This window comes from Heteronotia binoei, chromosome 12 (assembly GCF_032191835.1).
Source record: "Heteronotia binoei isolate CCM8104 ecotype False Entrance Well chromosome 12, APGP_CSIRO_Hbin_v1, whole genome shotgun sequence".
In the NCBI taxonomy this organism is placed as follows: Eukaryota; Metazoa; Chordata; class Lepidosauria; order Squamata; family Gekkonidae; genus Heteronotia; species Heteronotia binoei.
The window spans coordinates 30,589,651-30,878,008 of record NC_083234.1 but is presented as its reverse complement, the minus strand read 5'-3'; the positions used below and the strand labels follow the sequence as shown (position 1 = coordinate 30,878,008).

Sequence of the window (288,358 nt, the reverse complement as noted above, 5' to 3'; positions counted from 1 at the left end):
AAAACCGGGTTTGATTCCCCACTCCTCCACTTGCACCTGCTGAGATGGCCTTGGGTCAGCCATAGCTTTGGCAGAGGTTGTCCTTGAAAGGGCAGCTGCTGTAAGAGCCCTCTCCAGCCCCACCCACCTCACAGGGTGTCTGTTGTGGGGGAGGAAGGTAAAGGAGATTGTGAGCCGCTCTGAGACTCTTCGGAGTGGAGGGCGGGATATAAATCCAATATCTTCATCTTCTTCTTCTTCTACATTCTTAATCAAACTTGCTCAATTGTGATCTTTTTGGAAAGTCCAAGAGCAGTAGCACACTTTCAGTCTGGGAAAGTTGTTTGAAGGTCTTGCCCATCACATTGGGCTAACCTGCTTCACAGGGTGGTTGTTATAATATAGATGGCAATATTGTAAGCTGCTTTGGCTCACCACTGGGAAGAAAGGTAGGATATGTAACAACATCAGCTAATGCCTCTGAATACTAAGGGATTGGTTGGGTGGTTAAAATCCACACAGCCACTCCACAACCACTTTACACAGATGGCTGAGAACACAGAATGATGCCATAAATCCTGAACCAACCTGAGGAATATAATAAAGGAGCCTCCAGAGTAGATACCCAAGTTAAAAAAAAAAACTTTGAATGCTTCTATCCTTTCATTTTCATGTTTCAGTCTATAGAAAACAAAATTGTGGCAATATATTCTGGAACAAAAATTGTGCTCTTGGAGTCCTCTGGTCTGTGATGGGTTGTGAGGGTATCGGCCTGTCTGGGAAGGCTATAGTAAGGGCAGCAATAGAATAAAGAATGCTGAGGGGGGAAAGGTCCTCTGTCAAGACTTTCTCCCTGACAAAGGCACTTCCGGTGATAAAGCTGGCCCTTTTGTGACAAGGAGCTCCACTCCCATGGCAGTTAAATATCTCCCAAGGTTCTAAGAGACTCAGCCTTGGCAGAGAGAGCAAATGGTGTCACTTCAGCATTTCACATTAGAGTGCCGTTACCGGAGGGCCTGGGCCTCTTTGTCAAGTACAAGGCGAATGTTTAGACACTCCAGTCTTAAAATATCAAGAAGGGCTGGGAAAGAGTTGTCATCTGCTGATTCTTCTTTGTAAAGGCTTCTGTCATGCTTGTGTGTTTTGTTTTGGGGTTACCCTAAGTACAACTAAAAGTACAATAATACTTTAGAATAATTTAGGATATTGTGGAGGGAGGGGTAGAAGTTGTGCTTCTTCATCCTTACTTAGAATGTCCAACACAATTCCTATGCAAATTGAGTCCCAGTGAGAAAGGCGGACTGTAAATAACTTAAATAAATACATTTTCCACAGACCTGTTTCATCTGCATTGGCAGAGGCATGAACATATACAAGCTTGCTTCAAAATGACTGACGTGGAAAATGTTGTTCGTCTCTGAGGTGCTACTGGACTTGAATTTTGTCCTCTGCTGCTGCAGACTAATTTGGCTACCACACAGTATGAAACTATTTACATGCGTGTGTCTGTCAGTGCTGAGACATCTGACTTGTCAGAGGAAACTCATAGTGTTGGTTTAAAAAAAACCCCACCTAATTCTGAAAGCAGCATTAAATGCTGCAGTGCTAGGGAGCCGCAATTGCTGTTTCTACTAGTATATTTTAATTAATTAAAATGTTTGGGGTTTTAAAAATGTGCATGGTTACTTTTGTCCAAGGAAAGGGAAATAAGTGAGACAAGAATTGTGGGGGGAAAAGTCCCCTCTCAAAAGAGGCCATGTTAGGGACCTAGTTTACCCTTACTCATGGGAATCCCCATACTTGGGGATTCCCAGAGGCACTGCTGTTTCCCCCACCCACCATCTTCCCTCCCTGGGAATGACCCTTGCCATTTGTTCTATAGGGGTAGTATGCTGTGGGGAACTTTCAAACCTTCCAACTGTGGGTTTATATGTGAGATCACTTCATCCTGATTGGCTGCCTCCAAAAATAACTTTTCCTCATGGCCATCCATCGACTTCGTTAAATGCTTCTGTGATTGAGTGCCTTTTCTATGGACTTACCTTGCTTTTGACTATCCCATTAGAATGGTGGAAACTTGGTTCAGGGGTGGCTTTATCTCTTTCTCCTTAGTTTCAGATCTGAAGGTTAATTCCCCGGAGAAACTGGGGGGCTAATTTGAACTTGATTCATATTGTAATAGCGGGAAAGCGCTGTTCTCTCTTAGACGTGGGGTTTTTCCTCTCTAAGGTTGCCAGTTCCTTCTTGGGAACCTTCTGGAGATTTGTGGGTATATCTTGGGGAGGGTGGGGTTTGTAAAGGGAGAACATAAGAGAAGCCATGTTAGATCAGGCCAATGGCCCATCCAGTCCAACACTCTGTGTCACACAGAGGCAAAAAAAAAAAATTATGTATTTATTTATTTATTTGTTCTATATATATACACACACACACACACACACACTTTGGCTAATAGCCACTGATGGACCTCTGCTCCATATTTTTATCTAACCCCCTCTTGGCTATGCTTGTGGCCACCACCACCTCTTGTGGCAGTGAATTCCACATGTTAATCACCCTTTGGGTGAAGAAGTACTTCCTTTAAACCGTTTTAACCTGTCTGCTCAGCAATTTCATCGAATGCCCATGAGTTCTTGTATTGTAAGAAAAGGAGAAAAGTACTTCTTTCTCTACTTTCTCCATCCCATGCATTATCTTGTAAACCTCTATCATGTCACCCCGCAGTCGACGTTTCTCCAAGCTAAAGAGCCGCAAGCGTTTAAACCTTTCTTCATAGGGAAAGTGCTCCAGCCCTTTAATCATTCTAGTTGTCCTTTTCTGGACTTTCTCCAATGCTATAATATCCTTTTTGAGGTGCGGCGACCAGAACTGCACACAGTATTCCAAATGAGACCGCACCATCGATTTATACAGGGGCATTATGATACTGGCTGATTTGTTTTCAATTCCCTTCCTAATAATTCCCAGCATGGCATTGGCCTTTTTTATTGCAAACGCACACTGGCCTCAGCAGGTCTAATGCCATAGAGTCCACTCTCTAAAGCTGGCGCTTTTTCCAGAGGAACTGATTTTTGTAGTTTGCAGATCAGCTGTAATTCTGGGAGATCACCAGGCCTCACCTGGAGGTTGGGAACCCTACCTCTCACTCTTACCTTTGTGTGAGGATAGAACTGGACTTTGGAGGGAGAGCGGATTGAATGCTTCCTGATGAGTGCTGCTTCTGCTCCTTTCAGCTCATTGGCTCAGATGTTAAAATAACACAATACAATCACTTAGGGCAGGGGTGTGAGGGCCGTATCTGACATAAATGAGACCTTGCTGGGCCATATTGGGCCAGGCCATGTGTGTACCTATTTAAGATTAGGTAGCAGAGATGTTAACTTTATAAAGGACACAAACGCAAAGATTTTTTTCAAATCTTAAAACATGCTTAAAACATTAGCACTCATTGGTCTTAAAGGTGCTTTCTTTGTATTTCTCCCATATGACCCAGGGAACTGGGCAAAGGAAGCTCTGGCTCTTTCCCCAGGGGACCAGGAGGGGGAGCCAATAGAAGGAAGAGAAGCTTGGCTTAGTAGCTCTGCTGTGAGATTGAGAGAGCCTGGCAAAGCAAGCTCTGCCTCCCCACCCCTTCCTCCACAAGAGAGGAGCCTTGGCCAATGGAGAAAACAGAGGTTTTGCTCGGTAGCTTCTATGCGATGGAGAGAGCCTGGCAAAGCAAGCTGTTATCCGGAAAGAACCAAGAGAGAGGGAGCAGATGACAGCCAGTTACTCGGGGGCCTGATAGGAGGCCTCTAGGGGCTGTGTGTTTGACACCCCTGGTTTAGGGAATGATAAACAGATGTGTAAAGCTGGGCAGGATGGGGGGACAGAATGGGGAGAGTGAGAGGACAGCATAAAAGTTGCAGAGAAAGAGGCTTTCCACCACCTCTGAGGGAAGAAAGGGTCTGTGTCTGCACATGAGCCAAGGTACAGGCGCTCAGCAGAGACGGGGAGGTGATCATGGAGTATCATTATCTAATCAGCTGTGGCCTGGGAGGCTTTTGGAAATCTGGGTCAGAGCAGCTCTGGATTCCTTCTGCTGGGGGATGGGATGCTCAGAGGCTGAACCACCTCTCTTCCAGCTGAACAATTTGGGCTCTGTACCAAGGTGGTTGGTGTGCAATCCAATTGTGTTCCAAATGCATGCTTAGAAGGCCCCACCCCTTTCTGATCAACAGCTCCGTTTCTGGTTTCACTTCCCTAGAACAATTGGTTTTTAATCTCCCTGGTTGTGTGGCAAAGGAGTATTTGGAGGTTAGCTGTCGCAAGGGATCCTTTCTGTCTTTCGGGGTTCTGAAGGGGATTATGGAAAAGGAACTGGTTTGTCTAGTGGAGAAGGAAGATGCCAGCCAAAAAGGAGCACTCTGCATTCCTTGTGTAGTTGAGTTCTTGCAGTATCAATGGAAGGGTTTTTCCAGTTTCTCCTTGCTGCTCCCCAGCATCTGATGCTCAGCTTGGATGAACTGTGCACATTGCCTGGCAGGAGAAGGTTGGGCAAGAAACCAGAACAGAGTGCAGACTAGGACACCCTTGGTTTATGATGCCACAGCCCTTTTTTGAGATGCAAAAAGAACTGTCCAATGGTGCTACAGCCCAAGGGTTGTACCTTGACTTATGTTTTGAAGTTGCAAAATGCATTCAGTGCTGAACAAGAAATGCACAATACTTGGCTCAGGGATTGGGCACTCGCTTCATTTCTCAGGGCTACTCTGAGGTATGGTTGTGAAGATGAGCTCTGATACTATCTGAAGAAGCTTGGAAGGAACTTCCTGCTTCTTTTGTCTGACTCAAGCCACTTTGCGGTGTTCAGCAAACCATTGTTTGCCTATACATCTGGACTGGCAAAATGGTTTGTAGTTTTTTCTGCAAAACAGGATTGCAAATGATGGTTTATTCTCATTTTGCAATCCTATCCTGTAGAGCAAGTAGAAATTACTGGTTGGCAGTAATTTTGGTTTGTCAGAACCCAGGAATATCTAAACTGTGTGCTGTTTGGGAAAAGAAAGGGGGAAAGAACTAATGGAACTCAGACCAGTTCTCCTTCTGAGGTTTTTTCACCATGGCTTCCCATTCCTTCTGAATCATGCCTGAGATCAAAGAGCTTCCAATATACAGATTCTTTAAATGTTCAGTCAATGCCAGAAGGAATTCTGAATTGTTAATTACACTGTTCTGGGTGCATTGAATTCAGGGTTCTTAGAAGAGTATAACTCTGCTTAGATTTCCACTGTAAATCTTCTATAGTCTGGAGTGATGATGAATCTTGGTATTTGTCAGCTCAAACATTACAAAAATAACATCTTGGTTTGCTCTTAAATTTTAAATCTCATGTTTATTTTTAAGAATAAACGCTAACAGAGAGCTGTTGTTTTTTATTTAAAGAGAAAGAATTAACAACCCCCTAAAGTATATTTCCATTTTGTGTGACTTTTTGAGTAGCATTTTTAAAAAGAAAAATGTTTTTTCCCTTCTCCAAGAAAACTAGAAACTTAGGTAAATTAAAAAAAAAAAAAACATGTACAAGATTCTTAAAAGGGACTTGACCAAAGAAAAGTATTAATCCCAGTAAGGATTTCTGGTTTTTAATAAAGTTGCTTTATATGTTTGCTAACAAGTATTATAGTAATATTGCTTAAAAAGTATTTTCAGGAAATGATTTAGGAAAACAATTCTAATGCTTTAGTGATTTTTATCATGCTGATAAATACATCTTTGGACATTTTTTGCTGAATTTAAATAGCTGAAACAAGATGCCTCCTTCTACCATGACAAAAATATTAAGCACTTTGGGGAAAGAGGGGTGGGTAGGAGGAGAGTCCTAATTACACCATCTGGCTGTTCATGCCGTCTGAGGTTTCAAATTTCCTTAACTCCACCTGGGCCCAGTTGAGTCAATTCTGACCTAAGATCCCATTTTGATTTGAAAGCACAGCTATAGTTTAGCAGCACTCATTCTTAACAGATCAACAGTGGCTAAATAAATGGGATGTCCTTGATTCTGAGCAGAATGTACTTTAGCTCGTCTGTTCATTCCTGTAGCAGGACATAACTGATCTGTGGGAGATCTCAGGATGGAAAACCGTGCTGGATATTTTGACTGGTTAATGGATGATGTGTACTGTCCTCCATCAAAACAAATAGTCTATAAGCGTTGCATAATCTCCCAGTTTGTTCCTGGGGACCTTTTGTATTTGGTTCATTCAATACTGTTTTGGGTGATGTTTTAAAGGAGGTATTTGTTTTATGCTGAGCCTTAAGAGAAAAGGCTTTATACAATATGTGTATGAGCTTTCAGAGACAATTGTTTGCAAAGTAGACCCATGTGGTACTTTCATTCCCAATGGTGTAAACGTATTTGTATGGTCATTTTCTCCTGTGTCTGCAAAGGAAAATCATTTTGTATGATTTCTGGAGGGTTTCTCTGCAATGGATTATGATCTCTTTCTTACAGCAGTGTGATTTTTGATTCTATAACAAAAAAAATGGCCTTTGTATTGAGGAAGACAGATTAATATCTTCCCTTTGTGACAACCTCTGTGTGGTGTTACAGAATGTGAAGTTTTATTTATTTATTTATTTCAATTTATATCCTGCCCTCCCCACCAAAGTTCCCTTATACTGGATCCAATTATTAATCTTCTTAGTTTTGTATTCTTTGCTGAAGCTGGTGGTGGCTCTCTGGGATCTCGGGAGCATAAGACTTCCCTGCACTGCTGCTGGGTTAGACAAGTAGTCCATCTAGTCCATATATTGGTCTATGATGGTAATAAAAAGTTCATACATTCATTCATCTAGTCCAGCATCCTGTTTTTCACAGGGGTTACCCAGAAAGCCCATAGAGGACATAGCCTCTTTCTCAGCAGCAGACATTCAGGAGTATCTTCTCCAGAAGTCTCAGTTAGCCATCATGGCTAATTGTCCATGACTGGACCTTGTTATCCAATCAAGGTCTTTCCCAGCTCTTGCTGCTTCAGATCCTGGTGATGTTGCTGGGGCAGGGGGGTTGACTAAAGACTTTCTGCATGCAAAGTGCTTTGCTACTGAGCCACAACTTCTCTCCTGGGCAATTCCCTTTCTCCACTTGTAAAATGTAAGCAACCACAATTTGGATTAAGTGTCAGTCATGACTGAACCAATCATTGGAGAGCCAGTGTGGTGCAGTGGTTGGAGTGTTGGACTAAATTGGTCCAGTCTTCCATGGGAGTGCTTTACTATTGAACCACAACTTCTCCCTTGGGCAACTCCCTTGGTCTCCATTTCTCCCCTTGTAAAATGGAAGCAACCACACTTGGCAGAAGAGTCTATCGTGATTGGCCCAATCATTGGAGAGCCAGCGTGGTTTAGTGGTTAGAGTGCCAGACTAAGTTGGCCTGGCTTTGAATCTCCAGTATCCCATGTGAGTTTGCTGAGCTGGTGATTGAGCCAATCACACACACACACACACACACACACACACTATCAGCTTAACCTACCTCACAGCATACTAATTAGGACAATAAAATAAATAAGGAGAGAATGGCCTTGTAAGCTGCTTTGGATCCCTGTGGAGGAGAAAAAGCAGGGTATAAATACATTTTGAAAACAACACAAATACAAGAGATTGCTGGGTAAATTAACAGTGCTATATGGATAATAGTAGTCATATACATCTATGTTTCACCCCAAATACCCTGTGGATTCTGTTCTTCCCTTCTTAAGATGTCTGTACCTTTTTTCTTCCATCTGGCCTTATCTCTTTCTTACCTGTGCCCTTCTCAAAGCAGTGACTCTTCTGGCCTTGCCAATTTTTTTGGCAAGTTTTGTTTGTTCCAGGCCCTTCTCCTCACACACCAGGGTGAATCATGTGTAGAGGAACAAACCAAAGTGCTCCCCACCCCCCAATGTTAATTCTAGAGGGAGTGAGCTGAAAGGAACTGTTGGAGGCATGTGATTGACAGGGAAATGCTCCCTTTTGAAAGATGATGCTGAACCGGGCAAATTTCCCTTTGCCAGATGGGCCACTTTTCCCTCATTTTGTCTAAGCCTTATCTTTTGAGGTATCTGGCCTATTCTTAGGTTTTCTTTTCCAGGCAGACCATCATAAGATGCATATTGTTACAAGTTATATTCACCGACTGTCCCCCGTTTTCCCTTGTACTGCACCCCCTGTATCTGCTTTATTCCTTGTTTTGCTTCTTGGGAGATGCTTTAAGCAAATTTGATTTTTGTGAAGTTGATGGGGTTGCCTGTGGCCTCTAGCAGCTGACCAGTGAGGTAGATGCTTCTATCTAATACATTTGTTTCCTGCTTGCCAATATGTTTTTGATCTTCTCTCCTTCTCTGAGCAGCTTGGAAGAACATACATTTCCCCAGTGGCCACAGAGAGGCCATGGTTCATTGGTAGAACTTCTGCTAGGCTTGCATAAAGTCCCAGGATCAATCCCTGGCACCCACAGTTAAGAGGAACAAGTAGCGGGTGATGTGAAAGACCCCAGATCCTGGAGAGCAACTGCCAGTCTGAGTAGACAGTACTGACTTTGATGGACCAGTGGTCATATTCAGCTTAAGGCAGCTTCCTGTGTTCAGATATGGTTTTTGTCTCCATGCCATTTTATCCTCTTTACAAACCTGTGAGGTATATAGATATTTATACCCCACTTTCTCTTCAATGGGGACCCAAAGCAGACTACATCATTCTCCCATCCTCTACTTTAGCCTTTCAACAACAACACTGTGAGGTAGGTTAGTCTGAGAGAGAGTGACTGGCTCAGGGTCATCCAGTGAGCTCCCATGGCACTGTGGAGAGTCAGACCTTGTTCTCCAAGACAGGGCCGGCCCTAGACTAACTCTAGCAAGGCTAATTTCTGGTGCCCCCTGCTGCACTGATAACGTCACTGAGTCACATGGGAGGTGCCCAGTTTGGCACCCCCAGAAGGTCGGTGCCCTAGTCAGTCACCTAGTTTGCCTAGTGGCAAGGCTGGCCCTACTTCCAGATCCTAGTCTGCTGCTCCAACCAGTACACCACACTGTAGCTAAGAAACTGCAACTGGTTCAAGGTTGCCCTGCAAGCTGAACGGCAGTGTGGGCTTTTAGATCAAGCGATTACAAGGGAAGGGTATGTATTCTAGTCTAACATCCCCTCCTAGTCTAACAAACTACAATATCCCGGATATTTTATCATGTAAATTCATCCCATCTAGTCCACTGCCAGCAGTGCCAGACACCGCAGCTGCTGAGAAGCATGTTTTGAGCTAATGGCGACATGTTGTGGGCTGAATATGTGTTGAAAGACGCACCAGGAAAACAAGTCATGATTTTTGCATCCCCCAAAGACAGGTTATCATTAAGGGCCTTCAGGGCATGGCAGTGTGAATCCCTGTTTTCATTAGTGAAACAGTAGAGGATATGTTAGATGTTCTTGGCCAGACTTGGAGGTGTGCTGACTCAATGCCAGAAAGTTAAAACATATATACATTGGGGGGAAAGTTTGGCAAAATTTGACTCCTGCAGTTTAAGAATGCCTGTTGGAAAAAGTGCCATGACACGGAGGGAGGGGGGCATTGCTTCAAGTCTAAGGGTGCATTCAAACTACACTAGCTAATGCTTTTTATATCTGGATTTTTACTGTGTAAGAATAGGAAAAATCCGGATGTAGAACGCATTAGTTAGTGTAGCGTGAATGCACCCTAAGAGCCCCAGTCCATTTAGATTTGGATTCCAAGCCATCAAGGATGCAAATAAGAGAACGTATTAGTGCCCATCTCTCTTAGGCCTTGAGAGCTTTGCACTTTTCCTGCTGACCTTGCTGTGGCTCTGTGCAAGTCCCTGTGCCCCCCCCTTTGTTTTTGCAAATATTGTTCAAAAGAGGGTGTCCAGATTTCTGAAGCAGTTAAAAAGAAGCATATACATGTGATATTTTTATTTTAAACTCTCACAGTGAAAGGGAAAATTCAGAATCACCGAATCTCAAAATCTGTTCTAATCTAAACCAATTCACATTTTAACTACCATGGGGGACCCTGAACTGGGTGGAAAGGTGGCACAAAAATGTTGTGAATAAATAAAAATAAAATTAGTACTTGCCGATCGATAAGATGGTGGATCTGCTCTCGGTCCATGCTTATTAATGTGAGGTGGGGAGATTCTTACCTGTGTCAGTGTGTGTGAGGTCTGGCTCTTGACGCTTTGGGGCAGTCAGGGGTGGGGAAAGGAGTCTTTTAGCTATTCAAAGATGAACAGGTTTATTGTGGCATGAGCGATTGTGGTCTCTAATCCACAAAAGCTTATGCCACAATGAATCAACGTGTCTTTAAATTGCCACAAGAGTCCTTTTGGGGTTGGTTTGCTTTTTAAAATTCCTTTCACAGCAGCTGTGCCCCTGCAAGAATTTATGCTTCATGGCTGATATGAAACCTATGAGTAATAATTGTGCCGTATTAATGGAGTTCTCATTGTCTTCAACTGCAAAGAAACCTGAGCCAATGCAAAAAAAAAGGATATGTGTGTGTGAGAGAGAAGGAGAGAATACACACCCTTCCCTTGTAATCAGTTTGCAACCTGCAGTTTACAGCCACATCTATCCCTTGGGAAAACTCTCTTCCCTTGCAACTAGTTCTCCCTCATCTTGCAAAACGTGCTTCTTGTCTGACAGCCTTGTGCTTTGGGGAGGTAATATTTAACCCTTCAGGCAGAGTCGCTGCCTAAGGTGTTAAACTGAGAGTTCATGTTGCAAAGGGCAAGAAGGATTTTGCTATTTTTGGAATAGCAAAGGATGAGAAGAAGAAAGGGTTTTTATATTCCACTTTTCACAACCTTAAAGAGTCTTAAAGCCTCTCCCCACAATGGGCATTTAGGGAGGGAGGTATGACTGAGACTGAGAGAGCTTTGACTGGCCCAAGTTAATGCAGAAGGCTTCATGTGGAGGAGTGGGGAATTGAACCTGGTTCTCCAGAATTGAGCCCACCACTCTTGACCACTACACCATGCTGGATGTATTTGGGAGCCTGCATACAGGAGTGGAATAATGTTGTAAGTGGAACTTCAGCCTAGTTCTAATGTAGGTGGTGAGAAACTCGCATCTGGGTCAGAGGTGGCCAAACTGTGACTTGGGAGCCACATGTGGCCCTTTTACACATATTGTGTGGCTCTCAAAGCCCCCACTGCCCTATCAGCTGGTTTGGAGAAGGCATTTCTCTTTAAATCAGTTCTCTAAGGCTTGGGAAATGCATTTAAATATGCTTTCTTTCCACCTTTCCTCTCATCTATTTCCTTCCTTCCTTCCAGAACCACCAAGGATGTCCTGGGTGACTTTGGGCCAGTCTCAGCCTAAACTACCTCACAGGGTGGATGGGGGAGTAAAACAGAATAAATCCTATATTTGCTACTCTGACCTCCAGAAAGAAAAAAGTGAGGTGTAGTTTTACTAGAATAAATAAGCTATATAGGTCAAGGGACAGCTTATAAGTCTGTGACTTTTTAAAAAGATTTGTGGGTCAGAATTTTACATAGTTTGCAAGTTGGGCACAGTGTCCAGCAAAGAGATGCTGGTCTTGTTGCTTGCTTGCTGGAGCCTCGTGTCTTTGATGTGCCCTTCCTAAATGCTGATCCCCTCTTGCCTTCAGAGGGTGGGAGATTCTCAAAGCCTACTGCCAATGTGCTTTCCCCAGCTGAGAGTTGAAATGCGTACATAATACATAATCTGAAATATGCAAGTCACTGTTGGCTGTACGCTGCTGCTGCTGCTGCTAGCAAAAGAGGAAAGTCCTTTTTCTCAGAGGCCCTTCCCTCTGAGGTGAAGTGGGGATACCATGCTGGGGTGGGGGCAGAAAAGGTGGCTATGCTCATGCTTGACATTCTTAGTGCTGATTAGCATTAGCCCACTGATCTGTGTCATCCTCCCCCACTGCGAGGGCACTGCTGCTCCCTCTGTGACAACTCACAGTGTTAACTGTGACTGGGCTGAAGGAGGTAATAAGCTTCTCCCCTTCCTTTGTGACGAGTTGCTTAGTTGTGTTATTGAAAAGGTAGGTGGTGGGAGTCATGCCAGGCAGAGAAAAAGGAATGCCAACTGTTGGGCTTTGGCATGGTGGTGGAGAAGTGTGTGCATTCACATTTCTGTGTTAAAATGGAAAAACCAATATTTCTTATCTTAAAATGAGCCAAGTTAGGCACTATCCTGAGTTAGTTGGATCTTGGAAGCTAAGGAGGGTCAGCCCTGGTTAGTATTTGAATGGGAGACCACCAGGGAGATCCAGAGTCGCTATGCAGAGGAAGGCAATGGCAAACCACCACTGTTTGTCTCTTGCCTTCAAAACTCCATAAGGGGGAAACCATAAGTCAGTTGCTACTTGATGGCAAACAACAACAGAAGCACCAAGAGCAGCAACAACAGCAACCTCACCTCCTCCTCCCTTCCAACTTTATGTTGTTATCTTCCCAAAACTTGTTGCTGTTAAACTTCTTGATGGAGGAAAGGCTCTTAGCACATGCTCAGAGGTGCTAGGTGAATACAGTTAACTGTGTACCAGATGGTTAATTGCCATTGCGTGTATATAGTCTCATTATAAGATATGACAGACTGTATTGTCCTGTCAAGCAATGAGAAGAACTCTACCATTTACATGGATTTCTGATCAGGTTCAGTGCTGTAGGGCAGGATCTAGGGATGCCAGCCTCCAGGTGGGTCCTGGAGAGCTCCTGCTTTGACAACTGATCTCCAGGTGGCAGAGAGCTGCTCCCCTGGAGAAACTGGCTGCTTTGAAGGGTAGACTCTATGGCCTTGTACCATGCTGAGGTCCATTCCTGCCCCAAACCCCATCCTCTCCTGGATCCACCCCCAAAGTCTCTAGCTATTTTCCAACCCAGACCTGGCAACCCTCTGTGCCTCTGTGGTAAAATTAATGTTTTGCTTAAGGGAACAATTTTATGCTTCCTGGTAAGAGAGAGAGCCACAAGGTCTCAGACAAAGATTCCACTACCACCACCTTTCACTTTATCCACGTATTGGCACATGAACATATGAAGCTGCCTTATACTGAATCAGACCTTTGGTCTATCAAAGTAAGTATTGTCTTCTCAGACTGGCAGCGGCTCTCCAGGGTCTCAAGCTGAGGTTTTTCACACCTATTTGCCTGGACCCTTTTTTGGAGGTGCCGGGGATTGAACCTGGGACCTTCTGCTTCCCAAGCAGATGCTCTACCACTGAGCCACCACACTGTATGAAAAGAAATTGCATGATCTTATTTGTGGTCTCTGTGCTTCACACCTTAGGGATTATGGTGCCTGCGCTGATGCCAGTGATATTCAAGCTCCAAAATGAGGATTTTTGAGTCCTCATTCTGAGCATGCTTGAGGACTCCATTGTGCATGACCAGAGGAGGGCACCTGGATCCCGCCAGTTCTCTTCTGCCCACATGCGCAACAAGTCATTTTCTCCTGAGGCTGCAGTCAGTGATCTTTTCTTTTTCTCTTTAGCTCCCCTCCCCCCAAAAAACCAGGTTATTTCACTGGTTCATTCTGCTTAGTTAGTTAGTATAGTTAGAATTAGCCTCAAAAGTAGAAGACCCCACCCCCGTTTTTTTTCTAGACAGGCCCTCGACTTATGTGGGGCTGTTTTAAACGGTGTTTCTGCTGTGGGAGCAAACTTACCCCCTCGAATGGACACTCTCGGTGTCTCCTTTGCCTGGGGGAAGCTCACAGGACTGACACCTGCCCTCATTGTCTAAAATTTGGCAAGCAAACTCAAAAGAACATGGCAGCGAGACTCATATGACTCTACTGGCCTCTGTGTTAAAGCTTTAACCCACGGCGAGCTCGGCAGTTGGTACTGGAGACTCCATGGCATCGGTGGTAGTCACTTCCCACCACACCGCGCCATCGAAACTGATCCCATTGGCATTCACTTTGACAGTCATCAAAATTGCTTCTTCCACATCAAAAAAGTCAATGTCGACCTTTCAGTCCTCCTCAGCTTCCCCTGAAGAAAAGGAAGAAGGAGAAACAGTGTGAAAAGAGCAGCGGTGCATTCTCTCACACAAAGAGGAAATGACCCAAAAGACCCTCACATGGTTCAGTCGTACTTACCACTTCATATTCCACCTCTCTATCAGACCGATCTTTTCAGCATTGATACTATCAAAAATTCTACAGTCACCTATACATTGGGTGGACCCACCAATTGGAGAGCATCCCGCAGACATGAATGTTGATACAGACACATCAACCTTATCCAGTATACTCCTGACAACTCGGATTCGGCATGCCAAAGGGCAATATGCCAGTCATCTGGTCCCTCCATGCCTGCGACAGCCACCTTTGACTCTGACACTGGATCTGCATCAACCACAGAATCCAGAAGCTTCTGCCCCAGATTACCGGTACCAATGGCCATCTCCTCTCAGACCTCCTTCGTGGGATCAGAGACAATGGCAAAACATGTTTGAATCCTACCCACCTCACTTCCATTGCCTCCCTCCAAGACCTGATTGGGACCAATGTTCTACTCTTCCCTCCCACCACCCTTTGGACCCTCCCACAAAATCCAGGACAAAACATCAGTTCTGGCTCCAAAATTACCACCTCCATGGCCCTCCACATCCATCTCGGATCACTCTGAGCGGGAAAATGATCCTAGCTCCTCTGACTCCAAATCGGGCTCAGAACCGTCTGCACCAAATGATCCATCACCTCCCACTCTGACAGGTGAGGATCTCCTTATCGCCTCTTCTGAGGACCTTAAGTCCTATGGGGATCTCATAGAATGCATGGCAGCAACCTTGGGCTTGTCTATTATCCAGCCTAGTTCAGAAGTGTCTGATCTGGTCTTTGATATCGTCCAGAAGGACACCCCTATAGCCATAGCTCTTCCCCTTATTACTGTACTGCTACAGGCAGCAAAGGCACTGTGGGATGAACCAGCATCAACTGCAGTCTCTTCAAGATGTCTTGACCATATGAATAAAATACAGGAACAGGGGACAGAATCCCCCCCCCCGCATTTCAAGCCCAATTCTCTTGTGGTGATGTCATCATCTAAGGGGAAGCATACCTCTTCCAACATCGAAGGGAAAGGGAACATAGGAAGGGAAAAAACTCAATGCCTTTGGCAGAAAAATATACTCCAATGCCACCTTGATTTTTTTCACATCCTGATAGCAAACAATTTCTCAAAGGACTTCTCCACCACTTTCTACTTTCTAAAGGACCATCCCCAGTTTGGGATCTTTTCTTAGTCCCCAGTATGCTCACACGGAAGTCCTTAGAGCCATTAGCCAAAACAGACTTATGGCTTGTGTCTTGAAAGATAGCTTTCCTCATAGCCATTACCTTGGCACAGAGAGCCAGTGAACTATTGGCAGCATGTTGTGATCTGCCATATCTTAAGTTCCATTCTGAAGGAGTGATACTGATGCCAGACATAAACTTCCTACTGAAAATAGTCTCTGAATTTCACCCAATCAGAGCTCGCCCTCCTAACCCCTCCACTGATGAGGAACACTGGTTGCATTCCCTGGATGTATGATGGGCACTTTTATTCTACCTGGACAGAACACGTCCTTATTAGAAAACTCCTTACCTGTTTATTGCTTACGCAGATCATAATCAGGGCAACAAGCTGTCAGCTCATAGACTCTCCAAGTGGCTTGTAGAAACTGTCAAACTATGTTACCTACAAGCCAAACACCCTCTTCTAGGATCTGTGAAAGCCCACTCCACACATGCTATGGCCATCTCTGCAGCCTTCCTAAAAGGAGTCTCTCTACATGAAATTTGCCAGGTGGCTACTTGGGCTACACCAAACACATTTATGGGACACTACATGCTTGATGTCCAGATGCAACACAGAGTGATCGTTGGCAATTCCGTTCTACAATCTCTCTGCAACTGATGTGGACAGCACCCTTCTCCAGGTCCTGCTTGCTACTCTCCCTAAGGTGTGACACACAGAGACCACAAAGAAGATAAATAGGTTACTTACCTGTAACTGATGATCTTCGAGTGGTCATCTGTCCATTCACACTACTCGCCCATCCTTCCCCTCTGTTGTCAGCCTAGTTGCCTATCTTCTGGGTTGCTTGGTAAGAAGGAACTGGCGGGATCCAGGTGCCCTCCTCTGGACGTGCGCCGTGGAGTCCTCAAGCATGCCTAGAGTGAGGACCCCAAAATCCTCACTTTGGAGCTTGAATATCACTGTTGCAGTTACCACAGGCGCCATAATCCCTACGGTGTGAATGCACAGATGACCATTCGACGATAATCAGTTACAGGTAAGCAACCTGTTTATTTTCCAAGCACCATGTTCCTCTGGGGTGATAGTGCAATTAGAGTTTTGTCTCTTTGGCCCCCAAGGTATCCCTAACTCCACCCCTGGCCCTGCTTCCTGGCATCTCCAGTTGTGGATGTTGGGGGGAGGGAGTGCTTTCAGTGCTTGAAACTCTGGGGAGTCTGCTCTTCAATAACAGGCTAGGTGGACCGGCAATCTGATTTGGTATAAGGCAGCTTCATAAGCAGTAAGATTCTGTTTGCTGCTTCACCAAAAAAAAAGATTCTGTTGACTGGCTCATGAGTACACACCTTGGTGAGTTACCACTTGATAAACAGCTTTGCATGTTCAACCGCTGCCTCTTTTTTCTCTATTCCATCTTCACAATGTGATGGTTAGAGTGTCAGACTGGGTTTTGGGAGACCCACACTTGAATACCCACTCTGACATGAAAGCTCAGTCACTTCCTCTTGGCATAACCTGCCTCACAGGTTTGTTGTGAGGATAAACATGGTGGAAGGAAAGACGATACTGTAAGCTGCCTTGGTCTCCCTTTGAGGGGAAAAGCAGGGTATTAATATCTAAATAAATAACAAATTAATGCCATCTGTGTCCCATTACACATGATATACAACGACTGATGACAACTGCAGGTTTGTACCTCACCCCTTCGCTCTGAATCAGAGACTCAGAGTGGTTTACACTCTCCTGTATCTTCTGCCCTCACAACAGACACCCTGTGAGGTGGGTGGGGCTGGGGCTGAGAGGGTTCTCACAGCAGCTGCCCTTTCAAGGACAACTCCCACAAGAGGCTATGGCTAGCCCAAGGCCATTCCAGCAGCTGTAAGTGGAGGAGTGGGGAATCAAACCCGGTTCTCCCAGGTAAGAGTCCATGCGCTTAACCACTACACCAAACTGGGTCCTAGTTTGTTATGGTATCAGAAAGACTGATTTCTTAATAAACAAATAAATGAAAACCAGGTGGTTGGCACCAAGGCTACATAAAATGAGGTGAGGGAATTGGGGAAGGAATTAGATTATATGCTGATGTATGTTCACTGGCACTTTTGTACTGTTTTGACTTCTTTTTTTGCTAGAGCCATACATGATATTTTCCCGGCCTTACTTACACATGGCACTTACTTGGTAAGTTTTGCTGTGGGATTTTGTGCAGGAAATGTTCCTAATTGTTGGGGTTTTGCAATCACTGGCTGGAGTGTTTTTAAAGCAGAGTGGGACGTTTCTGCGCACTGCCTTGGGAGTATTTTTCATTAAAGAGAGAATGTGTGAAACAGACCCTCAGTCTTACTATTACAAAGCCTAGCAGTGCTTTGGAAACATCCCTTAGAGACTGGTGTTAAAGAAAGGGTCAGAGAGTTCTGGAATTAGGAACAGTTGGGGAGATCAGAGCAGATGGGGGACAACTGACACGGGGAGTAATTAAAACATAAAAGCAAAATCGGGAAGTAGTTTTGATAAAACTATTATGGGAGTACTATAAAACTATTATGGGGGGATAGTTAGATGCATTATTGAGACAATTTGCGCCCACATTGAATGGGGAGAGTTTTGCTAGAGTGCATCATAATGCCAAAACATTAAGCAAGTGTGACATATGTACAAAAAATACATCTCAGCACGTGACACAAATGTGCTCGTGGTTTTATTTCTAGGAAGCAAGCAAGGCTAATTTATGACAAGGTTGAGGAATGGCTTTCTTTCCCCTTTCCCCAAGAAAGAAAAAGAACATTCCCCCTCCCGCTTTCCATTCTTTATAATATTTATGCATTGAGTGGAGAAAGCAGAGAGGAGGACTCTCCCATGATGCTAGAACTGAGGGTCACTCAATGAAATCGATGGGCAGCTGATTCAAGACAGACAAAAAGGAAGTTGAAAGAAGAGGAGCTGGCTTTATACCCCATTCCTCACTATCCAAAGGAGTCCTGGAGTGGCTTATAATCACCTTCCTGTCCTCTCCTCAAAACAGATACCCTGTGAGGTAGGTGGGGCGGAGACAGTTCTGAAAGAACTATGACTGACCCAAGGTCACCCAGCCGACTTCATGTGGAATAGTCAGGAATCAAACCTGGTTCTACAGATTAGAGTACTTCTCTTGACACCATGTGTAATTAGCCTATGGAAATCGCTGCTACAGGATACCATGGTGGCCACAAGAAGTCGTGGAGGATGCAGGTCTATAAATGGCTATTAGCCATGGTAGCTAAAGGGAATCTCCCAGTTCGGAGGCAATACACCTCTGAATACCAGGTATTGGAGCGAGAGCGGGGAAGGAATGGGAAGGCCCTTCATGTGGGTCTCCCAGTAGTATCCAGCTGGCCACTGCAGACAAGGAGTTGCTAAGCTAGATAGACCAGCGGTCTGTTCCTGTGTTGCTTCATTTGGGGAGCCCTGTGGATACTGAGTTAGGCAAGAACTAGCCCTTCCCCATGATGTGTATTCCACCTTGCATCAGTGCATCTCTATAGAGTGACAATTCAAAAAGTGGGGGTGTGCCCTCTGAATACTCCCCTCCATTCCCCATCCTTCCTCTTGCTGTCCCAACCCCACCCAGAATCCACAGCAGCATCCGTTCCTTCCCTTCTTATTCCCCACCCACAGCATGACACACTGCATGCTCAGTGGGGCTTCCCTGTTGGACATGAGCAACTTTTGGTGCTGTTTTGAAAAATGCCTGAGGAAGGAGAAGGGAAGGAAGATTCGCTGCACCAGATCCTGGAATGGGGGCAGCACGTCATGGCATGGTGAAGTAGCAAGGCAGCATCTCTTCCAGCTGCTAAAATCTGTCGTCTGAGAACAGTGCCTCGCTTGGCCATGCCTTCATGTTGAATAGTATACACAGCATCACAGTTTAGTCTTATTAGCACAGAAACGTTCATCTCACACCCAGCCATTCTTTGGCAACTCATACCAGTCCTCCTTTTGCCCTGGCAGCTTTAATAGGCCTCCCTCAAGAACTTCCTGTCTCCATTAGCCAGCTAATTCCTGTTGGGACAGGTTGAGGCTTGCTTTGGAAAGGAGGGGGGAGGACGAGGCAGTGTTGGGATAGCTTGCCTGGGTGCATTTGGACATTCTGCCAAGGACTGTCACCTGACTTATTTTTAAAAACAGACTTGACTGGGTTGGGTTTGTCTCTCTCTTCCCCTCCCTCACCTCCTGAGTGTTTGTTTAATTTGGTTCTTTAAAAAGCTCCTATGCAATTAGCAATTTATATTATTGCAAAATTAAAATCATTAGCATTAACTACCGTAGTGCTTAAAGGGGGGGGGATGTGTATTGCAGTTTTTAAAAATGTCTATATCAGACATCTTCTCCAAAGCAAGCTCCATGCACAGTTCACTAGTGGCTGTTAGTTTAAGGGTTCTTTTGAAGGAAAATGACAAGTCTAGGATGAAGAAGAAAATAAGATTAGATTAGATTTATACCACACCCTTTACTACCTGAAGGAGTCTCAGAGCAGTTTACAATCTCCTTTCCCTTCTCCCCACAAGAGACACCCTGTGAGGTAGGTGGAGCTGAGAGAGCTCTGACAGAAACTGCTCTTGAGAGGAACAGCTCTCCGAGAATTTGTGACTGACTCAAGGTCACATCAGCAGGTGCAAGTGGAGGAGTGGGGAATCAAACGTGGTTCTCCCAGACAAGAGTCCACACACTTAACCACTACACCTAACTGCAATGTAGTAAGGTGCAAGACTTTTTTTGAGCAGAAACACACAGGAATGCAGTTCTGGCTGGCTTGGCATCAGGTGTGTGGCCTAATATGCAAATGAGTTCCTGCTGAGCTTTTTCTCAAAAAAAAAGTCCTGGTAATGTGTGAGGGAGACTGCAACCAAGAAATCAGAAGGAGACTGAGACTGGGAAGAGCAGTCATGAAGGAGCTGGAAATGATTCTTAAGCATAGGGAGGTGTCTATGGTGGCCAAGATGAAATTAATTCATGCCACAGTATTCCTCATTACTTTGTATGAGTGTGAAAGTTGGACAATGAAGAAAAGCTGACAGGAAGAAAATGGATTCATTTGAAATATGGTGTTAAGAGGAGAGTTTTGTGGATACTGTGGGCTGACAAAAAAGACAAGTGGGTTCTAGAGACAGTCAAGCCTGATCTCTCCCTAGAAGCAAAAATGGCTAAACTTTGGCCTCATTATGAGAAGACAAGAGTCACTGGGAAAGACAATAAGGTTGAAAAAGCTGAAGGCAGCAGGAAAAGAGGAAGGCCCAACATGAAATGGATCGACTCCATCAAGGAAGCCTCGGCCCTCAGTTTGCAAGGCTGTTAATGATAAGACATATTGGAGGACATTAATTCACAGGGTTGCCATGAGTTGGAAGTGACTTGGTGGCACTTAACATACACAAACAAAGGTATCAGTGTTACTGGAGAGTGCATGTCATTTCCTCCTCCCCCTTTCCCAGCCCAAACTGATACCAGCATTTGGAAAAATGAGCTTATACCAGACATATGCCCCATTTTTGCTCAATTCAGTTTGGGTTTGCTTTAGGAAAAAAAAAGGCAGCCTTTGTTTGAGACCTTCTATGCATACTCACATGGTTACTTTTTTTGAGTTCTTTTCTATTGTTGTGTTTGTAGACCTGCCTGTAGAACCAGCTGCTCCCTGGCAGAATGAAGTGGTTTCCAGTCTGACTCATGCTTAATGTGGAGAATTGCAAAAGAAGCAAGTCATGTCTAGATTCAAATTTTAATTTATTGTTAAGACTTAATTGTCATAACAAATAAAAGATATACAAAAGTTCGCAATAGCAGCACTACACAGGACCAGAATAATGTGTTGTAATGTCAATCAACTATATTATCAGGAAATCTTTGGCGTTGTCTAGTTTTTTTTCCCGCCTTGGCAGATGACAGTTGTTAATTCCTGTTGCCACCAACTAACAAGTACATAGTTTCCCGTTGGGCTGGCCAAAATCAGATCCAGTATGAAGACTGGATTAGGTATTCCTGAGTTATTAATCAATGTAAAGGTAGGTGCCAGAAACTGAGCCCACCATTCAGGTATTTGCCTTTATAAAAGAGGCAGGGATAGTCAAACAAACAGAATGAAATTTCACACTGCTTTAGAAGAAGAAGAATTGCAGATTTATATCCCGCCCTTCTCCCTGAATCAGAGATTCAGAGCGGCTTACAATCTCCTGTCTTCTCCCCTCACAACAGACACCCTGTGAGGTGGGTGGGGCTGGAGAGGGCTCTCACAGCAGCTGCCCTTTCAAGGACAACCTCTGCCAGAGCTATGGCTGACCCAAGGCCATTCCAGCAGGTGCAAGTGGAGGAGTGGGGAATCAAACCGGTTCTCCCAGATAAGAGTCCGCACACTTAACCACTACACCAAACTGGCTCTCTTCTCAGATATGGTGCCTTTACTCATAAGGAGCCTTTCTGGAATGACCATACAGGAGCGTTGAGGGAAATCTGAGCTAAAGTACATGTTTTTTAAAGTTGAGTATAGTTCAGATGGTTTTCAGAGCTAAAATATTGATGATAGTACTCAGAATTTATGTAGTGTTTCAGTGTTCAAAGCGCTTCTCACATGTTAACAGTTCTGTAAGGTAGGTCAGTATTCTCACATATTGTGGATCAGAAACTGATGCTGGAAGGACAAAACGGCTCCCCCTTTAAGACCCAAAAGTCCTTCCCCTTGCTTTTTCCAATCTCAAAAAGAGCAGTTTCTTTTTGGGGGGGGTTGGTGGTGGTTTGGGTTATCAAAAAACAGATTGTATTTTGTTTTTATTTATTTCCTTCATTTATTCTTTTTTCTCTCCAAAGGGGATCCAAAGCAGCTTACACTGTTCTCTCTTCCCTTCTATTTTATCCTCACAACAACCTTGTGAGGTAGGTTAGCCTGAGTGTGTGCATGTGGCCCAGGGTCTCTCAACAAGTTTTTGTGGCAGAGCAGAGACTGGAATCTGGACCTCCCACACCAAACTGGCTCTCTTTTCTTGGGAGAGTGATCTCATTCTGCTCTGCACACCCCTGCAGCACTTAAGGCTTTGAGAAAAGTCAGAGGCAGCGGTAGGGGTTTGGAGGCAGGCAGCTCAGCAGCATAAGAGGAACTGGGCTACTGGCAGGAAAATGCAGCAGGATGTGAACCTTCTCACCAGCTCAAGGAGAGGTCTCCCTGCCAGCTGTGGCACCCTGGGGAAAGGGGACCAAACGCAGGTGGAGAGGATCCAGGTAGTTATGGGAATATTTGTGTGTCTTGTTTTCTCTGGGGGCATGCGTGTGTTTGTGTGCACGTGCTTGAAGCTGTTTCCTGCTTGCGTACGCATATACTGTGAGTGTACCGGTGCACTCAGGGTGGCAAGGAAGAGATCTTAGCTCTTTTCCTTCTGGGTTAAGCAAACGTGTGCGAGTATATGATGTTTGACAGCAGGTTCCACCCTGACCTACATACACTTACGGGAAGGTGTGCATAGAGCCATTGGGTATGTTCAGTCTCGTTCCATAAACCTGCAATGCTGGCTTTTGTTTTCAGGATTGTTGATTGAACAGAGAGCTGTATATGTCTAGGCTCTGAGAGTGGGGCTGAGCTTGCCACAGTGATCCTCCACACCATTCACATTCGTTCTGCCCACAGTGTCTTCTGGAAAGAGTTTTCATCTCCTTTCATCTAGGCTACATAGAAGTGGCACAACTGTCTCTCCTTAAAAGTCCTGCAGAGAGACCTCTTCTGCTCGGTCCTGGAACCGGGATAGGGAAGGTGAGACTGGTTACAGGTACACCACAGAGAATCTCGTCCTTCCCTTCAATGCATGCCTGAAGAACTAGGAGGAGAGATATTTGTGCCAGAAAGGGGCCCCTGATGATGTGGACTTCTGAAAAAGGTTATTCCCTCTCCTTGTTTGTTGGTTTTGACCAGGGCTTTTTTTTTTTTTTTTGTAGCAAGAACTCCTTTGCATATTAGGCCATACGCCCCTGATGTAGCCAATCCTCCAAGAGCTTACAGTAGGCCCTATAAGAAGAGCTCTGTAAGCTCTTGGAGGATTGACTACATCGGGGTTGGGTGTAGCCTAATATGCAAAGGAGTTCCTGCTACAAAAAAAGCCGTGGTTATGACCATCTACACACAGGTTTTCCTGTGCTGAAGCAGCCCACAGATTGTTAAGAGTATAAACTTGTAGACAGTTGCCCTTTGGTAACTGAGGCCTGAGCAAACAGAGTTTAAAATGTCCCAAGCAATATTGCATTTGTAAGGATTCCCTCTTCCATTATGACCTCCCCCATTATAAGAATGGAAGGGATGTGTTTTTAATCCCAATTTATACTGAGAGGCAAAACTGAACCCAAATGTCACAGGCAAAAAGGTTCTTTTTATTTTTGGAGTTACTAAAAAAAAAAGTGGGGGAGGTGTCAGATCTCAGAACAGGGAAATAGTTTTCCCACTGCTTAGTAATTTATTTTCTTGCACTTTCTTAAGGTAATTCATCCTATTGTCTTTCAAATGCAGAGGAAGTTGTGGGGGTAGGTGGCAGAAAGGGGAGAAAGGCAGGGTAATGTTGAACAATCCAAGTGTGGCCAATGGTAACTCTCCAGATGTTTTTTGCCTACAACTCCCATCAGCCCCAGCCATTGGCCATTATTAGACCATCAGAAGCCATGGTCTCTTCTCCCATCACTCAAGGCATGTTCCTCTGTGCCTAAAAGACTTTATGTGAATAATTACACAAGAAAGTGTGGGCACCATTTGTCTGCTAATTCCATTATTCATCATATCTGCCACTCTCCGCGTGGAAAGTGCTTTAACAGTCTTCTACATGATGTACACTCTCCACAGACCCATTAAAACAGGCTGCTGTTATTCCCTTGTCATAGGCTAAGGAAGTGATCCAAACTCACCCAGCAAGCCAACCAAGAAAATCATTAAGGTTGGTTATCTAACCAGTCTCACAGGAGGAACAAACTGCTGTAAGGACCAAGGAACGTAGAATAATGATTCTGGTTGCTCAACCAAACCTGCTGCATGTGTGAAGAGGCTATGTTGGTCTTTAGGGCACATGGTATAAAATAGTACCGTGCTTGGCATTCTTTTATGATGCTCCATTTGTTGGAGGGAGGCTGGCCATCACTGTCTGAAGGGAATGTTTCTTTTTGTGTGTGGGTGTGGGTGTATATATATCAGTGGTAGCCTAACTTGCTTAACGTAAGAGCCACATAGAATAAACATCAGATATCTGAGAGCCACAAGACATGAACGTCAGATGTAGGTAGGAAGGAAGGAAGATGGGGAAGGGAGAGGTGGAAAGAAAGCAACTTTACATGAATTCTCCAAGCCAGCTGACGGGGGAGGGGGCTTCGAGAGCCACACAATATGTATGAAAGAGCCACATGTGGCTCCAGAGCTGCAGTTTGGCCACCCCTGGTATATATTAAGTGCCATTGAGTCCCTTCCAACCTATGGCCCATCTGTGAATTAATGTCCTATTGTTGACATTCTTGCAAACTGAGGGCCATGGCTTCCTTTATAGAGTCCATCCATCTCATGTTGGGTCTTCCTCTTTTCCTGTTGCCTTCAGCTTTTCCTACCATTATTGTCTTTTCCAGTGTCTCTGATGAATGTTGGGGCAGCTGCAACAGGTCACAGCGAGGCCTGCTGAATTTACAGGGTTGCCTTGCAGAACTGACACTACTTTAAAAATTAGCCAGTCCCTACAAACTGCGATTATGACTGCATTTCTCCTCCGGTTTTATTTAGCATGGAGTTCATTTATTCATTGCTGCCGTTTGCTTGCTCTTCTTGTTGCCCATGGTTCTCCCCTTTCTAACCTTTGAACGGAATTCTGGGAAAACATTAGGCGGTCAATGGCAGCCTTATGCATTTCCCTCCGACTGGCCCACCCAGGCTTCTTCACATTAGCAGAAAGCATTGCATGTTGGGACTCGTAGTTGCCAGGGCTGGCGCTTCCATGTTAAGCACAAGGAGAGCTGCCATCCGCTCTTCACGCAGGAGAGCCGCAACACAGGCCTCGCAGGCTCCTGGCAGACTTCCAGGCAAGCTCTCAGCTGGGATTGCGCTTGGGTGCCTCTGTGCCAAGGCTAGGATGTCTCGCTGTTCCTGGGATCAGGTGACCTGCGGCTGCCTGCTGCACACTGAGGCGCCACTACTGCGTTCAGGATGAGAATCTCTGGCTGACAGCCGCTCGGGGCCAGTCTGTGCCTGGGAAGATCAGCCTTGAGGCTCAGAGACTTGGTTGGAGATGAGAATAGCCTTCTCCGCCTCATCCCCCTGCTGGGAACAAACCAAGCTGCCCTTCCCTACATATTCTTGACCTCAGAATAAGGTTGCCAGGTCCAACTCAGGAAATATATGGAGACTTTAGGGATGGATCCAGGAGCAAGAGTCTAGCAAGCAGGCTGAACTCCAAAGGGAGTCCTGGCTGTCATATTTTAAGGGACCATGTGCCTTTTATATACCTTCCCTTCATTGGAAATACTGGAGGATGGGGGCACCTTCTTATGGGGCTCGTAGAATTGGACCTCCTGGTCCATCTTTTTGGAACTTGGGGGCATTCTTTGAGGAGAGGCACCAGATGCTATGCTGAAAATTTGGTGCCTCTGTCTCAAAAAACAGCCCTCCAGAGCCCCAGGTACCCATGGGTTGATTCTTCATTATATTCAATGGAGACTAGTCTTTAGAGGATATAATGGAGTGCCCAGCAGACATTCACCCCCCCCCCCTTCTGGCTTTCTGATAACTCTGAAGTGGGGGGAGGACCTCCAAGCTAGGGGATCCCCTGCCCCCAACTGGGGATTGGCAACCCTACCTCAGAAGCAGTACACATCACATACAGTTGCCACTCTCCAGGTGGTGGCTGGAGATTTCTTGGGATTACTATTGATCATCAGAGGACAGAGATAATTTCCCCTGAAGAAAATGACTGTCTCGGAAGGTGGACTCTATGGCATTATACTCTGTTGAAGTTCCTCCTGTCCCCAAGCCCTGCCTTCCTTAGACTTCACCCCCAGAATCTCCAGGTATTTCCCAACCTGGAGCTGGCAATCCTGTGCATTGGAACAATGTGGAGTTGGCAGTTAAAACTGCATGACTTGCATAGTCTCTTTCCATGGTTCCAGGAAATGTGCAAAGGGAGAAGGAACTAGTGCATCCACTCCGTGAGAAGATGTGCACCCTTGAGTGGCAGGGTCTGTTTGTGCATCTCTTCATCGTCATGTGTTAAAAAGAGAATGCTTTCAAGTGGGGCTTTTTTTTTTAAAGCCCAACAGGAACTCATTTTCATACAAAGCTACACCCCTGACATCACCATTGTTTTGCACAGGGCTTTTTTGTAGAAAAAGCCCAGCAGGAATTAATTTGTGTATTAAGCCACACACCCTGATTTCAAGCCAGCCAGAACTCCGTTCCTGTGCGTTCCTGCTAAAAAAGAAAAGGCCCTGCTTTAAGGAATGCTCTGGAGTGTTGAAAGAAAATTCCCCAGTTGCCTGCATCATCTTTGCATCCATTTCTTATAGTATGTGAAGCAGATCCCAGCTTGGACACTGAAGCCACTCAATTGGCTACATTTGGCTTTCTTGGCCCCTACCTCAAAGCCTGAGAGAGCCTCTCTTTTCTTGATTTGGTCCCTCTCTTTCTTTCGAACAGAGATCCACATTTTGCTAGGACATCATAAACCAAGGATTATCTCTTCCACTCTTTGCCTTTCTCTCCCAGGCCTTACCAATGCTGAACCCTCTTACGACAGCCAGCCTGTGCAAAGTACAATAAACAAAACCAACACTGGGAAAATCCTCCCTTTTTGTGATAAGGTAACTGAGTCTTAATGACAGCAGGTTCCTTTATATTTTGTTTGTGCGTGTATTGATCCATAGTCTAGCAAATGGACTGGATTTGGCTCCATCGGGGTCTATGTGATAGAGTACTCTGTGGCTATCCAGATTTCTTGTCCCTTCAGCTTTTTCTGGTTGTGAAATGGAGATGGCACAGCTCCAAACAGAGAGGTGGTGGTCCCCGAATTCCGCCCCCCCCCCGATTGCAGCCCCCCCCAGCTTCCATTGCTCTTCCTTCCCTCCCTCCCTCCCTCCCTCCCTCCCAGGGGTTTTCATAAACCACCCTCCCACACATACAGCCTTGGCTTGCAAGGGGGGGGGACCACCATAGCCAGCAACAGGAAGTGAAGTCTCTCAGGCACTTCCTGGCCTTTTACCCCTTTCTGCTCCCTTTTCCTCCAGGGGCCCAGCAGGTAGTAAATGAAATTTCATGCTCTGTCTTTCTGTGTAGGGTTCCTGGACTCCCAGCACTCAAATTTCGTAAATGAGATTCAAACATGCCGGAAATGTAATGCCTCCTGGCTTGGAATGCTGGCTGTATTAGAGGATGGTTATGGTTACTTTTGTGACAAGCAACTAATTGTTCTTTTGCATTATTAGCTGCCATATTCCGGGGTCAGGTTCTAGGCAGCAAGGACTAAGTTTCCCTGTTTTCTTTATTTTAAAAAGGCACGTATTGTCTTGGTGCTAAACAGTAGCCAAGGTGGTTTACGGATACGAGGTGAGCGCTTTAAAACAAAAACAAAAACAAAATCTTTTTTCAGTATTGTAAAGACTAATGCAGTTTGCTGTAGTATAAATGTTTGTGGATTGGAGCACATGTCCTTTGCTGGCATATGTATAAATAAAATTGTATGTATACGTACACAGGCGTACATATGGATATTGGGAGAGGTGTTTGTAAACAGGCTAAGAAGCCAAGAGGTAGAAGATATACAGCTAGATAAATTCTTTCGAAATGTCAAATGTTTTGGACATTATCATAGAAACCATTGGCAGAACAAACTTCCTAGCTTTTTGGTATAAATTTAACACCTGTAATAGGAGGGAAATCCCTGGTCTGAAATAAGCTCTAATCAAACTTGCTAATAAATTCTAGTTTAGCAATTTCATGCCAGAGTCTCCTTTTGAAGAGCGGTAGCTCTTGAGGCAGCAGCAAGGCATCCTGGGAGATTGAAAGGTGGTCTGTTTGATTTCTGAATGTTTCCCATTTTTTGTATCCTTTTGTATAAAGGTTGACCTATTTGTCAGTTGATAGTATCTGACATGGGGAATGAATGAGAGTACGCTCTGCGTATGAAGTGTGATACAGAAAAGATCTTTAAAACATATGATAAAATCCTCTCATGGGTATGTTAGTATGCCTAACACTTCTAAGCTGAAGTTATGTGGTGGAGAATTGGCTGATGAATTTCACAGCAAACCATTCTTAGACCCTGCTGCAGCCTGACCCAGGGTACCTTGGATTACCCCTCTGTACTGGACTGATAAACCTCATCCCTTGTCGTTCTTGGTTTTGGCTCTCAACAAGGTGCCAGTTTATCACACTGCTGGATCGTCCACTTTCATATCTCTCCTTCCCTTTCCGGTCTCACCAGATACAACATGCCTTGAAAAGTGAAGCAGCCTCCTTGGAGAACCCATCAGGAAATGTATTCTGTGGCTGCCTCCCAGACAAGTTTCTAAATGAGTTAGAAAGGGAGGATTTTTCTTTGATGACCTGATTTTATTCTCCACTGTGTTGGAGAAGGGCTTTCAAATGCTCATGCACTGTATCCTACAGGACTGACCTTGTGTCACTGACATTTGCTGTGACATTATGCAAGCAGAACCTTGTAACAAGGACTTGCTTTGTGAAACCAGGTTAACCAAAGCTACATCCTTGCCCCAGCTGGCTTAGTATATAGCTAGTATCACAGTGACATGAGAAGCTGGCAGTGCCACTGGAGCTAAATGGAAGGGGAGGGATGCTGAGGTTATGTTCCTGGAGGCAAGATTCCTCTTTGTTCCATCTACAGCATGTTGTTTTGGGACTATTTATTTGGAGACAGCAAAACCCACCTTCCAGTAGAGGTAATGACAGTGTATTTAGCAGTTCTGGAAATGGGCTAGCATTGGAAATCACCCCAACTTTGAAAGCCAAAGAGGGCAAGATTAGGTAGAAAGGAGGACTAAATACCAATGGTTGCTGGTGGCCAGCAGCAGTGTATGTTTGTTTAGATATGATTGACTTTTCAGGAATATCCATCCCTGCGGAATATCTCAGCTCTGTGAAATGACAAGTATTGCTTTATTTTTAACTAAGCGAGGGAGAGAGAAAGAGAAAAAGGCTCTCCTCCTCTGCCTTCTGTACTGGAATCTTTTAATATAGTTCCACTCCTACTCTGCAAGTCTCAATAAAAGACAAGCAAGTGGTTTACTTGGCCTTGGTTGGATCCGGCCTGGAAAGGGGTGGTGGGCAGCGTGGATTAAAGCGAGAGGGCTCTTCTGTGCCCTCCCCTGGTGCAAGTGTTCTGCTTGACTAACTGGTCACCTCCTGCAGTCCTGTAGTTCCAGGGCTGGAACAGTTTGTTTTCCTTGTTCTCGGAACATGTTCTGCACAGAGGCACTTGGCGTTCGGAGAGAAAGTGTGTGTGCGCTTGCTGTGTCACATGCAGTGGGTTGGCGTCAGGCAGGCAGGGGAGATGCAGCTGGACCCTCTGGACTCAGCTCTGCTACTGGGGATGTTTGCTGCTCAAGTAAGGGTTGCTTGACTACTCCAGCAGGCTCCGTTCCCACCAGCACGGATATAAAACCAAATGTTAGAGGAGTTGGTGCTCAGACCTTCGTTTGGGGCTCTGTGATGGTGAGTGATGAGCATGTATAAATTGGCTGTGCCTATTTAAATGCCAGGGCCATATTGCCTGAAATAACTGCAGACTTCATCTAATAGAGGTAGTTCAATTGTCCCATCATGCTTCTGTCTAGGAATCAAACCTAAGTAAGTAAGTGTGGCTTCCCCCACCTTTCCTCCTCCGAAACTGGCCAAATACTGTTTCTGCTGCCAGCACTTCTCCTCTCCACTACAGATGGAAAGTCCCACTACAGTGCTTAGTTTATTTTATTATATGTTTATCATGTGCTTCTTCCAAGGAGCTCAGAGTTGTGTACAGGGTTCTAGTGTCCACCTAATTTAATCCCCACAAGACCCCTCAGAGAGAGGGGTGGGGGACATCCTAGAAGACTCATGGCTGATGAGAGATTTGAACTCAAATCTCCCAGTCCAACATGCAAACAGCTACACCCCAATTCATAGTGGCGGCTAGAAAAGAGAACAAGTAAGGGCAAAATTGGGAGAACCTGAAGAACCATTGTCTTGGGCTTACACAGATGGGAGAAATCCCATTCTGCCCAGTGGTAGAGAAAGGCCCCAACCCCAGGTGGAGAGGCCCACTAAATTGATAGGAGCTAGTTTTGCTGGCAGAGAGTCCTTGAAGGTTAGCACTTTGACTAACAGCGTTTACAGCTGCACAGGTTGCATCTTCCTCAGATCTGGCTACATTCACTCAAACAAAGATCTAATATTGAAGGCAAACTTTAATATTCTGGCTTCTGTACTGTTGACACTGAGAGAGAAATTAAACTGACAAAAGACCAGCGGTACAGACTGCCCCCTGTTAAAAGATTAAAGCTGGTGGGGGGGTTTTTGTGTGTGTGAACGCTGTGGAAGAATGCCTCGCTGTTCCCCACTCTCAGGTGCCTGCGTCTGTTACCAAGAGGATGGTTACTTGTGCCATAGGAAACAGAGCCAAGAACAATTTGGGAATAGCCTTCATGGAACATGATCCTCCAGGACAAAAAAGAAACCCTGTCATGTACTCTGCTATTTAAGACATGCATGATCAGTATAGGCATCACCTCCTTTATAAAAACAACCCTATAGAACTCTTACTTTAATATGTTTTAATATCTTACTTTAATATGTAATATAGAACTCCTTTAAGAAGCTCAGGGTGTCATGCATGGTCCTCCCTCCATTTTATCTTCAAATCAACCATATGAGATAGGCCAGGAATATTTTATTCATTTATACCTCATCTTTCTCCTCAGTGAGGACCCAAAGCTGCTTACTTCATTCTCCTCTCCTCCATTTTATCCTCACAACGACCCTGTGAGGTAGGTTAGGCTGAGTGTGACCGGCCCAAGATCACCCACTGAGGTTCCATGGCAGAGTGAGGATTCAAACTGGGGTCTTCTGTATACTAGTCTGACACTCCTAACCACTACACTACACTACACTGGCTCTCTAGACTGAGAAACAGTGACTGGCCTTAAGGCATCCTTGGTGCTTCATGGAGAGCAGGGAATGGATCCAGGGTCGCTTCACAGCCCCAGTCCAGTACTCTTAACCTCCACACCACATTGGCTGTCATACATTCCTGTAAATGCAGCCCTTGATAACTGGGGACTCCAGGATGAGGGCATCACAATCCAAATCCTAGAGTGGACCTGCGGTTCTGTTCTTAACGTTTCTGTAAATTCTTCAGCAGGTCCTGGCTAGCGAGGGTAAGTTAGGTTCAGTTGCCTTTGTGGTTGCCTCAGTTTATTCGGGATGCTGTTACCCTTTGTAGTAGCTTTCTGGTTGTGTGAAAGATGCCATTGGAAAGATAATAGTGATTTTATAACCTGTCTGTCTTTTGCATAATGCTAGAACTCAAGGGGACCCAGTGAATTAGATGGGTAATAGATTCGAGCCAGCCAGCCCCTGCACGCACACACAAAAAGACTACATTTTTATGCAGTGCCTCAAGATGACCTTGGATAATTTAAAAGACCATTATAAAAAACAACAGTGGATGGGTCCATTCAGTGGCTGTTCACCATGACTAAGTGCTGCTTCCAGAGACACCCAGCCTCTGATTGTGAGAGGGAGGGTGCTTGTAGGGGATCTCTGACTCCTCTGTGGGACTGGTTGAACTATCTTGTCTGATCCAGTACTATTGTTCTTGTGGTGTTCATGACTTAAGGCCAATGTGGCTTGCTATACGTTCACTGAGGAAATAAAGGAAGAGGCAGACTGCTTGCCAGTCTAGATCCCTCTCATATGCTGTGCTCTGCTCCAGATGATACAAGCCATGTTGCGGGAACAAAATGTGGAATGTGATATTATGCTGAAGCCCCGGAATTGGAGAAGGCCAGAGGATCTGCTTGTGTCTTGCAGCACAAGGACAACTTATGGCTTCTTCTCCATTATAGGTGGAATTGAGCCTCATTCTCTCCACATCTGCCCATCCCTTGCAGAACACAGATGGGTATAACTCCATGAGGTGTGTGGCTCCATTTCAAAGGGATGAGCTTCCCCTCCGTGCTGGATTTTAGCACTTTGGTGCAGTCATGGAGATGCTAGGAAGTGGCACTGGCGTGACATGTAAACTGGAAAGGAGGGGGTGGTTGGAGGTGCCAAGAGGTATCCAGGTGCTCTCTGAGCTCCATTGTTTGTCATCTTGCAGTAGCTAAAAACACTGCATGATACTTTTTCTTTGGTCTCCCTAGAATTGGACACAGCTGGGTTTTCTGTCTCTCTCATGTTGAATCACGTACTCCACAACAATATTGTAGGCAAATGCAGAGGATGCAGTCGGGGGCTCTCACCTGCATCACACGTTTTCTTTGCCACTGTACCTTCCATTAAGCGGTAGACAAAAAGTCAGGGGGTCAGTGGGTTGCAGTGGTTAGAGTGTCTGACCAGGACAGGCGGAAGATCTGGGTTCAGCTCCCAACTTGGCCTGGATGATCATGAGCTAGTTCTTTGCCTATTTGACAGGTTCTTGAGAAGATAAAAACATGCATGCTGCTGTGAGCTCCTTGGTGGGACAGGAATTTGTCTAAGCCAGCCTACATGCAAATCAGTTCTGGGGTTACTGTGGTCTGCTCTAGTGCAATGTGGGGAGAAACAGATGGCAGCTACCCTCATTCAAATGTTTTAGAAATTGAAAGAGTGCATAACTGTTACGGGTTAGAATGCAAAAGAGTGGGGGGTGGAGGTGCAGTCTGCCCCCCCCCCCCTTTGAAGGTCTCAGTTTAGGCAAAGCATGTAGTGTTTTGCCCATTGTCTTTGGGAAGGGGTTGGTGTGTTCCCTAATTCCTTCCTAAGGACCATTGTGAATAAAACTTTGTTGGTCTTAAAGGTACTACTGGACTCCAGCTTTGTTCCTATGGATCAGTTTGCTGGAAATTGGTCTTATCCTCATTGGAGCCTTGCAGCCTGATCCTGTGTGTGTTTGCTCACAAGCAAGTCCTACTGATTCCTATGGAATTTACAGTGCAGTAATGCAAGAGTTGCATCCCTTCAAAACCTATTCGATAGAAGGCTGTAAACTGCTCAGGATTGTTTTATTAATCTCAAGTAACTCTATGTAGGATTGTAGCCTTGAGTGAACAATCCCAAGTGTTCATATCAAGGGATGGGGGCCATACAGTCCTTTCTGTCTCATGAACTGTCAGGGCTGGATTAACAGTTAGGCCAACTAGGCACTGGCCTATGGGCCCCCGCACCTTTAGGGGCCCTGGGCTGGCTTTCTCCCCCAGTTTTCCCCCTGCTTGCAGCCCTCTAGTCTGCATGCACAGCCAGCAACTGAGCTGCTCTTTGCCCGACTTGCCTGGTGTGGCTGCTGTTGGCGTCGTTGCCAAGTTTGCCTCTTTCTGCTTCTCCACAGTTTTGTCAAAGGGGCTTTTGAGAAGGTGCAGTGGGGGCCGTGGGTGGCGGGTTGGGCACTCTGACAGAGATAATTTGCAAGGCCCCCCCCCCCGAGATTTTGACTGCCTAGGGGCCTCCATAGGGTTTAATCGGGCACTGTGAACTGTCCTAGCTTTAACTTCACTACACTGAATATCCTGGATCTGTGGTGCAAGGCCTTCTTCGTGTCTCTTCACCCCTGCAGAGATTGCTGAGGTTTGATGGCACCAGAATGATTTTTCTCTGTTCTAATCATCTCTGGGATACTCCCTTGCAAAGGATGGGCTTGCTCGTCTCCAGGCTTCCTTCGCCTATCCTGCCACAACCGCCCCCCTTCCCCCTCTCTCTGCTTCCCTAGAAGACTCTGCATACCATGTCCAACTCTGTTCCAAACTCCCAGCCTCCCACACCCAGCCTTGCCAGTTGGAACAGATTCGATTAACTCCTGCAGCGCCAGAGCTACCTCGCCTGGCTCTGCGGAGAGGCGGCTGGAAGCACTCAAAGGACCTCCGCTGGGCCCCCTTTGTTCAGATGGGAGCCATTCCATCCCAACAAGTGGTCTTCCAAAGACGCACGGGAGAAAAAGTCACAAACGAAGGGCACTGCAGACTTTCCTGTGCTTCTGTGGATTAGTGGCCGCACCTTATCCTTCAGCTTTTAAGCATATGTGCAAAAACTACCATGCTTACAACATTTGGGTAGCATGTCGTCTAAATTTAGAGGTATTCTTTTTTGTTGTTTGTTTAGGGTGAACTCTTAATTCACATCTCCCTGAGGCTGGCCTGTCGGGTCCTATATCTTCTCTGCAATGATATTTTTCTGAGCTGGTTTAGATGGCTTCTTTTTTCTGTCAAGGCTCCTGTGTCTGAAATGGTTGTCTGACAAGTGGAAATTCAAGTGAACACTTGAAGCTGCCTTTTAGTGAGTTAGACTGGTGTCAAGGTTTACCACTATGACTGGCAGGGTCTCAGGCAGAGATCTTTCACACCACCCAGGTTTGAACCTGGGACCTCCTGCATGCAAAGCAGATGCTCTACCTCTGAGCCATGGCCCCCTCCCTAAGTTGAACAAATGCAGCTTTTCCTGGCAGAGAAGTGCAGTGATGGGGAAAACTTTACCTATGGAATTTCTGCCTGCTCCACATTTAAAGTATTTGATTTAATACATGGCTATCTTGCCTTTCCTTCATAGGATTCAGTGAGGCATACATTCTTCTTGCCTCCTCCATTTCACTCCCACAACGAATAGTACAGGTGTGTTCTGGATGGGGCAGAGGGGAAAGGTGGTGACTGTAAAATAGTCCTTGAAAGAGGGATGTTTGCATGGGGAATAGTGCTGTTCCAGAACCACTGGCACTCAGCTGGGATTGGATACCAGCACTTAGGATGAGATATTTCTGCTTTAAGCAGTGCAGTAAAAGCACTCCAAGGAACATCTTAAGAAGCAGGTGTGTACAGCTGATGCCTTGCTCCCCATTCCTGGCGCTTGGGACTCCCTGCAGTTTCCAACTGCTCTCTTGAGGCAGACCCCCATAGAGAACATAGCAGTAATCCAATCCAAAAATTGCTGTCATGTGTATTCAAGGTGCCAAAGTCTTAGCAAGAAGCTACAGCTGGTAAACCAATCAAAGCTGGGGTGGGGGGGGGGCGGAGTTGCCAGCTGTTGTGTTTTGGTAGGAGACAGGGACTTTGGCACCTTGAAGGCCACAGATACTATCTGGTGATCAAACTGTAGAACTCATCTAGATCCCACTAACTTTGACACTTGTCTTCCAAAGGGAATGTGATCACATTAGGAAAGCGCTCACCTACTTGGCTCAGAGGGAAAGGGCTGTGGCTCAGTGGTAAAGCAATCTGCTTCGTATGCAGAAGATCCCTGGTTCAGTCCCTGGCATTTCCAATTAAAGAGGACAAGGCAGTAGGTGATGTGAAAGTCCTCTGAGATCCTGAAGAGCTGCTGCCAGTCTGAGTAGGCAATACTGACTTTGAGGGACCAATAGTCTGATTCAGGGCTTTTTTTTTTTAGCAGGAATAAACAGGAACACAGTTCTGGCTGGCTTGGCTTTGTGAAACAATGGTGATGTCAGGGGGTGTGGCCTAATAAGCAAATGAGCTCTTTTTAAAAAACAAACAACAAAAAAGGCCCTAGTCTGATTCAATCTAAGGCAAGTTTCATGTATGTGTTATTCATCTTACCTGAATTGGATTTCATTTAACCCTCCAATCCCTCATTAACCCTAAGCATTGTTTTGAGCCATTTGATCCATTTTTGGAAGAAAGGGAGAAAAATAAGCTGGGGGGTTATCAATATTCTGAGGACAGCATAACCTCCCAGAATCCCTTCCTGGAGCTTCAAGGAAATGTAAGCCCAGGTGAAGAGATGGAACTTTCTCCCTAGGTAGTTCAGAGGGTAGCCATCTGCAGTAGAACAGCTAGATTCTAGTAGCACCTCAGAGACCAACAGTATGAACTTTTGAGAGTCAGAACTTCCTTTGCCAGATAACTTTGACTCTCAAAAGTTCAAACCTTCAAAATCTTGTTGGTTTCTGAGGTGCTACTGGATTCAAATGCTTCCCATGAAATTGTACAGAAATCTCCCAACACCATCTTTTGAAGTATGTCTGTCATAGGCAGTTTAAGCTGCCCTGGGGATGGCAAGCAGGTGGATCTAAAAAGCATGTCTACACGCACACATCTGCCTGCCATCCCTGTCCTGCACGCACCCCATCCTGTGCTGGCCAGGAGCCGCCTCAGAAAGGTATCACTGTCTGGGAAGCACCCGGGGAATGGCCGACGGGTGCACAAATGCTGTGGATGCTTGTCCATGGCACACACAGCCCGTCCCTGTTCTGGGGGCAGGCCATGTGCCATTGGGATGCTCCCCGGTGCACCTTTGCTGACTGGCTCACTTCAGGGCGGCTTGATCTTTGCCGACTGGCTCACTTTTAGGGCGGCTTGATGCTGCCCTGAGCCGGCTGTCTGTAATCAACCATACAGAAGCAGAACCAATGCAATGTGTTTCCTCATCCCAAACAAGCGATCCAGTAGGATTATTATTCGAAGCCACTGTGAGAAGTTCAAGAGAACGGACAAGCTTATATGCTGTGGCCATTTCCAGGTCAATGTCATAAGTCAGGGCAACCAAACCAGCTTCAGTCTCAAAACTCGGCCAAAAGCCAGATTTAAATGGGTCAAGATAATCCATCTCATCCAAGAGTTCCAGATTCAGGACAGAGCTTGTGTGCCTGTAATAGCCGTGTTATGTTTAGAAGGAATAATTTTCTGCAGATGGAGGTTCACACACCAAATACAGATCTGTAACGCTAGAAGGCAAAATATGTCCTTCTGTGCAGCTGCTTTTGTACGGGACCCCCTTCTGTTTAGCACGGTGACCATGTTATGGGAATTAATCTATTCTTAAGAGAGAGAGAACCTATCCTCCTTGTGTACTCACATCTCGAGTAACTTATTAATTTGACAAAGTGAATGAATGTAAGTATGTATATGTCTGTGCTGGAGAAGATCTTAAATAAGCATATTGACCTGAGCTGCAGAACTCATTGCCACAGGATTTTTGCAAGGAAAATAATAGCAATACTGGAAGACAAAGAAGATTTTAGATGTTTTTATTCAGCTTGGACATATACCGGAGAGCAGTGATTGTATCATCTGATGCCTTTCCCCAAAACAAACAAAACCTTGTCTCTGTCTCTACTTTGGAGTACATTATCCACCCTCTGTGCATACAAAGCTGCTGAGCCTGTTTGCTCAATGAGTTTCAGATGCTTAGAATCTCATACCCTTAACCCATTGGTGTCTGGCTCTTGCATCCCTATTTGTTAGGGTGTGAGATGGATCCACCCATGATAGTGATTTTTCCCTCCTCCTCTGTGCCCCCCTCCCATAGACCAGGCTGAAATACCAGCTCAATATCTGAAGGAAGTGAGCAGTGACTCATGAAAGCTCATACCCTACCACAAATGTTGTTAGCCTTTAAGGTGCTTCTGGACTCTTACTCTTTTCTGCTGCTACAGAGAGAATAACATGGCTATCCCATCTTGATCCTGCTCGGTTTTCATAACTCTTGACATGTATATCACAGAATCTCATCCTCAGTTCATCCTCTACAAAATGGAATTTCTAACTGTATGCTTTTGAAGTTTCTTCAAGGATAAGTAAAGACTGTAAGGGTCCTTATATCTTCTGTGTTCAACTTTGGCATGAGTCCTGTTTTATTCAGCTTCTGAGTATGTATGTATAGGATTGCAGCCCTTTTCAGTGATATTCTAACCGCAGAAGTTAGCATGAACATATGCAAAAGAGGGTGACTGCCCAATATCTTGCAAAAGTTGTGTTAGAAGCAGGTGGAGTCTCTGCATGACAAGTTGTACCTGTTAAAAACCACACACCTATTTAAAGGTGCAGAAGTCCTGTCCTTTATTCAGCTTCTGAGTATGTATGTATAGGATTGCAGCCTTTTTCAGTGATATTCTAACCGCAGAAGTTAGCATGAACATATGCAAAAGAGGGTGACTGCCCAATATCTTGCAAAAGTTGTGTTAGAAGCAGGTGGAGTCTCTGCATGACAAGTTGTACCTGTTAAAAACCACACACCTATTTAAAGGTACAGAAGTCCTGTCCTCTGTTGCATCTCCTTACTTGCCACTTATTTCTGGAGAGAATCTTATGCCCTTTTAATAGCTTTGTGACAGGCATAAGTTCTGCAAATGTAGCATTACACTCCCCTCTGAAATGCTGGGGTGTACAAAAGATGGAGCTGGTGAATTTCTGCCTGCTCTTAAAGCCCCCAGATGACCCACTTGGTGGAAAGAGGGAGCGACAGATCTAACAAAGTGGAATTTTACTATAGTGGTTTATATAAATTAGGGCCAGGTTGAACATGGTTGGGAATGATTTGTTCATGTGAATAAATATTGCAGATAAAACTCTTCTGGGAGAACTTCCATATCTCCTTAAAACACATTTTGCAATAAAGTTGGTTCACGCATCCATCCATGGCTGCACAAGGATGTGTTCTTGGGTATAAGTCTTTGGGGTTTCTGCTAGAATTAATGATCTGGGAGGTCAGTTCATGTTACGTTGTCCCATTCTAAGGCGGAGTTGCTATTTTGCGATGGAAACTTCCTTGGGTGACCTTTTCTTTTTAGTCTGTTTTAGCCTGTGCTCCCACTCTCCGATCTTTCTTCCCACATGTCACTACTTCTGTGGGTGGGCATTTTAAAGGGAAAAAAGCACAGATTTTGGACAGCTTAGAACTAAGCAGACAGAACATTGCTAATTGAAAGCTGTATGTTTGATTAAGAGAATCTACTGATCTGGAGTGCAAAAGCTTGCCCTGGAATTGATTTACGGTTTTTCATAGGATGGGCTTAAGGTTTACTAGAAGAAGTTCTAGTTCAACTCAGCAAAGAGTAGGGAAGAACACATCAGTTCTTAGCATCCTAAAAGTCCAAGTAGATAGCAGTTTTTGGAGGCCCTAAATGTTGTTTTTCCAAAGAACACACAGGGAGTGTTTCAATGTTTAAAGGTCCAATTTATTTTAATGCCCCAGTATAACAAAGGGAGGTAAAAATTAGAGCATTTTGCACACCAGAAAAGTCAGACTCCCCAATCCATCCAAAATACCAGCCCCAGTGAATATTTTCCTTTTCTTCTTGGATTTAAAGGTAGGGTGTTGGATGAGGCTGAAGTTGGCTGAAGCAAAACACTATCTCCAGATTCTGCAAGTGTATGAATTCAAGTGGCCTAAAGCTAATATGGGAGTACAGCAGCTTCTACTTCCTTATTCCACAGTTTTTACCAACCTTATGGGATTTCCGGGGCACTCTGCTTTTGGAACACATTGCACAAAACCCATGTTTTAAACCTGGCATTGCTCTGTGGCCTTTCATAGAATGCTGCTTCTATCCTGATTCTAGGGGTGTATGATGTACAGTGTTCCGAAGCTTATTTTGGGGGTACAGAGCTGTTTTAAATTGCTAATTGAAACCTGTATGTTTGATTAAGAGAATCTACTGATCTGGAGTGCAAAAGCTTCCCCTGGAATTGATTTAGAGTTTTTCATAGGATGGGCTTAAAGTTTACTAGAAGTTCTAGTTCAGCTCAGCAAAGAGTAGAGAACACATCAGTTCTTAGCATCCTAAAAGTCCAAGTACATGTCCGAATAGGGAACCAGGAACTGCTAGTAGGAAACTGGGCACCAGAGCCAGCCTCAGTAATGGTTAAATGCAAGTGTCTATATGAAAAAAACAACAACCCTAACATATGTATATGAGTGTTAGTTCATGTCAGCACAGGCCTTCTAATGGCTTTCTCTTTTTCATATTTTGAGACTAGCGCTTGGTAATTTGATGCTGTAATGATGGGGGGGTAAGGAGGGAAATATGGGGTTTGTCTCCTTCCCCTTTCAGAAATGAAGGATATGGGGAAAACAATCCACCGAACGTCTGCTTGGATTCAGCCCCTTCCTGTACTGGCTGAGTAAGAAACTTCTCACCCTTCGTTGGTGACTGGGATTAATTAAGCACAGACAATATTTTGCCAGCCGTTCATCCATATCACATTGCCCTGTGTACAAATCTCTTGAGTCTCAATGGTTTCCTTGTGTTTTGCAAAAAAAACAACTGGTTTACCTCTGCAAAACTTCTTTTTTAAAAGACCATTTTACTAGGCTTCAATTTTTGCTCCTGTCCTCCACCCTCCACCTTTGATGCCATCCTTCAAGGAAGTAGATTCAACATTGACTTCTGCCTTTTTCTGGTACACGGACATTGCAAGGTGTTCCTGCCAGCTCCGCAGCTTTAAAAAGGAGATATAAAATTGCTTGCTGTACAGCACAGCCTTTGGAGTTCTGGGTGTCCTTAATTAATTTAAGCAATAAAAAATAGGTGTACCAATTATTGGAGGAATTTATTGTGTAAAGATGTGGAAGACAGTGTGAAGGTTGTGGTGGTGGAGGGGCGGAAGTGGCCTGTATTGGGAGCTACTAGCTTGGGTCTCCTCAAGGATACCTTTTAGGTGTTCCAGTACCTTTGTATAGGTGTGGGTGTGATGCAGCTTTGTCATGCAGGGGGAGAAGCAGCCACACATTGAAATTCCCTCTTCTGCTCCTGTGCGAGAATCTACTCTTCTTCATCTGGTTACTTCACCATCAAGTGGAAGGATGCTTCCACACAGATTATTTGCCCCAACCCTGCTTTCTGATTGCAATAGGCTTTGGGGGAAGCATCCACACAATGTTGTCTCTCCTTTCCGTGGTTCCTCCACCTTTGCTCTGGTGTTTCCTGGACCCTGCTTTGATCTGCTGCTTCCAGAAGCATTGGGGTCAAAGTGGGTTAACCCACCTGTGGACAGGAAAGGCATGGCTTTCTAAACCTGGCCCCCTTATCTGGTGCCATTTTCCTTTCTCAGTCCTTTGCACTCACCATCAGCCAACTTTATTCCAGCTTTAAAAAAGCGGTAGCCAGTATATCATTGTAACTCTATAAGAAAATAAGAGTAGCCATGTTGGATCAGGCCAATGGCCCATCCAGTTCAAAACTCTGTGTCACATAGTATAGCCAAAAAAAACCCTGAATGCCATCAAGAGGTCCATCAGTGAGGCTAGAAGCCCTTCCACTGTGCCCCCCCCCCCGCAAGCACAAGAATACAGAGCATCACTGCCCAGTCAGAGAGTTCCAACAATAAGGAGATGATGATATTGGATTTATATCCCGCCCTCCACTCCAAAGAGTCTCAGAGTGACTCACAATCTCCTTTACCTTCCCCCCCCACAACAGACACCCTGTGAGGTGGGTGGGGCTGGAGAGGACTCTCACAGCAGCTGCCCTTTCAAGGACAACCTCTGCCAGAGCTATGGCTGACCCAAGGCCATTCCAGCAGCTGCAAGTGGAGGAGTGGGGAATCAAACCCGGTGCTCCCAGATAAGAGTCCGCACACTTCACCACTACACCAAACTGGCTCTCCAGTGGTTAAAGCTGTGGTTAATAGCCACTGATGGACCTCTGCTCCATATGCTTATCCATTCCCCTCTTGAAGCTGCCTATGCTTGTAGCCGCCACCACTTCCTGTGGCAGGGAATTCCATGTAGCCACTGTGTGACACAGAGTGTTGGAATGGATGGGCCATTGGCCTGATCCAACATGGCTTTTCTTATGTTCTTATGTTAATCATCCTTTGGATGAAGAAGTACTTCCTTTTATCTGTATTAACACGACTGCTCAGCAATTTCATTGAATGCCCACGAGTTCTTGTATTGTGAGAAAGGGAGAAAAGTACTTCTTTCTCTACTTTCTCCATCCCATGCATAATCTTGTAAACCTCTATCATGTCACCCCACAGTCGACATTTCTCCAGCTAAAGCGTCCCAAGCGTTTTAACCTTCCTTCATAGGGAAAGTGTTCCCTATAGCAGGGGTGGCCAAAAATGCTTAACATAAGAGCCACATAGAATAAATTTCAGTAGTTTGAGGGCTGCAGGGCATGAACATCAGATGTTCTTACATGTCCAGGGAAATGGTGATTGCCACTTTGGGGTCGGTCAGCCCTTTTTTTTCCAGACCACTTTGGCAAGGGATTCTGAAGGTTCTTGCCATCTTCTGGGCATGGAGCAGGGGTCACTGGGGATGTGGTTGGGAGGAAGGTATTTGTGAAGTTCCTGCACTGTGTAGGGAATTGGACTAGATGATCCCAGAGATTCTTTGATGTTGAGAGCCACGAGAGAGGGAGGGAGGAAAATAGATTGAGGGAGGGAGAAGTGGAAAGAAAGCAACTTTAAATGCATTTTCCAAGCTGGCTTGGCTTGGAGAAGTGATTTTAAGAGAGAAATGCCTTCTCCAACCCAGCAACAGGGTGGTGGGGGCTTTGAGAGTAACACAATATGTGTGAAAGAGACACATGTGGCTGCCAAGCTGCAGTTTGGCCTCCCCTGCCCTATAGCAATATACTTACTGCTGATTTGTTTAAAAGCCCTCTGGCAATGTGGGAGGTGGGGAATGACAGATACAAGGGAAAGGGGAGGGGGTGTCCAAGGATCCTCCAGCGTGGTGGCTCCTTTGGCACTCTGATTGCCTCTGCTTTCCCCAATAGGGAGTTGTCCCCACGTGGAGTAGATGAAGTATCTACCTTTAAGGACTTCCCCCTTCCCTTTTTCCCTCCACCCTGTGAAATTCCGAGTTTTTAAAATACCATTTTGTAGCCTTACCACTGATAAAGAAAATGATCGGTATGAAAGTGCCGCCAGCAGTGCATCTTTCAGCCCTTTGTTACACTGCATCTGAAGAAAGAACAAAAAATGGAGGGGGAGAGGAAACAAAAAGATGCTGCCAGGTGTGATAAAACTCTCCAATCTCTGGTGTTTGAAACCTCTTGAAATGGAATGGGGGAGACAGGCTTGAAGAGCAATCCTATGCCTGTCTACTCAGAATTATGCCTCACTGTGTTCAGAGGGTCTTGCTCCTAGGTAAGTGTGTGTGTGTGTGAGAGAGAGAGCTTTGGATGCCTAAAAAGCAGTATGCCTAGGTGGCAGGGGAGCCTCAAAGGAGGAGAGCATTTCAAATGTGAGATGCCACTACTGAAAATGCAACCTGCCTCACCTCTAATGGTGGGAGCACTGAAAACAGGATTGGGGGGGGGGGTAGATCTTACTACAGACTAACATCTATAGTTAACTAACCCATCTGGAATTATAAATACAATTGTCGTTTTACTCTAGCTTCTAGATATGATCCAGAGTCACAGATCCCTTGCAAGGCACACAACAGAGAGCCAGTTTGGTGTAGTGGTTAAGTGTGCGGACTCTTATCTGGGAGAACCGGGTTTGATTCCCCACTCCTCCACTTGTACCTGCTGGAATGGCCTTGGGTCAGCCGTAGCTCTGGCAGAAGTTGTCCTTGAAAGGGCAGCTGCTGTGAGAGCCCTCTCCAGCCCCACCCACCTCACAGGGTGTCTGTTGTGGGGGAGGAAGGTAAAGGAGATTGTGAGCCGCTCTGAGACTCTTTGGAGTGGAGGGCGGAATATAAATCCAATATCATGTGGTGTAGAAGTTAGGATCTGGGAGACACAGCTTCGGCAGGGGAGGGCGGGGTACAAATAAAATTTATTATTATTATTATATATTATTCAAATCATCTCTCTGCCATGAAGCTTTCTGGGTGATCCTGGGCCAGTTATGCTGTCTCTTTACCTTCAGATAGGGTTGCCAGTTTAGCTATTATGACCCAATGTCAACTATATTGCTGTGATGTAGGGTTGGTTGCCAGCTCCAGTTTGGGAAATACCTTGTTTGGGGGTGGACTCTGAGGACAGTGGGGGTTAGGGAGGGCAGGGACTTCAATGGGATATAATGCCATAGTCCACCTTTGGAAGTGGCCATTTTCTCCAGGTGAACTGATCAGTTATAAGCTATCAGTTATATCCTGCAGATCAGTTATAAAAGCTGGAGACCTCCAGCCCCCAATTGGAGGCTGGCAACCCTAATTTTACATAGGGAGGTTGTGTATATAAAATGAAGGAAAGGATGCCCACTTCCCTGAGCTCTTTGGAGGGATTTTAAAAATGTGTACTGACTAGATAAAAGATACCCAGTGGCCCCCTATTAACGTATTCTAAAAGGTAGATGAGCAAAATGTACATTTCACAGTGTTTTAAAAGAATGACACCACCAGGCATTTGGAGCCTGCGGAATCCTATTTCACTGCTGCTGAAGGGAGGGGGAGACACCCCACACCCAAGGTTGGCGGTGCAAAGGCCTTGCTTTCTTCTCCTTCTCCGGGGCTCTGCCTCTCGCTCTTTCTCTGGAATGTCAGGGACAGGGAGAGGCGCGCTGCTGTGTTTTCGCCCGCCCGGCCCGCTCCAACCTCGACTGCTTCCCTGGATGGGGGAGGGGAGAGGGCAGCCGGGTGCTGCTGCTGCTTCCTTGTGGTCTCGCTGGCTGGCTCCCTGCAGCTGGAGGAGGCCGAGTCGAGCGAGCAGGACGTGCTGTTCCAGAGGCTGCTGCCTGATGCGGCTGGGGCCTGGAGGGGGAGCGGACGACACTGTCATTGCCGCCCAGGAGCCAGTCCACCTTCCCAGCAGGGTGACTACAGGAGGCAAGGGGAGGGCTCCTTTTCACACGTGGGCTTCAAGGCCATTTGCTAGCTGTACCCCTGTGAGGGGGGAGGCTTGGGAGCCTCAAATCAGGGCTGTGCTGAGACCCTCAACTATGTTTAGGAGGATCCATATCACACACTCCCAATTCTTTTTACAAATTATACATTTTCAGTGTTTTTCTTTAAATTATTTAGAGGCCCTTGGTTATCTGAGGCCCTAACTTATAGTTTACCTGATTTCTGCATAAATCCAGCTCTGCCTCAGAGGACTAGGAAGCCCCCACCCCATCCACAGTTCACAAGCTAGAACAGGAAAAAAAAGTATTGAGTCTGGATATGGTTTTAGGCTATAAATCTCATGAATTCTGGTAATACTGGGGAGGGGGTGTAGAACAGCAGTACGCTTGTTAAAATTCCTTTTATTTGAAGCAGTGTTACAAAGCGGGGTGATGAGGTGATATTCTTCAATCCTGAACTTTTTCCAAGGACTTCAGGGCTTTGTATATGTTTTTGGACAGGTGTTGCCCCATTTTGTACATTACAACAATTTTGTGGGGTGAGGCTGAGAGTTACTGGCTCAAGATCTCCCAACAGCCAAGTGGGGATCTGACACTCCAGTCACCATACTGCTCACATACAGATCTGTTGCAAAAAGCTACAGAGCCTTAGAATTATTTATGCAGCAAAATGGAAGCCAGATGTTTGTCCAAGCTTAGAAGAATGGGAAAATAAACTTGATGACTATGCAGCAATGGTGAAATGAACAATGTATTTCAATTTAAAAATCAGAGGAGAGATTAAGTATATATTATGCAAATAGAAGACAAACTTAGAACCAGAAACAGTTTAAAAGTTAGAATGACAAATAATTTAAAATATTAAGCTGATTGAGAATAATTTTTGAATATAAACGTATAAAGAATCAGATTTGGTACAAAACATTTTCTACTTTCTATTGTGTGATATTTAAAGGATACCTATTAAATCCTGCTGTATTTAATGCTGAAATATCCAATACAGAATATACAGTAATGATAAAGTTACAAGATAGATCAGTAATAAAATTTGAAATTTAAAATGTCTGAAGTAGGGACCACTGTACTTTATAGGAAATGTTTTAAAATTGTGATGAGGGGGATGTTGGGGAGAAATATTTTTCAACTTCTTGTTGCATTGTGCAGAGTGTTGGACTAGATGACCCTGGAAGGTCCCTTCCAACTCTTTGATTCTATAATACACCCAGTAATGTACAACAATCTTTAATATACACAACTTGTTATATAATTCCTTCCCCCCTCTTCTGTAACCCTTCTTATTATCTTACTTTTTAAAATAAAAATATATTTAGAAAAAAAGGGGGGGGGGAGCCACAGAGCCTTGTGGTAATTTAAAGGCTAACAAAATTAGTATAGCCTAAGTCACTTTAGTGGGAACCCTTTTCATTTGAGTACCCTGTACTCTACCTCCACCCAAGCCAAATTTGCTGCTGTTTCAGTTTCAAAAAAATAGGGCGAGATAGGAAACTCCTTTCCTGTCCCTGGGTGTGGAAGGTGGGGTTTTGGGTTGTGCCTTTATACCACTGAGTGATATGGAAAACACAAGTGTCTCTTGTTCCCCCCGCCCCCGGCTTTGCAGTTTTTGCCAATATTGGCTGATTTTTGGTAAAACCCCCAGACAGGCCCTTTCGAAAGGAATAACAGTTCTATCTGAACAAGAAAGGGGAAGAAATAATAAAGCTTCTTTTAATTGAATTAAATGGAAAAAAGTGCCAGACTTGGAACTCAGAGATGGTGGGGGCGAGTCATAAACAGCTGTTATACTTTGGACTTTGGATATATTTGTCCTCGATTAACTCCTTGGCTTCAACCCCTGTCCCCTGGGAATAGGCCAGTCTCTACCGGGAAAAGAATCTTATTATCTGAGTTAACAGGAGACAGCTTCAACCATCTTCCACTAAGATTTCTGGAAGCCTGCTGGTTACACAAGAGGGGGAAAACAGTGTTAGAAGATGCAATTTAATCATGGCTCAATTTGATCCAGGATTTTGACTCTTCAGTCTGTTTTCAGTTCCAAGAAGATGCAAAGTAATAATAAATAAGAGACAGTGCCAGTGAGCATGTGCAGAACACTTTCCTCTCTTAGTTGAATGTCTTGCCTTTATGCAGCTTTGATGAACAGGGAAGGAAGGAATGGCATGACTTCCATCTCAAATATTGCCACATTCATTTTAAGGAACTGAACACTGAGCCTAGTCATGAGAGGGTTAATGTGGTCGCAGTGTAAACTAAAGGATTTGTAAGACAGGCAGTCAGCATTTAGTTTAAACCTGTATTTAAACTAAAGGGAGAAAATGTAGGGCTGCAGTGTTTACTCCAATGAATTAATTTAAAACTTAATTCGATCTCTTACCAAGATGTTATGTCATGGATATTGCCGTATGACTTTGGGCTTGTCACTGTCATCCTCATCTACCTCTCAGGGTTGTTGTTGTGAGGATAAAATGGAGAATCAGAGAAGCTTCTTTGAGTCCCCAGTGTGAAGAAAAATGAGGGAATATGTTCTGGATGAAGACATATATGTTCTGGAAGCCATAGAGTTCATTTGTACTTTACTGTTGCTAGATACAGCTTTGTTTCTACATCCCTCCCCTTTAAAGAAAGGATATTTCAAGGATATTAATCCCACAGACTAAAGAGTAGCAGTGTTTAGTGTTGGGTAAGACTTCCTGCTTGGGTTACACAGTATTTCCTTCCTGGACATGCTATACTGGATAACAGAGCTTGTGTGGATGCTCAGATCATACACATCCCTCATGAAATACTGGGTTGGATCCACTCCTTGTCAGTTGGGTCTACTGATCTTTCCCATCAAGTCTTTCTCCAACAGAGAGGAAGTCTTTTTTTCTCTTTTCTTCGTAGAAGCAGGTCTTTTTCCCTCAAAGGAAGAATAGTGAAAGGAAGTCATAGGACTGATACAGCTGATTCACTGTGATACTGTGGAATACTCCTACCATTTTCACACAAAGTGTAGACAGACTGTGCATTGCAATGCCACCTTTGGTGTATTTGTCTCCTTGGAAATGTTTATATGTCACCAAAATTCTGAATTCAGAGCACAGTTCCTATTTAAAACAAAATGAAAAACAATAAATAGCCAATCATAAAAAAGTACTAGTATTAAACGTATATCCTCCTAACTAGCCTGATCTTGATCTCAGAAGCTGGGCAGGTTAGTACTTAGAGACCACCAAAGGAAGTCTAGAGTTGCTACACAGAGACAGGCAATGGCAAACCACCTCAGAATGCCCCTTTCCTTAAAAACCCTGTGGGGTCACCATAAGTCAACTGCGACTTAACTGCCAAAAAAAAATATTAAACTTACAAGAGACTCAAACAGCACAAGAACACTTGAAACTACCTGATATTGACTTAGACCATCTGTCCATCAGGGTCAGTTTTGTGTACTCAGACTGGCTGTGGCTTTTCAGGCAGAGGTCATTCATGTCACCTTTTAATTGGAGATGTCAGAGATTGAACCCTGGGACCTTCTACTTGCCAGGAAGATTCTCTGCCACTGAACCATGGCCCTTTCCCATAAATAACCATAGAAAAGCAGAGCAAGAACATGAAGATACAAACAAAAATTACCTGTTGTTAGAAGTGTGGGGAAACAATAACTTCTTCCCTAAAAATGGATGCAGGGGAGGCCACACAAAAGAAAGCCCCACCCGTCTTGCCCCTGAAGATAGAGGCATACAGAATAAGGCCTCCAACCAAGATCTTGGGCAGGGCCATAGCCAGATTTAGCAGAACCAAGAAGGAAGTATAAAAATTAGCAAGAGGCTTTTAAATTTGTGGCAGTTCCATTTAACAAAAAGAAAGCTGCTTTCTTGGAACATGAACATTTCTGGTTTAAAAAGAAAATCCCAACAGAAGTGATGAGGAGCCCTCTAAAAAAGGTGTTTATCATCAGAAGGTAAACAGTTTTTTAAAAAGTTGCATTCTGCATATACGGTTCTGCTAAAGGTACCTAAAAACTTTAAAAAGCATGTTTAGATGTGAAAGGCTGGCAAGTGAACTGTAGGAGATTCAAAGAATCTCACAGAAAATTACTGTTCACAAATTACTGTTTTTTCTGTGAGATTCTTTGAAGCCCTTACTGAAAATACATCCCCCCTAAGTGGGGAAGGGTAGCTAGAGCAGTTGGCTAACTCGTGGGGGTGTCCTTTAAAATGCCAGAGAAAGCCTGAATACTAAGAACTGCAGTCATCATTTCCAGTGACTACTACAGGGAGTGAATCTTAAAATAATCCTGTCCTTTGGTTTCTGTTTTCTAGTTTCAGTAAGGTGTGGACAGCAAAGCTTTCCCTTTGCATTTCCTTTTCTCAGCTGTGCATTTCTTAAAATGTACGTTGTTGTTTTTCTGGTCCAGGACTGTGGTGTGTTATTGCAAAGAGTGCATCTTTAGTATGGGAAAGAAGAGAATTAGGATGTTATTTAGCTATCTTTATTGGGGGGTGGGCGGAATTTGGAAGAGGCAGAAATAATTTTATTGTCTGTAAGTTTGCACAGCTAGCTCTAGCCTGTAGATTCATCTTGAAAGTACTTGTGGGCTGCAGCTTCAGTACACTCAGTTGGCTGAAAGAATTTGCAGAAGCAATGGTTTTTATCATGATGAAAAACCTTGGAAGTGCCATTTTAAAAAACAAGAAAACAAAAACCATCCTGGTTAACTCAGCCTTCATTTAGAGAACAAAGCACAGCAAAAACGTACATTTTCCTCTACACAAATCATATTGCTTTCTTCTCTCCAGTCAAATGACTTTCTTAATAAATGAAGCAATCTTTGTATTCCACCCAGTACAAATATGTGACATTTAAGAGAGCAAGCCTAAGAAGGTCTACTCAGAACCATACTCATGTCTCCTCAGTGGGGCTTACAGTTAAGTTGGTTGCTTTCACAAGGTTTCCTGTCCCCTCCTTCAGTAGGGATCATGCATTTAGCTTTCTGAGGCATAAGGCCTTGTGTGACTTCTCTGGGGTCCCTTGTAGTATGGCTGTGGTTCAGCGGCAGAGCATGTACTTTGCAAGCAGAGGGTCATAGGTTCAATCCCTGGCAGCTCCAGTAAAAGAATCTCAGATAACAAGGTCTTCAAGAAAGACTTTTCTTGGCCTGAGATCCTAGAGAGCTGCTGTCAGTCAATCGTTTGCTGGGGGTACCAACAGGTCTGGCTTAGTATAAAGCCCCTTCATATGTTTGTGGGTGTTGGCTGGGTCCTTGATTTTGCTTTATAGGTCTGGCATCATGCAGTGGTGGCAGCTGTGTTTCAGCTGATAAAGATCCAACAGAAAGGGGAGGCAACTACCCTGCAAGCTCTGTGTGCGAGTTGCACCACCTGATATGGATTGTGCCACCCGATACAGACATAATGCTATGCTAGTGAATCAATAAATGCAAGATGGCTGTGCAATGGGAGCTGGTGTTTCTGACATACTCATTGGAAAGCTCGCTAGTTCACTTTTTGTTGCTTGGCCACTGCGAGGCTTGCCGAAGGGTAGAAGGGGGAGTCATTCTGGTGTATCGCTGAGTGGTTGGACTAGGATTTGGGAGACCTAGGTTCAGATCAGCCCCCTGCTCTGTTGTGAAACTCACTTGGGGGATACACACAGTATTAGCCTAGTCTGCTTCACAGGGTTGTTGTGATGATAAAATGAATGTTGGGAGAATAAGATATATAAATAAGTAATACTGCCAAGCCAACTGGCCAGGCTTGCCCTCTCTGTTTGCATGCAAAAATCAGTAGGTGTCATGTTTCTTAACATGGATATAAGCAGTAGCAGCTGAGAGTGTTTGTGGATTAGGCAGCTGATCAAGGCACAGAGACAATATTAAAAAGTTGGCAATTATATCAAGGGTTGGGGGCATGGCAGAGTGATTGTTGCTTGCGCAGGCAAGCGTGGGGCAGGTTTGTAGGGTTTTCGATCAGCTGAAGGCCTAGGCCTCTGCCATGTTGTTGGCCTTCCAGCGTAACTGATTGGCCACTAGGTGAGGCAGGATGCTGAACTAGACAGACTGCTGGTCTGATCCAGCGGGGTTGTTGCTAACGTTCTTATGAAACACTAACAGCACAATCCTAAACAGAGATACACCCTGCCATTGAAATCAATGGGTGTGAAACAATGTAGTTCTGATTAGGATTACACTGTGACCATTGTGTCCATCTCTCTTCCGGGGTGGGGAGAAATCTCAGTGCAGCATCTGAATGCACCACTGTGTGCTGGAAAGAAAACAGGGGGCTTCTGCTTCCTCTTTTCTGTTGAACTTCTCTCGTTCCCCACTCCTCTGTCCTTCAAGATGCCTGCCAGTCTGAGCTGTGTAGCCCTCTTGGCTTCTGTGGGGCTGCCAGGTGTCTCCTCACCACTGTGCCCCCCCACCCGTAGAGAGAGGGCTTGGGCTTCCCTCTGAACATCATCAGCCATATGCTCTCTCTCTCTCTCTCTGTGTTTGCAAGCAGTCCTGTGCCGCTTTGCAAAAGACCTGTTTGAGCATCCTTCTCGTTTAATGTACAGAAGAAAAGCCGTTAGAGGGCTTGTGGTCACCCAGCTGAGGCAGTGGCTTTGGTTGGGGGAAATGGGGTTTTGAACTGACAGTTGGGAACTGTGTCAGGTTATATATTGTTATGCTCAGACTGAGAACTCCTTTCCATGTTCTGCTTTTTTTGGTTCACAGATATATTCATTCAAGGGACTTCGGGGTGTAAAATCATGAGAGAAAGAATTTCTATATAGATGGCTTGTAAGCAATGTTCCCTCTAAGCTGCAGAGGCTTGTGAGCAAAAATTCTACTTTGTGAGCTACTGGCATTAAAGTTGTGGGCTACTGCATAAATTATTGTGCTCTGTGGCCATTTTTTCCTGAGCTGAGACAAAAATGTGTGAGCTGGAGGCTAAAAATCTGTGAGCTAGCTCACGCTAACTCCGCTTAGAGGGAACGTTGTTTGTAAGGCAGTTTTCATACTGTGGGGCTATGGTAGATTCCTGGAATAGGTGTGTGTGTGCCCCACCCAATCTGCAGCATTGATTTGACCCATCTAGGAATTTTTGGAAAAACAGGTGTTACACATTTGTGATACGGCAACTTCCATTTAATGGAGGAGAGCTGTTTTTGGGGGATGGGGATGGAGTTGGAATCTTTCTAACTGGTGCTCTCCAAATTTGACCTGTTCCTGTCTGCTCACCCAAGTTTCCCCTTGCTCAGAGCATTATTACTCTTCTCACATACAAGTCATCCTGAACAGACTTCTCCCTTCAGCTGTTTATGACTGTAAACATGACAGGTGCATTGGTAAGTGGTAACAAGGTAGTTAACTTGATTTAAGGCAAATGTATGTTAGTTGCAAGCTTTATCTTCAAATAAGAACAGTTATTGATATGATTCTGAAACTCATTCAGTGCAGCCCTGAACACAGTTATGCTTTTTTAAGTCCAGAAACTTCAGAAGAGTGTAACTGTGATTAGGACTGCACTGATGATTGCTCAAGCGCATGCACATAGGAATGGTTCGGATCTTGGAGGATCCTCAGGCTGTGACGTGCACTTAACAGCTCCTAAAGTTGCCAGCTTATAAACTAGACCTTCCAACTGTATCTTTAATATCAGTTTGATCTGCCAGCAATAATCATGCTATTTAATTTTATGTCAGGAAAACCTTCAGTGGCCCATTTGCATTCATTAATTCTCTATTAAGAGGGCAGGACATTTTCTTTCCTGGCCAGTTGGCAACTTTAGTTGCTCCTGCATGTAAAATCATATGAGAAGGAATTTATTTTTTTAGTTAGTTCGCTATGAAGGCCAGTATGGTATAGTAACTATATGTTAGACTAGATCTTGGGGCTCCAAGTTCAGATCCCCATTCTGCCATGAAAGCCATTCTCAGCCTAACCTACCTCACTGGGCTGTTGGGAGGATGAAATGTAGGAGAACTGTGTAAGCCAGTTCGGAAGAAAGGAAGAATGCATAAATAAGTAATATCTGAACTATCTCATAAGCATTTGGGCTTTGCTGATAGAATTATAGACATTAATGTTAGAAATTGCTGATTTTCCCATTCATCTGGTGAAAGATTCACCTGGAAACAGGCAGCCCCATCTCTCAAAGAAGGCTGGTGGGTGGCTCAGAAGAAGGCATGACTTTAGTTGATTACTTTATTTTTGTTTCCTGGGTAGCAGCCACTGTGTCAGTTGTCCCGTGTGCATGGATGTTCCTGCACTACCAGGCTGCTCGATTTCCTGATTCTAGCATGCTCCCACTGAGCACTAGTAACAAGAGCTTTGGTTCAAAGGGGTCTGCTACCCAACAGATGAGAAACAGAGTGCAGGAAGATAGTTGTAGGAAGCTGGTATGGTATAGTAGTGCTTAGCTGGACAGGGGAGTCCCAGCATCAAATCTCCATGCTGCTTCCTAGGTGTTTTGGGGGCAGTTTGCTCACCCTCATCTGCCTTGTTGCAAAAATAAAGCATAGTTGGGGATTATTATTATTTATCGATCGTATGGCGGGTAGTAGGGGAGAATAGGCTTGCCAACTTCCAAGTGGGGTCAGGAGATCTGCAATCACAACTGTTCTCCAGATTTAGAGTTCAGTTCCCCTGGAGAAAATGGTTGTTTTGGGGGAGGGAGTGTATATAGAGGTTGCCAGCTTCCAGGTAGGGGTTGAAGATCCCAAGAATTACAACTGTTCTCCAGACTACATGAGTTGCTTATGTATTTATTATTTATTTAAAACATGGATCCCACTTCTTCTGGAGAAAATGGCTCCTTTGGAAGGTGGACTGCATGGCATTATACCCTATCAAGGTCTCTCTCCTCCCTAAACCCTACTCTCTCAGGCACCACCCTCAAATCTCCAGCAGTGTCCAAACCTGGAGCTGGCATCCCTAACTCTAGGGCATTATATCCTGCTAAGGTGCTGCCCTCCCCAAACCCTGCCCTCCCAAGGCTCCTCTCCCAAATCTCCAGGAGTCTCCTAGCTTGGAATCGACAACTCTAGGGAAGGCTGCGCATTCCACCCTGAGCTAGTTGGAAGAAGAGCAGAATATACTGGAGAGGAGGCAGCTGAGAGGTGATATGATCACCATCTTCAAGTACTTGAAGGGCTGTCATATTGAGGATGGTGTGGGATTGTTTCCTGTGGCCCCAGAAGGTAGGACCAAAACGAGTGGGTTGAAATTAAATCAAAAGAGCTTCCGGCTTAACATCAGGAAGAACCTCCTGACAGTTAGAGCAGGTCCTCAGTGGAAGAGGCTTCCTTGGGAGGTGATGAGCTCTCCTTCCTTGGAGGTTTTAAAACAGAGGTTAGCTGACCATCTGACAGCAATGAGGATCCTGTGAATTTAGGGGGAGGTATTTATGAATTTCCTGCGTTGTGCAAGGGGTTGGACTAGATGACTCTGGAGGTCCCTTCCAACTCTATGATTCTATACTCCCCACAATAAGGATGAGTGTGTCTCATTTGACATGTCATCTTTGAAGGGGCGTGCGTATGTGTGTGACCAAGGGGGGGGGGAGAGAGGGACCTGAACAGTTTTTGAAAGAAAGGGGAAAGCCGCAGCAGAGTAAGTTGCTCATTGGGTGCCACCAAGGCAGGGTGATTAGGAGGCTAAAATGCTGGCGATCCTGGGGGTCCATGGAAATGGGAAGATCATATGATATGACCTCATATGATGCTTGAATTCAGCCTGTGAGGGAAGAACCAGAGGGGAACTTTGCCTAGGAACCCATCATGGGACTGCTCTTTCTGATGAAAATTCAGAGAATCACCACGGGGCTTTTGATGGAAATAAAATCCATGTAAAATGTCAAATCTATGTGAATTCTATACATCTACCCCTTTTCTGAAGCAGAGGACAACAGAGTTTCAGCCTGCTGCTGTTTTTCTTTTTTCACTGCTGTATAGGGCAGCTTCGCTACACAACAGTTTCTCTTCCCACCTCCTTTGTAACCCAAGACTTAGCATCTTGCCTTTCTTGTTTTACTTAGGTTTTCCTCCTGCCTTTAGATTCACAAGCTGGTTTATGTAATCTCTTCAAAACCATGAAAAACATCCCATTATTACACCAGTTTTGCCAGTGAGAGAGTGCACAGCTACCAGGTTAACAATATCGGCAACTGGCCAACCCCTTTGAAAGCATTGCGAAATAAAATTGTTTAAAAAAAAAAAACAGGAGAGAGGGAGCTTGGCAGACTGCCTTAAGTAGGCCCCCCTCCCCCTTACATTAGCAAATGAGGGGCCTGCCTGTGGGGCTGCTCCAAGGCCTTCTTCCCTTCCCCCCCTCCTTCCAATCCAGATTCCAGTGACTCCTCTTTCACCCAGCAGATGGAGGAATGGAATGTCCCCTCTGCCTTCTTGCTGGTGGAATCTTTCCTACCCTAGGAAAGGAATATACTTGGAAAGTTCTGGAACATCAGCACCAGGAGTGTTAGGATTCTGGTGCTGGGTCCATGGGAGGTGGGCATCTCTCTTTTGCTGTTGCCTTTGCCTGCTGGGGATGCCAGCCTCCAGGTGAGACCTGGGGATCCCCTGGAATCACAGCTTATCGCAAGGCTACAGAGAACAGTTCATCCAGAGAAAATGGATGCTTTGGATCGGAGGTATCAAATTCGTTTGTTATGAGAGCCAGATCTGACATAAATGAGACCTTGTTGGGCCGGGCCATGTCGGGCCAGGCCGTGTGTGTTCCTATTTAAGATTAGTTAGCAGAGATAGAAACTTTATAAAAGAATACAAACAAACACCATTAAATATTTTTTTAAAAAAAACACTTAAACTAAAACATGCTTAAAACGTTAGCACTTATTGGTCTTAAAGGTGCTTTGTATTTCTCCCATGGGATCCGGGGAACTGGGCAAAGGAAGCTCTGGCTCTTTCATTCCTTCCCCAAGGAACCAGGAGGGGGAGGAGCCTCAGCCAATAGAAGGAAGAGAGACTTGGCTCAGTAGCTCTGCTGTGTGATCGAGAGAGCTTGGCAAAGCAAGCTTTGTCTCTCCCCTCCCTCCCCAAGGGAGGAGCCTCAGCCAATGGAGAAAATAGGTTTTGCTGTGCAATTGAGCAAGCCTGGCGTTGATGCAGAAGAGAGCAAGAGACAGGGAGAAGGAAGCAGATGACAGCCAGTTGCTTGGGGGCCTGATAGGAGCCCTCTGGGGGGCCTGATTCAGCCTCTGGGCCGCATGTTCGACACCCCTACTTTGGAGGGTGAACTCTATTGCATTGTACCCCAGTGAGGTGCCTGTCCACTTAGGCTCCATCCCTAAATTTCCAGGAATTTCCCAGTATGGATCTGGCTACCCTATCCCCCATCTCCCGCCAATGGCCAGGGGAGATCTGGCAACCCTACTGCTCCCTGCACCCCAATAGCAGAGGCATCTGGGAGTTGCCTTACTCAGCGGCCATGCCTCAAACCCAGCCTAGCCAACCACTCTGGCTAGCAGTGTGTCCTTTGACTTACCCTCCCTCTTCTTCACTCCCGTGGCCTAGATGATTTGGGAGGCAGACAGAACAGCAGCAGAAAGAGATTTGTGCTTCCCTTGCTCTTAGCCCAGGGCGCTTGGCTCAGCTGGAGGCTTTTTTGAAGAACAGGATCCAAGACCTTGTCAAAGCGGTTCTAGCCAGAGTCGCTTTCCTATCTCAGAGCTGAGGCCTATGAGCAAAGGGGGGGAGGGGGAAACAGAAACAGAGGCTACCTGGGTTTTGAACTAAAGTGCAGTCCCACCACATCCTTCCCTTGTGGCCTGTCCTCAGGCATGATCCCAGGTGTCCGCTTCCCCCGACGATTTTGATACTTCTTCACAGACAAGGTAAGCACTAAAGCGCACTGAGGATTGCACTGAATACAACCGAGTTCAAGTGCCTCTCGTTAGTATTATTTCTAATAATCCTCCTGGTGTGTTCCAATCGATAGCCTGCAACTTAGAACCCATTGCTGGCAAAACTCCCCCCCCCCCCTTTGTCGCACCAACATCCCTGATTAATGTTATTTCTACCCCCTCTTTCCTACAAAAAGCTCAGAATTTTATCATCTGACTGGCCCAAGGAACCTGGAGTTTTTCAGCCTGGTTAAAACAGTAGTCAGTCCAAAACTCTGTCTAGCCGTAGTTCTGTCTGTCAGGAATCCGTGGACAGTTGAGAGTTAATCTGGTGTAACTAGGCCAGGCCCTCCAGCCTGCTCCTGCCAGGACCTTGTTTTGCCAGATCTGGGCAGTACGCCAAGTTCCTTTTGGCCGCAGTATAAAGTTGACGTAGTCAGAGCAAAAGCCTGTGCTGAACAAATGTGACCACTTCCCCTCAGGAAAACCAGGGACAAGCATGTCAGCGGGAAGGGGGCAGAGGAAGAATGCGTTCTGGCTGCCCAGAGGGGTCTGGGGTGGGGGACATGGAAATCTGAGGTGGTGACCTGCGGCAAAGGTGTGGGGAAAGGGCGTGGTGGGGAATCTGAAACAAAAGTGTGAAAAGGCAGTTATGCAGAGTAGGCCTCCCTGGGTCTGCCAGCCAGTCCTGTCCTTGACTTGGTCTTAGAGGGGAGGGTACATGAGGACAGGGAGATATAATCACCTAATCAAGGCCTAAAGACAGAGACTCTGCATTGTTTGGGCTGTTGACCGTTGTCTCAGTTTGGGGTTATTAGGGAGGGTTTGGGGGTAGGGTATTTAAAAGCATCGGACTTCAGATTTATCACTGTTGGTGCTCCTGTGAATGAAAACCAGCCCTGGTTTGATGATGATTATGCCAAAAGGGAACAGCATAGATTAAAACTGCAGCTGGAGGTGAAACCAGAACAACCCTGGATGTACTTCCATGTTGAAATGCTGAAGCCCAGTGCCAGAAAGGAGTGGGGTGACCTCGGCAGGCATAGGTACATTCACTTGAGGCAGAACAGCTTTGCCACAATATATTTTGTAATGTGTGTGTGTGTGATATGGAGAGTGATTTCAAGATGTAGCTGCAGCGCAATCCATGCAGTCTAATGAGAAATAAGATGACCTACAAAGAGCTTGCAGATGCATAAATTGATACATGCTTGTTCTTAGGTTATGCTGAGCATGTGTTCTTTGTGTGCCTGGTGCTTTCTGCCTTTTGTCACAATGGATGTATACTAGCTCCTTTCATAGTTGAACAATTTCCAGCCTCTGCTTTCACTTGGCAGACTTCATTTGGTGAGAGTCTGCCTTAGATATGCACATTCTGCAGGTGTCAGGCAGAACACATTTTGTTCACAGATCTCTGCTGGTCTTTCATTCCCCCCTCCTCTAATCCTGTGAGTTATTTGTTTGAAGTCTTCATCCTGATTCACAAGTACCTTTTGGCATTGCTTTGTATATCTCTCAGTAAAAGATAACTTAAAATGTGAGGGTGCATGAACTGAGAGCCCAGTAGAGTTGCCAAGGAAGGTGAAGAGATGGAGCCTGATGGGCAGAGATACTGGAGATTCCGGTGGGTGGCCCTAGGAAGCGTCTGTTGGGTGGAGCCTCAGGCACCAGCTGCCATTGGGTGATATTTTTAGAGAGCTTTATGTATTGTAAATGCCACTGTGTGTCTGTTTGCTGAGAGAGACCAAAGAAGGGTCCTCACCCAGTGGAGGAACTTTAACACTCAGCTAGGTCTGTGCTTGCTTAAAATGTTCAGGCAAAATTGCTTTGAGTCCCATAAAGTGAAAATTCAGCCACCTGTGCCTCAAGGCACAACACTCCATGATTCGCAGCCCTTCACCGAATATCGTCATTTTACTACGGGCCTGGGAGCAGCCAGAAATGCCGGTCTGTTTCCTTCGGAGCCTCCTGGGGTATTCGGGTGGGTGGGACTGAAGAACTCGACAACCGCCAGCGTTTGGACTGATTCCTATTGCACGCTTTCCCAGTGTATCCGCTGGTGGACAGATTTGCCTTCTCTGCGTGCAACATGGCTGCTGTCATTTGGCAGCTAACGTCTCGCGTTCTGCTTGTCTCTTTTTTCTCTAGCCCAGCTGGAGCTGACACTCGGAGGCTGCTGTTGCCGTGGTTGCCCTGGAAGATCCCGCACCCAACCCCTCCGCTTCCCTGTAGCCAATGAACTCAATGAACCCAATGAAACCATCGCTCCCACCCACCCCACATGGGTGAGTATGGCTCAGCCTGCCCCATCCCCACGCTCTGTCCATCTGCTTGCCTCCTTGTCATCCTTGAGAACGAAGTGGCTGGGCAGATACTGTGGTTCTTCTGGAGAATTTGATGTTGGGCACAGAATTCAGCAGACTGGCAGTTTTTTTGTTTTAAGGAAGCCGAGTTTTTAGCTGTTAGGGACTTCAAGCAAGCATGAAAGTGCATGTGGCTATGTCAAGCTTGCTAGCTGACCTTGGGCCAGTCGTGCACCCTTAGCCTAACCTGCCTCACAGGGTTGTTGTGAAAAAAGGAGGTGAGGAGAACGATGTTTAAGGCACTTTGGGTCACCATTGGGGAGAAAGAAAGGGTATCAATGAAGCAAATTAAATAAACAATAACTAAACAACACCTATTGCCCTGAATTCTTAAAAAGCCAGAGGGGACTTTCAGTAGTTGGGACATGGCTCCTTGCCATTCTCCTGAGATAAACAAAAATGTAATAATTATACTGGTTTGATTTTGTCTGATTTATGCAGGTCACTGAACTCAATTCTTGCAACCAGATTGTCTTGGAGCAAAAGTTTTAACAGGTGCTAAAAGCTCTCAGGATGGTCTCCTTGTATTGTGGACAGAGAGCCAGAAGCTGACCCCTGCCCACTAGTGAGACTGAAACTTCAGAGCTCAGTTCCGTCATTGTCTGGACCGGCATTGTGTAGCCATTTGACTGGGTGGTCAGAATGTGCTAACACCTGCAGTTGAAGAATCCATAGCCCAGCCCTTCACCATCTCTCTGTAGTGACCTGCAGCCAAGGATAAAGCACAGTGTACGGACAGACACGTAACACTTTAGCCCCGGTTTCTGTTTTCCGTCCCCCCTCTGGCCGCAGGTTTCTACATGTGTGTACTCCTCCATTCCTCCTTGGCTGCAGATCTTGCTTTGCAAACATAAACTTCTCCTCCCCCCACCCTTGTTACCATACTTTCCTGTCAACAGTTCTTCCTCTCTGGCCATAGATTTGATCTGCTGTTCTCTGCCAGCTGTGGTGCTTGTTTCTTACCTGTCCCCAGGTTTGTATTCTGTCAAGTCCATGAGCTCACCAGGCACTGATCTCTAAGTAATGCCTCCCAACTCAGTTTTCCATTTCCCGACCGCTGCTTCTGTCCATCCAGAGAATTTCCCATTTCCCTCCTGTTCAAGAATTCAGGACAGCGCTATGTGTTCAGAAAAGTCTCATTGCAGATTCCTTCCTGGACTTCAGAGTGCAGGTGGAAGATTACATTTTTGAATGCTCCCTCCATGTACAAATCTGTTTTCCAACAGACAACTTAGGGGAGGGACCTTGGCTTGGTGGTGGAGCAGCCCTTTTATATGCAGACAGTCCCAAGCAATGTTCCCTCTAAGCTGAGTTAGTGTGAGCTAGCTCATAGTTTTTTTAGCCTCTGGCTCACACATTTTTGTCTTAGCTCATGAAAAATGGCTCTAGAGAAAACTAATTTATTCAGTAGCTCACAACTTTAATGCCAGTAGCTCAGGAAGCAGAATTTTTGCTCACATGACTCCACAGCTTAGAGGGAATATTGGTCCAAAGTTCAATCTTTGGCATCTTCAGGTATGACGCTCTTGAGCAGCCAGTGTTAGGGAAGAACTTTACTCTTCCTGGGTCCAGGCATAACAGAGGGCAGGCCAGGGGTTTTCAACCATTTTTTAAGATGAGAAACCTCTGTAGCATGTGGTACCCTGTGAAATCTTAGTCTTAGATCTTATAATATCATTCCCCTTGCGCTTCTCTCTGGCCACTGTAAAAGCTTTCTCCCAATGCCGTACTTGCCAATGGGAACATAAGGGTTCCTTGAATAACATTGATCTTGCACACAAGATAGTGCTAACTGCAGAGGAAATGAGCACCACAGCAGAGAAAAACTTCCACCTTGCCCAAATAAACAAAAAACCTTGGGATGATGTATCAAGTTTTGCAGAAGCCTTGGCGGAATCCTTCCACATCAGTTTGCTCATGGAATTTAAGCTTAATCCTGGATGAAAAAACTCTGGCACTGAGCTAAAAAGGTAAAGGTAAAAGTAGTCCCCTGTGCAAACACCGGTCGTTTCCGACTCTGAGGTGGCGTTGCTTTTACAAAGGCCAAAAGGTCTGATTTCATGTCAGTCAGCTTTATATGTGTCTGAGCTCTTCCCTTACGACAGCCAGCAGAGTATCAGCCCCTGGCAAGGGTGGGGATAATTGCCATGATAATACCACATCATGTGGTAAGATTTTAGAGGTGGAGAACTTTCTCTTGGGATCAGCATCCCTATAGCAACCTCTCTCTATATATAAATGTATATATACACACACACATACCTCAGCAGCAACATTACCCAAGCCCTGAACATTTGAAGGGCCTCTGCTGTGTTGGTAATAGAAAGACGCTTGATCTGGTGACTTTCCAGTAGCAGGCAAAGAAATTGTTGTTTGTACAAGCTTGCTTATTTATTTATTATTTTAATTTGATTTTTGGCATTATATATCCCACCATTCTGCCTGATTGGGGACACAAAGCGGTGTTTCGCATCGTTCCTGCCTCCTCCACTTAATCCTCATGACAGCGGCCTTGTGAGGGTTGGTTAGGCTGAGAGACGGTGACAGGCCCAGGCCCAGGGTCACCTGGCAGGCTTCCCTGGTTGAGCAAGGGATTTGAACACAGCCATTCCAGGTCCTGGCCCAACACTAACCACTACACCATACCAGACTTGTTAAAGGGGTGGGGTTGGCTTGGCCACTGGGCATGATGTAGTGGTTCTGAGCAGTGGGCTATAACCTGGAGGACTAAGTTTGATTCCCCACTCCTTCTCCACTTGAAGCCCACTGGGTGACCTTGGGCCAGTCACAGTTCTCTCAGAACTCTCAGCCCCACCTTTTTCACAAGGGGCCTGTTGTGGAGAGAGGAAGGGACTGTGATTGTAAGCTGCTCTGAGACTTCTAAAGGTAGAGAAAAGTGGGGTATAAAAACCTACTCTTCCTTTCTTTCCTGTTTCTGTTATGCTGCCTGCTGATGCCCAGATTCTGGTTGATTTTATATTAATTTGGTGTGGTGTCATTTGCTTTGTTGTGCCTAGAATTGGAAGTTTAAAAAAATATATATATGGTATGTTTTATATTTTATGGTAATCTCATGTTTTTGTGATATTCCTTGGCTATTCTTAAGCTTTCCAATAAAGGAAATAAAGGTTCTGAGACTTCTGTCCATGATGTCTATTTCACGCTTACAAGTTTTGATATTGCATCCACAGAGCAACAGGACTTCCCTGTGTGAATTCTCTTATCTCCCATCATTCCTGCCATTCACCCACTCCTTCCCCCCCTGCCTCGCTAGAAATCTCTCCCCACCTTTCTTTTGCGCTGCTATCCTGTCACTTCCCCAAAGGCTCCTAATTAAATTGTGCCTGTGTTGTTGTTTTTTTCTCCCTTAGTGATGGTTCATATGCCTACGAGTCAGTACCTTGGCAACAGAATACCAATCAGCCTGCAGGATCTCTCTCAGTGGTAACCACGGTGTGGGGAGTCAGCAACACATCCCAGAGTCAGGTAGCTTGGACAGCCTTCCAAAATGGTGGGATTGGGCAAGGGTGTGTGTGTGAGAGAGGGAGAAGGTGAAAGATGGAGGTGAAGCTTGTGGCATCTGAGCTGCACATTCTTGACTACCCTGCTGAGTAGCCCAAAGCTCACAAGTCAGAGAAAACTAGTTTATCTGTGATCCAGCTTTGAAATGGGGCTGCAGTGCTTAGTCGATTTGATTTCAAATTTTCATTCTTTAATACATGAAATTGACTAACCATGGCAGCCTCAATATAATAGGGACAGCAAACTTTTTAAAGTTATTTAGGACTTTTAATGTAAACAACCATTTTGTTGGGAGGCATTCCTGTTTCTCCCTCACACAGGATGGAATGCCTGTTCAGAGCGTGCCTGCAGCAATGCATCCCGCCCCCCATTTTAGAACTATTGTTTTATTAATTCCCAAATTCATGCAGCTTCAGTGCTATCTATAATTGGTAATTAACTCTGGATCTCCTTAACTGAGTCACAGCCTTTATTTTTATCCCAGTTTTCAGACACACACTATTTCCACAAAGCAGCTTTTATACTATCTGATCTCAGAGGTACATGGCCTGGACGATTTGGTGGGGTCTTTTCTTGGGTCTGAACTGTTCTTGCAGCACTGAACTTTTTGGAAAAGGGAAAACTGTGTTTAACATCTGCCCTGGATGAGGAAGTGAAGCCTCGTCATTTCTTCCTAAGCAGTCATAGAATCACAGAGTTGGAAGGGATCTCTAGGGTCATCTAGTCCAATCCCCTGCACAATGCAGTAAATTCACAAATACCTCCCCCTAAATTCACAGGATCAGCATTGCTGTCAGATGGCCATCTAGCCTCTGTTAAAAAAAACCTCAAACCTCCAAGGAAGGAGAGCCCACCACCTCCCGAGGAAGCCTGTTCCACTGAGGAACCGCTCTAATTGTCAGAAAGTTCTTCCTAACGTTGAACCGGAAACTCTTCTTCCACATCAGCTTGCCTTTTCCCCCTCCATCTAAAGCATTCCTTGAACTGGTGTGCTGTAATGACTAACTATTCAATCCTAAACAGAATTGCACCCTTCTAAACCCACTGATTTGGTGGAAAGTGCCATCAAGTTGTAGCCAACTCATGGCGACCCTCATACGCTTTTCAAGGTAAGAGAAAAAACAAAGTTAGTTTTCCATTGCCTGCCTCTGCATAGCACTCCCATCCAGATACTAACCAGGGTGGATCCTGCTTTGACAAGGTTGGGCTATCCTGGGCCATCCAATAAGTCAGGATACTTAGATGGGTGTAACGATGCTTAAAATTGCAAATTGTAGTTTGGGAGATCCCTAGCTCAAATCTTTCCATGGCTTTTACGCACCTTCCCACATCACCTTCTCATCTGTAATATGGGTATAATAGTACTGGCCTATCTTATTCAACAAGACAGTGTACCTAATGTACTATAAACATTGAAAGTGAACTATACACGCTTCATATTTATTGTTGGTCTTCTTCTTCCTCTGCTGCTGCTTTGGTTCTTACCCTTCTCCCTGGCCACCTCCAGTCCCTATACATTTGCTACCTTTTTTGTTATTACTTTGAACTTTTTAAAAACAAAATCTTCTTTTTCTCCAGTGTGTCACTGTGGTTATTAATACTATTATAAATTATATACTGCTTTTCTTCCTCGAAAGGAACTCTGCATATATATCAGTGGCTCTCAGTGTTTTGTAGTGGGGATCTGCTACAGTAAAGGTCCAGGGGGGAGTGGGGGAAGGCTATCATGCCTACCACCCACCCTTCCATGCTGCCTGTAGCTGGGTCTGAGCCAAACTCCCATAGCTCTCAGAGGAAGGTGGTGCTCTCTCTCCAAGGGAATATGTGGGGACAAAGGCCTTGGCCCTCCTTCCTGCTTATGAGTGGAGATGAGGTTGAGGCTCCTCATTTAGCTTCAGGCTCCATGGGGACAGTGGCACAGACCACTTCTTTCCCCCTCCCCCCTTTCTCCGGCCTTGCAATGCTGATTCATTTGAGGGGAGTGAGAAACTGCTGCTATCTTCTCCTGTTCTTTAAAAGCTGGTGGGTGAGGAAGAGGGAAGAGGATTCCCCTTCTGCTGCAAAGAATGTAAAAGATAAGATAAATTCACTTCCCACCAGGACCTGCTGCTTTTCATCATCCATATGCATTAATAATGTGTTATTTGAACTAAAAGGCAGACAGCAAGAGGGGTTTTCCCATTCTTTGGAGCCCCTTCTGTTACTAAGCACATTAAAACAAATGATTGATTTACTTGCCACATACCAGAACTTTCCCTTTGGGGAAAAAGGCAGCTGATTTTTAAAATTCCTCCCCCTCTTTTTCCTTTCCCATTTTCAAGTAGATCCCCTTTTTTTGTAAGGCTGGGCCTAGTTTTCATATGCATCAGATGAAAGTGGTGGAACCTGGACTAGTAGAGTGGATTTTGCCACTTCAAACTGTAGGTGAAGGATACCGATTGCATAAACAACTGCCTGCAAGGGGGGAAACAAAGCTAGCTCTTTAGCAAAAGAGGCTGTAACGCAGCCTGCTTTGTGTTATGCTAGTTTTCTGTGTGCAGGGAGTTGTTTATATAGGGAAGCCCCCATAAATGTGAGCCACTTCCTGTTCACACCTGCAGGTTCAAGAGATGGAGTCCAGTTTACCAACTCTCACCTCTTATCACTTTATACTGTACATGCAGATTGGGTCTAAATTTCAACCCGTTGCTGTGGAAATATTTGGTCTGGAAGGCAGGGTGAAAATGCTTTGCATAAACAAATGAAGGAAGCCCAGAGCGAGAAGAAAGCAAATACATAAATAGCCCTCAGCTTAGTTTCTCTGCAAGCTCCCAGATACCTTAAATCAATAGTGCAATCCTATGAGGTGTTACTGTGGCCTGAGCCCATCGAAATAGGGCTGTGTCACTAGTCCTTTAAGCTCTATTAGCTGGCGAAGATTTAGCTGAGGGTTCCCCCCACCCCAGTTGGCTCCTTTTGCCATTAGTTAAGCAGGAGATGCCTCTGTTAATCTCTTGGTTTGTATCCTTTCCATCTTGGCCTTTGAACATTTCTGCTCTTATTTGTTCGTTGAAATGTGGAAAACGCTCAAAAACACGTACAACTTGGTCATCTGACAACCATCTGTATGAATCCAGATTTTTTTTTTAATATCAACCCTACTTTTTAAATCTTTAGCATCAGATAATAAAATGGGGGCAAGATGAATATCAACCCTACTTTTAAAATCTTTAGCATCGGATAATAAAATGGGGACAAAATGATGAGGAATAGCAATTGCAGCAGATGGAGCCTAATCTCAGGTCTCCATCATTTCCTTTGTGCCATTTATTGTTTTTTCTGCACCAATCATTTATTCATCCTTCTGACGATGCTCTTCTTCAGCTTTGCCCACACTACTGTACTTGAGTTATTCCACCTAGGGTTGCCATTTTTAACTGCACGGGAATTAGATGGATGAATCTTTTCCTGGCATGGGGAAAGCTTCAGTTGCTACATTTTTGTGTCTTGGGCTGCTGTATAAAGACTTTGAAGAAATAGTAGTTTAAAAAAAAAACAGGTATTCCTAGCTCCGCCCTCAAGTTGCTTTGTATAGAATAAGGACAATAAGAGAACATAAGAGAAGCATGTTGGATCAGGCCAATGGCCAATCCAGTCTGACACTCTGTGTCACACAGTGGCCAAAAAACCCAAGTGCCATCAGGAGGTCAACCAGTGGGGCCGGGACACTAGCCTTCCCACTGTGCCCCCCCCCAAGCACCAAGAATACAGAGCATCACTGCCCCAGACAGAGAGTTCCAACGATAAGCTATGGCTAATAACTACTGATGGACCTCTGCTCCATATTCTTATCCAATCCCCTCTTGAAGCTGTCTATGCTTGTAGCTGCCATCACCTTGTGTGGCAGTGAATTCCAGTAATACCTGTCACTCCAAATGAAGATGGGATTTGGCTTCCTATATACGATGAAAGTCTTTGTCGTGCTCTCTTGCTTCCTCACCCTGCATCTCTTGGGTTCTAACTTCTTGCAGGTCTTTGGAAACCCCATGGGCCCTGGGGGAAACACTTCTGGCAACCCCATGATGCCCAGTGTGGCCAGCAGTGGCTCTGGAATGAACTCTCCTCCGTTTATGGGACAGCAGCCTTTCCAGGAGGGCTCCACCGGCAAGGGCTACGTGCAGCCTGGCATGTATGGGCGCACCACATACCCAGGAGGGCCAGGCTTTACTACAAGGTAAGATTAGAACCATAGTCTCATTTAGTGATGATTCTGCACTGTGTCCTGGTAAGAAGTGCATTTTCTTTCCTGCACTGTTACTTGAGTATCTCAGTGCCTGCGGACTGCTAGGACTTAGTTGGGTTTAACATTCACTGTGTTCCACAGTATGAGGACATCATGACACGGCAGCTTGCTGGGTGACCTTAGCCCTGTCAGTCTCACTCAGCCAAGCCTACCTTACAGGGTGACTGTGCGGGTAAAATGGAGGAGGGGGGAACGATGAAGGTTTCTTTGGATTCCCCATGGGGAGAAAGGTAAAGGTAGCCCCCTGTGCAAGCACCGTGTCGTTACCGACCCATGGGGCGATGTCACATCATGATGTTTTCTTGGCAGGCTTTTTTACAGGGCAGTTTGCCATTGCCTTCCCCAGTCAGGAGAAAAGCAGGGTATAAATAAAGAAATACACAAATACTTTCATTTAACAATGAAGTCCTGTGCAAGGTATCCATTAAAGTCAGCGGACCTAGAAGGGAGGGGGGGTGACTCTGCTTAGGATTTTCTTGTATATTTCCAACCTGACTCTTCCCGATATAGCGAGTAAACATGGTTAAAAAAACAACTACTGTATTTTATGGGTTGCACTTCACACACATTCACACCCACAGCATTTCAAAATCCCCTGTGCCTGCTTCACCAGCCGTTAAAACTCAGTCCAAATGAGACGTCTCATCTTCTTTTGTCAAATGTGAGTGTCTGGCAGGCTCAACAACTGCAAGGCCTCCATTAAGCACATCGCTTTACGTGCTGCTGTGAGATGGACTTGGCAGGTCAGTGGCCTACAGAACAGGATCTGTCAGGCAGGTTTGGTTGGCTGTGGCGTGCTTGACTTCTAATCAGAAGTGGATAGCAGCTGCTACCAGTAGTCAACAAAGCCGTGAGAGTCCGAAACAGCTTTCTTTTCCTGCGGGAATCCCAGCGAAAGGCAAGAGACAAAACTGGTTTTGAGAGTTTCCCATTGCCTGTTTCTTCCAGTTGTTGAGATGGGACATCAAGGCCTGCTGGCTCAGAGCAAAGGTGCCTGGTTCACCTAGTGGTCAGTGAAGTGCCCTTGGGAAACTTGCAGGCAGGACAAGAAGTCCTCATCTCCCCTTATACCCCCTCCCCCAATGACTGGCATTCAGTAGCATAATCTCTCAAGACATGCCTCTGAAGCCCCCTTGGCTGCACCTTGTCTGTAGCAGCTGCTATTTCAAGGTATACTGTCTCCAAACATGAAGGTTCCATCTAGCTAATAACTGTTAGTGAGCCTATCCATGTATTTGCCTGATTCCCTGTTTAAGACTACCTAAAGGAGCAGTCATTGCCACATCATGTGGGAGCAAGGTCCACAAGTTAATAATGCACTATACGAGGCAGTGTTTTCTTGTCCCAAATACACTGCGGGTCAGTTTTGGCGGGAGCCTTTTGTTTCTTTCTTCAGGGTCTGAAAACAAGCAGAGGCTGACAGATCTGTCTGCCTCTCTCACACCATTCTTCCTCAGGGCTGCACACCTTGGCTGTTTTGGGTCCCTGTTGAGGAGAAAGGTATAAAAGAAGCAAAATGGTATAAAAGAAGCAAATAAAATCAAATAAATGGTCCTCCTGTCCTCCATTTTTATCTGTTTGAAAAAGAAAAACCACTATTCCCTCATTAAGAGGATAATATGTGAATCAGCTCTTTGTGTGAAGGAAGAACAGGACTTAAGATGAGGCACATGCATGGAAAACTAAGCCCTCAGACGAGTCTGACTAGCTGCAGAAGGCGTCATCCCCCTCATAGTGTCATTACTGATGAGTGGAGGGGGGGGAGGCCATGTATGTGAGTAAGAATGTCTGCCGGCTCATCGTCATCAGGCTTGGTTGCATAACCTCCATCCTTGTATTATCATCTTGCCCTGTCTGGGCCTCTAATTGCTGTCCAGTAGCTCTCTCCTCCCCGCTCCCTGCCCCCACAATTTCTTCCCACAGGCTAAAGAACCAATAGGAACTCTTGTATTTTTTCAGTATTCCTCAAAAGCCCAGTAGCTTCTGTGAAACTCTGGGCCTTGCAATGGCCACTTGCAGATTTGGTGACAAGTTTATCATCCTCTCTGGCTATTAACAGTCACACTGGTTCCTAATTTTAATAAAGAGTTTGTACCCTATGGCTCTTCAGATAGCCTGGTCATTAGCCATTCAGGTCTTCAAACAAACTCTGAAATGGGCCCAGAAACAAATTAGGAACAGAGAAGATAATATACACTTATTAAAACATGAGAGGAACCCTCCTGTGTCTCACACAGTGGCCAGCCAGTTGCCCTGGAGGGCCAACAAGCAGTACATAGAGGCCAAAGCCTTCTCTTGATATTGCCTTTTAGGCCACTGGTATTCACAGGTTTACTTCTTCTGGATGTGGAGGTTCTCTTTGTCCGCCATGGGTCACTGATGGACTTGGCCTCCCTGAATCTCTCTACTTTCCTTTTTAAAGCCATCTGTGCTAGTGGCCATCACTATATCACTCAGCCTGAGACTTAGGGAAAGCAGGATGTAAATATTTTATTGATAATAGCAATACATCCACTGGCAGTGAATCCCCCAACTTAATTACTCATTGAGTGAAACACTTCCTTTCGTCTGTCCTGAATCTGTTGCCCACCAGTTTTCCTGGCGGTTCTCAAACAGCAGTTCCCTGTTGGGACTCCTCCTGTCACATCCTCGTCCTCTGTTCAATTGTTGTTTCCAAATATTTTTCAGAGAGATACGGCCCTGAGTAGATCGTGTTACAGTCGGCTGATCTGGTTATGACGAGGGTGTGTGTCACTGGGGCCAAAGTATCTCAGTTAATATCCTGCGGCTTCTGCTGCACCACCACTCAGCGGCTGGTGATGGGGCTGAGTGATCTGACCTGTCTGACAGGTGTCATCAGAAGAGGAAAGGGGGAAGAGGTGGATTTGATTGCAGCAAGGGCTGTACACCTGGAACCAAGAGAGCCCAAGTTCACACGTGCCTTGGCTTTAGTTATTGTTTCATTTCTAAAATTTGTTCTGATTGTAGTCTTGGAGTTTTAAGGAAATGAGGGGTACATTGATCAGGGTCTAGGAAGGTTTCTGTTTTTGTGTTTTGCCACAACCTTTCTCAAAGAAGCCAGGGTGGGTACATACATGATCTCTCTCCCTTTTATACTTCTGACAAATCTGTGAGGTAGGTTATACAGAGAGATAATAACTGGCCGAAATGTTACTTGTGGCTGAATAGGATTTTGAACCCAGGTCTCTGCTGTCTGCACAGAACAATTACACCACATTAGCTTTTAAGTAATACAGACGATTGAGAAAAACTTGTTGAAATAGGAGCCATAAGGATGAACAGAGAAGGAGCCATAAGGATGAACAGAGAAGGCATATGCTTTCTAGGCTTGATAGTCACCCATCGAAGGCTCCTCTTTGGATTTTGAACTTTCTATACAATTTTATGACGTTTGTCAGATTGCTACAAAGGCTAGAGTCTTGCTTTTCAAAAGACTGTTAAAGCTGCACATGCGAGGATGCTGATGTCTATTTCAGATGCCAGATTCTGCCTGTCTTCTGCATACAAGGAATGGGTACATCCGTCTCTGTAACCTCCTTTTCTCTCCAGTTATACAGGAAGCCCAAATGGCCCTGGGGGAATTGGCATCCCCTCGCACACCGGGAGGCCCCCTGCAGACTTCACCCAAGCTGCGGCTGCTGCTGCCGTTGCAGCAGCAGCTGCCACAGCCACGGCCACGGCTACAGCCACAGTCGCTGCTCTGCAAGAGAAGCAGAGCCAGGAGCTGAGCCAGTATGGAGCGGTAAGATGCAGGCTGTCAGTCAGTGCATGGGGCTTCTCAGTGTTGGGGGAGGTGAAGGAAAGAGCTAACAGAATATGACTTGACCATTGAGGAACAGCATAAAGTGGAAGGAAAAAGGGTTTAATGTTATTTATAAGAGGCTCTATGTGTGTGTATGGAGATTTGTTAAAAATGCCATGATGCCTCCCCAGAGGGTATTGTGGGTTAAAGGACAAGGAGAGGCAAACAGATGCAAATATAAGCAGTTAGAGCCATAGAGTTGGAAGGGACCTCCAGGGTCAGGGTCACAATGCAGGAAATTCACAAATCCCCCCCCCCCACACACACACACACCCCAGTGATACCTGCTTCATACCCAGAAGATGACAAAAACAAAAAACCTTCATGATCCCTGGCAAAACTGGCCTGGAGACAAATTGTTGCTTGATCCCAAAATGGTAAACAGAATTTCCTTGGGTGTAAGAAATGGCCATGAGAACTAAGCACTGTTGCAGCCCTTTCTGCCAAAGTTGTAACTTTGGGCTGAAGTGGGGAGAAAGGCCTTGCTTTGAGCGGCAAACCAGCAGTACGCTTAGATGGGCAGGCAATAAGAACATTCCCCCAAATCTTCTGCCTCACAGCTCTGGAGGTTCATGCACCCTGCCCTCCTCAGCCACACAGATGCCTTTGGAGCAGGTGTAGAAGACAAAGTGTCTACTCTGTGGAGGTTCAGGTGGCAAGACATCCAGGGCTGGTCCTAAATGCACACGCCTTTTTTGTGGCCTTCCTACTTGTGGAGACAGGATTTACTGGCTTTTCAAACTACTGCCAGAGCAAATAAGCTGAAGGCACAGCTGGATAAATTCAGATTATCCATCAAGCACTAGCATTTTGGTGGCAGCAGACAAAAAAACCTGTTCCAGTGGTTAATTATATCACCTGCTATCTTAGCATGTTAAACAAAGCAGGAGTCAAGTTGTACCTTTAAGACCAACCAAGTTTTATTCAGAATGTAAGCTTTCGTTTGCTAAAAACACACTTCTTCAGATGAAGGGATCAGGTATAGTGGACTGAAATACATGTAGTTTGTTGATTAACTGCATGTATTTCAGCCCACTATACCTGATCCCCTTGTCTGAAGAAGTGTGTTTTTAGCACATGAAAGCTTACGTTCTGAATAAAACTTGGTTGGTCTTAAAGGTGAAACTTGACTCCTGCTTTGTTCAACTGCTTCAGACCAACACAGCTGTCCGCTTGGATCTATTAGCATGTTAAAGATAATCCTTTAAAAGAGATGCCCTAGCAAGATCTTAACTGTAAAAACTTGACTCCTGTGCCACTTGATAGATCTCTTGGGCTGTAAAAACTATCACTAGCTGTTAACCAGCACTGGGGAACCTAGATATATTAACTGAGAGGAAACAGTAGCATTTTAATCCAGGTCATACTATTAGAATACATGGTCATAGTGATTGGGAATAGATCAAGTTGTGCAAGAAGTCTTTTTGCCCTCACATCTACACACCCCAAAATCTTGTTGCTGGATTATTTGGCTTTTTCTTTTGTAGGCCCTCTGGAAGAGTTATTACTGAGTTTGCCCAGAGAACCAGACTCTCAAAATGAGAGTTCTGATGCCATAGTGGGGCCTAGTTACACAATACATCTTAACCCTGCTACATCCCATGTAGCGATCAGGTTCTTAGGAGTCCATACCTCCTGGACAAGTGCTGGCCCAATTTCAAATGGGACCTTGGTATGTGGGAAGGAGAGCGTTGTAATCTCTCTTGTTATTTTCCAGATCTGAAACAGCCCCAAAGGGTTCTGTTTTCCCCATTGGGGAGACCTGTGTATACCCCATCACTACACGTGGAGCTCCCAGCAGAAGAAACAGGTCCCCTGGGACTGTTTCAGTTGGAGTTCCCGCAGACCATAGTCCTGATCTGAATTGGATCCACACGAGTGGACTACCAGGACTCAGCTGCCGACCCGATCAAGGGACAGACCAGGGCTGTAGCTAGGATTGTGGGGGGTGGGGAGGTGTTAAAAATTCAGGAGGCACCTGAATTTTTTAAAAGCCTTTTTCCACCTAAAAAAATCTATGCACCCGCACACCTTCCCTTCTGGCTGGGGCCTCTGCTGTGGCTTGAGAGCCACCCCCCCGCCCAACAATTCAAAGCACACGGGAGGGCCAGCAGAAGCAGGCAGCTGGCCTCCCTGGACCATTTAAATCTTTAAATCCCTGTATCTTTAAATCACAAGGGGAGGTTGCGGCTGCTTCTGCCAGCAATCCAGTGCAATTTGAATCACTGGTGGGAGTGGCCATGGTGGAGGGCAGGCCACAGCCTTTGCTGTCCACTGCTGCTGAGGATTGAGGGCCGTCCCTGCCGGTGATCCAGATCATGCAGGAGAGGCAGCCTATAAATTGCGTGAGGAGGCAGGTGGCTGCTTCTGGCACCTCTCCCCATGGATTGCGGCGAAGGAGGAGGAGGCAGTGGGGAGTGAAGGCTGCCAGTTGGGGGCCACAAGTCAGGGCGGGGCCCCCATGGGCCCCCCGCCATGGCTACAGGCTTGGGACAGACCTTGGGATAGTATGTCATGCCATTAGGCTCATAGTGTTCAGGTGGCCCAGAAGCCTTTGTTCAGAGATGAAGAATTCCATACTATTTAAAAGCTTCTGTTGCTCACGCTTGGACATATCCCATATCATTGTAATTTGTTATTGTGTTATATTATTAGTCTGTGTTAGTCTGTATTTGTGGTTTACTTTTCATTTTATTTGCCGTTCATGTGATTGATGCATACGTGAAGTAAAAACTAGTTACCAGAATTTTAAAATGAATACATTTTCAGTCTGCATGATCTGTAAGAATGGAGGAGATGGTGCTGGTGTTTTTTATAGCTGCCGTGAGATACATAATGTAGTCGTGTAACAGAGAAGGGGCTGGCCATGCATTAATAGGTTGGAATGATGGTTTGCATGGTATTTGTTGGGGTAATGCTTTGTGTTCTTAATCCCTGACCTTATTTTATGTCCTCTTGTTTAAACTTCTTTTTCTTTTTCTTTGTGGAGATGGGGGCTGGACAGCCCTTCAACAACCAGTTCCTTCCTCACTCGGGACCCCGAGGATCAGCCGTACCCCCTGGGATGAATCCTGCCAACATGGGTGGCGTGATGGGTGCTTCTGGAATGTCTCCCATGAGCATGAATGCAGCCAGGGCTCCTGCCATAAATGCCTTGTATGGTGGACAACGGATGCCCCAGCATGGATACCCCGGCCCTCCTCAAGGCCAGCAGATCCCCCGGCAGAGCGTCAAGAGAACCTACTCCAGTGAGGTGAGAGCCAGCTGTGGGTATACATGGAGCTGGATCAGAACCTTTGTCTGTTGAGGCTAGTCTCGTCAGACTGACAGCAGCTCTCCAGGGTCTCAGCCCTGAGGTCTTTCACATCTTTTTGACTGGAGAGCCCGGAGATCGAACCCAGGACCTTCTGCATGCAAAACAGACGCTGTGCCACTGAGTTCCATCCCCTCCTTAGGTATACACAGGAATGCTGCAGGCTGAGGAGCTGTTTCTCTGGGGGAAGTGGACTCATGCACCACCCCACAGGCAAAGGTTCAAGCAGATTTTGGGAACTGAATGCTCACTGCCTGCTGCTGGGAGGTGTGGGCCACAGAACTCATGTCAACTGCAGATTCATTCACATAGATCTCCCACAGGTTCAGGAAGATCTTTGAATTCTGTATATGCATAATGGGAAGCACAGCAGTTCTGTTCTCCGTCTGTCCTGGGTTCTATGAATACGGCGCATGCTCTGACTCTTGGCAAGCGTTAGCACTCAACTTGCCAAGCCTTCTAGGATAGTACACTTAATGTATTTAAATGAGCGATACTAAAGGAAAAGAAGGTGCCACAAAGAATCCCGCACTGTCGACCTTAATTTCAACATTATTACAGCCTCTCTTATTCAAATCCAGAGTGGAAATCACTGCTTGGAAAAGACATAATGGACCCTCTGGACAACGTGCTTAGAAATTGGATCGATTGCACTTGGTGGATTTCCAAAGAATTCTCTTAGTCTTCATTAAACTTGGCATGGCAGTGCTATATAGGCAGTGTAGCTTGCCTGTGATGGCTCTTCCCTGTAAGGTGATTGTTTGTATGCGTGTGTAGGGTAAAAGTCATCTGGTAGGTGAAAGCCATTGGACGTAAACAGGGGTTGTTCCAGAATGAGCACAAATTTGGCATGTAGCTGTACTCACCTGCTTCAACCTGCTTCTCTTTGAATGCACCCTGGTGGCAACTTCCTCCAGAAGAGAGAGGTTCTAGATCGTTTTAGGAGTGGATTTCTTCCTTATACGGTCCTAGAGGAATGCCCAAGTGCCCTGCACTGCCAGATCATTCATGCTAAAAACAAGATGGGCATGTTTTATATGTTGCCTGTCACTTGGAGCAGTTTATAATCTCCTTTCCATTCATCTCCCCACAACAGACGCCCTTTGAGGTAGGTGGGGCTGAAAGAGCTCTTTTGAGAACTGCTTTTGAGAGAACAGCTTTGAGAGAACCTGTGACTGACCCAAGGTCACCTAGCAACTGCATGTGGAGGAGTAGGGAATCAAACCTGGTTCTCCCAGATTAGAATCTTATGTTCTTAACCATTATACCAAGTTGGCTTTTTTAAAAACCATAGGGTGATCCGTTTTATCATATTGTGTAACATTTCACCTTCTAAATGGCTTAAAAATAACCTTTGATTGGTATCTTGAAGTGAGACCAGTTTTATCTAGCCTAATTAGAAAGTACAATGGAGAAAAGTGAAACTGGAAATTTAATTTGATAGCAGCAGCATTCAGGGTAGCATTGCAGACATTTGTGCTCTGAATCTGTACAAGGAAAGACCCTACCTGAAGTTTATTGAAGGGTGAGAGAAAAAAAGTATTAAATATAGTTGAGAAATAATTAGAAATAGATTTGAATGAAGATAACACTAACTGTGACTTCACCTGGTTTAAAAGAGAACTTTAAAAATTATGCATCGTTAGTTCATGGCACTGCAGAAGGCAGGCACGTATATATCCTATATCCTCAGGTAAGTGGTGGAAGTTATTCTTTTAGTCATGTTCCCAAAACCTGGAATAATTGATTGGAATGAATTGAAGAAGAAGACGACTGCAGATTTATACCCCGCCCTTCTCTCTGAATCAGAGTCTCAAAGCAGCTTACAATCTCCTTTATCTTCTCCCTCCACAACAGACATCCTGTGAGGTGGGTGGGGCTGAGAGGGCTCTTAAAGCAGCTTCCCTTTCAAGGACAACTCCTACGAGAGCTATGGCTGACCCAAGGCCATTCCAGCAGCTGCAAGTGGAGGAGTGGGGAATCAAATCCCAGATAAGAGTTCGCACACTTAACCACTACACCAAACTAGCTCAAATGACACCAAACAGTTTGATTGTTAGAACTGACTGGCTATAAATTCCACTAGACTCAATGTTGCCCACTACTCTTGCTGTTTGAAAGATAACCTAACTGCTAATATATTTAGAACTACTAATCAGTTTGATTTTTGCAACTAAAATTTGTACAGCAGATGTGTAGGAAGCCTAAAGAAGCACCTGGTATATCAGATTAGTGAGCCCTTGTCTGAAAAATAATTCATTTATGAAAATTTAATTCACATAGAAATCCTAGAAATGCTCTGAAAAATTCTGTTAGGCTTATTGAGAGGTGACCTCCTTTTATCATATCTTGGAGTGTTAAAACTAAAGATGGAATGTGTTCTTAATGTCTTTTTTATATTCTGGGACTTCATATATTGTATTATTATTGTGTTTGTTGTAATATCACAAACAAACAAGCATGGCGGGCTACAGCAGAAGAAAGCACTCTGGCCATCTGTGGGTTATGATGAGTGGTCTCTTGTTCACCGCACCCAACTGGCCATTTGCTGCTGTAAGGCCAAGGCTCAAGGCTATAACTGCAAGAGGTCATTATCTGGCTCCCATCCTATTTCCTGTCTGTGATTGCCCCTGATTAGCTCTCCACTTCCTTTTCCCCCACTCATCAAAGAGGCAGTATCCTTTCCCTGGGTTATTTAGGTCCAAATGGTCTGTGATGCTTTCTATTCTGTCTTTTGTTCCTCCCCACCTACCTCCATTAGCAGAGCCTCTTTCCTTTTCAAAAGAACCAGGGGGCTGTTTTGCACATATCCAGCCATTCCCCATAAATGGCAGCACTAATTTTCTTTCAAGAGTCAGAAAAGTGGGTTGTGTCTTGACCTTGCACTACCCAGCTAATTTTACAAGCCAGTAGTGAAATCTCAGTGTTCTTCCCTTCCTGGCTCCCTCTTTTGTTTTGCGCAGATCATCACAAACTTTGGTACAGGTGCAATTGCATGCAATCTGTGTTTTGAAAAGAAGGCTGCCTGGAATCCTAAGAAAAAGCAACCATGTATAGAGAAGGCATCTGTGAAGATTAAAGTGAAATGGAAATAATATTCAGATACATACAGTGCAGCTATATTTTAATTGTGGCATTCCTTTAGTATGAGGCACATTAACAGAACCTCTGAAAATCCTCAATGGGAACTTTCCAGTCTTGTGCTTAGCAACTGTTTTAGAATCATAGAATAATGGAGTTGGAAGGGACCTTCAGGGTCATCTAGTCCAACCCCCTGCACAATGCAGGAAATTCACAAATACCTCCTCCTAAATTCACAGGATCCACATGAACTCTAATCTGGAGAACTGGGTTTGATTCCCCACTCCTGCTTATAAAAGCCAGCTGGGTGACCTTGGGCCAGTCACAGTTCTCTCAGAGCTCTATCAGCCCCACCTACCACACAGGGAGTCTGTTGTAGGGATTGTAAGCAGCTTTGAGACTACTATGGGTAGTGAAGGGTGGGGTGTAAAACCAGCTTTCTTCATTTACCCCTTTGATCACCCTGTCCAAGTTCCAGTCAATCTTTGCAAGAGGGAACCAACTTGAGTGGTAGTTACAGTAGTTCCCAGGCTTTTGCCTAGTATTTCAAAGACCTCAGGAGCTGCAGGGACAACAGGGCATGGCAGAAATATGAAGCCCATTTTTGAAGTCCAGGATAGCCTGACCTCATCAGTATTCAGAAGCATGAGACCATCAAGGAATACCAGGGATGCTACATAGAGACAGGCAGTGGCAAGCCACTTCTGGATGTATCTTGCATTGAAAACTCTATAGGATCACCAGAAGTTGGTTGCAGCTTGACAGTTTGGGGGTGGAGGATCTGAGGTAGTGAAGAAATTCTCCTTTGCCGCCACAGGTGCATCCATGTCATGCTGTCCAGGGGAGCTTTTCCAAACAGGCTTGGTCTGAATTCTAATGAGATGTCACTCTCTGTGACTTGTCTGCAAGCCAATTTGCAGATAAAATCACTTGCATCTGTGCCTAGATGCCACATCAACTGTAGGTTCTGGACAGGAGGTGTCCCAGCCTGTGAGTGTTGTGTGTTTTCCAATGAGTTTCTGTTGATGTCAAAGGAATACCTTTTAGTAACCCTGGTATGCAAGTTGTTATCATTCTGTCTTGTGTTCTTTGTCTCTTCTAGGGCTATCCAGGACAGCAGTACATACAAGGTGGCCAGTACCCCTCCCAGGCTGGACAATACGCCCCCAATGCACCTCAGCCATCAGCTCCATCCCCCTCATATCCTGGCCATAGGATGCCTATTCAGCAGGGAATGAGCCAGTATCTTTCTGCCGCTGGCACTGGCGGCCCATATTATAAGGTACTCAGTTACTTATGGTAACAGCTTCCATGATTCTTGGTGAATGTGAAGAAAAAAATGTACCTATAAAGGGAGAAAGGGACTTTCTGGTAGAAATGACAAACATAACCTAACAAGAGGAGTTCCAGTCCTGTCAGTGATAGCTCAGACTTCATCTGTCTGTGAGATGGGGGTGGGGGGGAAAGAAGGATATATATGTTCATCTCAGGGTGTAACCTGCAGCAAGGGAATTTTTTGGCCACTGCCAACTCTGCTCTATTTCCCTCTTCCATCCATTTTTGTAAAACATATTTATTTCTCAGCTCTACCTTCGATCCATATTGATCCTAAGAAATTAACATTCACCTCAGCCAACTCACAAAATGGTTGCTAATCATTATGTGAGGAGGATGGAAGGGGGGTACTCTTTCTTGTCCCCATCCTCTGTTAAATCAGTTGCAGGAGTATTAAAAAGATCCAATCCTTGATAGGAGCTTAGTCCCCAAATTGGCCTTTCTTAGATGATGAAACCACTTGCAGCGTCAACCTAATCCATTACACCTTTCTATTGAAGTCTCCAGGTTTAAAAGAGTGTGACTCTGCTGGCCAACAGAATAAAGTTAGAGTCCAGTGGCACCTTTAAGAGCAATAGTTTTATTCAAGGTATGAGCTTTCGTGTGCATGCACATTTTTTCAGATACAATGAAAGGACAAGAACTGTTCAGACTTATAGATAGGGTACAAAAGCAAGTTAGCGTATAACATGATGTAGGCATTTTGCGACAAAACAGGAACTGCAAACCAAGTGTGCAGGGTCAGCAGCTGTATGGATCCAATTAAGGGGGAACAACTTTTGAAGCAATAAATATGTAAAAAATAGGAGATAAGTGTGTAAGAGAATTTTTTCTAATTGTGGGAAGTTAACTGAGATTTCTTTATGATGCCCCAACCGTCTTCCCTCAAGCGTGAAGGTAATAAGCAGCTTTTTTCCCCTTTTAATTGGGGTGGGGTGCAGTATATTTCAAGGTTCATTGTATTACATTGCAATCACAATATGTTGTTCTGAATACTGTATCAATATGTTGTTCTTTAGAGCTGTTATGTCAGAAAAAAATCTATTCCTATATATTGCATTGCATTCCAACAGTATTCCATTACAGTATTCAAAAGAGGGGGGGAAATGCATAAATATACAGAGGATGTATAGTCCTTGGTGAGAATGAGTTTAGCATAAGTAATGAGATAAGAAGCCAATATCCCCGTTCAGTCCTCGGGGGGGGGGGGGGGGGCGGTGTTGTAATAACTTGTAATTTCCTTTTCCATTTTGCTCCTGAAGTTCCTTTGCAATAAAATAGCTACTTTGAGGTCACTCATTTAATGTTCCTGTTTTGTCTCAAAATGTCCACATCATGTTATATGCTAATTTGCTTTTCTGCCTTCTCTATAAATTGGCTGATTTTCTTCCATTTCATTGTACCTGAAGAAGTGTGCATGCACACAAAAGCTCATACTTTGAATAAAACTCTGTTGGTCTTAAAGGTATCACTGGACTTTAACTTTATTCTATTGCTTCAGACCAACACGACTACCCTCCTGGATCCGTTGGTCACTGTCAGCCAGGGACTGACCTGGAGATACAGTAAGTCATCCCACTCTAAGAAGTTGAGGAGAAAAGTAGCATGGTTAAGGCTGAGCCAGTTTCAGTCTTGAGAACAGGAGTGGTCTGCGAGGCTTTGATTACTGTGGTAACACTGGGCTTTTTTCTTTTCAGCCTACCGATCAGTTCAATGGTCAAAATGCCAATTTCAATGGAGGCAACTTCAACAGCTATGGACAGGCTGCCATGAATGGGGTGAGTCCTGTTGTGTCAGTCCAGGACTAGCGGGATGTGGTTAGACTGTAGAGCTAGGGCTCAGAAGACAGGGGGTTCAAATCCCCAGTAGACCAAGAAGCTCATTGGTTGACTTTGGGCCAGTCACTCTCTCAGCCTAACATCCCCCCCACCCTGAGTTGTTATGAGGAGAACACGGAGACAGATGGATGGGTATTCTGGGTGCTTAGCTGTGATGAATATCACAAATGAGTGCTTCCTAAAAATGGCCCTGCTGAACTGTTGTTTTTACAGATGTAGGTTACAGTCCATCATGGCATACAAATATACATGCAGCTGTCTTTGTATGATTGGTTTTGAAAATGGGATGTGAAACTATTTAAACCCATACTCGTGTTACTCAGTCCATTTCTGTTACTAATATGGTTTGAATGAATGAAGCTGCCTTATACCATTGGCCCATCAAGATTAGAACATCTACACAGACTGGGAATAGCTTTCCAGGGCCTCAGGCAGAAGTCTTTCACATCATCCACTACCTGGTCCTTTGAACCTGGGACCTTCTGTGTGCCAATCAGATGCCCTGCCACTGAGCCACAGCCCCTCCCCTATTCCTTGACTGGACAGAGAAAGCAAATAGCAAAGCTGTTCTTCATTGTGTAATCCTGAGTATGTCTCATTCGCTCTACCAGCATCGTCCTCCATTTTCCTTCTCTAATGTCCTTGAGATGGAACTCCATCTGTGCCCTCCCTCATTTTCATGAAGAACCCTTTCCCATGAAGAACCAGGTTTTCTTCCAGAGATGTGTTAGCCTAATGTTTGCTTCTCCTTTCAGCCTGGAAGATCCATGCCTGGATACCCCAGCTCCCCACTACCTGGCAACCCCACGCCTCCAATGACACCTGGAAGTAGCATCCCTCCATACATGTCACCAGGGCAAGATGTGAAGTCACCCTTCCTTCCAGACATCAAACCCAATATCAATTCCTTGCACCCCTCTCCCTCTGGTAAGTCTTAAGTCAAGGCCCCAGAATTCTGACAGGATTGCATGTGTTCACTCAAACCTGCAGACTGGGGTGGAGGAATTGGAGGGGGGGTCTTTATAGGGCCTTGAATGCACCACTGATTTATATTTATTTATTCTGCTAGAGATATTAGGCAGTATCTTATAATGGGCTTGAGGCAGTTCCTGTGAGGAGCTTTCCGCCACTTTCCTCTTCCTTTGTAGGAAGAGCCGTTTAAATTGGAAGGAGGCTCCACAGGCAGGAGGAAGTCTTCAGATTTTGCTTAGTGGAGTGGGAGAATAGTGTATTCGGCTCAGACAATCCCTGAACGTACATGTGTGTGTGCTTGCATAGACATGCGCGCACACACACACACAAGCTTTTTTTTTTTACTTCAAAGTCTGCCACTGCTGTAGCATGGTGGTCAAATGTCTTCCTGTCTTCCCTACACACCATCTCAAGAAAAACGTCTAAGTAATTTCTTTTTCCAGTAGGCTGATAGCCTGGATTGACCTTTGAAGTTACAGGTCAGTAATGCAACAAGACTTTTTATAAGTCGGCTTAGCTGTACAAAAGGAATCATTTCCTCCAAAAAGTTAACATCTTAACCTTTAAAACTGCTTCCTTCCCTGTGTGTCCTTTGGCCACCCCCCTGAACGAAACAAGGAGGCCCTTTTAATGCCACCCTTATGCCAAGTTTGAACAATAAAAACTGCTGAAAGGCATTCTGTATCTGTCACGTATGCTTATGGAATCCCCTCTGATGGGATATTCTCCCCACCCCCACCCCCAGTCCTAAACTGAGTATATTTTTACGTGATTAAAGAAGCTTTTGTTTGGTCTTTTGGTGTTGCTGGATGACGAATTGTAATATATATTTGCTTTAACGTTAACGGTAATAGACTGTTCTTATCTGCTTGGAGCCTCTGAAGCTGTAATTAAATAGCTTCACCAAGCATTTATTAAGAATAGACTGTGGGAGCTTTGCTAAAAAAAACCATACAGACACACAGACACACACACAGCTCCTGTGATAGGCAAGGGGGACATTCCATTTGGAATCCTTTTACTGGAGTACATTTGGGTCTGGTTTATGCATCCAACAAAATCAAGTGAGAAGACTCTTCATAGGGGTTGTTGCTTCAGGTTCCTGCTTAGGGGGTGGGATGCATGCCATGAACCCCCAACCCCACCCCCAGTCCTTTCTGCTTCTTGAACAAAAACTGTGCTTTGTACTTTGGTCCTCTCTTATCTGATTATTCCCACCACTCCTTCCATTGTCTTATCTCTACCTCTTGCCACTATTCTTTACTGCTAAAACTGTTCATTGAGTGGACCATGTGACACCCCTTGTGAAATCCTACCCTGGCCACTTAAGTTCATTCCCTGCTCCATTACAAGCTTCTTGCCCTTAGGCTCTTCCTCAGCCTTCTGATTCTTATTTCTCCACTCTCGTTTTGAGATATATTCCTGCCCATGACCTTGGCTCCTCAAGCATCACAATCCTCACTCAATTGTCTCTTACCCTGTCAAATGACTCCTGACTCTCTCCCCTGCTGCCCCTTATGTCTGGAATTGTCTCCTAAAACACCCGCTCGATGCCACCTCACCCACTTCCTTCATGTCTTTCCTGAAAACTCCTCAACATTTTTCAAGAAAATTCTAGGCCCAACCCCTAAGCCCTCTTCCCCTGTTGAGCCCAGGAGTGTGCAGTGGAATGAATTCATATTCTTCCCATTTAGTCCCGCCTCTTTTCATCCCTTCCAGTGTCATCTTTGTCTTAAATTTTAGATTGTAAGTTCTCTGGGGCAGAGCTGTCTTGTATTCTATAAAGTCCCAAGTATGTGGATGGCTCTAAATAAATAAGTCAATAGCCCCTTTTCATGTACAAAATAAATCTGTCAAGGATTAAGTGTTCAGCTCAGCTCTGTCTTTAACAACTTGCTTTTAAATCTGTGGAAAGTTGTTTGTTTTTAATTTGAAAATGTCACACACACACACACACACAGAGGAAAAAACCCTGCAACCCAGAAAGGAACACTCCAGGAAAAGCTGTATTGCTTCATTCTGCTAAAGGGATCCAACTAGATCTGGATTCAGCTGCAGAGGCAAGTTCAAACACCAGAGAATGTTGGTCATCTGAGGAGTGGCAGTTGGAAGAGACAGTTGGGTGAAGGGCAGAGTGCTGTGCTCTGAAGGGGGGAGAGGCAACTTGAAATCTCTTGGGTTGTATGACGTCTGGAATACAAGGAAGGCAGAATCTTTTCCCTCTGCCACAATGTCTGAGAAATTCAGTGTCCTGAAGGAAAAGAGATCCCTGGCACCGCAAGGAAGCTGTTCTTCGTATCGTCTGCTGTTTGGCCCAGACTGTTGGCCCACAGATGTCAACTATCACTTATCACATCCCTGGTTGCCAGATCACGTTGGGCCCCCTTTTGTACCTCTGCAGTGCCTCCTGCTGCCTGCACCTCTGCGCCTCCAGTCCACCTGTCCCATCACTGGTTCTTTCTCTCCCTTTGCCCCATTAGGCAACCCGTGTGATGAATTGCGGCTGACCTTCCCCGTGCGGGACGGCGTGGTTTTGGAGCCTTTTCGCCTCCAGCACAACTTGGCAGTCAGCAACCATGTCTTCCAGCTCAGGGACTCTGTTTACAAGACCCTGATGCTCAGGTGAGAGCCATGTTCTAGGGGGACAACAGTGGGAGGGTTCTGGCCCCACTGGGTTCTTGGGTTCTGGCCCCACTGGTGTACCTCCTGGTGGCATCTGGGTTTTTTGCCCACTATGTGACAGTGTTGGACTGGCTGGGCCATTGGCCTGATCCAACATGGCTTCTCTTATGTTTTTATTTCTAACTGCCTTTACCTCAACAGGAGAATTGCAGCTTCTGTCTCTCTAATCCAGAACTGGCCTTGAGACTGAACTAGGGCAGGGTTTGATGAGATACTGTGTAGCCGGAAGGGCAGAATCTGCTGGGAAATTCATTGCATCAGTACTTCAGAGTCCACACTGGAATGGCTCACAGTGCTAGTCATGAGCCTCACCTCTCTGTCCTGCTTAGGCCTACATCCTTCTTGCCTTCCTTGCTCCCTCTTCACTTTCCGACATGTACCCAAGCATACAGAGGGGCATTTTCAGAAGCTGCTCCATATTTTTTGTGAAACTCTCTTCTCCGGAAGGCTTTTCTGAAGCGCTGAGAAGGAGACATCACAAGCTTCCACTTGGCATGCTCTAAAACAAGCAGAGCAGCCTGAATAACTGAGACTAGCCTGAGCTTGTCACAGCTTGGAAGCTAAGTAGGGTTGGCCATGGTCAGCACTTGGATGGGAGACCACCAAGGAATAGCAGGGTCATTAAGCAGAGGCAGGCAGTGGTAAACTGCCTCTGCTCAGTTCTTGCCTTGAAAAGCCCATGAGGGGGTTGTCGTAAGCCAGTTGCATCCTGATGGCATGTAATCATTATTATTAAAACAGTCAGGGGGCTATTTGGATAAGCTGTTTTGGTTTGTTTTTTTAAAAAACAAGTTGTCATCTGTCTTTGTCATCCTGGATAGATATGAGTATTTCTTAGTTTGCAGAAATATCTTATATTCAGTGGAATCAGCAAAGATGCTTTCCTGGAAGCAGCTGAGATGCCCTCTCTCCTGACCTCTGTGAGGCATTGTTTAACAAATATAAAGCCTCCAGTACCATTCTGTGACTGGTTGCTTCCAGCTTGGGTGCAGCAACATGTATTCTCCTAGTATCCCTTCCTTTGGGGAGGAGAGAGGTATTGCTCAACAGTAAAGCATGTGCTTTGAATGCAGAAGGTCCCAAGTGGAATCCCTGGATCTGAAATAGCAGGTGCTGGGGAAGACTCTCTCTAAGACCACAGAGGGTCTTCACTAGTCAATAAAGAAGACTGTGAAGATGAACCAATGGGCAGCTGTAAATGCACAGGTGTAAGACAGCTGTAAATGTATCTCAATAGCCATAGCGAGTTGATAACTGTCATCACAAAGTGACAGTGACGTGAAGGTCTGAGTTTAGTGTTTGAAGGATCAGAAGCTTTCATCTGTTCCCTACCAACAAGGCCTTGGCCCCTCAACTTGACATCCATCACATGTGGGAAAAGTGGGATATTCCTGCACAAGGCGCTGTTTTCTCCACTTGGGAATTCCAAAGAGGAGCACATTTAGTGCCACTAAGCCAGCCCAGAATCCTTGTTCTTTAGTCTCCTCTCCTACATACAGGCCTCTCTATTCATTTGTCTTTCATCTTGTTGTAGGCCTGACTTGGAGCTGCAGTTTAAATGCTACCACCATGAGGACCGACAAATGAATACCAACTGGCCAGCCTCAGTCCAGGTCAGCGTGAATGCAACACCCCTGACCATTGAGCGGGGAGACAACAAGACGTCACACAAGCCCCTCTACCTAAAGCAGGTGTGCCAGCCTGGGAGAAACACCATCCAGATCACTGTCACTGCTTGCTGCTGTGTAAGTTCTTGGACTCTTGTTTTTGAGATGACTGTTCTGCAGAAAGCCTGAAGCCATACAACCACTGTGTTGATTTCTCCCCCTCTTCCCAATAATACAAAGCATCCACCAAATGCCATCTTATCCATTGCCCTACTTTAAAAGCTCCCAGTCACAGTTGTGTATGAATGCTAGACTGAGAACAACTACCCTCCAGCAAGAAATCCAAATTATTTGCTGAGTAAGTTACGCTAATTAGCTTCCAGCTGCTTATTTTGCACCACGTACTTATCTATGGTAAGAATCCTCTGTTTTCCAGCGCTCCCAAAGCAAATTAGTTGAAATTCAACATAGACATACATTATATTAGGGAAAATGTTTATGCTGCCTTCCTTTTGGCCCTGGGCAGTACATAACACTTCTGCTTCCCTATGGAGATGATTTCTGGTTGTGCTCTCATCGTTGCTACCAGTGGAGCTTCCATGCAGAGGGATTCTTCATTCTCTGTTGTATTTCCCCTTGTGCCTGCCACCTCCCCTTTGCCATAAGAGTGGTTTTGCTTGCAAAAAAAAAAGTAGTTGATATATCGCTATACTGTAATTCTGTTTGCTGCTATAATGATATATCTACTGTCAGTATGGTGTAGTAGTTAAGGGTCAGACTAGCACCTGGGAGACCTTTGGTTTGAATCCCCACTTCTTCCATGGAAGCTCCTTGGGCCAGTCACAGCCTCTCAGCCAAACCTACCTCACAGGGTTGATGTGAGGATAAAATGGAGGTGAGGAGAATGATGTAAGCTGCTTTGGGAAGAAAGGCAGGGTACACATGAATTGCATATTTTTTTTAAAAACCCCAGAAAGCCTCCCACTAATGGGGGGGGGAAGGGTGCGCAAGGGGAAAGAAAGATGGAGCCAAATGTGGGCAGGAAAGCACAGGCATCTGTGTGCTCCCATCCCTGCTCCATAAACCTACTTTGAGAATGATCTTTGGAGAGGGAACTTGAACCAAAGCAGATTTGGAGGAAACCAGTGAAGCTGGAGAACACTTGGGTGGTGGGTAAGGATGTGCCCCTCATTGGTTCTGCTTGGAGCAGGGGGCAGAGCAAAACCTTCATGTGAAGACGCTCGCAGTCTGGGTTCCAGGCTCTTTCTTCCAGAGAGCAGAAACGAGACACTGAGGATAAAGATGCCAATCAGCTACAGAAAGCATTGCTGCACAACATAATAGGGAACTGCAGTGCAGTGTGGAATAGACAGTCTGGTACTGAGTTGCAATGGGGCCTTTCCCAGTTTGCACTGCAAGCACTGCTGTAAAATATACAATAATTATCAGCAGGCCTCAGATTCAGCAGGAGCTCACAGGAGCACAGCTCCTGAACCTTTCTGAGGGTTCCCCCTCTTCCTCCCCACCTTGTCCATTGAATAGTAGGTACAGCTGCATAACAATCCCTGGATGAGCTCCACCACCTATTTTTCTACAAAGTGACCCCTGATTGTCATATAGTGCTATGCATGCATTCTCTCAGCCCTTGTTACAACAGCTGCAGTCAGTTAGGTCAGTATTATCACCCCAGTACTGCAGGTTGAGGAGCTGAGACAGCAAGAGAGTGACTTGTCAAGGGCTGCTCCGTGAGTTTGCATTTCAAAGGAGATTTGAATCAGAGGCCTCCAAGCTCATGCTCCTGGCTGCTGCAGTAGCCTAGTTCTTAACACAAATACAGGAAAGCTGATCAGGGAGGAGGCACAACTTGGTAGCAGCGCATCTGCTGGCATGCCAGGTTTAGTCCCTGACATCTTCAGCTAAAGGATGGGGTAGTAGGTGAAGTGAAAGACCTCTGCCTGAGACCCGGGAGAACTGCTGCCAGTCTGACTAGACAATACTGGCTTTGATGAATCAAGGGTCCAATTCAGTATAAGGCGGCTTCCTGTTTTGTGTGATGGTTGAAGCAGAGAAGCAGCAGCTCACCTGCATGGGATCTTCCTTGGTGGCACTGCTAACTTTCTCCTTTTCTTCTTTGTTGCAGTCTCACCTCTTTGTCCTGCAGCTGGTACACAGGCCCTCCGTGCGGTCTGTTTTGCAAGGCTTAATAAAGAAGCGTCTGCTGCCGGCCGAGCACTGTATCACCAAAAGTAAGTATGCAACTCTTTGCATCATGTATAAATTTGGACCCAGCACTCATGATTCTCCTTCTGGATTCTTCAAGGCAGTGAAGTCTCTTCTGTGCAGAGTAGGGGCTATGAGCCAATTCTTCCAGGGCCTTCATGGCATTAGAAATGTGAAGTGCATTGACAGGATAGCCTTACAGCCCTGAGTTCTTTCTGTTCCAATTTGATTTCTGCCTTATAGCACAAGGGTGGTTTTTCTTACAGTGCCCTTTGATTTCATTTACAGTTTCCTGCTGTTTAATCCAAGTTGAGGCAGCTTATGTTACAACCACAAATAAATTATAAAAACCGCAGCATTAAACATTTTAAAATGTAATATAGAGAAAACTACAATAGAAAGCTAGAAAGCAGATTGGAAATGTAGCAAGTAATCGGTGGCAAAGAATTCAGAACTCAGTTTAGCCATCCCAACCCCTTGTTCAACAGAAGATTTTGGCCAGCCTTTTAAAATCTGAACAGTGAGCTGGTCCAGCAGACTTTCCCAGCATTTCGTGCTGAATGTGCTGTCACTGAGAATGTTCTGAACCTTTCTGTCCACAAAATTACCTTTAATGGCAGTAAAACTCATTTGGGGACCTGAACAAATCAGAAGGACTTGTGACAGGAAGGAATCATAATTACACAGGCCAAGGGTCCCAGGTTCATCCTCTGTCATCACCAGCTGAAAGTATCCCTTGGGTGACATGTCTGCCCTTGTCCCATTTCAGTCTGGCTGCAGACCTGGATTTGGGACTGAGGTAGCATTTGTCGTTTGGGTAGGTTTCTGTGATTTGTGTGATACTAGTTTGGCAAGCAGTTGTTATGACATTTGGCTTATTATAAACTGCCATTTTTAAAACAATTTTCTAAAAGCCAACTTGGTTCCCTTTATGGAGATTGGGAGGAAAATACAAATACCTTCAATAAGTATGGCAGCAGATTTAGGGAATAACTTGGAACCCTGGGAAATAAAGTTATCAGGCTAGATAACTTGGTCTGACTTGGGGCAAGGAAGCCTCAGTTGTTTGTATGAAGTGTGGCACTGAAAAAAAGATGTGTTGTTTCCTTTGCCCACAGCGCAAAAAGTGGGCAAAAAGCTAGATAACTTGGTCTGACTTGGGGCAAGGAAGCCTCAGTTGTTCGTATGAAGTGTGGCACTAAAAAAAAGACGTATTGTTTCCTTTGCCCACAGCGCTTCTCTGTATCTTGGGGGACATTGCATACAGAATGAACATGCATACTCCATCCAGTCTAGTATTGTCAGCCTTAAACAGTGTATTGTTTAGGGTTTCAGGCACTGGTCTTCTCCCTTCTTGCTGTATGAGATCGTGTTGGGAGAATGGACCTGAAGCCTCCTATGTGCAGACTTCTCTCTTGGTCACTGAGCTACAGCATTTCTCATCCTTCGTCCACTTTAGAGCTAGGCAGTGATAGTGTTCTTGAAGTTGATTGATGAGGAATAAGGAAACAAAAGGACTCTGCCAGCAGAAATGCAAAGTAACACCCAGAGCATAAGAAAGCAGTGTGAGAGACCTGCGTTCCTTCCTCCAGGGGTTCTTTTGGGGCCTTTTGCAGCAGTTCTTTTGGGGGCTTCTGCAAGACATTGTGGGTCATCCTCCTTCCATGTTTTCGCTGCCTTTGCTTCCATGTCTCAAGCCTGCTTTGATAGAATCTTTCTTGACAGATCATACCCAAAGTGTATTTAGGAAAAGTGTGGACAGAAAAGTATGGATTTCTGTTACACCCCTTGTGCCCACTATTCCCCTCATCCCACTGCTGGCAAGCTTTTGCCAGCAATTTAAAAATCAGTAATAGATACATTGCTATACTGTCCTTATTTCAATATAGCTTGCTGCCATGTATTTTTTAAAGTGGACAAAAAGCACTCTGGTGGCAGGCATGAGATGGCACTGCCTGGAATAGCTCTCTGCAGAAATTCCAGTGCCACTGTGAATGCCTCTGCAGTGAGAGAAGAACGGGGTATCATCCTCACATGGGGGCAACCAACCCTGCACACTCTCTGATGATGAGACTGGGTCAAGGGAGGCTGGGCAGACTCGAAATGGGGGAGAGCTCCAAGCTGCAGCCAAAAAACGCTATTCCCAGCAGCTCTAGAAAGCTGGTCCCTGTCATCTGTGATGTGTGCTGGCTACTTGTCCATAGCATTTGCAGCTTGCAACACCATTTCTTTCTCAACACCCCAGTAAAGCGAAACTTCAGCAGTGGCACAATCCCCGGGACTCCCGGTCCAAACGGCGAAGATGGTGTGGAGCAGACAGCCATCAAGGTGTCTCTGAAGTGCCCCATCACTTTCCGGAGAATTCAGCTTCCTGCAAGGGGTCATGATTGCAGACACATACAGGTGATTCCCCAACCCCAGCCCCGCTTCCCATGTTTCCGCAGAAGCACAATCACAGTCATGCCTTTTATTAAGCCCTGCCAGCCACATTTGCATTTTAGCTATTACTTCTGTCCCAGCTGTCCTCCGATGAGCACGGAGTGGCTATGCATTTCTCAGGTGACCTTCCATCCAAGGCAGCTTATAGGTCCCAAATCTACCTAATTGCAGCAGCAGGACCTCTTCATCTGTCTTCAGATCATTCTCACTAGCTGGAAGCCTGCATTTGGGGAGCATCTTCTCCACTGATGCTCTGAGGCTAGACTCACTGGCCCCATTTCCAAATTCTCCCTTCAACTTCTGACGGCCTCTCTCCAGCTATATTGTCCCACTTTCTGTCTTTGTTCAGTGCTTCGACCTGGAGTCCTACTTGCAGCTGAACTGTGAAAGGGGGACATGGAGGTGTCCTGTTTGCAAGTGAGTATTCAGAGTTGGGCCATTGGCCTTTGCAGAAGGAGTTGTTGAACCAAACACGGTGAAACTCACTACTGCCACAGAATGGTAGTGATGGCCGCTGGCTTAGATGCCTTTGCAAACGGATTAGATGCATTTGTGGAAGAGAGGTATGTCAGTGGCTTTTTAGCTATGATGGCTAAATAAAACCTCCATGTCTAGAGGCAGTGCACCTTGGGATACTGGATGTTAACAGGCAACAACAGAGGGAATCTTTGGCCTCCGTGCCCTGCTTGTAGACCTTTCAGGGGCCTCTGGTTGGCCACTTATGTCCTTAAAACAGCAGCACAGACCAGAGGTCTAGCAGCACAAATCAGAGGTTCAGCAGTCCATTTGCCAATTGTGTAACTCTGGCAAGGTGTCTCACACTCCCTGCCCTTTGCTGTGTTTGATAAACATTGGTAACAGTGCAGTAACCTCAAGGGCTTGTGTGCAGAGAGAGGGAAGTGAAAAGAACTTGCTGAGAATCAATAGTTGTATGTAGTCAGACTCTCAAAGGGAGTCCGCAGGTTGCACATTTCCCTGTGTATTAACTGCCCCCCCCTTTGCTTTATTCTCAGTAAAACAGCCTTGTTGGAGGGACTCGAAGTGGATCAGTACATGTTGGGTATTCTGATCTATATTCAGAAGTAAGTCCTGTGGTTTATCCGTTCCTTGGTTCTTGTATTCAATACTGGCTGTGACCACGCTGTCTTATCACCAGAGGACAGACGAGGGTTGGAGTCTGTCTCCCACCCACACCCCTTCCTGTCTGGGGTTCAGACTGAGATGAAAATATTCTATTGGGAAAGAGAAGGGCAAAGCCCTCTGGAACCCAGGCAGCTGTGCAGAATTGCTTTTGGCAGTCCTGTTTGCTGTTCATCAGGATCAGAATTCTTGAATGCAGGGACTCCATTCAGACATAACGGAAAACTGTATAGTTTTGTTAAACTGTGGTTAGTGTGATTATCCAAATGCAGCCTATTCCACTAACTGGTTCACTAGCGCTTATCAAACCAAGATCTGAAGTCATGGTTCAGATGGCTTATTAACCAAGCTTGGTCTTAACCAGGGGAGGCAAAACTGCGGCTCAGGAGCTATATGTGGCTCTTTCACACATATTATGTGGCTCTTGAAGTCCTCATCACCCCATCAGCCAGCTTGGAGAAGGTGTTTCCCTTTAAATCATGTCTTCAAGCCAAGCCAAGCAGCAGCTTGGAGAATGTATTTAAAGTTGTTTTCTTTCCACCTATCCCTCACCCATCTATTTGCTTTTCTCCCCCCCTGGCTTGTGGCTCTCAGACATCTGACATTTATTCTATCTATGTGGCTCTTATATTAAGCAAATTTAGCCACCCCTGGTCTTAACTGTGGTTTCACATGAGGTACAAACACAGTACGTATTGTCCATTGCCACAATGTAGGCCAGGATACCAGCTGAGTTGCTGTGAGGAAGGCTGGGAAGGAATAAAGATGACAAAGACAATGATTGTCAAGGGAAACCAGTATTTGAACGATTGTTTGAGAGCCGAATCCTGTTTCACAATCTAGCCAAAGTTAAAACAAGCCATAGTTTCACGGTGTGTCTGAATCATGCCCATAAAGCCGCTATTGCACACCACTTTTGAAAAGTATCTGGGAAGTAGGCGATGATGACATCACCATGGGTGTGGGCCCCTGCTGCAGTTCTCTAAATTCCGATCCTGGTTTATGTTTGTTTTGTTGTTTACAAGATGTCTGATTCGGAAGGCATTTTGTATACTGAAAGATACCGCAGACATTTTGATTTCCCTGTTCTGAGTTCCTGCCACTTGCCCTTGCCAGTGAATTGTAACGGGCATCTTCATCCCATTCACTGACACACACCCTTGCCTCTCACAAATGCCACCCCATCATTTCCTTTGCCTCGCAGTGAGGTAATTTTGAGTTTTCTCTCAGCCTCCAAGATCTGGCTGGCTGATTAGCGGCCACACCAATCAGCACAGATGAGCCTTCCTGTCCTAGGCTGCGCAGCGGTTCAGCTAGCGTGCAGAGCTTCCCTTCCACCATTTGAGGGCCTCCTGCTCCAAATTTTCACTGCCTGGAAAGAAAAAAAAAAGACAGCATTGCTTGACATAAACAAGAAGGAACCAGATAAAACCTGCTGGGCACTGAGGCAGCAAAGTCCTGGCCTTGGCGAGTCATCCGCTGCAGCATCCCCTCTAGATCTAACACTACCAAGGACAAACCTTTGAGCAAAGGAGACCCAGCATCATGCAAGGGCTCAGCCAAAAGCTGGAGAAAGATAGAGATAGAGAGAGCAGTTGTTTACAGAAGGTCTTTATTTTAAGATGGACGTCCTTGGCCTCACTTCAGCCTCTGGTTTTAGACCATGAGGCCCTTTCTGAAGCCCAGAAGGCCAACTTGGAATGAATCAAAAGCTTTTGATAAGGTTTGCTGTCCATCTCAGTCTAAGGAAACTTGTAAAGGTGGGGGGAGGGGGTGATTGGTCTCTGGAATTTGCAATATCATAAAGGGAGACATTGTTCCAAGATATGACTTGGTAGTGTTAGATCTAGTCTTGTATCTTACGGGTGGCCAGAGCATACCAGGGGTTTGTGTGCTGCCCCAAGTGAGAGAGTGTGCTTGCAAAGTTGCCTGGGCAACCACAGAAGGGAGGAACGTGCCTCTCTGTTATGATCAAACAGTTTTGCCCTAAAACATGATATCACAACGGAGGAGTGTGTTCCTCTCTTCTGTGGTTGCCCATGCAACTTTGCAAGCCTGCGCTTTCACTCACTTGGGATAGGACACAACCCCTTGGTATAAGTGATCAGTGTGATCATCCAAATGTGAGCCATTCCACTTTCTGCAGTTAGTTAGGGACCATCAAACCAGGGAATACAGCCATGGCTTGAAGCTAATTAAGCCACAGGTCAGTAATCACAGAGAGTGACATGATGGTTTCATGTGACATATAAACGAGGGGCTCCTGGCTGATTCCACAGCCCCATTTCTCCAACTAAAAGCACCGAGCCAGAGCAAAGACAATGAAACTGGTTTTTGTTGAGGCCCTCCATTGTTTGAGTGATTGTCACTAAGCCAAATCCTGGTTTTGCAGACTCACCCTTGTACAGATAAACTGTGGTTTTGCATTATGTCTGAACTAAGTGCAGGGGACAGATCTCCAGCTATAGCAGGAGAGCTCCCAGCCTGGTCCCCCTTTTCCCTGTTGCAGTCTGACAGCCTGCAATGGCTACCAGGCATGCTCCTTGAAAGCACCAGATCAAGGATAACCATGGCTGGCGATCTCCTATTGGTTCCAGCAGCCTGATTCTGACCTGGATAGCCCAGGCCAGCCTCATCTTGTCAGATCTTGGAAGTTAAGCAGGGTCAGCCTAGGTTAGTATTTGGAGAGTGACCACCAAGAAACACCAGGGTTGCTACGTGGAAGTGGGCACTAGTGAACCATCTCTGTTAGTCTCTTCCTTAAAAACCCTGTGGGGTTGCCAAAAGTTGGCTGCAACTTGACAGTACTTTACACACACCCTGCCTGAGGCTTCTCCTCTGACCCGCACCTGTCTTCTCGTCTAGCTCCGATTACGAAGAGATCACAATCGACCCGACATGCAGCTGGAAGCCTGTGCCCATCAAGCCTGACATCCACATCAAGGAGGAGCAGGACGGGCCCGTGCTGAAGCGCTGCCGCACCATGAGCCCCACCCACATGGTGATGCCCAATGTCATGGAGATGATCGCTGCCCTGGGACCCGGCCCCGCACCGTTCGTACCCTTGCAGCCCCCGTCTGCTGGCAGCGGAAGCAGCGAGTACACCAGCCAAAGTGAGTCAGCCTCTGAGACGCAAAGGCTTCTGTCTGGGGCAGGAGGGAAGGCACTTTGTTTACCAAGAGTGCAACCCTTTCTTTGGAGAGAGTGTTGCCTTCCCAAGAATTTGGAATTTTTAGCTTGTGGGTCTTTTGCAGCTCTGGATATAATGCCTGTGTCCCATGGAGTTGGTCTTGCAATCACCACTGATGCAGCCAGCATTGATGTGGTTGTCGTTTACTCATCGTCAAAAATTTAATGTACCGTATGTACAGTGGATTCTTTCCAGTAGCCAATGGCAAGGTATTGGGCATAGCCCTCAAAAAGAAATGATTTCTGGCAGCTTAGTGAATACAAAAGCCCTTTTCTAGTAGCAATCTTGAGTTTCAGTTTGGAGAGCCAGTTTGCTGTAGTGGTTAAGTGTGCGGACTCTTATCTGGGAGAACCGGGTTTGATTCCCCACTCCTCCACTTGCACCTGCTGGCATGGCCTTGGGTCAGCCATAGCTCTGGCAGAGGTTGTCCTTGAAAGGGCAGCTGCTGTGAGAGCCCTCTCAGCCCCACCCACCTCACAGGGTGTCTGTTGTGGGGGAGGAAGGTAAAGGAGATTGTGAGCCGCTCTGAGACTCTTCGGAGTGGAGGGCGGGATATAAATCCAATATCTTCATCTTCATCTTCTTTCTGACTGCTAGAAATGAGAAAGAAATGCAAACAAATTTGAAGGAGATTCTCTGCTTCTCACAAGGGGTTAAAAAGTGGGGCAGCACCATAAATCAGCTTGAAAGAGTGGTTTCTTTGATGTCCATGCCCCTTTCTCATGTCCAGATACCCTTTCCATCTTCTGCCTTTGCCCCATGTGCTGGGAGGATTGCCTTTGTCGCAAGCTACACCCAGGGGTTGATTATTCTTGTTGCTCAGTTGATCTGGATTTGTTTTGCAGATTCAAGCTTTTCTGGCCCAGGAACATTCTCAGATTCATTCCCTGCCGTGAACCCCAGTACCCCAACGTTAAATGAATTCAACCAAGGACCTCCCCCCATCTCCTATCAATCAGACATTCCCAGCAGCTTGCTGACTCCTGAAAAGCCACCGGCTCCCTCTATCACTGGACAAGTGAGTCAGAAACCCCACAGAGTGGAAAAGGGGGTGGGGAGAGAAGAGCAGGCATAGGTCTAGGGCAACTGTTGTTTTCCAGGATGTCTACCCCATGTACATCCACAGCTTTCCTTGGATGTACCTCGAACAGCTTGCCAGATTTTCTTCATTCAATGAAATTGCTGAGCAGTTGGGTTAGAACAGATAAAAGGAAGTACTTCTTCTCCCAAAGGGTGGTTAATGCATGGAATTCACTGCCACATGAGTTGGTGATAGCTACAAGTATAGACAGCTTCAAGACGGGATTGAATCAACATATGGAGCAGAGGTCCATCAGTGGCTATTAGCCACACCAGATTGTTTGAACTTTGTCTGGGGCAGTGATGCTCTGTATTCTTGGTGCTTGGGGGGGCACAGTGGGAGGGCCTCTAGTGTTCTGGCTCTACTGATGGACCTCCTGATGGTACCTCGGTTTTTGGCCACTGTGTGATGGGCCATTGGCCTGATCCAACATGGCTTCTCTTATGTTCTTCCACCATGGCAGATACTGCTGGATTTGGGGGAGTTCGTAGTGGGCGAAGGTATAACTTTTACATAGCTTGAAAGGTTCCACGGGTTTTTGAAAAGGAGAACAAGTGATGTATTGGTGGCTCTCTGGATACAAAGGATTTGAGCCACTTGATCTGTTCATACAGTATGTCACAGAAGTGAGTACGCCCCCTCACATTTTGTAAATATTTAAGTATACCTTTTCATGTGAGAACACTGAAGAAATTACACTTGGCTACAATGTAAAGTAGTGAGTCTACAGCTTGTATAACAGTGTAAATGTGCTGTCCCCTGGGGAGCTACAGTTCATTGAGGGAACCATGAATGCCAACATGTACTGTGACACTGTGACATACTGAAGCAGAGCATGATCCCCTCCTTTCGGAGACTGGGCCTCAGGGCAGTATTCCAACATGATAACAACCCCAAACACACCTCCAAAACGACCACTGCCCTGCTAAAGAAGCTGAGGGTAAAGGTGATGGACTGGCCAAGCATGTCTCCAGACCTAAACCCTATTGAGCATCTGTGGGGCATCTTGAAACAGAAGGTAGAGGTGTGCAAGGTCTCTAGCATCCACCAGCTACATGACGTCGTCATGGAGGAGTGAAAGAGGACTCCAGTGGCAACCTAAGCTCTGGTGAACTCTATGTCCAAGAGGGTTAAGGCAGTGCTGGAAAATAATGGTGGCCACACAAAATATTGACACTTTGGGCCTCATTTGGACATTATCACTTAGGGATGTACTCACTTTTGTTGCCAGCAGTTTAGACATTAATGGCTGTGTGCTGTGTAATTTTGAGGGGACAGCACATTTACATTGTTATACAAGCTGTAGACTCACTACTTTACATTGTAGTCAAGTGTCATTTCTTCATTGTTGTCACATGAAAATATATACTTAAATATTTACAAAATGTGAGGGGTGTACTCACTTCTGTGACATATTATATATGCATTGACTTTGTAGTAAAGCTTACAGCTTCAGAAATAGCTTTGGATTTGGAGTTCCTCTTAGGCCTGCTTTCCAGAGGTACTGAACATACAGCCATCAATTTCCATGCATCTCATGTGACACTGACGCACTTGATTGCCGATTCTGCCCACAGTTGTGAATGAGATGGCTCCTGGATTTTTATTTTTGTAACCTGAACTAGCCACCAGGGGGCAACATAGGGCTGATGGTGCATCCTTACCCTTCTAGCCCAGGGGTTTTTCACATGGTGGAATTTCTCAGGAAGCTTATTGAGGATTTCTCAAGGGAAGATTGCAGCAACAAAGCTTCACTGCTTCAGCACGAAATTATGATTGGTCTGGAGCAGGGAGGGGCGGGGGACAAATACTGAGCATTTGCTGGTTTAGTGTCTCTCCAGCCATCCCTAAAACCATTCCTTGGCAGTCCCAGGGCACTTTTCCCCATCTTTGTCACAATCATTTGTTTTTGCCAGTAGTATAAGAAGACTGATCCACCACCATCACACTTTTTTCTCACCCTTTCTCCCAGGACCTCTGAGTGGCTGGGGCATGACTTTCCCTTAGCTGGACTGTATAAGCACTTGCTGTTGTTGGGCCGCTGTTGTGTTGTATTTCCATAAAAAGCCCGCCATAGTTAAAATGGGCAATGGAAGAGGGATGTGCAATGCCTCCCATGAAGCCTAAAACCCCTTATTGATCCCCAGTGTATCCCCAGCAGCTATCCAGTTACCCTCCAGCATACTGCTCAGACATTCCTTCAAACAGCTGCTGCAGCTGGGAGTTCAAACATGAAGAGAGGTCCATGTCATCCTACCTGCAGGATTTGTGGATATAAGTAAATGCAATTATTGATTCTCTTTTTTCATTTTAGAGACAGCCCAAACTTAGCATCTCTCTGCATAACCCCAGCTCCCTTTTGTGGCACTGCTGGTTCTCTTAACGGTTGCATGTGTCTGACAATGACACACAACCAAATGATTTCAGCAACAGACCCACTCTGATATGAAGCTGGTGCCGCGGCACAGAAATGTGGAAGGAAGAGAACATTTTCACATTTTTTGTCTCTTTCCAATAGCATTTGCAGTCGGTGTTAGCTATACGACCATCTCTATGGGATGTAGGGAAATCGTAAAGCAGAAAAACATCAAGCTTTAAAAGGCCCTGAAATATCAATAGTCCTCATTTTGCAAACTGTGCTTGTAGGCCCCCTCTTTGGGCCTTCTGTAAGAACAGGTGTTTTCCCTGTCGGCAACCAGGAGTTGGGCAACAGCTTCTCCCCAAAATTATACAAATGGTATTTGATGGCTAATTATACCAGAAAAAATTCTAGATGAGTATAATTCAGTTCTGTATGACATTGTGGCCATTTGGATGACAAAGATGCCATTCATCCCTGGAATACTCTGAATTTGCATTATGCTTTCTCTCCTTCCCGGTCTCATGCAAAGATGGGAAATGCATTTTTTTCCTTAATGCAAAAACAGAACATGCATCTTCTTGTTGTGGAGTGGATATATGCATATGTCTTTCTTGGAGCCACAACCCAGAAGCAGGGGTCTATCATTATAGTTCTTACCTCTTTTTATCATTTTGAAGAGAAGTTGAGAGTGTCTATGTTTGTTTGGAATTTAATGTGTTAAGGAGGAGTCAGGGGCCATGAAGGTATGAGAGTGGATATACTAACCAGAAATGCCCTGAAAATAGCCTGTGTCCACCGTGTTGTGCCTTATTGTTTTGTTCTTCTTTGCCATTAGATGCCTCCATCTAGCAGGATGGATCCTTCCCACAACCCTGTGCAGCAGGGGATAAACAACCCCAACCTCACCAGCCAGCCAGGGCAGCAGCTGCATCATCGGAACCCTCCCCCACCACAATCACGACAGCCCATTGGACAGTCGGGGTCAGGAGGTCAGGCACATGCAGGCGATCTCTCCTTCAATCCTGGCCCTGGGATGGTGGGACAGCCAGGGATGCCTGGAGCTACAGAAGGGTCAGAGCCTTCCCTTGATGTAAGTACCATGACTCTAACCCTCTCGTCTCTTTTTCCTAGTATATTATAAGCTTTGCAACATGCAATAAAGCCATTCTGACCAAACTGTAGGAAGTAAAAAGGCCTTGCTCTGAAGCAGCGGCCAGCAATGAAGGTCCAGCTAGACCTTAACCAGTAAGGGTTTATTCCAGCCCTAGAAAATGGACAGGATGGAACTTTCTGCAGGGAAGCCCTCACAATGCAGTCTTCTTGGTTGCTGCCACAGCTTGGCAGACAGGATGGGTGATCTCCTGTGCTTCCTTGAGAAGGTTCAGTCATCCCCATAAGCTGATCTGTTAGCTATCTTGTTGCATCAAAGAGACCCAATCAGAGATGCTGCCCTGTCAAAGAGCTAATTCCCACCATCTCCCACTGTCAAGCTTCTGGCCTTTTTAGGACAATTCTTAAGGAATTCTGAGAGCTCTGAGAAAGTAGCCTGATACAAGGGTGACATATTTTAGTCTCTCTGTTGAGGTATGCATGGATCTTTCCTGCATTATACTGTGATTAAGGTTAGGTGCTATTCGCTAGACATGCAGGGATTGGAGGCCACCTTTTCTCTTTCTCCATATCTATACCCATATGCCCACTGCCACCTCACCAATCAGCAATGCCTTACAGGTTGGACTCTCCCTACCCCCTATTAAAGGCTATGCTTATCCCCAGGCTGCCCCTTCATTTATTTATTAGAAACATTTCTGTCCCATCCACCCTCACAGGGATCTTAGGATGATATCAAATCAATTTAAAACTGTGTAAATATACAGCTGTTATAAAGCTTGCAATGTACTCTACATAAAATTAACTGTATATCAGAGATTCAAAACCTGTAATGGCATGACAGAATGAAACAAAAACACAGACAAAACAGTATATCACATTGACGATCAGCTGGAAAATCTAAAAGACCAAAACTGATGAATGAGATGCAGTGGTTCAAAATGGAATAAAAACCATCACAGGAGCCAGTAAGAGTCTCTAGTTGGTCAGCAACGTAGGCAGTTTGCAAATCCAAGAGAACAGATTTCAACAGCTGCTGAAAGGTCAAAGAGGATGGGGCCAGGTAAACTTCCCTTACTACAGGGATGTTCCAAAATTGCAGTGCTACAGCCAGAAAAGCCCTCTATCTGGGTACCTGCCCTACTCACCATATCAAAGATTACAAGGGACACAAAGAGAAGGACCTCTGAAGAGATGCACTGTGATTCCAGGTCATATATAGGGTTTTAAAAGTAATGGGCAGCTCTTTGAACTGAGCCAGAAGTTAACTGGCAGCTGGTATAAATCAAGTGCTTCCAGTGGCTCAATCCAGCCAGCAGTTTGGTAACCAGCTGCTGTTTTTGAACACTCCTTAAAAGTAGCCCCATACACATGCCTTACAGTAGTCCAGTCTGGAAAGTGCTAAGGCAGGGGTGGCCAAACTTGCTTAACATAAGAGCCATAGAATAAATGTCAGATGCTTGAGAGTCGGGAGGAAGGAAGGAAGGAAAGAAGAAAGGCATGGAGAAGTGATTTAAAGAGACAAATGCCTTTTCCAAGTCAGCCAGTGGGGGGGGGGCTTTGAGAGCCACACAACATCTGTGAAAGAGCCACATGTGACTCCCAAGTCACAGTTTGGCCACCCCTGTGCTAAGGCACAGGTAACCTGTTGAGGAAGAGGCACATCTGGGAAACTAGCCAAAGCTGGTGCAAGGTGCTCCTCACCATCCAAGAGCAGCTTGGATCCACAAGGGCCCCCAGACTTGCAGGCACATGTTTTCAAGGCATCGGTTGTGTTTTTGACCCAAAACATCTTTGTTTTGCCTGGATTAAGATTCATCTTGTTCACCCCATCCACTTCATTGTTGATCCATTTCAGAACTTCCACTGCCTTCCCAAGGTTAGATGGAAACAAGAAGGCTGAGGGTCATCTACATTTTGACAACAAATCCCAGAATAACTCCCCCAGCTGTTGTACATAACACATTGCACAGCATAGATACCTGTGGTATCCCCACAAACCAGAGGGCCAAGGTCAAGGGACTAGTTTTCCAACATCACCATCTGAGACCTGCCATTCAGAAAAGAACAAATCCACCTGGATGTGGTGCCTCCCAGGCTCAGTTTGGCACTCCAGAAGGGATACCATGATCACTGAGAGGACGGGAGAATCAAAGTATGCAGTCTCCCGTCCATCTCCTAGTATATATATCCATTGGAACAGTGAAGGCAGCCTCAGTTCTGAAACTTGGGTGGAGACCACATTGGAATGAATACTAATCAATATCATCCAAGAATTGCTCCATGTGTACTTCACATATCACTCTGAACTTGCCTGAGAACTGAGTGTCGCCTATTGGGATACCAAAACCAAGCAGTGAGGAAGCAAGGCAGTGAGTCCACTGTACAAAGGGAAGGCTGTTCTGTCCCAAGTATCTAGCTATCTGCTGCTCTTTCTGCCTTGTCCAGCCACTGGAACTGGGAATTCCTGTCTCGCCTGGTCTTTGCTCAGTGCTGCCTCACTCCTGTCAACATGACATTGCCTCAATATTTTGAAGCATTAGGTGGGAGGATTCTCCAAACAGCTTTTACATATGAACATATGAAGCTGCCATACCGAATCAGACCTTTGGTCCATCAAAGTCAGCATTGTCTTCTCAGACTGGCAGCGGCTCTCCAGGGTCTCAAGCTGAGGTTTTTCACACCTATTTGCCTGGACCCTTTTTTGGAGATGTCAGGGATTGAACCTGGGACCTTCTGCTTCCCAAGCAGATGCTCTGCCACTGAGCCACCGTCCCTCCCTGTTCATTCTCTCAGGTAGCCCCATTTCCTCCCCACCACCATTTTTCAAACTTCTTGTTAAGGCTTAATACTATATTTCATTATGTCTGGAGAGTTTCAGTACCTATTTCGTGATACTAAAAAGCATCACTATATGTTAAGACAATGCAGAATTCCCTCTCCTTAAAAAAAAGATCTCCTGGTCTGGCTAAACAGTGATCCTCCCTTTAGATGCCAGTGCCCATTCCAACTCTCTAGATACTCCAATTGGGGCAAAGATAGAGGTTGTAATAGTCTCATCACTCCCCTGCCAGTTCCTTCTGTTGCACCGACATTCCCTTTCCACCAGGAAAGCCACACACACAGCAAAGACCTGTCTTGCAAGGCAGAATGAGAAGTGTTCACTAGCTTAGGTAGGCCCCAGCATTGGTGAAATGAATTCCTCCTGCAAAATCTGAGCAGTTTCTCTGCACATTGGCATACAGTGCCATAGTTGTTGGTTTTCCTCAAAAAAGCAGAGTCCGTATAAATCGGGAAGGGCGTGTGTTAAATACTGCTCAGAGCTCAGTCACAGCAGTCATGACATTTTCTTCAAGAGGGAGAGCGTTTTCTGTTCAAAGCATGCCAATAAGACAGGACAAAGGGCTTGGTTGTTAGGTAGGAGATGAGATGGCTGTTGCACAAGCAGTCGCAAACAGTTCTATGGATGCTTTAAGAAACTTGGTGTCCCACTCCCTGCCCCAAAGGGTTCCTTCTGCCAGTTTGTCTTCCAAGTGTGTTTTGCACTGCTCTGCAGCTCAAAGCTTTGACAGTAACTCCATTCTTTGTATGTCATACTCAGCTTCTTCCTGAGCTGACGAATCCAGATGAGCTGCTCTCCTACTTGGGACCTCCCGACCTCCCCAACAACAGCAACGATGACCTGCTTTCTTTGTTTGAGAACAACTGAAGTCACCGCTTGTGGAACACAGTCACCAAGGTCCACGCACCATGTACACACACCTGCACATCTCTCTCTCTCTCACACACACACACACGCTCAAACAATCCATCCCATAACTTCCCATGCTCTCATCAAAGAGAGAGATCTTGCCTTGTACAGTGGCAGTGCCCCCCCACCCCAGCCCCCAGGGTCCTACCAGCGTATCAGAACAGTGATAAGGCAGCCCAGGAACTTTGGCCAGGCAGTAGTCCCATTTTGTCAGAATTGCCTCTACCCTGTAGAAGGCGGTCCTGTGGACACTGGGGCAACTTGCTCTGGCTGTTTTGGGATGCCTTCTGGCCTAGGAGAAATAGTGGTGCTGGTGGTGGGGATTGTTCATGAAGAATTTGGTTTTATCAAGAGATTCAGACCAGGTTAAAAAGAACCAGTCCAGACACGTGGCAGCTGCATTTGTCCCTGTTGATCTACCCAAGTGACATCCTGTAAATCTGCAGCCAGAGAAGGAAGGAAGGAACAAAGCTGAGCAGTTCCTTCAAACGTTGGTAGGACTGATGGCTCTCACTTTCTTCCTATGCATTTTGCTGGATCTTAGTCTTGGGAAGATCAGATCTGCCTGAACATGTGAAGCTATACAGTGGAACAGGTATCTCCTTGTTTATACATTTCCTCATGCTCTTCAGCCACCCGCTGCCAGGAAGGGCAGAGATCTGCAGTGCCTGGGAGAGGTCAACAGAGCTTGCTTGCTTTGCTCTTGCATATCTTTGGACCAGGACTCCCCCCCCCAGGAACCAGCTCTGCCTATCCAAACTCCGCAGTTCTGAGGTGGACACAGCAGTTGAGGTTGTCTTGGCAGCACCCAAGGTCCTGGATGTGTTAGAATGAGCCAGAATCCTGATCCAAAACCTGTCCACGCTCCCTGTTCCAAAGGGTTGGTTCCCATCAAAGAGCCACACAGAGTGCTCGAGCCAGGAAACTTTTCCATTGCTTCCCACCGGACTACAGCAGCACAGCAACACATCTCTGGCTGAGAGAACAGACAGTTCCCCGGACACAACCGACAAGACTGTCTCCATCTACGGATGGATCGTCTACAAGCACAACAATGTAAATAATGTAGAAACACTAAAGGAAACAAAAGTGAGGGTGGAAGGAAAGAGAGGGAGGGAAGGGAGGGGAAAAATATTTAAAAGCAAGCTGCATCACTCTGTTGTACAGTCTCTAGGGCTTCCCAGCCTTGGGGCAAGAGTCCTCTGTATAAATGTGCATAAGCTTCCTAGATTGTAATATAGACCATTCCACATGGGGCTGCGTGCACCATCCAGAGACTTGATGCATTTAGCCATAGCCAGGGCCTGTCCCTTGCATTTGACATTGTGTGTCCCACCAAAGTAGGATCTGGATGCTGAGTATTAACTCATTTTAATCTTGAGCCCCAGAAATAAGCGCGAGTCAGTCCAAAACAATGTGTGTGCGTGCATCTGTGCGAATGAGTGTGTGCGCCCGTGTGAGCCTGCCATTCATTCCCCTCCATCCCACTCAGAAACCTACTTGAGTTGAGGTTGCGTTTGGGATGGTGGCAAAGAGATCCCAAAGGTTATCTGACTGCGAAGAACCAAACTGTGGTTTGTGGCCAGGTTTCCTGAGCTGGGGAGTCCCTGTGTCCCAAGTGCTGACAGCTCTGTTGAGTTTTGTGTATCCTGTTTCATTATTGCTATATATTAAAGGATTCTTTTTGGTGGGGCTCACCAAATACCTGTCTACTGTCAGTTTTAAAGCATCAGTGCTTGCAATTTCAAGGGGCTAATGTGTGGGATTGAAGGGGGAGGGAGTCCCTGGGGTATATTTTTCTTTCCAACTGGAGGAATGCACAGGTTTATTTCCCAGGAAATAGTGTACTGTAATCTTTTTGCCTAAAGGGCAAAATCTTAAATAATCAGAGGTCTGTCTGCACCAAGGAGTCACTGGAAATATCACTGTGAGGACAATATCCCGCTTCTTCCTAAAAAAAGCTATTGGACATAGTATTGCAGAGGTAAGCCCTAGCAGTGAAGAGAGTAGGCAGAAAATCCTTGGATCTAACCTGGATGAGTCTTCCCAAAATTGGAGAAAATACTGCAGAACACATCTCTCTTCATAACTGGCATAAGGGGTTTTTCACTCTCACCATAAAAACATTTAAAATCCTACCTTCTGTAGATTGTGCCTAGTTTACTCTGGCCGTGGATCTGGATTAGAATCCATCTCCTAGTACACTGTTTAAATACTGCATGGGGGTGAAAGAGATCAGAAAAGGCAGTGCTCAAACTGTCCACCACCATCTTGTTCCTGTGCTAGGATGGAATGTGAACTATTGCAGAAAATCCCATGAGATTCTGCTGTCAACTTGAAGCGCCTCTGGGTAACAGTCAAGCTGGCCGCTATCAAAGCTCCTTGGCTGATAGTTTTGTGATCCAAGGAGAAGAGGAGAGGAGAGAGTGTGTCCAGATCTGTTTCTAGCTAAAAGGGAATTGAGCGCAAATGAAAGCTGACTACAGAGCAACCAGATTCAGAAATCCATACAAGGCCAGTGTGGCTGCCTAAAAGGAAATGCAGAGGAACAAAAAAAATCTAGGGAATACAGTACAGGAAGTATGGAAATTTGCCAGTGTGTCAAACAGGATGGGAGGACTTGAAAGGACCTGCAGGTGGTGGGGGATTTGAGCAAGGCGATTATGCAGCAAGACCGAGCCACCAAAAGCAATCCTTTTTGCAGGTAGGAAAATATCTGGAATCCAAGAGGAGCACAGATGCGACAGACAGAGGGAATGCAAATGCACTGTGATTAGCAGAGCAAAGGGAAGCAAGCGTAATAAGGTAGTATTCCTAACTAAGAACAACATGTCTGCGGAGAAAACTTTAAGCTCAAATAAAGTTTTTTGGAAAAGATGGTGAAATCACTAAAAATTTAAATGGCCACATGCTGATTATTGAAATCCTTCACAAGTAAGGGGGGAAATGACAAATTAACAGACATTTAGAAGGCCCCATGGAACAAGTATGGCCTCATCTGGGCCACATGTTCTGCATCCTGGAAACTCCTGGGTATGCTGACATTTTTTTTTAAAGCTCTGGATTGTTCAGGGAATGAAGACGTGCAATGCTCAAGACTTCAAAAAGGTAAGCACAGCTGTCCTGGAAATGAGCTGGCAGCAGGGCGATCCCTCTCTCTAGTGAGATGCAGGAAATTAATGCCAAGAGATAAAAGCACTAACTGTCTAGAGAAGGACATATGAATTCCTACACTGGATCAAAGCTGACTCGCAGCTTCTCCAGGAGAAGCATTATGGTTCTCAAAATCAAGAGGTGTTGCATATTCCAAAACATTCTGCTTTTTAATCTGATTATCAGTTCCCCATTTACCTTGCCATTTACAGTTTTTTCACACTCTCCACTCGTTTATATTGACCTATAGCCCATGTGTGAGTAAAGAAAGTGCAGAGACCAGTTAGTTGAGGAGTCAGCTCATAATTTAAGGTTTCTAGATGAAGATCAGTTTGTCACCAAGAGAATCTCATCTAGCCTACCAGATGCCCACCAGTTGTTAACATATCAGACCCTTTTCTAAGATAAGATTCCTCCATTTCTTAATTCCATGCACTTATATTTGTGCTAACCAGGGCAGAAGCAGGTAGAAGCAGCCCAGCAGGGACTCATTTGCATATTAGGTCACACCTCTTGATGCCACACCAGCGCGAACTGTGTTCCTGTGCATTTCTGCTCAAAAACCCTGGTGTTAACTGCTGATATTCACCACGTCACGTGGGGACTTCCAATAACTATTTCATGAATTTTATGTCAAGGGTGTTAGACCATTCCATGTCAACAAATCACATTACCATTCATCACGAGCCATTTTGTAGAAAAATTGGTGGAGCTCATCCAGGGATTGTTTGTTTTTGTTTTGTTTTGTTTTTAATTTTTAAAATGCTTTATTGAATCGAGAAACCTGGTACAAATACATCAACAAATCAGTAAGTGTGCACCAAGTACCAATACAGAACAGGGAAGTAGGTGCGTACACCATAGGCCATCTTAGAGCAAAATTACAACAACAATTGACATGACATCAGTATAGCATGGTATGAGTTACTAGGAATATTGTTATCAGCTAACACTTTGTCTATAAAGGGATGCCATTTTTCTATAAAACTCAGGGAAGCAATTTGTTGAGAACGATGGGGGTCTAAATCATAAGTAAGCTTATCCAAAACAAAATAATCCCACAATTTCAACCACCAAGTCTGTCGTGAGGGAGGAAATTGCTGCTTCCAGACTAGGGCTATTGCAAATTTAGCAGCCACAAACATATGCGAGATAAATTCCTCTACAGGTTCGGAAGTGTTTGAGGTGCCTATAAGATTCAAAAGAGCGTATTCAGGCGTAAATGGTGGAGAGTGTGAAGTGAGAGCTAGTACTTCTTGGTAGATTTGCCTCCAAAAGCTATTTATGACTGGGCATAGCCACCAAGAGTGAAAAAATGTGCCCTTCTGGCCACAATTCTTAAAACAGAGAGGCGAGATAGAGGATGAGTGTGCTAACTGCACTGGAGTCCTGTACCATCGCGTAAGGACTTTTAAGGCTTGAAGTTGAACATTCATTGCTTTTGTTTTGAATATGGAAGAACACCAAATAGCCTGCCACTGCTCCTCAGTCAGCTCCATGTGCAGGTCTCGGACCCAGGCACCTTGGTAAGAGTGTGGCACTGCGTTAAGGGGGCGGAGTAGTATTTTATAAATCTTTGATATCAATCCTTTGATCAGGATTGAGTCACAAAATAAAATCCAGGGATTGTTATGCAGCTGCACATACTATTAAATGGACAAGGAAGTGGAACTCAGGTTCAGGAGCTGTGCTCCTGTGAACTCCCACTGAATCCGAGGCCTGCCATTCATCCATAATAGCATGGATGATACCAAAGTGTAAGTGGCACCTTTCATAAGAATGCAAATGGTTCCAAGATGCCTTAGTTCAAGAATCCCAAACAAAATCTGAGATTTCCTCTTCCAGCTTTGTCAAAAAAGAAGAAGTCTTTGCACTGTTCCCCCCCACTGCCCTGTGGCTTCAGGCCTATATCACTATGAAATCAATTTGAATTATTTTGTGATACATACAAAAAGCCCTCTGAGTGTAATGTACATCATCAATGAAAATGATGGGGATTTTCCATCCCTTATTTGCCCGGGTTGTATGTCCATCCCAGTGAAGAGCTGATTTTGCCCCATCCCTGCAAAGCAGATGCAATACCCATTACATCTATTACCACTGCGTCATCTTGCTCATTCCCACCTTTCATGGCTATTCTGGCTCTTTCCTCCCTCCCTCCCTCCTGGGAAAGAGCAGATCTGGGTCATTCGCTCCACATAACGTGCCCCCCCTCCATACGCACGCACCTCAGGGCATGAGCCACTGCCTCACTGAACAAGGGATTGTTGTGGTCTCAGCATCCAGCAGCTTCCTATGAACAATGGAGAATTCCTATCATCTACCAATGGAGAAAGATCGAAAATTCCCCCCCATGCAATTCAGTTCAATGTCCTTCAATTGACAGAGGTGGAATTGCCCAGGCTTGCCAGAGTGGAAAAGAGGCAAGTATTGTGTAGCCATTCATGATGAGGGCGAGGTACCCAAGAGATGATTTAGGTCCTGCCTCTGAAGATAATACTCTGTCATGTTACATTCTTGGTTAAGGAGCAGCTTTTATGATTTTTTTCCTGCCTTCTCTGCTCATTGTTGGGAGTCAGTTTTGCCTTCAGTTAATAAGAAATTCAGTGTCTGGCCTTTTGAGAGAAATTACGATGTTCGCATACTGCCGCACAATACATTTCTGTGTTTGGGGTCTCTCTTCCATCACATCATAGAGCCTTGTGGGATGTGCTTCGTACTTTCTATTTTCCAGCGATGCCTTGCAACAATGCAGGCAGCTCAGTCTGCTGAACATTGCCCTGCTCTTCCCAGAAACTGCTGGAAAAAGCAGCAGTAATGCAAAACCAGCTGTACAGCAAGCTGGAGGCAGACGCTGGTTAGGGTCTGATTTCCTTCCCTTACATTATTCAGCTCCATCTGGCTGGAGGGTACTGATTGTTCAGCTTTTGGTGGGTAAACCTTAATAGCTTTGTGAATTTGCGAATAGTCTTCCAAGATTCACCTGTAAACTAAGGAAGCTCTAGGGCTGGTCCCTAGGCTTCTCTCTGTGTTTGTTACGAAAAGCGAGCACACCACAAATCTTTTGATTGGATTTTTGTCCCACCTTTCCTCCAGAGCTCAGGGGGGTGTACAAGATTCTCCCTTCTCCACTTTATCCTCTCAACAACCATATGAGGTGAGCTCCCCCAAGAGAGAGGGATTGATCCAAGGTCTCCTGGTGAGCTTTGTGACCAATGGTAGATTTGAGCCTGAGTATCCTCAGTTCTCAGCCAACATGTCAACCTCTACCAGGGGTAGGGAACGTTGGCTATCCAGATGGGTTTTTTTGCCTACAACTCCCATCAGCACCAGCCATTGGCCTTGCTGATGGGAGTTGTAGGCAAAAATCTGGAGAAGCAGCATTCCCTACCCCTGCTCTATGCCATGCCGGTTTTTTTATGAGTTTCCACTTCCAAGTCATAACACTTGACAACGAGAATCAGATCCCAAACAAAGATGGTTGTCAGGTGCCTGCTTGGGAAGCAGTGCTTTAAGATCTGAACCCTTCAAGGACTTAAGCTGTGTGTTGCAGAGGTGATATTGTTCACGTTCTTATTCACAGACCTGTACAAAAGGCATCTTGCTAGGGAGCCCAGTGACAGGAGACAGAGCCAAGCAATCCACTTGTCTACTAGTCAGTAGCATCAAAAAAATCTTGGCAGCTGCTGGGTGGATTAAATCAGAAACTTGCACATTGCATACCAGGGCTGCTTTGCACGCCTGGCTGCAATGACGAGAGCCCCACACCCACCCACCCTGAAACAGATGGCCACAACTCAGCTTCAAGTGACAGGTACAGGACTGCTGCTTCTGCTTGGGAAGGGGGAAGATTCAAGAGAACAGGTGGGGGCCAGATGCCCTGTTCACTTCCACTGGGTCTAATCTCAGGGGATTATTCTGCATCTCTCCAAAAAAAGCCACACTGCAGGAGATGCTCACAGCTGCAGCACTTCAGAACATAAGGCAGACTTATAGAAACACACTTCGCCACTTTGCTTGGCCTGAACCCCCTCTTTGAGGTAAAGATGCCCCAGTTACTCCAAAAATGCAAACAAGGGCTGGCCTAGAACTGTTTCTTGCTTTGCAACATTTTTTGTTTGTTTGGCAGGGATTTTTCTTGTTGGGGGATTTAATTACCTTCCACTGGCCATGTGATGTACTATAGCCCACTCTAAATCTTTTAACAAATTTTAAAGTCTTTTAAAAAGGTTTAAAGGGTTAAATAATAATTTGTTATATTCTTTTTTTTTTTACTGTTATAACCCTCAAGTCATCAAATCTTAACATGTAGACTCTTTGTGGGACTTTTTATAAGGTACTTTAAAGGTTGTTCTAAATGACTTACATGTTGTGGCCAATGACTGTATTAATAAACTGACTGACTGAACACCCCTGAGGACTTTACCACCCTGTTGCCAGCACGTGCAGAATAGGTCTCAATCCTGCCAGCATTTGTCAGGATAGCTTGGCAGGTGCAGCCTCTGTAGGGCGTTTCCTTCACTTTGATTAATAATTGATTCTGTTGTTTGCTTAGGGAGTATTGCAGTGATTCTAAATCCATGACCCAGGAATAGCTGTCTCTTAGAGAAAGGAACTAGGCCTTCTTTGGATAACTCAATCTCAGGGTCAAGTCTTGTGACACTCTCTTTTGCAAAATTAACCAACATTGCAAAGTATTGCTCGTGTGAACAAGTTACCTTGGGATCCCCCTCTGCAAAAGAAAATATGTCGTCATAAAAGGAGAAGATTGCTTTTCTTTAAAAGGCCATCATAACCTGCAACGCACATAGCACCTGACAGATGACAAAAAGGCCTGCTTGTTTGATATTATGTGAGAAAATGGCCACTGGGGTGGGGAGAGACTGCTGACTGAAGTTCCATATTATAATCCTTGACTTTGCCATCTGCATTTCTCTGCTGGCTAAAACCCTGCTTATATTTGCATATATCAAATGCTACTGGGGAGCAGCATATGAATTAACCAGAAAGGTTTGTTTTAAAAATACTGTCCTGCTTTTCCCTCCAGGGATTCGGACAATTATAACCTCAATGCTACAAACAGCAACGTTTTAAAAAGCTTTGAAAACAGCAATAGAATTTAAAAAAAAAAAAACCAAACTGGAAGCAAGTAATTTAAAAAGCTGCCACTAGATGTGGTGCCTTCATAGGGAGGTATGTATTTTATACACCCTGAGCAGGATCAGCCCTGGTTTGTACTTGGATGGGAAACCACCAGGGAAGTCCAAGGTCACAGTGCAGAAGCAAGCAATTGCAAACCACCTGTGAATGTCTCTTACCTTGGAAACCCAACAAGGTCTCCATTAAGTCGGCTGTAACTTGATGGCACTTTCCTCTACATTTTATACCCAAATAAGTAAAGTTGCACAAGCAGCACAATAATTATTCACAGGTTTGGGAAACATGCCTGCTTCTCAAAGTTACATTAGGGAGGGGCCATAGCTTAGCAGTGGGGCAATTTCTTTGGAGGCAGAAGGTCCCAAGCACAATGCCTGGCATCTTGGAGGATCTCAGGTAGTACACTGGAAAGACCTTTCTTGGCTTGAAACCCCAAAGAGCCATTACTGGTTAAAGGAGACTGTACTGAGCTAGACGGAGTGAGTCAGAACAACACAGCTACGTGTGTCTGTAAAATGACAGAACAGGAATTGTGGGATCTTGTGTGCTTAGCATCAGATCTCAGCATCAGACACTGCCAATTTCTTATCCCATCTTTCCAAGGATCAGCTTCTTCTATGGGGGGGGGGGGCAGAGTTAATCCTGCATCCTTATTCTTTGCTCAGTCCCTGTTCCTGCTGGTGCAGAGCCTGCCCACTCATCTCCCACTGTGCCTGTGTCATCTGAAAATGTTACTTAAGGATAGCTGCAGTTGAGAGAGAAGCACTGCCTGGTAGCTTCTACTGTTCAGCTCAGAGGCCCCTGCACTGCTGAGGAAGGCTTTTAGCATTTTTCACATTCACCACTTTGGTTAATTAGATATGGAGCTCCCTAAGGCTTGGCCAACCCCTGTGAGTGCTCCTATTCACCAGCATTTGTGGCAGACTTAATGCTATTAATGCTTGCAGTAGAGTACCATAGCTGAGCATCCCCAAGGGGATGTCCTCTGAACCTCTTTTGAGTTACTTTGCTTTTTTGTTAATCTCCCCTGTGATGATCTCCAAGGCAATGCAAAATTAAACACTGCTGTCCCCTTCCCCAAAAGGCACGATCTTATTGCTAACAGACTTAGTAAAAACCATAAGGCTGCCATAGCTTTGTAAGGCGATTTATGAGCAAAAGTCAGGCACAAGGAAAAGGCCCTGTGCTTTCTGTCAAGGTTTTCATAGCATTTTATTTTGAATAGTGCTTCCTAGTGCTCTCTCTCAACCAGTGACGATTTTGAACCCTTCCTTTGTGGCTCAACAATTCCAATAGTCGTTCCATTTCTCCCTTGTGCAAATAAAATCCACAGTTCTTTATCTGGGGTTCCATTCATTTCCCCTTGCAATAAAAAGTACACATTTTCCACATTGTCAGACTAAAGTTAGGCACATACTCATATGTACAATGCATGTCATTACTTATAATATTTTGTAATTTGTGTACAGAATCATACAGTGTATACATAATACAAATGAATCTGTAAAATAATGAAGAACGGGAAAAGGAGACAGTTGAGAAAAATATAAAAGAAATCTTAAAAGAAAGTCCTTGGGGAACATGCGCTCATCTTTACCTCTATGAAATCAACTGTTATTACTCTTTTTTTTATTCAGGTGGGGAAATGATTTAGCTGAATAGTAGAGACATCGAGTGAGTTCATCTCTGAGCGCAGATTTGAAAGAGAGTCAGTGTTATGCAGTATTTAGAGTGGATCACTCAGTTCAAATCCCCACTCTGCCAATGAAACCTGCTAGGCGACCTTGGGCCAGTCACACACACTCAGCCTAAGTTACTTAAAAGGATTGCAGTGGTAAAACTACAGTTTCCAATCATTCCTAGAGAGAACTGTTTCAGTTCTGAGCTACTTTAAGCAGATCTGAAGAGGTGGCATATGAATATTCCAAATGAATAAAAGTATGATGGCTTGCCACTATTGAGAACAATATTGGTGTGCTTACCTGACAGAGGGCAATTCCCATACCACCTGTGATAGACCACAAATATCCCTTCCACTGGCGGAATCCAATGCTGTCTCTAAGCTTGACTTTTGCTGCCCAGGTACTTCTGTGATGTATGGCTGAGGCCATTGGGCAAAATAAAGGTAAGGCTATGCAGCATGCTTCAATGGAAAACATAACCCACAGAAATGTGTGAGGCTGCCCAACTTAAAGGCTGTACGGCCTTCGATCAGTGAAACTTATTTATTTACTTCATTTATATCCCATCTTTATCCCCAATGCAGACTCAAAGCATACATAGTTCTCTCCTTTATTTTATCCTCACAACAGCCCAGTGAGGTAGGTTAGGCTATCCCAAGGTCACTCAGCAAGCTTCCATGGCAGGCTGGGGATATGAACCTGAGTTTCCAAAATCCTAGTCTAACAGTTTTAAGTATTTGCATGTGGTCCTGTACCATTTTTGTTTCACAGTGGCACACAATTATAAATTGCCATTCTCAGTCTCAATAGATTACAAAGATTCCCTCTGAATTACAGAGGCTCAACAAAAGAGTACCTGAAAAGGTTGCAGAATTTCAATCCCTTGCATCTTCAGTTAGAAGGGTCATGTAGTAGATAAACAGGTTACTCACCTGTAATTGATGATCTTCGAGTGGTCATCTGTGCAGTCCCACACATGGGTTTTCCTATCAGGACGAACCCTACCTCGGAGATTTTAAATAGCTAGCCTAGGCGTTATTTTTGGCGCGCACTCCCTCCCGCTCTGGGGAGCAGGCATCCACTGCGCATGCCTGTAGCGCGAGGGAGGCGCCCAACCCACTCAGTTTCTTTCCCCGCCGCTGACATAATAGGAGCGCGGATATATAAGACAAGTAGCCAGCAGCGGGGACGGCTGGGCGGGCGTGTGTGACTGCACAGATGACCACTCGAAGATCATCAATTACAGGTGAGTAACCTGTTTATCTTCTTCGTGGTCTCTGTGCAGTCCCACACATGGGTGACTGATAAGCTGATCTGCAAGGCGGTGGGTGCTGGCACTAGAGTTGGAGGAAAAAATAGTGCAAAGGTTAGTGCAACATAGGCAGCACATTATAGGCTATAAGGTAAGTAACTACTCACCAAGCCCGGACCAGCTTCTTAGTCAAAGATGGAGCGAAGAACTGCCTGTCCAAAGGATGCATCCCGCCTAGCACGAACGTCCAAAGCGTAGTGCGTGGCGAAGGTCGAGGAGGAAGACCAAGCGGCAGCAGCGCAAATGTCCTCCATGGATACACCCCTGGCAAGGGCAGATGACGTTGACAAAGCTCTTGTAGAATGAGCTCTTATGGCAGATGGAACTGGTTGCTTCGCGAGCTTGTAGCACAGCTCTATAGCAGCAACCAACCACTTTGATAGTCTCTGCGTAGATATCTTTTTTCCCTTATGACGGCGGCCGTAGGCCACGAAAAGTCTGGAGTCTGTGCGGAACGATGCAGTTCGATCTATATAGTAGGCGAGTGCTCTTCTCACGTCTAGACAGTGTAGAGCTTCTTGGCCCTTATCCGTAGGCCGTTGGAAAAAGGCAGGTAAGGTAGTGGTTCTATGCAGATGGAATGCGGAGACCACCTTCGGTAAGAAAGCGGGATCTGGCCGTAACACCACCTTATCATGGTGAAACATGGTGTAAGGCGAGTCCGCTCTGAACGCGCAGAGATCACTTGCTCTTTTAGCAGAGGTGAGTGCAACTAAAAGAGCCGTTTTCCATGAGAGGAGGTGAAGTGGTATCGTAGCCATAGGTTCAAAAGGTGGTTTTACTAGTTGGCTAAGCACTAGTGACAAACTCCAGCTAGGATACATTTGCCGTAGTGGTGGGTGCAAATGTAAGATTCCCTTTAAGAAGGATTTCGCAGCAGGGTGTGAGAAAACAGTTCGACCCTGTACATGCGGGTGAAAAGCTGAGATTGCTGCCAGGTGCACCTTCAGAGAGGAGTACGTAAGGCCCTTTTCTGACAAATGCAGTGTATATGCTAAGATTTGAGGCATGGAAGCCGAGGAGGGTCTGAAATTATGCTTGGTAGCGTAGATGGAAAACCTTTTCCATTTCATGGAATATGACTTCCTTGTTGACGGTTTCCCTGCATTAAGGAGAACGTGTCTTACTCCTTCAGGAAAGTCTGAGAACATATCCTCCAGGCCGTCAGGCGAAGTCTGTTCGGGTCGTGGTGCAGAACCCTGCCGTTCTGTTGGGACAGGAGGTTGTGTGCCAGAGGGAAGTGATGGTAAGTGCTTTCTGACAGGAGGAGAAGGGTTGTGAACCATGGCTGACGTGGCCACCATGGCGTCACGAGAATGCAATCTGTGTTGTCCAGTTGAATTTTCTGTATGCACCGTGTTATTAACGGAAAGGGAGGGAAGAGGAAGTGTAGTGGACCGGTCCACGTCTGTATGAAGGCATCCCCTGCAGACTGTTGTGAGGGCGGACCTCTCATAAAAAAGATCGCACACTGTGCATTGTCTGGTGCAGCAAACGCATCTATTGACGGAGTTCCGAATTTCCGGAATACTGGCAGAAGGTATGACCGGTGGAGTGACCACTCGTGGTCGTTGATGGAATATCTGCTCAGTCTGTCCGCTTGAACATTCTGTATGCCAGGAAGATGTACCGCAGTGAGGTGGATCTGATGGGCAATACTCCAATGCCACAGGTGCATTGCTCTTTTGCAAAGGCGGGTGGATGCTGTCCCTCCTTGCCTGTTTATATAAAAAACCGTCGCCACATTGTCTGAGGCGATCTGTACGTGTAGGCCTTGAAGAGATGGAAGGAACGATTTTAACGCTCTGTGAACAGCTAGAAGCTCTAAGCAATTGATGTGGAGCGACTGTTCGTACGGTGTCCATTGCCCCTGGACCGTGAGTACGTCGAGATGAGCTCCCCAGCCCCATCTCGAGGCGTCTGTTGTAACCACTGCTGATGGACTTGGCCGTAAAAAGGGCATTCCCGCAAGCAGGTGAGCTCGAACTGTCCACCATTCGAGCGAAGGGAGGATGTGGCTCGGAACAGTGAGGACCGTTCCTTGAGATTGGTGTTGGGGTCGAAACGCGCGGACGAACCAGATTTGTAGGGTTCGCATGCGTAGTCTTGCGTGTGTCAGAACTGCCGTTGTGGCTGCCATAAGTCCTAACATGCGCTGAATGTTGAAGGCCGCTTGTTTGGGTTGTTGCATTATTTGTGTGGCCAGCGTCTGAATGGAGGATATCCTGTCCACAGGAAGATACGCCTTGTGGTCCGTGGTGCACAAACGAGCCCCAATAAACTGAATGTCTTGAGTTGGGGTAAGGTGTGACTTTTGATGATTGACCTGGAGGCCCAGGTTTGCTAGGAGCGCAAGTGTGATGGAAATGTCCTTCATCAACTGTGTCCTTGAAGCTCCCACAAGGAGCCAATCGTCTATGTATGGGTAGGTTGCAACGCCGCGTTGCCTGAGGTACGCTGCAATAACCGCCATACATTTTGTGAATGTCCGTGGTGCCGTGGAAAGTCCGAAGGGCAGAGCTCGGAACTGGTAGTGGTTGTTGCCAACGGCGAAACGCAGAAACTTCCTGTGGCATTGGTGTATTGTCAGGTGGAAGTATGCGTCCTGTAAATCTACCAGTGCCATCCAGGAGTTTCTGGGGATTAATGGCAGAATCGATTGTAAGGTGATCATTCTGAATTTTCTGTGGCGGATGAATTTGTTTAGGGCTCTTAGATCCAGAATCGGGCGCTGTCCCCCATCCCTTTTCGGGACTAGAAAGTACCTGGAATAAAAACCTGTCCGATGATACTGGACTGGGACAGGCTCTATAGCCGCTTTGGTTGTTAAGGTGTCTATTTCTTCCTGAAGGGAAGGTGATGGGGGAGTGGAAACAAAATGATGTCTTTTTGGTGGTGCTTGGAACTCTATGGAGTAGCCCCTCAAAATAATGTTCAGAACCCATTTGTCTGTGGTTATTTGTTGCCAATTGTCGAGAAATGGAAGAAGCCTGGAGACGTGCTGAAGTGGTAGAGGTAGAAAGTCAAAGAGACTGCTTCGATGAAGATGCAGCCTTTTTAGGTGGTTGTGGTCTCTGCTGTCTCTGGTTAAAGGATTGCTTTGGAGGAGGAGCTTTACGTTTCCAGTATTCAGATTGTCGAGGGGATCTGGAACGTTTGAAGGGGGTTGGTTTCCATGATCTGGGCTTATAGCTCTGTTGTTGTTGCTGCTGTTGGGCTACCCCCAATCTTTTCGCTCGTTTGCGGCTGTCGTCCACGGTGGACAGTATATCGTCCGTTGTGGCATTAAAGAGACCTTGGCCATCGAAGGGAAGGTCTTCTATCTTGAATTTTAGATCAGGCTGCAACGAAGAGGATCGAAGCCAAGCATGTCGTCTTAGGGCAATGGAGGCGGCCATCGCCTTGGAAGTGCACCCCACAGAGTGACGGATGGTGTTTATCTGTTGCTTTGAAATCCTGTTGAGCTCTTGAAGTAGCTTGCAGGCTTGTTTCTGGGAGGGCTCAGGCAGGGCAGAGACTAGCGTATTCAGTTGGGAGGAGATATTGTGGGAATACGCGGCGAAGTATGCTAGGTAATTGTTGATCTTGGCAGTTGCCGTCGAGATTGAATACATTTTCCTTCCAAGAGTATCTAACTTCCTGCCTTCCTTCTCAGGGGGTACCGGGTGGCGGGTCTGTTTGGTTTTAGAAGATGAATGCACTATCAGAGAATTCGGTGCTGGATGGCTAAATAAAAATTTCGAATCCGGTGCTTGGATCCTATAAAGGGATTCGATTCGTTTTGAAGTCGGGGGAATGGAGGCTGGGTTGTCCCAAGCTTCTTTGATGGCTTCTAGGTGTACCGGCAGCATCGGCAGAAAGGAACCAGCAGGTAAATCTGAGTGCACCAGGTCGTGTACCACGTCTGTCACCTTGGGTGCATCCGAAGTAAGAGTTACGTTAAGTGCAGAGGCCATATTGGCAATCAAGTCCAGGTATGTCTTTGCCCCTTCGGAAGGTGACAAATCCGCGGGCTTGGCGATATCTGAAGCAGGGGACCCAGGGGACATGGACTGTATCGAATCCGATGATTGAGCTTCGGATTCAGCATCAGAGTCAGGTTCGGGTTCAGGTAGGTCCGGTCTGGTTGGAGTCGTGCTTTTGGGTTCCACTGGAATCGCACCCCTAGGTTTAGAAGTCGAAGTGGAAGGAGTCGGAGACGGCTGTCTCGGTGGTTGCTTGCTCCGTTGGACAGGAGTCGCTTCCTTGGATGGGTTCATGTGATAATCGGTTCGGTACCGAGAATGATGGTATCCGCAGCATGCATGGGATTCGATGGAAGGAGACCTTGAAGCATAATGGCGTCGCCTCGGGGACATGGATGGGGACCGAGATCTCGGGTTGTAGCGATGGCGGTCCCTCCCTCTACTAGGGGATCTCTCCGGGAAACGCGCATGATGGTACCTATATCTCTCCATGCTGGGAGACCTGGCTGGGAACCGATGCGCATCGAAGTACCTGTAAGCATCATGTTTGTACTGGATGGGATTCGACATATCGCGGAACGATCTAGGATTGATGTGGTGTCGAGTCCACTGTTGCGGGTCTCGAATCGGCTCCAGCGCAGGGTCTAGCATGGATCCATGCGGGGAAGGGGATCGGGACGGAATGGGAATAACTTCTTCCGTCTGCTGGTGCGGCGACTCCGTAGCCGGGGTGGTCACTTCCTGGGTGTCGGATTCGGGAGTGGAAGGCTCGCATTGCGTCTCAGGCTCATTCTGTTGTTCGGAGGATTTTCTCGAGTCTTTCGGAATCTTCGGGTCCTTCGGGTCTGTCGGTTTCCGCGGAGCCTTCGGATCGGACGGTTTTCTCGAATCCTTCTGGCCCTTCGGGTCGGAATGCTTATGTTTCTTAGTGTGCTTCCCGCCCTTTGGTTTAGTCGCCGCGGCCGTTTGTTCTGACGTTCTCGCGCCGTCGCCGGCTTTCGCGGCATCGCCGGACTTATGCTTGCTGGGAGCAATGGCCACTGAAGCTGCCGACCTTGCGCCGTCCCCTTGGGGAGTCAGTAGGGGAGGCGACTTACTTGCTGACGAAGATTGCGACATATCAGGCTGGAGCACAGACTCCATTAAGTGGCTTCTGAGTCTAGCGGCTCTGTTTTTTCGCGCCTGTTTGCAAAATTGAAGGCAGTGCGCACAGGCGTCCACTTTATGGGATTCTCCCAAACAGAACAAGCAAAGCGAATGCCCGTCCGATGTAGGGATTTTCGCCCTACAGCGCGAGCACCTTTTGAAAGTTATTTTACTGTCCCTTCCTTCCATACGCCCGGGGGGGGGGGGTGGGGGTGGGGGAAGGGAGGTCTGAGGAAAAAGCGGGGAAGATATTTATCTAAATCTTTTTTTTTTTTTTTTTTTTTTTGAAGATAAGAATATGAAGAAATAGCGAAGGATGAAATAAGAGGAAACTTGAGGAAAACGAAGGCTAGATATCTGAGGTAAGTGAGGAGCGCAACGAGGTAGGACTATCCCGGGCGGCGGTTGGAAAGAAACTGAGTGGGTTGGGCGCCTCCCTCGCGCTACAGGCATGCGCAGTGGATGCCTGCTCCCCAGAGCGGGAGGGAGTGCGCGCCAAAAATAACGCCTAGGCTAGCTATTTAAAATCTCCGAGGTAGGGTTCGTCCTGATAGGAAAACCCATGTGTGGGACTGCACAGAGACCACGAAGAAGATAATACAAAAGGCTTTCACCCCAAGACCCTGGAGAGCCACTGCCAATCAGAACTGCGAATGCTGACCTTAATAGTCTGGCTCGGTATATGGCATCACAGATGCTTGCTCTTTGTGTTTCACACGATAATTAGCTGATATTCACAATGCATTTTAATTCCGTCAGAATTGCCAGTGTTTTTGATTCTTCACAGAGAAATAAAAATAGGGCAACCCCCACAAATGCTGTCCTGAGCTCCTTGGAGGGAGGGTAGGTAAGACCAGAACAGATGCACTGATGAATGGCAAGATTCTTCCCTTCCAAAGCTAAATTAGGCATCGCACGGTGTGGGCAGGTTCCGACGTCCATTGTCTGTTTCCTAAATACAGGGTCTGACTCAGAGAGGCTGACAAAAAGACAACGCAAAGCAGGTTGATTTTCTAACCAATAAATGCGCCTCCCCACCTATACTAGGTCAGAGCCACTGAGCTCAGATGCAAGCTTCATGCTAAGAAAATATTCTCAGCCATTGCAACAAGGATGCTGTATCTATAGCTTGATCGCATGTATCAGACCTATTGTTTTTAATGGGTCTTAATCCTAAAATAGCATGAACTGCAATCTTAAACTGCTTAAAATATAGAAGACCTGTGTTTTATATCACTGGGGTGACCTGCCTAAATTTTGGAGTAAAATCTCAGCAGCATATTCATGACCAGGCAGAACTATAAATTTCCAGATAACAAGTTTTATTAAATTTAACAGGGAAAGTTAGGGAATTGGGGGAAGGATCAGGGATAGAATGCAGAAAATAAAAGACTATATTACAGTTATTACTACATCAAGAAAAACAAAAGAAAAAATATAATTCATTATACCTGCAAGTACTCAAAATTAATACATAGATATTACCTTTAAAGTCTACAAATATTTTATGATCTTTTGATATTACTGTAAAATCCTCCTGTTTTACCAACTATTTAGTGGCAGATTCCAGATTCTTATTTATCATATTTGTGATCATACAAAACCAAATCTATGTATCTTTTATCTACATAAAGCAAAAGAAGGAAGAGAAAAAATAAGAGAAATAAAGGTTCAAATTCTGGTCTTCAGTACTAGCTTATTAACGAAGAGGCTTCAATATGTAGCAACAGCAGCTGCATCTCTATCTAATTTACAAAGGAATCTCAAGGCTAAATGAAAATAAAACAAGGTTCTCATTAACCATGATGGGTACAGTTATGGGTTAGATGGGTACAGCTATGATACTCATGTCTTATTAGCGAATGTTGATTACTTTAGGCTTCTAGTTGAACAGTTAGCTCTCTTTAATAAACAAAAAGGATGGGTTTTCAAAAAGAAAAGAGAAAAAGTAAGCAAGGGAGGAGAATAAAAACAAACCACAAACCCATGGAATGCTGTTTTACAGCTCTCAGAAGGCGCTAGCCATTTCCAGTTGCTCCCACAACTTCACACTAAACAGAAAGGGGAACCATGATCTATAGGGAAGGTTAATCTCACTCCCATCAAGTTGTACTCATTTACTTCCCTGAAAAGCAAAGAAAAAAGCTCTTAGTAGATTAATTCATTGGCAGACATCTCCATGCATGGGAATGGACAAAGGGCACCTCATCACCAACCATTAAAAAAAAGCAAAAATATTAAAGGTATGTACACACTTTCCTTATATATATGTATGTGTGCGTGTAATTCTAGCTACAATAGTCCAAATTCTAAATAAACAGATTAATTTTTAGTCTTGCATTAGTGTATATTTAAATTTTAAAAAGTTTTACAAGTTATTAGAGTCATTAAAACCCCTCTTTTTTAGCAACAGATTGTTAAACTTCATTATAATTTTGATTTGCAGAAAATCACACCAAACCAAAACAGGCTCCCCATTCAATTTGAAAAATAAAACAAATAATCCTGCTTTAGGTTTGAAGAATCCCTCAAAAAAAGGGGGGAGGGGGGATTAAAAATTAAGTCCCATAATATTGTGCCTGTTAGAGAATAGTCTTATAATCTCTCCTTATAGTTTGAATAAAAATGAAGATCCCCTAATTCGAAAATCAGAATATCCGTTCCAAGATGTTATGTCATAGCCATAATATTATGCTCATGTCAAGCCACTGTATGGTAAGAGTTTATATTCTCTTCTTCCTAAAAGCCTTCCAAGTCATAATCCTTGTTGTTGGACTTGCTCTGAGGTTGTAGATTTTAATTGAGTCGACTGATTTTTCCCTTTCATTGCTGAGCATTTTTACAAAGAGCTTTGGAGCCAAATCGATGTTATTCCCCCCTTCTGCATTCATTTTAAAATCAGGCAAGGCAATCTCAGGCAGTTGTCGTTTCACTTTTGCCAGCTTCTCAGGCGATTTTGTGCTCCTTGATACCTCTGTTCTTTCCATTTCTTTACAATTCTCCAGGAATTTTCCCATCTGTTCCTTTACCAATTCTGCTAAAAGACAAAGTCCCTGCCTTATGGAGAGTATAGTAGCCATAAAATCTTTTGAATTATTCATCTCTTCCCTACTGTTATAATCAGTATGATAGTAGAAATCAGATAATAAGTTCAGAGTGCCAGTTTGAAAATCCAGAAATCCAGCTTTTCTCATATAAAGTCACACGCCACCTTTGATCAAGCTTTGTATAGTATGTTGGTAGTCCAATTGTCACTTATTTAATTTTAAACCAGATCTATCCACAACTATATACTCAGTCCAATTCCTTTTACTTGAAATAAAGACAATTGTTATAAGCTTGTTCTTTTAATGATAGAAGCCTCTTGTGTGTGTGGGGGGGTCTTTTAGCCTCCTCCCCCTCCTTTTGAACAGTCAAATTTAGTTTTATAATAGGACTTTAGTTGATAGGTTAAATTCCAAAGTGAACTTAATTTGCAAGTTATAGTTCATTAGTTGAAGTAGAAAGACGATTAGAAGAAAGTATTTTGTTACCGGTAGGCACAGTTAGTGCCATACAAAATGGTGATTGTCGCAGTGAGGCTTCAGGATAGACAAAGAATCAGGCTTCATCCGCCGACAAAATCCCTGGGAATGTTGTTTCCCATGTTGTCAGGTCTCCCCCTCCAGGGTCTTCTTGGGTATCTGGGCTTCCCAGACCCCCTCAATCTGCTCAATTCGAGGAGTTTGCAAGAGCTGCGATTCCCCCCGCCTTGCTGAGCTGAAGCCGGACAGAACTATACATTTCCATCACATAATGTATGTAAAATGAATCTGTGTCTGCAATACCACTAGCCTGTTAGTGGAATGACTGCTGGAAGGGGGGTACTACCTGCTGTAAGATTTATACTTAACTCATCAGTGGCAATGTGGTATTGAAGCTGATTTAGTTGCTAGGGGTAATCCATCAGCAATTCCAAACACCCCAAAGAAACTTCCACGAGAGTTTTCAGATTAAGGCTGCAATCCTACACTTATTCCCAAGTAAGCATGCATGAAAGTGAACCACAAGTAACAACAGAAAGAGATGATTTCTTTTATCAATTTCAATCTTTAACCTCAACGTGGGACCTATTTTTTGTCTAATCCGCAACAGAAGTCTATTTTATTTGTTTCTATTATATTTTTCACTCTCTATCAGTTGCTGTGGGATTCAGAAGATACTCACATCTTACTAAACTAAATCCTCCAAATTTAGCATTGGGGTCCATGATGTGGGTAGGAGAGAAAGCAGAAGGCTCAGCAGAGCAGGAAGACGTCAGAAAAGCAAACCTGCCTTTGGAAAGTGATGGGAAGTTGGTTCCCTGCCCCTCATCAGCCAGTTCCTCAGTCCCGAGAGAAGCTTCCTCATGAGTTTATAAGTAAATACCACTAATCAGCAATGGGCAGAGAATGGATGATGCTGAAGGTGAGAAATTGGGAGGATGTGGTGGAAGAAGTTGATAGCACACAGGCTGATGGAGGGGTAGTAAACCAGCATTTTTGGAAGTTGGTCATTGCTACCTGCGCCCAACTCTCTCCTCCAACATCATGATATTTTTCTGTAGTCTGGCTAATACTCTTCCTCATACATCCTAGAGACGATGGGAGCACTCTATGATGAGGGAGATGTACTTCTGTGCTTTCTGTGATTCTGTAAGGATACTAGTGTGCTTCAGGGATTATATTTTACAATCAGGAGACCTGTATTGACTTGTGGAGGCATCTACTTTTTCTGTCCTCCACTATTTGCTTGTTCCCTTCCCTGAAAGCCCCCATAGCCTCTTCCCTTTCCCTCCTTCCTTCTGACTTTCTAACCCACCAGTCAGCCTACCTTTATTTGCCCCCCCGTCTTCAGTTTTCACTGCTCTCCTCCCCCTGGCAGCCTCTCTCATTGAAAATTCTGCACTGCTCCAACCATAAGGCCAGGCCAGACCCAGTTACACAGTGGGGAAGACTCATGTAGAACATTTCACTTTTCTCTATAACCCTCTCCCCTCAAAAAATTCTTCTTCCCCTCCTCCTGGTAGTCCCTGTATCCTTACCTTTCCCTGCTTCTCTTCTTCCCACTCACCAACCAACCTACCTTTTATCTGCCCCCCACTCCCATCTTCAGCTATATTGATTATTTACTTGCTTCATTTATACCCAGCTTTTCTCCACAAATGAAGACCCAAAGTGGCCTACACCATTCTCCTCTCCTTCATTTTATTCTCACAACAACCCTGTAAGATAGGTTGGTATGAGAATGTTTGACTGGCCCAAGGTCACCCATGGCAAAATGGAGATTCAAACCTGGGTCCTCCAGACCTAGTCTGAAACTCTAACCCCAAACCACACTGGCTTTCCAGTGGCCATTGGGTGGCCATTGGGGGTGAGCGATCCCAGAGGCGCACACTTGATTGTGGGGTGCCTCAGGGAGCAGTTCTCTCCCCAATGTTGTTCAACATTTATATGCGCCCCCTTGCCCAGATTGTCCGGAGGTTTGGGCTGGGTTGCCATCAATATGCAGATGACACCCAGCTCTATCTACTAATGGATGGCCGGCCTGGCTCCCCCCCAGGGAACCTGGATCGGGCCTTACAGGCTGTGGCGACGTGGCTCAGATTGAGTGGGTTGAAGTTGAATCCAGCGAAGACAGAGGTCCTTTGTGTGGGTCGCGGCGCTCTGGGAGGGGAAATAGCTCTCCCAACTTTTGACGGCGCACCATTGGAACCAGCGCGCCAGGTAAAAAGTCTGGGTGTTTTACTGGAGCCTTCATTATCAATGGAGGCCCAGATAGCAGCCACTGCCAAGTCAGCATTCTTCCATCTGAAGCGGGCAAGGCAGTTGGCCCCCTTCCTGGAATGCCGCGACCTCGCAACAGTGATCCATGCAACGGTCACCTCAAGATTGGACTACTGTAATGCCCTCTACTTGGGGCTACCTCTGTGCCGGACCCGGAAGTTACAACTGGTGCAGAACGCGTCGGCCAGGCTGCTATTGGGGCTCTCGAAATGGGAGCACATACGGCCGGGGCTGCGCGGACTGCACTGGCTACCAATTATCTACCGAGTCCAGTACAAAGTGTTGGTTATCACCTTTAAAGCCCTATATGGCCGAGGACCAGCCTACCTAAGGGACCGTCTCTCCCCATATGAACCCCAGAGGGCACTGAGGTCAGTGGTAAAAACAAAATGACCATCCCTGGGCCGAGAGAGGTCAAACTCCAAAACACCAGAGTACGGGCCTTTTCAGTTGCGGCACCTGCACTGTGGAACCAGCTTCCGGAGGAAGTGCGGGCCCTGCGGAACCTCGACCAGTTCCGCAGGGCCTGCAAGACCACCCTTTTTAGACAAGCCTATAATGACACTGACTGCTGAGTTGCCTGGTACAAAGAACCGCCATCTATAAGATTATCTAAACTGGCAGAACCAGCGCCATAACAGTTTTATTGCTGCCAGATATATTTATGTATATATAGTGTAACGTGAATTATGTATTTTAACTTAACTGACTGGTTTTTATATGTTTAATTTTAATTGTTAAATTTAAAGTTTTATTATTTATGTTAATGTGTAAGTTGTTGTTAGCCGCCCTGAGCCGCCTAGGCGGGGAGGGCGGGATAGAAATAAAAGTTGTTGTTATTATTATTATTATTATTATTATTATTATTTCCTGCAGTGGCTGCTGGAGAATAATAGCAAGCAGCTGGGTCTGAGTGAGTCATGCAAGTTGTGTGACATCAAGTCATCCAGTAGCTGCTGCACAATGAGTCTTCCCCCAAAGGCCAAAACATCCCTGGTTAAGGGCTGTAGCTGGGTAGGAATTTGAGGCTTGGGCTTATCAAGTCTAAATCCAACACTAGCCACCATACATACATCACTATCCTCCACAAGGGAGTGGAGATGGAGGAGCAGATGAAGATTATGGCTAAATCAGAAGATCAGTGGTTGTGAGCTGTCTTTCCAATTGAAACATTAAACATCTGCTGCTAACAGTATTGGGGATAAAAGGTGTGGGTGATATAATCGAAAGGAAGGCAGGAAGATGTGTGTGATAGGATCGAAACAAAATTGGGAAGGTACCACACATCCTATTGCTGCATAATTGACAGCCTGTGGATTATTCTCTGGCAACTCTGCCTTCCTTGTAGTCCATCCATGCTTTCTGTATAATGTGCTGAAGTTCATGATATGTCTACCACATAATTTTATACTATTGAATCAGAAATCACAATACATATGAGAGGACTCATTAATATCCTAATGAAATAGGGTAGTTCTAAAATAAATCCTTTCATGTTTCCTAATCTTCTTGCAGAGGAGAGTACACGGAAGGGACAATTTTAATGCTTCTGCACATAACAAGACAGTGCACAGTTCATTCAGCAACTCGCTTACACTTACATCCAGCCTGTATGTTTCCAATCCAACAAGGAACATGAAAGCATGAGGCCGGAAACACGAGTTGTTGCTTGGGGAGGGCAAAGGGAAACAGCTACATGATTACAAGCAGTGTTCCCTCTAAGCTGAGTTAGCGTGAGCTAGCTCACAGATTTTTAGCCTCAAGCTCATACATTTTTGTCTTAGCTCAGGAAGGATGACCCCAGAGCACACTAATTTATACCATAGCTCACAATTTTAATGCCAGTAGCTCACAACTTTAATGCCAGTAGCTCACAAAGTAGAATTTTTGCTCACAAGACTCTGTAGCTTAGAAGGAACATTGATTACAAGCATTATTTCTAAGCAGCACATATGTTAATACCATGGTCATCTCATCCCGTTATATAAAGGAAAGGGGCAGTGTGGATTATTTTAAGGAGTCTATTTAAGTCCATGAGCTCTGTGAGTTATTCTGGCAAAATGCAATATCAAAGGGATGGGAATAGATAGCTTCATTCATGCTTACCTGAGCTTGATATCACAAAAAAAAATTGGACTTGCTATTAGAAGATCATAGGCAAATTTATTGCCCACAAGTATTTAATTTACTGCAATAAACCACTCAACACATCTCCTACTTCTCTTTCCACTCTGTATAAAATGAGCACTACAAATCTTTATTTCACCAAAGTACATTCTGGGTACCACTCTTAAGAACTTTCTGTGCCAGCACAAATAAACCTCTGACAGAAACCCATTAAGCAAACATGTATTATCTGAAGCTGCTTGTTAGCTTGTTAATTGCCGTTGTAAAGATAGTATTAGCTTTTTTAAAAAATCCCACCAACCTGCTATTCAAATAAAGTGACAATACTGAGTTATTTGTGTCTGGACACTCTAGTAATAATTTAGACTGAATATGTTTTGAGTTAAAACACACTCATCAACCAAAACAATGTCTACCGCTATAGCAAAAGAAGAAAGTCAAGCTGATTCCTCGGGGTACCAGTGTTATCCCCTCTAACATCAGATCCAAAATGGAACAGTGTTCTTGAGCCTTTAAAAGTTGCATGCAAAGGAACCATAATCCAAAACCAGACATACAATGTGGCCATAACTCAACCTTCCTGCTTCACCATCGATCAATTTAGAAACCTGACTTGAACACGTTTAAAACCAATTTTGTTTTTCACAGGCACACACCAACAGGAGGAAGGAGGCTCAAAAGTGGTTCAACTGGCCTGTGTGACTTTGATATTGGGGAAGATGTAGCTTCTCTGAAGACATGTTGCATTGTAGGAAAGACTGTATCTATTCAGCAATACAAATTCTGCTTCCAGAGTTCAGAATCTGCCATGACTAATGATCACTCTTGCTTAACATTCAGAAGTGGGATTTGAGCTCTCGCTTTCACCTTGGCCAAAGCAGCCATCATCTTCTTCCCTGAAAAGCACTGGGTCACCTACATATAATTGCAGTGCATGCTAGAAAAATCCCTTCATCAGCAAAGCAGCTGGGGCGGGGAGATCAAAACCCCAAGATATTCCAACTGCTGGAGCAGCAATTGAAACAGCAACAAAGTCACAGGGAAGTGCAAGACAAAAGGTGCAGTCTGCAGCTCTTCATTATTGGCTTTGGAGCCAATAATGCACTCACAAGTCTGGTCATTCTATTGGTCCTAGGCGTAACCCCTAAACACATTTAGAATAATATGTGAGCTGCCATTGCTCCAGCCTCTGCCAGAGGCAAGGTACTTGAGGCTGCTTTTTCTTCCCAGTCATTCTGGAAACAAAAGTAAATGCACCAAGGAGAAGCTTGGTGGTACAAAGGGACATGAGAAGATTGAGAAAGAAGACAGAACTCCCTAGCAGTGTACTGAAACCTGGATATGAGGGAAGCCCAAATGAGCAATAACTTACTAAGGGACAGGAGCTCAATAGATACAGAGAAAAGGTGTGAGTCCAGAGGATTCTCTCTCAGTTCAGAGGTTTGCTAGGACATCTGTGGGAATATGTCTGGGTGGACAGAGGTCTTGTTGGGTCCACACAAATTAAGTGAAATGAGTGGCTATGAGATCCCAGAGTTCCAGGATCTACCAAGAATGTGTGTGTGTATGTCCTGCTATTTTGCCTAGGATGCCAAGATGTCTATGGCCAGCCTCAGATAACTCCAGAATTACATGCAACAATGAAATCTTCTCTGGAATTCAGGAAATCTTTCCTACTGAAATTAATGGTTTTTACTCTTATCCTAAACAAATTGTACAGAGTTCTACAAACATTAATGAAAGCAGGTAACATCTTTTGTCTGAACACCCATAATGGTTTATTGGTACTTTGATGGGGGGGGGGGGGGGTGGCAGCAAACTCCCAAACTGGTTTTCCATTTATATACCTTGTCCTATAGGCAGACCAGCCATTTAGGCCACTGGGGAAAGTCCCAGTGGGAAGATGATTGCGGGGTGGGGGGAGCGGTTTCTCTCCCCATACTGCAGGTTCACTTACATTTATGTTGTCTTCAACCATGATTCTCAAAATGTGCAGTGAGTTTGAGGAATGAACATTTGCTCCAGGATGCAACAATATACTTGATATGCAGTACGCTTCTAAGCATGTCTACTCAGAAGGAATGCTCCCTCTAAGCTATGGAGTCTTGTGAGCAAAAATTTTTACTTCATGAGCTAATGGCATTAAAGTTGTGAATGAGCGATCTGGCTACTGCATAAATTAGTTTGCTCTGGGGCCATCCTTCCTGAGCTAACTTTCACCTCAAATGTATGAGCTGGAGACTAAAAAACTGTGAGCTAGTTCACACTAACTCAGCTTAGAGGGTAGGGAACATTGCTCAGAAGTACCGTAAATCTCACTGAGTTCATTGGGACATGCTCCCTTCTGAGTCTATTTACGACTGCTGCCTAGAGCTGGGTCACTTTGCAAAACCTTGAGAATTCCTGGTTTAGATTGTTATAGGCTAAAGTGCCCCTTGATGTCACAGTTCAAAAGCGTTCCCCAAGCAATCCATGTGTAGCACAACTGTGTAGTTGTTGCTCTTTTCTTGCATGTGGGTTTTCAATCCCTCCCCTACAAGCTGCTCCTCTGGGTTGGGGATTTCCTACCTAATGTCACAAATTGTTGCTGTGAGTTCAATCTTGATATTTTGCCTAGGATACCAAGATGTCTATGGTCAACCTCAGATGTCCCCAGAATTACATAAGACAATGAAATCTTTTTTGGAATCCAGGAGATCTTTCCTACCGCAATTAATGAGATTTGACTCTTATCCTAAACAAATTGTGCAGAGCTCTGCAGACACTAATGAAAGCAGGTCATATGACCAGCTAACCCTGTATACCAGAAGATTTGCCTTTAAACAATCATTTCAGAATGTACCCTTCCCCATCACTTTGTCCTACATCCTAAATTAAAGGCATCAGCAGATCTCCAGTCCTTCACAATAGATGATGGAAGTAGTTATTCTGCAGCTTTCCCCTACCTGCAGGGTCCCCATCACAGGGAAAAATGGGGCAGGCATAAGAATTGCACCTGCCTAGTTTGCAAAGCTGTTAATGATATATGTTCTGGAGACAATTAATTCACAGAGTTGCCATAATTTGGAAGCAACCTGATGACACGTAACACATAGTTTCAAGGCAAAGAGTGGGAAAGACTCTTGTCACTTTCACCAAGACATTAAAAGTACAAGTTTATTGTCATTAATAACATGCCAGTTGGTTCTCACACTAGCCCTCACATGTGTTGCATGCAAGAGGAAATGTGAACACCCTCAAATGCCTGACACTGAAGAATGATTTCATTAAAACCCAAGATACCACTGGGGTTTCAACCCCTCAGTGTTACAGTATGTAACATTGTAAATGGCTGAACACACCCTGAAACAGAGATATCCATGTAGTTCCACATTCTCTGATATGAACCAGGCCGCTGCTGTCTCTTGCTGTGCCTTTCAGCACGGTAATCTCATCAAAACCAATGGGGCTCCTTGAGGAGCAAGCGAATCTGAGACTGGAGTTAAAAAATGTGTGAGAAATTTATGACTTCATGCCAAAAATACCTCAGGAAGAACCAGTGCCTATTTTGGGGAGAGAAGAGAGACAGCACCAGGCAGTGCTATTACTGCATACAGGGTAGCAGTTATGAATGTGCAACGCATGTACTTGTGATTTTTTTTTAAAGAATAGCCTATGGGTTCAGACCTCAAAAACTTCCTCAATCTCAATTACATCCCTATGGGCTGAAGGGATAAACTAACATGCTATACTGTAGTGGTACCTCTCATAATCTAGACAAAATAAATATAATCAAGCTGCACAATACTATGCGGAAATATTCCAGTCTAAACCCCTTGATTCCAATTGAATTTCAATTTATTTATAGGAAACCAGTGAGTTTACAAAGAAGTGGCCCTGAATAGGACTGTCCGGTAATCGCTGTATCTCATCCAGACAAATCGCTGATCCTTCTCTTCTCTCCATCCCGTTATAGGAGCTCAGATCTCATATTTGCTTCACGCCAGTCCTTCCTCTTTGCCCCAGGACATTTTTCTATGGAGGCTGAAATCCTCTGCACACTTTCTCAGCAGTAAATCCCACTGAGGTTATAGACATTTAGTTCTGAATAGTATAAAACTGCAAAAGGAAACAGATCCTAACCCCCAATCCCATTTTTACAAGGCACGATCTGAGCCCGAACTCCCCTCCCCCACCCAGTTCCCCCTTCAACAGACAACCGACCGGTGCAGCGCATGCGCCAAAGTACATACCTTTCTCGGTTCCCGCCTCTCACCGAGACACCACCCTCACTGAAAGGCGCGGGACGCTGAAGCACCGCCCTTGGCCCCAAATCCAAATGCGGATTGGCTGACGAGACGCTTCACTCTACCAACCTTTCAAGCCGCGATTGGCGAAAAGTCGCGTGAGGGAAGGTCGAGGAGGGGAGGAGGGAACGTCTATCGCGCCGGCTATATAAAGTCCGCGGGTGCCCGCTTTTCTTTCTGCTGCGCCGCGCTCGCCCCTGTTAGGCCGTCAACGCCGGTGCTAAAGCCACCACCGCTTTTATTATTTTTTCTTCCCCCCCCTCCTCACTCGATTCATTCCCGCAATGGCCAATCCTTGCGTCTTCTTCGACGTATGCGCTGATGGCGATCCTCTGGGGCGCGTCACTTTCGAGGTATAAAAGACGGTTGGTGGCGAGGAGGGGAATGGCGAGGCAGGAGGGAGAACGGGAGGAACAGAGGCAGCCTGAGGCGGCGGGCGCCATTTCCTGGTGGGCCGGGAGGGAGGGAGCACCGGGGCCATTTTGGGACGCTAGAGAGAGAGCGCGGCGAGAAGGGCTGTGGGGAAGGGGCGGAAGTGTTGAATGGAGGGTGGGGGAGGGGGAGCGAAGGCCGCCTCTTTGCGGCGGGGGGGGGGGTTGCGCGCGACCCTGGCAGGTGGGGGTGGAGGGGGAAAAGGAGGGGAGCGTGCGCGCAGGCTGGCGGGCGGCGCCTCCACGTGGCCTTCGCAGCCTGCCCCGAGGGAACTGTCTGCCTTGCTGCTACCTCCGCCACCTTTGTTTCTGCGGCCAGCTCCCCCCTCTTCTCTCTCAAATAAACTTGGATAGCGTATAAGCCATTCCACTGCATCCGGCGTAAATTTATCTCTTTTTATCGCCTCTTCTCCTTGCCCCCCCCGCTTGAAAAAAAAATTGGAGCAGCTGTCCACGCCCCTCCCTTTCGTGCCGCAATAAGGGGAAGGGAGGGGCGCGCGCGCTTCCCTCTCTGCGAGACGGAGCTCTGTTACCGAGGAGGGAATCCCGATGGGGCTGAAAGGCCTGGCTGCGGGTGAAGGCAGCGCGCTTGGGGGCGCTGCGCAAGTCTCTCCTCTAACCACTCATTGATTGGCTTATAAAGTGCATTCAGCTTTCCTTAAATCTTTTGCTTCTCTCGAGTAATAGCGCAGAAAGAACAGGCGATCTCGAGCATTTAACCAAACAGATTCTGGGAGACCACCGTATTGCGGGCCACCGACCCCTTGGACTCGTGGGCGCGTGTTCTCTTGTCCGTAGCGTGTTCTCAGACGGCGGTCTGCTGTTGATTGTTTAGTTTTTCTTGCTGCGGCTTCTTTTGTGTTTTGAATCATTCTTATGCATGCTCTTCGCAAGGATTTGGGTACGTGCACAGGGTGGGGAGAAGAGAATTGTTAACGGGTGCGGCTGCAATCAGCGCATGTCCAAACAGTGATTCTTGCATCTGTGTGGGGAGCCCCGAGCCTTATTGCACGTTTTTAAGTGTTCCAGGCGGTTTTGTCTTGATATAAATGTTTTGCCCTGCTACTGCTCATACGTGGCACTTTCTTATTTCGTGGCAAATCGAGATTCCTTCATGTACAGAATTTCAGGGTATTCTGAACTATTGTGCTGCAGTGGTTTTGTGTAAAAAGTTAGACTCGCAAGGCATCAGAGGCCAGGGAAATTGGATATTGAAGTTTAGGAGCACACTAGTTGTCCAGCTTATGTGTCTGATATGCAATATTAACCTTATGAACTGCCCTAAGAAATTTATTTCTCAAATGTGTAGTATGCTTCCTAGTATGTCTGCAGCAAGTAGCCTAAAGGTTGCTGTAACTGCTGCATACCCTGAAACTGAGAAAATATTAATTTAAAAGAGGGGCAGGTATGGTCAACTATCTAAAGCAGGGGTGCGGAACGTGTGGCCAGCAAGCAACTCACTATCCTCTGCTTCCTTCTCTCTCTCTCTCTCTTGCTTCCTTCTGCATCACAGCTTGCTTTGCCAGGCTTGCTCAGTCAGACAGGAACTACAGAGCAAAGCCTCTATTTCTTTTATCGGCTGACCAGCAGATGAAGCAACTTATGTACAGAAGCTCACAATGCCCAGCCATTTCATATTTTCCTCTGGGTCTTAGATTTCTGTAATGAATTTCAGTAAATCAGAAGTGGTTTTGCAACTTAACTGAACATCAAACTCAAGATTGTTCCAACATAGACATTGTCTCCAGATTTTGATGCAATAATTCAGAGCAAGAGATGTCGGTTATCAGAAACTGTTAAATAAACAAAATATTGTAAGAGTGCTAATATTTTAATCTTTAATTTTGTTTGTGTCCTTTGTAAAGTTTACATCTTCACAACCTGGCATTACGTCTTATGACACGCGTGACCTGGCCTGACAAGGTCTCATTTATGTCAGATCTGTCCCTCATAACAAATGAGTTTGACACTGCTGACTTAAAGCATAAGCAATGGACTCTTGATGGAATAGCAATTGAAAGGATGGTTCTAGATATGGGGAACAAATGGCTTCCTCCCCAATTTAGCTGGCCTTCTCAGTTTCTTCATAGGTGGCAAGCCACTCTGCCATTTTTTAGCAGGAGTGCCTTAGTCAAATTTGGGGGTTTTGTTGTTGGAGCTCCCTCTAGGACTCTTGACTGACATGCTGAGGCCGAAATCCTGTAACTTTATCCCATTGATTGATATATGGTTTGAACATCAGAATTATTTATTTGAGCTTTCTCAGCTACATAAAGTTGCTTCTGTCACTGCTTGGCTCTTGCTTATATACAGAGTTGGTGGGTATATGTTGGGACATGACTGACAACACTCAGTGCTTGAAATTGCATTTGAATGAACACTGGTAACATTTTAATTCTAACAACCCAAGTGGTATTCAGGCAGTTGGTACACCCTAATGTAATCCCAGCCTGTGAAGAATAATGCTGGACTAGCTTGAATAATTAAGACTATGTGACATTTTGTAGAGGACAAATATGACCTTTTGTTAGCCTATATTATTTACTTTCTGTTGGTAAAAAAAACCCCAGTGAGATTAAGATTTCAAGTCTAGTTACTGGGAGAAGTGAGTGTGCAATTGCTATCTTTCATGCAGGTCGCAATGTACAAATAAGTGTGAATATACAAGCCAAATGTAGAACTCGTGGGCATTCGATGAAATTGCTGAGCAGACAGGTTAAAATGGATAAAAGGAAGTACTTCTTCACCCAAAGGGTGATTAACATGTGGAATTCACTGCCACAGGAGGTGGTGGCGGCCACAAGCATGGCCACCTTCAAGAGGGGTTTAGATAAAAATATGGAGCAGAGGTCCATCAGTGGCTATTAGCCACTGTGTGTGTGTGTGTGTATATAAAATTTTTGCCACTGTGTGACAGAGTGTTGGACTGGATGGGCCATTGGCCTGATCTAACATGGCTTCTCTTATGTTCTTATGTTCAAATGTAAACTTCACTAACAGTTCCTTTTTTTCTTTCCCCGCAGTTATTTGCAGACAAAGTTCCAAAGACAGCAGGTTTGTAAACGTCTTGATTCCGTAATTGCTGTTTTGTTTGGTTAAATTATATTTTTCAAATATTTAAACTCACATAAAACATATACTCAAATGCTTTTATTTCAGAGAACTTCCGTGCCTTGAGCACTGGAGAGCAGGGGTTCGGTTATAAAGGATCCTGCTTTCACAGAATCATTCCGGGGTTTATGTGCCAGGTATGTAGCAGTTCTATGTGTGTTTTTATAAGGTGATCTTGCAGTTTGTTGTCAAAAACTTCCATCTATAATGTTAGCATATTTTATTATTACTACTGTATGTTAAATAGCCGTGGCCAGTGTCCTCGTGCCATTGCTCTTCTTCCCTAGGATCCTATAGTAAGTGGGTCCTTTATCTTTGTTTAAAACATTTCTGTGCAGCCATGCTACCTGATGCAAGGTCCCCAAAGTGGTGAACGTTAAAACATAATATTGTACTTCAGCTAAATACCGCTCTGCCTTTCTACAGGGTGGTGACTTTACTCGCCATAATGGAACAGGTGGCAGATCTATTTACGGTGAGAAATTTGCTGATGAGAACTTCCTCCTCAAGCACACAGGCCCTGGCATCTTGTCTATGGCTAATGCTGGACCCAATACAAATGGGTCCCAGTTTTTTATTTGCACAGCCAAGACCGACTGGTAAGTAGTCAATGAACCCATGCCTCTACTCAAAATGCCTGCTGTCTAGTCATAGAATACCTTATGTATGCAGTAAGGGTATGTTTTGCCTAAAATTACTCTATAGTCAAGCTTTAATCATCACTTCCTAGTATTTAGTTATTTTCTGCATCTGGCCTGGAACCTTCTGAGTGTTGACTGAATGGTAGCCTTATGGAAGATGGGCTTTGAAATGGCTTAATGCAGGGAGGGGTGACAAGAGAATTCACAAGAGAATCAAAAATTGCATGAGCTGTGTGTTTTCTTTTAGGCTGGATGGGAAACATGTGGTCTTTGGCCAGGTGAAAGATGGAATGAACATTGTGGAAGCAATGGAGCGCTTTGGATCCAGGAACGGCAAGACAAGCAAGAAGATCACCATCTCTGACTGTGGGCAGCTGTCATAAAATTCCTTTGTCTTAACCAATCAACCATTCCTTCTGTAGCTGGGGTTAGCACACCACCTGGAGTGCTTTAGTCCCCTGTAACCCTTGTGCTCCTGACTTACTGCTGCTTTTTTATTGGGTTTCAATTTCTGCTCCCTCACAAGTCCAGCTGGACTGAAGACAAGTTTGTTTGCAAATGAATAAAACAAGTTAAACCACATGCTAGTTTGGTATGTTCTGCCCTGGGCCAAGTTGTAGAAGTAGTCTGATTATACCTTATTTACAAAAATGTTGCCAGTCTTGGAATTTGTTCTAGGTGTTAGGTGATACTCAAATCTATTAGAAAGTCATCCTTCTAGGGAAGGTTCTTCCATTCTTCCTGTTAGGGGAAAGGCTATAGCTTGGTGGCAGTGTACCTGCTTTGGCTGCAGAAGGTAGCAGTTCTCCAGAACCAGGTGTCGAATGAAGGCCTTTCTGTATATTAGAGTAAAAGTGTTGACAGGTAGCCAACATTTGTAAAAACAATTATTTGTCGGGGGGGGGGGGGATGCCTTGGGCAAAGGATACAAGAAACTTGGCTTGTTAGATTCTTATTTCAACACAAATTTTCAAAATGATGTGTATTAGCACTGAAGATTTGGTTGTGTCTACATAGTTGTCTGCATTAAAATCTCCATTACTCTACACAATCTGGTAGCTATATGTAGCCAAGTAAAGCAGGTTCCATTTGCTCAGCTGTCCTGGCTTGACACTTTTCCTTTTATTCACAAAGAAATGTATCACTGACTAGCAGATCACCCCTTTCAGGCATTAAAGTTAATGGGCTCCTACACCAGAGAAATCTCACTCGGGAAGTGATCTGACATACTTATTTCCACTTGCTTGAGTGTTCTTTTGCATACTGGTAGATGCAGTATTTTGTATATTAAAATGTGCATGCTTTCAACATGGTCAGTCATGTCTGGCCTGATCTGTGCTACAGGACTTGAGTGGCTTAAATGAGCAGACTCAATTGTGTGTTCCTTTTAGTCTCCACAAATGAACATTTTTAAGGTTTATAATGGACAAGTTGTCCTTTGCTAGCTCCTTGGATGCTTTCTGTGCTCCTGAAATGGAATTTTCCCCTGCTATTTCAGAGTATACAGTGCAATTATTAGTAGGCTATTGCAGACTTTTCTGCCAAAGTCAAACAGTATCACAAGCAGGAAAACAGATTTCAAACATGCAGTATTTGGGGTGTCTATAACGATTTGACCTTTTGGAAGTCTGCAAAAGTGGGACCATTCAGTCTTTGGCAGTATTTGAAACACATGAACATGCTGCATACACTATGCAACAGCTACAGGACTGGATTTTGTTTGGGAAAACATTACTACAGGGGTCCTGGAGTTACTAGGTCAGTTGACACTTTTCCCCTAGGCCCAAAACATCTTAGGCTGCAACCGCAATGGCTGATTAAATTGCTGTATTCCCATGGAGTTCAGTATTGCAAAGAGTGAAGGTGCAGAGCCAGTTATGGGATTTTTAACAAGGTGAAACCATGTAACCTAATGCCTTATTTATACATGCACATTCAGCTATATGGATATGGCATGAGTATGCATGTTACTCTTGTTTATACCCTTTTTCTCAGCGAGGAAAGCTTACAACATTTCTCCATTTTCACAGCCACCATGGGAGGTAGGTTAGGAGAAATTTGCCCCACTTACCTAGAAAGCTTCCATAACTGGTAGCTCAAATTGGACTCTTGGCCTGAAACAGCTCACTCACCACACCATGCTCACATAAATTCTAGTGGTAACACCTGGGTAGTAATGGAATAAGAGTTCTGTTTTGATACCTTCCATAACAGAAGGGCCATCTATTGCCTTTTTTTCAGGGTGACTCAATCCAAGAGCTGTCCTAACTGCTAAATTGTAATGCCTCCAATAGGTTTATTGCCCAAATAGATCAATAGGTCTTAGGATGAATCTTCAGCAATCTGGTTGGGAATTCTGTAGTTTACTTGGCTCTCCCTACTGACCTGATATCCCAGGTGGCTTCCTAGTTTATAAATGGTAGGATTTGTGTTTGCAACAAACCCTGCATACTCAGTTTCTAACACAGAAAACTTGAATCCTTCCTGTGGCCTTTGAATGTGGAGCTGTTCATGTATGGTAATCTGTGAAGAAGTAATGTGAACTAACCAACATGTCTGCGGCTTATCTCCCCCCCCCCCCCCATTAGCTGAGGCAACTAGGAGGTGCTGCAGATGTTACACAACAGGGAGATTCCTATCCTGCCTGTCTGTTGGCTGAAATAGAGATGGGAGGGGAGGATGTAGCAGAAGGGAGCTACTGCTGTGCATTACATCATTTGCTGATCCTGCTGTACCAAGAGAGCTAGGTTTGCCTACACAGCTGCTCTTGCTGCAAAGCATCCTAAGGAAGCTGCAGTTAATTTCATTAGGTAGAAGCCGGGCTTCATTTCGGCAGCCTCTGACTCCAGTATTTAGAAGGCAGAGCATTTGGCTTCACAGAACAGCTGTTTGCATGCATTGCCCTAAAACACTTTAAGAGATGAATCCTTACCATCTGTAGTACTGAGAAGCCAGCAAAGCTAATAGAGTAGCAGGCACTATGAAGAAAATTCAGTGGTATTAAGTATAATCTTTTTCACTGTGCTGTGGATGTCCTCAAAAATAATTTCCTGGATTCTTTCCCCACCTTGGATTTTACGATCTGCACTCGGCCTGAAGGTAGCCAGGGTGACGTGCAACATTTTTGGCTAAGGGCACACTGTCTTAAAATTCCAGTCAATAAAATGCACTGTAGGCAAACAGCTGTTTCTGCGCTTCCATTATCTTTAATGCCAGGACATTGTCATCTTGTTCTGCACATATCTGCAGTGTCTCTGTCTCCCACTCTTCACCCATGCTAACTATGGAAAAGTGTCTTAAACTGATCCCACCTAGCCTTCAGTCTCCAGAGAAAAAACTTTGCTTTGACAGGTAAAAATCTGTTGGTTGTATTAGTTTGTTAGACAACATCTAGCCCTGGTTAAGGTTGGGGGCCTCTAGGTATTCTGTCCCTGCATTAAAAATGACAGTACAAGACATTTGCACCCATGATAAGGGTCCAAGCATCACAGCAATGATTTTAGTTCCTTAAGGGATGTGAAATCCATCTTTAGGAAGCCAAAGTGGTAAACAGCGATTTTAGTCTTGCTGGCCTCTATTCCTCGTTTTGTTGTAGCTTAAGTGTACAGTATGTTCCGCCCAGGCATAGGGTACAGGCTCAACCACCGTCTTCTCTTTAAAGGATCAGTGGTAGCACCAAGAAAAAGTGCCAAGAGTCCTTGAGGAGCCAGGGCTACTCCCCGTACACAGTAGTGGTCTAACAGATGGAGCAAAGGTCTGTCTTTGCATAAGGCAGTTTCACAGGTCTTTTGAGAGATCCGCCTCTTCGGTTGGTGTATAGAATAGCCTTTGCCGCAATCATTATGTCTCTGACAGGTTGAAAGCTCAGCAATCTGCCTGTGAAGTTTTCTGCTGCTCCGCAACCATTTGCTACCTGGCTTCTGGAGATGGCCTGCCCGCCCTTGCTCCATGTTTTCCCTAGAGCCTGCCGCTGCCTTGTCTAGCGTTGAAGTGACTAGCTTTGAGGATATTGCTAGCGGGAATACTACTGGGCAAATAATATTCTGCAAGTATGATTTGCCCTGCTAGGAATTTATGTTCACTGTCAAAAACGGAAGGAAAAAAATACGAATCTACGTTTCATAGCGTCTCTGCTCAGGATGCAGTCCTTGACTGCTCCGGTTTATTTCAAAAGCAACATCCGTTTAGTGAAAATCTGGCCTGGGATTCACTAGAAGGCGGGGGGGGGGGGGTTCCCTTTACACAAAAACGGCTACTCTGTATCTAGTGTGTTTTAATCTTCTGTCAAGAAGCTCGGAGGCGTGGACATGGTTTATTCTCACAACGACCCTGTGAGGATTAGGCTAAAAGAGAGACATAGGCCGAGGCAGTCGAGTCCCCCCTCCCCCCGGACCAATGGACACCTATCGCGCGGGACACCTCGCCCCAAGCCCCCCACAATGAGGTTCTGTTTGTCATGGAATAAACCTGTCTCGGAACTTCATAGTTTCACGGTCCAGGGAAGGCCTTAACAAAAGACGATTTCACCTATAAAACTAGGGGGAAGTTACGCGCCAGCTTTGTTCGTAGCAGGGATTTCTCTCTCTCGGCATTCAATCATGCAAACCTCCGTCTAAGGGAGGAGGCGAGAAGGCCCGATCCGGGTTTACCATCTCCGGAAGAGCGTGGCTATATGGCTACAGCATTACGTATTCCGCATATCTCTGTTCTCCGCCGGTGCCGTGCTTTTTGAGTCTCTCGGCCAGGCGCCTGCTCGATCTGTCCGCAGTTTGCTGCAATGCAACACGGCGCTGCCCACGTGTGATGTGAGTGGTGCCCTCACCCCCACAGCAAGTCCTGCGAGAAGCCATGATTTCTACTTTCTATGCCAGATTCATGTAGCATAAGAAAGGCGGGGGTTCCGGTTCAAGTCTCCGCTGCAAAAACAGACGGGGAAGGGAGAACGAGCAGCAAGATGCAGTGCAAAGGAAAGTTCTTCCACAGCCCCAGTAAGGGAAGGTTTGCAGCCATCAATCCCTGCCCCCTTTCAAGAAGCCGGGAAAAGCCCCCAGCGACCGAAGCACAGCCGGCGCCCCATGACTCATCCGGCTCCGTGGGCGGGCGGGGTCGAACAAGCTGGCGGTGGTTTAGCCCGGCCCCGTCCGCGCCAGTGGAAATCTACAGCTCCCGCCCTCTGTGCTGCGATTGTTAACCTTCAGCCTGTTTTCCTCTTGCTGCCGCAGTTTCCCGTTTGCAAGTGGCGTGGGAAGTGAGCGCCATCTAGCGGCGAGCCGTGAGCGGTGCTGGTGAGGCTCTCGCTGCGTGTCCATCGGCGAAAGAGGCAGCCCTGCGGGGCTTTCATTCATTGCTGGAACGAGGCTTGGGTTCGGGTTCGCAGATAGAATCCTTTGGTCGTTATTTCACTTCCGCTTTGAAGGGTTGAAAATGCCCCGCCCCACCAATTTTGAGATAGTTTAATCCCTCGCAGCGCGATTCGGCGCGTTGTTGTTCTAAAGTAAGTGCCAAGGATTTCACTGAACCTTGCTCCCAAATTAAATGCGCAGCCTTCATTGAAAGATGTTACCTAACTCTTGCTTCTGGATATCTCTCCCTGCCAGCGAGGTAGCCCAACTATAGATCACTCATCCGTTCATTTAACAGCAGATTTTATCAGGCCCAGAACTCCAAATTGGGGTCCCGACTCCCAGTGGGAGCCTAATGGCTTAATACCCCCTAGCTGGAGCCTCTAATCAGGTAGCAATGTAACATGTTTCAGCTTTCAATATGCTTATAATTTAGAAACTAGTGTAGGGGGCTGTTATTAATACATTCTTACTAGTACTTACTAGTTCGCCTATAGTCTTTTACCTCCTTTGTTGGAAAACTGGAAGGTGGGAGCAGCAGATGGTCCGGGTTAAATCTCTAGTATTTTGCTGTGTGCATGTTTTTCTTCTCAACTCTGTAAGAAAAGGGGGACTAATTAGATTATTTTGAGTGAATGAATGAATCGTTTAGGGAAACTCTTCAGTAAACAACTCTGTATTTTAACTGGGCTGGGGGAACATTTGAAGATATTTCTCAGTTATAAAGTGTGTTTGGGAAACAGCATCAGAAGAACCCTTCTGCACCGGCTAGCTCTCATTCAGCATCTTACCTCCCCACTCCGCAGAGACAGCTGCTGCAGGGAAGTCCACAGGCACAACCAGGAAGGAAACAGCCCCCACTGTCCCTCCTCCCAAGAATACATTTATTTATTTATTTATTTATTTATATCCCGCCCTTCCCATCGAGTGGCTCAGGGCGGCTTACAACATATATAAAACTAACATAAAAGTATAAAATTACACTTTAAATTAACAATTCACAATATATAATTAAAATAAAACATTTGTTATAACTATACATAATTAAAACAGCCAGCAGTCGTAAAGCTACACTCCATTCAGCTTCAGGTAAAAATTCAGTATACAATATACAGCATTCGGTAGTCGGTATACAGGGCCGTTAGTTGTGGGCCAGCCGGAAGAGGACTGTCTTACAGGCCCTGCGGAATTGGGTGAGATCCCGCAGGGCCCTTACCTCCTCCGGCAGCTGGTTCCACCAAAATGGAGCCATTACAGAGAAGGCCCGGTCTCTTGTGATCTTCAAGCGGGCCTCCTTTGGCCCGGGGACAACCAAAAGATTTTGAGATCCCGATCTCAGTGCTCTCTGGGGAACATGCGGGGAGAGACGGTCCCTCAGGTAGGCAGGTCCTAGACCATATAGGGCTTTAAAGGTAATAACCAGCACCTTGTATCGAACTCGGTAGGATATTGGCAGCCAGTGCAGCGCCCGAAGTCCCGGCTGAATGTGCTCCCACCTTGGGAGCCCCAATAACAGCCGGGCTGCGGCGTTCTGCACCAGCTGCAATTTCCGGGTTCGACACAGGGGCAGCCCCATGTAGAGGGCATTGCAGTAGTCCAACCTCGAGGTGACCGTAGCATGGATCACCGTTGCTAGATCGTCGCGTTCCAGGAAGGGAGCCAGCTGCCTAGCCCGCCTAAGATGGAAAAATGCGGACTTGGCAGTGGCTGCTATCTGGGCCTCCATAGTTAAGGAGGGCTCCAGAAGTACCCCCAGGCTCTTGACCCTGTGCGCCGCCATCAGCGGCGCACCGTCAAAAACCGGAAGGGGTATTTCCCCCCCTGGGCCACGACGGCCCAAGCAAAGGACCTCTGTCTTCGCTGGGTTTAGCCTCAGCCCGCTCTGTTTGAGCCACCCAGCCACAGCCTGTAGCGCCCGGTCCAGATTTTGTGGGGCGGAGACCGGCCGGCCGTCCATAAGCAGATAAAGCTGGGTGTCATCAGCATACTGGTGACAACCCAGCCCGTACCTTCGGGCAATCTGGGCGAGGGGACGCATGTAGATGTTAAATAACATCGGGGAAAGAACCGCACCCTGAGGCACCCCGCAATCAAGCGAGTGCCTCCGGGACAGCTCATCCCCAATCGCGACCCTCTGTCCCCGACCTTCAAGGAAAGAGGAAAGCCATTGCAAGGCCAACCCCTGAATCCCCGCGTCGGCGAGGCGGCGGGCAAGTAACTGATGGTCGACCGTATCGAACGCTGCCGATAGGTCCAACAACATCAGTACTGCCGAGCCGCCCCGATCCAGATGCCGTTGCAGGTCATCTACTAAGGCGACCAGCACCGTCTCCGTCCCATGGCCCGGGCGAAAGCCGGACTGAAGAGGGTCAAGGACGGAAGCGTCATCCAGGAAGGTCTGTAACTGCATCGCCACTGCCCTCTCAATAAGTTTGCCCAAATAGGGCAAATTCGAAACCGGCCGATAGTGAGCCAATTGGGCCGGATCTAGAGATGTTTTTTTTAAGAGGGGGCGGACCACCGCTTCTTTAAGCTGTGTTGGAAATTGCCCTTCCGCGAGGGATCTATTTATGATATCCCGTACAGGATATCTAAGCTCCCTCTGGCAAGATTTAATGAGCCAGGAGGGGCACGGGTCCAATTTACAAGTTGTTGGGCGTGCAGATAAGAGGATCCTGTCAACTTCCTCCAAACTGAGAGGGCTGAAACCATCCAGAACATAATCCGAAGACAGGCCCGGAGCCTCGGTTTCACTAACTGCCTCCAATGTGGCAGGGAGGTCAAGGCGGAGCGACGCGATCTTGTCCGCAAAAAAGTTCGCAAAAGCCTCACAGCCAATCTCCAATTCCTTACAGTTTAGTCTGCCCTGAGGCAGTGTTGTTAGATTCCGAATTATGCTAAATAATTGTGCCGGGCGCGACGTTGCGGACGCAATCTCAGCTGCAAAGTACATCCCTGTCAATAGCCCTGAACAGGGAGTTTTCAACGGCTTATCATGGCTAATAGCCACTGATATCTTCCGTGAATTCATTTGATTACATTAAGTCTGTGGCCATTAGCCGATTCAGACTTACTTAGATACTCTCAGTAACAGGAGGGTGGGATGGAATTTACTGTTAATCATATACATGAGTATGAGGGAACCCAAATTCTGTTTGTTGCCCTTTGTTTCATGCCGTTTTAACTTAATTAAAATAATTTAAAGTCGTCATATGAATTATCTTGGGCTGGAGTTTGTTGAAGGGCTGCTCAGAAGAGTTTGATTTATTTATGGGTTTTAAAGAATAATTATTGTATTTTCCCTGCCCTTTCTCTAAGAAGCTTGGGGCAGCATACAACAATCTTGCAAGGGAAGGTTTACTCTGAGGTTGATTCCGCATTAGCCTTTGCTTCAGCTCCGGCGCTGTGTTTCCCCTGGGGCAGATGTTGGTCTCTGCATATCTTGACCAGGGGCAGCAGTTTGACCCGCCTCCAAAGCGGTGTCCCCCTGCATTTAGGAGATCGGCAAAATGCGAGAAGTTTATTTTTGATGCGGTTTCAGGGCTCGAAATTTATGTGCGGAACTCACGCCAATGCGCTGTCAAACTTCTCGCATCAGTAGAACACACCCACATAACTCCACGCCCATGATTCTGTCCAGTTATTTCATCATACTTCCTTAATTTTACTCCCTTTGAAAATTATCCAATATTTTCCTGAAATAGAATAATTTTTTAAACAAATCACATTTTGCGTTACAACGCAAAAAATATATAGCGATGTAATGCGATTTTCTTTTACTGAATACATCCCTTGCTTCCACCCACCTCCATTCTTTATGGTATTCCACATGATTTTGATAATGTGTCATTGCATTGTGATTACTTTCTTCCCCCCTCCAATAAAAATCATTCCTATTATAATTTTTTTTTCAAATAAGATCGTTACAATGCAACTGAATAAATAGTGATGTTACACGAACTACTTTAAAGATGCGCGATTGCCACCTTTATCGATCCCCCCCCCCCCGTATGGCCTCAAACGGGAACAGGAATTTGATTATGTTTATAAGTTTATATTTTTGATAGGTTGGGGAAACTTTCTCCCTTAACCCTTCTGCATAAATCTTCCCCACCACCACCACCTTCATGCATCTGTTTGTAATTTGTTATAGCTTTTAATGGAAAACTGTGTGCTTAACATTCAGCGTGTGTGGATAAAAATGGTGGATCACCGACTCAGATTTCCCGGGGCTTAGATAACCTGCCAATGGAAGGCGAAAGGAAAACACATGACTTTGCCAGTATTATGCCTTTGGCATTATGCTATAATGCAAACAAAGACGATCGCGTTGTAACGTGAACCCGCATGCGTGTTAAAAAAAAAAAGGGAAACTTATGAGGGAGGAGGAAATTGCTACAATTGTGGGGGAAACTCCGGGAGCAGCAGTAATGCGGAATCAGAACACACGGAACAGATTGGGAATTGAATCCGGGAGAAATCCTCTAGTGCGGAATTGGGAAATCACACCTGTATGGAACAACCTCGGAGTGAAAGGAAGGCAAATGCCAAATGCGGAATCACCCTGAGAGTTTACAGTCTGGGTAGGAAATTAGAATCTGGGCTGCTCCAAAGTTTGGAGTCCAAACCTAATTCAACACCCAGTAACCCCTGTACTACAGCACCCCCTACTGGCATACTCTTGAGGCAGCTGGAAACATTCATGAAATCAAGAAATCGTACAAATCAGTTAAATAATTAAAAGGCAGTAAACTACAGTATGTTTAAAGAGCCCCATGGCGCAGAGTAGTAAAGCTGCAGTACTGCAGTCCTAAGCTCTGCTCATGACCTGAGTTCGATCCCGGCGGAAGTAGGGTTCAGGTAGCTGGCTCCAGGTTGACTCAGCCTTCTGAGGTCGGTAAAATAAGTACCCAGCTTGCTGGGGGGAAAGTGTAGATGGCTGGGGAAGGCAATGGGAAACCACCCTGTAAAAAGTCTGTCATGAAAACATCACCCCAGAGTCGGAATCGACTGGTGCTTACACAGGGGGCTACCTTTACCTTTTTAAGCTATTATTTGTTTTGTATTTAATTCTAAATTTATGTTTGTATTTAATTCTAGGGGGGGAACAGTAAAGCAAATAAATATTATCTCCAATTTTGAAATCTTTATTTTCTTCACTGTCCTCACCCCACCACCCCTGGAATTAAATCCAATACTGGAACAGCACCCTATGAAACTGATTTGACAGTAGATTCAAGACTGGCAAAAGGACATCCTACTTCTCACACTATAGTAATTGACTTGTGGAACTCACTGCCAGAAGGTGTGGTAATGGCCACCAGCTTAGATGGACTGGAGAGATAAATGGAGGTAGATCTCTTGTTGGTTATTGGTCATGAGACCAGAAGGGGGCGAGCTGGGTTTACAAAGAAAAAAATTCTTCTGATGATGTTGGGGAGCAGTCTGAAGGGGAAGGCGGTCATTGTGGGCCCTGCTTGTGGGCTTCGGTGAGGCATCTGACCTGCCACTATTGGAAACAGGATGCTTGGTCAGGAATGCCTCTGATCTAATTTAGCATGAATACACATGAAGCTGGCTTGTACTGAATCAGTCCCTTGGTCCAGCCAGGTCATTATTGTCTACTCAAGACTGACAGCATCTCTTTGAGGTCTCAGTCAGAGGTCTTTCCAACTGAAAATGCAGGGCATGCTGTTTTGTAAGGTTTAAGGAATTGACAATATAAATACTATTTTTTAATATTTATCTCCACAGGCTGAGGGCCTGCAAGGAGTTGGGCAGGGACAACAAGGAAATCGTTTCCTACCCTCAACAATATGTTCCGCATGACTCTGATCTCTCAATGCATTAAACTTGTTAGTTTTTTCATTTCCCTGTAGTTTTTTCCCCTCTTTCATTTAACTGACTCCCAGCAGTTCTTGTGAGCAGAGGCCTCATTGGACATGCTCAGCCCACATTATGCTGAACATATGAACATATGAAGCTGCCTTATACTGAATCAGACCCTTGGTCCATCAAAGTCAGTATTGTCTTCTCAGACTGGCAGCGGCTCTCCAGGGTCTCAAGCTGAGGTTTTTCACACCTGTTTGCCTGGACCCTTTTTTGGAGATGCCAGGGATTGAACCTGGGACCTTCTGCTTCCCAAGCAGATGCTCTACCACTGAGCCACCGTCCCTCCCCTATGCTGTTTTCTTTTAGGCTAATTACAAAGTGATATTTTTCTGCAAGCCCTGTGAGTCACCTGAGTATGTTGAGGCCCTCTAGGTTGACGTGGCAACCCTAGTCAATCTGGTGGTCGTTAGTATATTTCTCTTCATATTTGACTTGCTGTTCTTTTTGAATACCCAAACTAGGAGTAGTCAAATGCTGTTGCACTACATACGTAAACCTGTCTCAAATTGGTAAGCATCTTGCTGAGGACCCTACCGAAGCTGGTCTGAGCTTCCCTAAGGAGATCCAGGTGGGCAGCAGTTGGTCTGAAGCAGTAGAACAAATTTTGAGCCCAGTGGGCAGCTATAAGACCAACAAAAGTTTACTCACAAGAAAGCTCATACTTTGAATAAACTTTCATTGGACTTAAAGATGCCACTGGACTCAAACTATGATCTAAGGAGGGGCATGATACAAATTTTTTAAAAGTAAAATGATTCCTATGGAGTTTTGGGCAACTTTGGCTAAAACTACTGCAATATAAATGAAAGACTTGAAAGAGCTGCCGTGATGCTGATGAAGCTTGAACATAAACCAACGATGCAGTGATCTGCCAGGATACTGCATTCTAGCTCTTCGCCACTCTATTGCCCAGAGCTGAGCAGTGCCAAAAGAATTTCCATTTGGTTTCCCCCACATCCCAACACCTTGTTTGCAGTGCTGGTAACTTTCCAGAATCTTGCTTTGTCGACTGGAATTTTCCAGTCATCTTCTGTGCTTCTTAGCCTTTGTTTTTATTTCTGCTGACAGTGTTCTTATCATCCATCATGAAGGTGCAGGAAGAACATATGTGAGGCAAGATGAAAAAATTCAGATCCAAGTTGTCTGAATCAAGTTGAGGGTCAAACTACCCCTTTGGGCCAGTTAATCTGTGATTGATTTCCTGACTCTTAAATTGAATGCAGGTGGGGAGGAGTGGGAAGGGAAGGTTTCACTATTTGCATGAGCCATTTTCCCCATCAAAACCAACCTCTTCCCAACTTCCATTTGCCCCCATGATATTTTTGGCGCATTGGGTAAACTCTAGCAAGGGGAAGGATAGTGCTTGATGCAGGACTCGGAGTAAGCAAATCAGACTAGACTCAGTTTGGTTAGAGGTCCATTGGCCATCTTTAGGCATCTGACTGTGTGGACTGTTTGCTAACAAACATAAACTAGGAACTCACACTTGGGATCATTACAGTTAGTCATCAACCACGAACAGAGCAGCTATAAATGAAATCCAAAATGTAAATCACCTAATGCTCAGCTTTATTGTTGTGACCCTGATCTATCTCAGTATGGTTGTAATCAATGATAAGAGGATGGCGTCTCACTCTGCTTCTAACACTGTGAGGGAGGGATTTTGGTTGTGTAAATGCGAACAATGTGGTGTGACAGTGGTTAGAGCAGGGGTCCTCAAACTTTTTAAATAGGGGGCCAGTTCGCTGTCCCTCAGACTGTTGGAGGGCCGGACTGCCGTTACTGTACAAGGCCGTGGGCCGTCAGTTCTCCGTCTTCTGCATCTCTCTCCCTTCCCCACACCACACACCCCGGCCTGGGAACTCACCTCACCTCGGTATCACCTCACACTCTGTCTCCACTACCTCAGCCCAGTGCCGGAAGTGTGCGTTGCTAACGCAAGTTTCGGTCGAACGTCACTTCCGGTCTGATTTTGCCATAACCCGGCGGGCCGCATAAACGTCCTCAGCGGGCCGCATCTGGCCCGCGGGCCGCAGTTTGAGGACCCCTGGGTTAGAGGGTTAGACCCAGAATCCAGGAGATCCTGGTTTGACTCTCCACTCTGCCAGGGAAGCCAGCCAAGTGATCTCGGTCCAATCGCATGCTCTCACCCTATCCCTCCTGTCACACAGCAGGGGACCAGGAGACCTTCCACTGGCTGCCACCACTCTGGTAAGGGTCTGTCTGAGACGGCCCAAAGCACCCAACCACCTCTGTATCTTCCCTATTAGCAAAACCTTTTAACTGTGACAGAAGAGATGTGAGGACCCAGGCAGTTTAGCAATAACAAGAAATGCATTATAAATGCTCTAGAACAAGTGAGTAGTAAAAAGGTTTAGTGCACAGTGAATATAGAAAATAGTAAAGGTTGGTGTAAATAAATAAAAAACCAGATGTGACTGACTAGATAGTCCCTTTCTATAACTCCAAAGACTCACCACCAGCTTTGTGTGAGGGATCTCTCCTGTTGCCTTCTCTCCTACAGCCTTTTCCAGAGAGAACAACACTATTTGTGGCTTGGCCTTTTATGCTTTCCTCTCAGGTCCCATCCCTTCTGGGCCAGTTTTCCCTCCAAAACTGCTTTCACCCAATCAGAAGAGCAGAAAAGGTCCTGGGAGATGTAGGCTCACCAGCAACTCCAGGGTAGACTTCTCCAGGCCTATAGGCCGCACTAGGCCTAGGATCATGACATGCTCTCATAGGATTGTTGTGAAGAGAAAGTGGAGGAGAGGAGAATGATTTAAGCTGCATTGGGGAGAAAATGAAGTAAAGAAATAATGAAAAAAGTAAATGAAGTAAAGAAATAAATGGTTTACAGGGGAAAAAATCTAATCAGTCTTTCACTCTCACTGGTAGTCCGGTGTTGGTGTATACATTTTTAAAAAAGAAAACAATAATGGATATCCCCAAGTTCCATGTGCTTTATTTATTTATTTTATTTATATCCCGCCTTCTCCGCCAAAGGCAGTCTTTGGTCCTTAGACCATTAAATTCCTGTTGTAAGTTGAGGGATATCTGCTTTGGGTATGCACAAGTATAGGCTGTATCTATAAGTTTCTAGGCTTTACAAATATAAACCATATAAAACAGTAAGATTAGAAATGATACCTTTCCTCTATCAGATGTTATGTCCCTCTGCCAGGTTTATAGCAAACAGAAATTCAACAGATGTAGCTTTTAATGGCATGGAGATCCATTGAGCCTTGCTAGAAACAAAAGAGGCAACCTAGATGGGGGTATTCTCTTTGCAAGACATTGATGATGGGAGGAACTTCTGGAGGCCAAACAAACCACACAGAAAGTCCTTTTATCTCCTTAGTGCATTAGTCTATACCTGGAATACTGGGGTTTTTGCTCACAGGTGATTGTGCTGGTACATAATGGTCTCTTAGGAATGCAAGAGACCTTTGATCTTGCCTTGGGGTTGACCTGCATGCCACAATATGATTGGCTGCAAAGCCAGCAGTACAGAGAGAGCTGAGCACGTAACTGATAGATTCTTGTAGTCAGGGGTGCCCAACGGTAGCACTCCATATGTTTTTTTTGCCTACAACTCCCATCAGCCCCAGCCATTGGCCATGTTGGCTGGGGCTGATGGGAGTTGTAGGCAAAAAAACATCTGGAGAGCTACTGTTGGCCACCCCTATTTTAGGTATAATCCAGGTCTGTTTCACAATTGTTTTGTGTTTTGTTTTTTGCCATTAATGCAAACAAGCTGAATCTGCCAATTAACTCCTGTCAACCCAGTGTTACTTCATCTCCTCTTCATGGGACTGGCTCATTGTACCTCTCCCAGTGTTCTAGAATGAAGTAAGGGCACCAAGCCCAGATTGAGAAATTCCTGGATATTTGGGGATGGAGCCTGGGGAGGGTGGGGTTTGGGGAGGGATCTCAGCAGAGTACAGTGCTATAGCATCTGCCCTCCGAAGCAGCCATTTTCTCCAGGGGAACTGCTCTTTGTAGTCTGGAGATATCATTCTGGGAGATTGCCAGGCCCCACCTGGAAATTGGCAACTCTAGACTATGGATGTTCTGGAACTGCTCTTGTATCAGAAGTGCTCAAGTTGCTGTTCTTTTATGCCAAAGATTTAGCATCTTTGACTGCTTACAAATATGTAGGATCCTTTCCAGAAATATACTCTAAAGTTAGAACAAGGCAGAGTTTGTGAAAACAAGGCAGATGCAAACATTCAAAGTGATATCTTAATCAGAATTGATGCTTTATCAGTGGGAAAATTGTCTTGTGAATTACACAGAATGCTTCATTAGTGAAAATGGACAGACATGCAGTTTTTATATCTAACAATAGCTAGCAAAAGTCAGTGGCTTTTGTCCTATGCATGTGTTTTGTACAAAAGGTTTGTATTAAGATTTATGCTCCACTTTATCCTGTGAGTTTAGAGCAAGTTACAGTATTATCTGAAAAAATATATAATAGAGTTTCAGTGTGTGGTGGGTGGGCATGTGATCTAGCAACATAGGGTTGCCAATCCCCAGCTGGGGGGCAAGGGATGCCCTGGTTTGTAAGCCCTCCACTGCTTCAGGGTCTCAGAAACTGGGGAGGAGGTTGAATGTCCCCTGGGCACTCCATTATAACCTGTGGAGACTGGTTCACCATGGGTATAATAAAGAATTTATCCATGAGTATCTGGGACTCTGGGGGGCTGTTTTTTGAGCTAGAGGTGCCAAATTTTAGCAAAGCATCTAGTGCCTCTTCTTGAAACCTCCCCAAGTTTCAAAAAGATTGGACCAAGGGGTCCAATTCTATGAGACCCAAAAGAAGGTGCCCCAATCCTCCATTATTTCCAATGGAAGGAAGGCATTTAAAAGGAATGTGGTCCCTTTAAATGTGATGGCCAGAACGCCCTTCAGAGTTCAATCATGCTTGTCAGAACCTCGCTCTTGGCCCCACCCCCAAAGTCCCCAGATATTTTCTGAGTCAGACCTGGCAACCCTGATTGTTAAACCTATACAAGTAAATGTGCCTAGATCTAGTCAGTGTTGGATGGAACCTCCTGGGATTTCCATTATTAAGCCCCCTTGAGATCCATGGAGCAAAAAAGGTGAAATGTATACACACTGTAATAAATATCTTACAGTGGTAAGCTTGAAGGTGCAATAAATGTTTTAAATGTGGGACTGAATGATGGAGCGAGGGTGGGGGGGGAAGAGGCTGGTCAATGCAGAACACCTCAGAAGTTTCCTTACTTTTTTTTAGCATGTGTAATGGTGCCACCTGGTGGGCAATTGCCTAAGTGTTCCCGCTATATGTTGATATCCTTGTAGGCATTTGAAGTTTCTGGAGAAAAGGCTGCGCAGAGTTATATCCAGTTGTGCTGCTGAAGTAGTTGAAAAGCAGTCTTTAATATGGCTGTCTTAGTGTTGACACAGGGAGACTCCTCTGCTGTTTCCACCACTATGAGGAGCTTTCTGTGTTGCTACAGTCTTCAGTGGAAAAACTGTACCTGCTGGATTTTGCCAAGTTAAAGTCATAGAATTCTTCAGCCAGACTTTTCTGTAACAGGCAAGGGAAGTTAGAGAACTTGGATGCCACCAGAACAACATTCTCTCATTATTAAAATGCAGTCCTTCTATATGCCCCTTTCAAGCATAAGAGCATAACGAGAACCCTGCTAGAAATCAAGCATATGTAGTCTGGCATCTGTTTCCACAGTGGCCAGCCAAACTGCTCTAAGAAGCCCAGAAAAGGGCAGGAAGTTAATAGCACTTTTCCCCCTCATTGCCTGTGACAACTGGTAGTTGGAAGTATACTGTTTCTGAATATGGAAGTTCCATTTTCTCAGCATGGCTAATAGTTTCTCATAAAAGGAATAGAAGCTCCAAGAAGCTGTCGGTAATGGGTGGATACAGTGGTCAGTACTTATTTAAATATTTATATCCCCATTTTTCTCCCCAATGGGGACCCATAGTGGATTGTGCCATCATACTCCCTTCCTCCATTTTATCCTCCCAGCCAACAGCTTTGAGAGAGAGGGTAGGCTGAGAGAGACTGGCCCAAGGTCACCCAGAGAGAGGGCTTCCATAGCAGAGTAAGGGCTCAAACCTGGGTCTCCTACACTTAGTCTGACATTCTAACATCTGTACCATGCGGGTAAAGGCAAGTCTTACTGAATCCCAGCTCCCACAGGTTCCAAGAAGGTGAGTAGAGGGGAATATGTTTTCATCATATTGTAAAACACCACTGTGTAAGTAACCTCTGGAAATAAATGGCTGATGCTAGAAAATAAGTGGAGGGCTGAGATGATAATGCACCATCTGCCGTTTGCCTGAGTCAGTGAAAGTGAAATGGACTCACCAGATTCTTGCATTTCTATAGAGATCCAACCATATCATGTGCTCATCCTCTTTGTTTGCCTGCTACAGCCCCTGTGCTTTTTAATAATTGCATGCAAAGGAGAAATTCAATAGGTGACTATTTCCCCTAGCATGGAAATGTAGTGGTGGGCAAAGCCTCCTCTGCTGGTTTTCCCCTCCCACTCCATCCCCGTGCAAGGCACAGTAGCCTTGACAGAAAAATAGTTGGCAACTGTGCACATCCAACTGGACATATCTATGAAACCCTCAAGCAGATTGCTTGCTATGAAATGATTCTAGAACCAGGGCACAGAGCTGTGCTTTGTAACCTGTAAACGCACACAGGCAAGTCAGAGGATCAGCACAAAATAGCCTGGCTTGTGGTACATACTGTAGTTAAGGGTATGCCAAGCAATGCAACATGAAAAAGTTAGTTGTAATATATGTGGATAATTTTACCCCACCAGTCAAACAACCATTATCACTGCAAGCTAGCTGGATAAAAAAAAAAGGAGCACTAGGACCCAAAAGCCACTTCTTCATTTGGAAAGTGAGGCAGTCTGGGAACTGTAGGATCAATCAGAATTTTTTCCACAGGTTTCCTGTTCTCCTAGTCCAGTCAATTAATGCAAGTTCTAAAAGTAAAGAATGGTTGACTTTAAAAAAATGGCATAATAGAGATTGATCATCAGGCTTAAGGGTTATGGCAGGCAAGGATGGATTTTAGGGTGGGGTTAAGGCCTGGACATTAGGCTTGCTGTGTGCTGACTGCCTCAGTGCCCTGACCTTTGATGGTCCAGTCTGGCTAGCCCAATCTCATTAGATCTTGGAAGCTAAGCAGGGCTGGCCCTGGTTAGTATTGGGATGGGAGACCACCAAGGAAGTTAGGGGTTGCTATTAAGGTTGCCAGGTCTGTGTTGGAAAATACCTGGAGACTTTGGGGGTGGAGCTGGGAGTGGGCAGGGTTTGGGGAGAGGAGAAGCCTCAGCATGGTACAATGCCATAGAGTTCACCCTTCAAAGCAGCCATTTTCTCCAGCGGAGCTGATCTCTGCCTGCTGGAGATCAGTTGTAAAAGTAGGAGATCTCCAGGCCCCACCTGGAGGCTGGCAACCCTAGCTGCTTTGCAGAGGCAGGCAGTGGCAAACCACCTTTTAATGTATCTTTCCTTGGAAACCCTATGGGGTAGCCATAAGTCAGTTGGGTGCAACTTGATGGCACCACCACCCACATCCTAGGGGTGTGTGCAGGTGCTACAGAACCAGCTTCAGCGGGGTTGCCAACTCCAGGATGGGAAATACCTGGACATTTTAAAGGTGAAGCCTGATGAGAACAGGGTTCAGTATAATGCCATAGAGTCCAGTTTCCAGAACAACCATTGTCTCTAGGTGAACTAATTAAGTCACCTGGAGATCAGTTGTAATAGTGGGAGATCTCCAGCCACCATCTGGAGGTTGGCTACCATAAGCTGCAGGCCTTGCCTTTGTCCCCATCAGGTCTTAGTACAAACATCAGAAGATTAACTGTACAAACCTTATAAAAAATATCCTTCCCTTTCCTTGCCTTTATGTTGAAGGCTCTTAATTCCATGCATGCTTTGAAGCATTCCTTTGTACGAGCAGGGAAGTTTGGGGGACCAACCATATCCTCTGTGCTCCTGCCCCACCCCACTTTCTGTCTGTCTGTTTCTCCCTCACTGCCCTAATCGACCTTCCAGCCCTAGATCTCCTTGTTCCCATCTCTGTCTGGGTGACAGCAAGCAGCATGAGAATCCAGCACCGGCCTCTCCTTTTGCCCTTGGGCACATTAAAGTCCAGGGGGTAAGTAGCAGTTTGAAACTGGAGGCTGCTTTCTTTACAGTATGGTGAGACAGAAGGGATTCAGCCCCCTTCCCCATCTCCTCAAGTAAAAGCCCCAGAGAGAAGGTCACAGGCCTTCCAAGCTATTTCTGGCCTAGACGCAAGGGGAACCTCTCTGGTTGCTATTTTCTCCAGTAGGCCATAGCCCGCAGGGGGGGTGGGGGCAGCGTGACTGGCTGTCTACAGCTGTCTTTCCACTCCAAAGTGGGCATGATTGGCCAGAAGGTTTAAAGATGGGAGGGAAGAGTCATATAAATACTGGGAGCACGTCCAGCCTGGGTGTTGGTGCTCAGGGCAAGGCTGGAGTTCCTCCTTCCTGTATCAGTGCTGGTCTTTTGCTGAGCCTCTGCCTTTCCACCAGAGCAATGCCAACCCACCGCCTTGTGATTGTGCGGCATGGCGAGAGCACCTGGAACCAGGAGAACCGTTTCTGCGGCTGGTTCGATGCCGAACTGAGCGAGAAAGGGAGAGAGGAAGCCAAGCGTGGGGCCCAGGCTGTAAAGGATGCCGCCTACGAGTTTGACATCTGCTACACCTCCGTACTGAAGAGGGCAATCCGCACGCTCTGGTATATCCTGGATGGCATTGACCAGATGTGGCTGCCCGTCGTGCGCACCTGGCGCCTGAACGAGCGCCACTACGGGGGCCTGACAGGTCTCAACAAGGCCGAGACCGCAGCCAAGCACGGTGAGGAGCAGGTCAAGATCTGGAGACGGTCCTATGACATCCCCCCACCTCCGATGGATGAAAAGCATCCTTATTATCAAGTTATTAGCAAGGTGCGTGCTGACATAACCCCATAAGAGAAGCGATCAGCCAAAGGGGAAGTTTAAAATATGTGGCTGAATCCAAACTGACTGCAAAATATGCTGTGTCTTTGCAGGATTTTGGGGTGCAGCTATGTTTTAAAAAGGAGGATGTGATCAAAATGGAGATGGTGTGTTTATTGGTTTAGATATTTATACCCTGGGATACTTCCCAGTGGGGACCCAGAGTGGCTCTTTCATTGTTCTCCTCTCCTCCATTTTATTCTCATAATGACAACCCTATGAGGTAGGTCAGAATGAGAGTGTGTGACTGGCAGTGAATGTGTGACTGGTCATGCAGTGAGGTTTCATAACAGAGAGGGCATTCAAACCTGGGTCTCCCAGTTCCTAGAATGGTACTCTAACCAGAAGAGGGAAACATGGAAACATGGAGCTGGAAGGGATCCCAAGGATCATCTAGTTCTACCCCTGCACAATGCAGGAAATTCACAGCTATTCCCCCTCACCACACACACACTGACCCAGTGACTCTTGCTGTATGCTCAAGGGAAGGCAAAAAACTCAGGATCCCTGAGCCAATCTGGCCTGGAGGAAAATTCCTTCCTGACACTAAAATGGCAATCAGCATTACCCTGGACATATGAGAAAGGGTCATAAGAACTGAGCACTGGCTCATACCTTCCTTCTCTGCCTTTCATTATCTGCCTACATTTATAGTGAGTTGTAGAATCAGGAAGGTGCGTGCAGCTTGAGATGGAGAGACAAGATTTTGCAGGGCAACTCTGACCAAGCCCCTAAAATTGATTTTGGATTGGTTTTCTCATCTATCAGAGGCTAAGACGAAAAGTGGCCTTGGATTTACTCAGTGGCAAAATGGAACTTGGTTCTTAACTCCTTGGTGATAACCCACCGTTTATAGTAGTAACATCTGGTTGGTGGGCCATTTTCTATCACCAATTCATTTATTTAGAAAATGAGTGTGCTGCCTTTCCAGAGATCTGCTGGAGGTGATTTCGTTTCTCTCTCTTGTATGTGCTGGACTTTGATTCTCATAGCCAAGGAGCCTATAGCCAGAGGGCATATCTTGGGTAAGAGCCCACTTGTGGGATGGATTTGATACAAAACTTTAAGGGCTGGAGGCTTTTCTCACTGGTAGTATAGCATCCATGGAATCTTGTCCAGTGAGTGAAGACTTGTCTGTACCTTCACCCTATGTGCTTTCTATCCCCACCTGCTGCCCTGTCCTTAGCCAGTGCATTCCCCCGTTTTTCTGGTTGCAAAAGACCTTTTAACCTATGTTTTCTTTCCTGTTCACCTTGCAATTAACCCATTTGTTGCACCCACATCAAAGCTCTATTATGTTTCTTCAAGTCTTCAAACAATAGTTCCCTGAGCATCAGGTGGCACACCAGGATCTCCTTTGGAAACCACCAGTGGTGATTTGAGAGGCTAGTGGGCCTTAGCTCCTGTTTGCTTTCTGAAGGAATATTGCTACATACTGCTCCCTTTCCCCTTAGCAGCTGCACAGATCTCCTTTTCAGCAGTGGTTTTTCCCTTGTTCACAAAGACCAATTTGGCTTATAAACATGATGGTGAGTGAGGAATCTTATATCCCAGATCTCTGCAGATCTCTTAACTGGCCCAGGGGTGAATTCAGGGAACTGGGTTGCCCTACACAGTAATTTGCTACATGGCATTATAACAGTGGGGAGGGATGGCCCCTAGCCAAGTAGTCCAGTCCGGCATTATTTCCAGTTCCTTAGATTGTTGGCTGGAGGAGGAGGGGGTGGGACTTCTGTGATTGACCAGAGGGTCAAAGACTACAGACTGTGGCTACTGTGAAGTTTATAGTAATCTCACTGCACCATGAGAGGCAGTGTTTAAAACTGGAGTGGGGGGCAGGAGAAGAAATTTTCTTGTTTCCAGCATTGGTAAGACCCAACCTTTGATTGTACACTGTGACATTAAAACAGCAGGAACACTCTGCCTGCAATGAGGAATGTCTGGTTGGCTGACTCCAAACTTCTAAGCCCACACCTCCTTCAAGGTATAACCTTTTGTCTCTTTATTACACTCTCCAGGAAAGGCGCTATGCAGGCCTGAAGGCTGGGGAGCTACCCTCTTGCGAGAGCCTCAAAGACACCATCGCCCGCGCCCTGCCCTTCTGGAACGATGAGATCGCGCCCCAGATCAAAGCCGGCAAGAGGGTACTTATTGCTGCTCATGGCAACAGCCTTCGGGGGATTGTCAAGCACCTGGAAGGTAAGGACTGCCTAGCGTTAATGCCAGTCATTCAGTGCCTTGTGTTAATACCAATCATTCCATGCAATGGTGGTTCCGTTTGGTTTCCCCACCTTGCCTTAAAGTGGCATAATGCAAGTTGTCCAGTCCAGAGGAGAAAGCCACCCAGTATAGGGGCTGTAGCTGCTACTTACATGGATCCTTCAGCTGCTCTTTGTGAAAGCAGAGACTGACATAGCATTCTGAGTCTAGCTTCCTGAAAATCTCAGCTTTCCTTCTTAAAAAGGCAAGTTTCCAGCACATAAAGACTTTCTGACGAAAAGAGAAGTTTCTGAACAGGACTTCCAGTAGGTGATGGTTCGGACTTCAGTTATCCTACAAACCCTGTGTATGAACCAAAGCAAAATAAATTGTGCAAAACAGGTGGGTATATGCATATTCAATACATTTTACATTATGTACAGAGCCCATGGAGTTCAGTTTTCCCTCTCCTGGAAGCTGGGTTGCAGAACTGCTATCTTTAGAATGTCTATATATTGAAAGTACACAGCCCTTCCTTCCGTGGCTGTTGCTGTCTGAACTTGAGAGCAGTACTGCTAGTTCAATAACGCAACAATTAGGGGTGTGGAATCTGTTGCTAAGGACATTTAGTGCAGAGATGCATCTCCTATCCTGCAGCCTGCTTTATGTCATAGTCAATTGTTTCAGCTCCATAGAATGATCTTGTAGGGATGCTCGTGGAATGCCTCTGAGACCAGGGTACCAGAGCGGACAGCTGGCCTGTGGCCATGATGATGAACGATATCACTTTCAGGCGACCTTTAGCTGGGCAGAGTGCCAAGCCCGTGGCTTCCCAGCTATGCACCTGGCCTACTTCCCGCTCAAATCTCTAAGCCTTCTGCTTGCTTCTTGAAAAAAAACCCCTCCCCAGCCTTTCTATAGAATTTTCTGAAGAAGCATAGTTGAGGAGCATGGGGCATTCTTGCAGTGTATAGGGATCATCAGGTGAAATGTCGAACATCTCAAAAGCACCAGGTTTCTCAGACCTATATGGGAGTGGCTGAGGCTCGGAATGTACTTTGAAGTAGTTTCCAGGAAGAACGTCGTACTGTATTGTTCTCCTAATAAGGTTTCTGGGTTGCCACCCAGAGATCCCCCTGTATCTTGAAACCTACCACTTTGAGCTCTCCTTTCCCCTGCTTCTTCTCGTGTGTGGAACACTGTGAGTCCTGCTCTAGCTTCCAGTCTGGCAACCCAACCTCATTGTGTTCCTTTGGCATTAGAGGATGCTCCAAGCTGTTTTCTGAAGGGCTGCTTGAGGGGGTATTGTTATCACTTCTTTTTAGATGGAGGAGGTGTCCAATTCAGCACTGCTGGCATATAAAAACCCAAAGAGCTAGTTCACCTGTATCAAAACCAGCTGCAGCCATGAATGGAACAGGGCGTCTTCTTTCCCATGCTCCGACCTGTGGACTTGCAGCCATCAATAATCTTTCCCTAGCTTTCTTTATTATCCTGATTTTGTGGTGTGATGAGCTGGGGATAGGGGTATCAGACCTGGTAGACATCCTGGGGTGTGTGCTTGAAATTTTTGGATTCATTGGAGTGTTGTTGATAGTCCATCTTTCCGTTCCCAAGAATACTAAAAGTAAGAATGCTTTTAAAAATCAGTTTATTAAACTAATGAATGTCTTAAAAAGCTCACATGCATGTTTAAAAGCACACTCACAAAACAACAAAAAAGCAGTCTCAAGACTAACCAAAAGAAGTAGTACAGCACAGAAATTTGCTTGTGGAACTCACTGCCACTAGATGTCGTCATAGCCACTGACTTTGAGGGGGTTAAAACTAGGTTGGTAAATCTATGTAGCCTAGGTCCATAACTGATCTTTAGCCATGATAGCTGAATGGGACTTCAGCGTTTCGAGGCAGGTGCTTCTGCTTTGCCTGCAGGCACTGCTTGTGGGTTTCTTGGTGGCATCTGAATGGCTACATTTAGACACAGAATGGACTAGGTGGACTCTTGGAATGATCCAGCAAGGCTACTCTTAATGTTCCATAAAATGGTGGCAGAAAACAAAATAGGAGTGGCAAGAGAGTGGGAGAGCTACCAAAAATAATCTGCGTAGTACTTTTAAAAAGCTGTAAAACTTGTTTATTGGACTCCCTGGCCATTTTCTTGCTTTTTTGCAACTCAGCATCACACACTTCATCAATTTTTGTGTGTGTGATTAAGAGGCCTAAGAGTGCAGCAGCAAGATAATGGATCAGTACAGAAGAGCCAGAAATTTAAATACTGGTAGTCTAGTAAATGTCAAGTGATTTAACTGTATTAAATATTACTAATGTTTACCTTTTATAATTTTATGAAACACCTAATGTACATTTGTTACACATAGGCCACAAAACAGAAGCAACTTTGCTTAATGCGTACAGAAGCATAGACAAGAACTTACACAAATTGTGTTAGGGGTATAGCCGCTGCCCAAGCCAAATTCCAGGGAATCTTTGGGTAGTATAATGTCACCTTCTGAAAATTTGTAGTTACATTTTGGTCCTGTTTCAAACATCCAATAGGACTGATCCTTGTTAATCACTAACGTTGGTATTTGAGGAATCATTTTTTCTGCCACATTTGTCTGTGGTGGGGTGCTTAATGTTGCCCATTGTTTGCATTAACCTACAGACAACTGTAGCACTTTAGTTCACTGCTTCTCTGGATCAGTTTTCCTTTGCAAAAATAGATGGAACCTTCTTTGCTATGCATTCTGCCAAAGAAAACATAACCCAGGATGACTATTTTCCCAGATTTTTTAAATGGGGAGAATAGTGTACATTTTCCTTATGTGTCCATGGATAAAAGGAGATATATATGTGTGTGTGTATATGCAGGGGTAGAATTCTAGCAGGAGCTTCTTTGCATATTAGGCCATACACTCCTGATGTAGCCAATCCTCCAAGAGCTTACAAGGCTATTTTTTGTAAGCTCTTGGAGGATTGGCTACATCAGGAGTGTATGGCCTAATATGCAAAGGAGCTCCTGCTAGAATCCACCCCTGTGTGTATGTATATATTTAAGCAAAACCTGAAAATGGGGGGAAAGGACTTGGCATGTTTCCTTGAGTAACTTGTAAGTATGTGGTCTGTAAGCCCTTTCCTGCATTGGAACAGCTCTCTGGGTTCTGAATTGATGTGAGGGATTGCATAGGTTGATCTGTGGAAGGGGTGGCCCATACTTGCTTAACATAAGAGCCACATAGAATAAACATCAGATGTTTGAGAGCCGCAAGACATGAATGTCAGATGTTTGAGAGCCACAAGACAAGGAAGGAAGGAAGGAAAATAGATGGGGTGGGATAGAGAGGTAGAACTTTGAATGTATTCTCCAAGCTGCCAGCTGGCTTGACTTGGAGAAGTGATTTTAAAAGGGAAATGCCTTCTCCAAGCTGGCTGATGAGGTGGTGGGGGCTTCAAGAGCCACACAGTATGTGTGAGGGAGCGACAGTTTGACCACCCCTGATCTGTGGTGTGCTGCTGAGTGGACAGCTTTGCTCTGTCACATCAGATGTCCATTTTGCAGTTCTATTTAGTCTCTGCTTTAGTCTCTGTGTCTGAGTTCAATGTGTGCTCCTTTAGGATTGCCAGCCTCCAGGTGGGGCCTGGAGATCTCCCAGAATGACCACTGATCTTCAAATAACAGAGATCAGTTCCTCTGGAGAAAATAGCTGCTTTGGAGAGTGGAATCTATGGTATTATACCTTGCTGAGGCCCTGCCTTTCCCCAAGCCCTGCCTTCCTCAAGCTCCAGGAATTTCCCAACTCAGAATTGGCAAGAAGCCTGTCTACCGCAGAGGGCCTTCCTCTTTCTCCTAAGTTAGTTCTATGTATTCTATGGTTGATTTGGGCCTTGTATTACATCCAGGCAGGTTTGCCAGCACTGAGTGGGGAAACACTAAGATTTTGAAAATGCAGACTGTGGAGGGCAGGGTTTGGAAAGGAGCAGGATCTTAACAGGGTACAATGCCATAGATTCAACCCTCCAAAGTAGCCATTTTCTCCTTGAGAACTGATTTCTGTGTTCTGGAGATCCATCGTAATAGCGGGAAATCTCCAGGCTCCACCTGAATGCCAGCAAGCCTACATCCAGAAGTTCCACCAGCTGAGCATGTGTGCCTTCAGATTTTCAGCACAGTGGGCCTGGGCTTTCTCCCAATCAAACCTGACCCCTCAGCCGCTTGATACAAGAGCCGGGTGCTCTGCAGGCTGCTGAAGGTTGTGTTGCTATTTCCAGTCCAGAGTCGCATTTCAAGACTTGAGAGGTCTGGTTCTTGTGCTTGACTACCGGCGTTTGCCTGTAGCCTTCCATCCACCCCAGGATTCTGTTTCTTTGGCCTCTATGAATTGAGCCGTGGCCCGAAAGGTCATGGGCATTCCAAGGAGGTCTCTCACAATTCAAGAGGAAGAGAGGGCAGAGTACATAATCAAAATGGAACAAGCAGAGAGGTCTGTGGTCTCAGAACTTCCACAGCGCCCTCTATGCTTGCTGCTGTGACTGCCTCTCAGGGCAGCTGTGTACCATAACCATTTCCATACAATACGCTGCTTGTGTTATCTGTACTCTTGGTGGACTTGCAGTGAGCAGAACCCATGTGCTATCTTTCAGACTTGACAGTGAACATTTTTCATTTCATATAGATGAATTACCAGGTAGGAAACTGTAACTGCCTTGGTAGGTGGGGCTTGCAGGTGAATGTGTTTCTTACAGGGTTTAAATTATCTGTATTTCAAACATGATAGTTGAGTGGGAAAGCAGCTATTGTTATAGTTCTTCCCAGGGCTTTTTTTGTAGAAAAAGCCCAGCAGGAACTCATTTGTATATTAGGTTACCCTCCCCCCCTGATTCTTCCATATGGTTATCCTTTTAATATTTTTCTTCTGGTTTGGTTTGATTACTTTACTTTAAGAATTATTCCAGTGGGTATTCCAGTGGGTTAGTTTTTTTAAAAAAAGAATAAAACAGGAGTCCTGTGGCACTTTATAGATGTAACAAAATTCATTTCAGCAAAAGCTTTTGTGAGTCAGAGCTAATTTCTTCAAGTGCATAGCTGTGTAAATCCATTAGACCCGACGTATACACACAACAGAAAGGAGTGTGCATGTTACAAAGGCCAGTTCAAAACAAGCTCCTTGTGTAGAAAAATGATGAATAAGAACTTTCTCCTATTCAAGATTTGTAAATCAATGAGCTTCTGAAAGGAAAGAAAAACAAGCTCCAGTTCAAAGAGCAGACAGCTCACTCAGCAGGAGTGTGAACAACTTTCAGCTGTTGCTAGATTGTCAAAATGTAAAATCCAGTGCATGATGAAGTGAGATAAACAGATACAATAGCAAGGTTCAGAGGTATGGCGGATATTAATCTCTGTAGGATGGGAAATGCAAGATAGTGAGTAAGAAATTACAAGTCCCTGTAAAAAGCTGGCTGAAAGATAGCATTAAACCCCTTGATGAATGTTTCCCTTTGTATTCTCCCTTTGAAGTTCTTGTGCGGAAGGAACATCAGCCAGCCCTTTTTGTTGTTGTTCAGTCGCACAGTCGAGTCCGACTCTTTGCGACCCCATGGACAAAGTCACGCCAGGCCCTCCTGTCTTCCACCGTCCTTCGAAGTCTGCTCAAATTCTTGGAAGGCAGCAAAAACAAATGAAGAGCCCCATAGCCCCTTACAAGAAGTGTATGCTGCAAGGACTGAGTTTGTCTTTAGGATGTCACAGTGACAGGACTCTTCTTAAAGAGTGATATCATGCAACAGCAAGAGCCTATGGCAATGTGACAGATTCCCACAAGGAATGGCACCAGTGTATAGAACAGAAGGCATGGATGTAGCTCTATAGCTATAATTCAGCAAACAGCCAACGAGAATAATTGAGTGAAGAAAGCTGCTAATAGAGGGCAACATCAGCAAATCCAGAACATTAAGGCAGAACTACCTCCTTCTTTCATAGCAGAGGTCCTGGGCCTTTGATAGTGTTGCCAATCACCAGGTTGGGGTAGGGGATCTCCCGGTATGGAGACCCTCCCCCCCCCCTGCTTCAGGATTATCAGAAAGGGAGGGAGGAATGTCTTCTAGGCATTCCCTTATACCGTATGGAGACCAATTTCCATATGGTATAATGGAGAATTGAGCTGCAGATATTTCCATACGGTATAATGGAGAATTGAGCTGGGAGGCTGTTTTCCGAGGTAGATTCACCAAATTTACAGCATAGCATCCAGTGCCTCTCCTCAACCCGCCCCCCCAAAGTTTCAAAAAGATTGGACCAGGGGATCTAATTCTATGAGCCCCAAAAGAAGGCACCTTTATCCTTCATTATTTCCAAATGGAGGGAAGGCATTTAAAAGGTGTGCGGTCCCTTTAAATGTGATAGTCAGTACTCCCGTTGGTGTACAGTCATGCTTGTCATACCCTTGCTCCTGGCTCCACCCCCCGAAATGCCCAGATATTTCTTGAGTCAGACCTGGCAACCCTAGCCTTTGATTGCTGAGACTGGAGTAGGAAAGAGGTGGCATTAGATAGATACTCCAGCCAGAGACTCCCTGCCTTCCTTGGGAGTAATTTGCCACCTGCTAGAGAAGTACAGGTTGCCTTGGGCAAGCTGAGATGTATGTGTGGGCTGAAGCAGAGCTCCCCACTTCCCCCTTCTCAGGGTTTCTCTGATTTCTCTGATACTACAAGCTCCAAGCAGCTAGCTTATAAGAACATAAGAAGAGCCTTGCTGAATCAGTTCATCTAGTCTAGCATCCTACCTCACACAGTGGCCAACCCAGAAGGATCAGAGACTGATGCCTTCCTCTGAAGGTTGCCTCCTTCCACTGGGATTCTGAGGCTGACTTGCCTTGTATGTGGATGTTTCCTTTAGTAATCTCTGCTAATAGCCATTTTGTTGTGGGGCAGATAACCCTTGGAATCTCCTAAAGCTAAAAGAACTAACTGTATTTAAAAAAAAAATTCTGTGCACACAAATAAGCTAACAGGGAAACTGAAATAGGTGAACTTAGAAGAAGACTCCGCCCTTCACTTGGAGTCTCAGAGCAGCTTACAATCTCCTTCCCCTTCTTTTCCCCACAACAGACGGTTTTCCCAGTTGGAAAGTGGGAAGTCTGACCATTTGAGCATGACGAGGGCAAGGGCCTTTTCCATTGTGACCCTAACCTGGTGGAATGCTTTTGTCTGATGGGTTTGTCTGTGTGGTGTGTTGAGTTTTAATTGGGTGTCATTAAAATGGTAGCTTTATTATTGTTATTGTGTTGCTGTGTTGTTAGCCACCCCAAGCCCCATTTTGAGAGATGGACAGGACAGAAATCTAAATAAATAAAACTCCCCACCCAACAGGGAAAGATTTAGCTAATAAACCTTGAACTGGGATGGCACTCCCTTATCCCCAATTTTTACTAGGCTTTTATGGGTTTTCCCATATCTTAGTCTCCCAACCTCTGGGACATGGATCCTCAGTGGCCTGGCTAAATTGCTCTCAGTTCGCTTCCATGCCAGGAGAGGGTATTTTCACTGCCTTGGGTTTGATAAGGAGATGCCAGGGTGAGGTGGTGAGGGATTGCTATCGTTTTGGTCTCTTGAACCGTTTCAGCTTTAGAAGGATGTTGCACAAAATGGATAATTTCTGAAAAGGTGAGGCTTTAAACATTTAATTTTGCCAAGACCAACGTAATAATGATCTTTGGGAAAGAGGCCTCAAAGGCTTTAGTGGTCAATAGATGGTAATTCCGAACAACCCCAAAACTTTAAATATCTAGGGGCGAACTATAGTGAAACCATCTCTGATAACCACAAATGCTATCTAGAGATTTTACAGTTTGAAAGGAGGATTTTTGTTTGAGTTAGCTTTGAAATTGCCCGAGTAAGGCCATTCTGCAGCTTCTGTATGATGCAGAGATCTCTGGGGCTGGAATGAACGTTTGATCACAACCCTGGAACCTATTCAGAGTCTCTTTTAAAAGAGACATAGCTTTGCCTTGCAGTACTCCAGCAGCTTTAGTGTGGGCTGAAGTTGGATTAACCCTCAATTAAAGCCTGTACACCTGCCACCCTATTCATGTTCTAGAGAAAGCAAAAGAATATTTCTATCAGCCTGCTTTTAAAGCAGACTATATTGCACTCCTGCACTCGGATGCTACTTGTGAAGATGGTGTCAACTATATTCTTTGCTGTTATTTTGTAGTGGATGATTCTCGGGGTGACCTTTGCCAGGTTTCAGTATACAAGATTGGATGTTTAAGATTGATGCTTCATTGGACAGACATACAATCTCTTACTCTAGATTTTCTGCTTGGTTCAAATTGTTTGAAAAGTATCTGTCCAACATTGCTTTCCATAGAATGGTTTTAACATCTGCATGATTTCAAACTACCTCTGCCATTTTAGCAAGTCGCTATTCTGCAGTCCAAGCTCTGCTCACCCCAGAGTCGAAAACAACTGGTGCTTGCACAGGGCACTGCCTTTACCTTTTTTACATACAAGAATACCGACAGCTGCTCATCTACGTACTTGAGCAGCCTTGATCCCAGAAGATCTTCCACTAAAACAGCTTTGTGCTGAAGATGGTTTGTTCACTGCTTTAAACAGATATACCCACAAATTAACTTGGATGAAACCCCTTGGACTAGAAGCTGATAAAAGTTGGAATGTCAATTGATGATATTTTTGAGAGGGGCAAAACCAAAGCATTTTCTCCGATTTAATAGTGAGTTTTGGAAATTGACCTTTGTAGTTTGATTCTGAGAGCCAACACAATATGCTCACCCTTATTTTTTGGTCTTCCTTAACCAAAAATTTTTAAGAAGAAGAGAGTGGATTTACATCCCGCCCTACACTTGGAGTCTCAGAGCATCTTACAATCTCCTTCCCTTCCTCTCCTCACAACAAACACCCTGTGAGGTAGGTGGAGCTGAGAGAGCTCTCAGATAAGAGCCAGTTTGGTGTAGTGGTTAACTGTGTGGACTCGTATCTGGGAGAACCAGGTTTGATTCCCCACTCCTCCATTTGCAGCTGCTGGAATGACCTTGGGATAGCCATAGCTATCACAGCAGCTGTCCTTGAAAGGGCAGCTGCTGTGAGAGCCCTCTCAGCCCCACCCACCTCACAGGGTGTCTGTTGTGGGGGGAGATGATATAGGAGATTGTAAGCCGCTTTGAGTCTCTGGTTCAGAGAGAAGGGCGGGGTATAAATCTGCAGTCTTCTTAAGAGAACAGCTCTGCAGAACTGTGGCTGACCCAAGGTCACCCAGCAGGTGCATGTGGAAGAGTGAAGAATCAGACCCAGTTCAGAGTCGGCACACTTAATCACTACACCTAGCTGGCTCTCCTTACCCCCCTATATGTACTATTTTACCATACCATGTTATTGCAGCGCTTTTTTGTTTGCAAGACTGAACATTATACCTACAATGGTTTTTAGGGGAGATTTTTGAATAGGTCATACATGGACAGAATTTGCCCTTGTGGCTTTAATAGGATTGATACATCCTTTCACACCCTGCTGGAATGCAGATTATTTGAGATTATGAGGGATTACTATATTAAGCCTCTGTTCAATTTATCATCTCCCTATACTCCTGAAACCCTGGCTCTTTTGCTCAGTGAAAGGAAGGATCCTAAGATAACTCTAAATGTAAAGTAAAGGTAAAGATAGTTCCCTGTGCAAGCACTGAGTCATTACCAATGTTTTCTTGGCAGACTTTTTGCAGGGTGGTATGCCATTGCCTTTCCCAGTCATCTACACTTTACCCTCAGCAAGTTGGGTGCTTATTTTACCGACCTTGAAAGGATGGAAGGCTAAGTAAACCTTGAGCTGGCTACCTCAGTCCAGCTTCCGCCAGGGATCGAACTCAGGTCGTGAGCAGAGCTTGGACTGCAGTACTGCAGTTTACCACTGCGCCACGGGGCTCATAACTCTGCAACTGCAAAATTTGTCTCAATCCTTTCAATCCTTTCATCTAAAAAATAAGAAATAATTGTCTTCTGCTGCTCAAAATTTGTGAATCTGTGAGTTTTTAAGAGTACAAAGGAAAAGAAAAGGAAGATCTTCCACGTTATACTTTGTTTTGCCTCCTTTATGCACAAAACCAAGAAAAAAATTTCTTGCTGACATTATAAAAGGTTTAAATTCTTCTTCTGTGCGGGAGAAATGAATTTTTCCTTCTTTTCTAGTTCAGATCAGTATGTTTCTTATAGAGTGGTACAATTCACCTTGACAGCCAAGAAAATATAGGTCAGAGCTGTGTCTAAAGGCTGAACTATTTTAAATGCATATCGAGAGGGTGTTGACATGTTTTTGCCTTTAACTTTATAATGTTCTTGCTTTTACTGTAGTTGTGTGTGTCCCTTTCTGTGTCCTAACTGTAATGGCCTTTGGCTTTATACAATAAATGCTTTGCTTATGAATAGCTGTTGTTAATAAGTTGCTGTCTTGACACTCTATGGGGCCCTTGGCTCCCTCTTCCAGTGCTGTTCCTTATGACCAAATGTATTCTCCATTGTGTGTATGATAGGTAGACAGCCACGTAGCAGTGGTTGGAGTATTGGACTGAAATCTGGAAGATCTAGGTTTGAAGCCCCCCACTCTGCCATGGAAGTTTAATGGGTGACTTTGAACCAGTTACTCTCTTCTGACCTTACCTACCTCACAGAGTAGGGATTGCAAGGATGAAACAGAGGAGGGGAGAATGCTGTTGTAAAACTTTTTGAGTCCCCATGGGGAGAAAAGTGGGGTTTAAATATCTATAGTAAATGAATAACTTCTGGCATTTTAGAGCCAGGAATTGACAGCCAATCACAGAGCTTGTGATGGCCAACAAAGATAATGGTGTTACAGGACCTTGTCTGACCTTGGTTCCTTTCCCACCCAGGAATGTCCGATGCAGCCATCATGGAACTCAACCTCCCAACTGGGATTCCCATTGTGTACGAGTTGGATGACAACCTGAAGCCGACCAAGCCTATGCAGTTCCTGGGTGATGAGGAGACTGTGCGGAAGGCCATGGAGGCTGTGGCAGCCCAGGGCAAGGTCAAAAAATGAGAGGGAAGAACAATGGGTGAAATAAACATTTGGAAAAAAAAATAACCTTGGAGTGAGTGAGATCTGTTCCAGCAAGGCAAGGGTGGTAGCTCTTTTCCTGCACGGCAGGGGCAGGCAGTGGGAGGGGAAATATTGCTTGGGGAAATGGATCTTTTTTCTGCTCAATGGCTGTTGTAAAATATATTTTTGCCTGTGGGCCAGTTAATGCAACACAGAATAAGGCTTTTGACTTTTGGATGATCAAATAAATATAGAAAGTTTTCTTTAAAACCTTCCCAAGGAGCCATAGCTGTTCTTGTTGAATAGAGTTGCTTGATTGTGAGTGTTTGAAAGCACTCAGGAAGCTTTGGAAATACGCTTGCTAATGCATTGTCTTCCCTGGCCAAGATGCCAAGGTTCACCTGATTACATTAGATCTCAGAAGCTAAGCAGGATCAGCCCTGATTAGTACCTGAGTGGGAGATCACCAAGAAAATCCAGGATTGCTACACATAGGGAGGCAATCGCAAACAACCTCCGTTCATCTCTTGTGTGAAAACTTTACGGGGCTGCCTGCAACTTGATGGCATTTCCACCACCAATAAGCTTAAGAAGCTGAATGCATTGGGCACCATTTAAAGCACCATATATTATATTGGAGTAAGGCAACCCCGTGGCACAGAGTGGTAAAGCTGTAGTACTGCAGTCGGAGCTTTCTGCTCATGACCTGAGTTCGATCCTGGTGGAAGCTGGGTTTCAGGTAGCTGGCTCAAGGTTGACTCAGCCTTATGTCCTTCTGAGGTCAGTAAAATGAGTACCCAGCTTGCTGGGGGGAAAGTGTAGATGACTGGGGAAGGCAATGGCAAATCACCCTGTAAAAAGTCTGCCGTGAAAACATTGTGATGCGAACATCACCCCAGAGTCAGAAATGACTAGTGCTTGCACAGGGGACTATCTTTACTCTTTTTTTTATTATATTGGTAACCTCTCATTTCCCATTTTTTAAAACTGATTTAAATGTTGTAGAGCACAGTTTTGACAAAGGGGGGTAGAGTGTAATTTAGGCTGTCTTGATTACAGACACAAGGCAAATTTATTTTAAATGTTGACAATACATATACATATAACATATTTAAAACAACTAAAACATATAAACACAGATACAAATAGTTCGTTAGATCGGTTACATTCACACCCTCCTGGGTAAGGACCTGTAACTGATCTGGGACTACAAAAGTTCTCTATATTTGCACATTCTGTTTCCTTTTAAGCATGTTCATCAGTTTTTAACAATACTTTGTATGGTATGCTGAGAAGCCACATGATATTAAGCCTTGGCACGTTTTTTTAAAATAAGGATGCATTTTGTTACTATTTTTAATTGTGTGAGCCCATATTTGCAGGGCTTTTTTTGTAGCAGGAACTCCTTTGCATATTAGGCCACACACTCCTCAGTACAGAGCCTACTGTAAGCTCCAGAAGGATTGGCTACATCAGGGGTGTGTGGCCTAATATGCAAAGAAATTCCTGCTACAAAAAAAGCCCTGCATATTTGTAGGAATATGAGGAGAACTCTGTTGGGTCTGACCAAAGGTCCAGTCTAATCTAGTATTGTGTTTCCACAAGTGACTAAACATTTTGTGTGTTTTGCTCTGTTCAGTACATAGAGGAGACATCTACAAAGGTTGTAAAACCACAATGGGGGGTGAGGGACACCATCCTTTTTACAAAGCAGACATTTTATCTTGATTACAAATGAGGGCAGCTGGACAAAAGCGATTTCAAAGATTCTCATACTGTACACTCATCCTCCCCAGTATTCCTATGCAGTAATGTCAATTGTTTCCCTGCCATTAATGATGGTGCTGGATGTAAGGTTCGTAGTTTGTGATAGGCCATCATTTAGAGACTGATTAAGGATCCTTAGAGGTATAAGCTGCCCTTGTGATTTACAAAGAAAACCAAACTAACAATGGCCAGGTTGAGAGTTGTATTGTCACTGCTATGCAAGATCCAAGATCATCTCCAGTTCAGAGATCTTTACCACATCTGCAAGTTTTAAGCATTATAAACCATTGGGCAGCGCTGTTGTAGTCAGTCTCCTGAATCCTCAGGCAAAATACATCAACATTTATATTTAAAAAGAAGTAATACATTATTTACTACAAAAAGGAAAGCAAGAATAAAACATTAACACGTGAAGCTGTCTTATACCGAGCCACACCATTGTCCCATTACAGTCAATATTGTCAACTTGAGTGGTAGGACTTCCCAGGTCTTCGATAGACATCTCTCAAACTACTTACTACCTGAACCTTTTAACTTGAAATCCCAAGGACTGAACTTGGGACCTTCTGCATATGAAGCAGATGTTCTCCCACTGAACACCAGCTCCAAATGCTCATTAAAGATTCTATTCTGAAAGAGGCCACTGTTCCCTTAAAATGAGAACAACAGACAGCACCATATATAAAGCAAGTCTCCGTGTTCACTTGGGTGGTCCTGTGACAGCTATATGTGCTTGCTAGTTCATTCTCCCTTATAGTTTAAGAGGCAGTAGTTTTAAATGCCAAGGCAGATGGTGAGAGGTGTAGTTTCTTTAACATAGGTCCTGGAAGAACACTTCTAGATACCACTCCAGATGGTTATGCGAACACAGAATTCTGTTAAAATGTACTTCCTCTTGCTGGGGCTTTTGTAGCTCCCATTGCTGGCTCATCGTATCATGTCTGTGCTGATCCTGTTAAAGAAGAAGAGGAGAAGAGATGGGAATTATACCCCGCCCTTCACTTGGAGTCTCAGTTTACAATCTCCTTTCCTTTCTCCTCCCCACAACAGACACTCTGTGAGGTGTGGGGCAGAAAGCGCTGACAGAAATGGCTCTTGAGAGAACAGCTCTGAGAGAGTTATGACAGATCCAAGGTCACTCCAGCAGCTGCATATGGAGGAGTGGAGAATCAAACCCAGTTCTCTCAGATAAGAATAACTATTGCACCAAACTGGCTCTAGCACATGGCCTAGCTGCAGCTGCCACAGAGATCAGCATGCACGATGTGGTTGAGTGAGTCTTTTGGTCAGGGTGCCAGCCACCTATAGAATACTACATCTGGAAGGATTAAACAAAAAGGAAGAATGCGCTGAACATACAGTCTTCATAGTGCTTCCCTTGACGTGTCATCAGGCTTGTTTCAAACAGGCACTCATCTTTGGTAAGTTATTAATATTGATGAAAGTGAGGAAGAAATGTGGCCATGATGTGGTGGATCTTAAGATTTCCTGGTAAATGTCAGGATTTCCTGGTATTTCTTACAGTGCTCAGTAATTAAAAAGAACTCATCAATGTCAACAGTCTCTGCATTTATAGGACTGCCAGGTCCCCCAGCCACCAGTGGTGCATGGTGGATAGGTTTTTGCCAGGTTCTGGTTGGGAAACTCCAGGAGATTTGAGGATGGAGCCTGAAGAGACCAGGGACCTCAATGGGGTACAATGCCACAGAGACTACCCTCCAAACTATAATTTTCTGCAGGGAAACTGATCTCTGTAGTCTGGAGATAAATTGTAATTCCAGGGGATCCCCTGGTCCCAAATGGAGGCTAGAATCCCTATTTCTTATATTTATTGCATCATGCTGTCATGGCAAAGTTTGGGTTCTTTCCTAATGTGGCTGTGTTGGTTATAGTTGATGGTGTGTTTGTTAGGTCCCTTGTCAAGTGTTTTTAAACTGCTAAGCATCTTGAAGCAGCCTGAAAATGCTTTCCTCCAGCTTCACAGCATCAGAAAACAGTCTTTAATTCCTATTATGGTGTTTGGCACTCCAGACAGGCATCAGCAACGCCGTGGGTGCCTGTAAAGCTCAAGGCTGTACTAAAGATCCACCACTTGTGTTATTTTTGATTTCTTCCACCTCTTCTTTGCCCTCCTTTGCTAATTGTTTCTGCTCGCTGCTGTTTAGAATTGGAACTTGCTGTCCCTTTTCTCTCCCATTACTATAATATCTGACAGATAGCCATGGACATCTTGACGCCACTGAGGGAGGGAGGTAGCCTGAGAGGCACCTCCATTTCTACCCCTTCATCATACTGTTCTAGCTTTTGCTTTCAGCTCATTGTGCTAGTATTTACACACACCCACCTCGGTAGGAGCTGAAAGACTCTCAAATAATTGCTGCCACTGTTTTCCCAGCCCTTTACCCAGCTATTTCTGTTGTTTCTTTCTGCCTTCTCCCACCAAGCATCAATTGCAAATAAAAAGGACTGTGTGCTAGATGACTGGTCCCCTCCCCCTCGATTAAGGAAACATTTAATTAAGATGGGACTTTAGACTAATCTTTAATGCTCATTTATCTGTCCCTGGCTACTTCTCCATCAACAGTTTGGTTGTTATTTTGCTGTTTAATCCTAGGTAATTTGATTTAATTCCCTGCGTGGATCAAAGGCTTTGAATAAAGCTGATGTATCCTGTGATGTTGTGTTTGAATGCCTTTCTAAAATAGCATTGTTTGCCAGAGTATTAGATAGGAAGTAACTTTTAGAGGAGCTAAAGTACAGGTTTTAACATGGAGTGTTTGGTTTCCACTGACCTGACTTTGGATCAAGTCATACTTCCAGGACTTTTTTTGTAGCAGGAACTCCTTTGCATATTAGGCCACACTCCTCTGATGTAGCCAATCCTCCTGGAGCTTATAGTAGGTCCTGTACTAAGAGCTCTGTAAGCTCGTGGAGGATTGGCTACATCAGAGGGGTGTGGCCTAATATGCAAAGGAGTTCCTGCTACAAAAAAAGCCCCACATACTTCAGGTGCATGGGAACTTGTTTCTTGATCTCATAGGGCCATAGTCTGGGTCCAGACCACAGTGCAAAGGGAAAAGAGGCTTAAGTCTCTTCCCCCTGCTCTTTTCCCCAACTGAAATGTCATGAGGCAGTGCTCTTTGACTTGGGGTGGGGTGGGGGAGCTGTGCATGTACTGATGTAGACCGTTAAAAGTGTCTAATGAAGTGTGTGTACACATGAAGGTTCATACCCAGAATTAAACTTCGTTGGTCTTAAAAGTACCACTGGAATCAAACTTTGTTACACAAGGACTAAGAAGACCTCCACACTGCCATGAAGTTCATTTGAATTATCGGGCCTGGTTCTCTCTTTCTCTCAAATCGCAAGATTTTTCTGAAGATAGAGTGGAGGAGGAAAGAAGCAGGGATCCTGCCTTGAGCTCTATAGAAGAGTAGAATAAAAACAGATAGGCAGGAAGACACAAGATGTCACAGATCTGCCAGAAAAGCATCATGAGTCAGATCTGTGCACAGAATGACAAGGTATGACAAATTATTATTTTTAATTAAACATCAAAATAATTAGATTTTTACAGAACAGCAATTGCGAGGATCTTTTTATGTACCTTTCAGCATCACTATCTCTTCCTCCCTCCCCCCCCCCAAAGTGGTTCCAACTGTACAGCTTTTTTAAAAAATTAATTGCCCATTCAAATGAAAATGTCCACGAATTCTGCTTAGAGCCAGTTTAAAGATATGATTTTGCAGGCTATAATTATTATGATTGTATGTTATAATACACTTAAATGGTTTTATGTTTAAAAATCTGTTTTATAGCCTTTTGAAAAGGTAATAATTAAATCATGTCCATAAAGCCCTCCTTCCTTTATGTAACAAGTCAAAAATTTTCGACATCTTAAAAAAATTCTTGATCAGAACAATTTTTCTTCTAATGCAAGGAATGAAATGGCAGCCACTAATCGTATAGCGCTAAAAAAAGGATTTATTCTGCAAACTACGTTTATCTCAGAGAGCAGATTTGCATGCAGGGATTTTTTTTAATTTTTTTTTTTTACTAATTTATTGATTTCTGGCAGCAGTGAGGAAGGGGAAACACATGACCTGAAATATTGCAAAGCCTCTTTCGGGCTTCTAAGATTGAAGCAGGCATTGCTTTTGAGCACTTTTCATCATATTTCCACTATCATAAGGGGACAGAAGCTTGGTTTACAAGTTTCAAAATGCCAAATTAGTTTTTAATTTCTGTGCTTACATGATATAATCATTCTGTGGATATAAGATTATATTGCTGCTCCAACAACATTATTATTAAATGCGAATTCAATTCCCCCTACTGTGAAGTCCGGGCAGCAACAGAAAAGCAGGGTTTCCTTTGGTCAAGAAAGGGCACCAGTAGACTGATTTTTATGGATATATAGGCTGAATATTTGGAGAACAGAAAGTACCACCTCTAACCCTGCATCAGTTTCCCAGAGACAATGACTACACTTCAAAAGGCTTCACCATCAGCCAACTTACAAGCTCTTAGTCTCTTTGCCCAAATTCAAATTGCTTTCTTTTTAGCTGTTTCTCTGTCCCTCTGCCAAACTATTACGGTTATCATTACATTTCAAAGGTTAGCACCGCTGGGGAACAGTCAGCTCTTTTGTTAAATCCCTGATCACCTCTCAAGCTTATGCAGCAGTGCCTAAGATACATTGCCATTTATGCAAGATTGTCAGATTTATGAGGTTATTAACCATTTCTGTATCCATTTCAACCAAGAGAAAATGTAATTAGAATTCCTGCCAACCTTTTCTATGCAGAAGCAATCTAAACAGAGACTGAAAAACAGGCATATAAAGAGGGACCTATGTGCCTTACTCATTTTGGTTATTTTCCTCCTCCACCCCATTCAAAGGATTAAAAATCCAGGTTGCTTTCCATTTCCAGCGAATGCTCTCATGGGTCTTTCTTTTCTCCACCCCCACTCCCACTTCTGAGAGCTCCAGGAAGATGATGTTCAGTTGTGCAAGACCTGTGGACAAAATGGCAGGTACCTCAGGAGATGCTGAGAAGATGGAGAGGCAACCAGGTGACATCAGGCCTTTGCTCTTCCACCTGTGAAGTTTCCACTGATGCAACATACTCCAGCAATGCAACAGGAAAATAGGTCAGGGCAATAGTGCCTGATTCCCCCTCTACATAGTAGCCACTCCATGAGGTTTTCCATGGGGCTCCTGTACCTCTGAGCATCAATTTTATGGAAATCTCAGGAAGCTGCTGGGGGAATGAGAAAAGTCTAGGTCTACCTTGGGCTCATGATTCGTAGGATCCAATCCTATGTCTTTCTTTCTGCACTACCAAAGCAGCCCTTTGAAATAGTACTTTTAATGCTCAAGCAGCTTTATGTTAAGCCTCTGTTAGTGTAAGGGGAGATCTGAGGCTACAGATTACAGGGCTGAGCATTGAATTTAGGACTAAAGTGGTGGTTTAAACCCAGATCTCCCAAGTTCGTCCAGTACCTGAACTATGCTGGTCTCATTTTTTACAGTAAACTGTTCAATGATGGAATCAGCTACCGAAGGAGGTGGTTAGCTCCCCCTCAGTGACAGTCTTTAAGCAGCAGTTGGACAAACACTTTCAGGGATGATCCAGACTGATCCTGCATTGAGCAGGGGGTTCAACCAGATGGCACGTATGGCCCCTTCAAAACTCTGTGATTCTATGATTTATCTTAAAACATACAAGAAGAGACCCTTAAAGAAAAGCTAGGCTTAGATTGTGTAACTAGTCTGCCCAGTCCAGTATATATTTCAGATAGTTTTTGCAAATAAAACAGTTCCTAATTGGGTACAGAAGTCTTGTTTTTGTTTCTTGCACAGATACTTGCTCCCAATACGCTGCTTCTAATAACCCAATATGTTGCTTCTAATTGCCCTATTATTTCCTGCATGTGCACCTCATGTCTTTGCCAAACTATGCAACTGGTGCAAAAATAGTCCAGTTTTGTTCACTGTGAATGCACTCTATAAATCTATTCATACTGAAAAAATGTACTGCTGCCAGCAATTTGTGCTTTTCTGATTTCAGACGTCAGGGCTTTATATATTCTGGACACTGTTTACAGGTGGCAGATGCAAACTATGATTTCCAGCATCACATGATCCCTCATTTTAAAATTTTCAGTCTGACCTGGAGGTTGGGATTGGCAGACTCTAGGAATCTGAACAATGGATCAACACTGTTGGCTTCTGCGGTTTTGGCGTCCACAACACAATTGCTGCTGGTTTTGCACATGTGTATGGACCTGTTGGGATGCCTCCTGTTAGAATTGTGTGTAGAATCATCACCAGGGGTATTTTGGTAGAAAGAGCCCAGCACGAACTCATTTGCATATTAGGCCACACCCCTGACATCACCATTGTTTCACACAGGGCTTTTTTGTGGGAAAAAACAGCAGGAACTTATTTGCATATTAGGCCACACCCCCTAATACCAAACCGGCCGGAACTGCCTTCCTGCTCAAAAAAAGCCCTGGCCATCAGTAAAATGTTCAGTTGTGGAAGACCTGTGGACAAATGACACCAGCCCTGCGATTTGAGAAACCCTGGACTGATTTCCCAGTCTGCCACAGAATCTTCCTAAGGTGTCCTTGGGCTGGTTGAATGATCTTAACCTCACCTTCCTCCTCACAAGATTGTTGTTGTGAAGATTAAGTGGAAGAAGAGAGAACAATATTATAAGCCTCTTTGGGTCCCCATTAGGGATCAGTTGCTTTTGGCAGCTATGTTACATCTCTTCTTTTTTTGTGATTATGGAAATAATGAAACGGTTGCTTGAGATCAGGGACAGGTATCAAGCTTTCAGTCAACAGCCCATGGAGTCCCAATTACTAGCAAAAGCACTCTCTGCAAGTGGTACTTTGGAGCTGTAGGAAAAGGTGGAGTGAGAAAGACTCACTGAGCCCAGCATGCTGGGGGTGGGGGGAGATCCTGGTATGATTCATTAAACCACAGGTTGCCAGCAAAGCCTATTTACATGGAAGACAGATGGTCCAGATTGTGATGGCCCTAAAGTGTTAATACAGGGAAAGATTTTTGTCTTTACCACACATGGGGAATTTAAGACACACCCCTTTTTCTTGATGACACGCATGGGGGATGGGAACTTTGTCTTCCTTTCAAGTAACAATTACACTATTCATTTGGGTAATTCTCTATAAGCCTTCAGTATAATAGCATACTCATTTTTATACCTTTTCTGTTTGTCTTCAGTGCCATGGCCTCCAGCTTTTGCAGCAAGAATCAAATCACTTGTTAATTTCCCCTTGGTTTTCCACCCATGCAGCTAGTCTGGAGTGGTGAATACTGAGCAGAAGTGGTGTGCCTAGAAGCTAGTCGGCCCACCGGGGAGTACCAGAAAAGAGAGGCAAGGCACATGCATGGGGGTGCTCTTTCAGGTTGCAACAAGTAAGTCGGGGGAGGTCTGCAGTCCCCTGGCACTAAACACAAGCTCTAGAACTTGCCCCTTGCTTCAATGAAGCTGAACTGCTGGCGCAGTCCAGGGATGGTACTACTCCTGGAAAAGACAGGCAAACGAAAGCCTTTGTATACTGCTGCAAATAATCATCCCTGTCAATTTGCTCCTAGAGCTCTTCAACAAGTCCTCTTTTTACTGCTTTAAAAAAAAAAGCCTCTTGCCTACGCAGGCAGAGAATGAACTGTTAAATGCTTTTGCCTGCCCCTTTCTTACCAGGGTGCCAACATGAACAGATGAGTCACTCTAATTCCCCACTCTTTTGCAGGGGCTTGTGGTTTGCATGGTCCTCTCTACGGCATTCCAGCCCTATTGGGTTAGCATCTGACACAGCTGCCTTAGAGGAGAGAGGAAAGGGATTCTCCTTAGATAGTGCTAATATACCCTTTCCCCCTTGAGCAAGCAGGGCCCAGTGTAGAACAATATGGAGCAAGAGCTATTTCTTTTTGCCAGATGGTGCAGTTAACAAAGCAGGAAGAGGACCCACAAAAATGCCTGGTCTGTTGTTCGCCTGGCCCTGACGTAGGGCTGCCAAGCTCCTGCTGGGGGCAGAAGTTCCCCCAGTTTAGGGCCCCCCCAACCCACCGGCTGGCTGGTGGGGGGATCCCTGCGCCCAAAGAACTCCGTCAGCACACAATATGCCCAATATGATGATGTCACTTGGAAGTGACGTCATTGTGCTAGGCACGTTACACCAGAGAATGCTCTAGCATTCTGGTAAAAACTCTTATGGTACCAAGTTAAGACTTGACAACCCTTCAGTGATGGTTGTGATTTTGCTTGGGAAAATAAGAATACTGAACCTTTTAGGCCAGTAAAATAAACCAAAAGCCCCTCCCCCCTTTTTTTTTTGGTGAGTCAGAGCTTACTTCAATGGATGCGTCTGATAAAATACACTGCCTCACTGACATAAATTCTGTTAGCCTTTTGGTGCTGCTGGACATCTGATTTGTTTTAATACCATACACTACCCATCTGGAACTGCCTTTCAGAACAGTACTATGTAAGGTACTACCTGTCAGAAACACTACTATGTAACAATAACTGCCTGTCAGAAACAGTGCTATGTAAGGATTCCCCATCCTTTCAGCCTGCAGGCACCTTTGGAGTTTTGACCCAGCAAAGTGGACACAGCAGCAAAATGGCTGCTGCAGGAGTTAGAGCTACAAAATGGCTGCCACAAAATGGCTGCTGCAGGAGCTAGAGCCAACCACAAAGCAGTTGCTGCCACAGCTTACCTTCAATCACAGTATGAGGAGCTTTGTGTTGTAGTGGCAATGTTTTTCAAAATCTGCACAGCAGCCAATCAAACCTCCCACCTGGCCCTGGCCACTTTCTAAAAACACTAGAGCAGGCATCAGAAAAGGTGTTGACAGGTGGCATGGCACCCATGGACACCACGTTGGGGACCCCAATGTAACATATACAGACTTAGTGACTATTTTTAATGGTGGCCTGGCCACAGGGATGAAAAGAGGTAAGAAACTTTACCCCTCCAGAGGCTGAGGGTAGCTGCATTGGTTCAAACAGAATCCTCAAACAAAAGCTATGTAAGCCACATCCATACCTTTAATTAGGAAAAAATTACTAAAAACAGTGGGCAAGCTTTTAAGATCTCCAGATCTCTTACTAGGATGGATGTTATAAAACTAAGGCAGGGGATACACACATAAAATATTAATATACTGAGCAATTAGTGTGGATGACATATTGCTGCTAATAGCAGCACATTTTTAATTAGGGTTGCCAGGTCTGTATTGGAAAATACCTGGAGACTTTGGAGGTGGATCCAGGAGAGGGCAGGGCTTGAGAAGAAATCTCTCTGATGTCTTCTCAAGGACTGACTGAGAAGAAAACTGGAGGAAAAAGCTACTGTTACAAGCTGCATTCTTGTGAATGTTATTAATTTAAATTATGATATGAATCTAGATGTTTTAAATCTTGGCAATGGTCTAGATTTCTGAATGTAGTCATAATCTATAGCATGAAATATCAAATGGAAGTACTACCACCCCCTAATGTTGGTTTTTATAGCATCTACATCGGGATGGTTTTCTTATGCAACATGTCTGCTTCTGATCTTGTAGCAAGTGGCTGCATGGAATATATTTTCCCCCTTTATCCCGCATATTTTTTTTCAAAAATGAAGTGTATTTCTATTAAACTATTCTGGAATCTGAGCAACAAGTTTTCCCAGTTCAAGAAGGGCGATTTGTCTTTTTCCAGGCACTAATCCCCTTCTGGAGTAATTTCCAAATGTGCAAATTGTTTGGTCTTTGTCTGGCTTCCATTGCCAGATTGGAAATACACTCCTAACATCTGTTCAGTGTAACATCAATGTTGACAATAATACCAGTCTCTATTGGGGATCTTGCACTTTGATTTGATGTATGTTTGCTGAATGCATATTTACTGAAGTCCCGCTTTGTTAAATAGGGCTTACTTTTAAACAATCATGCATTTGAGTACAACCTTAATTTCCAGCACAGCTCATCAAGGCTTTTCTCTTGGGCCCTTTTTTCCTGGATTGTAGAAATCAGCAATTGTCAGACCCTGGGCCAAATCTAGCCACACATTGCTAATCCATAGACTAGACTGATATATGGGGAGGCACGGAGGAAGCAGCCAGGCCCTTTTCTATCAGACCTGCGCACAGGAAAAAGCTGCACGTGTATATGCATATCTGGTTCCTAAGTGTAAATGTGCCAGGGATATTTAAGTCCCCCAATAATGTGTCTCACAAGTAAAACTGCAGATCAGTGTTCATTGATCTGTAAGTGACTAGCTAATAGGAGCTTTACAAGTAGGGTTGCCAATCCCCAGTTGGGGGCAAGGAATCCCCTAGTTTGGAGGCCCTCCCCCTGCTTCAGGGTTATCAGAAAGCAGGGGGGAGGGTTGAATGTCTGCTGGGCACTCCGTTATACCCTATGGCAACCAGTTCCAATAGGGTATAATGGAGAATCAATCTGTGGGTCTTGGGGGGGGGGAGTTGTTTTTTGAAGTAGAGGCATCAAATTTTCATCATAGCAACTGGTGCCTCTCCTCAAAATCCCCCCCCCCCAAAGTTTCAGAGAGATTGGACCAGAGGGTCCAATTCTATAAGCCTCCAGACAAGATGCCCTCATCCTCCATTATTTCCAATGAAGGGAAGGGAAGGCATTTAAAAGGAGCACAGCCCCTTTAAATGTGATGGCCAGCACCCCCTTTGGAGTCCAATCATGCTTGTCACAACCTTGCTCCTGGCTCCACCCGCAAAGAACCCAGATTTTTCCTGAGTTGGACCTGGCAACCCTATTTGCAACAAACACCATGATGGATTAGGTGGTCTTTTGATTCTTCCTTAAGCAGTTGGATCTTCTTCAGGCTGGTTCCTATGGTCATCATAACCCTGTTCTCAGGAAGGTGTGAACTTCTTGTGTTTGGGCTGTACAGGTAGGGGCTCATTTGATTGCATCCTCTCTTATTACAAAAAATTCCCTTAATGTGGAAATCAGAGAGGAGGGTTCCAACTTTGCATGGAGAGAAAAGGCTGAGATTTTTTGCGCATTCCAAAACATTCATTTCCTCACTTGCAATCTGAAGAGGCAACAGCTCGGCCCCAAGATTAGCACTGCTGGGCCTGGGTGTGTCTTCATATAATGGTCCATTACCATGGCTCAGTGGTAGAATACTTGCTTGCATGTACAGAATCCCAGGTCAGGCCAAGCATTTCCTCTCAGGGATCTCAGGTGCTGGGAAAAAAAGTTTATCTGCCTGAGACTTGAACGGTTGCTGTTCACTCAGAGCAGGCAACACTGAGCCAGATGTATCAGTGTTCTGATTCAATATAAGGCAGTTCTATAGGTCCTGACCTGGAGTGTCCTGTGAATACACCTGATGTATTCACTATTAAGAATCAGTATAATTTTCATGGGAATGTGTTCCCTGATAGGCATATTTTTCAGAGCAGGACCCTAAGCCAAAGTGCGCAATGGGACTGTTGGGACCCCCAAAAGCAAAAGTTGTGGAAAACTTTTTACTTGGACCAATCAAAATACCACAAAACCATGTACATCACAAAACTGGGTGCAAGCTTTTGAGTCTGCCAGAACTCTTCATCAGGATGCAGAGGAGTCAGCCGTGTTTTTGGTGCAAAATAGTAGAGTTCAGTAGCACCTTTTAAGACTGACAAATTTTATTGTAGTATAAACTTTCAAGAAATACAGCTCTCTTCATCTGACAAAGAGAGCTGTGTTTCTCAAAAGTTTATGCCACAATAAAATTTGTTAGTCTTAAAGGTGCTACTGGACTCAACTATTCTTCATCAGGATGGACACTCAGTACTAAAAGTCTAAGCAGCGGATGGGAGCAGACAATAAAAGTTCATGGCATGGTGGGATATTAGAGTAGTTTAAAGACTGAATACAGGATAGGATGGCTGAATTGAAATTTCCAAGAGGATTATTGGTAGCAATCAATTTTAATTGCAGATGCAGATATTATTCCATTAAATTCCTACTCATCCCTCCTTTTTGCAGAAGATCAAATTTTATTATTTTATTTATTTACTTCGTCGTTCCTGGTCTGCTTTTCTCACTTGGGGTCAAAGCAGATTACACAGTAAATTAACACTATTGACAGGATGGGGTATTCAACACAACAGGGGATTAGGATTTGAGAACCAATCAGAAATATAAAAACAGAACTGAAGCAAAGCACATTAGTCTTAGCATGACATTTTACATGACATTAAAATTACATAGTAGGATTCTAGTTTCAGTAAGCTAAACACCGTAGCATACACCACAGCCCCAAATAACTTCTCTTAGATAACTCTGCGAATCATTTAGTACAGTGTAATTCTATTGCCTGTGCAGAAAAGCTCTCTTGAATAACTCAGTTTTGCATTTTATTTTGTGATGTTCTGGGTTGTCTTAATAAAAAATGTAACACAATTCAGCACATTGTTGGTGCTCAGTGGAGGAACAGCTGCTTTGCATGCAGAAGATCCCAGGTTCTAATCCTTGGTAATGGTAGTCTCCTGTGCAAGCACCAGTTGTTTCCAACTCTGGAGTGACATTGCATCACTACATTTTCAGGGCAGACTTTTTATGGGATGGTTTGCTATTGTCTTCCCCGGTCATCTGCACTTTCCCCCCAGCAAGCTGAGTCCTTGGTATTTCCAGTTAAAAGGATTAGGTAGTTTGGAGAATACATTTGTCTCTTTAAATCACTTATCCAAGCCAAACCAGCTGGCAGCTTTGGAGAATGCATTTCAAGTTAAAGTTACTTTATTTCCACGTTTTCCCCATCTATTTGCTTTCCCTTCTTCCTTCCTGCTCCCAAACATCTGACATTGATGTCTTGTGGCTCTCAAACATCTGACGTTTATTCTGTATGGCTCTTAGTTAAGCAGGTTTGGCCACCCCTGCAGTAAACAATACTGACCTTGAGGGACCAACGGCCTGAATCAATATAAGACAGCTTCAGGTGTTCAAGGATTTGCTTTTGGAATTTTTCTGCAGACTTCAATCTGCGCATCACCTCTCCTCATATCAGGACTCAAGTGAACATATGTACAAAAAGCAGCAAGAGATTCTGAGCATGTACAGAGTGCCTTCTCGTCGCAGCATGGAATAAAGGGTAATAACCACCCCTCTCTTAGAGCCATGCGGCTATAAGACTTCCAGAAGACGGGACAACTTTCAGATAAAGTTCCGTCCCAGCCAGCGCCTCTCTTTTCAGGGGGGAAACAGACAGGGGAGGAGGTTCCGGTTTACATAGCGGGGGAGTTTTTAAAAACCCACAAGCTCACGGCTGCCATCTCTCCCTCTCCTCCCAAGTGTTGGTTCAACCGAATTTAAGGCAGGAGGGGGGTCAATGAACAGACGGCAGGGAATCGACTTTCGAGCTGTCCACGTAAACGGCTCTGCCCAAGACGACGTCCCGCGCTCTGGGAAGGCGGCAGTCCAGACAATCGCGGGCGCGCACAGCCGCACCCCACTCACTCACTCACTCACTCACTCTCCAAGCGCGGCGCGCGGCGGCAGGAACACGCGGTGAGCTTCGCGGAGCGGCGCCCAGGGCGGAGAGCGACGGCAGCAGCTGTTCAGGCCCATGCAGGGAAGTCATTGTTGCTGGTAGCTTGGGAGGGAGAAGGTGTTTGCCTCCCCTGCCCCCGGACGCCAAGAAGGACACCCCAGACGGAACCGGAGTGACGCCGCTTTAGGAAGGAGCCAGGAGGGGGTGGCGGGAGAGGGGGTGTAAAGAGAGGCGGCCCGAGAGGGGAGGGGTCCTTCTCTCCTGCTCTCTTGTTTCGTTTTATTTGCCAGCAGGGAGGGGGGTTGGGGGTAAGCAGTTGTATCAGCCCCCAATGGAAGCCCAGAGCGCCCCGATTGTAGGGAAGGGGAGTCCTCTCCATCCGCTGCGAGCCTACCGGAAGGGCCGGGGAGGAGGGGGGTTGAGAGCACAGTAGGGCAAAGTGGAGCTACCTTGGCGGGAGAGCAAGCTCCGATTCACGTTGCAGGCATGCAGTGTTAAGGAAATGCTACTCTGTAGTAGAAGGGAAAGGCGGGGGTGGGTGGACTGCTAGGCGCGACTAATGACACCCGCGTTCCACCAGAGGACTAGGCAGGATTTATGCCTTATGGATATTAATAAAGGAGGTTGGCAGCTCCAGATTGGGAAATGCCTGGAGATTTGGGAGGCAGAGCCTGAAGAAGACAGGGTTTGGGGAGGGGAGGGGCTTCAGTCAGGTATAATGCCATAGTGGGCATTTTCTTCAGAGGGACTCATCTCTGTCACCTGGAAATCAGCTGTCACCCCAGATCTCCAGCCATCACCTGAAGGTTGGCAACCTTACTTATGGAACATGATGCTGACAACCTGCTAAGTAGTCCTTTTATTCCTCCAATGCATAGACTGCTTCTGGTTGGTCCCCCTTGGCAGTTTATTGACTTACATTGCTGTGTTTTGTTAGCTAATCACATCCTTGATTTATTTCCCAGGGCTTGTTGTGTGAGGAGGAGGAAAGGAACAGTCCCCTGTGCAAGCACCAGTCATTTCCGACTCTGGGATGACGTTTTCACAATGTTTTCACGGCAGACTTTTTGCAAGGTGGTTGCCATTGCCTTCCCCAGTCATCTATGCTTTCCCCCCCAGCAAGCTAGGTATCGTTTTACCGACCTCGGAAGGATGGAATGCTGAGTCAACCTGGAGCCGGCTACCTGAAAACCCAGCTTCCACCGGGGATCAAACTCAGGTCATGAGCAGAGCTTAGGACGGCAGTACTGCAGCTTTAACACTCTGCGCCACAGGGCTCTTGATGTGTGAGGAGGAGACCAGGTTGCAAATGACATGTTTGTTCTATTCAGACAGATTTAGAAAGAGCATGTAGGATGGACAGCAGCACACACCACACAAGAGGAACCCTCCCCCAACCAGGGGGCTCAGCTACTGAGTACATCCCATTTTAAAACACATCCAACTTTCCTGCAAAAAAAGTCCCCACGAAGGATTCTTTGTGCCTGTCTGTACCAGCACCAAATCAGAAGGCTTCTGTTGAAGAAGAAAACAAATTGTGCACCATCAGGATTTTGAACACAAAGGTTGTACTACTGTCCAGCACCAACCCACAGAGGTCCTCTTGCTCCCACTTGTTCCTTGACTGGCCATGTTGGCATTTTCTTGGCTCCCAGGGCAGCCGCACACCAATACCTCTCCCCCCGGGTCCATCATGACTGTTTTGCTGGACAGAATCCATGACTCCTCCACTGATTTCAATGTCTCACCAGGGACTCCTCGCCCATGTCTGCTGAATCAGTCTCAAAGAGACTGTGAGTTGGGCTTGTGTTGCTCTGAGGGATCTCAGGCTGGCAGCAGCTCCCTGGGGCCAGCCATCTCATTAGTGCTGCCTATCATCTATGCCCTGATCTGTGCCAGCGGTGTCCTGGCCAATGGACTGGTGATCTCCGTAGTGCTGGGCTGCAAGCAGAAGGTAGTGTCCGACATCTACATCCTGAACTTGGCGGTGGCTGACTTGCTTTTCCTGGTTGGGATGCCATTCATCATTCACCAGCTTCTTCAGGAGCAAGGCTGGATTTTCGGGGACTTCCTGTGTTGGGCAGCTACCACCATCGATCTCAATAATCAGTTCAGCAGCGTGGCCATTGTCACTTTGCTCTGCATAGACAGGTATTGGGTGGGAAAGTAGAGAAGGAAAGGAAACGAGGCAGGGGAAATGGAATTCCTCAGTTCCTGGGACGAGAAAGCAATGGGATTGGGTGAGGAGAGGATGGAAGCTGCTGGAGAATATTGGACTAGGATCTGAGACCCAGGTTCAGATTCCTCTGCCATGGAAACTTGCTGGATGCCTAGACCAATAGCGTTCTCTCAGCTTAACTTTCCTCACCGGATTGTTGTGAGAATCAAATGGGATTGGGGGGGGAGGGGGGGAGAATGAGCTACACTGCCCTGAGCTCTTTGGTGGAAGGAAAGGATAAAATTACATCAAATAAATAAATAATTGGCATGCCAGGAGAATAGACTGGCAGTATGTCACAGATTTAAAACAGTGATTCAAGATGCTGTTTGCAGAATGTTAGTTTAAGCCTGACCCAGGAGAGCAGATGTGCACCGAAGTATCTTGGCAGACGGAAGCACAGACAATAGGGACGTGGCTGTGGATATTTGAATCTGTTTTGCACTACTTCTAGATATTATATGTTCAGTCAGTCAATATTTATTATGGTCAAAGTGACATGTTACTGCTCTTGGAAGCTGAGACTCATGTATTGCTTAGCCAGATTCTATCTATATAACATGAATGACTGCAGTTATCATTTCCTTTATTGCTTTTAGTCCTTGGGGTGTGCGGGGGAGCTTCGGAGGGTTTCACAGGAATAACTGCATACAGCCTGAATGCCATGTGTTGTTCAGGTCTAAATTTCTGAGGAAGTCAGGACTGGTGCAAAATCAGGTGGTAAGGATTTGGGCAGTCGCCTGCCTGGACCTTTCCTCCTTCCATTTATAGAGCTCCTTGAGTGCTCTCCCTTAAGATCACAGTCCAACGGATTCAATCTAGCTGTCCCCCTTCTAGACCACAAAGAAAAACTCTGCAGAGGAAGGCAATGGCAAACCATCCCTGCTTCTCACCTGCCTTGAAAGCCCCTTGCTGGGCTTGCCATTGGTTGTCTGTAACTTTACACATACCCGTTCCATCTTTGCATTTTTTCCTCATGGGTAGGTGGTGTTCTGTCCACTCTCTTTCCCTATTCCTTGTTTCCTGCTTTGGTTGTCACCAGGGCTTTTTTTTTTTTTTTAGCAGGAACGCAATTCTGGCTGGCCTGGTGTCAGGGGTGTGTGGCCTAATATGCAAATGAGTTCCTGCTGGGCTTTTTGTACAAAAAGCCCTGTTTGAAACAATGGTGACATCAGGGGGTGTGTGGCCTAATATGCAAATGAGTTCTTGCTGGGCTTTTTCTACAAATAAAGCGCTGGTTGTCCCTTTTTCTACAAATAAAACCTTGTGTTTTGTTGCCATGCTTCACCCCCAGCTTAGCTAGGCACTGTTGAGCTGGAAATGAAGTGTGGCCTTAGCTGATAGCCCCCACATCCCCTGATCATAATGCTATGATGGGGCATCTGGCTGCCGTGTGTACCTACAAGACAAACATTTGCTGCTTGGGGCAAACATTCCATGTTGCAGAGGACTGGGCTGGCCTTAGTCCATGGGTGGCCAAACTTGCTTAATGTAAGAGCCACAGAATAAAAGTCAGATGTTTGAGAGCTGCAGGTCAGGGAGGAAGGTGGGCATAAGGTTGCCAGCCTCCAGGTGCAGCCTGGAGATCTCATGCTTTTACAACTGATCTCCATCTGGCAGAGATCCGCTCCCCTGGAGAAAATAGGAAATACAATATAAATAACTGGTACCAGTGTATAAATAGGGTGGACTCTACGGCATTGTACAATGCTGAGGGTCCTCCCCTCCTCACACCCCGCTCTCTCTCAGATCCACTCCCAAAGCCTCCAGGTATTGTCCAACACAGACCTGGTAACCCTAGGAAGGCAGGCAGGAAGGCAGAAAAATAAATGGAAGGAGGGAGGGAGAGGTGGAAAGAAAGCAATTTTAAATGTGTTCTCCAAGCCAGCAGCTGCCTTGGCTTGGAGAAGTGATTTAAAGAGGGAAATGCCTTCTCCAAGCTGGCCAATGGGCAGCGGGGGGGCTTCAAGAGCTATGCAATATGTGTAAAAGAGCCACATGTGGCTCCCGAGCCACAGCTTGGCCACCCCTACCCTAATTTCTGCCACCTTTTGGTGGTGCACAGTGACAAGTGGGGAATAGGAAAGATGTTGCTGCCGTGGAAACTGGAATTGGGGAAGCAGGCCTGTCTTTAAGAAATATATATGATCAAGCGCTGAGTCTTACAAGAGTGTGGAGCTAGAATGAGAAGCGTCTGAGATGGACAGGCTAGCTAGGATAATATACATGTATGTCTGCTGTGGCTTGTTATTTATTTTATTTAAAATGTTTGAATGTCTCCATCTCCTTTCACCTTGATCATTTGAACAATTTAAAACAACATTTAAAACTATAAAATAATTAAATAAAGCACATAAACAACCAACACCAAAAACAGCGAGGGCTAATACATGTTATTGCGGGTATGCCAAATGAAACAAAAGAAGTGTTCTCTCACTGGCAGAAGACACTGACAAACACCAGATGTCTGGGAGCCCTGTGGAATGGTGTAGAGATAGGTACCACAAAAGCTGAGCACAAACAATATACAAATGAATTAAATCAGTTTATTATATGGTACACTTAAAATACAAATTTTAAAACTCTAGGCCTTGAATTTAGCCTTTAGACTGAAAGTCACCAAACTAAGTAGTCCTCAGCATACAATATATAGTACTTTCAGTCAATATATAGTACTTCATTAGGGGACTTTCAGCGTAAAGGCTAGACCTGTGTTTTTACATTTGTATCTTAAGTGCACCGTATAATAAATTAATTTATTTTAATTCATTTTTATATTAACATAAGAACATAAGAGAAGCCATGTTGGATCAGGCCAACGGCCCATCAAGTCCAACACTCTGTGTCACACAGTGGCAAAAAATGTTATATATACACACTGTGGCTAATAGCCACTGATGGACCTCTGCTCCATATTTTTATCTAAACCCCTCTTGAAGGTGGCTATACTTGTGGCCGCCACCACCATATTGTGCTCAGTTTTCATGGTACCTAATTCAATTTTTGGGTTGGATATTCTCCTCCCCCCCTTTTTTAAGTCTGACCTGTAGAGAGCCTGATAGCCCTTTGATTCCAGTCTCTCTCTGTTTCTCCCCTCAGGTATGTGGCAGTGGTATACTCCTCTACCATTGGCCAGAAGCGGACCTTGCGCTGTACAGCTCTGATCAACAGTGGTGTATGGGTTGTAAGCCTAGCTCTGGCCACACCTGCTATGTTGTATGCTCGAGTGCACTGGGACAACAAAACCGAGATCTGTCTCATTGACTTACCTGGTCCCCACAGTATGTACTGGTACACCCTCTACCAATCGCTGGTAGCCTTCCTGTTGCCCTTGCTGGTCATTACTGTGCTGTATTCGCTGACTCTGCACCACCTTTTCCGAGCCATGCGCCGTGTGCATAGGAAGGCATCTGCCCGCAGCCGGAAGGTGACCCGCATGGCTCTTACTATTATTGCAGCCTTTTTTGTCTGCTGGACACCTTACCATGTGCTGCAGTTGGTCAATCTAACAGCCACACCTTCTGCTACCTTCTTCTACCTGTACCAGGCTACTATATGTCTCAGCTACGCCCACAGCTGCGTCAGTCCCATCCTGGTTATTTTCTGCACTGAGTTCTTCCATGAGAGGATGGCCCAGTCCAGGTGGGGATGGAAAAAAGAAAAAAAAATGTGGTGGGAAGAGGTTCAATGGAAGCCCATCATGACAGGAAGTCTGTAAACTTAACATTCTGCAGTATTTCAAAAGTTTGGTTTTCAATGGACCAATCCAAACTGGGACTGGAACTGGGATCCTCCTGCAACATCCAAAATCCTGTCACCCTAACAGGGAAAGAGTCTTGGCTTTGGCATGAAGGAGGTCCCAAGTTCAATCCCTGACACCTTTCTGATAGAGCCTATAGAGCAGGGTCTCCAATCTTGTTGAGCCTGTGGGCACTCAAAATTCCAGGATGGGGAGTGGGGCTGTGGGCACCACCACAGAATGGCTGCCATGAAATATTGGGACCAACTGCAAAATGTTGGGAGGTTGCAAATTGAGCGCCTTCTGATAGAGACAGCTGTTTTTGAGTGGGTGCTTTTTGCAGACACAAAGGAGATACTTTCTGGGTTCTTCTGAGGCCCCTTTTGCTCTAATGAGAAAAAGAAGGAAAGCCAGGACTGGTGTAAACTTTAAGGAAGTAGCACATTGCAGAAGAAGCAGATAGGTATCCAGGAGATCTATGGGCTGTCAGATCTCTGCTGTTCAGAGCAAATACTGGATAGGATAGACCCATAGTGGGATTCAATAAAATTTCAGCTTCATGTTTTAAAATTTCCTAGCAATTGGGATGACCTGCCGAGTGATAAAGTACGCAGGAGACAGAGGAAAGGAATAGTGCGTACACTGTAAGGGAGTAGTGGAAACTGTGACATGAAGTGAAAAGGAAATAATAGGGAAGAGGAATGGATGTGGGTAGAGTCCTGGGAAGGTGTACAGGGCATTGTGACTTCTCACAGGGCAGTGGGTCATGACAAGATGGTATTGGGTATATGTAATTATATAATATAGCAAAGCTGCACAGCCAGGAAAGTGCAGAATTATGTACAATAAACTCACTGCAATTTATTTTAGTGCAAATGAAAAAAACTTACTTTTATTAAAGCATATTCACATTCATATGCACTTTGTAGAAGTCAACACAGAAGTTAGATGAACTGTTATCATTCCATATTATAAGTGATGCAATGTCACCCCAGAGTCAGAAATGACTGTGCTTGCACAGGAGACTACTTTTACCTTTATATAAGTGGCCAGCTAATTTGGCTGCATATGTGTGCAAGTATGAGATCGTGAGTGTGGTCCTGTATTGCATGCACAGGAAAGACAATAAGCACTTAGCTGTGTGTTTTGTATTATTTATAAAAATGAATTATAAATACAAGTATCATTTGTGGGGATACAAAAAATCAGTGCCAAGTATTATATTCAAATGAAATAGCTTGTGAATTGGAATGCTGAAGAGTATCTTAGCAGATTGCTACACGTAAGAGTATTTTTTCTAATTGGCTGACAGTTTCAGAATTGTGTTCATTGTATACCAGAAAGTGGTTGCATTTTGTAGAATGCTTTGGTGAAATATGGTTTAACACAGCTAGCACATCTGTTGGCTACAACTGGGGCCGGGATTGTGTCAACAGGAGGCCACCAACAGGATTTTTTCCACTCCGAATGAGGACTGAGCTATTGCCTGCTGAACATAGATGGGGGGCTCTGTTGTTAAGAAAGTTAATTCATCCTTGCTTTTGGATGTATTTTGCATTTCATTGGAATATAATGCTTGACACTAATTTTTGTTTCCCCATAATTGTTACTCATATTTATAATTCATTGTTATAAATAATACGAAACACACAGCTAAGTACTTATTCACTTATTCATTTATTTCTGTTTTAAGAAGGTATTATGTTCAAGTGGAAAGCCCCATGGCGCAGACGGTTAAAGCTGCAGTACTGCAATCCTAAGCTCTGCTCACAACCTGAGTTCGATCCCCCGCAGAAGCTGGGTTTTCAGGTAACCGGCTTGAGGTTGACTCAGCCTTCCATCCTTCCGAGGTTGGTAAAATGAGTACCCAGCTTGCTGGGGGGAAAGTGTAGTTGACTGGGGAAGGCAATGGCAAACCACCCGTAAAAAGTCTGCCGTGAAAACGTTGTGAAAGCAATGTCACCCCAGAGTTGGAAATGACCTGTGCTTGCACAAGGGATCTTTCCTTTTTCCTTATGTTCATGTGACTTAGAGAGCAATCCTACGCTGGTCTACTCTGAATCTACTACAGTTTATTCAATGGGTCTTACTCCCAGGAAAGTGTCATTAGGATTGCACTGCTAGTGTTTTGTACTTTTTTTTTAGAGTTCCACTGCTCATACCATATACCTCACTTGTTAATGTTTGCACAATAATGCCTAGCCTTCTTCTAGACCAGGAGGAGAGAGAACAAAAAGCACAGAAAGAGAAGGAGGAGTCTGAGAGAAATGTATAGCCTACACAAAGAGAGACATTAGGAATAGAGAACAGGGAAAGATGGTGCCTTCCAGTGATCTTCCAAGTTTGGATCTGACTGAATCCTTTATCCCTAGCAATAGTCAATGTCTTAAGCTCTAGATCCAGCGATGCAGGGCTATCCCTTTTATCTCTTTTTTCACTACCTCTTGGTCTCTCTTTGCAGGTACTGCAGATTTATCACCAGGAGGAGAAAGACACGAGAAAAAGATTCCTTTTCTGTCCCCGAAATCACAGCCATGATGTATAGCCCTCAAGTGAGCCATGCTATGTCTCCGTGCCATTGCAATCCATTTGGGGCAGAAAAGCCTTTGTGTTCCTTTACAGAGGCTACTGGATTCAGTGATGTTGTCAGCTGGCACGAGGAAGGCAGTGTGATTCAAGAACCTCTGTGATTGCTGTACGGATAGGGTAATGATGCTTCTCCTGAAGCACATGTCTCAGGGCATGTTGCAGTTCTTGAAAGGGGTTCAGGTGGTGTTGACAATGCACATCACAATCCAAAAACCTCCTGGTTGCAAGAGTTATGATGAAAGGGCATCACGCCTAATTGCAAGATGAAATGGAAACCATCTAAGAACGCTTGTGGAAGAGAATTAGATGAAGACATTTTGAATCATGGGTGGGACGGCTTGTGGCAGAGCTAGGCTTTAGCGTACCCTGATGAATGGGGTAAAAAGCCTTCATGGTCAGCACTCATTGAAACATCTAGAAAAACTGGGAGGAGATGTGATCATGTTGGGGCTGCTAGTCTGTGTGTGGAAAATGTTGAGGGAAAGACAAAGTGTGAGAGAGTACTGGATCCTTCCTGGTGAGGGAAGAGAAGTGTGAGGGAAAGGCTAGAAGAATATTGTAAGACAGGGTGTGTTCGTGGGCTTGTTGAAAAGGGCACAAGTGTGATTTTTTAAAAACCAAATCAGACAGACTATACGGTGAGTACTGTAATTGTGCTCTTGAAATGGTGTGTGTGCGCGCATATGCTGGGGAGAGAGATCCTAAGCATTCTTGGTAGGAAGTGTTTCTGTTTGAATGTAGTGAATTTACTTTAGAGATCCAGTGTGCTGTAGTGATTAAAGTGTCAGTCTAGGATCTGGGAAACCCAGATTTAAATCCCCACTGTGCCCTGGAAGCCTGCTGGGTACCTTGGGCCAGCCACATACTCTCAACCCAACCTACCTCACAGGGTTGTTGTGGGGATAGAATGGAGGAAAGGAGACTAATGTAGCTGCTTTGGGTGCCTATTGGGGAGAAAGGCAGGATATAAATAAATCAAATAATAACTCCTGAATAAATACATTCAGGACTGGAAGGTCAATTATGATAATCTAAGGCAATGTGTATCATGTGTACATAGGAACATTCCTGGTAATCCATAGTTATTTTGCATACTATACAGATATTATACACTTACTGTGGTATCCTAGACAGCCATAGATTACTATTCTCTAGTGTTCACCTAGCTACATTTGTGCACTCATGTACTGCATTCCAAAAGATGCTTCACCTCAAAACAGAATTCCAGTATCTCGGTTATATTTAATCCTAGTACATAAATTAAGTGTATCAGTGAAATGCTTATATGTATGGGACAGTGCTGCATGGAAAGAAATCCTGTCTTTCTCAAAAGAGTTTTTGGTACTTTAGGGACTAACACAGTTATTGCAATAAATACTGTATTAGAGTTCTCTTTCATCTGATTAAATGGACTGAAGCCCATAAAAGCTTGTGCCACAATAAATCTCTTTGTATGGTGTCACAAGGCAATTTCAGTTTTGCTGAAACATGCTAGTACGGCACCCCATCCAAAGCATATTTTTTTTCCTAGATACAATGATTTGGGGAACTTTTAAAAAAGAACAGTAATTTTTGCAGAGTACAAAGAAATCTTTGTACTCTAGATGGTCTCTTCTACAACAAAAATAATTGTTTCCTGCTGTTTTAGAGGGATTTTTAATAAAACAGATCAAAATCAATGTGCTTCAGCATTTTAGCACTCTCTCTGTGTTCCTTTCTCTTTGATACTCTGTTGATTGCCAGCCTCAGATGCTGTTGGCATTTGTCAACTAATGAGAGTCAAGACTGTAACTGGAGAGCCAGTTTGGTGTAGTGGTTAAGTGTGCAGACTCTTATCTGGGAGAACCGGGTTTGATTCCCCACTCCTCCACTTGCACCTGCTGGAATGGCCTTGGGTCAGCCATAGCTCTGGCAGAGGTTGTCCTTGAAAGGGCAGCAGCTGTGAGAGCCCTCTCCAGCCCCACCCACCTCACAGGGTGTTTGTTGTGGGGGAGGAAGGTAAAGGAGATTGTGAGCCGCTCTGAGACTCTTCGGAGTGGAGGACGGGATATAAATCCAATATCTTCTTCTTCTTCTTAAAGAAAGAGTGGAGGCAACAAGGTGTCTTTGCAAAACTTCTGTAGTGTTCTTGATTTTTGACAATAAGCAATAGTAGTTGGCAAACTCTCTACTTCAGCGGTCCCAGGCACCAGGGACCAGTTTTGTGGAAGACAATTTTTCCACGGACCGGGGGGGGGGCGGGGAGTGGTCTCAGGATGATACAATTGTGCGTTTTATTTCTATTAGTTTGGTGTGGTAGTTAAGTGCGTAGACTCTTATCTGGGAGAACCGAGTTTGATTCCCCACTCCTCCACTTGCAGCTGCTGGAATGGCCTTGGGTCAGCCATAGCTCTCACAGGAGTTGTCCTTGAAAGAGCAGCTGCTGTGAGAGCCCTTTCCAGCCCCACCCATCTCACAGGGTATCTTGTGGGGGAGGGAGATAAAGGAGATTGTGAGCTGCTCTGAGATTTGGAGTGGAGGGCAGGATACAAATGCAATGTCGTCGTCATCCTCCTCCTCCTTGTAATATATAATGAAATAATTCCCACTTGTGGGAAGGGCGGGATACAAATCATTAAATAAATAAATAAATAAATTATACAACTCACAAGCCATAGACTGGGACTGGTCCACGGTTGGGGACTCCTGCTCTTCTTCCATGGAACTCTTCTACATTAACTTGTTTCCTGGGGACTGCCTGAACATCTGCCATTTGTTATGAGAGCCAGATCTGGCATAAATTCGACCTTGTTGGGCCGGGACATGTGTGCCATAAAATGTAATGCCAGGTAACAGAGGCTTTGCTTTGTAGCTCCTGCACAATTTTGCAAGCCTGGCAAAGCAAGCTGTGATGCAAAAGGAAGCAAGAAAGAGAGGAGAAAGATGACAGTGAGTTGTTTCTAGGCCTAATAGGAGCCCTCCAGCGGCCTGTCCTGGCCCTCAGGCCATACGTTTGACACCCCTGCTGTAAAGTATCTCGGAGACTTTTTATGGATATATGCTTAGGGTGAAAACAGACATTTGTTCTAAATTAAATTAAATTCATTCTGCCTCACAGGCATGGCCTGTTGTCCAGGTCCAGCAGGTCCTACAGCACTGAGGTGGAATGGAAGGGGGGAGGCCAATAACAAGTGATGTCTGCTGCCTCAGCTGAAAGCCTGGCAAAAGAGCTCTGTTTTACAGGCCCTGTGGAATTGAAGTAGGTCCTGCAGGGCCCGGATCTCCAGGGGGAGCTCATTCCACCAGGCAAAGGCCAGGGCAAAAAAGGCTCTGGCCCTCGTTGAGTTAAGTCAGATATCTCTGGGGCTGGGTACCACCAAAAGGTGTTAGATCGCTGATCATAAAGACCTACGGGGCTCATACAGGGAGAGGCGATCCCAAAGGTACCATGTCTGTCTTAACTCTTAATAGAAAAAGGAGAACTTGCAGGCCTGTTGAACTTCATCATCACCTGTTAAGAACTGAAAGCGCAACCTGCAATGCAATCAGTGTGCAAAGTTCATACCCCCCAACATTTCACAGGTGCAAAAAGGGATCTACTGGTACCATTCCAGATCTCATAGTGGAGATCACTGCTAAAGGTCTGGTTTTCCATCACTATTACACATTGCTGGAGGCTTGGCTTTACCTGTTGGATTGGTTTCTTCTACAAAAGCCTATATGCCACTGATTTTAAAAGCTAAAATTGCCCTACAGTATGTTATCAACAATTCAAAACTTGCCCTAAGAGCTGTGGAGTGTGAACCAGGAGGCTATGCACTCCCTGGTGTCCTAGTGCTATTTATGTATGGGTGCTAGGGATAAGACGCATCTATTTCCCACTCAGAGATTTAACTTTGAAAGACTCTGGGGAAAGAACTAAAACCTGGAGAATGACAACTGTAGCAGCTCACACAACATTTTAACTAATTCCCCCCCCCCCCAAAAAAAAAGAACAGGAACAAAGTATAGATAGCGATTTTCTAGAGACAGGGACCAGCAAACTGGAGCTGTCGCTGGTAGAAGGGAACAGTTGGATATACGCATGTTTGCAAGGAATGCTGAGCTTCTGCAGATAAGGTGGCCGGTTTTTCAGATAACGTCTGTAGCTGTACTTTTAACAGATTTCACATGCAGCATTTAGTAGATAACAGTATTTACCTCCACACGCTAAAAAGATTCACCTGCTAATTCTTGAAGATTAAACTGCTTGTTAAAAGTGCAGCTATATAGGGTGACTGAAAAACTCTTCAATACATTGCTTTGCATGTTTTGCTGAACAATGTCATTGCTGCATCTGATGAAGCGGATTCAGGCCTATGAAACCTTGTGGCACAATAATCAGTTATTAAAGTATTGTTTTGGAGTAATGGCTAGACCTGGACTAGGATCTAGGAGACCCAGGTTCAAATTCCTACTCTGTCCTGGAAGCTCACTGTGTGATCCTGGGCCAGTTATATTCTCCTGGCCTCACCTACCTTATAGGGTTGCTGTGAGGAAAAAATAGAGGAGAGGAGAATGCTGTTAGCCACTTTAGGTCTTAATTGGGAAGAAAGGTAAATAAATCAATATGTAAACACAGTTACTGCTTGTATACATCTCTGCACAGTCCTCCCCTTTTACCAAAAGCATTGCATTTGAAGTGAGCTTCTCATCCTGCATATTTAAGGTAAGCTTTTACAATGAATCCTGTTTTACATCTGCCAGCTTTCCTCAAATCTGGAATTTGAAACCCCCCTAGAAAACCAACTACTGTAGCTTCCTCTTCCTCAATTTGACTGTGTATGTGGATAAAGATACCTAACAATGGAAAGGAGAGGCATTGGTGCTTCCAGCATACCACTGGTTTCCCATCCCAACTTCCAGTGAAAAACATAGAGGCCTTTCATCTCTTTGAAGATGCCAAAGTGATATAGTGTAGTCTGTAACAATAGGGAACAATGGGCAGTGTTTAATGCAGCCAACTCCTTGTTGAGAAATTCCTGGAAATTTGGGGGCGGATCCTGGGGAGGGATCTCAGCAGAATATAATGCCATAAGGTCAACCCTCCAAAGCAACCATTTTCTCCCCGGGGACTTCTCTGTAGTCTGGACATTGGGCATAATTCTAAGATCTCTGGGCTTCGCCAGGAGATTGGCAATCCTAACAATGGTGGATTCCCAATTTTACAGGCTCTAGCCTTTTAAAAATGTTTATGGTGGTCACTCCCCCAGAGTTGTCATGTTAACACATGAAGCTGTTCTTTTTGTCCAACCCTTGCACTACCAAGGTCAGCATTGTCTACCCCCAGGGGTGGCAAAACTTGCTTAATGTAAAAGCCACATTGAATAAACGTCAGATGTTTGAGAGTAGCAAGGCAGGTAAATAGATGGGGAGGAGGAGAGAGGGAAGGCAAATAGATGGTAGGGAGAGAGAGAGAGGTGGAAAGAAAGCAACTTTAAATGCGTTCTCCAAGCCACTGGCTGACTTGGTTTAGAGAAGTGATTTAAAGAGACAAATGCCTCCTCCAAGCCGGCTGATGGGGCAGTGGGTGCTTCAAGAGCCACACAATATGTGTGAAAGAGCCACATGGGGCTCCCGAGCTGCACCTTGGCCACCATGGTGTATCCTGACAGGCAGTGGTTCTCCAGAGTCTCTGGTTTTTCATATACCTGATCGTTTTAACTGGAGATGCTGAGGACTGAACGTAAGACGTTTTGCATGCAAAGCAGCTATAGTTCCACCCAGAGATGGGAATCCTGCAAACCAGTTCTATATAAATGTTTTAAGACGACAGCTGCTAGCAAGCCTTGTACTGAAACTTGATAACTTGATTAAACCAGCAAGCCCACTTCCCTCAAACCGAAACGCCTCTTAAATCCATTTTTTTCTAAGTCGCTCTGCTAGCCTTAAAGAGGTCGATACCTAAAACTTTGAAATACTTTGTTCTGATACCTAAAACTATAAGTGAATACCCTTTCCTATGGTCAATGTAACCGGAAGTTGAACGGAATGTTTTTCGTCGCGGACCGGAAGCGCTTGTCGCCGGGGTCTCGGGGTTGCCGTGACAGCGGAAGATTCGAGTCTTCAAAGGCTCGTTGCTGAGGGAGGCGAGTCTTGTAAACGGCGGCATCCGCACCACCTCCCGGGGCCTAGTCTCAGCGTTGTAAGTCGACTAATTTAGCGGAGCGTCCTCCCGGTGACCTCCCCGGCTCCGGCCATGGAGCGCGCCGCCGCTATGACGGACATGTACGACCAGGCGTTGCTGGGCATCTTGCAGCATGTGGGCAACGTCCAAGAGTTCCTGAATATTCTCTTCGGCTTCCTCTACCGCAAGACAGACTTCTACCGCCTCCTGCTGCAGCCAGGGGACCGGCTGGGTTTCCCTCCTGGCGTGGCGAAGAGTATGACTGTCAGGGTGGGTACAGGTGTGGGTTTGATCCCTCAGCCGGCCGGCAGCTCTGCTCTTCTGACCTCAAACCCAGGTCGAGAGAAATGTCTGGTCTCTCTCAAAGCTGCCTGGATTTACTGACAGCTCCATGTAGCATTAGAAACAACTCTGGTTTGAAGAATGTCTTACCGAGCTTTCCTTTGCCATGCCTGCATTGTGGTTCAGTGACTGAAATGCTGTTTGCTAAAGTTGTCTAGCACATAAAGAGCAGATTGTAGAGAGAGAGACTGTGGTCAAGCCTGGACTTAAAGATGTGTCACCTGTACTGGTGTGTGTGTGTGTTTTTGGGGGGGATCGTGTATTAGTACCCCACTGCCAATTTTATCCTGGTGACAACTCTGTTAGACTGGAAGCCAGTGTGGCATATTGCTCTGAGCATACATATAAAATATGTTTATCCAGTTATGCTGTTGATTCCAGTGACTATTGATGTGTAATGATGAGAAGAATGGAGCATTTTAGCTACAGGTCTCTTTTGGATGAGAGATTAATCCAAATAAATGATATTTATTAGGAAGGCAAACCTGCTTATCAGTGGAATGCTACTGGAGTATCATCATTCTCATCCTGCATTGCACTTGGCCCTCACTAGCTTCCTAACATTTGCATATTTCCAAAGGGAAAAAAATAAATTTATGACTTCTGTATAATATGTCTAGGATAAATATCAACCAATGCATAATCAGTTTGTTTTGGATAATGATCTTTGTCCTAGGTATGTGCATTTATGTCTATTTTTGCCCTTGATCTTTTTTCTGGAAGCTTTTTAAAAAATACCACATGTCTTTGATGCAGCATCTCACTAGGAATTTATGTTTACCTGGTGACTGGCTCATTAGTTTTTTCCTTCCTAGTGTGGTTTCCAATTGATTAGAATATCATACAGTGACATTGTTTTAAATGCTTCAACACTTTATTAGTTAAGAATGTAAACAAGCAAGGTTATCGTGGCAGTTGCCTTTCTGAAATGATTGCATTACTACTTCTCTACACTTGGCTGTTATATGATTTGCTGCCTCACTTCCAGGCATTCAAGAATTTTGAAGATTTGGCTCGTCATGATGATGAGAGAAGACAGCACGAACTTGAGGAGAAGCTGAAGAAGAGGGAGGAAGAAGCTGCAACTGTGGCAGAGAGGATGAAGGTACCTGTTGTAGCTGAGGAGGTTGAGATCAGCTCAGCAGCGGAGCAGAACTCTGCATCAGGTGATGAAAAGGCTGCTGAAGCGCCAGAGTCTGCAACAGTACCAGAGAGGGTAGAAGCAGAAGCTGCCAGCACAGTGGCAGTTCCCCAAGTAGCAGCTTGTCCTGTAGAAGCTCAGCCAGCAGAACCGCCAAAGTGAGTGGGTGCTACCATGCTTGGTAAAATGTTTTGCTTAAGTGGAGACAAAGTGGCATGGTCCAGCTATGAATCTGGTTTAGTCTGCCATTCTGTAAGCTTGCTTGGGTGTGTGGGGTATATCATTGCTTAAAGAGGTGGGACAGCTCAAGAAACATGTCCATTTTAAGCATGGGAAACTCTTTTTGCTCCAGTGAATTGGCCTAATGCAGCAGCCTTCCAGAGTGATTTTTTAAAAAATGTACCAGCAGCATTTTAGTCTGCATGTGCTTATGTATCTATCAAAGAGCGGCTTAAGCAGTGGGTCTGCCTCACTATTTGCCTGGATGTGGCACATGTATATGCAAGAACATGTGCTCTGGAATGCCTTTAGATACTGTAGTGTACCTGCCAAACTAGATAGGTTGGTGTGATGAGTCAATTGCTATGGAAAGCTTTAGGGTGAGTCTCTGTAATTTGTAGGGTTCAGGGCAACTACTCCCAGCTGTTGTGCAGTTGGAGTTTTGAGGCATGTGACATTTGAAATGTTCACATCTGATCGGTGGAGGTGTAACCAAAAGGTCAAACATATATTGCTTTTCTCTTCCCACCCCCTTGGGAATTCCAGTTTATCCTGTGAAGTACCTCAGAATTCTAGGTTGTGTCCTGCTTATATGTTGTGGTGCTAAGTTAATGTTTGTTTTGTTAACTCATTTCAAAATTAGTTTTAAAATATTCCCTCTTGTCCTGTTTAGTTTCTAGCATAGTGGTGATGTTTTCTGTTTTGGAACTTCCACTAATATAAAATGATAATGCTAGGAAGCTGTCTTCAGCATTTGAAGACAAGACTGGTTACAAACTCTTGTCACTAGAGATGGTTTTGAGAAATAGGCACTTCTGAGCTTTTATCTGGATCAGCTTTCAAACCAACAGGGAAGGGGCAAGTGAGAATCACAGGCTTCCTGTTCCAGAAGAGGATGTAGAGCTGTCTTCTCTTTCCAACTGAGGCTATGTGGGAGGTGGCCTGAGGGCCAGAGCAGCCAAGTGGGAGGGACTAGAATGTGCCCCTTGACAGTAGTGCAGTCAGTGATTAGATTGTTGGACTAGGATCTGTGACCTAGTGTTCAGATCCCTGTTCTGCAATGAAATTTACATGGGCCAATCACATACTTTCAGTCTAATTTATCTCAGGGGGGGGTATGTGTATATATGGTGAGGAAGGGAGAACCATGTATGACCTCTTTGACGGAAGAGCAGAATAAAAATATCCTGGACAGATAGACAGAGGGTAGTTTGTTATTATTATTTAAAACTTGGAGTACATGAGACACTCCAGTCAACATTGTTGAGCCTGACTTTCCTGCTTAAATGTGCCCAGAAGTAACTCACACTGAGGTCAGTTGTGTGACTGTCATATACAAAGTTCTCAACGATAAAACAGTCTAAATTACTACTGCTGAGGCCAGTTGGGGTGAGTGACTTCTGAGCAGTCAGAGAAAAAAAGTAGTTTTGTGATGCTTGAAAGATTGAAAAGATTATTTTGAGAGGATCATTTATGAGCTAAAACCTGTTATATTGCATGCATGGTCTTCAGATGGTAGATATATGTATATACACAGGCACATTAACAGTATAAACAGTGAAGGTAATATGCAGCGAAAGTTTTATGCAAAGTTCAAATGTCACAAGAAAAACCTAACTCCTAACGAATTTCTCCTCAGTTTCTCATAATTTCATTATTGCTTTAAAAAGCTCCATTTATTTGAATATTGATGTCAATATAAGAATCAACTGGTTAAGAAATGAATACACCTACCAGTGCTGAAATAGTGTAAAGTTAACATAAAAACAAGCAATGACAAAAATTTTACACACATGCCTTTTTATGTCGTAATAACAATATGTATTCTGAAATGAAATGATAAAATGGATTGTTGAGAGATAGTACAAAACCCCCAAATCATTGCTGAAAATATTAGGCCCCACAATGTAATGTCTGGGCTCTGTGGTGACTTGGCACTAGGATTGATTGATTTATTATTTATTATATTCAACTTATAGCCATCCGTTCCCGGTACAGCAGGGCTCAGGGTGGGAAACATCAATGTTAAAGAAATACTATAAATTAGTTATTAAAAACAATTATCACAACAATAGATTAAAAATCAGACCAGAGGGCAAATACAGGCATAAGACAGTATAGCATCCAAAGTGAGGTTGCATAACCTGTGTGTTGAAGGCTGCAGATTTATACCCTGCCCTTCTCTCTGAATCAGAAACTCAGAGCGGCTTACAATCTCCTATATCTTCTTCCCCCACAACAGACTCCCTGTGAGGTGGGTGGGGCTGAGAGGGCTCTCACAGCAGCTGCCCTTTCAAGGACAACTCCTGTGATAGCTATGGCTAACCCAAGGCCATTCTGGCAGCTGCAAGTGGAGGAGTGGGGAATCAAACCTGGTTCTCCGAGATTAGAGTCCGCACACTTAACCACTACAGCACGCTGGCTCTGCACCAAGCTTGACAGGACAGATAGCAGAGAAAAGGCTAAGGGAGGCCAATTCAGAGGAAAATCTCATTTCCTGAACCTTGGGCCTGGTGGAACATCCCTGTCTTGCAGGCCCTGTTGGAGCTGCATTAAATTCCGCAGGGCCTGGATCTCATCTAGAAGAGTGTTCATGACCATCTGTGTTTCTAGGATCTACTTAAATTTGTTTCAAGAGCCTTGGGAGATACCAGTCACAAAACAGCAGCTTGGCAAGTGGGGCCAGTCACAAAATAGTGGTGTGTTAAAAAAAATAAATATTACAGCATTTCAGAACAGGCTTGTTGTACTCTAATGGGGAAAGTTTGCCTGTGTAATTTTCTCAAAGCAAACCCCCATCCCAAATTGTAACTTGTCCCGCAGGAGAAAAATATACAGCTATATTTTCTCTGAAGGAGGCAAACAGCAGTTTTGATGCTGGGTGAGAGTCAGTAGCATGAGCTGTCCAGATCATGGAGTGTGTATGTATGCACGAAGGAAGAGGCAGCAAATCTGATGGGAAAGGCTGCTGGTGCCATCATTTCCCCATCTATAGCAAAGGGGTGTGTGCATGCGAGAGAAGCTGCTGCAGTAGTTTTAAAGGGAAGGATAAGAAAGTGATTGCAACAGCATTGGAGGAGGGTCAGAGAGTAATGTTTAATTACTTGGAGGGTGATTTGAGTCATTCAGTAGTGACCCCCTCCCACCCATACTCTAAAGTGCATATTTTAGTAGTTTCGTGATGTGAAAAATGCTTGATCTTTAGGCACTGTACACTTCTGCAGTGTTGCATTGGATATTGTGAGACATTTCCTTAATTGTAATGGCCAAGCATGGAATGCTGAAGGCTGAAGCTACAGCATCCAGCTGAACAAACAGTTGTCTGCTGGCCTTTGCAATTCTGATGAGAGACAGGTTTTCCCCCCCTTGTGCAGAGGAGTCAGGGTGCAACACGATACCAAAGACATCAATGTACGTCTGCTTGCCGGCTGACATGGAGCAGAGAAATGTTGGTGTGAAAAAGTCCTTTAAAATTATGGTCTGAGACATCTCTTTTTTATTTTGTAACATTCAGCCTGAAGAAGAGTTCTGAAGAACTTGAAAGACTGCACACTGTTTTGCATCATTGTAGCTGTTTGTTTGTTTTTTTAAAAAAAGGAATTACATGTTTGTTTTTGGATTTGGATTTTGGACTGGTAGAACTGTAAACAACTTTTGTTTGTATATCTATACAAAGCACCTACTTTCAGAAGGAAGGCTGTTATTTCTTCACAGATGGAAGCTTCCTGTGTCCTGTTTTGCTCTGATAATTCCAAAGGGGTAGCTTCATTGTAGCAAAACAATGGTGCCTTAAGGACTAACAGCATTTATTCCAGCATGAGCTTTTGTGAATCAGTTATCACTTCTGTAGATGCTCTGAGGGAGAATTATATTCCACATTTTTACAGAAGGGGAAAGGGATCAGTTTGGAACAGGGAGAATATGACAGAGAGCATTATTCTTCAAATGCTTCATATTAATAAAAGTCAAGATCATAATATTGCTGGAAAGTTATCACTCTTCATCATTTCTCTTAATATTTTATTTATATAAGACCAGAAACTTTCTGGAACACACCAGTGGTTCATCTAGTCCAGTAGCCTGACCAACACTGCCCAGGAACAGAGGAGGGTGGCATATAAATAAATTGGAGAGCATTTTGTAAATTAACAGTTTATTGGTTTTAAATCATGAAACAGTACAATATAAATAATACAATTATAAATAAAACATGAATAGGCTGATATTGTCTAGATGTCTGCCAAAATATATATATACATACAAACACACATATTCATATATATACACTATAATGTACTTCAAGGGAAGGTATTATAATATAAATAAACAAACAGTGCCAACATTCTACCATAGGTGTAAATCATTAACAATTTTAGGGCTTTCTTGCTGAGCAGTTAGATATTCCAGTACAGGAAACCATATAGTATTAAAATTGGAAGGTGTTTCACAGCCATCAATTGAATTAAGATTGTCAGTCAATTTTGCCATCATATAAAACTCCCAAATTTTGTTATGCCACTGAATAAGGGAAGGGGATGATGTGCTTTTCCATTTCCTAGCTATGCACGTTTTCACTGCAAACAATAATGATGAGACTCTGTAAATAGTTGCAGAAGTATATTTATGAGAGACCCAGCAGTTTAAGAAAAAATGTTCTGGGACTGCCAAAATATCAACTTTTGAAATTGAATTAATGTGAGTAATAACTGAGGACCAGAATTGTTTAACACTAGGACACTCTAGCCAGCAATGTAAATAATCTCCAACATGCCCACACTTTTTCCAGCACATAGGTGAGGAAGAACATTTCATACGTGTTAATTTAACTGGAGTGAGGTACCAAAATGTGGTTATTTTAAAAGATTGCAGTTTCACTTCTGTTATTTTTGAACTGAATGAGAGAGACCTCCTAAAAGTGTCCCAGAGTCCTGAAGAAGTAGAAAGGTTGCAAGTTTTCTGCCAAAGCTGCTGGTAAGACAAAGGCTTAACGCTGACAAGACCAGGAGACAATATTAAATGTTTTTTTCTGTGAGAAGGATGCTTTAAGGATAGAATTGGAGGGGCATTTGATGTGTACTTGGGGGAGCAACGTTGATTAAAGGTCAAGAACCACTTTAGTAGAAACAAATTGTCCCTTGCTGAAGGTTCAGTGGTGACACAAAGCACATTTCCCTCCCTGCGATTTCTGAATAAACCTGACTTTCTGTCAGTGTCTGGGAGTTTCTTGTTTCTTGTTTGTAAGACAGTTTGTAAGTTTCTTGTTTGTCAAACTGAAGCAGAGGGGCCAGTTGCTAATCAGAAAATAGATGGGTATTCTTTTTGTTTTATCACTTGCTGTTGCCATCTGGACAATTATAAAAAGTAACAGGTCTCATTTTGGTCACTTCTTGTTGAATGTGTATGAAGATTTACTGTAATTCAGCATAGTATGCTGTATGAGCAGTACTAGATGGAGATACTATTGTAAAGATCTCTTAGAACTCAGATCTCAATTATATGTAATGCCTGCTGATTCAGTTGGAGAAAGCTGCATACTTAATACCAGCACTTGCTAATCATCTGTATCTCGTAGATTATCTAAGTTGCTAGTTAGGATGTTGCTTCTCCCTAGGATCATACAAGAGACCTCAACTCAAATACAACACCTAGTCTAATATCCTGATTAATACAGGAAGTCCAAAGCTAGAGCATCCCTTGACCGATAGCTGTCCAAACGCTGCTTGAAATACCTCCAGCAAAGGAGAGCCTCCCTGCTCCAAATCCTAGTGATTGGTTCCTTTATTGAACTGCCCTGTTGTACCAGACTTTGGAGAAAGCCTCTTTCCCAATGCTTTGTGGTAGTGGTTTTTTAAGCATAACCATAAATCTCTTGCATGCCCAGAAGAAAGACTGTCCTGTAATTGTCTTTGGATGTGCAGGCTCATTTGTTTGAAAGGACATAGCATCCTATAAAGGGATCAAGCTGGGAGATGCTTTTCTAATGGAAGACTCTCACTGTGTGTGCAATGTTGTGTTTAGCTAAGTGGCTAAAAGGCTGAGTTGTTGGCCAGGTTCCTGGTTCAAATCAGACTCAGCCGTTAACTTGCCTTTGGCCAAACGCTATTCTATCTGTCCATTTGGACAGACACTGTAAAAATTAGTGAGTGTATATATGTAGATTACTGCAAAGTCTCAAAATGAGCTGTATGAATGACACTTGTCCATTCTAGCACGAAGAATCACTGTGGAGCTGCCTGCAATGTTGCTGTTTCTAATTTGCCATGTGATTTGGCTTTTTCAGTTCAGAACCACTTGGGATGTCCTTTCTCTTAAATGCATATATACACTAGATCAGGGGTGGCCAACGGTAGCTCTCCAGATGTTTTTTGCCTACAACTCCCATCAGCCCCAGCCAGCACTCACTGAATATATCAATTTTTGGTCAAAAAGGCCTTTATTTTGTTTGGCTAATCAGCAGATATCTGTTGCTGAAATATTGTACTTGGCACTTTTGAGAGACTGGTGTACAGTCTTGATTGATCAGACTTCCTCTGTCAGATTTGCTGTCGTTTGTCTCCATTTGCCACTGGGTGGTGTTGGCACCCACTTAATGGATATCACAGGTTCAAATGCATATTGAAGAATCAGTAAATTTTGTGAGCTTCCCTTAGACAAGATCAGTTGACAATATTGCAGGAACAGCGTACGTATTAAGCAACAAAAACATGCAAGTGAGAATATTTTCTTCCTTTTTTTAACCCAAAGATGAAAATATTTATCCATATATCAAACTTTACCATAGATGGTTTGCAGTATAAATTATTAGGCTTAGATTGGAATAACTGGAAAAATTCTGGATAGAATTGCAGTGTTAGCCTTCTATTCTTTCAGGTGTGATTAAAAGAAAGTTAGGGTTATTGTTTTTTTAAACTATGCATGGTCTGATACCTTTCAGACATTTGCTGTTTAGTGCATAGACAGCATGCCTCTGTTCTGCAGCTCATTTTATACCTTTGAATAAATCTAGTATGCTTTTTTTTCTGACTGCAGGAATGTGGATTCTTACTCAGATTCAGGATGTTTTAAGATGATAGATGGCAATGAGATAAGCAGTTCATAAAATGTGCCCTCCCAGAGTAGAGGTAGGTCACTGGTGCTCAGGATTGACAACTAGTACTAAGCTTTTGTGTTTACAGAAGGAAAAACTGAATCTGTGCAAATCTCTCTGGTTTCTTGATTATTAGCGCTAACTCCCTTACATTTTCCAGGGTTTTCTGTTTTAGGTTTGAAAAAACTGAAATTAGTATCTTGTAGGCAGTGCAATAGTTGTTGTGTTTTCATGCTTATTTTATCCAGGGTCTGTTTCTTTCCACTCTAAATTAATATGGGCACAGATGAATATAGAGGATCTCTTTGCAGGACAGCTATTCTGCTAATCTTCCTTAGCTTCTTTGATGTTTAAGAGAGTTTGTATAATTTTGAAGAGCTCAAGCGGGTGATCGATATGTGTGCTATGCTGTGTGACACACCAATAAATATAAAGCCTTTTGTGCTTAGCTTCTTGAAGCTGGCAAGAATGAGTGTGAGTTTAAATCTTGATCAAACCCAGAGGGCCCTGGCTTGGACCATCAAGGTAAGCATAACTTGATAGGTTCACAAAACCCTCTCATTATCTTAGGATCAATATTATCTTTCCTTTCCTTCTTGCTCCTTCTGGTTTGTATGCAAGACATTGTATCTTTGCAAAGCTTTGTAACAAATGCCTTAGTTTAGTGAATGTAAGAAGAGAGTGAATCCCTTTCTCCTGGTGATCTTGCCTAGGCCTACTAGCTTGGTTTGCATCTGTACAAGGTCTTTTGTAAGATGTGTCACTGTCTGATCCTTGTGCCTCAATCTGGTGAAGTATCCAGGCAAGGTGGAAAAGATGGCATATTTTGCAGCCATCTGTTTTGTTCGTGGCTGTGAATTTCACCCCATTTTGTGCCCAGACGTTCCCATCTGCCTTGACAAGTGGTTCTTTCCATAACTCGGGATGTCTGAGCTCAGCTCCTTTTTTATTTTGAGTGCCTTCTTTCTCACTTGGCCCTCTTTTTAGATTTTACTGTGCATACATTTGCCTCTCAACATTTAAAATAGTGTCATGTGTACGACAGAGCAGTCTGTCTCCTTAGTTCTATTTACATTACTCTGATCCTCAATTCCTCCTTCATACTTTCCCTTTCTTTCTGTGCAAGGCTGAAATTCCATACTTTCCTTTTTCTTGTGGCATTTCTGATGCTGGTATTGTTTTTTAGCTAGATAATGTACTTAGAACTTGGTGGTAATATTTGGGCAAGTGCAATGGAGCCATCAATGGGTATATGAAGCTAGTTACAATCCTAGCAAGTGAGAATTAATATTGTGGTCTTAAGAGCCCTTCAGTTTCTCATTTCCCATCTTGTGAAGATGGAAAAGATCCCTTTTCCTGTTTGCAAGTGCATTACTTCTCTGCCGGGCCTCACAGTTGGACGATGCAACAAGTAAACCTAGATCATGAAATCCTTCTGTGCTGAAGACATCTCATGGAGCTTAGGGTAGACAGTGCACATTAGGTTAGGAATATCGGCAGCAGAAGACTCTTTTCCTGTGTTGGTGGAAGAGCCAATCATTTCAGTTTTGGGGAGGGGTTTTTACTGCTGGTATTTTGCATTCACAATTTGCAGCTGACCATGTTGGAAATGTTCAGGCTTTGAATATGCCAGTTAGACGTGTCTTGTTTGAATGATTCCCAGTGTATACTTGATGACAAGAAAGATAACCTCTGCTCCACCGTATTTTCTTTGCTGTCCTAAGTAGGGACGGGCACAAACCGAATTATGAACTGAAATTAGTCACAAAACGGGCCTGTTCATGAGTCTTGGTTTGCACCCTTCAGTGTGGTTTATGAGGTTCGTGGTGGGAAGCAGCAGGGAGGAGAGAGAGGGATTGCTGAAGTGGCGTGCAAGCCATTTCAGTGATCCCTCTTGCTCCCCCTCCTGCTTCCAAGCATTCCCTTTAAATGGGCGTTGCTAGTAGGTGCCATCGAGAGTGGAGGCCAAGTGGTGAATTTGCTGCTTGGCCTCCACTCCTGCTTGGCACCTGCTGTCAAAACTCATTTAGAGAGAATGTTCCCTTTAAATCACTTAGGACTCCTAAGCTGGAGCTGCTACCTTAGGTTTTAATTCTCAGACAGAGGGAAGTATTCCCAAAACCTGAACTTTGACCGCCACATTCTGTTTCGATAGTAATTTTGATGCTATAGCACTTTGTCATTGCAAGGTAAGAAATAAGACAGAGACAAGGATTTAACAGAATAGTTGGAGAAAGTTTATTGAGAGAAATCAGGGTACTAGCATGTTGTCAGGAAAATATTCAATATGCTGCAGTGCAATAATACTAAGGGCCTGCTCTTCAGTTCCGTCACTCACACAATATTTATCCACACTGCAATGCTTTATCTGAAAGAGCAGAAAATTACAGAGGAGCTGAATGAGGAGGGTGACAAGAAGAGCAGACATACACCAATCCAAAGGTTAGAAATTCCAGGAGGCAGGGGATCACTTGGCAAGGGTGCCAAGCAGAACTCTAGGCAGCAGATCAGGTAGTATTTCAGGAGGTCCAGAAGAAAGAATGGTGAGCAGCCTGGAAATGACAAATGAGTCAGGGCCTTCGGTACATAGTTGAAGCAGACATGAGTATGAGTTAGAAGGCAGGTGGGCAGCCTTTTGCTGTGGGCACTAGGAATAATTGAAACAAAAAATTGATTTTTGCATGATGGATATGTGGTAGAGTATTGCTTCATTTACACCCTTTCGCCTCAGCGGAGGCACAAATCAGCTTATACCATTCTCCTCTCATCCACTTTATGCTCACAACAACCCTTCAGGGTAGTTTAGGTTGAGAGTGGATGACTGGCTTAAGGTTAACCAGTAAGCGTCCATTGCAGAGTGGGGATTTGAACCTGGGCCTCCCAGATCCTAGTCCAGCACTCTGATTTCTACACCATGCTGGCTTCTGTTATCTGGAAGAAGTCTCTGGATTGAAGGAATGGGAAGAATGGAGGAAGGCTTGAGGCACTTAGGAGATGTATTCAAGAGAGGCTTTCAAAGTAAAAGACTCAGATTTGTTACCTTTTCATGGGGCCTGCAAAATGGCACTGTTCCACCAGGCCTTCAGGTAAGACAATGGGCATCCAAAGCAAATGGAATCTGGCCTCCCTTGCCATAATTTGCCATACTGTGCTGTAATATGCTGTACTATGCCCAATATTGCATCCTCAGCCAGGCCTACTGATGTATTACTTGGTTCCAGCTTGTAGATATTTGGCTGATTTGTCTTCCCCTTGAAGTTATGTATCTTTAATTGTATTTTATTGTTTAAATCTATTTTACAACACTTTGACCTCTTTTGTGGGGAGGGCAGAATAGAAATCTACTAAAATCAGGGCTTTTTTGTAGAAAAAAACCAGCAGGAAGTAATTTGCCTATTAGGCCACACCCCTGATGCCAAGCCAGCCAGAACTGTGTTCCAGTGGGTTCCTGCTCAAAGAAAAGTCCTGACTAAAATAAATAATAAATAAAATAAATGCTCTTGCAAATCTCACAGGGCCCATTGCAACAGTTCTGCTGCAACCTATTGGAGCAGCTCCAACAATGGGAGGTCAAGAAAGAGGGCAGGGGGATAGTGGTTCCTTAGTGCAGTCTGTTGTGACTCCTCTTAGACCAAGCAGAAGTGCCAGCTGTTTTCAACCAGTTGATCTATGATGCCTCTGGATCCTTGACTTAAAAAGCTACGTCAGTGCAAATCATGCTCCACAGAACCTCCAGTGTTGCCCGCTACAGTATACAGCATCAAATGTACTGATGCTAATGATGTGTGGAGCCCCATTATGGCAACCAGCAACCTATTTAGAGACTTGTGCCAGCGTGACACCTCTGAAATGATCCTCTGATACCAGACAGCTCTTCCAAAGCAAAAGCAATCTTCCTGCAGAGCTCATTAAATGCAGTATTCATGTGACAGCTGCAAACTGTCAACATGAAGAATAAACCCATGCCAATTGCACTACAAATCCTGGCTACAAAAATAGATGTTGGTGCCCAGTGGCATGACATGCTGCTCTGCTTACCTGACCCTTTACAATTTACTGTTCCAGTGCTAGGTCATGGGAACCCTCCAAGCATACAGTACTTTTGGAAAAGGAGCAAGCCGCAAATGGGTCACACAGGTGTGTTAATTCTGCTGTTTCAGTTGTGTAACCTACTTTTGCTCCACATAGCAGCTTCAACTCCCTTGACACAGAGAGGGCAACAGCTGAGTTTGGCTTGCATTCCATATGGCTTTAGTTTCTACCAACACAGCCTAGTTTCCCTTCGTAGTGTTCTGCTTCTTCTCATGCTACACTTCACTATTTCCAGGAGCACCAAGACCTTACAGCAAGAATCTTTCAAGAGCAGATTTCTGTCAAAGTAGGACCTAGGTTAGGAAGTTCTAAGGAAAACGTTTCCTTTATTGGGCACCGAAAGAAAACAGTGCTTAGAAAATAGTTTCTCAGTGAGCAGCACTACCGCATGATTCCTGATCTCCATTTTGTCTCATGTGCTACTGCAGCAGTAACCAGATAAATCAAATGTGACTGCCTTGGAATAGAGGTCCCTGCATTCTTAGCCAATCTTCACCACCCTGTAAAAACACTTGTCCAGTTTAAGCTTCTTTTTTAGCTAAGCTTTAGAGAAAAGAAACAGGTGGCTGTGTTTTGACCAAGACATAACATGGTACAGACTCAGCCTCTTGTTCATGCAACTTTCATGCTGAGAAGACTGAATTTGCCAATCATCTTTTTGCTTGGGCAAATTACAGCAGCTCTGCAAGCAACAAGCACAATTCTACAAGCTGTCTGGAAAGATTACAGCAACAGATTTTTCATGTACATATCCATCCCACCATCGCTTGCCCACCTAACATTCCCTTCCAGTGAGTTTCCATACCATTCTCAACACCTCTCCACACAACTATGTGCTCAATACTGCAATATTTTTGCTATAACAGTTGTGTGGCCCTTATCTCCACTCCACTTTGGCTCATGACCAGCCCACTTGTCCTGCTCCCTCAGAAATATCTGCCTTTGTCTAAAGAGTAGAAGGTATGTGTGGGGTTGGCAGGGTATAAGACAAAAGGAGGTGACCTTGGCTATCTGGAAAGCAGAAGTGAACCACATATGCAGAGCTGAGTTTTAATCACAGAATATAATGGCAATCTAATTTGGTTATGGAAAGGTGAAGTTCACTGACGTAAGAGAAGCCTAGAGAAGGGATTTGATCAGCTACAGTCAACTCCCATGATATATTAAAAACGGCTTTTTTTGAGCAGGAATGCACAGGAACACAGTTCCGGCTGGCCAGGTGACGGGGGCGTGACCTAATATGCAAATAAGCTCCTACTGGGCTTTTTCTGCAGAAAAAGCCGTGCTAAAAACATTTCAATGCAATCAATGTATAAAAGTATGAGGCCCTCTTGCCTGGATTCAAGTCAAAGCAATGTGGACATCTTTCAGGCCAGGGACAACCAGCAGATGTTGATTGGCCAAGAGTAAGGCCTTTTGGGGCAAATATGGGGAGGCTCCTTGCAGTGTGTAGAGGAGTTTAGACTGAAGTAGTGGAGGATTGCTGCTGATCACATACTATATGTTTATACGGATGTGGGTCATGCAGCAAGCAGGTACTTGAGAGGGGTCTTACCTCAGCTAGTTCCTAAATGACAGCCCTTGATGGTGCACAAATGACTTAGATACTAAGACAGGAAGAGCTGAGCATTTATGGATCAGTGTGTGGCTTTCATTGGCTTATAGGAGAGAGAAATCATATCCTGGAAGTAGAATGTAGGCACAATCGTGCAAGGTACCATCTCATACTTTTTTTCCCCCTTGCCATTTTCCTATCTGGCAGCTATGCAGATACTGTTCATGTATTTCTGTTGCTTTGCTGTATACCTCAGGAATAGCTACAGGGCAAATCCAGGAAACAAGTGAATTCCCTCTTGTGTGATTGCCCCTTGCTGTTCTTGTTGCTTCTGGCACTGTGAAGATTCCATTGATTGCCCAACAGTGGCTCTTGATGGTTTGTATTCAGTCACAAAGCAAAATGGTTCAGGGGCATTGCAGAGAAGAGGGATCTTACTGCTAGTCACAAATCTTTGCACAATGCTGGAGTTTTCGTTCATGTTTTTTAATGGGAAAATCAATATCTTGGCTGGTCAAAGTGAATAACTTGGAATGTATATACATGAGCAGCAGAATTTTTGTTCAGAGTTGTGGTATATGCCTTGGAACGTCCCCCCCCCCCCCCCGGGCCACTATTAATATATTATGAGGTTTCTACATAATGATCAGTTTATGTGCTTATCTTTCCCAAAGAGCTTCACTGACTGCATCCTTTCAATGTTATGTAGTAATTTAGACTGAGGATGATCAGGACTCTTTCACTGTATGTAACTATTCATGATATCTGAAAACTTTTTGGTGGATTTTTGCTTCCCTACCCCCTCTCCTTCTGCATTCCAACTTTCCTTTCAGGAAGGAAAAAGATTCTTCCATTGAGCAGCTTCATGGATGGGCACATTTTAAACCAGATCTCTTTACAATAAAAGTATAATTAACCTAAGCATTATGCCTTAAAGCTGTGGTGAAAGAATTGTGTTTTCATTCTATTGACTAAATTCCTTAATGGCTGGGACCTAATGGCGCCTTTCTTGGTGAACTTTTTGTAGACTTGACTCCTCAGTAGAGAATATCCTGCCATGAACTCCCATTCATCTTGCCAACTTGCAAAAAATAAAGTACCCAGAATGGAGCATCTGTCATGTTTTTGGAAGGACAAGACATTGAATGTAGGAATTGGCCTTAAATCGATTCAAATGATTGAGGGTTTTTTTGTCAGTATTATCTGTTTTGATTGGTCGGGGGTCTCCAAGAGAGAAGGGTCTTTCCCAGCATTTACTCCCTGAGACCCTTTTCGTGCAGAAGCCAGGGCTTTAAGCACAGAAAGCATGTACAGTTCCACTAAGCCAGGGGTGGCCAAACTATGGCTCAGGAGCCACATGTGGCTCTTGAAGCCCTCACCATCCCATTGGCTGGCTTGGAGAAGGCATTTGTCTCTTTAAATCATTTCTCCAAGCCAGCTGGCAGCTTGGAAAATGCATTTAAAGTTAACAGTTGCTTTCTTTCCACCTCTCCCATCTACTTGCCTCCCTCCCTCCCAGCTCTCAAACAGCTGACTGTGTGGCTCTTACATTAAGCCAGTTTGGCCTCCCCTGCACGAAGCCATAGTGCCTCCCCACCCTACAGAAAATGTTCCCTCAACTTTGGAAGAACTCTTGTCATGCATAATCAAAAGGTAGCTTTCACCAATGGAGAAAGCACAGTTTTTTACAAAAATAAATGTAGGTATTCTTAGCCAAAACATATTTAGCATTGTCAAGTGGCTTTGTATGCAGTATGTTAGCTTGTCAAGAAAATGACAGATGGGTGACCAGAAATGCCCAAGATTGCTATTTGCCATTGACCCGTGTATTTTAGAAGAGGCTGTTGTTTTTAATAAGCAGGGGTTTCTAAAAGTTAGACACATTTCTTTAAAAGGCAAGGCAAAGTAATCAGAATGGGAACAATTGTATTGGGTTAAAACAGCAACAGATCCTCAGGTGCAACTAACAAGTTGTCTGCAACCACTTTCCTCTTAAGTTCTTTGTTCAAGGTAAAGTTTGGCTGAGCCCATGCCATTCATATTGAGGCCCTGAATATGTTCTGTCAAGTACACCACATGCTGCTTTTTGGCATGTATAAGTAGGGCAACCCTGACTATTGCTAGGCAGATTCTGAGTGTCTGCTGAGTTTGGCTTTCTGATAGGCTTGTCTTGCCACCTCTCACCATGGTATTGAATTAGAGCGTCTCAGCTGCGGATGCTCAGCCAACTGAGCCGACTGGCACATTTAAGGCAAGTAATGAAGGAGCAGAGACATTAAAGTTGGATGTATGTAGGTATAGTAGAGCAAAGATGAAAACAGACTGAAAGTTTCATTATATTGTTTAAAATAGTGTTAGGATTAGTCTGCGATACCATGCAAAGTAGAGAAGTGGCCTTGAACTTTATTTGTTCCCATTTGACATCCTCTTGGGACATTCTGTTTTGTGCATGGAGGTTAAATGAGTTGCAAATACTAAACCTGCGACTGAGGGAAAGTTATTGGAGGAAGGCATGGCTGATTGTAATTGAGGAAGGCATGGCTGATTGTAAATCAGCTTTGGGCTCTATTGCAAACTCAAACATTTTACACACACTTGCACAGTTGTCTGTTCACAGGTGTGTACATTCTCTTTTGCAGCCATGCCTTTCTGACTCCCTTTTATTAGAAATGTTTTGATGGAAGCTCTTCCAAAAGAAAAGGTGCTGAAGGAGTTTCAGAATGGAGAGGGGATGCATTTATATACCCTTTTTGCCTTCTTGGTGTGGTGGGAATATAGTGGCTTCTTGACTCCACCAATGCAGCATTCGTGAAACGGATAAGAGGGTGTGATGCTTCATTGCAGTTTCTGGGGAATGTCTTTGAAGGATGGTGCCCTGGATACAACAGGCTCAATATTTGTGGTATGATGTCAGGATGAGTGAGGAATAGGGGGCAGTGGGGGTCAATAAGAGCCAGTTTGGTGTAGTGGTTAAGTGCACGGACTTTTATTTGGGAGAACCGGGTTTGATTCTCCACTCCTCCACTTACAGCTGCTGGAATGACCTTGGGTTAGCCATAGCTGTCCTTGAAAGGGCAGCTGCTGTGGGAGCCCTCTCAGCCCCACCCACCTCATAGGGTATCTGTTTTGTAAGCCGCTCTGAGTTTCTGATTCAGAGAGAAGGGCGGGGTATAAATCTGCAGTCGTCTCCTCCTCCTCCTCCTCCTCAACAGAAATATGCCCTTATCTTGTTTGTGGTCAGACTTGGAATGAGATTGTTCCAATGAAACAAATATAATAAGTGAATACATTTCTGTTCCTCATTTCTGTCCACCACAGAACTCTTAAGTGGGGTATGTAGGGATTCCAAGAGACCTCTCAGCAAGCAATGGCCAGACTCTGATCTGCTTAGCTTTAGCAAAGTTGCCACATTTTGTCCTCCATCCATACCCCGGGCTTATAGAGAATGCAGTCAGTCCTTTGTACTTCACAGGTTGTTTGGGCAATTGCTCCTGATGCCCTTCCTTTCTACTGTAATAATGAGATCTTGACTACAGCTGTACAGTCTCAACTAGGGCCAGGCTGTCAAGAGCAGGAAGATTAATCAGCTGTCAGAACTCTAAATGCGGCTGCTGAGCTCAAGCACGTCAGTTCCTCCATCTTGCAGTTATTTGCTTTGGGATCTGGGTGCCTAAGTTTGGAAATGAGGCTATGAAGCCCAGCTTAAACATTGCTGGACCTATATTTTCTATTTCTCTTGCTGCTTCCACTAACAAAGGGAAAATTACCTGGTGCTGCAGGCAAGAGAACAACGTGTGACAGGTTTAAATAAAACATGGCTGCTTTGCTAGAGTCTGTGCTCCTCAAAACGGGGGAGATGCCAGTAAAACTCCCTTCCAAAATAAACTCCAGCCTTGTGAATTCAGCATGGTCATTCAAGCTAGTTCCCCTTGTGTATTGTTTCAGGATGTATTGGTTTGAATTGGTCTTGGAGGAAAAAGTAAACCTGTCCTCTTTAGCCTCCAAACAGACTCTGCTGTAATGTATTGTTTACCATCTTTTTAAAAAGCCTCTTTCCAACGAACTTGGAGCCATGTAAGCATTTTGTGAACGGCGAAGTGTGTCCTGCTACCTTTGGCCCAAATTTCAGGGGCAGTGGAGTCCAACCTTTCGACAGTGACTTCATGGAATTCTTTTGCCTGTTTTAACTCAGTAGTTGAGTCCTTGCTGCCAGCTGTGCCTTAAATAACTTGGAAGTTAGTTGCTTTCATTCTTCTGCGTGTTAATGATGAACAGTAAGTGTGTTTTGTGAATACAGGTATATTCTTTGAAGGGGGAAATGTTAAGTTTTGATAAAAACCAACCATATTTTGAGGATATAAGCTTTCAAGGGTCAAATGCTCCCTTCATCAGATACAAGTAGGTAATCTGAGAAGGGAACTTGGACTCTTGGAAGCTTGCGCCATGGACATCTGGTTGGTCTTTAAGTGCTACTGGACTCAAATCTTACTTTTCTACTGCAGGCCAACATGGCTGCTCACCAGAACCCACAAGAAAAAGTGTGCCTAGTAAAGGGATGAATCTGTTTAGGAAATTAGGCTGCCACCTCTTGAGATCTGCTGAAGGCAGTGTGCATCAACAGAAGAAAATCAAGCATACAATAAAAACATAACAAAACAATCCAAATCAGTAATAATAAAAACTAAAAGCAAGCCAAGGCATTAAGAGCACAATCCAAAGGGGGGGCAGAAAGTCTTTTTGGAGCAGACGATCCGCCACAGTGGAGGGGAGTTACATGCAGGGGGGGGGGCGCCAGAGTGCCGCTCCGCCCGAGCATGGACGGAAGTGAGGTGGAGCACAACACTCAGGCGGAGGAGGGGGTGGAGTTGAGGGTGTGGCCAGGCTCAGGCGGCTTCCTGAGCAGTTTGGACCATGACACGTCCCCCCCTGAGAGGCACAACATTACGCCTGCAAAAACAGTAGCATGTCCCATAGGCACTCGTTGAAACCAAAAACAAAGGTCGCCTCTGCTGCTGCAGAAGCTCACAGATCCCTTAGGGAGCGGCGTGATTGCCTCGTCAATCCCCTTGTGCCTCGGGCTGATGAGCCCCCTCCCCAGCACCCAATCGTGGCCTCCCCCCTCCTAGAAATACTTCCGCTCTGGCCTTGTACAATTCAGTTGTTAGGGACAGCTTCGCATGGCGGGAAGCTCTGCCGGTGAGCTCCTGGCCATACAGACGTAGAGCGTGAGACAGGCAGGCACGTTGGTGACAGGTTTTGCTTTGACAGTATCTTTGATTTGCGAGGGGGAGAGAGAAGAAGACTGTTGCACTCTGTTCCAGAAAAATAAAGTCTGATCTGTGCCCTCTGTTGTCTCTCCTGCTTGGCATCTGCTGCACGTTCCCTGGGCAACCCCCCCCCCCCCCCGTCAGTGGCCTCTCCAAGGAAATGAATGGGAGGGTGGGCAGACTTGGTTCTTGGGGGGTGGGAAACGGGCTATGAGTTGCCACGCTGCCTTCTGCGTGGCTGGACAGGGGAGGGGCATGCCGCCCCTCAGCCTGCCCGGGCTGACAGCCTACCCGACCCCACAGGGCTGTTGTGCGCAGGGCACTAAGGGGGGGGGGGTTTGCTGAAGTGGATGCATGCCCAGCATCTCGCACTCTGAGTTCTGCGACCCCCCAGGGGAGGTGTTCCTTGCACATAGCAAGGGGCGGCAGCAGGGCAAGACTGCGGGGTGCAAGTGTGAAAGGGGTACTTTGAGATGTATTACACTGGACCATTGATTAGTTTTTTAGCTCCCTTCCTCAATTTGGGGAGTCAGTGGTTCACCCTGTTATTTACACATGGGATTTCTACATGCTTTTGCTTTCCTGTGTTCTGTGAGATTCCAAAACAAGCACCAAGATTTTGCCTACTCTGATGTTTGCTTAATGAGGAGTAACAGAGGTAACATGTACATAACAGCGTGTGATTCTTAAAGGACGGAAATAGCACAATGTACAATTGCAGAAGTGCTGATGTTCTAGAACTTTAGTACATCCATTATTTATTCTCATTGCAAAAATGAAGCAACAAGGTTTATTGCCAGCACAGTCACAGTCACTGAAGTATCATGATTTTCAGGAACATGCAGGGTTAGGTGCTAAAAGTAGTTACTTAAAAGGTGGAGTTTTAATTCCCATCAAGCCAATTCACCAGTTACAAATGGGAAATTATTTTTTTAAAAGAGACTTTGGGACCAAAATCCTAGGTCTCTTGGCTTGCTTAAAAGTGGCAAGTCTTAAACGGGAAACTTGAGTTTAAAGAAAAGAATATTTTTGAGAGAAAATAGTTACCTTCCTAATCTTGTGATCAGTGTGGGGAATGGGGAAGGCTTCAGAGTTTTTCAGCCTGTTGCACATCCTTCATGGCTGCATGCTGTTCAGTCTGAGTCCTCCTGTAGGGAGAATTCACCACCACAAATGTGTTTGAGCTCTTAATCTGCAAGGGTGAAGAAGGCTTTGCTTCTGTTGCTCATTGGCCTGAGGCCTAGGGAAATTCCTTAGCCTGCTGCTTCCATCACTAACCATTAGATGGTGCAAGCGTATCCTTTATAGTCATAGAGGGAGACTTCGCATGGCAGCTCTATGACCCCTTATTAATTTGTAATCCACTGCTCTTTTAAGCAACTGCATAAGGATTTAACAAGGGCAGCCATGTTGTGTTGCAGAAAAGACCACACAAAGGCTCGTGACACTTGTAAGGGCCTGCGCTTAGATGTATGAAATGGTCACTTAAGTGGTGTGTGTATATAGATATAGCTGGAAGAAAAAATATTTTTTTTCACTAAAGGAAAGGCTAAAGATGGAGTTGTTCTGCTAGACCTTTGGCTAGGCAGCAGACATTTGAAGACCTTGGCCTCTCCTGTCTACACTGTCCAGATGAATGGTCTTTAAGTACCATGTTGGCATCTGCTGAATTGAATATTGCTATTGATTTGTTATGCCCTACCTAGTGGGAAACATTGGTGGGTTCCAGAGATGGTCATATGCCATTTTAAATTTAAGTCAGAGTTTCTTTCTTTTATCTGACAAAGGAAGTTTGTCTCTTGAAAACTCATGCCTCAAAAATCTTGTTGGTGTCAAAGATGCTACTGGACTTGAATCTAGTTAGACTGGAATGTAACTGTTGGTGAGGAAAAACTGCTTTTCAGAAATCAAAGACTACATTTTCTATGCCAAAGGAGAAGTATTGATACAAGATAAATAGACCAAATGGCATTTCTGATAACAATTTTGTGTGCTCAAGGAGACATAGCCTGGAGAACAGGGAAGAGTTAAGAACATATTGGAAAGTTTACTTAAACAAATTCTTAATGGTGGTTCCAAGGCCATAGTGGAAAACTGTTGTGGGGGGGGGGGATTCTGTAACCTTAAGGGAAACGCAATCACAGTTAGCAGTGCAGGTAATACCAATTGCACAAATTGTATCAGTGATCATTTGGTCTAAGTGGACTCAAACACTGTTTATCAATGGCAGCATTGACTACAGTTTAGTCAGGGTCCTGCAAGCTTGTTTCCAAATGGTGTCATTGGAATAAAGGAGAAATGGGCTTTGACTATGGCATGGGTCAGGGAGATGGAGTTGTGAAGAGTGATATTGTCTTCTACTGGAAAGCATTCCTACAGCCTTCTCAAAACTCAGCTCCCTAGCAGAATACCACATATAGTTTAGAAAAAATTATTTGCGCCAGCATTGGAGCTAGAAATTTGCTTGTTTGTGTTAAGTGCCATCAAGTTGCTTCCAACTCATGGCAACCATATGAATTAATGACCTCCAGGATGTCCTATAACTATAATTAACAGCTTTGCTCACATCTTACAAACTGAAGGTTGTGGCTTCCTTTATTGAGTCAATCAATTGCCTTTATTGAGTCAATCAATTTTCCTGCTGCCTTCAACTTTTCCCAGCATTATTGTCTTTTCCCAGTGACTCTTGTCTTCTTGTAATGTGCCCAGAGTATGATAGGGAGAGTTCAGGCTTGATTTGATCTAGGGAAATTTGCTTTAAAAATTGCACTAAAAAATCTAGTAGAAAGTGGATTTTTGACGCTTGGATGAATGAAATACATTAACTCTGAAAGCCTAATTCTTAAATTTGTAGTGCATCTGGCAATGGAACAAATCTACGTGTGTATGAGCCTTATAGGTGTATGGACTGTGGTTTCTGTTGCTTGGCAGAATTATTTATCCTTTCCCCTCCCTCCCTGGAATTATACTGAATTTCAGGAAAGGCTCCCTTCCTATTTTGATGCTTTCCATTACCAGTCATCTGTCAGTAGAAGTATCTCATACAAAATCTTCCCTGTCATCCTCAATTCGCTCCTTTATTATCACACTCCAGTGTTCCTAACTTCACAGTTAATTACTTTGATGGAACTCTTCTTGCTGTAGGCCACTGTCAGAGAGATGATTTGAGTGCCTGACCACTGAAATAAATGTAGATCTGTTTTTCTTTCCTGTGGATGGGTCATCTTCAGGAAATTCTGTGCTTACAATGTGCTCATTTGGTGAAGTTTTAGGCAACTCCAAAAACTGCTTCTCATACAGTTTCTGTAGTTGCTTGAAACTTGGTTGTTTTTGTGAAACAGCTTTACATTTGGCATGAATCTTCTCCCAAGTTCTTATGGGCCCTGAACATGGAAGTATATGGGGTCCATGACTTTTTTTCTGAAAGGATATCCAGTTTTGTATACTTTGGGGCTTTTTTTTAGCCTGTTGTGATCACCTGGGGCTTGATCGGAAGACAGGAAAGTGTTCGTAGTGGGGGCACATTTGGTTGCTTAGCAATGGCTGGCACTTCTTCATTGCCCTTTCTAAGAATAGGTGTCTGACTAGTTTTGAGGCTCTTGCTAAACTATGGCGGAGTGTTAGGAAGTAAATCTTGTGAGTGGATGATTAGGTTGGTTCCATCTAGGCCATTTTCAAACAGTGGGTGGCTATTGAGATATTGTTGCCAGTGCACGGCATAGCTGTGGCAATCATTTTACCAGACTTCACCATATATTTACTGTGTGACCTTTTAGTTTTTTTGCTGTTCGCTGCTGCCTTGCATAGAAAAACCTCTGTATGCCCTCTGTTCCTAAGCTACCATAGTTGGAACCATTAATAACGTTTGATCAGCTTGTGACATATTTTTGTTCTCAGAGCAAAGTGACTGAAATGAGAACCTTTCCTAAGGCAGAAATCTATCAGACAGTTCAGAAAAGTTAAATGCCTTTTTTTAAAAATGAAAGTTCTGTACTTCTAAAAAATGTGTTAAATGTTGTACATTGATGTGATGCATTAATTAGTAGTATCTGAGCTTTTGCAGCATCTAGAATATTATGCCAGTGAACAACATGATGAAAGGAGGTGTGTTGGAATATCATAAAAAATAGAAGGTTTGAGCTATATAGGACACTGCTGCCCAGAATATTGGGGTTGCTTGCAGGTCTTTGTTTGGCTTCCTTATAGACTGCCTTTTAACACCCCCCACAAAAGAGCATTTACATTGTAAATGAACTCATGCTGAACTCATTTGCTAGAAGGGCCAGTCTTGACATAAATGTGACTTTGTTGAGCTGGGCCATGTGTGCCATAAAATGTAATGCCAGGTGCTGGAGATAGAAACTTTATAAAAGACAACAGCTGAGAAACTCTGATTTGATGTGTCCAAACTGCAAGGTCCCATGGGCTAGGGGAGGTGCAGAGGAAAATCCACATGGGTAGACTGGAGATCCAGCTGTGCAGCATTGTTCAGATGCTTCTGTACTCCCAGGGGGCAAACCCCTTCCTCAGCACTCTCACACTGCCAATGCTGTGAGCCCAGGCCCCAGGGTGAAAACACAAAGCAGCTGGTTGTTGTGAGTTCCCCCCTGACCCACCACAGAAGCATGCCCAGGGAAATGCCGTTTGCCACTTTGGGGCCAGGCAGCAATTTCTTCCAGACCAGTTTGGCTAGTTTTACAGTGATAAATAGCTTAGACCCTGAGTTATCTGAAGGACTGCTGCCCCTCATATCAACCAATTTGAGGCTTAAGATCAGTTCAGGGGGGCTTTCTCCTCTTGAGAATCAGTCATAGAGGAGGCTTGATTGTGGAGCCCAGGTGAGGGCTTTGTTGGCTGCTTCCCACTACCCTCACCCTCACCGTAAAACTACCTCTCTAAAGTGGAGAATTGCTTCTTCTCTAAAGGCCTTCTGAACAGGTTTGAAAACCTTCCTTTTTTAGACAGTAGCTGAGTTGGCTCAATGAATAAGGGGGGCAACAAGGAGGAGTGGAAATTGGTCTGCAAGCGAAGTGCTTCATCTGTGAATGTCTGGTGTTGCTTGGCCACTACTCTTTCCAAAACCTTCCTGCTTAAAATGGAGATTGAATAGTGGTCTATCTAATGATAATTTCTTTAAGAGGGGTTGGACTATAGCCTGTCTTAATACTGCAGGCATTGTGCCTTTCTGTAATGCATGATTAATAATTGGTACTTCAGATGCCCTAATCCCCCTGTGATAAAGCAAGCTCCAGTGTAAGGGAGAAGATGCTCAGCAGCAATTGCCTAGAGCCTCCCAATTCCTGTCTTCCGCAAGACTACTAAATATGTCAGCAGACTGTTCTAGTTGGTCCTTCACTTCTGCAGGCCTAGAATTTCCTTTAGTCCAGGGTTTTTTTTTAGCAGGAACGCATAGGAATGCAGTTCCAACTGGCTTGGCCAGGACTCCAGCTCAAAAAAAGGTCTGTTGCAGAGGGAAGGCACTAGGTAGCCACGTGCTCCCAGATTGCATGCTCTGTTCCCTCTGCCACTCCAGCTTCCAATGGGCTTGTGAAGAGAGGAACTGATGTGGAGCTGCCCACAAGTGCACCCTCCTGGGAGAAGCTGGGCCTGCTGCTGCCCACTCCACTACACGTGGCTCTCTCTCTCTGGCTGTATTTGGATGGGGATGAAACAGTCATTGAGCTGTGTGAGAACACACATCCATGAAATGCAGCTGATGGCACTGTACTGTTCTGTGTCAATATGTGGAAAATAACCTACTGAACGGGTGATGTCAGTTCTGGTGATGCTGGGGTGTGGCCTAATATGCAAATGTGTCTCTGCTGGGCTTTTTCTACAAAAAAAAGCCCTGCATTAGTCAAAATCCCACCAGGTAAGTGGCTGTGCTGGTGGAATAACATTGATTCCCTCTAGCCCTGGGCTAGAAGTTTCACATCATGCACAAAACAAAACACAGAATGAAGATATGACCAATTGTGTGAGTGGGATCAGGTATTTTGTGAGACAGCCCAGTGGTTGTCATGACAGCCATGAATTCCTGAACCACACCAGAAAGTGACTTCTCAGCATTCATGCTGAAGTCCTTCAGGAGCCAGGACTAATAGCCAGGGATTCTGCAGCACCAGTGTTGAGATCAGCTCTGCCAACTCAGGAAGGGTGTCCATTCAGCAAGGGGATGGAGGAACCACAGAAGAACCTCAGTTCTATCACAAGACCTCCAACATTGTATGCAGATCTTCAGAAAGGCTGACTTGGTATATAGGATGCCTGGGAAGAAAGGGTAGTATCATGACTTTCATATGGTTGTGAATCGTGAAAACTTCGATTTTAGAGGTTGTTTTTAGAGGTCGATTTTAGAGGTTGTTAAAAAGTAAATACTTTTTAAAGAATTCAGACTCTAGTCATTCATCATGTTTTTAATGGAGTCATGCATGACTGCAATCCTGGAGAGTCACTAGACAGGAGTTTCACTTTTTGAATAGTAGTGGCAATGTCGATGGGTATAAACATACATTGTTGTTAATAGGAATGATCAGATTTGTTGCTTCTCAGTGGCACAGGGTTTTAAAGGTTTCACCTCCTCCCACAAATGACACATTGAAGCAAAAAATAGAACAAGACAGAACACACAGACCCACCCATCATCCCTACTACCATCAGCTAAGTGTGAGCAATCCTGAACCCTTTATTTAAAAGCTGATGCTTTCCCCACCCACAGTTTCAGCACTGTTGGTTTGCGGCCCCCGCTTCAGTTTTCTGTTCAGATTGGCAGGTGGTTGGGATTCAAATGGATCTTTCTTCTATTGGCTGGCACAGAGGCAGTGCTATAGTAGGCTGGTCACTATGGTCAAAGGATTGTGATTGCTGCAGCAGAGATCAGGTGTCTATAGGGCAGGTATCTCAAGGCAACCTTAGCAAATACTCAACTGTTTTTTGATTCTGCTTGTAGATATAATGCCAGGTCACTCATCTGCATGTGACTACTGATGGCGTTAACGCTTCATAATTGGGAATCGAAGATCTTTCAGCATAGGCAGAGGACTTAGATGGCACTGATCTCATCAAGACTTGTACTGCAGGTCTGTGGTGAGCATTTGTCTCTGGCATACAAGGGAGCTCAGCAGGAGGCATGGGCACAATGGGTTTCTGGCTTTTAAAAAAATTTATTTACTAAATTGTTTTAAAAAATACTATTTGCAGATAACAAGGATAGTTTCTGACTTTTCATCCCCTTGAACTCCATTGAGATATCAGCAACTGTTTCTTGCCAGACACTCTGGCTAAGGGTCTGCTGGTGTCTCAGAGCTAGGTGGGAATCAGGCTGACAGAAGAATGAGAATCGGGTGGCTTCCCCAGTGGTGAGCTGCTCAGCAAGTCTGTGGGTCTTTATAAATTACAGGAACATGTGATTAGTTCTCTAGTCTTGGACTTCCCAGGCCAGGAAAGTCATGTGCCAACCTTTGGAATGGCTTGAAGCCCACTTCTCCTTGCTCCAGTAGTACAGGGAACCGGTGTCTAATCTGCAGGCCTTGAATTCAGCAAGAGCTCACAGGAGCGCAGCTCCTGAATCTTTCTGAGGGTTCCCCCTTCTCCTCCCCACCTACCCACCTTGTCCATTGAATAATAGGTGCAGCTGCATAACAATCCCTGGATGAGCGCCACAACCTTTTTTTCTACAAAATGACCTCTGCTAATCTGTATAGTCCTCTGTTTGAGGCTTTTGGTTCTGGCTATCATTCTCTGAAAGTATCCTGTCTTCAGTTCTCCCCCTCCTTGTCCTGAAAGAGATGATGAAGGATTTGTGTGACTTGCTCTTGCTGTTATAAGACCCGAGACACAATGAATGCAGAACTATAGGAGTCAGTGTCAGTCAGCTGATCTCTGCTTGCTGTGTGTGAGTTGTGGTTCTCAAATTCTCAATCTTCTGCTAGATACCTGGGAAGCAAAGCAACCTTTATAAAAAAACACAGTTTCTTGCTATTAGATCAAGATGGGGAAATACAGGTTAAGCTGAAGGAAGAAACCAAATGTTTTGTGGGCTTTGTAAGAGAAGGGGTTCTAAAGTTTGGTTTCTTGTAGCTGCTAGTTTTAGAAAATAATTCATCAGTAAAATAAAAGAGAACTTTTGCATCAGCTTGGGAGGCTTCAGTAGATTTTTGCCTTGCTGTTGTTGATCAAGAATTCAGGGAACAACTAGGAGGCCACAGTTGTCTATGCATCATATTTTTGACCTCAGGTTATAACAGCAGAAAGTAATCAATGGAAGAATAAAGATAGTACGCACAACTGAAGTTGAATCTAACTTGGAACAGACTTGAGCACTTGTATCGTCAAAGTGCCTTGCGAGCTGACTATAAAGGATTCGTGATAGTTTATCACTCTTCCTGAAGACAAGAAAGCCCTCGAAACCTATGGAATGACTCCATTGGATGCCACTGTGAATCTGCAGTCGTAACAATTAATATCTTTGATGCTGTCCGTGCCACTTAGCAGATTTTCAGACACACTTGATGTAGGGCTGTTTAAATTATTATACAGATTTCTTTTCAGTGGATGGGTCATGTTCCTTTTAAACAAATAATGGAACTTAATATACATACTACTAAAACCTCAGAATTATGCACCTCTTTTGAGACATGGATGGAAGGATATACACATAAGCTACCATTCCTTTATTTAGCACATTGAGGGCTAAAATAGCTATAAAAAATCCCAATGTGTATCCTCACATGTATGTTTGCTGGTTCAAATTGAGTCTCGGTAATTAATCAGAAAAAGAGCTAGTTTATTGATTGTAGATGGTATCTCTGATTCTAAGCTATGCTTGTATTCAAGCAGAGTCTCCGATCACTTGTGCTCTAGCAGCATCCCCCTCCCCCCACCTGCTTTACCCATCACTTTGCAGCTAACCAAGGACAGGTAGGGCTTTGACAGGCAGGAGAGGACACTCTGAGTCAAGTGCTCAAATTATTTCCTTTTTCCAGAACAGCCAGAGGTGCTGGCAGAGAGCCTGCTTGAAGGTGTCCAAGGAAATACAAGCTCCACTGCAGATTGGAAAATCTCCTAAATGTTCTTCTGCGGGTGTAAAAATTAGGAATATCTCCAATCTGAGTCTTTGGAAAGTGTAGTAAAATGCTTTATTAGTACTGGGGAAGCTCAAGAGACTAATTCAGTTTTTAAAAAAATTTAAAGTTAACCCGCATGTCCAACTTGTCTTCTGTGCATTCGCAAATGGCATTTAATACTCAGGTCATGTTATGGTTTGAGGGTCAAAACTAATAAGCGAGTTTATGCCTGAAAATCTGCAGACGGGCGATGCAGGATGAGAATAGAGGACTTCTGCTGATGCGGTGTGATCCTGGAATCCTGACAGGAGATGAGTTGCTTATATTCTGCAGTAGCTGAAGCTTCTCAGAGTCATCAAGACTGGAAGAATGTTGGCAGGTTTATCAGGAGAGTGCATATTGTGACGAATTGGATACCTTCTCTCTGTTTTCCTGTTCAATTTGTTCTCCAGCCCTTTTGGCTCCTGAAGTCTCTAGGCATTTTAGGAAGCTCAAATGAGCCAATGGAGAGGTTTGTTCTGTGCTGCCATAACAACTGTCTCCATGGAAATGGAGATCCAATGAGAGAACTTTTGTAAAAGAACTTCTTATCATTACTCCATTTCAGAACCTTTAAATGTTGTCAGCCACAGAGCTTGCAATCTATGTCTTCTAATGTTCCCATGGCCTGCTCTGTCTGGAATTGCCTTATATGCTTGTGGAATGTGGCACTTGTTAATGTAAGCCCCAGGTTGTTTTGTTTTTCTTGCTTTCTGTGGGTCTACTTTAATCACACATTTATATGTTACTCTGTAATTAGTAAGCCTCAGTAATTTTGTGTGGACGCAGAGGGTGGAAGAAGAGGGGCATTCAGCTGCACTAGTGAGAATCCTGCATTAGAGAACAACTTTCCTTACAGAAAAGTATGAGGAGGTTAGGCTTATCCTCCTAAAGCCCTGTTAACCAAGGCTTTGCATGCAAACTTCTCTCATATTTAAAGAATCTCCTCAGCTGCAGAGAGTAGCATGAAGTTGCAAATCCTGGGGAGGTTGACCTCCATGTCCTTCAAGCTCCCAGGATGCATTGTTGGCCTCTCCATGGTTCTCTTGCCCACTGGCTCCCTGTAGCTGTTAGGCTAGAACTCCATTTGGCGATGAATAGTGACTGCCTCTTTGCTGGTCCCAAACAGATGCAATTGGGCTTAAAAGGCACTAGCTATCTTCTGTACATTTTCAGATCCCCTCTGATTCTTTTGGTAGAACTTTTGCTGCTAAATCCTGTGCAGCTCAGATCCCAATTTTTCTCTCTCTCCAATGACCTTTATGGTGTCACAGGGACATCTTCCTTCTGCACTGAAGATTTCATAGATCCTTCCTTTATAGAACTGTGATTCCTTGATCAGCTCACACTCAGGTGAAGTTTAGCTGTAATTCAATTTTTTATTCCTGTGTGTCAGTTAGGGGAGACAATTTTGGCTGAAAAGCAGAATAAAAATATAATGTAGAATAAATCAGCCTTTTCCAAGTAATTCAATTATAGTCTAAGATACTTGCTGTAATTAGATATTTCACTTCTGTTGCTGCAGCTGAAATAACAGCATTTCAGTATATTCTTGAGGAGTTTTTTAAAAAATTGTCTTGGTGGGGTGTTTGCATAGTAGGCTTTAGCCTTTTAGCTTCCTTTTTTTTTTTGCCTGATTGTAAGAGTTACTTAGAAATACAGAAATTGATTTTTGAACATGTATTGTAGCAGTGTGAAACTGTTGTGCCTCAACAGCTGTAGGGCTGCATAGTTAGTAGTAGGCGGATGAAGAGTGAAGAGAACTGAGGAAGAGGCATGGATTAGGCAAAAGAAATTACTTTGTATGTGAGAAAGGGGTGAAATCACCCTTACTGTTTCTTCAGATTTTGTCTTGTTCTCACCTTTCAGTACAGTTCATTGACCTGTTTGGCCATCATTCCACACAGGTCCCCTGACCTTTGAATCAATTAATCTGGTGTAAGAATTGTGGATTGCTGAATCCAGCATACTATATAGAAAGGTTTAGAAAATGGTTTCCTGTGTTCCCAGGCTCAAAGACCAACAGAACAGTGAAGTCGAGTGTACTCCCCCCCAACCCCCCCCCCCCTTCATTGTAAACAAAGTGAATTTTGAAGTTGGAATACTTCTAGTCTATAACACCAGGGTTTTGATTATCTAAATCTGAGGGGATGGAAGGGCAAACAGGGAGGATAGATACACTGCCTAGTACTTAATCAAGCCATGCACCCCTTGGTGTACACAGTCCCCATAGTTGGCAACCTCATTAGTAGGATTAATCTGTTCAATTTGTCTCTTGTCTCGTAGACAATATCAGGATGCCTTTAATTCTGCAGCATGCTGATTTTTAACTAAAACATACTGCACCCTAGTGTTGATTAAAGCTTGCTAATGGTCCATCACATGCAGCTTGCAATTTTGAGTTATCAGAAATGTGAATCGTCTCTATTCATCAAACTGATTAGTGGTCCTCTTACTTGCGCAGTTCCAAGCTGCAAGCAGCACATTTCTGTTAAGAGAGATGTGTTAAAAAATCTTAAAAAAATAAAACTAAGCATTGGTGTTAGATTAAGCTTGAAGGCTTTAAACATTCTGCTTGACAATGTGTGTCATCATCTCTGGGTTCAAAGCCCTATATAGGTCAAGGCATTAAATATTTGTCTCAATCCATAATTGTGGAAGGGGGAAAAAATTATTTTTGAAGGTGTGTGCCAAGAGGAATACAGGACACAGTGTGCCACTTAGAATCTGATGCATGAGGTCTCGCCTACCTTTATCATGTGAGAGACCATTTGCAGATTCTCTTTTATCAGCTTCTCTTTTCTTTTTAATAACAGCAATAGCTTCTGAGTAAAGCATTCTAGAGTATTTTACACAAGCTTGTAAGTATTGAGAAGCTTGATCTAAATCTTGAAGAATGAAGCTGACTTCTAAGAATAGTAATTGCCTTTTGGAGATAATGTGACAGAGAACATGCAGGGATTTTTTTTTCTAGCCTAAACATCCATTGTACCCCCAGTCTGGCTCTTGGATGCAAGCAAGTGCACAAAACCAACTTACAAAAACATTTTAGGAGCTCTCTTGCTGAGGACGGATTAATATCATTATAATTCTTTCCACTTAATTGGCTAAGACTTCACATATTAGCTGCTTGTTTCTGGGCTCAGTTTAAGATGCTAGTTCATAGCTTTAAAGCCCTTTGCAACCAGTGACCTATGTATCTGAAGGACCATCTTTCCCTGGGTTTCGCCCCTTGCGCTTCTCTTACCAGTGCCTACTTATGGCCCACTCATGCTGTATGAACTTCCTCTCTATCCCATTACATGCTTTCTTGCTATTCTTCTGGTATGATGGAATGGTTTGCTGGAAGAGTTTAAAAAGATTTCATTGCTACTGTCCTTTAGGAGACTGATTGTATTCCAGTAGAACTTTTTGTTTTAATAGTGAGAGTAGCCTCTCTTCTAATTGGTTTTAATCTTCTGATGGTCAGATTTTTCTCCCCTGTGGTATTTTGAATTGCTGCATTTGATTAGCAATTGTAGTACCTGTACCTGTGTGTTGTGTTCCTGAATTATTCATGTGGCTTTTCAATCCATTATATTGTCTTGTAGGCTCTGTAAGATGCCTTGTTTGGGAAACATTTAATAAAAATATTCTAAACAAATAGCCAAAGAACCCCAATAATAATTGAGGTGCAAAATTGGGGAGGAGGGGAACTACAGTGGGAAATATGTAGGCAGAGTGTATTATGGAAAATCCTAGGTATAGAAGCTTAACTTGAAAGCTGTGCTTTATTGTAAAGGAAAACCAAAGTCTAAATGATGTTAAACAAGGGTAAGTTTCTGAAGTGGAAACAGACATTCCACATTATAAAACACAGGCTTTCCATACTGCCTGATGTGAGGACAAAGCCAGAAGCAGCATAAAGCTTGAGTTACCAGTTGCTCAAACTGTTTCAGAATGGAGGCACCTTCATGGTTTCTCGAAAGAAAGAAGCCAGCAAGAACTGGGTGGTTCTTCCCACCCTAGACTGAAAACCAGCTGAAACATACATGATAGTTTGGATGCAAAGAGAAGCTTTAGAGTAGACATAAGAGAAGCCATGTTAGATCAGGCCAATGGCCCATCCAGTCCAATACTCTGTGTCACACAGTGGCCCAAAAAAATTACCGTATTTTTCGGACCATAAGATGCACTTTCCCCCCTCAAAAAAAAGTGTGGGGAGGAAGTGTGTGCGTCTTATGGTCCGAAGGTACGTACCTTCTGGGGGGGGATCTGCTGCCTCTTCCTCCGATCTGGCGCTTCCCCCGCGCCTGCCTGCCTGGCTCCATCTTCTTCAGGCAAGCGCTGGGATTGCTCCACGTGGCCCCACCGCAAACCCAGCGCTTCACAAGCGCCGGCTGCGGAGGGGGCAGCATGCTTCCTCCTTGCCTGTGTGCCTAGCTTCAGCTGTGATGTTTAAAGCAAGCGCTGGGATCGCTCCCTCCGCCCTCCGATCCCAGCGCTTGCTTTAAACATCACAGCTGAAGCCAGGCACACAGGCAAGGAGGAAGCACGCTGCCCTCTCCACAGCCAGCGCTCGCAAAGCACTGGGTTTGCGGAGGGGGCGGGTGCTTCCTCCTTGCCTGTGTGCCTGGCTTCAGCTGTGATGTTTAAAGCAAGCGCTGGGATCGGAGGGCGGAGGGAACAATCCCAGCACTTGCTTTAAACATCACAGCTGAAGCTAGGCACACAGGCAAGGAGGAAGCACGCTGCCCCCTCCGCAGCCGGCACTTGCGAAGTGATGGGTTTGCGGTGGGGCCACGTGGAGCGATCCCAGCGCTTGCCTGAAGAAGATGGAGCCAGGCAGGCAGGCGCAGGGGAAGCGCCGGATCGGAGGCAGAGGCAGCGGATCGCCCCCAAGGAGGAAGGTGCGTCCTATCCTCTGGAGCGCCTTATGGTGCGAAAAATACGATATATATATACACACACACACACACACAATAATATAATAATAATAATACACACTGTGGCTAATAGTCACTGATGGACCTCTGCTCCATATTTTTATCTAACCCCCTCTTGAAGGTGGCTATGCTTGTGGCCGCCACTACCTCCTGTGGCAGTGAATTCCACCTGTTAATCACCCTTTGGGTGAAGAAGTACTTCCTTTTATCCATTTTAACCTGACTGCTCAGCAATTTCATTGAATGCCCACGAGTTCTTGTATTGGGAGAAAGGGAGAAAAGTACTTCTTTCTCTACTTTCTCCATCCCATGCATTATCTTGTAAACCTCTATCATGTCACCCCGCAGTCAGTGTTTCTCCAAGCTAAAGAGCCCCAAGCGTTTCAACCTTTCTTCATAGGGAAAGTGTTCCAGCCCTTTAATCCGTTTGATTGTCTCCTAGTCAGTGTTTGAATCTTGATGTAAGTTTATGAGAAGGAGGAGCTTGCCTATATACATTTCTCTGAGCAAAACTGGACATGTGCATGCATGTAGGTCCTCAGCAAATGTACTTCTGAAGGGGGGAAGCCTTTGAGTGTAGACAGGAAGAAAGCTGGTCAATTTTAGATGAACAAAATTTAAAATATAGCCGAATAACTGAGTTTATCACTCTTTGCTGGACCAGATCACAGACCATGGTAAGGACTTGTACTTCTACAGATATGCCCAACCTCCCCCCTGCCGCCCTTATTTATGCCAGTACATCATCTCATGATAATGTATTATATTGATTACGTCTGTGTTGAGTAAGAAAGTACTTCTCTCTGCTCTGAACTATCTCATAGAATGACATGGAGTTGTTTAATATTATGACAGGCAGTTGATCTTTTAAACTGTCCAAGCAGTTCATAATTTTATAAATCTCTGTTAATAGCCTTTTCACTAAATTAAACAACCCAGCCTAAACAGCCTTTCTTACAAGGGGAGGATGATTCAATCCAGTGATAATTTTAGTTGCCCTTTTCAAACTCTGGTATATAGTCTGAGAGGGGAACAGTACACAGAACTGTATACAGTATTCTAAATGGGTTTTGCACTATAATGGCAAGATATTTGCTGCTATTTTCACTCCTTTTCCTAATGATCCCTAACACTGAGTTTGCCCTTTTCACTGGTGCAGCACAAAGAGCTGACATTTGTAGTGGACTTTCCACTATGTCCAAGATGTTCCCTGGATGTCTGAAGATAAGCAATTAGACCTTATCTGCACAAAAGTGAAGTTTTGATGATAGCTGCAAGTTAGCTATCTACTGTTAACATTTTCTTCTTTGCTATCCTGATTTTTTGTATCTAACCAAAGTCTTGGTAGGGAGGAATATTTTTGTCTCCCTGGTATTAGATTGCTTTTCTGGCATGGAATTTCTATCCTTAATTACCCTGAATAAATGTGCTTCTTTTAATATTTATGATTTATTGGGCTTAGAGTAGTACCGCCATGAGTACAATCTTCCCTTTCTATAAATCTGATTTCCAAGGTTAACGGGTTCCCATTCTGTGAATATCAGAAAAATCAATCTCTATTTTCTATGGAAAATTCACTGGTCTTGGTTTTTCAGCTTGTAGAATGGTAAATGGTTTTTCAGCTAGTAGAATCTGGCACATATAAACATATGAAGCTGCCTTATACTGAATCAGACCCTTGGTCCATCAAAGTCAGTATTGTCTTCTCAGACTGGCAGCGGCTCTCCAGGGTCTCAAGCTGAGGTTTTTCACACCTGTTTGCCTGGATCCTTTTTTGGAGATGCCAGGGATTGAACCTGGGACCTTCTGCTTCCCAAGCAGATGCTCTACCACTGAGCCACCGTCCCTCCCCATATCTATATTCCATTGGTAGAGAGGAGGCCTCCAATATGGATATGTGGGCACTTTTGAAATCTGAGAAAGGGTAGTAGGCAACACCACAAAATGGCTACCATCAGGGGACAATTGTAAAAGGTTAGGAGTTCTTAAGCCAAGCATCAGGTAGCTATTTCCAAATTGATGCTCCCTGCAAACGTAAAAAAGATGCCTTTTGGAGTCTTCTGATGCATCTTTGGCTACACTGAGTTGGAAGTAAGCTGGGACTGGCTCTCTGCTTAGAGGATGAGCTGTTTTGGGGAAGATGCAAGTGGATTCCAGGAAATACACAGGTGGCACCATGGTGCCTACAAGCACAATGCTGAAGACCACTGATACAGGGAGAGACACTCCCCCCAAGTGTCTTACATTTGTGTGTAATTTTCTCTATTATTTATTAGATTTTTAAATGCTGCCTTTTCTCTTGTGAACTCAGTGTGGTCTATCCTGACAACAATCACGTAAGGTAGATAAAGCAAAGAGAGTTAACTGGCCCAGTATCATCTAATGAGATTCAGGACTGAAATTCTCTATGTTGCTCTTTTACATTGGCTCCCAGTTTGAGTGATTGCTTATTCAGTGTTTATTCTGCCTTTGCTTTGAGGATGGAGACAAATTAGAGCATTATCTCTAATGACTGGCGGGAGCAGGTAGCATTTCTGAAAATGCTCTTTTGGAGGCCCAGAGTTTCAGCTGCCTCCTAATCTGAATATGACTTTGAAGACCCCTTGATTAGATTTTCTAAGGTCATTGGTACACTTATGTGCAGTAACTACTGATACACTGTGTACTGGCATTATGACAAATTTTTCTGGGATGGCTTCTCAATGACTATATCAAGTAAGCAATTTGTCCTTTCTGTGCTTGCCCATCTCCTCCTCTATTTCTTTACTATTTTATATGGGTGGTGGATCCTGAGCTCTTCTATGTTGTATCTGAAGTGATTCTTGGGAAATTTTACTTTTCCTTTTAAGCATGGCCACTCTAATTCTAATAAAATGGCCTGTATTTTCCTGAGGTTTAAACATCTCAACACTACTTAATGAGTAATGCAGCATTTTCTCTAAAAGGTACATAGGTTTCTTCCACACTGGAACAATTCTCTGTGTAGCTTGCATAGCCACCGCGTATGCAGAGACATTTGCAGTTGCAGAAGAGAATCTAGATGGCAGACTGCCTCACACGTTCCTTGCTTCAGCTCTTCTAGAACCAGGATCCTACGTCTTGCACTACTGGAGGGCTTTTTAGGGCTTTTAAAAATCAGCAGTTGACATGTCGCTATAGTGTTATAACAATCTATCTCAGGAGTGTCGAACTCATTTGTTACGAAGGTCAGATCTGACTTAAATGGGACTTTGTGGGGCTTGGCTATGCATGTCATAAAATGTAATGCCTGGTAGCAGAGATATAAACTTTGTAAAGGATACGGACAAACACGATTAAAGATACTATTTTTTTACGTGAAATATTTATTTAAATTTAAAGATGGGGGAATAGAGGGAGTTGGCAATGCAATTTTAAAAATAAAACATCAAGGAAAAAACACAGGGATCACAGCAGAAACTAATAATATAAACTAAAAATATAAAATGCTCTGAGCCTAGGAAAACATGAAATGGCTGGGCATTGCAAGCTTCTCCCCCTGCCCCAGTCTACTGGCAATGGCTCTCCAGTGTAATATCCCCTTTTGGCTGTGGGTTCCCAGGTTAGAGTACTCCCTAGGCATCAGTTCTCAGGTCCATTAAGTAGAGACAAAGCGTCTCAAAGCATCAACCTTTATTTGCAAGGAGACAATTCCAGCAAGTAACAGCTTCAAGTGGCCATACAGATGCTGGAAAATGAAACTACTTGAGCCCACATTATTATGATGCATTGCAGCACAGACAAAGTTGCAAGGAAAACACGGAATGGATTTTCCATTAAGGTCTCTGGGCACAGATAAACTACTCCCAGAGTTGTCTGTCTGGGTGCAGAGACCTTAATAGGAAATTCATTCTGCATTTTCTTTGCAGCTTTGAAAGCCCAGAATAGTTTCCTGCTGAAGCTGACAAAGACAAGGCAGGAGGAGCTGGGAACTTCTGCAGCCTCAGAGCTTCAAAGGGTGAGGACAAGAGAGGGAGGAAAGGGGAGAAAAGAGCCATGGGACTGATTAAAGCCCTGGGCGAGCTGGTTGCAACCTACAGGCTACAAGTTTGGCACCCCTGATCTATTTACTAGTTCCTCTGAATTCCCTGCTTTTGAGAAGTAAGACCCTGGAGCTTTTCACAGCAGAGAATAAAAGGGGAAAAGCATATTTCCGAATGAAAAGCTCTAGAAATGAACTTATTTTTTCAAAACATAACTGGGAATCCAGGGAAACTAAGAGATTGTTATAATGCTGCAGCACTAATTGCTAGTTTTCTAAAACCTAAAAAGCCTTTCTGTGTGTGTGTGTGGGGGGGTGGATGTGAGGGAAAGCCACCTTCCTGTTCACATGGCAGAGATGCACTTTGCTGCAATTGTTCACAAACTTGGTTTGGTGCCATCTTTTGGGAAGACTGCAAAATGGAGGAAAACACTGAAAGCAGATGACAATGACCAATGTTATGTGGATGCTAAAAAAAACCCTGCTCCAATTTGGATGTCAAACCTCTATGTAGAAACAGCAATAGTTTGTTTTTGTTAGGGTTCCCATTTAGTTAACTAAACGAATTCATATAACTTCTTGCTTAGCTGTTCATAGCATGCAGTGCTGGTGATAGCCCTGATCTGGATAGCCTAGGATAGCCCGATCTGATCAGATCTGTGACTCTAAGCAGGGTCGGCCTTGTCTAGTATCTAGAAGGGCAGCCTTCAGGGAATACCAGGGTCATGACACAAGCAATGGCAAACCACCACTGAAACATCTCTTGCCTTGAAAACAAGTCTTGCTCACCATCTAGTGGTGCATAACACTGAAAGAGCTAGAACTTCTGGCTGCCAGACAATTTTTGGATCTCTTGGCTATTCTACACACAATGCCTAATAATAATAATAATTATTATTATTATTAGTAGTAGTAGTAGTAGTAGTGCTGGTATGCTTGCACAACCACCCTGTGAGTTTGTGAAAGATGGGATTGGTATGAGGCCGGAAAAAAAGATATTTTAAGTTGTCTTAATATGTATATTTATTGAGACTTAGCAGTGTCTGAGGCAACACACACAAAGGAAATTATGCTTGGTTTTATTGTCTTTACTGATAGCCCGTTCTGTATAATAGCTAGAGCATTAGACTAAGATCAGGAGCCCAAGTTCAAATCCAGACTGAGCCATAGAAACTCAGTGGATGACCTTGTGCCAATCACGCTCACTTTCAGCCTAACCCACCTCACAGGGTTGTTGTGAGAATCAAAAGGAAGAGGTAAGAGTTATGTTATTCCACTCTGAGTTTCTCAGAGGAAGAACATGGGAAAATGTGGTAGGTTTCTGAATTCTTTCTTGCTAGAGCCCCTGACAGAATACAGCCTTCTTGGGGTAGGGTAGAGGTTAGAGAGACATGCTCTATCCCTTACCTTTGAGTGGCAGCAAGCCAGTGAGAATATGCATTTCATTCCCAACAACTTGGAAAGGGCAGCACTGAGTGCTTGCTGTTCCATTCCCATTTTCTGTCACTGTGGTCATATGTCACCCTGTTCAGCAAATTTCAGTAGTACAAAGTAAATCTAGATAAAATTTGGCGTGAGGAAATCAGAGAACAAGTTGCTGTGTTCACCCACTTCACAAGGCTTGCTGCTGATTATCTTTGCCATATCCCCATTTAAGCTCCTGTCTCTTGGTTTCCACGTTTACTGACCGCAACTACCCTTTTGCTTTGTCTATTTTTAACCTTTTCTTTGTCTGGAGGCTGCCAAATGCTGGTAGGAAATAACTGGGGCTGGGGAGGGGGAGACAAGGGTTCTGTGTGATTTGACTGACATAATGACACACAATCTTCTAAACAGTGATGATGGCTCTTTTGAGGGCACTAGTTGCTTTGAGCTTTTTGGCAAAAAGATTCTGCCACCTGCTTTTAACCCTTAAAGTCCCACGGCAGCCATTTTAATGCAATGTAATCAGTGATATGGCAGCACGTGCTCTGTGTCTGATCCGTGAGTTATCTTGGCCTTCTAGAATGTTAGCACTGCCACTGTGTAAGGAGCAGGGTTAGCACTATAGCCAGTTTTCAGTGCTTCTTTGGAGAGCAAAATGTACCCTGGAGGTGACTCAGACATGTAGACCTACCTGCAGATGCTTCTGGAACAGTTTTCCATGTGGATAATTCAGTATTTCCTCTAAACTGGATTACTGTAAACTAGCTCACGGTTTTTTAAATCTCCGACTCACAAATTTTTGTCTTAGCTCAGGATAAACTAACAACTTTAATGCCAGTCACTCACGAGGTAGAATTTTTGCTCACAAGACTCCACAGCTTAGAGGGAGTATGCCAGAGCATTTTGTTTCTGCTGCTTTTAGCCTTCCTGGTTTTGTTTCCTGCTCACCTTTATGTTTATCCTTTATGTTTATCCATCATTATTTTCAGATACCCAGATATCTTGTTGTCTTCTCCCCACCCTAGGAAACAGGAACAGTTCCAGGCGAATCCTGACAGTTACAATGGAGCTGTGCGAGAGAATTACACCTGGTCCCAAGACTACAGCGACCTGGAGATCAAAGTGCCAGTGCCAAAGCATGTCCTGAAAGGCAGGCAGGTAATGAGTGCTCCATTTGTTGGTTGGCCTCTCGTGAGTGATCAGTACTTCATGCATACAGACACCCTCAACTGGCTCAACTCAGTTGGTGTATGGAAGTGATGATGGCCTATGATGGGACAAACATATAGCTGCCCACCAGCTATATGTAGCTCTGCTCACTGTACCCCGTTCCATTGTCTGACAAAGTATGCATGCAAAAGCTTACAGTCTGAATAAAATTTGTTGGTCTTAAAGGCGCTGCTGGACTCCTACTTTGATCTGTATGCTATGTACAAAGATCTGTGTTTGTTGCAAATCTTCCAGCAGAGGGCCACACCGCCACAGTGGTAGAATGAAATAGCCCTCTGTGATAGAGGCCTATAGGAAATGGCTGTAGAACAGTGGCAGTACTCAGACATTCAGTTCACCTCCTCAAGGCTCTGCTTCTGACCTGTCAGCAGAATATATCACATATTTGCTTGTCCCCTCCCTCCCGCTTTGTCCTCTGCACAACTGCCCTAAATAAGCTCACGGGCATAGATATGATGTTTCAATTATCCAGGGATAGCTACCCAATAATTCATTTTGGTTTCAAACTTGCTTATGCATCGGAAGGATGAATCCAAGTGAAGTGGATTGAAACTCGTCCCCCCGGCAAGGTCTTGATTTACTTCTTTCATCCTAAGAAAAAAAGGACAGTGTAAGCAATAGCAGGGCTATTATCTCAGCTAGGCAGAGGTCAGTTCCATATGTGGTGGCCTGAGAATACCCCAGATAAACAGCAAATGTACCTTTAGCAGTAATTATAACTTCAGCATTGTTGAGATGATACACTCCAAGCCATTATTGTGTGGACAACTTCATTGGTTTCTAGCTGAATTTTTCCTGTGGGATGCTATTTACCAGGATTTCTTTTCTGCTGAGTGCCCTGGGATTCTGCCTCATGGTGTGTGAAGTATTTTTAATTGTTGCTGGCTGGAGAAGCTCCTTATGTATGCAAACAGGCCCAAAGCACATGGCAGTGGTGGGGATAGATTTCATTCCACATGGCTACTTTCTGCCTGTGACATGCCAAGAAAGAGGAATGAATTTGGTGAAGCCATAATTCAGGACAAACTGGTCATCTGATTTCTTCCTGGCTGTTACCTTTTTCTCAGCTACTGAGTGGAAGCTGCAAGAAAGCCTTGCATGATCAGCCCGGTGTGGACATGTCTAGCATTTACTCAGAAGGAAATTTCCTTTTCTCTAATAGAGATGTGACTCTAAATCTCTTTCCTCCGCATTGCTTTAATAGCTTTTATCTACAAATTGCTCCAGGATGATTAGTTCCCTTCTCCACCTTTGTCTTTCTCCCTTTCCACTGAAATATTTCTTTTTTTTTTCTGGACAGACAAAATAAACCATATCTGTCTTTGAGGGAGATGTTGTGGTGATCTGCTTATTAGCCAGAGGGAAGTTGAAGAGTAATATGCAGACATACTGGCTGAAGTGGTTAGAAATGGGGCTTCTTTTTTTGCTTCTTGCTATGAGGGAAGATGGGGGCCCAACAATTCTGAATCTTCTTTCCATCTGTAATGCAAGGCAACTGAATTGAGACGCTGGGTTTTTGTACATCAGCTTCAACCCACACTGCACTGTGTCGTGCCAAAATAGCTGTGTTATTGTAGGAATGTTAGTTGAAAGTACAGATCTAGAGACATGGGTTGATGGTACAGCTTACAGTAGCTGTGGAGCCAGCAGAGGGAGCGCAAAACATACCTTGGGGGTTGGGGAGGAGCAAAATTTCTCAGCATGTTAGGGAACATATTGATCTCTGTGCGATTTGCTACCCTGGTCTTGATGCAGTTTTTGGAGAAGGTAAATTCTGAGCAGGCATTCGTATCTCAAAATTGTCAGGTAGCACACTCAGTTGGAAGGCTGCAGTCCAGAAAGCAGAGGGTACCAGTTACATGCAGTTTTCATTGTTTTTAATTGATGTTCTGTTTACTAGCTTGTGCTCCCCCAGACCTCTGCATCAAGCTATGTGCAAACTTAACACAGCTTCTCACCAGCAACCATGGATCACCCAGCAGAGACTCATGCTCAGGAACCAAAGCCTGCAACAAACCTAGATGCCAGCTTCGTCTCCATATATAGGCAGTACTGTTAAACAGCACCTAATAACATCAGCTACACTGTCCTGAGCAGAACTATTTGCATATTATCTAATTTAATGTATACCATTATTTGCCAGCACTACCCTTCTGCAGTGTACATTGGACAGATATGTTGTTTTCTGCATGAGAGAATCAGTGAACACCTATGAGGGAACATTTTGTTCTGTTGGTTTATGACAGGAGTCATGTCTATCCTTTCTACCTTTACTCCTCCCTTTTCCCTTTACAATGAAAGTTTATACTTTAAAGATTCATGGTGAGAGTGACACTTAAACCTCATTGCCTTGCCCCCCCCCCAAACTTTCCTATAAGAGGAATTCTTGATATGGTTTTCCTTCATATATCTACCTGAGGAAGTAATCTGTGACTCATGAAAACTTATACTGAGATAAATGTTGTCTTTTGGTTGCTGCTGGACTTTTGTTTTATTGTGTAGAGATGCCTTTAACCGTAGTTTCAAAGTCTAGAGGCACCTTGGAAATGACAGACAAGGTTGAAGTTCAAGTTAGCTTACCAAAAATTGGACCACAATAAAATCAGTGGTGTCTTATGCTTATTTTTTACCCTCGATCCCTTTTTAATGAGGAGCCCAGCTTGAGCAGCAAATACGCCTCCTGTCCCTGAAAGCCATAGTTTGATGACTGATGTAGTCACTTCATATTATTTTCTGTCTCATTTTACTTTTCTGTTTCCCTGAATATAAATCCATCTGCCAGGCAGCAGCCTGGATTTTGCTGCAGGAAAGGCAAATCTTTGTATTCAGAAAATGGAATTAGCTTGTACTGTTCTTTTTAAACTTATAATTGGTACCACAATTACATTGATGTAACCATTATAATCTCATTTCAATTATTCTTGGGGGGGGGGTGTTTGGGGGGGGGACATAGTATATTTAGAAGTGAGTCTAAAGAAAGGATCATAAAGTACCCTGCAAAATACAAAGGAGGTTCTCTTTCATCAGCCTTCTTATCTCCATTGTCTTTAATACCTTTGCTTTTTTAAAATATTAAAACTAGAAATGGTGACCATCTTTCTCAGATCCCCGTTGTGCCCTTAACACTTCTAACGTCTGGCATGGATTTTAAGAGGTTACCTGCTGCACTCTTGAAGCACATACTCACATTTCCCTGACTATTGGTTATAGTGGTTGTGAGAAATTGCCACCTACTCCTCAGCCAGAATCCATGTAGTTTTTTTTAAAGCAAAACAGTGCTGTCTCCCCCCCCCCCCCCAGCCATGCGTCATGAATGGCATTAATTTGTGAGGGGGCTCAAAGGGGCTGAAACAGCATTCTACTTCACCCTCTGTGACTGCTCAGCAATTAATTGATCAGCTGAGAAAAGCCATTACAGTTCTGAGCTCTGCCTGTGTCAGTTCTGAGCTCTGCCTGTGCCCCCCCCCCCCCGCCTTTCAGGTTAATTTGTTGAAGCCCTCGATCCTTCGTCTTCTGAGTATACACAGCCCCAGCTGCATAGGAAGACAATCTATAAACCTTAGTGGAGTATTACCAGTGTATCCTATCCATCGTATTTATATGTTTAGCATTGCTGGTTGGTATAGCAATGATAACTACACTAAGGGATCCTATTCTGATCATGAAAATCAGGACTCTTCAGTTATCTGCGGGGGGGGGGGGGGGTAGTATGCCAGCAGAATGTTGCATTCGCCCAACTGGTCAGAACATTTCCTGGCCTGTAGATACAATGAAAATATTTGCCTGTTTCTGGTGATACATGAAAAAGGCTATTGTTTTGGTCAGAGCCAAGTTGGCCCCCTTTTGCCATATCTGCCAATGCCATTTGAACACTTATGGCAAAGCAAGGACCAATAGAGACCACTTATACTCTTGCAGGGGGAGAGGAGAATGAAAAAAATGGGTTAATTGATTCTGAGTTGCATAGGGTTTTGCGGTTATTTAGGCAGGTTAGGGACTGTACTTTATCCCAGAGTCTCTTCACAAGGATGAAGGCTGGGTAAGTGAGAGAGCCTAGGATGGGGCCACACTATTTAAAGGTTTTTGTTGTAGACTTTCTTGTGTGGAGAAAGCTTTGTGACAGGCTGCAGTCTGCAACATGACAGCTTAGGTGGGAAAAGTTAAGTAACCTGAAGGAAAAGTTCCTTTTAACTTTCATTCTGAAGCAACTGACAGTTGCTGGTAGTGTGTCTGCTTTGACACAAATTACTTGTTGCTGTGAGAAACTGAATCCTAGTCTCTCAGCCTTTACAGAATGTCGCAGCTGTTTAAAGTGTTGGAACATCCAACACTTATTTGCCTTCCCAGTAAAACAAACTTGTTCAGTTTGTGTTCTAGTTCTGTTTTCCTCCTTGGTTTATAAAACAGTAGACGTGGGCTGGAGGAAGGTGTACCAAGGCAGGGTATAGGAGCTTCTTAATACCATTGCAAATTACCTCAGGAGGGTGGTTTTATTTTAGATAAGGGCAAGGACTGGCCACTGTAGGGTTATCTGGTCAAGCCTTGGCCCTTATTACTTCCAGGTACCTCTAGGAATCTCCAGATCAAAACTTCCTGTAAATGGACTAGGCTCATTTTTCTTTTTGATTTTTTACTTCAGGACAATGACCATCTCCTTTGGTCTCAGTTCTGCCTGGCAATCAGCTGAGGATCGGTGGGCTGGAGGCTTCCTGCCATAAGTCAGGTTGGTGTAGAGGCTAGAATGTCAAACAGGGATCTGGGAAACCCAGGTCCAAATCCTGCTGTACCGTGGAAGCTTGTTAGGTGACTCTGGGCCAACGTAACCTACCTCTCAAGTCTGTTGGGGGGATAAAATGGAGGAGGGAAGCCTATTTTAGCTCGCCCGCAGAGCCAGATGGACCCTGAACGGTTCCAGATGGCTCTACGGGATCCCTGCCCTCTGGCAATTCCCTCGATGACCTGGTGGAGTCCTGGAATGATAGGCTTTCCAGGGCCATCGACGAGATTGCTCCTGTTTGCTGATGATGCTGCACTCGTCTCCCATTCGGTATCAGCTCTGCAGCATATGACGTCCTGCTTTGCAGAGGCTGCCAAGCTATTCGGCCTAGAAGTTAGTCTGAAGAAGACAGAAGTTCTCCACCAGAAGTTCTCCACCAGCCCAGGAAGATTATCACCCCCCTTGCATCACTGTGGGTGAATCAGTACTGAAGACAGTCCAGCAGTTCAGCTACCTGGGGTGCATCATCTCCTCAGATGCCAAGATCGACAAGGAGATTGACAACAGGCTGGCAAAGGCAAACCGTGCATTTGGCCGACTGCACAAAAGAGTGTGGAGCAACAAGCATCTGAAAAAAGGCACAAAGATCAATGTTTACAAAGCGGTTGTGATGACAACCCTCATCTACGGCTCCGAATCGTGGGTTTTATACCGTCATCACCTGCGACTCCTTGAGCGCTTTCATCAGCGCTGCCTTCGCACCATCCTCAACATCCACTGGAGTGACTTTGTGACCAACACTGAAGTCCTCAAGCGGGCGGAGGTTACCAGCATTGAGGCACTGCTGTTGAAGACGCAGCTGCGCTGGGCAGGGCATATTTCTAGGATGGAAAACCACCGCCTTCCCAAGATTGCCCTGTATGGCGAACTCTCCACCGGCCATCGAAATAGAGGGGCACCAAAGAAGAGGTACAAGGACTCCTTGAAGAAATCCCTTAGCACCTGTCGCATCAACCATCACCAGTGGTCTGACCTAGCCTCAGATCGCAAAGCATGGAGGCACACCATCCACCAGGCTGTCTCTTCCTTTGAGAACGCATGCATAGCTGGTCTTGAGGACAAAAGGAGATTGAGGAAGAATCGCACTGCTACAGGACCAACCCTAAATCAGACTTTTCCCTGCAGCCGCTGTGGCCGGACCTGCCTGTCCCACATTGGTCTTGTCAGCCACCAGCGAGCCTGCAGCAAACGTGGACTATTGCACCCTTCTTAAATCTTCGTTCGCGAAGCCAAGCCGAGAGAGAAACAGAATGAGGAATGCCTGCGATTTTTGTAAATACTTGCATTTCTGTATGTTTGTTATTAAAAGTCTGATACCTGATTACTCAGGAGTATCCTTGTAATCAAGATTGCCTACATCAAGCCAATCAATTGAATAAACATTGCAACCCTAAAATAAATTGGTGAATGAGAAAGAATTATTTCTTGCATTTTCCTTTGCTTCTCAAACTCTTTTCAGTTGTTTCACAAGTCTTTAAGCTCCATAATTCTTATTTAGCTGGGTTTTCTTAGTCTAGTTTTTGATTCCCTGCTTGGCCGCCTATTGTTTTTACAATCTACTCACCTCTTCTAAGCCTAGAGTCTAGACAATTATCTGTCATAAGTGTTTCTCTTTTGTTTTAATTCTTTGGCATCAATCACAAGCAGTTACGCACAGTTTCTTACTAAATCAGCTTCCCCCTCTGTTTACTTCCTACTCCGAGTCTGTGAGTCACTAAATGTCACCAAGGTAATGGAGAATGCGAGAGCAGTTTCCAGCAAGAACTACAAAGCCCAACCGAGCTTAGGAGAGAGTGGGAAACATGCAGGCAAAATACTGTTGCAAATTAAATCTTGCGTATGGTTTAAAGTCTTTATTCTTTTCTTTGGAGGGAGTGGCCCCTTTCCTGTGTCCCCAGTTTAGGAATGTATAGTATACAGTATTTTAAATATAGCTATTTCACACATGTTCCTTGGCCTCCCTTGACAAGTCTAAGGTCATCTGTACAGCAGATCTGCCTGGATCTTCTGTATGATTAGCACTGCTGTTGTGTGCTTGGATGCTGGCCTGCCAACAACAGGAGAGGCTTGCTTGCCTGCCATGAAACCTTTCCAGGATATGTTATATTAAAAAGCTGATTCTTGCCGGTGTGCTTGCTTGCTCTCATTTTGTGCCCAACTAAGCCTCGCCTTGACATTATAAGCTGCAACTGTGAAAAAAGAGCTCTGAATTGAGCGTGCATGCTTCTTTCTACCTGTCTCCAGAGAAACGAAGTGCACTGGCCTCAGTCTGCCCCACAGATATAAATAACCAAACTGTTGTAATGACAGTTTTACAGTTTATATAGTGTTAATCAGGGGTTCTCTGCTAATCATAGAACTTCTGAACCAGTTACTTATATTCATGGGAAAAAGGAATAATATATACCTGCTTCTTCTCAATCTAGAGTATCCCATTTTGTGTGTTGTGAACACCCCTTTCATTGTGATGTATTCCAACTATCCTTAGAAATTGGGATGCTAGCCTCCAGGTGGGACCTGGGGGTCTCTTGGAATTACAGCTTATCTCAAGACTACAGAGAACAGTTTCTCTGGAGAAAATGGTTGCTTTGGAGTGTGGACTCTATGGCACTGAGGTCCCTGTTCTCCCAAGCTCCATCCCTAAATCTCCAGTTTCCTAACCTGGATCTCGACACCCTCCCCTTTCCATCCCCTGCTGATGGCTAGGTGGGGACCTAGCAATCCTACTTGGAAGGATAAATAAAAATCACTGCTTGAATTGAATCAGGGGTGGAAGAGACCAAAAGAAATTTACTACAGTCCATTCCTCTTCTCTGTCCTGAGGCAAATTATTCAGTACTGAAACACTCTCCAGCGGATGGTTATACAAACTTCTCTTTGTTTGCTTTTTATCTTACTCTTTTCTTCTAAAAGCTGCTGCCCAACCACCCTCCACCTATGAACAAGACTGCACAAATATCAATTAAAAGTTCAGTTTTTAAAAGCATTCCTTTCTTAGAGAAGGAGGGACCATGGCTCAGTGACAGAGCCTCTACTTGGCATTTGTAAGGTCTCAGGTTCAATCCCCAGCATCTCCGCTAAAATGGATCGGGTGATGTGAAAGACCTCTTCTTGAGACGGTGGAGAGCTGATGCCAGTCAGAGTAGACGATACCAGTGATCTGGCTCTGTATAAGGCAGCTTCATGTATTCATGTGCTTAGGAGGTTCTCGACCAGGGAAGGATTTAGACACAGTGGAAGGTTGCTGCATCCCTTCCATCTGACTACCCTTTCTATGGCAATCTGGAAGCTAAAGGGAGGGGAGCTGGAGCTCAATATGATCCAGTTGTGCTTGGCTGCTTCCATCCCTCCTTCTGGTTCTGTTGTCATTCCCCTTTCTGTTGAAAGCCCTCAAGAAGAAAATGATCCCACCATCTCCACGATTGTATTCTAACACTATATCCTAAGCCAGGAAACCTCTGCTTGTATATATGTGTGGCGGCCCTGTTTATTTTCTTGCCTTTGTTTTTCAGGTGTCTGTGGATATAGGCAGTAGCTCAATCCGTGTAGCAGTACAAGAGAGAAATGGACAATGTGTGCTCATGGAAGGCACCCTCACTCATAAGATAAACACAGAGAATTCTGTCTGGAGCTTGGAACCAGGGAAGTGTGTTCTTGTAAGTACTGCCAACTTTGCTTTCACTCTGAGTGTGTGTGCCTGCACGCGTGCCTGTTCCAGTCTATGGGTGCTTTTTCGGAAATCCCAGGTGCTTTAAGTGGCTTTTGGATTGATCAGGAAAGGTAAATGTTTTCTCTTTGATTGTAAGGAAGATGCATTGTTCAGGCATGCTATCTAAAATTGATTACATGGAATCTCTCCTTCTCTGTCTTCCTTGTTTTGCTTTTTTAAATCAGTCTTTGTTCTCCATTCCATCTTATTCTTTGTGTATTATTGCTGTCTTTGCTTTTGCCTCCTTTTACTTGTAAGGGCCTGTTTATGGGAGTATTAGTTGCCTTACAGTATTCTTGTACATAAGTCCAGAAAAGATATTAGCCCACCATTCGGTTTGGTACATTTGTGTCTGGGGTGGGGAGTCATGAATAAAGACAGAATCAACCACCTTTCTTTGTTCAGTGGAAGCCTCTTTTTCATTTGCTAAAAGTTAGTAGCAGCTTGAGAAGCCTGTCTTGCTACGCAATTGTTTTAGCCTTGCAAACTTGGAGCTTCCTGTTCAGCCCTTTTAGTCCTGGGCCATTCTATCCCTGTCTTGGATTTGGGATTTCTGTTAAGTTAAAAGTGATGTATTATGATATCATATAATGGTATATGCAAGCTGCCAATCATCACAGGAAAAAAGGACATCTATCTTGAAGTAACGTTTATGGACCTCTATGCCCTATGCAAATTGCTAGGTAAGAAAACTTGTTTGGCTCTGCCAAGTTAATATTTAGCCTAATGGCAAGTGCTGCGGCAGTCCCAATATGCCACTGTGAGCTTTGCTGGGAGGGCTTCCCTCCCCTCCTCGAAGGTTCGTTAAGTAATCACTGAAGTCCTGGCACACTGGCAGTTTATTCCGCATGTACTCAAATGAAGATCTTTACATATTCTCATGTTTTCGGTGTGATACCAATATTATAGTGTCCTGAACAGCAAACAGGATTTGGTCCTCAGAGGCTGCTGTTCACCTGGCACTTGATCAGAACTGGATATAACTTATGTTCAGTTTGCAGATTGGTTTCAGGTAACAGATTAGTTTACAGGAAGAGCATTTTGCTATTCAGTTCCTCTTGAACACCCTCTTAGCTCTGAAATAGTATTAGTGTTATGCAAGTTTCATTTTAACTGTCAGTCTTTTTTTTTAAAAAAAATCTTGTACTCATTTTCAGATCTGGGTATGTAGCAATGTGATCTGTTGGGACCAGTAGGTTCTATTTAAATGCGGTGAAGATTTCAGTAAAGCTGTGTGTGTGTGTTTGTGTGTGTGTACACATTTATATTTATCCTGCAGCAATGCATTGGAGAGAGACCCTCTAGTGTTTCTGTGATGTCACCCGTTTATTCTGGGTAGTTGTTCAGGCATTCTCATAATGTGCTGCTAACAGGGTGATTTGCCACTGAGTTAGGTCTCCCCACCCCCCACCCCAGTTTGATTTGCATGCAGCACTTCCGGGGTATGGACAAGAATCCAGGAATTGACTTCTGATTTTGACTCTCTGCTTCCTTGGTTGCTGTGGGGATTGAAACTGAAAGTGAGATTTGGAACTTTGAAGATGTCTAACTCCTATACCTGGTACTTGAATCTGTGCTCATAAGTCTGTTTGCAGATGATAGGCATACACCCCACACCTGATCTCAGCATTAGCGTTAAGAGAGTGATGTGAAAAGATTGGAGAAGCAGTGGAATAATAAGACACAATGAGGAAACTCCTTTTCCATTCACAGTTTTATTAAAAATTGTTGCTTTTGATGGCTTCACCATTAATTTAGAGCGTAGACACTCAAGAACAGCAACATTTAATTTATAGATGCTGACTCAGTGGTGGGATATTGTAAGCCTCAAAAAGTAATCTTAATGTTTCCTGACTCAATTAAAATTCTACTAAAACAGAAAGGAAGCAATACAAACCTCAGAGTGTATCAAGAGCATCTCTGGAGTTCCTTGGATTCTATACCCTGTTGTTGGTTCCTGTGTGAGACATGATGCTGGACTGGACTGTTGGTTTGATCCAGCAAGGCTCTTCTTATGGAGTTACAGGAGTACCACTCTTCAAAAACTAAAGGCAAAGGGAGCAGGCCATTTTAAGCTCAAACCAGAGTTTTTGTGAGACAATACCCTTCCACTGTTCATGGATCTATTTCCAACTGAGCTTTCACCTCTGCCCAGTTACCATATGAACATATGAAGCTGCCTTATACTGAATCAGACCCTTGGTCCATCAAAGTCAGTATTGTCTTCTCAGACTGGCAGCGGCTCTCCAGGGTCTCAAGCTGAGGTTTTTCACACCTATTTGCCTGGACCCTTTTTTGGAGATGCCGGATCCTTTTTTGGAGATGCCGGGGATTGAACCTGGGACCTTCTGCTTCCCAAGCAGATGCTCTACCACTGAGCCACCGTCCCTCCCTACCAGCACTAAGGCCAAAGAAAAAGAAGCCACAGCTGGACCTAAATAGTGTGAAGTCATAGGGAATGAAACAGAAAGGTTTTTTAAAAGAAGTTTTTCAAAGGGGTGGGAATGAAAGTTTGTGGAACATAGAAGACCTTCAAGTGAAATATTAGTTTCTTTTAGAATGGGTGAAATGCTTTTTAAGACACAATTTTAGAGCTGTGTGGTATGTTTTACATCAATATGTTTGATTTACAGTATTAGATAATGCTTACACTGCAGAGTGCATACATGTAAACTTTTAAGGATATATTGATTGTTTAAAACAGGGGTGTCAAATATCCAGCCCGCGGGGCTGATCTGGCCCTCAGAGAGTTTTTATGCCACTCACTATGGTCTGCTTCTTTCTCCCTCTCTCCTGCTTCTGTTGCCGCCATTTTTGTTTTTCTCCATGGAATGAGGCAGCTGAGCAAAGCAGCCGCTCCTCGCTCTTTCCCTCTTTCCCTAAGAAGAGGGAGGGAGGAAGAATCTCAGCCAATGGAGGAGCTTGACTTTGTAACTCTGCTGAGTGATTGAGAGAGCCTGGCACAGCTAGAGTTCTCTCAATCAAAGCTAGAGTTGTGCCAGGCTCTCTCAATCGTACAGCAGAGCTACAAAGCCAAGCTCCTCCATTGGCTGAGACTTCTCCTCCCTCCTCCTTCCTTGGGGAAGATAGAGACATTGCTTTGCTCAGCTGCCTCAATCCCATGGGAGAAATACAAAAAGCACCTTTTAAGATCAACACAGGTAAGTAAGATGTTATAAAACTAAGGTGGTGGTGATGAGATACATAAAATGCTAGTATACTAGACAATTAGTGTGGGTGACATTTTGCTGCTCATAGCAGCACATTTTTAATTAGGGTTGCCAGGTCTGTGTTGGAAAATACCTGGAGACTTTGGGGGTGGATCTGAGAGAAGGTGGGGTTTGGGGAGGGAAGGGAAGGGAAGGGAGCTCAGCATGGTACATTGCCATAGAGTCCCCCCTTCCAAGCAGCTATTTTCTCCAGGGGAGCTGATCTCTGCCAGCTAGAGATCAGTTGTAAAAGCAGGAGATCTCCAGGCTCCAACAGGAGGTCAGCAAACCTACCTTAGAAAGACCTGCAGCAGTTTGCAGCAGTCTGTCTCTTATTATTGGGTAAATTTATACTGTTTTTGCTTTCGACTTTCATAAATAATACCTAATCTACATGGCATCAAAATGTGTGGAAAATTTGAACCTTTACCCCTTAATCTCTTTTATTACAATTCTATTTATATTTATGTCTTAATGGGTGAAAACTGGAAATTGAAATAAAAAAATTATAGAAATAACCTTTCTCTTTAAAGAAATAAAATGTCTTTTTTTCTTATTGAGAAGGCGTTATACGTGTTCGAGTGGTGCTCAGGGAGACGAAGTGACATAATGTGGATTTCAGCATTTGAGTCAGGTCCCTGGAAACAGCCTGTGTTTTGTTTTTAATCAACGTCCAGGGAAGCAGTTTCAGCATTCTCAGAACTGAAATTTGTTTTTGATCAGGGAGAGCTCAGTTTGGTACATCTGGGTCAGCTGGAACAAACATCTTGATAGAAATAGTGTAGTGAAAGCCTAGATTAAGCAATTTGGTGTCTTCTGATGTCACCAGAGCTTTGTTATTTATTTGGCCATGTACTGTAATCTTGGGCCATTGTAGATAGATTTCAAGGGCAGCAGCTAGCTTAGAAAAGAATGCTAGCATTATGGAAATTAAGCTCCATCCACTTTAATTTGTTTAAGGCTGATCCAGATAATATACCTTCCTCCAAGGAGAGAATAGGTTATCAGAAATGAAACAGAAAGACGCCTTTCATGAAACATGAACCTCTTCTTCCGAGTGCTTTAGAAAAGATAAAAATACATGAAGGAGTGTGTTGTCATCCTCCTCTTCACTGACCCATCTCCCCTACTTTTTATTCCTTCTCTGTCGATCTGTTTGTCTGTCTGTCTCTTGCTCTCTCCCTCCACATTTCTGGCATTTAATCATTTATAGATAAATAATTCACTATTATATAAAGTATCATAAAGGTGGCCTCTTTTATGGTGATATTTGGACTGTTAAGTTGTATAACACTTCTGAGAAACACTCTGTAACACTCCTCTTTTGTGCTTGTTTATGTATTACAGTACTGTCACTAAATTTTTAAAAATGCAGAAATGCTTTTGAATCTGTATCAGAATGTCTAGCTATTTCCCTGTTTCAGGCAGGAGGCTATAATCCCCTCCACCCATTTAACCAAATAATTGTTCTTGCAGTTTCCCCTGTGATATTTGTTGGTGTGCTAATGAAACACAAGCTTCATTTTTGTCCACTTCTCCATTCTCATTTGGCTGGATGTCCATTGTGAGGAACTTTCCCCAGTTTCTGGTTCTGTATGTAATATAGTGTGTGTATCACCCTTCTCTGTAGACTGATTAGTTTGCCAAAGAATGAGATTAAAATGGATTCACATGAATGATTTTTTTAGAAACTTGTGCTAGGTGTTGGGCAAAACGTTTTCAGTTTCCTCAGTTTAAGCTCTCAGTAGCAAGCAACTTGCTCTCTGATGTAGAATGGATATGAAATCTTCTTGCATTTTGGCACCAAAATGGCTGCATTATGGCTAGCTTGTGCTACAGGTTTCTACCATAACTAACCATTCATCATCTTGTTTTAATGACCTGTTGTTGGGATTTGGGGGAGAAGCAACTATAGTATGAAAGGACTGGGTTGGATTAAGCCTAAAGACAGCACATTTTCATATTCCCTTTCTCTCAGTGGCCATTTCCAGCCCTGAGAGCGTTTATTCCTGGGGTTGTGAGACCTGCATGAAGTTGTAGTCGGTGGATTGTAATGAGGAGGGGGAAGGGAACAAAATCACCCTTCTTCCTCTTCCATCAGAGGATCTCCAGTGACAGAGATAGGAATGGGTGATTGTGTTCCTTTGGCTTTCTCTGCTGCAGTTTTACAACCCACATAGTTATTATACAATGTGAGTCCCAACTCTCATGACATTAGGGATAAATGTTTCCAGGGTTGCAAAGGACTACTGGGAGCGGAGGGAAATGGGAAGATCCATAATTACCAGTGATTTCCATCGATTGCTGGTTGGATGCAACTCATTGAATGTTTCTTGATTATGTAGTTGAAAAATTTAATTAGCAAAGGTCATTTAATATCTTTCCAAGCAGTCTCTTCAGAAAATTGTGCACAATGGGTGATAACAGACCAACATTTGGGGGTGGATGGGAGCCATCTTAAAGCCTCCACATGCTGCCCCACAAGCCATCCCCATCCCGCCCATGCGCATTCATGCGCATGTGTGCACACAAGCAAACATACATGTACATGTTCTCATGTGCACCAAACAGTTTTTGTTTTAAATAAGCCAGGTGCGACTTGGGGCAGCTTGGTGGTTTCACACCGCCAAGGTGCCTTGCTTTCACCCTTCTGCTTCCAGATGCCAAGGAGGCGATGCGCGTGGCTCAAAAATTTGCTACCACTTTGAAAGTGGTAGCTTTTTGAGTCACACTGTGAAAGTGGTAGCTTTTTGAGTCACACTGCAGAGGCCATAGGATGGGGTGAGTACGGGACAAGGACAGGCAGCAGATGTTTGTGTGTGGAAGGATTTTTTGGGTCGATTTCAGAGGCGTCTCTTCAGTTGACCTAAAGTGCCAGTCTGTTGGCAGCCAATGTGTCATATAAGTGTCATTTTTTGAGGCTATCTACAGAGTCCATTGTGTTTACACCACATTTCCTTATAGAACAGCAATCTGAGAGGATGATTATGCCCAGTATTTGTGAAGAAGATATTACTCAGCTTCTTATAGAAGGTTATGCATGGAGGAAAAATGCTGCTATGTGGCAGGGTTACTATATAGATTCGTTTTCACAGTTCAAACCATGTAGTCAAGGAAATGTGAGAGAGACATCCTGTATTGTATTTGTGTAATGTTGTGTGTAGTTGATAGGATGCTGGGTCATGTGTTGCAGGATGAATGATCACTATACAGCCTTAACTTTCCATAGTGCTGCATTACTCAAAGGGTGTTTTTTTTTTTTTTTGCTATTGACAGTCTACCTAATTTGTGGGTTAGTAGTACACCTATTGAACACATTAGTGAAACCATTGTATCACTCACAATTTGAAGGTACTGTAAACTTACAGACAGCAAAACTGTCTAAAGAATTCTTCGCCCAACAACAGTTTAATTTGAAGAATCCAACTGGGTTGTAAATGCACACCTATCTTGCTCAGTAAACCTGCCTATTTTTTTTAACCACTGATAATCTAAGAATGTTGCAAAAAGTACCGTGTCATAGTGGCTAAGAGTGTTGTCTGAACCTGGAAATCCCCCATTCAAAATTCACTCTTACCATGGAATTAAGAGCTGACTTTAAGTAAGTCATAGCCCTTCACTCTCCCTCTCCCCCTTGCAATATCGTGAGGATCATTCTCATCGACTTTATGAGCTGTTGTAATGATTACTGAGAGCTGTGTACAAAGTACTCTGAGCACTTTAAAATGCTGCATGTCAGTGTGGTGTTGGTAGTGGTGACATTTATAGTACTGATTGGCTGAGCTGGTAAGGTGGCATGGAATTCTTACAGACATTTCAACAGTTCAAGGAACAAAATTGTTAATGATTCACAGCCTAGCTTTTTGTGAATAAAGGAAAAGTTGTCACTTCTAGCTGAGCAACCTCACACAGGCAGTAGGGACAGAAGTAGCTTTGTTGGCTGGGCTCTACACTGGGGAAGAGGATGAGTAAAGTGGAGATGCTCAAGGACAGCTCTTTGATACATAATAGTTGAAGGTAGGATGACTTGCGAAATGGGAGCAGAAGAAACTTAGAAAGCATGAGGAGAAAGGCAAAAGAAACAAGCCACTGTGGCGAGAGGAGCCTGTGCAGATTCCTCAGCTGTAGTGATGATGGGGAGGCAGGAGCGCTAGGGAGGCCTGCAGAGGTGGGCTGGGCAGACAAAACCAGCCATGGAAAAGGACCCTGCTTCTTCTGCATACCTGATGGAAAGCCAGGGCCAGTCATACAAGGTACGACTGCTTCCCTTGGCTTATCCTTGCCTGACTGTCCCTGTAGGCAGTCTTCCTCAGCAAGCACAGCCTGGGCAGTTGCTTATGGGGCCAGCTGAGGAAGGACAAGCCCAGTAGCACTAGGTCCAGGCTGGGGGTAGTGAAAACAGACACCATGCGTCTGCTGGCCTCCTCGCTTCTCACCTTGCCCACCAGTAACAAGGGAAGGAGCAGTGAGTCCTGGCACTGCACCTCCTGTCTGTACCCAGCAGTAGATGTTGCAGCCTCATTACTGGTTTGCTTGGTTCCTGGGCTATAGTGGGAGAGTTTAGAAAACATGGCACACGAGTCCACCAGGATTTTTTCTGGTGGCTATAGTGGCCAATGAGACAGACAGGTTAAAAGAACAAGATAAGCAGTTAGCTGAAAAGCTAGAAAACCATGGGTAGTGGGGACATAAAGTAAAGAACTAAGGAGAAAGAAAGTTTGTCGGAACAAGAAATGGCTGAACGGTTAAGAAAGGTTTGAAGAACTGGAGGCTGTAGATTAGGGAACCTAAAGGATATAGAATTGTTATGCCAAGAGTATATCAAGCCAGTCATTCCTTTCGGATTGCACAGAAGCCAGACTTTGCCAATTGTGGCTTCTGTCACCTCTGCAGCAATGAGACCCTGGAAACCCAGGAAGGACCAAATGAAGGGTCAAGAAGCAGGGAAAGGCTGAATTTCACATAAAGATTTGAACTAGCCTGGCCAGTACTTTGGCTACAGGCTTCCACTTTATTTGTTGTTTGTTCAGTGTGGGTGTTAAGAATACAGAAAGTGACAGCATCATTTTAAAGGGATCATTTCTCTCCTGGAACCACTTTTGTTCTCTTAGGCTGTCCACATTGCATATGTGGAACAGATTCTGAGAATTTCAGCAATTCAAAAAACCATGATTTGCTTTATCTCAGACACATTTTATTCTCTTTAAACCACAATAAAGGCTGCAATTTGCACCAATTATGAAATTCATAAGAGTCAATGGAACTATCCCTTTATTGGGAACAAAGCAGTGTTCAGAATACAGTGTGCAAGCTCTTGAGTACAAAGGATGCATCCTTAGGCTGGATGCGAAAGAAAAGCCTCTTGAAAGGGTGGTGAAAGATGATGTTGAATGAGGCCAGGATGTTAAGGTTGTTTTCTGCAGTGTCTCTCCACTGAACAAGCCCTCGTGTTCCATTTCAGATCCTTCCATAAGTGATTGCCATTGTGCATATTGTGGGCTACTTCAATGCAACAAATGCAGAAGGACTAAGCCAGGAAACTGACAAAGTTATGATCTTGTCAACTTATTTCTAGGCTTCAAATAAGCAGGACCATTGTTCCTTCACTACTTCAATGCAACAAATGCAGAAGGACTAAGCCAGGAAAGTGACAAAGTTATGATCTTGTCAACTTATTTCTAGGCTTCAAATAAGCAGGACCATTGTTCCTTCACTGTGGACATCGCTGCTGACATTCTGGTTGATTTGTGTGAACTGCTCTGAGTTCCTCCTTCTCCTGTACTAAGGTCATGTTTGAGCATCTTTAATGTAAATTTGTGCATCACTGCCTTCCCAAAACCATCTAGCTGGTTCATAGTTTAAATATGTCCTTTTCCGATAGGAAAATTAGAAGCAATAGGGTTGGGAGGTCCCATAACTATTTCCCCCACTCCTTTGGTGTTTTTTGGGGGGTAGCAGGGGAGGTTTGCTTGAGACTTAAATTTTTCTTATATTTTTTTCCCCTCTTCCTATTAATTTTTTAAATGAGGTCTCAATTGACTCGTGAAATGTTTTCTGCTTTAAGAAGACGCGGTTCTGTAACTCATACATGTCTTTTGCATCGTTTCCTTTCTGTTTGTATCTTGTCAATAATGAGATTGTAAACCTCTCTGTTTAATCTAAATGCTTAAAATAAATGGAGTGCTCTGTATGTGAAAAAAAAGAAGAAATGTGTATCCTAAGTTCTGTGTCCATGTTTTCAGAAGAAGAATTTGGTGTTGCCAAGGTTCCAAGAAATGATGGGCAAACTCGTCTGGCAAATGACTAAATAGTTGCAAAATGGCCTATGTGGATCCTGGGGGTGAGGGGAGGCATGTCAAAAATTGCCTTGCAGTTTTTTTGTTGCTGGTATTCATAATGAATATAAGATCACAAGAACTCAGCATTGCTGTCTTCTTCCTTAATTAAAGGAAATAACACATATAATATCTATAACCATAAGCTAACATTTAAATAAGTACCGGCTGTATTATTGAGGCTTTTAAACTTTTTGCTTTATTTTCTTTTGCATAAAACAAGCATAATTATACAAAATATTAATTATAATTTCAACTCAACAAGAATTTTTAAAAAGTTTCCAGAATTTATCAAAATACAGTTTCTTTTTCTTTTTTAGACCATTTCTGCTGCTTTCCATAATTTTAGCAGTCCATTCTGCAAGTGAAGGGTGTATTGTTTTTTTTTTTTGGTCATGCTGTCTCGTTGCTATGAGGATTTGAGCTGACATAAGCAAATTCCAAGTCAGCTCAAGATGACTTTCATGGTCCCAAGTCAAATAAGTTATTGGATCATAAGTTATAATGTAATCAGCCAGCCATCTGATCACATCTAATATCTTTCCCTAGCACTTTCTGTACTATAGCAATGTTATATTGTTTCCTTCTGTTGCTGAAGGGCTGGATGCAGAGTTCTGCCTCTCTTCTCTTTAACTTTCTTTCTTTCTTCCTCCATTCCTTCCTCCCAAAACTCTATCTCCAGGTTCAATATGACCTTCTTGTAGCTCTTAGGTATCTTTAAGGATATGGCTGCTCAAGGCTGAGCCCTCAGGGGTGAGAACATAAGACCAGGGACCATCCAAATCAGGGCATGCCTTCTCATGCTGCTGTGCTGGAGCTTAGAGATGCAAAACCAGGAGAACTTTTGGTGCTCTTGGTGAGATGTTATGCTTTTTGTTTTCCTCAGGGGAGAGTCTTTGAACTCAACAAATTCTTCTCTCTGCCTGCCATCCTTTTGCAGTTCCTCTTCCCATGCTGACCAGCCCTCTCTCACATTCTGTTTTCTTCCTTCTGGATCCTCTTTTTAGTGCTTCACACTGTTGTTTGCTTCAAGGTGCAGTGATAGTGTGGGTGTCTTACCACAGGTTAGGTTCGCCCACATCTTCAGTGTCAGCAAAGGGCCTGCTTTCTTTTACCAAATAAGTCTCTTAAGCAATGTGAATGTGACACTCGCCTCTGTATTTCACCTTCTTCTTGCAGCAAATTGAATTTGTGACTCTCACTGTCTCCCTGGCAGCCACCAAAAGGAGCAGCTTTCTTTTCTTGCCAGACAACTATTCCAAAATTACTTTTCCCTCCTTATCATGGAATGGATTCTTGCATGTCCAAGTACATGCAGGCCAGGCAGACCCAGCAAGCAGAGGGGGCAGTGAAAAGTGTAACCCATCTCAGCCTCCTTCCTTCCCATTCTTAGCACTTCTGATGGAACTTTCTGAAGTTCAGATAGGGGCTGCCTGCCTGAAATACAAAATTGCAGTGCTTACTTGTTTACCTAGTGGAGGAAGGAGCTTGTGCATAGATCTCTTCATTTCTTGCTAAAGTTGTTTTTCTCTTTTATTTTTAAATATAATGTAGAACACACACGTGAAGCTGCCTTATACTGAATCAGACCATTGGTCCATCTCAGACACTACAGACTACCAGCAGCTATCCAGGGCCTTAGAGATCATTCACATCACTTACTGCCTTTTAAACTGTAAGGGCCGGAGATTGAACCTGGAACCTCCTGTGTGCCAAGCAGATCTTCTTCATGGTCATCTGTGCGTTCACACTGTTGGGATAATCGGCGTTTGCATCAACCCCGATGGTGATCTCAAAGCTCCAGAATTTTCTCTGGCGTCCTTCCACTGCGCATGCCCAGGGACCCCACTGCACATGCCCAGAGGAGGGCACCATATTTCCGCCAGTTTCCTTCTAACCGCGCACGTGACAGGATGTTCTTCGCCTGAGCTCCGGTAGGTGATCTTCCCCTTGCAACTCCTAAACAAAAAGAAAGAGGTTTTTTCTCCCTGTTTGTTATTTTCGCCACAAGTTTTCTCTCCCTCCCACCCCCAGGGCCCCCTGGCCTATGTGGGGGTGCTTTAAGTGCTGTTCCCAGTGTGGAAGCAAGCTAACCCTGGGAGATGGACACTCCCTTTGCTTAACCTGCCTGGGGGAATCCCATAGGACGGACATCTGCCCGCACTACTTGAAGTTTAGCAGACAGATGTGAAAAAACTGCATGGCTCGCTTGCAAGCAACCCTCCTCACCTCTGCTCTCCCCCCCCCCCAACCAACGGGCCAAAAGCAAGCGGATATGGAGGCCAAATCGGCATCGGCGGTTGCATCTTCCCGCCTAAACATGCCATCGAAGTCTGCACTGACAGCATCCACACTGAGAATGGTCGGTACAGGACTGATGGGACCGAAAAGGACAATGTCGTCCTCACAGTCTTCTTCAGCCTCCCCAGCCAAAAAGAAAAAGGATAAACACCGTCCCAGGGATGAGAAGTCGAAACGATCTTCCTCCAAGGGACATAGCAACCCCTTACCGGGCTCATCTCAACAGGGTTGCTTCACGCCCATTCCAGATCTGTCCTTGTCAACATCAATGCCATTACGCATACTGCAGTCCCCTAGAGGACAGGCAGACTCCCCGGATGAAGGGCAAGAGGACGTGGCAGACCCAGGCGCGGTCGATACTGACCAGATCGACTTTACCCAACCTAGTAACCCTGACTCAGATTCTGCTCAGGGCAGTCAGCCTTCCAAACCGAGAAAAGAGCCAACAACACTGAAACACCCACAGGAGCTTCCATGCCACCCGTCAGGACTGAACAGACCTCTGGATCCATACAAATCACCAGACCCGATCCACCTACCAGATCCGTACAGGTCAGATCCATACTGACCATATCCACAACCAGACTATCGCTGGCCGCCAATGTCACCGGCACCCCATTGGGATCAAAGACCCTGGGGATATCCGTATGCAGCATATCCCCCATCCTTTCCGTGGATTCCACCTCGGGACGGGGATGCTTGATCTTCCACATTGACCAGACATCTTCCCAAACCAAAAAAGCACAAGGTGGAAGGGACACCATTGGTACCGAAACGTGCAAAATCCTCCGCACCTTTGGGCTTGGAAAAGTCAGCATCTGGTGACGACCAATCATTCTCAGAGGGGAATCTGACTTCGACCACACAGAAGATTCTCCTAGGGAACCAACACCAGCTACACCTATAACTGAGGATGCCCCAATTTCACCATCCAACACTCCCTTTGCTCACCATCCGAAGACCTAAAATCATACGAAGAGTTGGTGAAGTGGATGGCCAGCACGCTAGGCCTTACTGTCACAGACCTTGTCTATGATATTGTCCAGAAGGACACATCTACTGCAGTGGCCCTTCCTGTCACAACGGTCCTACTGCAAACAGCAAAGTCTATGTGGGACAAGCCTGCTTCGATGGTAGTGTCATCTAGAAGGCTTGACCACATGTACAAGGCACAAGAACAAGGGGCTGAATTCCTGTTCTCGCATCCCAAACTTAACTCTCTCTCAGTAACCTCATCCTCGAAAGGCAAACATGTCTCCTCCACCCCGTCCGACAAAGAAGGGAAGAAACTGGATACACTTGGCAGAAAATTTTACTCCACAGCAGCGTTGGGGATAAAAAACGCCAACTACCTCGCATGCTTCAGCAGGTATCAATATGCCCTGTGGGACCAACTGTCCGAGGTCTTACCATCCCTCCCAGCAGAATCTCAGACTAAAATCAAGAAAATACAAAGAGAGGGCATGGCTGTAGCGAAGCAACAGGTAAATTCAATCAAGCATAACTTAGAAACCTTCGCCAAAACACTGTCCACTGCAGTAGCACTCCACAGACACTCATGGCTGAGGTCCACTTTGTTCTCTCCCAAGATGAAGACCACAATAGAAGACCTACCTTTTGATGGGATGGGCCTCTTCCGCTCCACTACGGACACGATCCTACAAGAGATAGATAAAAGAATTAAGGCCTCAAGAAATCTCAGCATATCCTCTGCAAACAAACCATTTAAACAAAAACCTTGGTCCCGTACTTGGTCCAGGAGAGGATCCACATGCAGCTCACTGGAAGGATCATGGCACTCACACTCCTCCTCACAGCAACAGCAGTACTAACATAGGTCCAAGTTCAATGCAGCAGCACATCCACAGCAGAACAGCGGGAAATCTCCTAAACAGCCCAAACAGAGCCTTTGACTTGATATCCAGCGAGCCTACCACAGAAGGCCAGTCCTCTTCTATCCGCCTTTGCCCTTTCTTTCCAGCATGGCAACAAATCACTACCAATGCCGGGTGCTAGCCATAATTCAGCAGGGATACACAATAGAATTCACACATTTTCCACCTCCCTTCGGGGATCGTCTTTACCTCACCCAACCCTACCCTCATCCAGGAAGTCTCCTCACTGCTGAACAGAAAAGCCATAGAACCGGTGCCCTATCATCTCGTCGTCCGGGGATTCTACTCCCGGTACTTCACCATTCCCAAGAGGTTTGGTGGCCTGCGCCCTAGCCTGGATCTGAGAGCCCTCAACAATTTCATACTGGTAAAGAAGTTCTGCGTGACTACTCACACATATCCTCCCACTCCTTCAGAAACACACCTGGATGGCCACTATAGACCTCCAGGATGCTTATTTCCATCTGAGCATTCACCCGGATCACAGACAATATCTCAGATTCGCGATCAGCCAGGAACACTTTCAAAATACAGCACTCCCATTTGGAATATGTACAGCACCCAGGGTATTCACCAAAACAATGGTGCTGATCGCGGCATAACTGAGAGTTCAGGGAATAGTGCTCTGCCCGTACATAGACAACTGGCTCCTAGTAGCACACTCAGAGGAACAACTGAAATGCAACATGGACACCACATTTCGCCTCCTGAACCAGCTGGGATTGCAAGTGAACCACAAGACATCACTTCTCAGGTTAAAACAATTTTATTGGTAACATATGGTAATAAATCTATTTCTTACATCTTAATAACTTCTTTTATCTATCCCATATATTACTTTCTACCCACCCCTCCCCCCGTTACTTGACCCCCACCGGTGTTATTTACTTAAAATACTAATATTTAAAGGTACCCTTAACTATTAAAACAAAAATTTATATTCTTCTTCTTTCTAAAACTTATCAAAAATTGTCCAATGTTCTTTTATTTTTCACTCTTTTTCTACATATCTTCTGAACTTTTTCCACTCCATCTTAAAAACCTCTAAATCTTAGTCTCTTAATATTCTTGTTAATTTGTCCATTTCATTCCGTGTCATAACTTTTATAATCCAATCCCATTTCTCTGGTATTTTTTCTTGCTTTCACAATTGTGCATATAATGTCCTAGCAGCTGAAAGCAAGTACCAAATTACAGTTCTATCTTCTTTTGGAAATTTTTCCATTTGTAATCCCAACAAAAAAGTCTCTGCAACTTTCTTAAATTCATATCCCAAAATCTTAGAAATTTCTTGCTGAATCATCTGCCAATACTTTTTTGCCCTTTCACAAGTCCACCATATATGGTAGAAAGAACCTTCATGTTTTTTACATTTCCAACATCTATCTGGCATCTTATTGTTCATCTTTGCCAATTTTTTAGGAGTCATATACCATCTATGCATCATTTTGAAACAGTTCTCTTTAATATTATGACATGTCCAAAGCTTCATAGAATTCTTCCACAAGTGTTCCCAAGTTTCCATCTGTATTTCTTTATTTACATTAATTGCCCATTTAATCATTTGAGATTTCACTACTTCATCCTCTGTATACCATTTTAACAGTAATTTATATATTTTTGAAATTAATTTTTCATTATCTCCAAGCAGAACTTTTTCCATTTCTGTTTGTTCTTTTCTTATTCCTTCAGTTTTGATATCATTATCCACCAAACTCTTTATTAATTGCATTTGGAACCAATCATATTTATTATTCAACTCTTCAGCAGTTTTCAGTTCTATTTTGCCACTTTGTATTTTTAATAATTGATTATATGACAACCACTTTTCTTCACCTATCTCAGCTGTTATTTTTATTACTTCAGCTGGCACTATCCATAATGGTTTTCTCTCATCCCCATATTTCTTGTATTTCATCCATGTATTTAGCAAATTATTTCTTATATAATGGTGAGAGAAAAAACCGTCCATCTTCTTTTTCCCATAATACAAATACGTGTGCCAGCCAAATTTATTTCTGTGACCTTCCAGCACTAAGAGTTTTTTGTTTAACAGCGTTATCCATTCTTTTATCCACACTAAACAAACTGCTTCCTGATATAATTTTAAATTCGGTAGTTGAAATCCACGTCTCTCTTTTGCATCTGTCAAAATTTTCATTTTGATCCTTGGTTTCTTCCCAGCCCACACAAATTCTGAAATTTTTCTTCGCCATTTATCAAATTGTTTACTTTCTTTCACAATGGGAATAGTTTGAAACAAATACATTATTCTTGGTAGAATATTCATTTTAATTGTAGTTATTCTACCCAGCAATGACAAATTAAGTTTGTTCCATTTTAACATATCTTCATCCAATTTACGCCATAGCTTCTCATAATTATTTTTAAATAGATCAATATTCTTCATTGTTATCTCCACACCCAAATATTTTACCTTGGAGGTGACTTCACAGCCCATTAGTCTCTGTACTTCTTGTTGCTTATTTATTTGCATATTTTTACATAGAAATTTTGATTTTTCTTTATTAATATAAAGTCCCGCCAACTCCCCATATTCTTGTATTTTGGCTAACAACAAAGGTGTGACTTGTATGGGGTTTTCATTTATAAACATTATATCATTTGCAAATGCTCTATATTTGTAAGTAAATCCTTTTATTTTTAATCCTTCTATTTCTTTATCTTCTTGGATCTGCATCAGTAATATTTCAAGAGTCATTATAAACAGCAATGGGGAAAGCGGACAACATTGTCTTGTACTTTTGCTAATTATCATATCTTCTGTAAGGTCTGCGTTTATACATAGCCTTGCACGTTGTTCAGTATATATTGCTTTTATCATTCTTATAAAGCTTTCTCCCAACTCCATTTTCTCCATTACTGCAAACGTAAAGTCCCAGTTTAAATTGTCAAATGCTTTCTCTGCATCCGCAAAGAATAATGCTACTTCCTTTTCTGGATGTCTTTCATAATATTCTACAATATTTACAACAGTCTCTTATTTGCTTTTTGGGAAGAAACCCCGCTTGATCTTCCTTCATAAAATTTATCAAATGTTGTTTAAGCCGTTCTGCCAACATTCTTGTATATATTTTATAGTCATTATCTAATAGCGAAATTGGTCTGTAATTTTTTACATTCGTGACATCTCTATCTTCCTTTGGAATCAACGAAATAACAGCTTCCTTCCTTGTGTTTGGTATTTTCCCTTTTGTTCTTATCATGTTCATCAATTTCTGCAATTTCGGTATTAACTCCTCTTTAAAGGTTTTAAAAAATTTAGCTGTATATCCATGTGGCCCAGGTGCCTTTCCATTTTTCATTGCGTTAATTGCTGCTTCAATTTCTATTTTTTCAATTGGATCATTCAAAACTTTTCGCATATTTTCTGTTAAGGGTTCTATTTTTATCTTTTGTAGATACTCATCCATCTTTTCTTACTTTATTTTGACACCTTTAAACAACTTGGCATAATACTTAAAAAATTCTCTTTTTATTCCCTCTTAGCTAACCACCTCTCTTTCATCTACCACAATTTTATTAATAATTTTATTTTCTCTCTTTTTCTTCAGTTGCCAAGCCAAATACTTTCCAGATTTATTTGCTCCCTCAAAAGATTTCTGCTGCAGTCTTTTCAAATCCCATTCCAATTCTTTATTTAACAAATGTCTCATTTGCGTTTGTAATATTGTACTTTCCCTTATAATTTTCTTTTTCCCTGGCCTTTTTCTCAACTCCCTTTTTTTCTTTATTTCATTTTGAATGTCCAACAACTGTTTTTCTTTTGCTCTCTTATCCTTATTATTCATGGTAATCAATATTTCTCTCATTACTGCTTTATAGGCATCCCAGACCGTCTGAAATTCTATATCCTCTTTGTCATTCATTTGAAAGAAAGTTTTAGTTTCATTTTCTAGGGATGTCACTATTTCTTTATTCTGTAGTAAATCATTAAATCTCCATCTTCTCAATTTATTAGACAATTTTGTAATCCACATTATTGGGTTATGGTCAGCCCCAGTTTTAGGTAAAATCTCTATTTTCCTTGTTATAAGACGTAAATCTTTAGTGCCCCACAACATGTCAGTTCTGGAAACAGTTTTAAGTCTTGCTGAAAAAAAGGTATAGTCCCGCACTTCAGGGTTAAATTTCCTCCATATGTCCTCCAAATTATCTTGTTCGACCAATTCAAAAAAAGACTTTGGCAGTTTTCCTTCTTTGTTATTATTTCCCCCCCCCCCCCAGACCTATCCAGAGAGTTCTTAATTGTTCCATTAAAGTCTCCCATTATCAAAACTTAGTCATAAGTCAGTTCATCAAATTGTTGTATAATGTCTTTTTTAAAAGCATCCTTTGCACCATTAGGCGCACACAGTCCCAATAACAACTTTTTTTTTTTGCATTTAATATTATTTCTACTGCTACAAATCTTTCATCTTTATCTTTAAACACTAATTTCGGCTCCAATTCTTGTTTAATATAAAAATTCATTCCCCTTTTCTTCTGTTCAGCCAATGAAAAAAATTCTAACCTCATTTGTTTATTCCATAAATATTTGTAATCCTTTTGTTTAATATGCACTTTTTGTAAATAAATGATATTACAATTTTGCTTTTTAATACAATGAAATGTTGCCCTTCTTTTTTGTGGTGAATTTAGTCCATTTACATTCCAAGACAATAATTAGTAATCCGTCATGGTGCAAATTCTTTATGTTCTTCATAAAATCTACGCAGTTCCTGTGCATTTGCAATTGTGATTCTTTTCCCCTGAAGTTCAAAGCTCAAATCTTCAGGAATTATCCACCTAAACCTCATTTCATTGTCCCGTAATTTTTCTGTCAGTTTTTTATATGTTCTTCTATCATTTATCACTTGCCTTGGCAACTCCTTCATAATTCTTACTCTGCTGCCTCCTACTATCAATGTCTTTTAAAAAAATTTATTCATGATCTTTCCCACCATTTCTTTTGTCATGTATCGTATGACAACATCTCTTGATAAATTATTTTTCTTGGCATAGAGTGAGTTCACTCTATACATATAGTCATACATATTTTTAGTCTCTTCAGGATCTTCCTCTAATTCTGCAATTATTTTTATTATATATTCTTTCAAGTCACCATCTTCCTTTTTGGGTACTCCTCTCAGACGTATCTGAGTCTCCATCAATTTACAGTCATGGATTGTCACTTTTTCTTGCATTTTCAACAAGGTGGAATCATGTACTTTCATTGTCCCTTCTACCTCCTGCACTTTCTTAGATGTTTCCTCTGTTTCCTTTCTGAGATCTTCCATATCTTTTTTAATCTCTTCTTTAATTTCTTTTTTGATGCAGTTATCATATCTCTCATGCCTTTCATCATTCTGGCCTCCATTGCCTCTAATTGATCCTGCATCTTCTCCAATGAAGTAGCCCTTGTACAGGTTTGCTTGTGTTCTGACATTTAAAAACACCGAAAATTTTGATCTCACCAATTTCAAATTTAACTATCAGATTCAAAAGATTAGAGCTTGCTTTTTATAACAAGCCTAATTTTGCCATCCTCAGAGCTTCCCAGGCCGAGATATTAATTTTTTAAATTTTTAAATCTTTCAAAATGGTGGTCGCGACTTTTTGCTTCTCTCTGCAACTTTTTTCTTTTAAAGGCTTCTAAAGTCCATTACAAACAATATGTCCAATAGTATTTATCTTCTTGTCATCATCTCAGTTAATTCCAACAATTTTTAATGTCCCGAACACTTCAAAAACATTATTTTAATTTTGACCTCCAAGCAATGGCCGCCGATGTTTCTCAATGGTATTATAGTCCTAGAGTAGGCTTTTCATTCGCTACTTCCTGCTTTACTTGCCACCAAATCTCGTTTTCACTGGTAAAGAGATCTCATGATGCTTGATGTACTTCCTGTGTTGATTGTATATGCTGCAGGTCTGTGATGATGGTGCTCTTTTTTCACAACCGCAAGTAGACTAAACAATAAATTCCTTTCCACTTTTTAGCACTGTCCTTTAAATTTACAAAGTCCAAATTTCACCTCTTCCTCCCTTCTTCTTCCAAGCTTTCTAGATTTCCATTTCCCACCTTCTGAAATTATTCTATTTAACTGTAAATAGTCCCGGAATGAAAGATAATAATCTGTACCTTTTCTGCCAATTATCCAGATCCACACCGGTTTTGTGTAGCTTTAGATGTTTAACAAAGTCCAAGAAGGTTAGGATTCCGTCGAGCTTATGTCAAATAAATGTCTCTGAGAACTTCTGCAGATGATGAAAATGCAACTCTTCTCCGGAGACCCCTCAAAGCCTCAAAGGAGCCCCCTCCCCCGGGACTCCCTTTTAGCCAAGGTAAATCTCAAAGTTTCCTGTGCATATCTTGGACTAATCTCTAACTGAGAAAAGTAGGCAGTAGGCATTAATTTGCCTTCCACTACCCCGAACAGAAGTTCCAGCCTGCTCCCGTTATGAGAAGCAGCTCAGCTCGGCATTTTCCTTCCCTGGAAGTCACAAGACATCACTTCTCACCCCATCACAATTAGTACAATTTATAGGGGCAGTCTTGGACTCCACAAAGGCCTTCCACTACCGAGGGCTTTCAAACTCCCCAGACTGGCAAGAGACATAGTAGCTCAACGTGTAGTTCAAGCCATTGTCATACAGAGGCTATTGAGCCTCATGGCAGCAACCATGGCAGTGATACCACTAGCAAGATTCAGGATGCGAATGATTCAGCTCTGGTTCCTGAGAAACTTCCAGCTTCTACGTCATCATCAACAGAGACTGTTGGAGATTCCACCGTCCCTTGTACCGGATCTCCTTTGGTGGATAGAGGAATCCAATCTCTTGGAGGGGATGCTCTTCCAAAGCCTTGCACCCTCAGAGACCCTCACTACGAATGCCTCCCTTGTGGGATGGGGAACGCACCTGAGGACATTTTCAGTGGGGTCCCTCTGGGAACCAAACCTATCCTCCCAACACATCAACTTCCTGGAGTTGACGGCAATCTGGTTCGCACTCAGATCCTTCCTGCCACTGTTGGAGGGAAAGGTGGTGGCAATTCAGACATACAACACCATAGCCCTAAGCTATGTAAACAGGCAGGGTGAAATAGTAGCCCAGAGTCTGTGCAGATTGGCTATACAGGTATGGGACTGGTGCGTAGCCCACAAGATCTGGATCACAGCATCACACAGTGCAGGAGACCAGAACATTCAGGCAGACTTTCTAAGCTGAGGCGGCGTAGTACTGCACGAATAAGTGTTGAACGACTGGTTCCTGAACGTGGTCTTCGACAAATGGGGCACACCGATAGTGGATGTATTCACAACCAGCCTGAACAAGAAATGCCCTCTCTTCTGCACTCGTAACAGCAGAGATCCGGCATCCCTGGGAGATGGTTTACTAATCCCATGGACAGAGCATTTTCTGTACTTGTTTCCACCTATACCTTTAATAGCACGGATAGTCCACAGATTGTTCAGAGACCAGGCAGACTGTATACTAGTGACTCCGTGGTGGCCTCGCCAACCATGGTTCCCCATACTTCTGCACCTCAGCAGGGGTCAGTACCATCACTTTCCAGCAGCATTGGATCTACTCACAGACCAACTGGGATCGGTCCTCCATCACAACATACCACCACTGAAGCTCACTGCATGGAGAATTTCCCAGCATACTCCTGTCCCAGGGTTCGGGAGGTACTGATAAATAGTATGACTACTAGGACATCCTATCACTACAAGTGGTAGAGATTCCTCAGATTCATCAAGGAACCAGACTCCTGGCCAAGGACCTGTCCACTTCGGACTATTTTTTGTTTTCCACTGGCCTTGAGTGAGGAAGGACACTCTCACTGCTCAGTGAGGGTATACTTATCTGCAATTTCAGCACACCATGAGTGTGTCGAGGGGGTTTCAGTGTTCTCCCATCCTGACAGTAAGAAGTTCCTAAAGGGTCTTCTTCACATGAATCCTCCGGCCTCCAGAGCCATGGCAGTGTGGGACCTTCAGCTGGTCCTGAATATGTTAACATGGAGGCCGTTTGAACCAATGACCACATGTAGTCTAGGGCCGGGGACAGGTAGTGAGCCATGGTCTGTTTTCCATGGGCTACGCAGCCTCACCGCCCCCCCCAGAGGCACCTCCTCCCCCCCCATTTCTTCCTCCCTCCTTCGCCCCCCCTTGCACAGCCTCCCTGCCTCCTCCCACCGATCAGCTGATCGGCCGGGAAAGCCGCTGCAGCAGTTTTGAGCGACGCTGCCCTTGCCTCCTCCTCAAGTGGGAAGGAGGCAAGGGCAGTGTCACTTGCCACTGCTGCCGGCTGCCATCCGCCTTTCATTTCCCTTCCTGTTCCTTTGCCTCCCGCCCCCTGCGCCTGGGCTCTGCAGCCACAGTGTGCCTGCCTCCTCCTCTGTCACCTCTTTTACTTCCCTTCCTGTTGCCTCCCCTGGCCCTGCCATCCACGGCATGTCTTCTTCCTCCTCCAAGCCCACCACTGCCACCCACCCCCTCCTTCCCTTTCCTTCCTGTCCCGTTGCCTCTCCCCGCCGCCCTGGCGACGTTGGTGCACTGTGATTGTGGGCAGGGGGGAAGGCGACGGAACAGGACAGAAAGGAAAGGGAAGGAGGGGGTGAGCGCCGCAGGCCCGGGGGGGCGGTTTGAAGTGCTTTGGGGGGTGCCTGCCTGGGGCGTGATGTGCCCTCGGCTGCCTCTGGCTGCGGCAGTTCCCCCCGCACAGCTGTTTGGTGGAGGGGGCAGCCTGGAAGGACTTCACCACCTCTTCCCCAGCCTTAAAATGGAGAAAACGGGGGGTGGGAAAGAGGTGACGAGGCTGCACGGGGGGCAAGGGAAGAAAAGGGGGGGATAGATCCAGGTGGGCAGCCGTGTTGGTCTGAAGAAGAATTGCAGATTTATACCCTGCCCTTCTCTCTGAATCAGAGACTCAGAGCGGCTTACAATCTCCCATGTCTTCTCCCCCCACAACAGACATCCTGTGAGGTGGGTGGGGTTGTGAGGACTCTCACAGCAGCTGCCCTTTCAAGGACAACCTCTGCCAGAGCTATGGCTAACCCAAGGCCATTCTAGCAGGTGCAAGTGGAGGAGTGAGGAATCAAACCCGGTTCTCCCAGATAAGAGTCCACACATTTAACCACTACACCAAAGTGGCTCAAAGTAGGAGTCAAGTTGCACCTTTAAGAGGTGGTGAGTCTGCGGGGGGGGGGGGAGGAGAGAGGAGGAAAATGGGGGGAAGAGGAAGTGGTGAGGCTGCTTGGGAGGGCAAGGGAGGGAGGAGGAAAATGGGGGAGGAAAACAGGAGGGAGGAGGTGCTGCAGGGGGTGTGTGGAGGCCGAATTGGGTCCCCCCACCATGCCTGTTCTGGGCTGCGGTTGGCGGGCTGGCCCTGGAGTCGGTCCCTGGGGCCAAAAAGGTTGGGGACCACTGGTCTAGACCTTTTGTCTTGGAAGACGGCACTGTTAGTAGCCATTACTTCGGCCAGGAGAGTCGGAGAACTATGTGCAGTACGTAATGATCCACCTTTTCTCTCCTTCCATGCCAAGGGGGTCACTATGGCACCCGACATCACCTTTCTGCTGAAGGTGGTTTCTATGTTCCATCTACAGGCCTCTATTGACTTACCGACCTTCTTTCCTAACCCCACTAATGATGAGGAGCGAAGGTGGCACTTATTGGATGTTCACAGGGCCCTCCTGTTCTACATCAACCACACCCAATCGTTTCGTTCTACAACCTGTCTTTTTGTGGCCTAAGCGCAGGATAAGAAGGGTGCTTGTATTTCCGTGCAAAGACTTTCCAAGTGGATAGTGGAAGCCATCAAACTGTGTTACTTTCTGGCCAAGAAACCCCTTCCTGGACCAGTAAGAGCTCACTCCACTCGAGCAGTAGCGGCCTCCACGGCATTCTTAAAGGGGGTGCCCCTGCAGGACATTTGTAGGGTGGCCACCTGGGCTTCCTCCACATCCTTTATCCAACATTACGCTCTGGACACTCATGCGAAGCGTAAGGCGCTAGTGGGGAGCATGATTCTTTCTTCAATACATCAGTGAAACTGCCAGCCCCACCTCCAGGTAGGGTAAAGCTTACTAATCTCCCAACAGTGTGAGGCACAGAGACCACAAAGAAGATAAACAGGTTGCTTACCTGTAACTGATGATCTTTGAGTGGTCATCTGTGCATTCACACTACCCACCCTCCTTCCCCTCTGCTGTCAGCCTTCTCCTTGAGGTTGTCTGGGGGTCAGAAGGAAACTGGCAGGAATATGGCACCCTCCTCTAAGCATGCACAGTGGGGTCCCTGGGCATGCACAGTGGAAGGACACCAGAGAAAATTCTGGAGCTTTGAGATCACTGTCAGGGTTGACACAAACGCTGATTATCCCAACAGTGTGAATGCACAGATGACCACTCGAAGATCATCAGTTACAGATAAGTAACCTGTTTATGCTCTGCCGCCAACCACAGCACTTTTTTTGCTGTATCAGACTGGAGGTGCTTTGCTGGATCAGACTAAGTGTCTGTTTAGTCCAATCCATTTATTGATGTGTCCATTGGGTACTTCTGGGAGGCCCAAAAGCAGGATGTGGATGCCAATCTTTCCCTGGCGTTTGGTTCTCATTGCAATCAGAACTTGGGGATTCCATCTAGAAGAAGAGTTGATTTTTATACCCCATTCTTCACTACGCCTTCCCTTCTTCTCCCCACAACAGATACTCTGTGAAGCAGAGAGAGCTCTGAGAGAACTGTGACTAATTCAAGGTCACCCAACTGTATTCATGTGGAGGACTGGTGAATCAAACCCAGTTCTCCAGATTAGAGTTCATTACTCTTAATTGCTACACCACACCGGCTCTCTGTCTGACCTGGCTAATAGATTCTGGGATACCGATCTCCCCAAACTTGTATGAAGTTTTTTTTTTTAAAAAGCCATCTTGGTTAGCGGCCATCATCACATCTAGTATGATTAAGTTCTACCTTTTTATTAATACATTCTTTTGTCCAATTGGATGGCTCCTTGTTCTTCCTGTTTCTAAGTTGGTAACTCATTCCATTGCCTTCTGGTTTCCTAAACAAAATAGCCTCAAATGCCATTAGTTGCTCCTCCTAGGGAAGATGCTCCTACACACATTGCCTTAACTGCCCTTTTCTGAACCCTTTCTTGCTGTTAGGATAGGATATCCTCTTTCATGGGAGAGAGAAACATTACTAATTGAAGTTGCTGAATCCATTTGTAGTTCAGTAATAGCTGAAGTGGTTGGCCTCCTGCCACTATATCTTCTGCATGTGTTATCTATGCAAATTAGCCAGGCAGTGTTATTTTCTGTGCTTTATAGACCTGAGGGATGACATCACTGACAGCCAGTCCTAGCACTTGCATTGTTTCTTGTTCATAATTGTCTTCTGAATGGTTAAGATCAGCTACGCTTGTTCTGATAGCCCACAGTGTTGGATTTCCTACCACAGAAACCCAGACATGGTCCTGCAAAAGTGACTGTTATTTGTCTTCTGGAGTGATTTAGCCCTTCAGCTGGAACCCTGAGAGAGACCTGGCCACTAGCAGAGACGATGGCCTCTTGCCAGGGTCATTTCAAAGATGGCAATGTCTGCCCATGTGGATTTTGCAATTTGCAATAGAGATAGATGAGGCATTGCCACAGTTGTCATGTTGGTGCTAAAATCCCTCTCCAAAAGCTGATCCTTTAGTGTTGGAGGAAAAAGTCTAGAAAGTTTGGTACAGTGTCATCAAACAAATTAAAAAATTGCCTCCACTTTAGACATTACACAGTTCAAGGTATTATCTCATTGCCCTTTTCTTTGCACACAAAGCTGCCTTATATCAAGTCTTCCATCTAGCCCAGTATTGTCTCCTCTGGGAGTGGCTCCCTAAGAACACTCAGATTTTCTATTCTTGCTGCCTGGGATTTTTTGAACAGGAGGTGGTAGGGATTGAGGCAGGGCCACTTGTGTGCAAAACCTGTGCTCTTCCCCTGAAATACACCAAAGATTAATCACTCCTAAGCCTCTGAACATGGCTTTTATATGATTGAATCTGGGGGCGTCTCATAATTTAAGGATGTCTCATGCCTTTTAAGTTTGTAAGCCAGGTGGATAAGTTGCACATTGTCACAGAAATTTTAGATACTAGCCCAGTAATACCTGAGCAAATTCTGTGCAGTGAAGAATACCATAATATAGCTTGCTGGCATTCAGGAAACTGTCCTCAGGACAAATAATTGGCAATGGTTCATCTATGGTATTCTGTTCTAAGAGTTGAACAGAGCAGTCCTATGCAGATTCACTCCAGTCTAAGCCAAATGAAATCAATGGGCATAAACTGGGATAACTTTGCATAGGATTGTACTGTAAATCTTTCCGAAGTGAGAATTGGCCAGATGGATGGGAAAATGTTGGAAGTGTTCAGTGTCCACAATGCTTCCATTTATAAGACCGGGTTCTTAAGTTATTGGTTAACTTCAGACCATTGCAAAGTGAATGTTGAACCCTTTTGGTCAAGATATGTAATGAAAAGAGAATGTTGCCCAGCTAGCCTTGTGCCAGTTTAACTCTTAAAGGAAATGTCCACTTTTTGAGGGGAAAGAGGAAACTTACCTTAGTTACTTCTATGCCAGCTAGAACTTGAAAAGTTGAAAAAGTAAAATTTGGGTTAAATTTGCAAATGGGTAGGATTTCAGTGTCATTATTTAAACTTGCTCTTGAAAAAGCTGATATCTTATGTATTTCTTTTCCCCTTCCTATTTCTTTTTCCTTTTGTAGGCTCTCTCTTAGATCTCTTTTATATCATCTATTTTGTTTCTTAGCAATTATGTTAAATTATAAACTGTATTGAGTGCTTTGGTAGAAAGGCAGTATCTAGTTGTATTTCTGTTGTATTTTGGTTTACTTGTAAAGCACTTTGAGAATCTGTTCTGATTGGCTCCGGAACCCTCCTCGCATGCAGGAATCCTAGTTATTCACTTGGTTAGTCCCTTTAAAAACTCTGATGGAGACTTCCATGACTCTGATGGCATCCTTTGACTGCTGTGGATTGTATTCCTTTCTGAGTTGTCCAGCTTCTGTGGATTGTCTTCCTTTCCGAGTTAACACTGCTTCTGTTTTGTGTTCCCAGCTTAACCTGAATAAAGTAGGCGAATACTGGTGGAGTGCCATCTTGGAAGGGGAAGAGCAGATTGACATAGATAAAATCAACAAGGAGCGTTCAATGGCTACTGTGGATGAAGAGGAACACGCTGTGTTGGATAGACTGAGTTTTGACTACCACCAGAAGCTGCAAGGCAAGCCCCAAAGCCATGAGCTGGTATGTTTTTCTTCAATGCACTTTGCCTGTTGGGCCACAAATGGGGAATTGCTTTGTTTCCTGGGGGTATAGCCCCTCCTCCTTTTCATGTTCTGTGCGTCACACTCTTCATAGGCAAATTGACAGATAATAAGAATAATTTGAGGGATTTCTTCTTCCCTCTAGGATTGTAAGGATAGCTTTTACAAAATTGGATAATTTTGAGGAGAAGAAAATTTTGAGGAGAAGAAAATTCCATGGCTGGCTTCCACAAGTCTGCAGCAGTCTGTCTTGAGTGGACTGAGGCAGAGGAACAGGCATAGAAGAAGAAGAAGACTGCAGATTTATATCCCACTCTTCTCTCTGAATCAGAGACTCAGAGCGGCTTACAATCTCCTATATCTTCACTCCCCACAACAGACACCCTGGGAGGGTAGGTGGGGCTGAGAGGGCTCTCACAGCAGCTGCCCTTTCAACGATAGCTCTGCGAGAGCTATGGCTAACCCAAGGCCATTCCAGCAGCTGTAAGTGGAGGAGTGGGGAATCGAACCTGGTTCTCCCAGATAAGAGTCCGTGCACTTAACCATTACACCAAACCACTACAACTGCTTGAAAGAAAAAAGAACTCTTACTCCTCCATTTTGGACATGAGTGTGGAAAACTCGCAAATCTTCTTTTGATACCGCTAGGAAAGTTCCACCAGGCTAGTAAATGTGGACCCATTTACATGGCTGATCTGAATGCTCCTGTTTTTGGTGCTTCAAAATGGTGCCACCTCTGGTGTCCTATTAAAGGTAGAAAGGCGGTATGTGAATTGAATTATTAAAGCAATGTGAATGGCTACTGTTCTGAGAGAGATGTCAGGCATAACTGTGCCTCAGTTGATACACGGTGGCAGTTGGCTTATTAATTGCAGTCCTCTTAGAGTGTGGAGCTATTGCCAGTAAAACTTGCAGCACTTTATTGTGAGCTATGCTGGAAAGCGTCCAGTTTTGTATCTGGCTCTGAATTTTCACTCATTTACTGTCATTGGGAAATCTAACAAGACAATAATAGTGTGTTTCAGTACAAACAAACTTGATCTTAGTATTTATATCACTTCGTATAAGGTATTTTTCCATTATTATGTATGGAGTCCATTATTATTGTCTTTGGGGCTTCAAAAACAGTGCATCAGCTATTGCAGAATTAGCACAACAGTGTAGTCTGAGGCAGAGTTACATTATTTAAAGTCTGTTGAAGTCAATTGGTTTAGAAGGACATAACTCTGCCTAGGATTGCAGTGTAAATGTCTGTGCCTTATCTAAAGATCTAAAATGTCTGGAAATTTTGAAGCCGGCGGTGGGGGTGGGGGAGGATAAAAACCAAACAGAAATTTTGGGGGAAATTCGAATATATGCAATACCTAACGTCACATCAAACCTAAAACTAATTTTACTGCTTTAACAATATAAAATGCATCATGTATAATTTACTTAGCATATAAAATTGCAATATTTGATGTATTTATGGAATTTTAAATTTATAAGTGCCTTAGATTTTCCAAGCAAAATTGCAAATGTGCCCACTACTAAAGACTAAACTGCAAGCTGATTCACCCTATGCAACCTTAGCACATGTACCTTAATATTTGCTTTCTGGTTAGAGAGAGCTCAGTTCTCAGTGAAATTGTCAAGAGTTTTCCTCTGAGGCTTTGGTGCAGTTTCTGCTGCATATCCTTTTAACCTTTCCCTCCTCCTCCAGTAAGGTAGGACAATAAGTTACTTTTTACCCCATCTGTGGGTATATATGTCACAGTGCTTTGAGGGAGAGGTGGACTGGAAAAGTCAACCACAAGTCAGGTAAAAAGGACAACAGAAGGCATGCAACAACTGAAAAGCAATAAAAACCCTGTATGCTTTCCTCATGAAGATTAGATATCCTTCTAGGTGCAGAAATACATCTTGAATTTAAGAGCTATATATGTCTACACCATGCCCACTTTGTTTTTAAAAGCATTTCACTCATTCTAAAAGATAAAATTAACACAAGGGGTTTTTTTTCCACTACTCCCCCAGATTTCCTATTTTTCTGTTGGGAAAAGGCGGGGGGGGGGCGCTTTAGGAAAAAAATTATGGTTCCCCCCCCCCCCCCCCCCCCCGTCTTCCAGTTTTGTCCTGGGCCATCATATCTCTAGTCCCATCTCTTCCATTAGGCTCAAGATAAATTGTAACAAGCACAAAATACTCTCAAATCTGCACTCATATAAATCAGTATTAAATCCTACACCTAAAAGTGGTTGTATCAAAAGTATTGTATTTAAATCTCAGAGATGCACTAAGAGCAGAGAATAATCTACATTAAAAATCTCCAGTCTTCTGAATGAGAAAACCTTGCACTGTTTTTCAAAATGATTGCAACTTTTGTGAATTTTAGCTCTTTCAGAGCCTCTGAATTTCAGTTGTAAAGAATGGGATTGTGTAGTGACGCCTGAGGTCTGAGAGGCTGCCAATCCCAAATGCTCTTTTCTTTATTTCTTAGATTATTTTCCAGTGGAAAACAAAAAGGGATCCCCTTTTTAGATGGAAGATGATTGGCAAACATTACCAACAAGCTCCTTTGCCCATCCTGTGTAGCACAGTCGATGATTCATTTTATAGTGACCATTCCATGAATATGGAATTCAGTAGGGCACTCAAACTCTGGTGCAGCAGTTTCTCTCAAATTGCAATGTTTCATCCTTTTTTATTTCTTTCTTTAAAAGAAATGCTTCTGTCCACTCATGATTGTGAAGATGTGCTTGCAAATATGCTGTTCAGTGCCTTGGCAGTGGCACTTAATCATACTCTTTTCACCCCCTTTTTTTGTTTGAGCTGAACCAATTCAAAATCAGCAATAACTCAAAAGGGCTGATGGAGAACAAAGCATGTCGACGGAAGCGGTTCCATTAAAATGAGCAAATACTGCAATTAGTATCATCTATGCATAATTCAGGGTGCAGAATTTAAATCATCTTGGAGCAGAGTTATGGGTACCTAGCATAAACATCCCCACATATTGCACCTAACAATTCAATTCCCAGTTGTTTCTGCTCTGAGGAAGGCACTTAGCGTGCCACAGTCTGTACTACTCAATGTGCCTGGTGCGCTGTTATAAATATTTGAAGCTCATAGTTTTTTCTCACTTTGCAGTAGCACTCTTAAAGATAACATGTTACTGCCAAGCTGCCCTGATCCAGGCCTCAGATTCAGCAGGAGCTCACAGGAGCACAGCTTCTGAACCTTTCTGAGGGTTCCCCCTAGTATTCCCCATTGAATAGTAGGTGCATCTGCCTAACAATCCCTGGATTAGGATAGAGGGCAGCCAGCCAGCCTCCGGGGGCTTTGCCATGCTCCCAGCAGCCCTCATTAACCCCTGGAGAAGCCCACGCCAACCCTTCTCCTTATGTGATTTTGGGCGGGTGGTGGTTTGCTAACCTTTTGACTTTGGGGGGGGGGGTAGGTTTGGCCCAGGAGAGCCCCAGGCGAGCAAGGCCTGCTTGGGCTGGATGGATCTCTAGCCAGCCCAAGAAGGCCTCGCTCTCCTGGGGCTCTCCTTTTTTGCATAGGGTTGCTTTTGGCTGTTGGGGGGGGGGTGGCATATGCTAATGAGTTCCGCCACCTTTTTTTTTTAACCAAATGACCCCTGCCCTGATCTGGGAAAACTAGATGAGAAGATTGATCAGGCTTCCCAGATCAGACTTGCTTGGTGATTTAGGGGGTTTTTTTTGGGGGGGGGGGTCTCTGAGGTGTGTTCATAGCAGCCTAAGTGGGGGGAAGTTTGATAGGAATAGAGGTTGAAGGCTTGTAGGTTAGCAGAGTTAATCCAGTTGGTGAGCTTTCATTTCTCTCTTTTTTCCTTCCTTTTTTCCTTCCTGCCTCACCTTTCTTCCCAGTGGTGACCCAAAGCAACAGCTTACATTGTTCTCCTCTCCTCCATCTTACCCTTACCCTGCGAAGATTCAGGTGGGCAGCCGGGTTCGTCTGAAGCAACAGAACAAAGTTAGTGAGTTAGTCTAGGCTGAAACTGGTGACTGGCTCAGAGTCACTCAGCAAGCATCCATGGCAGAGTAGGGATTTGAATTCAGGTTTCCCAGATCTGACACTCTAACACTTGTTCTGTACACTGCATGCATATATGTACATGGCATAAAATTAAGATGCCTCTGTTGCCATTTCAGAAAGTCCACGAGATGCTGAAGAAGGGCTGGGATGCTGAAGGCTCCCCTTTCCGGGGCCAGAAGTTTGATCCTTCCATGTTCAACATCTCTCCTGGGGCTGTGCAGTTTTGATGATGAGCGAATCACCAACATGCCAGGGATAGCGGGGACGAAGCAGATGCCATTGCCACACTCCTCCTGCTTGCCAATGACGTCAAACAGCCTCTTTTTTCCCCCTTTTTTGTTTTTGGTTCCTGCCATTGTCATCTGGGTTTGTTTGCAAAACGACAGACTTAAAACAACCAGTGTGTGGGTTTGGTTTTGGGGAGGGGACAAAGAGGGAGTGAAGTGTAAGTGTGGGTGAGTCCTTCCCTCTGGCATCAGGTTGGCAGATTTGATATGCGTGTGGGGGAAGCCTAGCAAAAGCAGCATTACGTACTGTGTTGCCACGGCAACCAGTGGCTACTGGTAGCGTCTTCCCTTCTCTGCTTGTTAATGGATTCATTTGCTACTTGGGGGGGGGGGCAGCGGCGTGGTGGCAGAGTCAGTATTCCCCCTTCCTGCTTTTTCAGGAATAGGTGCAGCTTGGTGAAATGATGGCAGCTTTTCTGTCTTGCTTATTTGAAGCTGCATTCTGTCCCTAGTTCCAGCATTTAAGAAACCTGATCTCAAAGCACTGGGCAGTTCAGCCCTCTTTAAAACATGGACAGTCTGCAATAGTGTCATTCAGCAGTCTCTAAAATATTAGGTTTGGTCCTAACAGTAGGAAGTAGTTGTTGCAGGATCCTACAAATATCAGAGAAGGAGCCAGAGACACAGGAAAGCTGTATCCTATCAACAGTGGTCTGTAAAGCACAGGCATGGGACAAAAAATAAATAAATGGGGAGGGGGGAAATTGGGGAAACCTTGTCCTTGTCATCCTGATTCCAAAACCTGAATTATTTTGGTGCCCAGAAAGCTGCATTTCTGTGTTATGGGCCTGAGTTTGTTGTTAGTTGACAAAAGCATTTGGAATAAAATATACCTTTTCCCTCCCTCTGTCGCACCTTAAATGCATGTGCTTTACCATGGACCCTGGCAAGCAGCTACTGCTGAAAAGGAGGCCGCCTTCATCGGGTAACAACTTTCATCTGATATCTATGTACTATAGAGCTCTAAAGCATCACAGGCAAGTGTCAAGGTCGCTGTACAATACCACCTGGTTGGATTTTTGCAACCAGGGAAGGGAGCTTTGATCTTGTCAATCATCAGATCATTCAGAAGATGGCGTTGCAATGCCAAAAGTAATCAGCAACAGCTTCCCTGCCTCAGCTGGCTGTATGACTCTGTTTGGAATCTATCAACTCTTCTCAGTAAGATGGTGATCCTGCTTCTGTGTTCTTGAGGGAGGAAGGGTGCTAGAGAGTGCCATTTGTCTGTGGTGGTCTCCATATTGTTTATTCTCATGCTCTCCATATTGTTTATTCTCTTATCTTCAGTATTGTTTATTCTCATGTTGAGATAAAGAGAAAAGGCGTGTTCAGAACTGAATGCCTGTTGCCTCTTTAGAGGGTCCCATTCCCTTCTTCCTTGAGGCGGACTACACTCCATCTGGGGAACACATGCCTAGCCCTGTTGTTCCGACAGTGCTGGAGCATTTTGGGCACGTGATCAGTTAACAAAAGCCATTTTGATACAGAACACTCCATTTCAGATGTATTGGTAGTTTGAGCTGCTGTGTGAGCTATGACCAGGCTAAAAGACTTCTTGCCACTGTCCTTTAACTGAAGAAGTAAACTGACAAGTTATTGTATGTAGTACAGGGAAGGGGCTGTATGGACCTCAAAAAAGCTTGATAGAACATAGCATGTGCAGCCAACTGGAGGGACAGTAGGAGCCCACAGAGAAGCTAGAGATTTATTTTCATGAAGGAGTGGACCTTCCAATTTGTGTTGTTCACTGATAACTGTCCTCCCTAGAGTGCTTCAGTGCAGCTACACCAGGTATTGTTGGCCAAAAATGGGACAAAGGACTAACTGGCCAATACCTGGTCATGGTTGCATCTTCAAACTAGTTGAAAACAACCTGGAGAAAGCAGACCAATGTTCAACTTCTTGCGTATAGACTCTTGAAAATAACTATGTTAATGATAAATAAGTAAGATGTGCCAAATTTATGGTTGCTACTGGGGGCTGTCTGATTGCTTTTTTGTGATTAGCTTCATTTTGCAATAGCCAATAGTTTTGGCTATTGCTTTTAAAACTCAACAGAGTTGAGAAAAGTCACTCTTCCCTCCCTCCTTGGTGATATAACTCACACAGTAGTTTGCTTGCCAAAGGAAGAAAGTAGAGCTGCTTTGTTATTAAAGGAAATGAAAAGCAGAGTACACTCCTTGGAACAACACGTGTGATAAAGGTGCAGAGGATCTAGCGCTGTGTCTTTAATTGTTCTAGTTTAAAAGATAGTGGACTTTCAGGTTGCACAGAATTCTTTGCAACTCCAAAATTTATTGCCCCTTCTACACAGCTGGACCTCAACATACTACTATGGGTTGCATCATTTTAGTTCCTATTTGGGTCAGCCATGGAAGTGCATTATGGATCTGGTTTAGCATTCTGTATTTTTAGCTCTGATCATTCTCATCGGGGACAAGTATCTCATCCTCTATGTACCTGTTTGTTTTCCTTTGAGAAATATGTTTAGTGTCTTTCCTCCTCTCTTGCTTGAATGCTAAAATAATCTCACCCTGCAGTTGCCTGTGCTTTGCTCAGTGTTGGCAGCGAAGAGGAAACCAGTGTGGCCACAACACAAGGCACAGTTTGTGGGGGGTTTGCCATCAGCAGACTAATTCTGAATGGTAGTTCAGAAGACAAGTGCCGTGGGGTGCAAGTAGATGTCACATGCTCCAGATAACCTTGGCAAGGAATGACCATTCTGTTATGTGATTACTAGCACATTCCATGCCAGTGGGCAGCAGCTGCATTACCACAAAAGCAGTCACTGAAACAGGCACATTTTCAGCTGCGGTGTGATGGGTGGAGCAAGCATTCCACTCCCACACAAGGAGTGTGCTGGGCTTCTTTTTATGCGGGACCTGAGTTGCCTTATGGAGTCAGCGGTGTCAGATTCTGCATTTGGCATAACTCTTAGTTGTTTTCGGATGATCTGATCCTGAGGATGGACAACGAGTTTGCTGTAGAAAGGAAACTGAGATAGACCTCCCCGTCTGGACAATTAAGCGGTCTTACCTTTCTGGGGGAGGGGGGGTTCCCCCCTTCTCCTGTTCTTTTTTAATAGCATCAGTATAATTTGTTGTTTCTAAAGCACCTGAAATCAACTAGGCACAGAATCTTAGAGGGCTGCCTAAAGAACTCTAGGGGGCATCTAAATAGCTGACTTGCTGTGAAGAGATTAGTGAGGCTTGGCAAGATCTAACCATCCTTCAGCTATGTGGAAGAGAGTCCCCATACAACAGCCTTTATGAATGTGCAACAGCACTGTTAATCTTGTGAGCTTCAAAATGGTCCTAAATGTCAAGAAGCTGCATTTGAATGTTTATCCACAGCTCCCCAGATTTTTGGCTTCAGTAGGAAAGGAGCAGCTGAGGCCCTAGTTGGTTTTAATGACTAGGAGCCCCAAGTGGGTGGCCTTCTCTGGGCCTTAATTTCCACATTTGTAGAAATTGGAGCCCTGCTCATCTTGAATAAGGCAATTTTCCGGTCTGTCCTATTCAGTCTTTGTCTTCCTGTGGCCTTTGTACTCGCGAACATTGCCCAAGACGGAGCATTCCATGATAGAATTTTGCCCAAGTGTTGGATCCTATGAGACAAAGACAAAGCCATTCCTTGCTCCAGTGTATCTGCTGTTAGCAGGACATAGTGCTAAAGTACCAGGGGAAATGGTACTGGGAAACTTTAGTGGTAATAATGTATTTATGACTTTTTTAAAAATCCCACAGGTATTTGGAGATTGCTGGCACTTTCCCTTCTCACATATCAATTTACAAATTGTTGACTGTTCTTGTAATAACATCTTTTAAAGAACAAATCTTTTAAAGAACAAATGTGGAATCTGCTCACCCAAAGCTGGGAATTGACCTCAGCCCCTTGAAACCTGGGATGTGTGGGGAATACAGTCTGCTTCTGATGCCTGGTCTGTGCTACAACAATTGTCATGAGCCAGTTGATTACAACACGCATTTATGAACAGCTACATCATCGAGAGGATGCCCTGAAGCCTAAGGAGCATCCTTTTTCTAGCAGAGAGATTGCTCCTGCCTATTGTACACCGAGCCCATGGCTTTGAGTCACCAGGCTTCCTTTTTTTATTGTTGCTTCCTTCAGAAGCTGCAACTTTGCCATTAAGCAAGGTAAAGGTCCATCCAGGGCAGGTCTGCACTGTTTGTGACCCTTAGCTGGTAGCATATCATAGCCTAGATAAACTGCCCACATTGCTGCCTGTTTAGGAGTCCAAAAATAAAGGGTGTGTGTGTGAGGGATTGTCAAGCACCTAGCACACCCACAGTACACTGGCTCCTGGGCTGCATTTTGGCTTGGTTGCCACTTCTCACATGTCTCTTCCCTTCCTCAACATGGAGTGTTCTCTCAAGATGTTGCTGTGAGGGCCCTTTTCTGGTGCATGTTGGTGATTTAGGTCTAGCAGGTACAATTAGTATATGAAGTGAGTTTGTGTGGATGTTTGCACTGAGCAAACATACAGTTCTCTGTTCTGGCATCAGTTCTGTCTGTGGTGGCTTCTTTACATGCTTGCAATAATAATAATAATAAAAATAAAAACTTTATCTAAGCAAGTATGTGTTTCTGAATCTTAATACAAGGCAACTTCCTCCATAACTTTGGGGAAATAAGTGGTCCATCACTTGCTGCGTGATGCTTTGATTCAGTGTTTTTTCCATTGGTTTTCAGAGTGGCACTCCAAAGCTATCATTTATTCCAGCATAAGTTTTTGGAGCTGACTTTGTTGGATGCATGCTGATTGTGGAATGTATTTTGTTTCGTCTGTAAGGTGCTACTGGACTCTTGTTTTATTTTGCTGGAGAAGATTAACATGGCTTTCCCAGTGCAATTGGAGTCAGAAAGTACCCCTTGCATTCCCTCTTATCTAATAGCGAAGAATATAGGAAGCCCTTTGCAGATAGTTCCAGAGAGCTGGAAAGCACATTTTCCTAGGATGCCAAAGACCAATGGAGGTGCAGGAGAGAGATGCTTTAAATCCCAATATTCCAAGCAGGGCTTTAATCCAAAAGTCTTAAGGCTAGCTGTACTAGGTTGTCCAGTGAGTGTACCCTTGGGATGGTTTTCACAATCCTAAATAATTTTGTGGCACCTGCAAAATTGGCCACTACAGTACTCACCCCTACTTCCAGATCATTTAATTTATTCATAAACAATCTGGAAGTAGGGGTGAGCAGTGTAGTAGCCAGGTTTACAGATGACACATTTTAGGATGGTGAAAACCAAGGCTGGCTGTGAAGAGCTCCAAGAGGATCTCCACAAACTGGGGTGAGTGGGAGACACTGTGGCAAAACAAGTACAGTGTTGGTAAGCGTAAAGTGATGCACATTGGGACAAAAAACCCCAACCATTTTAAGTGTAGACTAATGATCACTGCAGATGGTGACTGTAGCCGTGAAATTAAAAGACATTTGTTCCTTGGGAGGACAGTTATTCTGAACCTGGGCAGTATAATAAAAAGTAGAGACATCACACTGCCAACAAAAATCCATATAGTCAAAGCCATGGTGTTCCCAGTAGTAATATATGGCTGTGAGAGCTGGACCATAAGGAAGGCTGAGCGCACAAGAATAGATGCTTTTGAGATGTGGTGCTGGAGAAAAATCTTGAGAGTCCCTTGGACTGCAAGAAGATCAAATCAGTCAGTCCTAAGGGAAATCAACCCAAACTGACTGTTCCTGGAAGGTCAGATGCTGAAGCTGAAGCTCAAATACTTTGGCCACCAAATGAGAAGGGAGCACTCACTGGAGAAGATCCTGATGCTGGGAAAGACAGAAGGCAAAAGAAGAAGGGGACGGCAAAAGATGAGATGGCTGGACAGTGTTACTGAGCAGACTTCGGAAGATGGTGGAAGACGGGGCCTGGCGTGAAAAGTCCATGGGGTTGCAAAGAGTCGGACTCGACTGTGCGACTGAACAACAACAACAAAACGGGGTCTGAACTTGCTGAGACTGAGAGGGAGAAAGATCTTGGGGTTGCAGTGGATAGCTCAATGAAAGTGTCAACCCACTGTGCTGCAGTAGAGGAAAAGGCAAACTCTATGTTTACAAGTATTAGGAAAAAGATCGAAGATGAAATGGCTGATATTGTAATGCCCCTGTATAAATTTATGGTGCAGCCTCATTTGGAATACTATGTACAGTTTTGGTCACTTTATCTCAAAAGGGACTTAGCAGGGCTGGAAAAAATACAGAAGAGGGCAACCAAGATTATTTGGGGGTTAAAGCACCTTTGCTGTGAGGAAAGGCTGAAGAGTGTGGGACCATGGGATGTCAGGATGGACAAAAGGAAATGCTACTTTTCACAGAGAGTGATTAAAATGTGGAATACACTGTCAGAGGATGTTGTAATGGCCACAAAAATAAACAGCTTTAAAAGGGGATTAGATAGTTTCATGGACGATAGGTCTATCAGCAGTTACTAGCCATGGTAACTGAGGGGAACCTGCATGTTCAAAGGCAGTCAACCTCTGATTTCCACTACCAGGAGCAACATAAGGGGAAGGTCTCAGTCTCTGTACCCTGTTGTTGGCCCTCTAGAGGAACTTGTTGGGCACTATATGAGACAATTCTGGACTAACTAGACCAGGGTTATCAAATGTTCAGCCCACGGGCCAAACCAGCCTGCCCAGGGCTTCAATCAGGCCTGCAGGGCTCTCTTCTCCCTCCCCCCCCTCTCCTGTCCTCACCCTGTGAAGCTCCAAGGCTGCCGATGACGTTCACAGCTCCTTCTGCCTTCTCTTTGCAGAGGCTAAAGCTGAAAAAAAAGGTAAAGGTAGTCCCCTGTGCAAGCACCAGTCATTTCTGATTCTGGGGTAACAATGCATCACGATGTTTTCACTGCAGACTTTTTTACAGTGCGCTTTGCCATTGCCTTCCCCAGTCATTTACACTTTCCCCCCAGCAAGCTGGGTACTCATTTTACCGACCTCAAAAGGATGGAAGGCTGAGTCAACCTTGAGCCAGCTACCTGAACCCAGCTTCTGCTGGAATTGAACTCAGGTCATGAACAGAGCTTCAACTGCAGTACTGCAGCTTTACCACTCTGCGCCACAGGGCAATAAAGGTGAAAGCAAGGCCGCAAAGAAAATGTGGAATGGTTTTTCTTCCAGGCTTCTGGGCAGAGCACATGTGAACAGAAAATCCACTCCGCATTTTCCTTACAACTTTGTCCATGTGTTTCAATGGAGAGGAACTTCCCAGTGTTCCTATGGCCAGTTGAAGCTTCCTGGAGTTGTGTTGTTGCAAACCAAGCATTGATACTTTGAGAGAGCCTTGTCTCTTCTCAAATGGAGTGAGAACTAGTGCCTAGTGAGTAACTTGGGAACCCACAGCCAAAGGGGGATATTACACTGGAGAGCCATTGCTAATCTGAGTAGACTGGGGAGGTGGGGGTGAGAAGCTTGCAATGCCTTGCCATTTCATGTTTTCCCAGGCTAAAAGTATTTTATATTTTTAAGTTTCTGTTGTGATCCTTGTGCTTTTTCTTGCAAAATCCCACTATCCCCAGTTTCTGTTTTAAACAAAATATTGCAAGAGTATTAAGTATGTTTGCATTTTAAATTTAAAATGATACCTTTAATTGAGTTGGCCTGTGCCTCTATAAAGCCTATCTCTGCTATCTGGCATTTACATTTTAGGACACCATGGCTTGGCCTCACAAAGTCTCATTTATGTCATATCCAGCCCTCCTGGCAAATGAGTTTGATACCCCTGAGCTAAACCGTTGGTCTGATCCAGCAGAGCTCTTCTTACGTTATGTTTTTTGCACATAGTTCATCTTGCAATCAATGGCAACAACAATGTTTTTATTAGAAACAACTGTGGCACCCCAGTGCTTGAGCAGAAACTTGTGCCACGCAAAACTTTTTCTTATGCTTATTCAAGAACTATCAAACAAGGAGCATTGTCTGTTTCTAAACAATTGCATTGTGTCAAAAGTTTGTTTAACTTTTCTTGCATCGTCAAGGTGGAGCCGAGTAAATGGTTAGATTTGAGTCCACGAACACCATAAGAGACCAACAAGACATGTTAACCTTTGGAGAGTCAAAGCTCTTTTCATTAGACTCAGCCCCTGGTCTACTGCAGACCAATGCAGCTACCGTCTGGGACTGGTTAAATGATGTTCTTGTGCAGAAAGTTGCTTGGGAAGAGAAGAGGGTGAGGCCAGATACTTATTTTGAGAACTGCTGATCTATATAGTGATGATACATATTTTTAGGCAGCTATTATTACATTTCTCATACTTTAAAAAAAATAAAACCCTGTGAGGTATCAGAACTGTAGAAATGAGTAACTTTTCTATGTATCCTGCAGCCAGCTCTAATACCAGGTAAGTATACTTACCTGGCAGGGGAGACACTATGATCAAGAAGGTGGTTTTTCCCAGGGTGAGACTCGTCCATTGCACTCCGGGTGTGCTGACCCCTGCGATTTCCCCAAATGTAGAAAACTCGCCTGCATGATTAGCCAGTTCCAGTACTACAGATGAGCTGAGTGCATGGTAATATAAGATCCATACCTACTGGAAAAGGGGAACTAACTATCTGTAAATGAAGTGAATCAATATGCCTGAGCCACAACAGCTGGAGAGATGGATTATGTTTTAGTAAATAAAACGATGCACCAATAGAAGACATGGCTTTAGCTGAGCCAGTGCTTCCTCTCTGGAGAAGAAAGCTATGGCGAAGCTGCTGACCCCTCTTTAGAGAAGGGGTTGTCCAAGCAATTGTCTAACCATAACATATGGCTTACTAAAACTGTGTGCTTGGCAGCAGGGAATGAAAGGGATAAGGACAGATTAAGGATGC

At 44.5% G+C, this 288,358-nt stretch overlaps 5 protein-coding genes and 1 pseudogene across 5 annotated transcripts in view; all 6 read left to right on the top strand.

The window, feature by feature from the left end:
• The window catches only part of ZMIZ2 (zinc finger MIZ-type containing 2), a 124,021-nt gene extending 19,454 nt beyond the window's left edge, over window positions 1-104,567 (top strand). The window contains exons 2-19 of the mRNA XM_060250423.1: window positions 58,903-59,039; window positions 62,489-62,603; window positions 66,650-66,852; window positions 70,492-70,684; window positions 73,734-73,997; window positions 78,241-78,420; window positions 80,171-80,251; window positions 81,067-81,238; window positions 83,764-83,905; window positions 85,500-85,710; window positions 87,713-87,818; window positions 90,038-90,195; window positions 90,581-90,648; window positions 91,245-91,313; window positions 94,237-94,484; window positions 95,407-95,579; window positions 98,840-99,094; window positions 102,716-104,567. Coding sequence (XP_060106406.1) covers window positions 58,990-59,039; window positions 62,489-62,603; window positions 66,650-66,852; window positions 70,492-70,684; window positions 73,734-73,997; window positions 78,241-78,420; window positions 80,171-80,251; window positions 81,067-81,238; window positions 83,764-83,905; window positions 85,500-85,710; window positions 87,713-87,818; window positions 90,038-90,195; window positions 90,581-90,648; window positions 91,245-91,313; window positions 94,237-94,484; window positions 95,407-95,579; window positions 98,840-99,094; window positions 102,716-102,823 — 2,796 coding nt within the window. The 5' untranslated portion in view covers window positions 58,903-58,989 and the 3' untranslated portion in view covers window positions 102,824-104,567. The remainder of the gene's footprint in view (window positions 1-58,902; window positions 59,040-62,488; window positions 62,604-66,649; window positions 66,853-70,491; window positions 70,685-73,733; window positions 73,998-78,240; window positions 78,421-80,170; window positions 80,252-81,066; window positions 81,239-83,763; window positions 83,906-85,499; window positions 85,711-87,712; window positions 87,819-90,037; window positions 90,196-90,580; window positions 90,649-91,244; window positions 91,314-94,236; window positions 94,485-95,406; window positions 95,580-98,839; window positions 99,095-102,715) is intronic.
• A 26,918-nt stretch (window positions 104,568-131,485) lies between these two features.
• On the top strand, window positions 131,486-136,262 carry PPIA (peptidylprolyl isomerase A). The gene is made up of 5 exons (XM_060251743.1): window positions 131,486-131,850; window positions 134,952-134,982; window positions 135,088-135,176; window positions 135,466-135,638; window positions 135,928-136,262. The coding sequence occupies exons 1-5, from the start codon at window positions 131,782-131,784 to the stop codon at window positions 136,061-136,063; spliced, it is 498 nt and encodes a 165-aa protein (XP_060107726.1). The 5' UTR covers window positions 131,486-131,781; the 3' UTR covers window positions 136,064-136,262.
• Window positions 136,263-155,399: 19,137 nt separating this feature from the next.
• On the top strand, window positions 155,400-169,489 carry PGAM2 (phosphoglycerate mutase 2). The gene is made up of 3 exons (XM_060251742.1): window positions 155,400-155,905; window positions 157,975-158,155; window positions 169,050-169,489. Exons 1-3 carry the CDS (start codon window positions 155,492-155,494, stop codon window positions 169,217-169,219), a joined length of 765 nt encoding a protein of 254 aa, XP_060107725.1. The 5' UTR covers window positions 155,400-155,491; the 3' UTR covers window positions 169,220-169,489.
• Window positions 169,490-185,818: 16,329 nt separating this feature from the next.
• On the top strand, window positions 185,819-193,616 carry LOC132580586 (melanin-concentrating hormone receptor 1-like). The gene is made up of 3 exons (XM_060251494.1): window positions 185,819-186,678; window positions 189,845-190,387; window positions 192,946-193,616. Exons 1-3 carry the CDS (start codon window positions 186,158-186,160, stop codon window positions 193,172-193,174), a joined length of 1,293 nt encoding a protein of 430 aa, XP_060107477.1. The 5' UTR covers window positions 185,819-186,157; the 3' UTR covers window positions 193,175-193,616.
• A 5,471-nt stretch (window positions 193,617-199,087) lies between these two features.
• Window positions 199,088-280,350, top strand: NUDCD3 (NudC domain containing 3). The gene is made up of 6 exons (XM_060251138.1): window positions 199,088-199,488; window positions 200,549-200,859; window positions 239,401-239,533; window positions 247,895-248,038; window positions 274,971-275,159; window positions 279,337-280,350. Exons 1-6 carry the CDS (start codon window positions 199,291-199,293, stop codon window positions 279,445-279,447), a joined length of 1,086 nt encoding a protein of 361 aa, XP_060107121.1. The 5' UTR covers window positions 199,088-199,290; the 3' UTR covers window positions 279,448-280,350.
• A 7,536-nt stretch (window positions 280,351-287,886) lies between these two features.
• On the top strand, window positions 287,887-288,018 carry LOC132580804 (U1 spliceosomal RNA; annotated as a pseudogene).
• The last annotated feature ends 340 nt before the right edge of the window (window positions 288,019-288,358 follow it).

Excerpts from the sequence above, each read along its gene's own strand:
- NUDCD3 (XM_060251138.1), top strand. The coding sequence starts at position 199,291 with ATGGAGCGCGCCGCCGCTATGACGGACATGTACGACCAGGCGTTGCTG. Across the intron at positions 199,489-200,548 it reads CGAAGAGTATGACTGTCAGG|GCATTCAAGAATTTTGAAGA; the intron begins GTGGGTACAGGT and ends CCTCACTTCCAG. Across the intron at positions 239,534-247,894 it reads ATGTCCTGAAAGGCAGGCAG|GTGTCTGTGGATATAGGCAG; the intron begins GTAATGAGTGCT and ends TTTGTTTTTCAG.
- LOC132580586 (XM_060251494.1), top strand. The coding sequence starts at position 186,158 with ATGTTGGCATTTTCTTGGCTCCCAGGGCAGCCGCACACCAATACCTCT. Across the intron at positions 186,679-189,844 it reads ACTTTGCTCTGCATAGACAG|GTATGTGGCAGTGGTATACT; the intron begins GTATTGGGTGGG and ends TTCTCCCCTCAG. Across the intron at positions 190,388-192,945 it reads GAGAGGATGGCCCAGTCCAG|GTACTGCAGATTTATCACCA; the intron begins GTGGGGATGGAA and ends CTCTCTTTGCAG.
- PGAM2 (XM_060251742.1), top strand. The coding sequence starts at position 155,492 with ATGCCAACCCACCGCCTTGTGATTGTGCGGCATGGCGAGAGCACCTGG. Across the intron at positions 155,906-157,974 it reads ATTATCAAGTTATTAGCAAG|GAAAGGCGCTATGCAGGCCT; the intron begins GTGCGTGCTGAC and ends TACACTCTCCAG. Across the intron at positions 158,156-169,049 it reads GATTGTCAAGCACCTGGAAG|GAATGTCCGATGCAGCCATC; the intron begins GTAAGGACTGCC and ends TTTCCCACCCAG.
- PPIA (XM_060251743.1), top strand. The coding sequence starts at position 131,782 with ATGGCCAATCCTTGCGTCTTCTTCGACGTATGCGCTGATGGCGATCCT. Across the intron at positions 134,983-135,087 it reads CAAAGTTCCAAAGACAGCAG|AGAACTTCCGTGCCTTGAGC; the intron begins GTTTGTAAACGT and ends CTTTTATTTCAG. Across the intron at positions 135,639-135,927 it reads TGCACAGCCAAGACCGACTG|GCTGGATGGGAAACATGTGG; the intron begins GTAAGTAGTCAA and ends GTTTTCTTTTAG.